The 259,214-nt window shown below is 43.1% G+C and overlaps 4 protein-coding genes and 1 long non-coding RNA gene across 9 annotated transcripts; 1 reads left to right on the top strand and 4 right to left on the bottom strand.

The window, feature by feature from the left end:
- Window positions 1–17,066: 17,066 nt before the first annotated feature.
- Window positions 17,067–52,822, bottom strand: LOC119699880 (opsin-5-like). Of its 3 annotated transcripts, XM_038133916.1 has the most exons (8): window positions 52,467–52,822; window positions 47,092–47,187; window positions 41,856–42,008; window positions 35,616–35,735; window positions 31,382–31,552; window positions 28,803–29,137; window positions 26,404–26,639; window positions 17,067–25,160 (listed from the first exon to the last, which is right to left on the bottom strand). In XM_038133916.1, the coding sequence occupies exons 3-8, from the start codon at window positions 41,992–41,994 to the stop codon at window positions 25,097–25,099; spliced, it is 1,065 nt and encodes a 354-aa protein (XP_037989844.1). In that variant the 5' UTR covers window positions 41,995–42,008; window positions 47,092–47,187; window positions 52,467–52,822; the 3' UTR covers window positions 17,067–25,096. The 3 variants fall into 3 exon arrangements, with proteins under 3 accessions (XP_037989844.1, XP_037989843.1, XP_037989845.1); XM_038133915.1 differs by lacking the exon at window positions 47,092–47,187; XM_038133917.1 differs by lacking the exons at window positions 41,856–42,008; window positions 47,092–47,187.
- Window positions 52,823–74,304: 21,482 nt separating this feature from the next.
- ADGRF4 (adhesion G protein-coupled receptor F4) lies at window positions 74,305–83,332 on the bottom strand. Its single transcript, XM_038131308.1, has 8 exons — window positions 82,496–83,332; window positions 82,074–82,110; window positions 81,786–81,946; window positions 80,530–80,796; window positions 78,461–79,825; window positions 77,579–77,620; window positions 77,440–77,499; window positions 74,305–75,200 (listed from the first exon to the last, which is right to left on the bottom strand). The coding sequence occupies exons 1-8, from the start codon at window positions 82,571–82,573 to the stop codon at window positions 75,195–75,197; spliced, it is 2,016 nt and encodes a 671-aa protein (XP_037987236.1). The 5' UTR covers window positions 82,574–83,332; the 3' UTR covers window positions 74,305–75,194.
- Window positions 83,333–89,198: 5,866 nt separating this feature from the next.
- LOC119698785 (CD2 associated protein) lies at window positions 89,199–164,581 on the bottom strand. Of its 2 annotated transcripts, XM_038131309.1 has the most exons (18): window positions 164,330–164,580; window positions 142,902–143,062; window positions 126,890–127,043; window positions 123,273–123,373; window positions 119,081–119,201; window positions 116,551–116,735; window positions 113,135–113,243; window positions 110,335–110,426; window positions 108,658–108,762; window positions 106,276–106,312; window positions 105,850–105,912; window positions 102,460–102,619; window positions 100,443–100,585; window positions 94,204–94,319; window positions 93,299–93,385; window positions 92,504–92,688; window positions 91,712–91,775; window positions 89,199–90,538 (listed from the first exon to the last, which is right to left on the bottom strand). In XM_038131309.1, exons 1-18 carry the CDS (start codon window positions 164,331–164,333, stop codon window positions 90,497–90,499), a joined length of 1,929 nt encoding a protein of 642 aa, XP_037987237.1. In that variant the 5' UTR covers window positions 164,334–164,580; the 3' UTR covers window positions 89,199–90,496. The 2 variants fall into 2 exon arrangements, with proteins under 2 accessions (XP_037987237.1, XP_037987238.1); XM_038131310.1 differs by lacking the exon at window positions 93,299–93,385 and having other exon boundaries at window positions 164,330–164,581.
- Window positions 164,582–170,737: 6,156 nt separating this feature from the next.
- LOC119699086 lies at window positions 170,738–219,253 on the bottom strand. Its single transcript, XR_005256351.1, has 3 exons — window positions 219,153–219,253; window positions 177,050–177,197; window positions 170,738–174,158 (listed from the first exon to the last, which is right to left on the bottom strand). It is a non-coding gene; the product is annotated as an uncharacterized LOC119699086 (long non-coding RNA).
- TNFRSF21 (TNF receptor superfamily member 21) lies at window positions 218,414–253,504 on the top strand. Of its 2 annotated transcripts, none has more exons than XM_038132102.1 (7): window positions 218,414–218,593; window positions 224,251–224,905; window positions 226,588–227,085; window positions 241,674–241,939; window positions 248,489–248,542; window positions 251,049–251,268; window positions 252,057–253,504. In XM_038132102.1, the coding sequence occupies exons 1-7, from the start codon at window positions 218,540–218,542 to the stop codon at window positions 252,284–252,286; spliced, it is 1,977 nt and encodes a 658-aa protein (XP_037988030.1). In that variant the 5' UTR covers window positions 218,414–218,539; the 3' UTR covers window positions 252,287–253,504. The 2 variants fall into 2 exon arrangements, with proteins under 2 accessions (XP_037988030.1, XP_037988032.1); XM_038132104.1 differs by lacking the exon at window positions 218,414–218,593 and adding an exon at window positions 219,389–219,582.
- Window positions 253,505–259,214: the final 5,710 nt, after the last annotated feature.

Genomic DNA, 259,214 nt, shown 5'->3' with positions numbered 1-259,214 from the left:
GTTTCCCCATCTGTGCAGAAGTTTTGCTTATTCCTCTGGATCCAAATTTAAGGGAGAAGGGACTCGAGGGATTTTGGTTCATAACAAAATGTTGTACAGAACAAGCAAGAAAAGTTTCCATGAAATTTTGCATCCCCATTCTTGTTTTCCACTGCAGGGATAAATAATGGATGAGCAACCTCATGTTTTATTGCCAAATGTAAATAAATGATTAATTTATATGTGTGTATACATGCATATTTTTTTAGTTGCTTGTAATCAAATGATAAATTTTACTAGCTCAGGACCCAGAGTTTAGTTCATGGTCTGTGAGGATGAAAATTCACAGTATGAATCAGCAAAAGGTTCTGCTTTCTCAGCACATGCATTGCAAAGGGTGATGTCTTGTGTACATTTCAAACAGAAAATTCCTCATTTTCTGTTCCTGTGCTCCAGCATTTCCCAATATTAGTTACCACTGAACTTTGAACTGTCCAGCATTTTAGTGAAATCATTTAGATTATGGTCTCCTGGGGGCAGTGTGTCTGGTGTTTGCTGAAGAGCTGTTTGAGACCCTCTGCATGCTGCGTGCCATGGCCTTCACCAGAGTGGATGAACACCAAACGTTTTGAGTCCTGCAAAAGCTTAAGAGAGGATTTGTTTCCTGGCAGCTTTTGAGACTTGAGTCTCAAAAAGGAGACAGAGGGTTTGGGGCCTCTTTTGGATAGAGGCTCCCCCTTGGGCCCATCCTGTATTTCACCTCCTTGCACAGAGGATTGTTCCACAGGCTCCTGGAACTGTTGGAAATGCTCCCTCTTACTTCTGTAGGGTTTTGCATCAGTTTTTAGGGGAACAAGAGAAGGCTGTTTCCAAAATTGTTGCTATAACTTGACTGGAACAAAAGAGAATGCAGCCTTTTATAGAGAGGTCGATGGACTGAGCAATAATACAAGAGCAGATGCTAAAATAACACCCAGGGTAACATCAATCTTATATTTTTAGTCCAAATCTTTCCCAGGATCCATTCAGTTATTAATGATATTTTCAGGACAAAAGAGATAATGCCATGCTTTTCAAGCTGTTTAATTTTGACCTTTCCTTGTTGGTTTTGAATTTCAGGACATAAATTAGTAAGGGAGACTGTGTTGCACTTGTTACACAAAGTTACCTTTTGAACTTAATTTCATGTTTGAAATTGAGCACCAGATCAATGAAGTCCAAACTTCAGTCTCATTAACATCAGAAGTTTGATTTTATTTTTTTTTTAGTATACAGTACTTGCAGTTATGAAAGCTACAGCATTTTGAAATATTTGGAAGAGCTTGAAATGCATCCATGTGTTCAGCCAAACCACCTGCACATCATAATGATGTTTCTTTTGATGATGATTAGTGACAGAAAATAAAGATAATTCAATTCCATTCTATTTTTTTGGTAGAAGCTCTGATCCAGCTGTGTTTTCTTAACTAAGACAAATTCAACCTCCAGCGAAACACATGGTTAGGAACCTCTGTGCAATTTCAAGGTGGCACTTTCCTGTAAAGTGTCAAAATCAGACTTTTCAGTATGCTTGAGATAAAGATAAACAACTTCATGGTTTCTGCAGTTAAACTTTGTCTGACCTTGATCAGTGCTGACAAGTAAATGATGACTGCTTTTAAAACTTCCAAGCCAAGCATACAAGCACGAGCCAAGACTGCAGCATGACAGCCTGGGATTTTTCTGGCCAAAATAGGGACATTTCTAGAGTCCATATTTGGCCAAAAGACAGAAGCAGGCATTTCCTGGGCACAGTCCATTGCGTCATGACAAAGGTGAAAAAAATACAGGAGAAATGAATTGTGCCCTGAAAATACCTACTTCTTTCTGCTGAAGAGGAAGGAAGCTTGGGAGCTCTAGTTCATGCACAGATGAATTATCAGATGTTCAAGTTATGCATAGATGTAGAGGGGAGGTGAAGTGAGTGCAATTCTGAAGGGATTTCTTTTGGAGTAAATCTCCTCTGATGACAAACAGTGGGAACAACAGATGCAGCCAAATATCAGCAAACTCATTCCAGGGAATAACAGGAAAACTACAAACACCAAGTAAGGCACATCCTGAGACTTGCCTGAAGCCTAGAAACAAGAGTATTTTTATGACCATTAGTGGGCTTTAGAGCAAGCCTGCTGAGAGAACAGTCTGAGAATGTGTTGACAAATGCATCTCAGAAGAGGTCTGGATACGTACAGGGGAATCAGCAATGAGGTCTACCAAGAAAAGCTGCATTATTGCTATGTTCATTGCTGATCCCAACTTTGGGATGACAACAAATAATTATTTTCAGTGGGGCTTCCATTACAACCCAGACTTAATACTGTATGTGTATTTGTAGCCTGGGGGGAGGGGGGCAAAATCATGGAAAATTATCTAGACAGTGTCTAAAAGTTGGTAATTTAACAGTGACTATTTCAGACAGTGCAATATACTTGCTCAGTGTAGTAATAAATTATGTGCAGTTTGCCAAGTAATTTACCCAGTCCTCTTTTCATCATTTCAGCTTCAAAATGCTTTAAATAAACTGTGACATTATGTAAATGACTGTGTATTTATTTAACTGTTTCTCTTAGACTCTAATAATGCAAGTGAGAAAATACCGGGTATTAAATGGACTATGCAAAATAGATACAAAATCCCAGACTTTGGACTCTGTTCTATTAATTAGATATGAATGATAAACTGTTCATCATTTTAATGAGGAATATAAGGTGATGTAGATATTGTATATTCATTTTTCATACGCGATTTCATCCCACCGCTCGGATTCCCCTTTCCAGGGAAGCAGCTGCTTTGTAAACATGCTGTAAAGAAACTTTGGGCCATTTCCAAGTGCCCTTGCATGTCGGTGCATGGGTGAGCTCAGCAGTGGTCACATCACTTGATGCAGTTCTATAAAAATGTCCAGGTCACAGTCCTGCACCTTTAGTCAAAGTCTCTTTGTGTGGGTCCCGTATGAATTCATCTGGAGCATCCTGATCCATAGGAACGCCCACAGCTCCTGGGCAGCCCAGCACACCAGCACCACGTTAGCAGCACCCTGGTGCCAGATCTGTAATATAAAACTGCAAGCTCCACTGTGTGATCAATTCAATGTTTTCATGCTAATCAGCGCTCGGAGTTTTCTTTTTAAAAAGGCAGTGTTGCAATCATCGAGTTCAGCGTGTGCTCCCCTTCAGGTTGTTGTTTTGCTGAGTTTAGAACATTAAAATTCCATGTATGGGTTAAGATCTAAGCCTGCTGTGTTTCCACTCCTGCCATTTAGTCACAGAAAATGATTAATAAGTCATCAAATATTAATATCATCCCTTCAACTCATAAAAGGCTGCAATATACATCTATGGTTTTTAAATAAAAATTGATGACTGTAAGTTTTTTTGTAATTGGGAACATAGTGGGGGGGGAGAGATAATCTGATGAATGCTGTTATTTATTTAAACTTTTATATTAGGTTCATGAAAAAAATATTCTCTCTGTAACCTATCAAGATTTATCAGCCTGTGAAATTTTATAATAAAGAAAAGACTGATTTTCCAATTAAAGATTTGTCAAATAAAGAAAATAAGTGTGTATTTTTGACTTTGGGGGAAAGTCATGTGAAATGAAATCGTTGAGTTGCATTTGCAAAGTGCTGTGACAATCCATTTCCTTGCTCTGTGCGCATCCATTCCCACTGCCCTGAACTGGAAATGGTGGTCAGTGCATGTGGATAAAAAACAGAAAAGGGCCATCTCTCCAAATGATTAACCTGGCAATAATTTCAAATGTAGCCTACCCATTTTTTGATGTACGTGCCTGATGCTCTGAAAGCAGCAGAGTTGTGCCAGGGGATTATGCCACTGTTACACTGGTGCATGGCAGATTATCCCATCCTTATCTCCCTCCACCAACTGCCCAGAGAAACCAGAGATGAGGTTTGTGCTTCAAATTTTGCTCTGTAAGAGACAGGATGAATCCAAGTTCAGGATTTCCATGAGTGAGGTGAAATTCCTTATCAAGTCCTACTGAAAACATAGACGTGCCACGTAAGATTTTTCCTGTGGGAGGAACTTGTAAATGCCATCAAGAAAGAGTGAATTCCCACAAGGTGCAAATTAAATGTCTGGAAGACAAGGTTAAAAACCCCTGACAAAGGCAAGGGGTGTTTTGCTCTTATTTATTAGAATTTCTCTTGCCATTCTTGTTATCCTTGCAATAACTCACTCCCTCTTTGAAGGTCACTATGGTCCATATAGTGCTGCTGAGAGCAGGAATTCCACAGACCATAAATCATCTGAAAAAAATATCCTATTCCAGGGTGTGAAATTTGCCACTGCTTGATTTCAATGACAATCTTGTTGTCCTTGTGCTGTAGAATTCTCTTCTGCTACCCTGAGATCAGTCACTGACAACCCATGTCAGAAACTCAGCCTTCCAATGGGATCATGTTAATCAAAAAAACCGCTCAAATTCATATTCTTTTCTTTCCTTTCACAAGGACAGAAAAATCACTCCTGTGGCTCCTGAGACAGAAATGTTATTTTCAGAAGGACCTGTTTATTTTGGGACTCTTGGACACATTGGCATCTTTGGCCTTTCAGAGAAAGGTTAGTCCCGTTTTTTATTTTTTGTTTCACTTTTCCCACGTCTCTCTGCTCTTGTTTACATCATCTTCGAAACACACAGAATCATCCTCATGTGAAAGGCATATCTTTGCAGACACATATGTCCATTTACCCCACTTTGGAACACCTACTATCCTTTTTCTCTGTAAAAGCAGCACAGCTCCATAAACACCCAGGCAGGTGTCTGGACGGAGATGATTTTCCCCACACAAAGCTTGGTGTGATGAATTCCCAAAGCTGGTCCCTAAGTCAAGGGAACTGGTTCCGATCTGTGTAATGATGGGGGAAAGTACCCAAATAGAGTCATATCTGAATCACTTGAAGTTTTTTAGGTCAGTCACTTTGTGTCATGGTAAGTGAGGAAGGATTTTGCAGTGGTTGCAACCCTGCATCTGTAATCTGCATTGGACATGAGGCCAAGGGGACAAGCAGAGGGACACAGCCACTGCCCAGACTCCCCTGCCAGCTGAGACACTGATGGAAATGTATGTTCTTCAAAAATGGGATTCTCTTCTCATACAGTGCTCTGTTGTCTGCATTTATTAGTGTCAACATTAGTAAATGTAGAGAAAATTGATGCAGAGCATTTGTTTTCAGCACACCAAATCACACTGCCTCCAGTAATAAGGGCTGCAAATGAAAAACTGGTTCAATGAGACTGCTCAGCACAGCTTTGGTGTGATGACTAAATTCTCTAGGATCTCCAAAGGACCCTAAAATCCACATTTTTCTGCTATGCATTATGTATAAATATGAATTTCTAATCAAGATATGCACTCTCCTCCTGGTATATATAGAACAGTCCTGAGTTAGTAAGAAATAGCTTTCTGCTCTCTTAAAAAATGAGATTCTTCTCTAGTGGGTCTTTAAATCTTTGTTCCTGGAATTGATCATCCTGTTTTGACGTCAATGGCCCATACTGAGGTTATTGAGTACAGCAATTTTATAGCCAGCTCCTCTGCTTTCCTTCATGTTTTACAATTAGCCAAAGTTTTAGCAGAAATATCAGCTGGGAAGAGAGCCTCTTGTCATTTCAGATTCATCAGCTGCAGAAGCCACCAAGAAAGGTCAAAACCAAAAGCAAACATGTGTCTTTATATTTACATTTAAAGCAGGCAGCCCACACAGCAGAGAGCTCTCAGCCTTTGTTAAGCACAAACAAAACCTTCTCAAGTAGTGACATGTGAAGGTGACTGGCAAATCAACCAAAAATATTTTATGTTAAGTGTTTACAAAAAGAATATTTTAGGATGGAAAACATCACTTCTCCCTGAGAGTATACTATCCATGACTCCACCTTGAAAATGGCTCTACTTTAAGAAGAAGAAGGAATTATCTCAACATCATAATTTCTTTGCTTCTATTGTTTATCTAGGTGACAATTTTTCCATTTATTCCATATTTTTACCTCTGAAGATGAACCTTCTTTCCATATAGTTTCCTTTTTTTTTCTCTAACACATTATTTTCCTTCAGAGCTACACAGTTGATAAACCAGAGCAATTTTTACCTATTTACCTATTGTTTTATTTTTGTAATTATTTACCTATTGCTTTTTTTGTTTATCTATTGCTTTTTTTAAAAAAATCACCCCCAAGCTAAATTTTACAGTTTTTCTGTTCACATGAAAAAATTGTGCATACCATCCATAACCTGAGATTAAACCTTCTGACATTCTGCAGTGGCCCAAACTCTGACTGAATTTTTTTTTCCATATTTTTCTCTTTGTAGTAGCAGAGCCCATTGCCTGAACCATTTTCACCACGAGAGTTCTATAGCTGCACACAGCAATGGGTATAAGGTGGGCTCAGGCTTGCAGCACAGTAAGAGATAAAAATGGGATGCATTTGGTCCAAATTTGATTGTGTAACACGGAATTATATATCTCCCCTTCCAGTGAAATAAGGTCATTGCCAAACTGGGGAGATTCCAGCTGAATGTCACTGAGATGTTCAGGGGACCGGGGATGCATTTGACATAGAGAGATAAACTGAGGGAGTGGGGTTTATCCAGATTATTACAATGAAAACAACATGGCAGGCGTCCCAGGAGGCTTCCATAGCCTAATTTGGGCTAAGGAATTTAGATAAAGCCTGGCTTTCCAGAGAAGTAAAAGGAGAGCACAAGTGACACTGGGCATAAAACACTACAAAGGAAATTTTGATGAGACACAAGGTAAAAATGGTTTCACCATAAGGGTAGTTAAATACAGAATCAGGTTGCTCAGGGAAGTCACGGAACTACCACCTCTGTAGACACTCAAGCTGAACTGGACATGGAACTGCCCTGGGAAACCCCACAGGCCTTGAAGACAACCCTATTTGAGGTTTGGATACCAGACTTCCACCTCACTGCTCTCCACAGCTCCCTGGAAGGAGGGTGGAACCAGCTGGGGGCTGGTCTCTTGTCCCAAGCAGCAAGTGACAGAATGAGAGGACACGGCCTCAAGGTGTGCCAGGGGAGTGTCAGGATGGACATCAGGAGGAATTTCTTCATATCAAGGGTTGTTTAACATTGAAATGGGCTGGCAAGAAAGTGGTAGAGTCACTGTCCCTGGAGGTGTTCAAGAAATGACTGGGTGGGGCACTAAAGTTGCCAAGATGGTGATCAGCCAAAGGTTGGGCATGATCTCAAAGGTCTTTTCTGACTTAAAAGATTCTGTGATTCTGTGGGACTCTGTGGTCTCCAAAGCTAACTCAGTTGAAAATAAAGAAATAGCTCCACACATATGGCTTGTGCATTAACCTGCCCTGACACATTATTGGATTTTTCTCTTCAGCTCTTGTGCCATGAAGGAGAGAACTTCTCTGGGAGGGGTTTGGAGCTCTCTTCCCTGACCATGTGGCCTACAAGTCAATGGATCCACTGCAAGAGATCTCAGAACACTCAAGTCCTGGAAAACACTTTGTGTACAACATGGAAACAGAGTATAGGAAAGCTCTGTTATAACTTGCAATTATTCTATGTTTATTATCATTGGGCTATTATTTGTTGGATAGTCCATAGTTTATTGATACCAATTAGCTGACCTTGATTCAATTAAAACTGGAATGACAGAACCGTGGTAGAGTTTTCATGACATTTTCTAAATGAAGAGTTGGCCACATAACATTGAATATTCAAGAACATGATAATGTGAGACCCTATTTTTTCTTTTTTTTTGATTTTTCCTAAAATAGAAAGTAGCGCTTATGAAAGCCTTTGTGGCTTTTTCTTTTGCCTTTTAATCATGACCAAAAGTTTTCAGCAGGAAATAAAAATATAAAGAGCTTTGACTAATAAAGTAAAAATCCCTTCCTGTTCCACACAAAGGCTTGTTAATGCAGATTTATCCTTTATATATGTATATAGTTCCATCTAATAGGCATTGTGAATAGCCACAGAAGACATGGAAGGAAAAAATAGTCTTCTACCACTCAGTGCCTAATTTTTTGAGCAGAAAGTCTCCATCGAGGATTAAATAGTGTTAGGGACCATTACTCCAGAAGTCAGCTGGCACAATCTGATCAGGTCTATGATATTAAAACAAAGTAGAGTCAACACTACCTGACCACTTGTGCTCCAGACCCTTCCCCAGCTCCACTGCCCCTCCCTGGACTCGCTCCAGCCTCTCAGTGTTTTTCTTGAGGTGAGAGGCCAAGGACTGGCCACAGTATTCGAGGTGCTGCCTCCCCAGTTCTGAGTACAGATGGCCATGGTAAAGTGCTTGTCCTGACTTCCTCTTTGTTTTCCTCTTTGCTCTTATTGAGATCAATGTTAAATTCTCATTGGCTTTGCCGGGGGGGAACTAGATCTACCACATCTGGATCTACCACAGCTGCATCATCTACCATGTGTAAAGCACCTTCAGTGCTTGAAGAATCTGTAAACTCTCTCATATGTATGTGAAAAGACACACATGCAAGTGACCATTCAAGGCTTTCCCTTCCTGATTAAGACCTGAATCACTGAGGTAGTTAATATACACAATAACCTCTGTGCTGTGCCTCTATGCCCAAGGAGCAATGACTGTGATCCATAAGGTCCATTATGTGCTACATTTGGCACATTGTCAACAGTGCACCCTTTTCAAGAGCCAGGATAAAGGGTAATGGAATGGGAAAATTTCCTTTTGTCCCATCACTGGGTCAGTCTGGGTGTATCCTATATATTAACCTGCAGCCAAGAGGCAGAGTGTGTGTCTTCAAATCACATGCCCGTTGGGAATTTCTGAAGGGAATACTCCTGACACAAAGGGAAAGGAAACAAAGTAATGTTCAGCAACTTGAAAGGATTCTTTTATTTTCTTTCCTTTTTCTTTTCAGTTGGCCTTTCCAAGTTCTTACTAAAAGCATAATTCAGTCAGAGGCTTTCTTCCTTTTTAATGCTAAACATGTGGGTTGAAAAGTACATATTGTGTGGAATTTGGGGTTTATCATGAAAGCCATTCACCTTCCTTGGACAATGCAATCAGCGCCTGGCAATAGAACTTGGGCTGATTTTAGAAAATATTGTAATAATTGTTTTTGAAAAATCCACCAAAACCAAACAGACTTTTTTATTCAGTCCTGAATTTTCACTCCATCCAAGCCGGTATTGCTATATTCCAGTTATTATCTATTTTTTTTTCTCAGACCTGGCAAACCTCTTTCCCAAATTGCCTGTGTACCTTGTCATGCAAGGCAGTACTACATCTGTGCCAGCTACAGCATCACACCTGCAGGCTTGGGCTCCGTGATCAGTTGTTGCTTTCCAGGATTCAGCTTAAGACAGAAATCTTAGAACATTTCAGAATATGAGGTATTAAAAATAAGCATTTTCAGCAATTTAACATTTTATACAAACTGCACATTTGCCACTGCTGCATCATCAAAGATGATGCAGCAACACTGGTTGTTCAATAGTCACACTAACAGGTTAATCCAGTGATGAACACTGATGATTTATTAAATTCTGTGGCAGAAAGCAACTGGAAAAAAAAAATACCCCAACATTTTGAAGGGTCTCCCACTGTCAATACTTCTGTTTAAGGAACCAGGTATTACACATCAGAGAAAATGGCATCCAAGATCTTCCCCTTGGTTTTCTTCCTTTTTGTTTTGTTGCATTTGCTACAGGCAGAAGCAACTTCACATTCGGTCCTTGAAAAATGCTGTTCCCTTGTCTTTTCTTAAGCTTTTGGTAAATTCTCTGCTTCTCCATCTTTCTAAAACAATGTGCTCGGCCTTAGGAATGTCTTTATCTCATTCCTGCTTCATGCTAGGCTATATTCCATTCAGTTGGACTGATCCATATGCATTTCTGTTTTCCAGATAATTACATTGTTCTACTTGTATCATTAGTTTTATTGTTGCTTTTTCTAACAGGCTTTTCCCATCTAACTGATTTCCAGGTTTTCTTTTTTTAATTTTTCTGAGATACTGAGTTAGAGGAGAAGGCAGCAAACCTCTTCAGTTAGTAATCACAATCCCCAGCCCCTCAAACCTTGAGGCTTTCTTATTACTACTGCTAACAAAAAGATTTAAAAGTCATTATTTCCCTTCTTGATGCTCTGTAACAAAAAAGTAGCTTTCACCATATAAAAATTCCAGATTTGAACTAAGGTCATCAAGGAATGGGGAACCCACCCCTTCCCACCATTATTTGTTTCAACTCAGTCAAGACTTGTGCCTAAAGCAGACTAACCAATTTTTTTATTATTTATTATAGTTTTTATTTATACTCTCTTTTTGCATACTGCAAACTAAGTCTCCTCTGAAACATCTGCCAGACTCCATAACTGGACACAGAGACTTTTTGTTCTGGGGTGGAGGAAAAATGCTCACACACAGCTGCTCCTGGAAAAAATGTTGTTGCCGCCCTGTCCTAAAGTTAGGAGCCAGCTGCCACTGCTTAACCTGCTGGTGTCTCCCCAGAGCAGAGCTCAGACTGGCTGAGGGTTGGTGTGCCCAGAACATGTGCCCATGACCTCCTCTATCAGTAGTGGATCCAACTGGAAGGAGCTGATACACAGCCCCAAAAGCATGGCAGACTTTTTTCTGGCTTTGTGGGTAGTGCAGCAAAACCTCCAAAAGCAGAAATGGCATTTTCATGGAGACTTGAGAACATCTTCTGGGGTCTGGTGTCACTTTCATCTGATATTAGTCCAAATTCCTAGCTAGCATCCTAAAGGGGCTACTGTTAGTAGTCACATGCACGTTAAATATGGGTATTCCCATCTTTGGGAATTATCAAAGTTCAGCTGATCAAAGTTCAGCTTTGATCCCATCTAGTTGGCAGCATTTTAATATCAATGCTTGAATGAACACAGTGTTCCCTGTGGTATTCCTCAAAGTTTATTGGTGCTTCCTTTTGCTGCTGGCATACACATGGTCCCTATTAATGGCAGAGGAGAAAGGAAATGTAGTTGTGACTAGCAAAGGAGTTTTTCTCTGACAATATCTTTGCATTCTTAAGCACTTCTATAGGCTTGGGAGTCTAGATTTTTCCCTTGCAGAAAGACTGCTTTGCCAACTATCTTTCTTTTAATAACACAAATTTACCAGAGGTGTCACTAACTAACTTGACTGAACCTGACCTTGTAGGAACACAAGGCTCATTTGGTGTTTGGAGACAGAACAACACCCTGTCCTTCCCTAGTTGCCCCACAACTTCCTTTTCATCCAGTTGCCATCCTTTAATAAGTAAAGGAACTTCACATGAAGGCAAACAAATATAATGAACTAATATCTTTGAAGATTAACTTTGCCTTCTTTTTATTTTTTCTTCCTGTAAGTCTTCAAGACTGAAATTCTAATAAACAGCTCCTCATAAGATATCTCCTGTCACTTTTTATTTGTCTGGAACATTTTCTCCCCATTGGTATGTCTTTCAGCATTTGCCCAAGCCAGAAAAATGCTACTTACTGACATTAACAGGCTTGCAATATTTAAGTAAAGCATATAAGCTATTTACAAAAACCAGGTTGACAGCAACATTTCAAAAATGAGACTATAATGTAATAAAAGCATTATCCTGGCTTGTGTCTGATCAGGGAATAAGAAAATGAATGAAATATTGCCACAAATGAGAACTGGTAGAATTTTCCAGAGAAGGGAAAAATAAAAGTGGAGCTAGAGAAAAACAAGGCAAAACCTTCTGAAAAGGCCATGTTTGACTACAAGAATTTATGGCTTCTCTTCTTATCTCAATGCACCCTCTGTGAAAGCACTCCCCATAACAAACCTGAATGATTTGTCAGATGCCCACTGAACCCTTTTTCTTCAAAGGGCTTAAGCACAGTTACATGTCCACTGTATTTCCACAGAAAGGTGCATCCATGTTTCAAACAGCAGAGCTCAATACATCCCTGAAAGCGTCCCTGCCACTGATGCTAGCAGCAATAAATGTGGCAGACTGAGGATACATTCCCAGCAGTGACAGTGCTTAATTTAGGTCCCTATATGCCCACCTGTGTGGAAACAAATCTGTTGCTTGATGATGTCTCTTTCTATTCAGCCATTCAGGTGCAAACCTTCCTCTTGCTGTCATTCCTTGGTGAGATTTTCTGTAAAATGCACCACAGGCTGATTTCTTCCTTCTGTTCCTTCAAGTCCTGAAGGAAAATCTCTGGAAGGAGCAGGCTCTGGCACCAAAAGTGGGTGAAGTTTCTGATACTCAACATGACTTTTATTATGCTATGCTCCACCTCGGTGCCATGAAGCCTTTTCTGGCATCAATCCCAGCAGCATCTCTGGAGAGTTGTTTATCTTAACCCAATCTCTTTATGTGGATGGAAGAGAAATGAGAGATAGGAATCTGCACAGTTGCCTAACAACATAGCAAATGGACTATTGCCCAATCTAGCTGTACAGACAAGTCAAACTGACACTGAAACTGAGAGGAACCTTTGGAATAAAGGCAGAGCCCTGAGGAGATGGAGAAATTGGCAGCCAATGAGAAAAATGGGGGTGTTGGAGTACAGCTGGAATATTGGTGTGCTGCAGATATTTTTGCTTGCCTGTCTTTGAGAGTCACTGTGACCTTGGAAGAGTTTGCAATGGCAGGAAGCTGTCTCACCCTTCTATGCACAGGGCAAGAATAAACAGATGTTTACTAAACAGCTTGGTGTGCTTCTATTTCTGCTCATCAGAGTTTAGCCAAAGCATACCCAGGTGTCTCTGTGCAGTGCCCCAGCAGTGGGGAATAGAGGAAAAGAGGGAGGTGGTGAGTGTGCAGCTCCTGCACATGCCCCACTGGCAGACCATGGAAGATAGACCAGTAGCTAAGTAATTTCATTTTGCTCTTTTAAGCCTCAAGTCTAGTTCAACACATTATTGAATTGGGCATCCTCATTTTCTCACTCTTTTTTTCCCATGAGACTGGGCTCACTGTCTGCTCAAAGATGACTGAGATTCATTAGAGCACTAATGCCTACAAATTTCTATGCAAAACTTCACATGACTAAAATCCAATGCATATTTCACACCTCTGGAAGATTATGAAGTAGATGAGAATGGAGCAGGAATCGAAAACTTCAAAGCTACAAAACTTCAAACTCTCATATTTAAGGCTGGCAGTTTTATCTCTGTCATTCATGATGCCTTTAGCCTGTATTCCACTTCCTTTCAATAATCATCAAGACTTTAATTTTTTTTCCTGTTATCCCCAAATCTACCTTGCTGTACACATGAACAGAGCAGCAAACTGCTTGTAAGTAGAGTATTATTTTCATCTCTTTTTTACCCCTCTTCATTTTTCTTTCTTTTTCCTGCTGATTTTCTTCTTTATATAGTAGGTAGTTCATGTGGGCTCCTGAGATAGGCACAAAACTATATCCTGTGGCTATTGATTTATACAAAACCCTAAACACCTTTCCAGGCACTCCACTAGGGGATTTCAAAACCCACACAGTTATTTCAGGAGAAATTCTAAGTATTGCAAGATTCATCTCTGTTTAAATGAATTAATCCCTTTCTAAAAGACTTTCCTTTCACCATGATAAGGAAGAACTCTTCTAGGAAATAATTCTAGCAAAGGCTGATCTCATAGTTCAAGATACTGAACATTAAAGTGAATTCGGCAAAAACAACATTCAGGGAAGTAGAAATTCAGCCTCACAACCATATGAAAAAAGTTTGCCTGTGGTTTTGGGGTAGTCATTTCAAGTCTAAGTCCTTGGACAAGAACCCTCCTTGCACAAGAATAGTCATTGGAAAGGCATGTATATGCATCTCAATTTCTCTTTCTCAGTCTCTTCAGGTGGGCAACTCACTTTGTCTAAACAGATAAATAGCAACTGGGCCAGAGAAAAATAGAGAAACTGATGGCACAGGCATGTGACCAAGAGCCTTTGAAATACAGCAAATACTGATTAAAATCCCTTTTCCCAACAGGAGGAAAAGGACACTTGGACCTGCATCATCCCCTTTCTCTGCGTGCACCCTACATTGCTCAGCACTCTGGATCCTGAGTGAAGCTTTCAAAAGTCATAATAGAAAATGGGGGAAACATCATTAATAAACTTGGTGTTTAGGTGAGGTATTTAGACTAAAGGCTGACATTTGAATCCCACTGGGTGTGTGCAGCCTTGAAGTCTATCACAGCTTTGTCTCTGGCTGTCATATTTTAAGAAGGAAAAAGTTCTGTAAAGTTATTTTTAACCAGTATTACTGGAATCAAAAGTTGTCCCTATCCATCAGCACAAAATCAAAATTAGAAAAGTCAAAATATAAAATACAATCATCCAGAGGAATAAGATCAGTGACTAACCAACTTCAAACTTTGTCCAACTGAGTCATTCCACTTTCTTATTTCATTTTTATTCTTTTTGACTGTTAAAACTAAAGAGAAATAATTGAGAGGAAAAAAATCTAACACAAAACGTAATTGTTGCTGATCACTGTGAAACATCCTAAAGGAGAATTACCTTCCACAAGGTAAATATCCATCCGCTTTAAATATTAGGTCCCTAAGAGAAAACTTGCATTACCACACCACCATCCTCTCTACATGCTGAACACCTGGAAAAATGGCAGTAAAACTAGCAGTGGGTTCCCACAAACCTGTTTTCTTGTTACACAGCAATTTTATGAACCTATTTCTGGCCCAGCCAGATTCCCACAAACCACAGCCCTGCACCATCAGGGAGTGCAGCTATAGCCAAGCTGGGATTTTAAAATCTCAGGGGTTGCCCAAACCACTGAGACTTAGGGTTGCTCCAGCTCCACGCCACAGAAGTACTCATGGTTCACAGTATTTTGTACCTGAAAATCCAAATCTGATAAAGAACAAGTCTTAGTTTAATACAACAGTGAAACCAGTAATTCATATTGAGATTCAAACCCCTGTTTCATTTCTAACTGCAAACCCTGGCTCTTTTAACCTCCACATGTAGGTGTTAGATGCACCAGAACCACTTCCTTTTTTAAAATCCTCATTTAATTCTTTTATTTTCAGCTTCAACTGCAGAAAAAGCTTACCATAAGCAGAAAGCTCCTCGTTAATCTCCAAATCTCCATGGAGAGTGCATCTGTTATGGTGCTCCCTCTGATCTTATAGTTTTTCTACTGATCTAAAAATAAATATTTGCTTATAATTTATTTTAAAAAACCAGTTTCTTTTTCAGGATATCAGAGTAATGTATATGAAAGAAAGGGAAAAAATCTGTTCTTTTATTCTGGCTTTGAAGAAAGCTAATAGAAATAACACCTGATTCACTCAGAGAGCTATTTTAAAGCCATTTATAAGCACGACCTTCAAAGAAAGACAAAATTCCTTCTTCAGTGCCTGTCATTGGATCTAAACTTGCCTCAATGAAATCAAAGTGCTCTGTTTTGCTGGACCCATAGGATGTGGGCAGGACCATCCCTCCCTGGGGTCATTAAAGCCAGTCTGTTTGAGCATCCTTAGCTGCTTTTTCAGGTAACACTCTTTATGTCACCTCTGTGGGACAAGACCCCGCCAGGAAGAACTCCTGTGGCTCCTTCAGAAAAGTCACTTTGTGCCTTTGCCTTTGTGTGATCACAAAGTGCCTCTGCACAGTCAGCCAGCAGCCCAAATTCCACTGCTGGGTGAATGCTCCCCCAATACTTAATGATGTGCTGCCAGAACAAAGCACCTCCTTCCCTTTGCCTCGTGCCTGATGTTTTACACTGGGATGTTTTATTTGGTGACTTCCAACTCCTGCTTCATGAATAAAATCTGTAAATATGATCCTTTCATCTTCTCCATGCTACTTGGGGGCCCTACTGTATCCCATCAGATTCCCCCTCTTTCAAGATCAGCCCATTTAACCTGCCATTGAACAGAAGCTGTTCCATGATTTTCACTTGGTTTTGCTGCCCTTAAGGAGTTCTTTGCCTCTTCTGCCATTTCCTGGGACAGTGTGCTGGAGCTGTGCATGACTGGTGCAGGTGTGGTGGGCCAGGACTCCTGGCACTCTTTCCCTGCTCAATCCCAGTTCCTCCTACCAAGTTTTTTACTTTAGCTGAGCTCGCTGTGTGGGCAGAGTAAAATGGGATTGAAACACTGCCAAGCCCAGTCAATACCACCCAGCACTCAGGTTTGCACTGCTGGAATCTGCAGTTTCTGACCCTTGGCTGGTCAGATTTACAGACAGGTTGCTGCTGAGGGGAGCGGGATGAGTCTGGGAGGAAAAGCCTCCACCTGCCTGTATCTCTGTACCTGCTGCCAGCACTGCCTGGCAAGGTTCTCCACTGTGCACCTGTTGTCAGATGAACAGAGAAAACAGGATGAATCCTTCTCCCCAGTTTCCAGCTCTCCTCAGGTGTACTCAGACAATAACAGGACACAGCTGCCAGTAAGAAGGAGAACATCTCGCTTTGATGTCCTCTCAGGCAAGAGTGTGGTAAAAGCCTGGCCAGGTAGCACTCCACTGGGTCAGGATGCCCAAACCATGGCAAATCCCAAACTTTGATTTGTAGGATCCTTTTGCCAGAGCTGCCAACTGTCTCTTTTGGGGTTGGGGAGAAAATAGGTGGAGACAGTATTTTTCCTTATTTTAGAGAATTATTTTAATAAAAGTGTCTGCAAATAACTTCTCAAGTGGATGTTTTGCTTCTGTCTAATTAGACTGAAATGATCCTCACACATATTTTGCAGTCACTCAAGACATAGAATCACATAATGGCTTGGGTTGGAAAGGATCTTAAAAATCCAGTTCTAAGTCCCATGCCCTAGGCAGGGACATCTTCCACTATCCCAGGTTGGCCTTGGACACTTCCAGGGGTGGGGCAGCCACAGCTTCTCTGGGCAGCCTGTGCCAGGGCCTCACCACCCTCCAGAAGGAAGAATTTCTTCGTTTTCTCTCATCTAAACCTACCCACAGCGAGAGCAAAGAATTTTACTGCAGACAAGTGCAGGTTAAGGATTGCAGTTAAATGGCACCAAAAGCAGCCTTGATGTAAAAACACACAATTTTGTGATCAAAACCCAAGACAAAACCACAGGTAACAGCATTGATCCAGTCTCTTGCTTTATTTGAAAGCACATTCAGATAACAAAGTGCAGAAAATAAAGTCTGCCCATGATGTCATCCATCTGGTTGTGTGTTTAGGGGAATAAAAAAGGCAGAGAAAATTTAAAATCACCACTGTTATACCAACACAGTGACAGTAAAGTGTCCCCTGATGTTAAGTGCAGCCAGTAAGTGAGGTTATTTACTGCTTCATAACACAGTGTTATATATTAATAACATATTAACTCAGCAACACCACTTGAGAACTTACACAGTTATTTACAGGCTCGCTCCATAAATTTTCTCTTACATTGGTGATTGCAGTTCCAGGACATTGCACTGACACACAATGTGTTGGAAACATTGATGGACATAAACAATTTAATTTTATACCATGAGTTACAAAATCATAGTAGCTAATGAACTCTCCCACTGCTCTGACCTCTGAGGTTCATTAATCACCATACTCACATCCTCCATTACACTTTGAGCTCCAACATGCTGAAAAAATTCAGTGATAAATATTCTAGGAAGTTTTATATTAGTTTCATACGGCTTTGAATGTTGCTTACAACACCAGCATGCTGTGACTGACACTTCAGCTGTGTTCTCCAGTGGGTCACTGGGAAGGTCAAGTGCCTCTCTTAATAACTATAATGAAGCAGAACATGAAGGAAGCCAAAATCACTCAAAGCCAGGTGCAAAGTGGCCTTCAGCCTTCCTCACCTTTGTGCTACCAGCCAAGTTAAATTTTCAGTGCAGACCTACTGGTGTCCTTAGCAAAAAGGACCATCTTAGCTCAAGGTCTAGTTGTTTACAGCAGAGTTGGAGAACCAGCTCCCAGAGAGTGGTCAGTACATCTAGCATTGCTTGGGCCCCATAAAACTGAAAAGATATTTTCTCCTTTAATTTCTACCACGGTTTCAGAGAAATACCCTGATTTTGGTGGGGTTGCACCTGGTTTATCTCATCTTCAACTGAGAAAAGAGCACACATTTTCCCCACTTTGCCTTTTCCCTATGTACCAGACTCCATGTTGTGGGTTTTGTTAACCAGGTGCAACTCCAAAAAGGCTGCTGAGGCTGCTGTGGTGGGAGATGAGCAAGGCAAAGGAAACACAAGATCCTTTTTTTACATTAGAAACTGGAAAGAGATGTAAACCATGGACTTCCAAGCAGGTGTGCATATATTTTCAGCAGGAAGGAGTCTGATCCTCTAAACAGAACAGAAATCTATCTAATACATATCTGTGATTTCTTGCTCTACAGTATTAAGCATAGACCAGTATCAGGACACTAAATGTGAATACAATCCTACTGCCCACAAACTGAAACAATAAATACAGCACATTTACACAAAAAATTACACTTCAAATTATTTCTTAATAGCACACACCTTCAATAGCAGAAATATATTTCTATACAATTAGTACACCTAAGCTTTGAGATAACAATCTTATTGTAGTTATTTTTGGGTCAGTATCACTAAAAGTCTCTTGGTATCTTTGTAAATTCAACTCTATTAGAAATATAATTCCTAAGAATGAAAATGTAGATCACAAACCACTAATATATGTTTTGCTGAAGGTAATTTTCTCATGTAATTTCCCTGTGGTTGTTTGGTGTATTTTAATTTAATGACTCTGGGATTCCAGATTTATTATCATGTGCTCAAAAGCTAAATAGCACAGCTGAAAATATTTTATTCCAACAAATTGTCCATGGCAATAATTACAGCACTTTATTTCAGCTTGAACTGCAAGTGTTGCAGAATGATACCTCTCTGAGAATCTCATCTAATAACTGTGAAAGCAAAGCTTCTTCTTTCATAATAAAGTTTAACTCTGCATCTGCACATGACACTGCATTGCACCAACTTTGGATTTTGAAATCACTTCATCAGAAGTGAAGTTTCACGTTGTGAGGGATCTTTTGAAGCCAGTTCCAGTGTAAACCATCCAGCTGTCTGTACAGCAAGGTCAGCACTCATTGCTTCAGCAGCACAGACAGCTCCTAAGGTGAACTCCTACTAGTGTTTAAATTAGGAAAATGCTCAGAAATTCAGATATCAGGACTAAAAATGACTGTTCAGAAATATTGCCAATTGTTAACAATTTTTGTTAGTAGATTACTTAATCTATTCTTGAGTATCTAGTTAATCATGCTCCAACTTCTCCCCTTCAGACCTCTTCCAAAGTCGGATGCTCCTGTAGTTCAGAAAGTCCCATTCCAGCTTTTCCTGCCTTAGCTTCCAGCTTTGATTTCTCATTCTGTCACCTTCTGAGACTGCAAATAACTCCCTTCTTTCATTTACATTATTATTTCCTCGAAGTTATTTAGAGACTGATATCATTTTCTCTGACTTTTTCCTCTTTTAAACTACTTTGCTTAACCCTGTCACTCCCTCACCTCAGTGTCTGTTGCTTATCCATTATCATTGTTCTCTCCCTGTTACACTTTCTCTAAAGCTTCCCTTAGCTTTGGGGACCTGAACTGCAGATAGACAGGCAGGTTCTCCACCCACTGATAAATCCCAGACAATGGCTTTTAATTCAGGAATGAGGATCTTCAGGTGCTCCAGCGAAGCACTTTTTGGTGTTGCAGACTGCCTCCATGAAATCAAAGCCCTAAGGTAAGATCCCTTCCTTGACATGTTTTGCAAGATTTGTGCAGAAAGAGCAAGACTTTCAAACCAGCCTCTGATTTTAAGATGCTGAGCCTCTGCATAGCCCCTTTTAGAAATAAAAAACGTCTTCCAATCTCTATTTTTGTACCTCTTTTCTAAATGTTTCATATTTTCACTAATGTAAGATTATGCTTGATGCTATGTAAACGTTCTTTATCATTTAAAATGTATTGTGTACCACACATGTATCCACCATCCATACCTGAGAGAGTTCAGGTTTTGGTCAGTGCGATGTTCACTTGTCATTTCATAAATTTATTAGTTATATTCCACAAAGATTAGGAGATCTACTCCCAAAATTCCCTTTGGGTGTTGTCTTCAAAATACAGACCAATGACCACCTTACTGACTCAGGGAAAGCTTTATCAAGGACTTTCATTCATTTGTTGCAGTCACCTGATTTGATACTGTGTCTCTCAGAATAGATCTCTAACAAACCTGGTGGGTTTTCTTTTTTACCCAGCTGAGACACAAAACTGCAGTCAGTGACTGAAAAGGCTCTTTATTCAAAACTAATGGAGCATCCATGTAAGTTCAGAAGTAAGGAGAGCATGAAAATCTGTAGCTCCACCTTGCATTTCAAAAGGTTTTGCTCTGGTTTGTATGTCCAAGACCCTCTCCCCCAGCTGCAAATTGAAACAGGCGTAACTGGGGAAGTGAAGATCATTCCAGTTACAAGAACAGCCCTCACCATGTGTGCCATGCTCCAAGTGAAGGAGAATAGGAGCCAAACTGAAAAGTAAGGCATGTAGATAAGAAAAATGTGACTATGGGATGCACAAGAGCTCCAGAACATGTGCAAACACGGTGATGATAATGGTGGTGCTCATCAGCAGCTCTCCAGAGAATCTAGTTTCAGATAAATGAATGTTCTAAATGTTCTTCCTTGGGCCCAGAGACCTGCAAAGGCCTGTGAAACTTGGGAAATACAAATGTGGAGGGAACCAACCAAACCTTCCTTGAGAGGAGGGAAGAAGAGAAATTGGTGTTATGGGGAACATCATTTGTCAAGAGTTTCTTACCCAGGGGGAGACTCATGTGGGGACATCCTGAGCTGGGAAATGTGACTGAAAAGATGCCAAAGCTGCTTTCCTGAGGGATACAGATTGATGTGTCTGAAAGTTCCCTGGTGGGAAGAAGAGGTAGAAACACAAACACAACATGAATAATGTAGAACTACAGGGGAAATAAGAGTCTGGTCATTTAGCAGCTATTCAGGATGATTCTCATGACTAACACCCAGCACAGTGGAGATGGGACAAGCTCTAAAAAACATTGTCAGCCAAGAGAAAAGTTCCACCAAGGAATCCAATTCAGTATCATTGTGCCTGTCATTCATTAATCACACTCTCTTTGCATGAGGACACATCAATTTTCTCTTTCACTTTCGATGCCACAAAGCCAAAAATCTTCTGCTATCAGCAGTCTTGTGCTGTGGGTAATAAATATTTTTAACAAATCACTTGTTGGGTTAGAGTCTTTTCATTTTTATTACAGGTATAGAAATAAAATTTGCTACAGCTGCACTCATCTGCATGGACAAATGCTCCCTACTCTCTTCCAAAATCCCACAACCATAACTTACATTTTTAGTACTTAATTTTTTTCAACTTCCATCATAAAACTTTGTCTGAATCTCCTACTTCAAGAGTCTCTTCAGGCATTTTAAATCTTGATATTTCTTCATTGTCAACAGATTTCCAAGTCTTCAGAAGAAGGTTTATAGTCATTCATCATCTATGACTGAAAATGACAAATAAAAAATTTCCATATCCACATGCTTTGCATAATTCCACTGTCACTTCAAAATACAGTATTGCTCTCATTACTCTCTTACTCTCAGTCTTGCTGTCCAGGTCACCTCATTATCTAAGTGGAGTCTTAGCCTGTGTCAATTACTTCCTTCCAAGTCATAGACAGTGAATTCAAATAGAATTTTGCCTCTTGGCATGTTGGCCTGAATGCACACAAAGGTTACATAATAAAAGATCCTCATTTATAGCTATTATCCTTGATGGCACGATTTTCATTGAAAAAACATTTAGCTTTATGTTTATACATAAAAAGAGGAAAATTCTTAATATAACAAGGAGGATGAAATATTGAAAATGCAATAAAGAAATCTTCCTTCAGAGTCTTATTCCTTACTCATTCATCACACCAAGCAGGTTTGATACTGTTGGTGCTTTGACAAAGCCCAGATCATAAAATGGCAAAAGTTTGAAATTTGTAAAACATTTAGAAGTTTTCTAGAACAGGAAAGTGAGAGATTGATTGTCTTTGATGACCTCAGACTGAGCTTACATATCTCAGTTTTATATAATAATCAATTATCAGCCTCAACACAGGAAGAGGAAGAAATTCTGTCCTGAGCACCTGTGGCAAAGTATTATCTTTAGAACTATCTGGCTGCAACCTTCAAATCAATTCAAAGCTGACCTTGAAAATTTGAATCCATAATAAAAGCCCTCATTCCTCTACCACTGTGATCCCAAACAGAGCAGAAATTTTGTGAGCTGCTTTATATACAGGAGAACAAAGACAGTGCTCCAGTTCTCTTTTGTCATTGAATCCAATGAGATCCATTTGCTCTTAGGTTCAGATTCTGCATTTAAATTAAGCACTGCATGCTGAAATGTGCATGTCCTGCTTGATTCAGGGGAACATCTTCCACTTGAACACATGCTCAGCATAAACTTTCTCTAACTCCTGCACAAGCTGGACTCCTGAAGTTTCTCCTGGAGCAAGATACTGTTCAGTCATGGAAAAACTGAGTTTTCAGAAAAAAATAGTTATGACATTGAATAAAGAAATAAATAAATTTAAATAATATGAAAATAAATAGCTTTAAGTCATATGAAATGTTTGTCATTATTCTGGAAGTTCATATTTAGAGTTTATTAAACTTCTGAATTCTTTAGGTAGCACATATATCTAGTCCATTCGCTATAGTGGAATCCAAAAATATCTTACACTCTTTAAAAATATAAGATTTAGCCCTACCACAAGTGTGTATCCACTTCTGGAATGATCCAGCAGCAATTCTGAGGGAAGTGCATAATTTTAATAAATAAAGAGAAAAGCCTCCCCAATTTGAATTAGAAGAAAGGTTCATGCACAAACTGTGAGTTGATCTACCCCTAAATCTGGCCAGAGTATTGAGCAATTCCTACAATTTTACCAACAGTGCTCCAGCTAATCTCACTTATAGGGCCACTGTATGTCTGATTTGCATCACGCCTCAGTTATGATAAACACCTATAGATACAAAAAAACGTTTGCCTGGATGGAAAAAATAATAAAAGCTGCAGGATAATGCAGGCAAGGTTGTTAATATCTTCATAACCAAGTCTGCAGATATTGTAAAAGATGCCTTCTGCTCTGGATCAATTTGTGGACTCAATTTGCAACTATAGTTAAGGAATGAGTTGGTCTTATGCTGAAAGGTCTGCAGAAATGAAAGAAGTCAACTTCTGGGGAAAAATTAACACAAAACCATGGATAGGTAACATGGCAACTCTTTGTACCTCTGCAAGTTCTCTTTGTTTTTATTCTAACTTCTTTTGCTGAAGCATTGCAGAAAAGGAATCAATACTTTAGGAAAATTCAACAGAACTCTACTTCTGCTATATGGTCTGAATATGATTTGGTAAAACAGCAACTGCAGAATGGGAGTGCTGGGACATGCCAACAAACATCAGATTAAACCTTTATGGCATTATTGTATAAAGCAATATTAACATCACCATGGATCAGCTACAAAAGGAGTTCAGTTCAGTGTGGCAGGAAATGCATGTTGAACACAATTCTGAAATAACAGTAGAATAAATTAATGTCAATCAGAAAATATTAAACAGGAAAGTAATTTAAACTCTTTCACTAATGCTTTCTTTCCTTAAAGGAAAAACTCAGAAGAAATCTTTGCCCTTGTAACTTTGTCTTTTTTTCACAGTCAGCATAAATCTGTGTGGGAGACTCTTTGATTTGCAATTAACTTTTTTATAATAGAATCATATGATTCTTCAAAAATTACACAAAAACATCAAAATCATTACTTTAAGCATTAAAAATCTGCTTTTTCTGAAATGCTAATTTTTGATCTATAGTGATACCTTCACCTTAAGATAAATCCAAAGGAGAGAAAAGGAGATAATAGGAATAATTATGCTTCCTATCCAACACAACTGTTTCAGCTGCCTTACTCTGCAAGCTGTTCCAAGACACATTGTTTTTCTGTTGAATGTGTTAGGAACTTACAGAACTTTGTTCTTTTAAGTAGTGACTAATCGTAATCCTTCCAGGACTTCGTGTTTAAAAATTAATCTGCAGCTGCACTTTGGAAAGACTCCTCTGTCACCAGTGTTGTGACCCTTCTCACAAACACACCAGTTTTGAATCTGGTTTCATGGTTTGGAATGAGGAACATTTTGCCATTTTATATCTCATTAATTGATCTGATAAAGAATTGGGATAAGTAAAATACACAGTGAAAAATCTTTCTGCTTATTGTCATCATATTTCATTGTAATTTTGGCCAGAGAATGATAAAAATGTGTAAAATATTGGTTTGCTCAGTTTCTCTTGGGCTGACTTCATTTCAGTTCCACTTTTTTATTACAAAGTTATTCATATCTCCTTAATGAATCTACAATTTGAGCAAGAGACCTTTCCCCTCTCGTTCACAATTGAGTAAGGATTTGTTATTCTGTATCTCGTAAAGTGATCCTGTGTATGAATGTGGCACCTCTGACTTTGCCATGACTAAAATCAAAATGTTTCTGAATATTGAAGGACTGAAGTCAAAGCGGGTTGACACAGCTTGTAGACTCATGATTTGGGAAGATGCTCACCAGGGAAATCCAGTCAGCTAATGTTTCCCCAATGTGTAATTCAGAGCCCTGAGAAATTAAGCTCTGACTCAGATTTTTCCTCTAAGGAATCGTTTCTCTCACGCTCCAGGTCTCCAGTGACTGCAGCAGGAATTTAGGGAGATTAGCTTTGGTAAACCAAAACTAGTCTTTATGAATACTTTCCTTCCCCTGAGGGAAAAGATTGCCCAAACTATCATTTCTTTAGTGCTAAGAAAAAAAAAAAAAAAAGGGCATTTTAAAGCATCTCAAGTGAAGAAAAAATTTTAATAAACACAAATTTTTTCTGTTTCTTCTTCCTTTCAGTACTTAGAATATTTGCCCAACTCTAACACACTATTTTGGTCAGGATGGAAAGAACTGTACATTGTAGGAATAGGGAGTAAAAGAAACCTATCACTATGTTTTAATTCATTTACAGAAAGAGGAACTTGAGCCCGTAGGGTTGTTTGTCACCAGGTTTTCATTTGCTGTAGGTGAGATGAGCCCTCATGCTTCCAGCTGGGTTTCATTCATGGCTGTGGAGTCCCTCTGTGCAGATATTGTGTATGTCCTGTGGGCAGAGAGGGTACAATGGTAATTTTGTCACACCAAGATGGAAATTAACTTCCTACTTCTGGGAAGTGATTCCTCCAGATCATTTTGTTCACTGCACAGGCCTAGAGAAGCCAGCTTGCATTCAGCTTGAGGGACTGAGTGTGACCTCCTTCAGATGGTAAACACAAATCCAGCTACCAAAAATCCTCAGAAGGCTCTATGAATATGTGTCTCATTTGACTATAACTGCAGAAGGGATTTTGGAAAACTATAAATTCAACACCTCAGACATTTAAAACACATATAAACTCTGAATGTTCTGCAGATGAAATAAATCTCAGGGCAAGATTATGAAGTGATCTGCTACAAGAAGCTGTGGAAGCTCAAGATTGACTCACTGAGCTACACACCAAAAATGCTGGAGTTGGTAGGGGAATAATATGAATGACAAAATGGTCCTTCATGCTTCTATCAGGGCACATCCTTGGAGCAAATTACTGGAATTCTATTGTTTCACAGTCTCTTATGTGTGCTATGGTGTTTGTGACAGTCTACACTGTCAGATTAACATCCATCATTATCTCGATGTTCAACCACAAAAGTAAGGTCCTTGTCTGGCATAATACAGAACTATACTTTTCCTCCAAGTGCATAATTAGTGTTTTCAGGAATTCCACAGGTGTGCAGCACAAAATTTGCCTGAGGGTTGTAAATAAAAAAAAAGGAGACTTTCTTATGAGATAATTACACTTTGATTTGTCTGGTTTGAGATGGGTTTTCTTGGTATGAATGGTACCTGCTGGGTGATTGAGGAACTACTTTCTCTCCCTGTTGATTCTGTGGCCAAAATGAGCAGTATTAACAGATTAATTATGGAAGTAATTAACATAATTCTCTTCCATTTGCTTCACTGGCAATAGTCATCAACACCTTCTGGAGAAAACTCATATGATGATGTGAAAGAAAAGGATTAGGAAGACAGGCTTGATCCAAAACCCATTAGAACCAATAGGACTTTTTTCCAAACTATATCAATGGAATTGCAGCTGGATCTAAAAGTAAGGACTGTCTTCTTTCTTCTCCTTATACACCTACAGTGACTTTACAAATTCTCAAGGCAAGAAAAATCCCAAATCAAAATGGTCATGGTCAAACCCAAGCAATAAGATTCAATGAGCTGATTCTTGGTAGATCTTACTTTGGTACTTTTTGGGACATGGTGTTCTTAAATGTATCCCACTCCCCAAAGAAGAAATTACCTTGATTTCTTCAGAGAGCTCTTGGCCTTCAGCCCTCCCGGCCGGCAGCAGGCAAACTTGCAATCAATGACCTGGTAAATGATGGGGTTGTACATGGCTGCTGACTTTGCAAGCAGTGTTGGTACCACTGAGAACGGGATGGGGACCGAGTCGGGCCGTCCAAAGGCTGACCAGACCGAGACCACGGCGTAAGGGATCCAGGCAATGAGGAACCCTGCGCAGATCAACATTGCCACCTTGTGAGAGCAGAAAAGAGACAGCGGCGTTTATCCAGAACAGTCAGACACTGGCAGAGCAGCACAGAGCTAGGCAGAGTGCAAGGGAGTTACATTCCACTGAATGGAAAAGAAAAGGGATAACTTGCTTTTTCATATAAATTTACAATATGAACAAAATCTGCCTCTTTATCTTGTGCCTGTGTTTCTTTTGCCTGACACAGAGTAGTTAATGAGTCTGCTATCAGACTTTTAAAAATACAGTAAAGTCTGGCTAAATATGAGGAAACTAAATGAGATTTCAGAAAATAATAATAGCTTGATATTGAATTCAAATTATTTAAAGAAGGGATTCCTTTCGAAGAGCAGAATCTCCTTTTTAGGACAATATACTGACAATAGCAGAGCGCAAAGGTTTTTGAAAAAAAGATCTTTTGAAAATTGGGAATTTAACTGAGAGTGAGAATGCTAGTAAAATGTCTAGATTTATTCCCTCCTCACCCAAATAATGGATTTTCCATGAATATGTAAATACTTTAAAAAGCAAATTTATGTTAAATATTTTAGTTCTGATAAATAAGTTCCTGGCAAATTATTAAGTGGCCTCCTTACAATATAACAAAATGTAACCATAAGACAGTTTACTATAGATACCAAAGAAAAATTGTTTGGGGCCAAATTCTGTGATTTGTATACTTTACCTGAACCAGCCTGTCTGCATTCGGTCACAGCCTGATATCACTTCAAATGATGCCATGCCATCATACATCCTGAAAAACGTCTGCTTTATACTGCTGCCACTGACAGATTAGTGCTGCACCCACACTGGTAGCAGCACATGTGCACTCATTTGGAATAAGGCGATTAGCAGGATTAGAATACAAAAAAGAAAAATCACCAGAAAGCCCCAGGGGTGTGGACATTGCATAACCTTTCCTATAGCCTGTTCTTTTTGTTGTCTGTCACTGAAGGAACAGTGCAGGTGAGCCAAGGATCTCAAACACAGCCTGTTTTTTATGAACTGTGCTGTGGAGTCAAATGGGTTATAAGGGAAACAAATTTTCCATATTTATATTTACCCCAACATTATGTTCTCCACTGTAGATCCGAGACAGGAGGGAAAATTACTGGTGTTGCAACTCAGATAACATTGCATTTTTACATGATCCTTCCAATATGCAAAAAAAAAAAAACCCAAACCTGCAGCCTCAACCCAAAAGTTTCCATTGCTCTTCAAAGGAAATTTGCCGAATAGTCACCAAAAAATGTAACAATTTGAAGCATCCTTTTGAAAGGCAAGTGAAGTTGTACCAGCTGTACTGGCAGCACTGGCTGGGCAGGTACGTAGCTGAGATTTTCAGATGTGTTTAGACATAATGTCCCTTATTGCTGCATGTTATATAACTCTCAGTTCAACTCAGAAAAATTGTTATAAAATTTGATCAGCCAAGCAAAACTTGCTGCTTGTCTCGCTCTTGGCATGTCTTACAGAAGCTGGTGAATCTTTTGCAGCTAAGGAATCTGATTTTGTTCAATATAAGCCTTTATTTTGAGAGATTTCCTGGCACAATAACCAGTATCAAGGATCATGGCTGTCACCACTGCCGAACAGAAAATAGACTCAATCAGAAAGGGAAAACAGGATATGGTCTGAGATGGAAAATTAATTTTAGCAATTCAGTGCATTTTTATCAGCAGTTCATGGCTGAGCCTAACTGATAAATTATTTGCATAAAAACTATTGCAGTGTCACAGGACCAATTTTGGTTTATATCTTCATTAACGGAGGAACGTAAACTGTCTGAAAGTTTTATTTCCCTGCTACAATTATCTGCTCTCTATCTGTTTTCTGTTATAATTCCTATGCACATCAGTCACCTTAAATTACCATTTACAGCTGTTTCTAAAAGCAAAAGGTGTTTTATGGTGGGGAGCAAGGCCACAGGGAGATTATATGACTTGTAAGGTCACAGGGGAAAGCTGTGGCAGAGCTTCAGAGTGGATCATGATCTCAGGGACCCAAGTGCCCTCATCACTGAATTATGTTTCCACTCCTGTTTTTTCCCCATCTTGACAGTAACAGAGGAGAAAGCTACAAAAACTACCTTCAGAGCATTGTGTTATTGTCTCCAAATCTGCTTCTACGACCCAACACAGGAAACTGAGGAAAATGTTCCTACCTACCTTGGTCAGCTTCATTTCCAGTATGTGGCTGTTCTGAATCCTGGTATCGTAGTGAGAAACTTCTTTGGTGGATGATTTGACTTTTAAAATTATTTTGACGTAGGAAAACACAATCACTGCAGTTGGGAACAGGAGGCAGAAGAAAAGGATGCTCAGAACAAAAACCTGTCCAGCCACTGAAGCCTGTGCCAGCCACCAGTCCAGAGTGCAGGAGGTCCCAAAGGGCTCGGGAGCGTAGTTCCCCACCCCAGCAAAAGGCACTGTAGCCCAGAACGTAGCATAGGCCCAGATTATTGCCAGGCAGATAAATGCATGATGTCTCTTAAGCCAGGTACCTGGAGGAAAATTCAAGAGTTACAAGTTCATGTCCAGATGTGTTTGGCACCATGGAATATGTCATGTCACGTGGAAGGGCTCGAGGCCAGGCTGGATGTGGCTGTGAGCAATCTGCTCTCCTGGAAGCTGTCCCTGTGGAGCTTTTGGAACTGGATGGTCTTTGAAGTCTCTTCCAACCCAAACCATTCTATGATTCTGTGAAATATGATGTTTTTTGACTGCTTGACAACAACTCTGCCATGTTCATCTTGGCTCTTTCCAGGTTCATAGTGACCCTGAGCTCACATTGTGCCTCATGAAGACAAAGGCACACTCACATGGAAGGCTCCACCTGTCCTTATTTCAGATCTTTGCTTTAATTTGTGGTGAATTACAACTGAGTCCAAACTAAAGAAATCCAAACAACCAGCTCAGCAACAGTCGTGGAAATCTTGTCCAGTGATTTCAATTCTTTAATGTAACTTAGGTTTTTTCCTATTCTTTCTGTCCTATGTTACCTGACTAAAGCTCAAACTCAGTGACTGAAAAGCAAGGCTTTACAGTGGAAATAAGATATCTAAGATTTAATTTACTTTTTCATTCTTTTCCAGTACAGAAAATCATCATGTGTATCCTGTTTCAGTTTGCATGGTTTTCATCACCATCTATATGTTCAACATGTAGGACTCAGATAGGACTAACAAATTTAAATCTTTCATTTTTGCAGAAACTTGCAATATGGTGTAATAACATCTCCTTCCATCTTGGAACCTCCAGTTCATTTGTAGTTTCTGACCCACAGGGGATTTTTCATACTAACATTAGGAAGATTTCTTCAGGGTTTCAGAGTGATTTAAGATAAAACCAAAGCAAAGAAACACCTGTCATTTGGATGTGTTCCTTTCCAGCTGATTTTACATGTCAAGATCACTGGAAGGAAAATGAACATTTCCTGGCAAATAATGTATTCATGTAGGATGGCTGAGAGACAGAAAGGTGCCTTGTTGTGTTCAGGGGTGGAAAAACAAAGCAACAATAGCATAACTATTAAAAGGGAAACATTTTTTAACCACCTAGACTGAGCATGATAAACATGTTTGTTTATTGCTCTCCATCATTTTGTATGGACCACCATGATCAGAGCCCTTGAGAATAAAGGTTTTGAAGAGTTTTCTCTCCCATGAACTAAGATGACCACAGCTGGTGGCATGAATGCAGCCAGCCATGAAATATTCACTTCAGCTCTCCAAGTCTGTGAAAAATTGTCTGTGATTTGGGTTGCCACTGAATTATTTTGATAAGACTTCAATAGAAAAAACTGAAATCCTGCTTAACATTATTGGTGTATCTAACACTCAGCTAAGGAGACCTCCCCTGTACTCCCATTTAGGGAAAAAGTATGGACACACCAGGGCCTGTGATAGCACATCTTAGCACAGTACCACAGCTTTTATCTGCTTGCACAGACTGCCTTATTTACACTTCCTAGCTGCAAACCTTCCTTACAGCTTAACATGATCGATATTTCATGTCATCATAAAGAAATCTGTTGTGTCCCTCAAGTCACATGGGCAAGGTGTTTATTACTTGCAAAGTCACCTTGAGTATTCCCTGTATTTGGATGGGAATTTAGTCCTTTACATTGCAAGAAGAACATCTTTTCTAAACTGTGACAATATCATTTATCTGGAAAGAATTAAGCATATAATACATCATATTCCAGAGGTACAAGATACTGATGGATATGGTGGTAACACCTTACACTGCTAAATTAGTTTCATCCTCTCAGGTTCCATTCCCATATTTGAGAGACTATTTCACATTATGACTTATGGCCCTTCCAAATCTCTTAGGTGCTTTAAATAGCTTGCCACACACCACAGAGGAATTTAGGAATTTAATAAGGAATATTTTTATGTTTTGGTCCATAAGACCCTGCAATATGTGCATTACTTGCATCTGTTAATGCAGAGAGGCCTTGATAGACATAAAGTGATTTATCTATGAGGGGTTACAAAAACTCATGGCTTAAACAGACAGCAGAGGGACAACAGAGAGGGTGTTATGTCCAGCAAAACGAATTTAACTGGGACTTCTTGGATCATGCAAGCATGTTTCTCTCCTCTCTGTATTCCCCTCTATATTTAAGAAAAGTATTCTGAAGAGCTTAATTACTTCAGTGTAGTAAACTATAGAACTTAATACAGCTTTTCTACAGTCATAGGTAATACAGTCATCTATATGTAGATAAATATTTGCCTTACCATAGGACAGGTGGCAGATTTTCAGGTACCTGTCCAGGCTGACAGCTGTCATGGTGATGAGGCTCCCACAGCCAAAGAAGAAGCCAGCCCACCCGTACCAGCGGCAGCCTATCCACCCAAACATCCAGCGGTGGCAAAAGAAGGAGATGATGCTGAAGGGTTTGCCTACAACTTCAAAAGGAGGAGAGAATGTCAGCCCACTGGTAAAACCCATCCTTGAGAAAATCTCCTTTCATCAGAAAGGCAAACCCTCTCCCTTGCAAAAACTAATACCCATAAAAGTGCTCTACAACATGGAGAAAGGGCTTCAGGCAGAGTAGGTGATGACTTTAGGCTGGAGGGTAAATTTAGATGGGATATTAGGAAGAAAATCTTTACTGCGAGGGTGGTGAGTCACTGTCACGGGTTGCCCAGAGAAGCTGTGTAGTTTCCATCCCTGGACATGTTCAAGGCCAGGTGGGATGAGGCTTGGAGCAACCTGGCACACTGGAAGGTGTCCCTGCCCATGGCAGGGGTTGGAACAAGATGGTCTTTAAGGTGCCTTAGAACCCAAAGCATTCTGTGATTCCATGGCTTGTGAGCACTCCATGCTCAGGACTGAGCCTCAGACAGCTGTAGCTGGATCCCATGGCACCCGTGATGAGGTAGGATGAGCCAAGCCTGCAGAAGGGCTGGAAAGAGGCCCTTTACTATAAACCACAGGAACCAGAGGTAAACCAACATCTGGAACCAATCATGGGCTGGCTCTTCTCATTACGAAACCTTCAGAGTATACGTTAAGTCCACAGGCCAATACCTAAACAGGATGGGTGATAGTGAGCCAGAGCTTGAAACAAGCACAGATCTACTTAGTCTACATCCCTGTAGCAAACTGGGTGTCTTTAAGTGCAAAGTAAAGAAATTTGCCTTCAAAAAGGACTTTTTCAAACCTGTCAAGGCCCAGCAGTAGGATACACAGTGAGGTAAAGTGTGAGGTGGGAAGGAAAGATATGGACTTGACTGCAGAAGTGGTTTCAGCTCCTCTCCACACCACAAATTGCTTTGGTGCCTCCTAGCAAGTCACTGCACACAGATATCAAAACAATGTAAGCTTCCCCTAAGAGAGGAGAAATGAGTAACTATTTTTGAAGGTTTCTCTTAGTGGCACTTGAGCTCATTCCTCCACAGGTAAAAGTGAATGCTGCATCATGGAAGTGAAGTTTGGTCAAATGATATTCCATTCTCACCTTAAAGCAGGTTTAAATGTTTCCTATCCTTTGTAATTATTGTCACAAAGAGGAAGTTTGAAAATTTTAATTATCTATTTGGAAATCTCCTTTTTTTTCTCCCAACTATTACCTTTTCCTTGGTCTTAATTAGGCGAAGAAAATAAATCAACTTTAATGAAACAGAAAAGTCAAAAATTTACAGTCTAGGGATATCTGTTTTCCAAACACTTCAGTTTTACTTACCAGCCTGATCTTAAATTCTCTCAGGCCTGAACATTCCAACTGCAACATTCAAACAACATTAAATATTGAGCTCCACATCCCTGTGACTGTATTCCTTCCTGCACAGGAGCAGCCAGAGCACCTCAAGGATTTGAAAACACCTCAGCTTCCCTGGGATGGCTTCCCTGGCTGAACCAGTGTCTGTAATGTCATAGAAGCTCAGGGAATTGGTTTATGGAGAGGGCAAAAATGATCTTGCAAGCTGTATTTCCCACAAGGTGACCCATTCATAGAAACCAAGACAAAAATCTGTATTTTGTTGAAGTGATATTTTTCCTGAAAACATTCCATTTCACATTGAACTGATGTAAAACCATGCATTCTCTTTTCATTCTTAACAGAAAATGAAAGCATTTCTTCCAAAACTGAATCTTGCAGAAAATTACCTTTGCTCCATCTTCTACGCCAAAAGCATCAGGATTGAAAACCCTTCAAAATCACATGCATTTTTAGAAAAGGTATTTTTGGATTACTTTCCTTCAGTCTAAGCCTGTAAGGGAAGTTCTGCCTGGACCTGCAGGATGTGCTCAGGTCAATGTATGATGTGCTTTTCTCCATTTTTAATTTGTCAAGCAAAAGCTGATCTCAGTGATTAAGGTTTCAAGAAGAACATTAAATATGGCAAGGTCTAGGTTATGGGCTAACAATCAAGTCAGCAACCTTAGGCATATAAGTGACTGACAGCTTTAAAGGCTGACACATTTCTTTGCACAAAATCAAATTTCTCCTCAGCAGCAGGACTGGGAGCAGCCCTGAGCACGGTGTCAGTGCAAAACCAGCCTGATGCAGCTTTGAACAAGGGGCTGGTGCCACCCTGTGGAAATCTGCAGGAAGCAGAACTCTTCAAAAAGTTGTTAAGACAACTTTGTTGTTAGACAACAAAGTTGTTAAGACAAGTGTGTGAAATATGAAGATTTTGTGAAAAAAATTCTATGTTCAGTTTGTCCACCAGACAGAACCCATCACATTTCTCAACTTAGCACCTTCCATTAATTAAAAAAAAAAATAAAAATTAGAGAACAGAGAAAACCAAGTAAGGCTCTGGGAATCACTATTTTTAATTCTAAAATGTAAACCCCAGATTGAGATCCCCATGGAAGAAAACAAGGTGACCAAGTGGTGCACTGGTAGCAGACCATAACAGACCATAACCATTTCCAGCCCTCACACTAAGAGGGGTCCCAAACAAGCAGTAGTTTGAGTGGCTGGGAGACAGTTTTTATGGTTAGGAGGTACTGGTTAAAATTCATCCAATCATAGAATCACAGAATATTTTGGGCTAGAAGAGATCTTAAAGTCCATCTCATTCTAGTCTCTCTGCCATGGGCAGGGACACCTTCCACTAGCCCACGTTGCTCCAAGCCCCATCCAACCTAGCCTTGGACACTTCCAGGGATGGGGCAGCCACAGCTTCTCTGGGCAAAATTCAGAATATAAAGCTGGGGAAATTCTCCTGAAGCACTCCTCCTCATTGCAGTGACTAATATGAGCCTTATAATACAGATTCTTAAAACACAAAGAAAATGGGAATATCACAGAGGAGGGAAAAGCCAGTGTGGGGTTTTTCCTTAACTTCTAAGGGTTGAGAGATGGAAGCAGTGTGTCCATGACAGGAATGCCAAAGAAATCATTGGGATTTCTCTGTGTGGTAGCTGTGATATTTATACTAATGTCTTTCTTCTACTGAATTAGTATTTCTTTCAGAAATCCATGTTTACTGACCAAAACCACTGGAATCTGCAGGGATGAGCAGATCTTTGGTCTTGTGCTGTGAGAGTTGAAAAAAGCATCAGTCTGGGGAGGCTGGGAGCCACCATTTTATATTGTTCAGTGATATTTTTTGAGTTTAGATGAGGGCAAAAGCATCTGGCAGAGACAAGGGTAGGAAAAGGGTGCACTGGAGCTGGGGGCAGAGGTCTCAGTGTATACAACACACAGGGGACAGATGACCTGCAAGCATGGGAATATAAATAATGGAATAAATTCCATTCATATGGTACTGGGGAGATCCCATGGTCGGCTGAGTCCTGATACGCATTGGATTATCTGCCATCCAAAATATCCTTTTCTAAAGGACATCCAGCTCTTTCCCTGTGAGCAGCTGGATCAGTCTCATGTCAAGAGCCAAAACAACAATCTCTGCAACTTTGGATAAACCTCTCCAAAGCTCCCTCCTCCAATGCCAGGACATCTAGACTGTGGAGTTGAAATAAAAATCCTCCCAGTTGGCTCATACTCCACAGATTGACACAAATGTTTGATCCAGAGACAAAGGAGGATGGCCACTGGAGAGAAAAGTATTAGCTTTGATGGGCTTATGGCCACTGGCATTTTCCAATTATTTGGCTAAACTTGTATTTTTGAGGCGTTTGGATCCATTCTATTTCACCTTATGGCAAGAAAACATAATTTTCTGCACCTGTAATGCTGAGCTATTTTGTGGTTATTGTGCCAGGGTGCACATGGAAGCTGCCTTTGGAGACCTGCCCAGTGCTGGGGTGAACAGAAGCTCTGCCTGTTTAATAAAATCAACCCTAATTTTTCCTCTGTACTGTTCATTTCTTCCCATCAAGTTGTTCATGCTTTTCCATCCTCCCCTATTATTTACATGCAAATAATAGAGCAGAAATATCTGCAGCAAAAGGCATTTGATGCTCCCATGACTTCCAGAGGAACGTCTCTTGCTGCTGCCAGGCAGAATGGTGAGATTGTAAAAACAAGGGAAAATAAAACCATGAAATTACCTGAAATGCCCAGATCACACACTGCTAAATTAACAGTCATTATCTCAGCAGGTCTCAGCTTCTTTTTTCGCTTTGAGGACATAAAAATAACATACCCATTTCCCAGAGTTGAAAGGATCCCTGTAATAATGGAAAACAGAATAACATTCAAATTTGATTCATCCTCAAAACCAGCAATACTCCATCTTCCTTGTGAAATTCCCTGAGATTTTCAGCCTGAACCTGTGGTTCCCTAAGGCTGGGCATTTTACCCTGAAACGTGATCCCCTCATTGTCACTGTGCAGCTCACAGAGACCTCGACTGCAGACACATCCCTCCCACAGCAAATGCTGTTTTCCCCTCTGCAGGAGGGCATTGCTTTCACCAGCTGAGCCTGAACAGACATTGACTGAATGCTCACAACAGAAACTCCAGAATCCTTCTGCTCAGACCAGGACAGCTCTCACTCAAAGGTTTAAACAGCCACAAGAGTGAAATTCAGCTCTCTGTAATCACAGGAACCAGAATCTGACCAATTTCAACTTTATTAAATGCTCTAATCAGATGTTAAGGGATAAATTTCCAGTTTAATTTAAATTAATATATTACTATCAAATCTTAAATCTTACATTAAAATTTATTTCTATAATAAGAAAGAAAAATCATAAAATAAATCTGATTAATCTGATTTTAACTTCCAGATGGAATTCAGTGTGTGGTATCCCTCTCATATTGGCAGACATATTTTTCTCCATATCATCACACAAGGACCTGCAGGTACCAGCACTGCAAGTGGAACATCTGCCATGGAATTAATCACACCAGTGCAGAAAATTATAGGGTTTCCAGTTCCCTTAAAGAAAATGTGTCTTCACTAATTCATGTTTTAAAGAGTTTAAGGTCAGAGTGAAAGATTTGCTGTGGAAACACAGGACAGCACAGAACATCCTTCTCATGGAGCAAGAAGGTGAAAATCCCGAAGGGACCATGGCCCACTGAGCCTCACACCAGATCAGGGGAGACATGTCAGAAGGAGCGAAGTGCAGAAGAAAAGAGTGAAGAGCAAAGAGTGCCTGTGCTGCCATTGCCTCACGAAAAGGACCTACAGCACTGAGGGAAATGCTGGAGAGAAGTTCAGCCCAGGAAAAAGTGAGGAAGGGCGTTTTCCAGAAGTATTTTAGGTTTAAAGGGTGAGGAAGGGTGTTTGCCATAAGTATTTCAGGTTTGACACCTTTGTACACCTTTGTTTCTCACTACCTAAATCGGTAAATAAACGTTAAACTTTGGGGGTTGGAACCACATGATGAGAGCTGGAACGAGATGATCTTTAAGGTCCATCCAACCCAAACCACTCTGTGACTCCATGATTCTGAATTTATTCCCCTCAAGGAGCCTGTTTGCCCACTGCTGTAAGTGGGAGTGGATCCTCCTGTCTTTATCCCCACCCTGTCTTCACCTCCACTGCTTTTTCTCTGCCTGTTTCCTCCCTGTCCCACTCTGAGTGCTGTCCTGAGTGCTTGGCTGCCTGCTGAGGCCAACTCCTCACACTACTCCAAAAAAAAAGTCATGAACAACCCAGCTTTCCTCTGTTTATGAGTCAACAGAGTCACCCTTTGTGCTGCCTTGTACACAGGGCTCTGCTGAGGCAATCTCTGTTCCCAGAGGGCCCAGCACCCTCCAGCCCCCAGCAATGTTGCTCTCTGCAAATGCTGTACCTTTGAATACCATATAATTCTTGTCTGAATTTTCTGGCAGGCCAGATCTTAGGAAATGTTGTTCAGTAATTAAATGGGTACTTGCTTATTTAGTGATTAATTTGGTCATTCAGTATTTAAATGGGTATTTTGTTATTTACTCTGGTCCATCAATAGCACAATCCCCTTGTAAGGGTGGGTGCCTTGTCCCCACAAAATCAAGAAACCCAACCTGGGAACATCCATGAGGCAGAGAGAGAAATGCTTCCCAGATGATAAAATCAAATTATTTATCCAGAAATATGAGTGAATGAGGAACTAAAAGTTTACTAAACTCAGGATAAAAATACTTTGATTTTGATTTTTTTTTTTTGGTATTAAATGTGCCACATTGGAAACTTTCTATTTTTATATTGACAGTATTGTTTTCTGTATTATCTTACAAAATAAACAGAAGAACAGAAGCTGGTCTATTATTGACCTTAGTTTTTCTCATCAAATTTTATTTACCCTGAGTGAATTAAATTCACTAAGAACAACCTACTCTTATGGCTCTGTAAATTTAATCTGAATTATAGGCAGATAGAGGTAGTCATATAAGTAATTTTCTGCCTCACAGCTGAGTGAATGAATCTCAATGCTGTGAGCATTTTTCATATATTTTAATCCTTTTCTCTCTTAATGCCATTTTTCTCTCCAGTGATATTTAGGATAACTAGAGTGCCAGCATCCAGTTTGAAATACCTTTTGAAAGCATTTGACATTTTCCTGAATCTTTTTCAACTGACTGGCAGTCTAGAGAGACATCTCCATCAGCCAAGCAGCTCTGATGTTGCTGAGCTGCTCTGAAACCACTGCTCATTCTTATTATCAATGTTTCAGAGAGCCCCAGCCCACTGACCTCCTAATCCCATGGCTGGAAGGGGTCCATTGATCATTTGTGTTGCCTTTTGTCTATGCCCTGCATCTGAAAATTGCTTATCTGAATCTTTTTTTAACTCCTTGATCAAAACACTGTAATCTCCTTAGGTGAGGCATCTAATGCTCCATTTCTCCTGTTATGAAATTACTTTCCCAGCAGTCAGCTGAAGCCTTTGCTGGAGCTCTGGTAGGTTGGAAACAGGGAAAAAAGACTCTTCAGATATAAAAAAAGGCTCTTTTCCAGGAGAACTGTCCATGGCACCGTGGCACAATTACATATATACAAACAAAGAGCCAAGGATGTGATATCTAAAAAAGTGACACCTGCAGAGACAGAGCCAGGCTGAGACACACAACCTGCAGCGAGAGGGGAAAGTGTTTACAAGCAGCCAGCTGGAGAAATAAACTTCCACTTCTCCAACTTGGCAGCAGCACTAAACCATCAGAGAGAATGAAATTTAAAAAAAAAAAAAAAAGATAGTTCAGGATTTTGTTTTCAATTAAGCTGTTTCATAACAGGCTGAGGAAGCGTGCCCAACAGTTTGTAAATCAATAGTGATTGCCAAGGGGTTTTAGAGGAGCTGGCAGCCAGCGGGTCCCTCCTCAGGTGTTTGTCACCCTGCCTGGCTGTACAGTGCATCAATCAAGGCAGTGATGAAAAAGCTGGTGGGGGAAGTGACAAAGACAAAAGAATTGGATTCTCATAACCATGTGCATAGTCTGATTTTTTTTCTACACAATTAGAAAGCTACACATGGAAATGAACTACTCAGGACAAAGGATCATGCACTTACATAGAATTTATCAAACTAGTCAAGACTCCTGATTTTCTTCAAAGACAAAAAAAAAGAATTATTTTACTATTTCAAACTGGAATACTTCAGCTGTACACCCAGCCTGACCCTAAAACCTCTGCAGGGTTTCCTGTTAAGATCCAGCCTTGTTCACTCACTGTTCAGCTTCTTCTCCTTTTTGAAAGAAATTTTAAACTCACTTGCACCTTACACAGCTCAAGTGCAAAAAGATGCACAAAAACTGTCCTGGCTTCCCACCTCCTGCTTTCCTGTCCCTGCTGTCAGGATGTCCCCACAGCCATCCTCAGGAGGGGCCACAATTTCTTGCAGAGTAGGGAATGCAGTTCAGTGGAAAAATGTGACAGGTTAAGTCTGAATCACAAGTCATAATAAAAAAAATCACAGGCAAGGAATCATGAAATCATTTAAGTTGGAAAAGACCTCCAAGATGATCAAGTCCAACTTTTTACTGAGCACCACCATACCCACCAAACCACACCACAAAGTGCCACCTCCTCTCATTTTCTGAACACTGCCAGGGCTAAAGATTTCGCCATTCCCTGGGCAGCCCATTCCTCTGCTCAACCATTCTTTCAGGGAAGAATTTTTCCTTATATCTTTATTCTATAGATCCAAGGAATCTGCAAATACAGCACTTCTGTGGATATGGGAAGACCATACTTAGCTCTAATAAAAGCCACTAGTGAACTTTGTTATGCACTCAAGGGCAAAGCAATTAACCAAGTAAAATGCATTTCAAAACATATACTTCAAAAATTAAGTGAATTTAGAGCTAAATGTGGGATATGATGGGTACAGAAACATACAGGAGCAGCAGAGCTACCCTGACCCAGGCCACTGGATACAATGAGTTCACAAGTCCCATATCAAAATGATTATGAGACCTTTTAAAATTATAATTTCACTTTCCTCACATTGCGCACAAAATTGCTCTGTGCCTTTGTGGTTGGCTTTTGGCTTTTCACCGGGACTTTTTGATTCTTGTTCCTTGCCTTAATTTGATTAGGCCTGTGCTTTTCAAGATGTTTCACACCTGACAGGGGTAATTTTTGGAACAGGATAAATCTACACTAAATACAGTGAATATAACAAGGCAACAAAGTGGGAAGATTCATCCATCAGACATAATTCCTGGGATCAAAGCTAAGTTTACTTAACCAAGTGAAAAAGACCCAAAGAGGGAGTTGTTTTGTACAGTTCAATGAAAACTTCTGTCTGCAGAGCAACAGAAAAAAATATATGTATGAAAAGTGAGGATACCTACAAAGCAGTGCATGAGCGCCAAGAACAGCACCAAGATACAGCCTCACCTCTCACCTCTGCTGCTCTGAATTCTTTTTTCAATAAAGACATAAGCAGAAGAGAAATGAGAAATAAACAGAAATATAAATAGAGGGGAAATAATAATAAAAACTCTTGCTCCCTCCACTATGGAAATGATTACATTACTTAGATCAGTCAGAGGAAAAGCAGTAAGACAGAGTAGGAGGGGGGGATGTAAAGCAGTGAATAACAAACACAAAGGTAGGAATGACTGACAGACCTTGGTATTTTGTGCACAACTCATTGAACAAGACAATGAATCAAAACTGAAATAAATGTCAAGGAATCACTGTACACCCTGTGCCCAGCCTTGTCTTCAGGCATCTGACACCTGGAGCCAAGGTGTTTTGTAGAACAGTTCTGTCCTCAGACCAGTTTTAGTGAGAAAATTGCTGTTGAGCTGTGGGAACCTGCATGAAGTAAGACCATAAAGCATAAAGGAACTAAAAATATATGACGAATAATGGAATGGAATGGAATGGAATGGAATAGAATAGAATAGAATAGAATAGAATAGAATAGAATAGAATAGAATATGGAATATCCTGAGATGAAAAGGACCCACATGTATCATCAAAGTCCAGCTCCTGACCCTGTAGAGGACAATTCCAAGAATCCCACCCTGTGCCTGTGAGCTTTGCCCAAACATTTCTTGAGTTCTGTCGGGCTTGGTGCTGTGACCACGGCCCTGGGGAGCTGTTCTAGCACCCAACCACCCTTTAGGGGAGGAACCTTTCCCTAATATCCAACCTAAACCTCCCTTACTCAGCTTCATGCCATTCCCTCAGGTGTTGAGGCAAATACGGATACAAAAAACATAATTCTGCCCTCCTCCACAAAGTAAAGAAGGCAAATTATCAAGAATAAGGTCCAGTTTATCCCTAGAAGAAATAGAAACCAGCATTTTCCTGCTGAATGATAACTCCTTGGCATGTGAATACTTTAAAATCAGTCCCAGCTATCATGAGTGTGCACTAACCAATAGATAATTGTATTTATTCTGCTTGCAGGGTCACTTTGAACCTTGTAAAGGACTCCAACACAAAAGGATGGGGAGGGTGCTAGGCAGAAAATATTGCTCAATATGATGTGTAACAGAGGACAGATGATGCCAGGAGCTGAGGGAGGGTCACATGAACACATCTCAGGGTGTTCAGGCTGTGAAAACAGGCCATAAAACCCACAATGCATAGTGAGGGAAACCCTATTCCGCCCAGGGACAAATTAAACTGCTGAATAGCAATCTATATCTTATTAAAAACAATGAGTATTTCTTCACTTTTTTCCAGAACATCTACTGCTAGTCACTTTTGGCTACCTGCAGCAGCATTATCTGCTGATATTAACTGTTGGCACCATATTTCTAACACCTTCCTCCCAGATTTTTTTTTCTAGCATGAAAAAATGTGTAATTACACATCTAATGAACAGCAGTTTCTGCCTCTTTTCTGAGAGCTGCAAGGATGCAGCAGCACAGTCATATTTCAAAGACCAGATACAAAATTACCAATTATTGTCAAATAAAAGCCAGCTATGATGTCAGCTTCTCTAGAGAGCTTTGATGCAAAGGGATCTTCCTTTTGAAGATAGTGTGGGATGTGTTCTTCCTGGGAAGAATTGTTGTGATCTGTTGCCATCCCACTCATGCCCAGTGAAGTGCCTGAAAAACAAAAGAACAGAGTTTGCAACAGATCACACCTGCTGTTAGAAAATGTGAAGATATTTTTGTTCACACACAGGATTCATCCTCCCATTTTCAATTCTGCCCTGACACTTCCCAGGGCATTTCAGGATGCCATTCAAACTTGCATAAAGCATCATGCCATGATTTGGGTCATAACTTACTTTATCCAAGAACATCATTATTTGCATGGGACCCCAACAGGAAAAAGGCATTGAGCTGTTGGAGAGTGTCCAGAGGAGGCCATGAGGATGGTGAAGGGTCTGGAGGAGAAGCCTTTGAGGAGCAGCTGAGGTGATGTGGTCTGTTCAGCCTGGAGAAGAGGAGACTGAGGGGAGACCTCACTGGGGTCTTTAACATCCTCGTGAAGGGAAGAGGAGGGGCAGGGGCTGATCTGCTCCTTCTCATGACCAGAGACAGGACTGGAGGAAAGCTGGAGCTGGGTCTGTGCTACTTGTCTTTGTCTGTACACATGCTTCTCACAATGCCAAGGGACTGGGAATTAACTGCAAGATAGTCCCAGCAGTTTCTTTGTGTCCTGAGGGGCACTAGGTCTGCAGATGGCAGCTCTGCAAATTTTACAGCTAAGTGAAAAATTACATCCATAAATTCTCCTTAGAGTTCCTTAGGTGTTGTGTTCCAATGCAAATAACTTGTCATGGCCACAGTTATAAACAACAACTGGCCATTGGAATTGTGAAGCAGCAGATTAAATTAAATAGCTAAATAGCAGAGTCATCTAGGAAGGCTTGTTGGGTTTTCTTTCCATTTTCTTTTGTGTGGAAATGGGTTATTGAGGTGAAACATGTTAATATAAATAAAGGGAACCCTGGTAGGGGAAAATGGGAATCTGGCAAACACCCATGAAAATCATCCCTCCAGGACAACTGAAGGGGTGTAAAGTAAGGAACTCCTGCATAAGACAATAACATTTCTGCCATGTTTGAAACCACCCAGCCAGGAGCTGTTTAGGACATTCAGACGCCCCAATTCCTGTTGCTGGTGCTTGCTGGAGCAGGAATGGCACTCATGAACTTAACACTTGACTCAGGGCTTCCATAACTTTTGCTGTGGAACCTGGGACAAGCTGTGAAGATCTAAATCTTTCCCCTCAAGAGTCCAGCTTGGAGGGAGACTAAATGAGAAACAAGGATTTCTTTATTTTACCCATTTGCTCTCTCTTCTGCATCTTGAAGACAGGCAGTCTTGTCAATAATAGACCTGTGTGGTCATGTACACCTGAAGCACTCACAACCCTCTCCCTATTGTCCTTCTAGCTTTGGAAAAGTGAAAAAAGAAAGATTTTACAGAAGGGGATTGAGCCATGAAGGCACACTGCTACTCTAGAGTAGAGAACAAAAATCATCCAGGCATGTGGTTCCATGCATCGTTAACTATTTAAAGTTCAGCAGCCTCATTTGTCTTTTGGGTTTTTCTTTTAATTTTAAAAAAATTAGGCTGATTAATTTTAAAAATATTTTTAAAACAAAAATATTCACTATTCCAGACAGCAGAGCAACCATTTAGATTTGGATCAGGTACCTTGGTACCACAGCCTGGACAGTCTGAAAAGACCTTGTCTTGTACAAAAGGATGGACTAAAGCATGAATCTGGGGAATAATCAGGATCATCCTGTCCATCCTATCAAAGCCACAGGTCTTGATCCAGGTTCCACCTGGCCTTTAAAAGGATCCCGATGCTTTTCTGTCCCCCAGCTTGCAGGGTCCCTCTGTGGCTGCAACATTTGAGCCATGTGGGTGGCTGAAGCAATGCAAATGGAAAAGCACATCTGGGACCTGTCAGCACAATTTGGGTTTTATGCAGATATCAGAGTGTTTAAGGGCATGTTCCTCCTTTGAGCCACAGCAGAATCTCCCACTCCGGTCAGTGTCAGGTGGCTCACAAGGACAATATTTTGCTACGTCTAAGCAGACAAACAAAGTAGCTTTAAATAGGAAATTTCAACTTCTGTGTATGCTAAACCCAGCCAGAAGTGCAGACACTGGGTTTTCTAATCTGCCTTAAAGCAAAGGTGCAGGTTTGCCAGACAAATCACAGCCTTGGGACAGGAGAAAGCCCTCTGTGGTCCACCTAGATATGGAAAATTTTGCTGCTTCACTTGATATAAGTTGTTTACCTGCTTGCAAATGTTAATGTTATGACAAACTAGCCTCTCCAGTTGCTGAAAAAGAAACACTTTCTCTCAGCTTTAAGCAGAGACAACACATTATTTCTTGAAAATTTTCAACAAAAATAAAGGGAAATTAATGTCTAACTTCCAAGTTTGTAGACAAACTTTTCTTATTATTTTAAATCCTGTCTGGTGAATTAAGAATAAGTTTCAGATTTAAGAAAATAAAAAACAACTCTACTTGATTTACACAAAAATTGTTAGTGCAGGGAGTTAATACTTGATTATGGCTTTTAAAGATGTTCATCATCCTGATTAGACAGGAATAAACAGTGCCGCCCAAAAGAAAGCTTTATTTCAGAATCAATCTCACTTTTAGAGTGCATAAGACAGAAAAGTGTGTAATTAACAGGGCTGATAATTAGTCCTCTTCTAATTCCAAGTCAAGAAAAGCCATAACCCTCATCAGCATCTAGAGTCTAAATACTGAGTAAAAAAATGCGGAGAGGAATAACTTTCATACTGGGAGGTAAAGCCTAGCAAACGTAGGGGATGTACATTTTCACAAATGCATTATTTCAGGAACCAAGATTTGGACTGCCAACTCTGTTGTTTTTCTTTATACTTGTGTTTTATAAGGTATCCCAGTATTAAATGCCTGATAAAGGTTGTAAATCATCTGATACACAGCTCCTGAAAGTCAATGATCAGCAACAGGGACTATAAAATGTTATTTTAATAGAAACACAAGTGTTCCATGCTTGTACCAATTCTCATTGCTTGCAAGTTCCTGGGAACCCCTAAAACATTTTGGGAAGCTACAAACGAGAGGTGTAGCAACCCAGCTTCAAATTCTTGTGCCCTGTTACATGGGGTTTAGACAAATATAGGTACATAGTAGCAAAATCTGTAGTCTCCCTAATCTACACTAGTAAGAATCTAAACGAGTAAGAAATCTTAATTAGTAATTGATCTAAATTAATGAAAAAAAAAAGTCACTGCACCTATGTTAGCCAGCCAAAAGTGGATGTACCCAATTTATGTATGACAGGCAAACTTGTGTGAAGTGGGGAAAGCTTTTCTGTAAATTTGCGGGCAAATGAAGGAAATATTAATGCCAACCATTAAAAACAATCTGAAAAAACTAAAAGCATGTTGTAGCTTGATGACAAAATGACAAAAGTTATTTAATATGGGAAACAGCAGCGTGTAGTGAGTGCCATAGGAATCCCAGAAACTGAATTATTCTCAGATGCTGTCAAAATCCTCTGTGGTAGTTACTGTGGCAGGGATGCTTTAATGTACTTGACAAGAGAGCACAAGAAGTCAAACATTATTTCCAAAGAGATGGCCCACAGACAAGTGTAGCAATTATTTGTAAAAGCAGATTAATGGCAGGGAATAAATGGCAAAGTGAAACCTAAGATGTCCATGGACCCAGAGTCACCCCAAAGAAATAGACAGTAGGGCTCAGTTGAAAGATCAATACAGCTAAAGTGATAACACTATCAATGTGTTAATTAAGAAAATAATTGTCTGCTCTCTTATGTTAAAAGCAATAAAAGTATTAATAATTTTATCTGAGTCAGTAAAAGACAAAAGCTAAAACGACAAATTAATGACAGCAAATATTATCTTTTTAAGAGGAAAAAAAGGTAATTATCTCCTAATTTGTCCAATTACATTCTCAGTATGTCCACAGCAAAGTTAGTTTGCTCTCAGTGCCTGCTGAATCCCAGCTCACACTGTCAAGTGTCCTGTTTATCCTAAACTTCCCCTGAGTATTTTAGGAGCTCCTTTCACAGACTGGGGCTGTGGAAGCACAGGCAGAGATCCCAGTGGTCATTGCCTGTCCTGTCACACCATCCTGTCTGGGGCACTGCTGACAGAGCCTGGTGACTCAAAACTCACATCTGTGACACACATCCTTAGCCAAGTACTTCCCAATAGTCCAACAGCCACTCTATTTAGGGACATAAATAACAAGGATCAGAAATCTTATCTCAAAGCAGCTACAGCACATCACCCTTTCTATTTTCTTTTTTCTTCTTCTTCTTCTTTTTTTTTTTTTTTTTTAATCTCCTAGTGTAGTAAAAGAGATACTTTTAAGAAAAATGGGCTTTGTTTCATCTCACTTAAGGACTAAATCCTGAAGATTCAAGCTATGGACTGGAAATCTGTCTTTTGTCCTCGGTAGGCTTGTTCAACCACCAGGCTGCTGGTTATTTTACAGTGGTTTCACTCCCACCTGTTGAAGAGGAATCATCACTTTGAATGCACTAAATTAAAAGATGAACCTTTTCTACATTTCAGGTGTGCACTGTGCTCCATCACATCACATCCTACTGCTGCATTTGTGTTAATAATGATATGAACCAGTAAATTTGGTATGTCTCATGTTTCTCACCCAACAGAAAAAGAGACAGCTTTTAATACAACAACTTTTGGTCTATTGATACCAGGAAAACACTTCATGCATACCTGTCACAGAAGATCTGCCCAAACAACCTAATGCAACGTCCCACAGGAGCACTGGAAGGGCAGGGGTGAGAGAAAAGCCACACTCAGACCACAGAATCACAGAATGGTTTGGGTTGGAAGGGACCTTCAAAGATTATTCCATTCCAACCCCCCTGCCATGAGCAGGAACACCTTCCTCTATCCTAGGTGACTCCAAGCTCTGTCCAACCTGGCCTTGAACACTTCCAAGGACAGAGCAGCCACAGCTTCTCCAGAAACCAGCTCCTCACCGCCCTCTGTTGTGTGGTCCCCATCTCAGGCTAAACACTCAGCTATTTTAAATAAAGCCCTGGTTAGGAGCTTCTATTTCTTTTCAGTTTCAAGACTATGCAGCAGGACCTATCACTGGGCTTTGAAAAACCTGCAATAATCTCTAAAAATAATAATTTATTGTCTGCAGCTAATTTCACCTTCCTAGGTAGCACAGACCCACAGCAGTGGATCTGCAGAGCAAAACAGCTGCTGTTGAGGACCTTCATTTTACCAAGGCTGTACACTTTTCAAGCCTAAAAAGAAAATAGAAAAAACAAACAAACAAAAAAAAAACCAAAAAAACAAAACAAAACAAAAAAAAACAAACAAAAAAAAAAAAACCAAAAAAAAAAAGAGAGAGAGAATGATAACCCTGTTTATAACTGATTCCTTGATTCTGGTTAATAACCATAGATGAAAACCCAGGCTCCCAAAAGGTATTTTGTGACATCAGTGCTTCATGCAGTGTGGTAGGCACACTTGGACAAGCCCTGGGAAAAAAAATCCAGTTATCAAGGACTGGTTTGGTTTTGGTTTTGCTGCCTCAGAAGACCAAAAGATTCCACATTGGTCTGTTTCTGCTGTCCAAAGCTGGGGGCAGAGAGCACAGCCCCACAGGCTGCCATCCAGCCATTCTGCTGACCCTCCTTCCAGCACATTCTGTGCTGGAAGGCCTCCAGTGCCTGTGAAAACAGATTTAAAACCACAACAAAAGAAACCAACTCACTCTGATTATTAGAAATGGGTTCAGGCTTATATCAGTGCTGCAGACACTCATCTTTAATTAATACACAAACAATTCCACTTTTAAATAATATATTCTTTAAAATGGAACAGTTCCACTACAGCAAACCTCAAGAGATACAAACTCCTGACTCAGACACTATAAAATTTCAATATCAAGCCTCAAAACTTCTGAGATTAAAGAAAAAAAAAAAAGATTTGAGGTTTCTTGTTTGGCCTAATCAATGCAGCTTGGCCAGCCCTACATCAGTTTTGTTCCCTGCTCTCTCCTCATCTCTCACTGGGGGTGTTTCAACCTGTCCTTCATGCCTTGGCCAAGCTGTTCTCACCCTGACAAAGGCCAGGACACCCCATCCCCACCTCCTTCAGGATAGAAGTCACCACATAACAATGGTTACCTTCCTGACCTCTTCCTCCTGTAGGGAGGGCACAGAAGGAGAGGGGGAAAAAATCTTGGTTGTTGCTACAAAACACCTGATGTTTTTTCTAAGGTTTCGGCAAATCTGGGGAATTTTCACACAGAGTTGCCAAAAGCATGATGTTTTGCAGGAGATGAGTGACAGCAACCAAAAGGACATGTCATTTATCACAGAATCACAGAATAGAGTGGTCTGGGTTGGAAGGGAGCTTAGAGAGCATCTTGTTCCAGCCCGGCCATGGGGCAGGGAGACCATCCATTAGCCCAGGTTGCTCAGAGATCCATCCAACCCAGACTGGGATGCTTCCAGGGATGGGGCAGCCACAGCTTCTCTGGACAACCTGTGCCAGGGCCTGACCACCCTCATAGTAAAGAATTCCTTCCTGAAAACCAATCTAACCCTGCCCCAGTTGGTTTCTTTCCAGTATTTATCTGGCACTGACATTTGGTTTCAGGGTTTTGCAGATCCCTCCGTGGCTGGATCACAGCAGGCCCAGCAATAGATTTTCCATGGCCCAGCCAGTGAGGCCTTTAGGTCCCCTATCCCTCTGCAACATCACCTGGAGAAGGTGGGAACTTCAGGTAACTGCTGCCTCAGCACCTCTAAACCACTGACACAGCCTGTCCTGGCTGGGGTTTTGTCCATTCATGTTTCATCAGACACCAAGACTTTGGCACACCCACATTTCCATCCTGCTGTGCCTGTTTTCCCATCTTCTGAAAGAAATTCTTACAATCCCCTAACCTTCTGAGGGAGCAGAAAAGTCTGGAGGACCAAGCACAGAGCAACCCCCTGGGCCCTGCCAAGTCTCTTCCCTTCTTCTGCTTGATGTGGAATTTGCAGCAAATTGCTAAATCTCTTCCCCCCAAAGAAGAGCAGAGGGAATTGGCATCTACAGGGGAGTGTGGACCAATGGACTGATGTGTTCTGGTGCAATGGCTCCCAAGTCTGTGATCCAAGCAAGAATAATGTGTTCTCCTGGTTTGGAAAATTATTTTGAACCACAAGGCATCCTAAGGGATGGGGAGGTACAATGAAGTACAAATGAAGTTCTTAGCTCTAACAGACTAAGATTTTGCAGATATACTCTGAGATCTGAAGTTGTGGGCTTTTCTTTTCCCCAGGGTAGCATCTTCAGAAGAAAACTGATTTATTTACTATAAAGAGATCAAAACTGAAATTTCAGATTAGTCTCAGCAGCCTGATATATTTTTAATGTTTGATGTGAAAAACCAAAAGCATTATTGTTTTCAAAATTTATACAGTTAGTTCTCAATATCCAGAGGACACCTAACAACATCCACAAGCATGAAGTCATCCAAATTACTCCATTTATTTGCAGGTTTGTTTTCCCGTAGCTCAATAAAACAACAAATATTGCTCTCTGGCCTGCTAATACCCCTGAAAATGGCCATATACACATATTTTTGTCCAGGAACAGAATCTGGAGATGCTGGGGCATGCAAATCATTGAATACTTCTTTCAAACTTTATCTGATTTCACAGCAGGTTAAATCCTGGTTTTGTTGTTACAGATGAGTGTCCAGTCTGTTCCTAACGATGGAAATTTCACATCCTCCCAAGGTAAATTTTTCCTGAGGTTAATCAAAATTTTCAAAGAAAGAAACTTGAGATCACACTCTTCAAAACAATTTACATCATTAGGTCAGAGAGACTCATTTTCCTCCCAAATCCTTAATACAGGTAGATCTTTTTGGGGAAGAATAATGTTAGGGATTCACTTCAGTATTTTAGGGGTATAATTAGTGCAGATCCAATAATCTGCTGAATTCAGCCTTGATAAAAGCCTTGTAAATGCAAAATGGATTATGAACAGGGCTGTGTGCAACAAAGGGAAATTCAAGTGCCTTGAACAGGTAACATGCATGGAGAAGGGTAGAAGAATATTGACTTGGCAAGAATGGGGCATCAAAAGTGCTTTTAATGACTTCAAAAAAAAATTAAATTCACCATGATAATATACCACAAAATATGCATGAATTGCAAGAGGTTTAAGTACAAGAAGGTGAGTGGAAGGCAGTAAGATAAACTCACAGGAACCTAAATTCAAACCCAAACATTATTTTTTTCTGGTGAATAGAAGCACTGAAAACAGCTCAATCTGGGATATTAAAATTAAGAACCATGTGAAGGTAAAAGTTTGATAAACAACCACAGAGATTTACTGCTGCTTTAGCCCATAAACCCAACCTAACTGCAAAGCATCTTAGGCAACAACCCTGCAACAAGATCTGATCCCTCTCTGCAAAGTTCCTCAGTGATGATAGCCTGTCCATGAGGAGATCTGTGTTCCCACTGTATTCCCAGGGATCCCTCTGACTCAGCAGAATTTCTTTACATCCATGTTTGAGCTCACCTTGATCATGAATCTCATGGCACCCACCTCTGCTCTTGTCTGGGGCAGAAAGGGCCATATTTTCTTGCAATATTTTTCCTGGGGGTCCTGGGAGTGACCAGATCAACGCTGTGAACCTGCTGCAGCAAAGTAACGCGACAAATATCTGGCCCTACCCCTCTCCTCATCTTGCAGAGGGAACCTGGCTGTCTCTGTAGACCTGAGCCAAAAGAAAGCTTAAGAAACCAGAGGCAGACATTTCACAGCATCTGGAGAGGCTGTAAAGGTTTTATTGAATCTTTCTATGGTAGTGACAGCACAGCATTTCACACTCCTGCTCCCCTCAGGCTGACGTGAAAAAAGCATGTGCCACTCAAATGTGGGAGCTACATAATCAGCAGAGGCTTTCTAGACAAAAATGGAAAGCAGTCACAGCCAAGCATCGTTTAGACAGGAGCAAAAAATGATCTCAGTAACCCAGCAAGTGGTCTTTTAACCAAGAGAAAACGGTACCCAATTGTAGCACCACTGGAGAGCAAGCAACAAGGAAAAGCCATGAAAACAAGACCAGATGAAGAACAGAAAGGCACTGCCAGATCACAAGATACAGCATCTGAAATTTTGGTTCAGGCTCCTGAAGCATTTTTCCATAGAATTTTCCTATTGCAGAGGAAATCCTGTCGCTCTGCTTTGCAACCACTGTCCATTTGTCCACTAAACAAACGTCCTGGAGGCACACAAACACCTGGCTCTGTCCCAGCGACAAACAAGTGGTTTCCTGGCAGACCAACTCATGAAATCTCATCTGATCCTTTCTCATGTCAAACATAAGGCTTGGAGTAACTAAATACACGACTATTTTCCAGCTCGTAAACTTAATTACAGCGGCTTAGTCATCTACGTGCAGTCATGTAACGAGTCAGGGCCTGGGAATGCAACTTTCTCTCTCTCTGCTGGATCTCTGTTCTTGTTACAGGCTGACCCTGACATTAAAACTGTTCTTTTGCTGGCTGTTTACTATTGAGGATGTTCAGCACTGCAAACTGGGGTGCAGGCAGGCACACAGAGAGGGTGCCTGCATCCAGCTCAGCAAAGAAACTTCCTCCAAATGCATGTAAATACAAGGATTTGCTGATGCCTGATTCTCAGGTGACTACTTCAATGGTATTTTATTATTAAATGAAGCTTAAGAGTTCTGCTAAATACAAAGAATTGCATTTTTTCTTTGGTGCAAAATGCCATCACAACCCTGTGCTGACCTGGAGTTGCACAGCTCCAGTCAGTTCCCTTCTGTCTGTGAGCAAAGTTTCTGCAAATACCTTCTTGTTGTAAGGAAATGTTTTGGGATGCAAATTTTAATTTCTTACTTTGAAATTAACCAATGATCAGCATAAAATCAATACCAATAATATAATCAGTATCGAATAAATCGATGTTTTAGGCCCCTGGTATTGCCTAAAGACACAAATGATCAGTTCTCTTCCAAATTCATTCTGTTATAAAGACAGTGCCAGATTTGGGCAGAATTTCAGAAAGACTAATGGAAACATCAGTCCAAAAAGGACAATATTTCTCAGAACTGCATTAAACTGGCCAGCCCTGTTACATCAAGAAATCATCCCTGGTTATATCACACATGCCTGGACACTCCAATGCCTTCAGAAGGGATGGAGGAGAGAAAAGAATAAAGGACACCATGCAATATCAAAACTTTCAGGATTTTTTTTTCTGAATTTCTTAGGTACATTTCAGAAGGCTGCACCCTGACAGATTCATTCCTATGATTAAACATTTTATTCCACAGAAAGGAGAAGAAAAATAGAGTAGCAATCAAAAGAATTCTCTGAGAAACTAAGAATGGGCAAAAATAATATGAAAACAGCCCTAAATTAGGAATACAGTGAAAATAGGTAAGGTAAGCACCCTGAAGTTTATCTTTTTGTCATTTTGCACTTGCATGCAAATACCCACACTTTCAGTGCCTTGCCAGAACACGAGGAGAAAAAGGACTTACCTTAATGAACTCTGTATAGAGCATCCCCCCTAGAGCTCCACAGCTCCTTTTATTTCAAAGTCTGGACCACAGTGATCTGTAAAAGCATAAATCCACAGTGCTCTTGGTGTTTCAAGTTTTAGAGTTCAAGAAGGAGAGGGGAAAATCATTCTGTTCCTCAGTACGAGCCAATCTCCCTCCTTCTCCCCCTTCCCATCCCGGACTCCCTGACTGTGGATTCTGCGCTGTTCCTCCCCCTCTGTCTCTCTCTCCCTGGTGGTGCTGCTGTCCATCATCCATCTCACCCCGTGCAATTCCCTCTCTGGAGCATCCTGCCCCTCTGCCTGTGCCAGGCAGCTTCCCAAAGGGAAGCTCTCATCAGAGGGAGTGCAGCAGGCAGAGGAAGGGGCTCAGCCAGAGCCAGGCAGAGTCTGTCACAGCACATGTCACACGCTGCTGGGTCCCTCCTGCCAGCACTGCTGCAATCCTGTGCATGCCCCCGCCACAGAACGGGGGATGCTTTTAGACTTGAAGGTGCTTTTTCTCATCAAGTTATCCTTACTTTTCTGGTAAGAGAGGAAAAAGATCTGCAGTACTAAAAGTTGCTTTCACAGATGTAATAAAAGCTTCTTTTAGTATTGCATTTCACTTTTCTTCACCAGCACCACCAGGCACTTATAAGACTGGGCTGGATGGGAAAAAGGTGTATGTGTAAATCGTCATCACTACCCCAAACTCAGACAATTTTTACATTTAGTGGAGCTCTTTCAATCTACACTGCAGCAAAATAAAATCTGAAGGCTGCAAAAGAAATTTGCAAAGATGAAATCCAGAGATTGATCCTCGATTTTCTTCACTGAGGCAGATTTCTGAGTCTATACAGCTGCACCTCAGAGTCGGTTCTCTTTCATCAGCTGTGGTCAAGAATCACTTTCCTGGGTAACACAGCAAACTGAATCCAGTCCCAAATATAAAAAGAATATTTCAGCAAACATTTTTAGATGTTTTGTAACTCAACGCTTACCCTATCACCTTTCTGGCAGGGGCTAGGAATTAAGAGGCTGCAGAAGTCACTGAAAGATTTTAATAAATTACTTCACTTGACATTTTAGTATTAAAGATAAATAGAGATGATGACATTCTTTTGGTTTCATTTAAAAAAATATTGTCATGATTTCATGGGTGTCTTTCTATGTTTGCCAAAGGTGGAAGGATTGTGTTCTAGCAGTAACAGACAAAAAAAAAGGATTCTCTCCTAAAATGGTAAAAGAAGATAAGAGGCAGCAAATGATTTCCAGAAATATTGAGATTCCTCTGAGCCAGGGCAGAGGCTCACAGTAAGGCTGGATACCACTCTCTCATGGTTACATAATAAAGAAAAGTAACTTGTTTTCTTATTTCCTTATGAAACAAGTGGGAGTAGCCCAGTTTTTGGGTACAGACTGGCTCCAGTCAGTTCTCCCTTTTTTGGCACACTCAGGTCCTTCCACCCAAAAGTGCTGCATGCAAAGGGAAGAATCATGAAACTCCAGAAAGGGACTTTCTAACTGACCCAAAATCCAGGGTGCATCACCAAAGACACTGTGTGGCAAGTGACTTGAGGCCAGTTCACTGCAGGATTAGCAGGAGCACAGAGCTTTGTGCTCAGCTGGTTGGAGGCTGCTCTGCAGAACATGCACATCGCTAATGCCATGTTTTACTCAGGGGGTGAAGAACCCTGGCAGAGAAAGGTGAAAAGTATATGATTTTCCAAAGAGAAAATTCACTCTAGGTAAGAAATTCAGTCTTGCAGACTGTCAGTGTGTGCCAAAACAGCTGCAGACACTAGGAAAGCTCTTGGGATGTGGAGCTCTGGGCTCCCAAAACCACCCCTGTGCTGCTGCCCGACAAGCCTGGGGAAGAGCCCAAGGTAGCTGCCTGCTTTGTAGGTGTTAAGTCCTGAGGGCAGGGGACACCTGGTGTCCTTTTCACCTCCAGTCATTCACATCAGCATGGAGCAGAGCAATAAACATCAGCATTTAGTGAGGGACAAAGACATCAGCATAACTCAGGATGGGCAGGACATGGAAAAGGCGCAGGTGGAAAAGAAGGAAAAGGTGAGTGTAATTCAGAGCACCATCCAGAGCCCTTGGCACTAGGAGAGAGCAGGAACATGGTTCTCCAAACAGTAGTTGCTTTAAAGAGGACTTTGATAGTTGCTACAGAGTCAAAAACCAGTAAATGTGAAATATAGATCAAAGTCCTTCTGGGGCATGTCACATATCTCTAGGAAAGAGTTTGCAGAAATCATGGCTAGCAACTCATGAAAGATGGCAATGGGAGGAAACTGAGTTTATTCCCCAGTTTATTGCAGGTGGTGACATTGCCATTGTTAGTAACAGATCAATGATGTTGTCCTCATCTTAGCTCCCATCTTAACTGGTCTTACTGACTGGTCCTGACCTGCTTTCCTTGCTCAAGTAGCAAAGTAGTCAGGGCACTAAAATCTTAGCAGCAAAATAAGAAAAGTAGTGAGAGTGTTATTTTTTTTAACCACAGTCCTTGTCCAGTAGCTTTAAACCTTGGACTTGCTCATATTTGGTAAGATTCAGTCTTACTACATATGGCAAAATCCCAGCAAAAAAAAACCACATGTGAGTGAAAATCTTGGCACAGTAAGGATTCATAGATGGCTGGAAAAGAAGTTCACTAACAAAAATAGTACAAAAATATCCCCAGGCAAACCACAAAACTGAGGAGTTTTAGAAGATTTTGGTTGTGCCAGGCCAGGCTAAGGATGTAGTTGAACATTGTGAACCGTCTCATGAGCGAGTTCAGGCTTAGTGAAGAGATGAGACTCAAAGATTCAAGTTGTTGAACAATTTTTTCAGGAATCTCAGAGGAAAAAAACCCACAGTTTGGAAAGTGTTTCACTGATTGAAGAAAACTAAGAAACTGCTGGTCTCCCCAAGCTTGCATGAACATAAGTGGCATGTACCATGAGAAACAGAGAAATAAAAACCAATATTGAACAAGCTTGCAAGGACAGAAAACTGAATACTTTATTGATTTTTTTTAGAAAAAAAATATATACAGGAAAAAAGAAAGGTACAGTGAAAAATATCCTTCAGCCTTCAATTCATTCATTCAATTATTCCTTCTATTTTTAAAGCAGCTTTTTTAAAAAAAATTGATTTAATGCAACAGGAAATAAAGAATAAATTAAAATGGCAGCATTTCCATTACTGATACATCACAGCACTGCAAGGTGTCTTTTCAACACCCCCATGAAGCACAGCCAAGTTCACTTCTCAGCACTGCTGGGGAATCCTGGTGCAGCACAAAGAACATCAGCACAGGGCAAACGTGGTTGTGTGCCAAGGGCAGGGTATCTGAAATGCTCAGTGCATTTACTCACATGGTTATTAAAAAAATAATAATTGTGGCTTGATGCTTAATGTCACGCTGGTCAGCTGAGATAAAAATTAACTCCCTGCTCTGCTTACACGATTTCATCCTCAGCTACAAGGTCTGGAATGAAGGAAGAGAATTTAGGTGCAAGGCTTCATCCATCTGGACATGTCCAACAAAACTGTTCCTCTTCCTGTTATTGTCTCATTGAGAAATAGATGCCAGGACTCATCAGAGGGCCAGGCTGTGCAAGCCCCCCAGTCATACACTGCAGCATGTGACACAGTCGATTAACACCAGGCCAGTGCAAAGCCTGAGGCACAGAAGAGCTGGGTGAGGTGGGTGCCATCCTCCCCTGGGGGCTCATCTTCTGTCTGCCAGAACGTGTTAACTGAGCCATGGACTCTGCTGGGTCTACTCACTCCATTTTGAATGATATTTTAAATATGCCTGCTGGGACAGGATTTGCCGAGCGGAGCAGTTGAGGTCAGGCCTAGGTCTTCCCTGTTGGCTTGACAATGGAAGAGCTCTACTGCCCTCACCCTTGAGACCTTCTCCACTGTGCTCCTGCCTCTGGAAGGGAGATAACTTGCTCAGCAAATGTATAGAGTAATAACCAAAATAAAATCTCAAAACACTTTTCCCCCACCCCTCCCTTTTTCCAGGGCTCAACTTCACCCTGGATTTTCTGGCCCTCCTGCCCTCAGCAGGGGCACAGGGCTGTGGTCAGTTCATCACATGGTGTTTCCGATGCTCCTTCCTCCTCAGAGGGAGGATTCCTCACATTCTTCCCCTGCTCCTGTGTGGGCTTCCTCTCCCAGGAGACAGATCCAGATCCCAGGATGGGCTGCTCCAGTGTGAGTCCTTTCCATGAGCTGGGGTTCTGCTCTGGTGTGGATCCCTCCCACGGGTCCCTCAGGAATGGGCTGCTCCAGTGGAGTCCACTGCAGCTTCACAAATCCTGCCAGGAATGCTGCTCCAGCAGCTCTCCATGGGGCTCCATGTTCTGCCAGGGCCCTGCTCCAGCACAGGCTCCCTGCAGGGCCACAGGCTCCTTTGGGCATGCCCCCGCTCTGTTGTGGGCTCCTCCCTGGCTGCAGGTGGATCTCTGCTCCCCACGGACCCCCATGGGCTGCAGGGGCACAGCTGCCTCTCCATGGTCCTCACCTGCAGGGGAACCTCAGATCCAGCCCCAGGAGCAGCTCCTGCCTCTCCTTCTGAGCTGACCTTGGTGTCTGCAGAGCTGCTACTCTCACACATTCTCACCCCAACAGGGAGGCTTTTTTCCTTCCTTCTTAAATATGTAATCACAGAGGCCATTTCATCTCACTAAGAACGAAGAGCTGAGAGTGAATAGCCCTCTAAAAATGCCAAGTTTTCTAGAACTGGAGAACTAGGTCTAAAATTAGTCCTAACTCTAACTTTTCCTCACACATCCCTCCAAAACACATTGTACCAACCTCCACTGCAAACGTAGGCAATCTCTCCTTTAGCACGCCTGCATGGAGCACTGCATTTTTCTTACTAAGGCATATAAAATCTGTGTGATCAATCAAGCCACTAATTCTGTCCTCTGGGTGTGCAGAACTTGCCAAAGACAACTCCAAACTAGGCCACCTGCTGACAGTTCTCTCAGGCCATCTGGGCACATCTCACTTCAAAAAAGGCCTTTCTCCAGCAGAGAGGACACCTTGGGATCATCTGCTTTCAGCCAGTGGTCCCCAGGCTCCTGAGAGGAGGGACAGGGATGGCACAGAGCAAAGAAACAGCCAGTGAAGTGCAGGTGAGCAAAATTCCAGAGGTTATCCTATAAAGATAATTTATGTGCAAGCTAAAATCCATCCCACCTAATGGGAGTTGGTGAAATGTGAAACATCAAAATTTAAATATCTGTCAGCTTTTTATCTTTAAGCATGAGGAAAAAAAAAAAAAAAAAAAACACAATAAAAACCCAAAAAACCCCAAAAAACCCCAAAAAAACAGAAACCACTTTTATCCTGGAATCATTCAAAAGAAAAAATTGATTCAAGATAAAAGGGGAAATGTAGTTTGATTAAAAATTTGAAATTAAAATTTCTGGTGCTAGATACTTCCTAGAACTAATTTTTAATTTCTTCATCCCTGAAAATACATAATAATTCTGAAATTGAATGAAAGCAGTTTACTTGCTTCTGAGTTTCTTAGGGGAATGAGGACTACACAATTACACTGCCCACCATTTCTCCAGTAACTTTTGAACTTGTTGATTCCCTCAATAACAGAAACTAGTGGAAATCTCTAAGTATATCTCTTAATGCTTTGAAAAAACAGCAAAAACATAGATAAAGGAGATGCAGAACCATAGGCAAGATGAGGGGAACAACCAAATTCACTTTTTGGAGACGCAAATCCCTTCTTTGATAGCAAATCCCTTCCCTTGTCCATCTTTATCTGGAGAGATGTGCTTGGGTTTGTACCTGCCATTCTTTCAGCTGCAAACCTCCCTGCTATTTGTGTAAGTTTTGTTAAACTGATCCAACTGATGCCAGTTGCTTTAACAAGTGGTTGTGACAAGATTCCATACAAACCGTTTCTCCTAATTGGCAGAAATAAGACTCTGCTTGTGGAGTCACCACTGCTCCAACACAATCCTTTAGAGATAATAGTGATTTTAACTTTGTGGTTCTCATTTCAGCTCCTGTTTATTCAGTTTCTGGACATACCGGCAGCCTGGTCTGACTACACCCTTTTGAGTCAGCCAGAGAGAATTGAGACTGTCCTGGTATCACATCCTACTAAAACACAAACCGGTTGCAGAACTTGGCTGAAGTTATGAAATTAATCAGGGTTTGGTTTTCTTTCTTTGTTTTTTGTTGTTTTTTTTTTTTTTAATTTAATGAATGTGATCTGAAAGATTTCTTCACCAGAAGGGTTGTCAAGCACCAGAACAGGCTTCCCAGGGAAGTGATGGAATCACCATCCCTGGACGTCTTTAAGAAAAGTGTAGATGTGGCATTAAGGGACCTGGTTTAGTGGTAGGTTGAAGTTCTGGGTTAATGGTTGGAACTGATGATATTCACCTTCCAGCCCAGTTTTTTCCAACCTAAATGATTCTGCGATTCCATGAAAAGTTGGAATTTTTTGATGGACTCCATATCCTTGAAGTAATGTTCTATCTTTTCTTATGGCTCCAGGCTTTTTTCAGCTCCTTTCTCCTGGGAGAAAAAGGGAAAATAAACAGATGGAATATTTTTTTCATTCACCTCTGTTGAGTCATGCTCTATTATACATGTTCATTTAAAAGCAAAATTTAGTAATACCTGATTCCCAGGATGCCACATGAGTCTCCCCTGGAGTCACTGGTTTATTCACCACATTGAGAAGGTTTGATTGTTGCCTGCATGACCTCCAACAAGGAGCAGAGATCAAGGAACTGCAGCAGCCACATCAGGCAGTTTAACACAAGGATGACTCAGCTGAGGCCACCAGCTGAGATGTCCAATGGCAACTACATGTGTAAATTGTATTTTCAAGTTATTCTTTACCCTGGGTACACTTTGGGCACAGCAAACAAGAAGAGAGAGGAGAGGAGATGAGATGAGGAGAGGAGAGGAGAGGAGAGGAGAGGAGAGGAGAGGAGAGGAGAGGAGAGGAGAGGAGAGGAGAGGAGAGGAGAGGAGAGGAGAGGAGAGGAGAGGAGAGGAGAGGAGAGGAGAGGAGAGGAGAGGAGAGGAAAAGGAAAATAAATTAAGAATATGCAGCAACAGCAGTAGAAGGTAGGTAGTGGGGAAAACATTCATTTTCAAACTGGTAAAAGCAGGAGAAAAAAGTCTTGAAGTAAAATGGATTGGAAGATGAAAGGGTCTCAAAGGAATAAAAGAAAAAATAAGAGTTTCTGAAAATACATCCTCATTCATTTAAACTGCATCTTCTATGATGCAATGAACCCCCTTTAGAGTTTCAGGGTAGGGACATCTCCTCTTTTCAGCTCCCTGTGCAATTCCACACCTCAGCCCTGTCTATCACTTCCCTTTTCCCCTCTCTCCCTGCTCCCTTCCCAGGCACTGTTGCTTCCCTGCGCATGTTACACATTTTAGTCCTTGGACCAGTATCCTCACCTTCCCAATCCCACAAGTTTCAGGCTGGAGTTTATTTACTGTGCTCTATTTACTTGGAAGGAAAACCAAGGAGCTGTGAGGTGTTTTGGAGACTGTTGTGCCTGTTCTGGGTTATGCCCACAGTTCATCGCCAGCACGGATTGTCCCAGCTGGGTAAGAGCAGGTATGGGAGCAAACAAGTTTCTGCAGGCAGTGGTAAGTAGGCTCAGTGTTAAGAATTCTCTACCATCAAATTAACAACTTTACCACCAAAAAACCCCAGCCTAAACAGAATTACCTTCAGTGACACAAAGAAAAATTTTAAGTTTCTCAAGTCACCTAGAAGGCATTGGAGATGTGCTTGGAGATGTAGATATCAGCTTGTGGGGTTTTCAGTGTTGATCCATTTCTAGTGGATTAATTAAAAAACTAAAGATGTAGTTAGTAAAAAAAAAAATATATATATATATATATATATATATATATATATATATAATCACAGCAGAAGATTATTTCTTTAAAAATAATTATTTTTTTCTGGAAAATAGAACAAAGGAAATGTTCCTATTTCTCCACTTGAATATATTTGTAATAGGTGTGAGAAGACACTACACCCAGGATGAAGGTTTATGTTTTATTTATTTGTATATATATCCCATACCTGAGCAATTCTTTTTCTCTGTGGCTTTGAAAGATATCTGTGATAAAACTTAGGAAACCATACAGCTTTTTGACATCAGTGGAACAAGGGCTGTGTGGAGACCATAATAGGAAGAGTCTTTCATGTCAAGATAAGCTGAGCCCAGGAAAAAACATAAGAGCAGTTCCTCACATTATTTCCTAAGTACCTCCCTTGCACATTATCTACCTCACCCCATTTCCACTTATTTCAGACTTCAGGGTGACTCAGATTTCATTGACCACATCACTGCTGGGAAATCCTTCTCTGGCACTCAATCTGTCACCTGCACTTAAGGTGAATTTTTCACCACACTGTTGGCCAAGACAAACCAGCACCCAACCAAGAAATCCCAACTCTGGGCCAGGAAATGTTGCCCAAAGAGGGCTTGGATGTAGCTACATCGTTTTGGAGACCAGAGTTTGTTCACAGAATGGAAATCCTGGCTGGTACCAGAGCCAAAGAGCTGCTGTGACCCTGATAATGTTCCTACTGCCAACTCACCCTGCCTGTGCTGGTTTAGTCTTCTCCTGATGGGCATCAGGGGCAGGTACAGACCTGGTGTAGACCTGGCAGTTTAAATCAGTCAAAAGCAGTATTTGCCTTTGGACTAAGGATGATTTTTTGTCTCTGTGACATTAGATGTGACTGTATGGAACTACAAATGTAGAATTACCCCTGTTTCTGAGAAAATATTGACATTTTAATTTCCCGGTCTATGGGGTTTATGAGCACTTTGTCCTTTTAAATATTAAAGTCAATAAGAGATTGAATTATTTTTAAAAGTTCTTTGTTAAGATAGCAATTAAAATAATGTTCTCCAATTATCCTGAGAGGCATTTTTGTGTCATCCCATAGCAATATTACACAGGTGCTAAAGGTAGTAAAAGCAAGTCCTGCAAATAAAATCTCCTTTTTTGACTAGTCATTGTGCTGGGTTGATGGTTGGCCTTGATTATCTTAAAGGTCTTTTCCAATTTTAATGATTTTATGATTCTCTCAATGCATTTCAATAGAAGAGCTACTTCTTCACTTTTTAGAAAGAGAAGCAGAACCAAGAACCTTTGCAGTATTAAAAAAAAAAAAAAAAGTACTCTAAGTGTTCTGAATAAGGACAAATTGCAAATTGGGGTTTAAGGGCTTTTTGATCATTAATATGAGAGGAAAGAAAAGTACATCTGCTTCTATACAAAATATGTCCTGATAGCAACAAAAAAACTGTTGCCTAATTCTTGAAACAAGCACTGTATTATTTGTACTTTTTCTCCACAAGCAAACAAATCATCTCTTACTGACTAATTCTTGTTCACACTACACCAAGTGTTGCAAAGCTAATGGTGTTATTGTCCTCAAATTGTGAGCTATCATTACATCCAAAAAGCTTTTGTATGAATCAAGCTATGGCTCAAGGTGGGGTTTTCATTATTTCAACATGCAAAGAAGCAGAGAATCTATTTTCTGATTATATATCTAAGATATTAAGTATATGTTAAATGTAAGTAAATTTAGCATGTGTTCAAATCGTTTACTATGATAGTGTATTTTTAACAAGATATTGATATTCTGAGACCAAAGTATATTAATTGGGAGATGATAAAATGAGCAGAGTAAGAATTAAAATGTGAGAAAAACCAAATGAAGCAATGAAATTACTTAAAATAGTCCTAACAGATGATATTCACTGAGAGACAGAGACTATAGGAGAGGTGGAGCACTGAGTGATCCCAGCACAGAGAGGTGAGGATGGAACTCATGGCCCTGGCAAGCAGATGAGTCTGGCTCAGTCTTGAACAAGCCAGTGAGAACAGACCCAATTTTTTTCCTAAACCCCTCTTTCATGATGTTTTTATTGCAGTATAAATCAGACCATCAGCACCATGGAGAAAATACTGTGTAAGAGCCCTCTACACTCAGTGGGTTAATTTTAGAGCCTTCACATTACAAGAACCTAATGTCCCACATGGCAACTGAGTAAGTCCCAGTCAAAAATGTGCAACCTGAAGTGTTATCCTCTAAAAACATTTTCTTCCTAAAGGAATAAAAGATTTAAAAACATGCAAACCCATGATGGTGGATAAGCCTTCACCTCAGCCATTCCAAATGTTCAGGAAGGATCTATTTGTTTATTTTAAATCCCTTGCTGTTTGCAGTCTCTCCCTCTAAAAAGTGACACACCAGTGTTAGGATCTCTGCTGGGATACTGGGAGCTCCCAGCCAGAGGCTGGACCTTATAACACAGCCTGGAACTTGAGAAAAGTCTATTCAAGAAGCAGAAAATGATATAATAAATAACTACATTAGAAGTGCAAACACAGCATTTGAAAATAATGTCCCCTGGAAGGCTCAGAAGGAAGGATAAAAGATAATTAGTGGAATGAAACCTGGAATTTTAGAACTTTGAGAGCAATCCCTTGAGGACTGGTAGATGATGCTCAAAAAAAGACTCAGGCATATCATGGCAGGGAATCACACACTAACCAGCCACTGCTGAACATGCTCAGATTATCCAAGGGCATCCACATAAATTATATATAAGCTGGACTCTTGTACACAAATGTGCTGGTAGGAGCTGGTGTATTGCATATTTCCAAGGTCCCTGAGCTTTTCTCAAGGAAAAAGAATTTAATTGATTTCTGCAGAGAAAAAGAAAGGAGCCATGATTAAATTCATTATTTCGACCTGACCAAAACCAGGAAGCACAGATCAAACTGAAACAGCACAGTGGCAATTTCTTTTAGTAATAAGAATGGGAATGTTTTCTATTTTATCCAGCTTTTTTTTTTTTTTTCTGAGTAGTAACAAAAGTGAAGTACAGAGCTACTTTGGAAACTAACTCTAGGGAAAAATGCAGGTGCAAGTGAAGCATTCAGTGCTTTTCCTTCATTCCCGAGAACTTTAAGGGAATTCAAACCATTATATAGGAGACAGGCATTCATAAAACAATGAATATTTATAGATACTTCACTAAATTCTGATCTTTGCTTTGATGAGGTCCCTTGTCCATCTGTGCCATGAGAAGGAAACAGATTTACCTTTGCTTTGTCACAGCCTAACACAGATCAGCCATAAACCATTTCTGCAAGGATAATGTGTTTAACTCTGCCTGGGAGCGTCACACAAGCCCTGAGAGCCACAGCCTCCAGAGCATCTGTCTTAGGTTGGAAATGCAAGATGTGGCTGGGGGTGTGTATTCTATTGCCATCTGTTAGAGGTGGGACAGTTTTCTTCTGTTAATTGGGCAGTTTTCTTTATCTCTTCCACAAACCAATCCTCCCTCAGAGGACATATCTTCTGTTAACGGGCTATTGAGTGTTACTGCCTGCCTGATAAAATTACATCATCCCATTGTGAGATACTCCACCCAGAGGGAGGAGCCAAGAATTCCTACGTGGGTATAATCTGACATTTGGAACACCACAGTCAGCCTTTCCCCACGGGATTCCCAAAGGAGCAGCTTTCTTCTCTACCTGATTCCCAGAGGAAGACCAGGCCCTTCTACACCACCCCTGGACCTTCAGAGGAAAACTCCACCCTTCTACAGGATCACTGCTGCAACAGAGCCACAGCTGGCACTGCAGGAGGGCTGCAGCCACCATTCAATCAGGCTGCTACCAACACCCTGATCCACAAGGTGTCAGGTCGTGTTCTGGCTCTGTCAGCATTGTTTTGTAATACTGAATTTTTATTTTTTTTCCCTAATAAAGAACGGTTACTCCTACTCCTAAATCTTTTCCTGAGAGCCCCTTCATTTCAAAATTATAATAATTTGGAGGGAGGGGGTTTACATTTTCCATTTCAAGGGAGGCTCCTGCCTTCCTTAGCAGACAACTGCCTTTATGTGCACAGTTGAGAGATGTCTTATAATTTTATTTTGATTCATTACTTCATTATGGTCCTCTAAACTCCCAGTAAAATCAGGGTCTGTTCAAGCTTGGAAAGGTTTTCTGGCTGAAATCTACAGTCTGCCAACTACATGAGGTTGAGATTGTGCACTTTTATTTTTCTCTGAACACTTTATGATATTATAATCCTTGTTTCTTACTTCAGATTGTAAACCTGTAATGACTACTCTTAAGCAGAAATCTCCAGGTAAGTTTGCTCCCACAGAATTTGATGAAATTTCACCGCAATGTTTTCTCCTTACACTCCAAATCAATTTTAAAACTAGTTAACTAGTGATTTTCTGTATCTATTATACCATCCATTCAATCTTGAGATTTTTGGAGTCCTGAAATAACTAAACTATTTCTAAGATTACTGTTCACAAGTCATCGTAGGGAACCTTAAAAGAAAGAGATATTTGTACCTTTGTGATTGGCTTTTAACAGCTTTGCAAGGCATAATTTAGGGGTTTTCTTAATTAACAATTTGCCAGCAAAATTAGTGCCTAATTCATGCTAAAGTTCAAGCTGATCAGCACATATGAGCGAGTTTTTTTCTGAGAAAAGTTCACAGCCAGAAATTGCCTCAAGAATGTTAATTTAATCAGGTCACACTGACATTTTCCCCTAAAGAGAAATCAGATAATAATAGGAAAAGTCACATCACCTCGTATTTCTAATGAAAACAAGTACCAACAGCAAAAATGTTCAGCTGCTGTAGCCATTGTACATGCAAAGGTGAAATTGTGCATTAATTTGCCAAGACAAAAAGATGTTTCCATTATTTTGCCTAGAGAATTCTTTCAACCTTTTTCTAGCTGTGATTCCATCTTAGAATGCAACAGGCAGCTCCAATGACAGAATATTTTTAAAAATCCCAAGTAGCACAGAAAAATCTAGAGAAGTGATTAGGAGGGTTTTCTGAGAGTGCATTTAGTCACAGAGGCAAATCAGCAGAACTGTATTTTAATATGAAGTAAAAGAGACAAATGTGTCAGGCGTGGAGGAAGGAGGAGGGTTGTGAATTAATTCTAATGTGTGTCTTGGGCATTTTTTTAGAATATACACACTTTGGCTAAATTCCAGTTAAACCTCCAGTCAAACAGGTACCAAACTGGTATTAGTTATTCCATGTGGAAAGAACCTGGAACAAATACAGCAGTTGGGGAAGAAAATGGAGTGAGAGAGGATGAGCTGGCCTTCTAAAACATCTGCTCATGCTTGCCCATAACACAGGAAGCAGAACTGTTATTTGTGTTGTATTTACAGTCTGTGGTACAATTGTGCACAAGCCAAGTTCTGGTAGCAAGTAAATCTGGAAATGAAAGATTTTACAGGGAGAATCCTGGCTCACTGTTCCCATAAAGTGCTTAACTAAATGTTCATTAATTGATTTTTTTTTTTTAATTTTTAAGCATCCATGCCATGTCCTTCATATGTTGCCCTCAAAGTTGCATCTTCCTCCTTGATTTTTTCCCCTGCCCTTGCAACATCTATCAGGTTAGTTTTGGCATGTTTTGTTCCTTTGCACTGCAGCTCATTTTCTCCCAGACCACTTTCTTGTGGTCACTAAATCTCCTGATTTTCTGGGTTTTTTTGGGTTTTTTTCAATTGCATTTCATTTGATCATATCTCCTTTCCAGAGTGTTTGTAAGTCCTTCTTTTGTCTTCCCAGGATTTTAATGGATCAATTTTGGGCAAGCTTCAGTCCATGCCCCTGCACGTGACGGCATGCCATGCCTTTTGATGGCTCTCACTTTGGCAAGGATTGATTTTTTTTTTTTTTTTTTTTTTAATTTTTAAGTATCCGTGCCATGTCCCACACGTGTTGCCCTCAATGTTATGTCTTCCTCCTTGATTTTTTCCCCCAGCCTTTGCAACATCTGTCAGGTTAGTTTTGGCATGTTTTGGTGCTTTGCACTGCATCTCATTTTTTCCCAGACCACTTTCTTGTAGTCGCTAAATCTCCCGATTTTCTTTTTTGTTTTCCTTCAATTGAATTTCATTTGATCATATCTCCTTTCCAGAGTGTTTGCAAGTCTTTCTTTTCTGTTTCGCAAGATTTTGTTTGTTACTTCCTTTTGGGAAGGGAAACAGAATCTTGTGATTTCAATGAGGATCAATTGGGCAAGCTTTGGTCCTTGTCCCTGCACTTGATGGCATGCCATGCCTTTTGATGGCTTTCACTTTGGAACCCCAACTTTTCCCATAAAATATGGGTGCAATGAAATTGAGAATAGAATTCCAGTTTTATCCACTTGTTGTTTTATCATTTTTAGAAGTTTTATTCAGGACACAGAAGGATACAGAAATGTACAGATAGGTACAGAAAGACTCATCCTGGACAACACTCCCACCAAAAGTTAACAAATCCACATGTACTGGCCATGTAGTTTATCGTGCAGATGATCCAGGAGTTCCTTTCTCTTCCTCCTCCCTGCCCATCTCTGACCCCACCCATGGCCCCAGCAGATCCTCACGGTGCCCACACTGGCAGTGATGCTCTGGAGCATTTCCTGTGTCACCCCTCCAGGAGGAAAAGACAGACATGGATTTTTTTCAAGGGCAATTTCACTTTTCTTATGGAATGCTGCACAGTCTGTCTCAGAGCTGAGGGAGGGAGAGAAGCTGAGGAAAGCGTTCAGCCGTAAATGCCTCTATTTGCAAATTGCTCAATTTCCTCAAAACTTCCCTGTGGGAAAAGGCAATAATCTGTTTGAGAGTCCCAGGGAGAGGATGACAAGGTGCAGGTTGAAGGCTGTATGAATTTTTTGCCTGAATGACTAGAGGTCTTCACCTCATCACCTTTGCTCCAAATAGAAAGGTCAATATTTACAGAAAATACAAAGCCAAATGCAGATATCTGAAATTTCTGAAAGTTCCCAGTAAAACATGGCTGAATTTACAACAGTTTTCCTACCAACAGCATCATGGAATCACAGCAAGGGCTGGTGCTTGCGGGCATTAGTCCTGATATATTTGGGTAGTGTAGGAGGTGCTTAGCAGTGAGCATGGATTATTTCACTGCACACAGAGACTGTGAAAAAATTAGTGAAAAACTGCAAATTAGTGAAAATGGACTGTATTTAACAATCTCATGCATGCTTTCTACTACACTACACCTGTGAGGAGTTGGGCTCAGGGAGATGGAGAATTGTTATACACACTCCCTGTATTTTTCTTACAGACTTCTGTAAGAATCTCTATAAGATCTGAGACTATGTAGATCTCTAATTAATCTTCAAAATTGTTAATATCTGGAAAAATTATTTAGGATTATGCCACAGTCTCAGGGGTGAAAAACCTGTTATTTGGTTTTGGATTAGGTCAATAAAGACAACAAGGTATTATTTGTGGGTATTATTCCTTCAAATATGTAATTTTGTGCTTTAAAAACCACTGCCTTTTGGATTTGCTTTGTGCAGCTGGCTCTGGTTGATAAATGAGGTTCTTCACAGGATGGAGAGCTCAGAGCTCACACTGCAAATTCCCCACAGGCCTGTGCTCACACTGATGAGAGGGTGAAAATCTATGACATTAAAATGACAGGTTCCATTAGATTTGCACCTTCAGAGCCTGTCTTGTCAGGAGAAAGAAAGTGTGAATGTGCTGAGCAAGATAACTTTGACTTTTAAAAAATGCTTTCATCCAGGTCACGCAAGGAGCCCAAAGTTTTACCTGGGTGCTGCTCCCTGACCAGGGGGATGCTCAGCCTGTCCTGGGCTCCTCCTTGGCTTCACATGGGAGTACTCAAGGCTGAAGAGCACTCGGAGTTTTCCATGTGACAGAGAGTCAGGCCACCTATTTCCAAAGGTGCTCAGCTCACACTGAGCAAAACAAAATGTGTTCCAGGGATGGTTTTCAGCTCTGCATTGAGCACATTGAGTAAACAAGCTGAGAACTGAGAAGAACCTAAAGCCACAGCACATGTGAAAGTCTACCACAGAGTTCCTGACAGAAAGCAGCAAACAAAAGGGTAAGAACAGCCAGTGCTGGGTCCACACTACAGCCAGGAAATATTGAACAAGGACTCAAAACCAGATTTTCATCTCAAATTCAACACTGTCAAAAGATACAAAAAAATTGTTTTCACTGACTCTTCATGTGATTGCTTCCAATTCTTTTGGTGGACCATTTTGAAGGAGACAAAGGATCCTTCTGCTCCTCCCAGAAAATTCCTTTTTTGCTGATAATAAAAGAGCAAATCTCTAAAGCATTCCGTTTTTTAACCAAAAGTTATGACTTCTTTGCAAGCAAAATGATTTTATTTTATTCTATTCCATATTGTTTTGATATTTCCATATTTTCCACATCATTTTCATCTCTAAAATCCGTCAGTCTGCCTTTAGGGAAAAACTTTTTGCCTATACTTCAGCCTCTCTGAGAAGCTACTGCCTGTATCTTTGAAGACACACAAAAAAAAAAAATTAATTCGTTTTTCCTCATCTTCCTTAGATGAGTGCAGGCAACAAACAATTGCATTGCTCTGGGACCCCAGCCATACAAGCTCTAACAGATACCACATCTTTGCTACTGGCCACAAATTGGGAAAGTTTAATCCTATCAAAGGCATTTTGCTTAATTGGTTCAGTGATTTATTTTAAATGGCTCGACATATCTAAAGCCATATAAAGATGTTAGCAAAAATAGATTATTCCAGGCACAGCCTCCATTGAAACTGCATGAAGAGATGTTATTTTTACTGCACAAAGGCTGTGCAGTGTATTTTGATATATGTGCATACCTACACTCACCTTTAAGTCTGGTGATAAAGCCAAAGAATAAATCTACTACTTTCTAGCTTTACAACTCCTTACTAAAAAAAAAAAAAATCCAACAAATTAATACACTAAGAGACATGTTGTTAAAGAAAATAAAATCGTAAACTTTATCCAAAAGCTCCTACAGAGATGTGCAACCTGAGTCAGACTGACCCTCCCCAGGATATTTCAGAGGCAAAAGCTTCCTCAAAACTCATAGAATTGGTGCCTTTGGGTCACCTTTCACCAGAAGCAACATAACCATAATGACACTAAATTATTAACTAACAATAATGGTGCAAGAAGAGAAGGTTGTGTGAAGACTTCTTTTTCAGGAACTGTAGTGGCAGGACAAGAAGTAATGGGTACAAACTGAAAGAGGGATATTTCAGATTGGGTATTAGGAAGAAATTATTTATTGTGAGGGCAAGTAGTTGTCCAGAGAAGCTGTGGCTGCCCCATCACTGGAAGTGTTCCAGGCCAGGTTGGATGGGGCTTGGAGCAACCTGGGATAGTGGAAGGTGTCCCTGCCTGTGGCAGGGGGTTGGAATTAAATGATCTTTAAGGTCCTTTCCAATCCAAACCATTCTATGATTCTAATTTAAGATTTTAACCAGCAATACAGGAAGCATTCCTTTAGAAAAAAGGAAGAACATATTCATGAGGAGCACCACATTTTGCACGTTTATTCCTCATAAACACTCCACAGTGAAGTATCCTCCATAGGAGCTGCCTTCTGCTGCTGCCAAACAACTGCAGCACTCCAGATCACCTGGGAGAGCTCCTTTTTCCTTGCAGGTTTTCACACACATTCATTACAGGAAGAAGAGCCAAATTCCTATTACTTTAACACAGCTTGTAACCTGATGGGTGCATTTGTGTACTAAATTAATTGTTCTGTCTGCTACCAAAAATGGAAATCAATACAAATTCAATACAACAACTCCTCTTCTGAAAGGGAAAAGACAAGTTAATCTATCAAAAGAAGCTTGAAAGGTGGTTTGATCACATAAGGGAAGCCTCTGGTTAATCTCAGTAGTTACTTCTAGTTCAGAATATAAAAGCTTAAAAAAAGTTATCAGCGAGTCTTTTCTCCAAAGCAGACATTTTCAAGACACTTAGAGCTTGGCAGTTCATTTTAAAGGAAATTTTAGTGCTAATCAGCACACTTCAAAGTCAGCCTTCAAGTCTTGTCTTCAATAGATCTTTTGACAGAGCCTGACACACATTACACTCCAGGAGCTTTACAACTTATTGATAAAGAAGGCAAAATCCCCTGTTCCAGTGCCCCATCCCTGCTCAGCGCTTGAGGCACAGCAGATAACCAGGGGATTTCTGCTGCACCTCTCCAGCTGCACAGATGAATCCCCCAGGCTCTCTGCAAGGAGCAGGGATTAAGATAACATTTTGTAATAATGCAGGAGAAATCCAGGCTGTCGCAGGGCTCCCAACCCAACCATCTCAGCAATGTGGGAGATTTTCAGCTGCAGCACAACAGAAACAAGGACTGCATGAGTAACTGTCATTACCCAGGAAAAAATGGATCACTTCCTGTGGAAACAGCAGAAAGGCACAGAGCAGGGTGAGGGATCTGACGGGATTTAAACAGGCCAGGGGTACCCCAGCCCAGTTCTGCTCCTTTATAACACAAAATGTCAGGATTAAATATTGACATCAGTGGGCATTTCTGGAAGATAAACACTTTGAGATCAAGGATGTAAGCCAAAGATAATACTAATGTGCAGCAGGGTGTATTGAAAGGGTCGGCATCAGTGCAGGTATACTGAAAGAAGTGCCCCAGCTTCCTTTTCCAGAAGCTCTGCCTGGCCATGGCCACTGTAACCCCAGAAATTCCCATTTGGCTGCTGATATCAATACTGCAGTGGGGAGGGCAGCCTGGGACAGGGATCAAGTGTTGAGGCCACCAGGGACCATTTCACAGGCTGGGGATCTGCCTTCACACCACTGCACAGAGCCCAGGAGCTGGTGTTTACTGAAAGCTTGTTTGGCAGCACCAGGGTAAGGAAAACTTACTGCTTCTCAAAACACTCACTCCTCTATTGACTTAGCCTTCTTAAATAAGGATATTTAAAGCCAAACTCAAGCTAAATATAGCTCAATCTTCCAACAGCCCAGTAATTGCAACAGTCTGCCTGTTCCCTGCCCAGAGATGCTGCAGCATGAATAGGAATTACATTATAAAACTCAGCTTGCACTGCCCAAGGCTTGGAATGATCTTGCTAATCAATCCATTGTTCAACACTTAATCCTCAAACAGCCCAAAGAGGTGATTTATTACTGGTCTCAACCTGAAACAAAAGTACCCAAAGGGTACTCATACATCTTTCATGTGGGTTGAAGGGCTATAATTAAAGTTTGATGCTTAAGTAAGCAAGAGAGCACAGGGCTTTTAAAGTTTAGCACTGCTGAGCAAATAAAAGTTCCATTCCACTGACTGGCCACAGTTAATAAAATAAATAGACCTCAGATTATGTTTTCCAGTTGTGAAAAAAACGGCCTTAGCACATGGCTGCAGTAATTAGTGACAGATGAACTATTTTTGTCAGATCAGAAGGGACATGCACCTTTTCCCAAAGCCTGAAGCAGCCCCAGGGTGTCACTGGAGCCAGGCTGGGTTTTGGATACAAGGGGAACCGAAGGGCCTGAAGGAACACCCAGTGTCCAGCTGCATCTGATCTGAAACCCAGATGGCATGTAAATATGTTCCCAAGCTTTAAACCATTGGAAAGGTTTCTCTGCTGTGTCCGGATGGAAGTTACTGAAGAAAAACATCTCCAACCACAGTGTTCAGAGAAAAACCTTGGAAAAATTGCATTACATCAAAATCTAACAGGGAAGTTAAAATTCTAAAGAACTCCAATGGTATTTTACAGAATCACTGAATGGGTCAAGTTGGATGGGACCACAGTGGGGTCATCTGGTCCAACATTCCTGTTCAAGCATCATCCCAGAGGACATTGCACAGGATTGTGTCCAGATGGTTCTGGAATATCTCCAGTAAGGGAGACTCCACACACTCTCTGAACAATCTGTTCATTGCTCACCCACTGCACAGCAAAGTTCTTCCTCAAGTTCAGCTGGAACTTCTATCAAGTTCAGCTGATACACATAGATAAGCTACAGGCTACAGATACAGATAAGATACAGGTTCAGCTGGAGCCACTATCAATTTGATATTGATTGTGCCCCCCTTGAGAGAATGAAAACAAAAATAATCTGCTTCATAATACAGAATATGTTAGAAACTGTAAACTACATAATCAGCATTGCTCTGCCTGCAGGATACAAATGGGACACCTGACCTATGGGGGAGGGAAAGGGAATAATGGTGAATTTAGAATTTTGACCCAATGGCATTCACAGATTTCTGTGCCAAAAATACATTCCCATTGTGCTGTTGGCCTAAACAAAAGCACTGAAATGAGCCAGAGAAGGAGGCAGTGCTACCAAGGAGCCCTTTCCTGGGAGCACATCCACCAGGGATTTCAGGAGCATCCTCCCTGTGGGGCAGGAGGTGAAGTAGTGCTGCATGTCCCAAACTGTGCTTCCCCCCTGAAATGAGACTGAACTTTGGGAGGATGTGGCCCTGCAGACCCTGTTTGTGTGGCCACATGCATGGCCAGTGCTGTAAGCTCTGGAAAGAAAGGGGATGCACAGTGAACACCCTGGCAGGGAGGGCACTGGGGGATTTCAGGGCTCACCACTTTGGCAGCCAGGGTGGAACAGCTCCAACCAAGCTCCTGCACGTCAAGGAGTCCAACTGTCCCACACAACACTGACTTTATTAAGCTGTTGCTACACAGGTAATTTGTGAAACCGGCAGAATTCCAGCTCTGGTGGTTCCCTCTCCTCAGCTGCAATTAAAGCTGGGCTGTCAGCCCATGGCATTCAGAAAAACAAGAGTTTACAGCCCATGAAGGACAGCTACAGCTTTCACCCCTCAAATATATGTATTCATTAAATGCTCCTGCACAGTTTAAGTTTGAGGTATTAAAAATAGAAGTTCAGTGCTCCTCCTCACCCTGGACCATGAACTGGTTCTCTGTAAAGCTCCCCCACCCCCGTTATTTTTAATTACCTACATGACCATAAAACACAGGGGAAAATACTGATATGTGCCAGGTGCTGAAAATAAGCACCATGCTTCAAACACCCTTTGATAAACAGCAGATGAAACAGATTCCTTTCATGGTGCTTTTGCTGGGGCAGATTCTTGCTGAATTTCCTGGATTCTGGAAGGGGTCTATGTAATAAAGGAAGCCTTACCCAAGACCATCTACAAATTCCACTGTTTAACAGACTGGTTTAACATGCACACATGTGAGAGGAGGGCAGGTGCTGGGCTATGGTAAGCTTGCTTAAATTTTCAGGTGCTAGGAAAAAATCCAATCATTTCATTGATAAAATGGCACCAAGAAGCAGACCTGGGGGTAATGGTCTTTTAAATTTGTTACAGCAGCAGACAGACCCAATATTACCTCTGAATAAAAGGAGAGGAGAGGAGAGGAGAGGAGAGGAGAGGAGAGGAGAGGAGAGGAGAGGAGAGGAGAGGAGAGGAGAGGAGAGGAGAGGAGAGGAGAGGAGAGGAGAGGAGAGGAGAGGAGAGGAGAGGAGAGGAGAGGAGAGGAGAGGAGAGGAGAGGAGAGGAGAGGAGAGGAGAGGAGAGGAGGCAGCAGAGTCCTGAGGACAAGAAATGCCCCATGGCCCAGGCACAGCTCTGCCCTCCAGACCCTCCTCAGCTTCTCCCACCAGAACATCTGGCTGTGGGTTTTCCATGCCAGGGCATTTTTCTCCCTCTTCAATAGAGGCTTGTTGATGACCTTAAACTGTGTTATGTTGCTTAAATCTTCTATATTTCAAATGTATGTGAAGTCATGTGGGTTTAAGTGATTTCTGACTTGAGGTAATACTACAGGGCATTTATCTAAATTTTTGGTAGAGAAGGATAAGAATCACTTGTTAGAAACAATGACAAAATTTCAACTTTATTTTCATTTGAAACCATCAATTTATGCTAACAGGAGTCAATAATGCTTCTATCAAGGCCTTCATTGGAAAGGGTTTCTCAGAACAAGGACAGATTTTCTAACTAAACCAGACACCCCATCTCACGTGGAGAAATAATCTCCTTTGTTAGGACATTGCACAGGAGATCTCCATCCATTTGATTCAGCTCTGCTTGCTTTCCTGCTTCTAAAGGGGGAAGCTGATTATTTGCAGAGTCCTCTTTCTTGTTCATCTCTGTCATTGTCTTGCAGAACAGAAAAAAGAATGAAAATTCTGTCCTGACAGATCAGAAAAGGGCTTTGTACAATTTCTCTGACACACAAGTACTGAGATGCAGACAACAAATATTGGGAGGGAGAGAACAATGTTTCTGCAGTGCAGAAACAGAGTTGTCCATTAGTCTGGGAGGACAAATGGAAATGAAGAATACAGTAGCAACAAATAGAATCAGTTTTGCTCAAAAGACAACCAAAATCAGCTAAATAATGCTCAACATTTGTACATCACATGAAAAATTAAATAACTTTAGAACAGTTCCACATACTGTACAGCTCCTTATTGCACTGCCAAACAAAAAACTGAAAAAAAAAAAAAAAAGAAAAGAAGAAAAGAAGAAAGAAATTGAAGCACTGAAATGGCAAACAAGGACAAACTCTCCTCACAGCATTTTTCATGAAGGTGAGAAACAAACTTTATGTTTCAGCATGTTTCCTCCAAGGGCTGCAGCAACACTGATGGTTTCCTTCTCCTGACAGCAGGTTCAGGGCCTTTTCTCTTCTGGTTTTTATGATGCTTCCTGTGGTTGTGCTCCCAGACAGGGCTGTCCATGCTCTGAGCTGGTCAGGCTCTTCAGCTCCCCTCAAAGCAGCATCTCTCTGCAAGAAGTGCTCCTTTTCTTCTCACTGACCAAATCCACTGAAGACAACAGCCCACTGCTAGGACTAGGAGGGAAAACAATCAGGTCAGATTACAAGTGTCATCTGCGGAGGTGGAGGGTCCATTTCAAACAGCAGGTGCCTCAGCATCCTGTGAGAAGCACCACAAGAGGGTCACCTTAAAATGTGACCCACAGGAAAGGCTCCTGCAGGTCTGGGGGAACTCAGAGACCTGAAGCCAGAGTCGGCATCACCCTTCCTGTGCTTTACACTGAGCACTGAACCCCCAGATGCACAGTCCCACTTTGGGCCCCGCAGTTCAGGAAGGACATTGAGGGGCTGGAGCGTGTCCAGGGAAGGGAACGGAGCTGGGGAAGGGGCTGGAGCACAGGTGTGATGAGGAGCAGCTGAGGGAGCTGGGAAAGGGGCTCAGCCTGGAGAAAAGGGGGCTCAGGGGGGACCTTCTGGCTCTGCACAGCTCCCTGACAGGAGGGGACAGCCCGGTGGGGTCAGGCTCTTTTCTCATGTAACAAGCAGCAGGACAAAAGGAAAGGGCCTCAGCTTGTGCCAGAGGGATTTAGATTGGATATTAGGAACAATTCCCTCACCAAAAGAGTTGTCAACCATTGGAACAGCCTGCCCAGGGTGGAGTCACCATAAAGTCCCTGGAGGTATTTAAAAGTCATGTAAATGACCCTTGGGGACATGGTTTAGTGGTGGGTTAGACAGCGCTGAGTTCACAGTTGAACTCAACCTCAGAGATTTTTTCCAACCTAAACAATCCCATGATTCTGAAACTCTCTGAAACAAGATTTTTTTTTTAAATTTTTTTTAGCAATCATCTCAGGTGTGACAAACTTCTCCAGCTCTAATGAGTCCAACTCCATGTTTACACCCAAGTTTACAAAAGTGGATGACTCACATCTTTCCCCTCTGTTATGCCACAGTAAACACCTACATGTGGTTTCTTCCACCCAGGTGAGTGACAACATCAACCCAAATTCCCAGGCACACACAGCCATAGTTTCCACATCAAGTTTTGCCCACTGAGATCACTCAATATTTTTATCAAATGTTGCTGAGTCATGGGATTAGTGACATTTCCATCTGTTGTTTCCAGATTATTATATTGATGGTGTCTTGAGAGAATTTTGACTTTCAAACTTTCAATCCTGACCTAACGCCTGACAAGATGTGAAATATCTTTATTGGATCTTCCTGGATCTATAAAAGAATTGTAATCTCAAAATTGCACAGTCTCTCCTGCCCCAAATGACCCATTTCAGAGGGGAGGAATAGTTGCCTTAACCCCTCTATTTTCCCCTCATAAGCCACATACATTTGAACACAGAGTCACTGGAAGACCCTCTGCAGCTTTCAGTACAAGGATCATAACTGAGTAATAGACTGGAAAAAAAGCAAAGAAATTATTTTCCCCACGTCCAAACTGGACTGACACAGTTTCTTTTGGCAGACAGCAAAAACACTGCAGGTGTTTTTGTTTTTGTTTTGTGATTCTTGAGACACCTTAAGGGTGTCATTCCCTTTTATAAATACTGCGTGAAACCACTAAGCCTTGGTACCAAAAGAAATCTAACTACAACAGACAAAAATTTTCCTGTAGAGGTAGGAAACACCAGCTCAGTGATGCCAACACTTCAGTTCTGCCAAAGTTTTATAGGAGGCTGCTAAAACAGTTTGTTTCCTTGAGGTTGAATTGCTTTAATGGACTGTTCTGATTATTTGAAAGAACCTCAAGCTCTCATGAGTGCACATCAAATAGCACCAAAGACACTGGCTGGGCTCTGAGTGGCTCCCATCCCTCAGATGAAAGCAGGACAATCCTCTGGCATCCTAAAGCAGCCCTGCTGGAATACAGATCCATATTTTTGTGAAGGCAGCAAACAGGTTATTATATTGGGATTTCTTATTCCTAATTCTGTTCCTTCCTTATTCAGTGGCCTTAAAGTAAATGTAATATGAGAAAAAAAATTTACTGGGACTGTCTACTGAAAGGGCTTTGACATCTGCAGGTGAAGAGATGGGTTAAAAATACCATTTTTAACTTTGTAATCACAGTAGGTTATGCAAGAGTCACAAAAATCTATCAATTGCCACTTCTGATATTTAGAAGCTTAATATCCTGAGCAGACTTTTGAGATACCTGTATGTCCTTCAGCAAGAATTTACATTTGAAAAATGTTACATGGTGTAAGATGTAGTGGATGGCTCCATTCTTCCAACATGCAAATCAGGTTTGTAAATTGGTAAATTAGCCATTAAAGGGAAAATAAATAACCTTTACCTTTTCTAGACCCCACTTCCGCCTTGATGAAAAGCAGTTCATCCTTAAGGCTTCTCTTGTCTGCAGATTTAAATAAATAATATTAAAGGGACCAGTTTCTCAAGGGGTACAAAATATTCATATAATCCAGAGTAAGTACCTTTCTGTCCAGAAGTGTCCCAAATAACAGGATGAAGAATCCCTAAGAAATTGCAAAACCAGTTAATAAAACCAGGATAACCATGTGATATTTCTTAAAACCATGTGATATTTCTTAAGTGTTTCTAGATGCCTTTTCATTAAGGAGAGATCTCATCACCTGTGATTCAGGTAACAGCAAAGCACAAAATGGGTTTATCCACCCAGGGCACACGGGCTCTCTGGGAACAGCAGGAATTTCTCAGCTCACTCAGAGCAGCCTGGTCCAAGAAGAGCCAAGGCAGACTGGGTGTGCAGCAGTGCATCAGGTAACACTGGGTGTTTATGCTGATGAGTTAATCAAAACCATGGAACCAGCTATGGAATGGAATGGTTTGGGTTGGAATTGACCTTAAAGGACATCCAATTCCAACCCCCTGACATGGGCAGGGACACCTTCCACCACACCAGGTTGCTCAGAGCCCCATCCAGCCTAGTCTTGGACATTCCCAGGGATGGAGCATCCACAGCTTCTCTGGGAAATCTGGGTCAGTGTCATCTTCACTGGAAGGGAGAATTTTCTGTGTAATCGTTAATTGATAAGGATCAGACATCTTTGTAGTTATGGACATTAACTGGTGTATTTTACATCTAACAGAAATTAATCAGGGGATTATTTCTTCATCCCACCTCAAACCAGACCAGTTTGTCCCATGACCCATCCGCACCTAAAACACCAACCCGGCATGCCTCGTGCCTGTGCCATGGGAAAGCACCGAGTGGAAGGGAGAGCTGAGATCCTACTTTTCACACACACCTGCTGCCAGCCCCTCTTTGATCTGATACCTTTATGCCAGGCTCAAGGTCTGAGCACACACACTGCTCCCAGTGTCCCAGAGCTTACCTGGAAGGCGTTCAGCAGCGCAAACACGACGTGGAAGGCCAGAGAGCGGCTGTCGATGATTGTGGCTAGCCCAAACCCCCAGGTGAGGCCCAGCAGAGGTGTCAGAAGGGCAACGTTTTTGCTGACTCGGATCATGCTGCTCAAGTCTTGTGACTTGCAGCCTTCTCCAACAGAGGATCTCCCAGTCTTCACCACAACCACGACCACCACAATGAGATTGATCACAATGATGCTCAGGGCAGGTACAACAAAAGCCAAAAGGGCTTTTGTCTCATACCAATTGAGCCAGCAAGCTCCACTCCTTAAATACCCATTTTTTGGTTCAGTAATAGCAACGGTGAGGATAGATATGACCAAGGGACATCCATATCCAATAGAGAATGCTGCAGCTAAGAATACAGATCTTGTTATCTTAAAAAAAATTAATAATAATCCATAGAGAATTAAGAGGCCCAGGGTAAACATCCAAAAAAACAGGGCAAGATAGGAAAAGTGAAGGAAGAAAGTGGCTGCCACACACAGCTGGTAGTTTAGGGCTGTATGGTGCACAATAGCTGCCAGGATAAACAGGACATCAGCGACGAGAAGCGAGGCAGCAATGTTCACCAAGCAGAAGTGGCGCATGTAGGTTATTTCAGTTTTCGTGACGTGCTGCCAGACCACAGCCTCGACGACGAGGCAGAGGACCAGGCTGAGAATGGACAGGCCCAGGCCCACCCGTGTGATGTAATCCAGCAGCGAGCTGCGCGGCGCGGCCGGGGCCATCAGGATGGAGAAGGATCGGTAGGTGCGGCGCCGGTGGGCGCAGACACAAACCACGGCGCTGACGTTGTGGGCGCGCACCTCGCACGCCCGGGGGTCCCAGCGCCGCTCGGCCGAGTGCCACCCCACGCACTGAGCCCCCGCCTGCTCCAGCTTGTTCAGCTTCTCAAAGGTGAGCAAAATGTTCTGGAGCTCCTCTGGCAGTGACACTGACAGCACCATCCCGTTCACAAAAGCGGGGTCCAGCCGGTTGGTCTCCAGGATGGCTCCGAGCGTTGGAAATGCAATGCTGATGGCTTTGGAAGCCCTGGGTAACCGCAGCAGCTCTTCCTCTGGAATCACCACGTGCCCAGTAACATTGCCTGTGCTGTTGAACTCCATGGAAAAGTCAAAGCTCTTTCCTGAAGTGTTTCTGTGTATGCTGTAGCCTTTGGTAGCGATGAAGGGCTCCTGGATGCTTTCTGACCCATTTCTTAGAAGAAGTTTCCCAGCAAATAAATTCACTGAGTCCAGTAATATTGAACCAGCATTTCTGTTCTTTACAAAAGCCCAGTTGGAAATGATGGAGCTGTTCAGAATATGGTTTGCTATCCTGCTGTAACTCTGAAACAAACAAGCAAAATAGAATTTATTTATGTTAGAAGAAACCTAATGTTATTCTCCTGGCAGTGCCTCCAAAAAGGCTCATTTAATTCATGAGTGATTTCTATAAAAGAAATAATCCTTTTGACAATTAATATATTCCCATGACCCATCCAAAACCAAACCAAAACCAAAGTCAAAACCAAACATCTCATTACTAGAATTGTCCTATCCTCTTCATATCCTCCATCAAAAGGTGATGAGAGAAGTAAATGTAAAGCAAAAAGGACACCCTAGTTTTAGTCCAGATGCTGACCCAGAGTGCAGGTCTGATTTTTACCACCCTCTCTGTATTTCTTCCCCTGCTCCCTGATTTCTGAGTTCATCAGGGAAAGATCTCAGCTGTTGTTGTACACGGCTGCCTTCCCTACAGTGTCATACTTTAGAAAGTAATTCTTCCTTGTACTGTTAGCCCATGCCTATAACAGCAGTTCCTGAAAACCTTTGCTTTTTAAGAAATTTAATTCCACAGTCTATTTTCATCGCACATGAGTAAGTCAAAAAGTTTCTCTGACAACAAAATATCCCACTCTGGAAACTCTTTCCAAGTGATCTCCATGTGACCTGCAGCCACCACTTCATTGGACAGTGGCCATAAAGACAAAATACTTGTGGATGTTCCGTAAAGCTCAGAAGCACCTCCCGAAGCCAATAAAAGTAAATACCTGCATTTTTCCTCTAGTGACATTCTCTGATAGCAGCAGGGAAATCTTCTTTAGCAGTTCCACTATATCAGCAATGTTTCCTGGGATGGCTGGTGAAGACAGGATATCTGGGATGATGCATGAAAAATCAGCTTGGCAGCTATGATTCCCAGCACCAAAATGTTTTGCTCCATCTCCAGGCTTCCCAGGCCCTAGCTTTCCTCCTCCTACAAAAGGAAGATGTTCTCCATGTCCTCCAGAGCATGGGAGTTCACTTTGGGTTATCCTCTGGAGGGAGGAAATAGATTTGAGAAAATTAATGAAAAGAATGAAAATGAAGCCGCAGCAACAACAAGGCAAGAGATGCAGTGCTGGGTGTGCAGAGAAAGTGCCAGATGGACTGAAACCCAGGATCAAAGTTCACCTGAGAAGAATATCATAGTTACACTACACACATGAAGGAAGGGGCAAGAACTGAATGCAGCGTCTTATTCTTGAAGTGACTTGATTAAGGATCTTGCAGCAGAGGAGAATTTGTCATAAATCATCTGATTATTACACACTGTGGTGTTGTTCTTTCCTCAGTTTCATCCTACTGTGTTCTTATCTTGGTTTAGATCCATGTGAGGAACACCAGCCAAGTGAACAAGGTAACTTCATTTCTGAATTATGTTTCCACACAAGAATCCCCCAAATTTATTTCCTATCACCCGATTTAAGATTATGAAAGAACTACAGGAAAGTCTGATGAGGAGTGGCTGAGGGATCTGGGAATGTTCAGCCTGGAAAAAAGGAGGCTCAAGGGGAGACCGTATCACTCTTTGCAACTACCTGAAATGTGGCAATAGTGAGGTGGGGGTCAAGTTCTTCTCACAGGTAACAAGTGATAGGACAAGAGGCCATGGTCTCCAGTCACATCAAGGGAGATTTAGGTATTACGAAAAATTTCTGAAAAGGTGGTCAGGCATTAGAACAGACTGCCCAGGAAAGGGGTAGAATCACAATTCCTGGACATGCTCAAAAAAAGGTGGGGAGGTGGCACTTGAGGATGTGGTTCAGCAATGAAATGGTGCTGCTGGGCTAATGGTTTCAAATGATCTTAAAAGCCTTTTCTAACCTAAACAATTCTTTGATTCTGTGAAGTCAGAGCCTGTTATCAAAGTATTCTGTGTTTTAGGATCCATCTCCCTTTGATCAAGACTGAAAGTGCATGGAAGGAGGGTCTGTCTTCCCAAGAAGCTATAAGTACAGGCCAAGGTGCACAACAGCATCCTCACCTGAAAAAGGGACTGAACATCCAGGTTTGCACAAGCATCTGACAGCATCTGCCACTTTCTGTCCTCACAGACAAAGCTTGTCTCCCCATGGAAGGAGGGAGAGCAAGGCTGAATACAAATTGCTCCATTATCTTGGCAGGGAATGAGATTTATACAGGCATCTGGAAAATAAACCAAGCAGACACTGTTACAAGGTGAAAGACAGCATACCATGGTCTGTGATGCATCAGGGGTGTGAAGTATTGATAACTGATAACATTTCACAAAGCATTAACCGGGGCACTGTACCTTGCTCATCACCAGTCTTTGATTTGTTACTGAGAACCTGAAAAATAAGAAGTGGAACGTAGAGTGAATGTTCACATAAATAAGTAAAAGATGACTCCTTGGCACAAACCAGAAAAGGTTTCAAGAGGAAAACAGTCCTTTTGAGGTCCAGAATTCAGAGCTTGTGGCCCTTTGCTCATTCAGACCAACGGGGAACTCTCTACTTAAAGTCTGCCTCTACATTTGAAGCCTTCAGTTGGACCCTGCTATGGAAGTGACACTCTGAGCTCATGCACAGATCTCTGATGAGGCAGTTGTTTATGATGAGGGTGGTGAGACACTGGAACAGACTGTCCTGACAGGCTGTGGCTGACCCATCCCTGGATGTGTTCAAGGTCACTTGATGGGGATTTGATTGAGCAGCTTGATCTAGTGAAACTTACCCTGGGAGTGGTGTGTGGCATGGCCAGGAAGAAGTGTGCAGCCCAAAGGAGCAGGCAGTACATCACCCTCACATCCATCACCACTCATTTGCTGATTTCCTCCTGGAAGAAAGATGTTAAGGAAGTTTAGACATCCCTGTTTCCACTTTTTGAACACAGTCTTATTACTTACTTGTAAAAAAGCAGCTGAACCTATGCCAGAGACTGTCCTTACTGGGCTTGCAAGGTCATTTTCAGGCATTCATAATTCATTGCCTTCACTGAGAATGACTTGTGAACCCTTTCTTAAAAAAAAAAAAAAAAAGAAAAAAAAGAAAGAAATCTGTTCAATGCTGTAAACTGCAAGCTGGGGAGCTTATTAAAGCAGCTCAGCCTGTGGGTCCCTTTTGAAGATATTTAAGACAGTCTCATCTCCACTGCGTTCAATGCTCTGCTCTCCTTGGGCAGTTCCTGCCATGTGAGTAGGAAATGTGGGCACTCAAGGCCCAGAAATCAAAATATGATAAACAAGGGCCAGAGTGAAGAGTTATTTCCTTTGCAGGAGGATTCTCAGACCTCTGTTCCCTCCATGAAGTTTCCCACAGTCCTTAATAAAAGCTAAACATCCTGGGATGCAACTTGTTACAGGCATATTTGTTAGAGAAAAATAATCCAGCAAAGGGAATAAAGGAAAAACAATGTGATACATCAAATCTCATTATTGGATGCTAGACATGTCCAAGGCAAAAACAACAGCTGCTGTGGGTTCAGAAGAATTGAGACACTGATATTCTATCACCACAAGTATAAGTAGATAATTTAATTTTTTAAAAATCAAAAATAAAATGCATAAAAGTCAGTGAGTTAAACCACTAAAGCAAGAAGCAAATTCTCAGTGACAAAACAGGATGACAGCTTGATCTCAAGAGATGGCAACATGAAAAACCTCATCAAATTACCATGCCTTGAGAGGAGCCCCTCAATTTTCCCCCTGACACACACTGATCAGCACAGAAGATGCTGATCAGAAGCAGAAGGGGTCCTGCACTGGGAGAGCAGAGATGTGTTTTCCCATCCAGACGCTCCAGGCTCTCCCATCTGACAGCATCAAAGGCCCAGGCACACAGCTGGCTGCCCCTTTCATCTGTGATGTTTGTCCACCATGCTATGTTTTCAGATCTGTAGGGTTTATTACTTAATCATGAAATTACCATAAAAGAGTTCAACTAATGCACTGAATTTCTAAGGTAGCTCTTAAGGAGAATCTCATGCCAGCCTCTGAATTCAGCTGTTAATATGAAAAGCATTTTCTGGGATAAAAGCTAGCAGCCACTAGCTCTTCTAAGGAAATAAAATGGATCAGAAGAAACAAAGCAGAATATTGGGATCAATATTGCCAAAGAAGGGGAGGTGGCTAGGAAACACCTAAAGGTTTGGGGTGAAAGGCTGCGCCAAATTCCTTTCTGATTTCTGCAGTCATTAAATGCTTATTGTCAGCTCGTAGCCTTAATTCCATTTCACAGCTTGGAATCCTTGAGCTCATTGTGTCTCACCACTAATTAATTCACATTCATTTTGTATTTAATCACAGGTGCAACCCCACCTAGGGCTGTTACCTCTGTGTGGGGCAGAAATCTGGGACATCTCCAAGTATGCCGGGCTCACCGAGACACCAGCCCCTGCCAGCAGTGGAACACTGAGCTCGCTCGGCTGCATTGTTTGACTCATCTTGGAAACCACCCAGTCTCAGCACTGCAACAGCCTGCCAAGGCAACCCCTGTGCAGCTGCAGAAACTCGGGGCAAAACAAGCAAGACAGCAGCAAGTCACTGTTACTTTAGGAAAAAACATGGGTAGAGTGACACTGGGCCACATGAAAGCATAAACAGAGAGAGAATGATTCATCTCTTACCATAAACTATCTACTGCCAATAATCCCTGCCTTTGTAAGAAGCTTTGTAAGAAGCATGATACTCCTCCATTCCAGAGGTTTCTGCTCCATCCATGTACCAGGACACAGGTACATGAGCAGTTGAGGTGTCAATACCCTCTCATCTGAAAAGGACTTTCTAGTAAGGGGACACTTCCACACCCAGGTCAGGAGATGGTCAGCAGCTGTTGATCCTTCTGCAGTTCATTTCAAAGCCCACAACAGAAGGGAAAGAGCAAGGAGAGAGTGGATGGGCAGTGGTCACAAGAGAGCAAAGATTCTCTTAAAACAGAAAAAAAAAAAAAATCATGAATTTAAAAAGTAATCCCTATGTTGGTTAATGCCCACAGCCTTATGTTCAAATCCCTTACTCTGACTCCTGTTGGTGTAAAATTGAAGTATGTTGTGAAACTCTACAGAACTATCTTCCTTTACTCTACCCCAAGCATATTAATGCAGATTTTAACTACTGGCAGGATGCACTGCACAGCAGTCTGGCCCCACGTGGACACGGCAAACACAGGGATCTGTCCAAACAATGACAACTGTGGGAGTTACACCCCCCACGATGCTGGACCCAAAGTCTCTGGCCAAAGGGTCCTTCATCACCTGGAGTCACCTCTCTCCCCTGCCCACTGTTCCAGAAAACAAACTCCAGCTATGTTTACAGGGAAAGGTGTCCTGCACAAAAAAATTGCAAGCGCACTTCTGACAAAATTAAGATTTATACTGACTTAGCAATAATTTGCTAGAGAAATATATTTTTACAAACACTACAAACTCGTAACTTCAATATTTATCAAAGTATTAAACCCATTATTACAGAACCTAATCTATTGGTTTTAGGGCTTGATTGGCCACATGGCATGCTTAAAACTCAATAAACCACCATAATATGATAACCTGACATTGCTACCAAGCAAGATAAGGCTGCAGCAGGAGGCTTTAGTGTTCACATGGTCATCCAAGGATAAAAAGCTCTTAATTCTTCAGAATGGTGTTATTTGTATCTTTAAAGGAATCATATTTGGAAAGTGTAGCTTTAAGTGAAGCAAGGTCTAAGAGAAGAGTAATCTTTATGTATAGCCATAAGAAAACTCCAAATTTTCTTAAAAGTGACAACACTGATTAGAGACCAATTACAAAACTACAAGGAAAAAAAAAACAAAATAAAGGTTAATTAAAATACCTAATTATTTTCACATATGTAAAGAGAACATAAAATTAAGGAAAGAAGTGCAAAGTAAAAACAGCCTTAGCAATTAAATTGTGAATGAAGCAATTTCACAGACCACTGATAATTCTCCAGCAGCTCTGCAATAATGATGTTCTGTGGAAATACTCACTGTTTTCAGAAGTCTGGGGAATACTGTGAGCAAAGTTAACCCAGCCAGGGATCCCCAAGGTCTCAGATGTGACTCTCTAACCACTCATCTGCTGCCATCCTGCCCCAGTCTCACTGTCAGTCTCAACCAGCCCTGCCTGGGTGCCTCGATTCATTTGGAGTTTTCCCATGAAGAAATAATGTTGGGCAGCAGCTGCTTCTTTTCTTGCCTGACTGGATTAAGGCTGAGGAACCTGCAGATGAAGGTATTGCACTGCAAAATGACAAAACACCTTACAAACACGCCCACAAATCTGCCAGCTTGCCACCTCTGCCAGGAGTCCACAGGGGTGAGTCACACCTGAGGGGCTGGTGCCCTTCCTCTGGGTGCAGGCAGCAGCTTCTGCTCTCCTGTATTTCATAGAATCATGGAATGGTTTGGGTTGGAAGAGACCTTTAAGACCATCCAGTTCCAACCCCCTGCCATGGGCAGGAACACCTTTCGCTGCCCCAGGCTGCTTTAAGCCCCTTCCAACCTGTTCTTGAACACTTCCAGGGATGTGGCATCCACAACTTCTCTGAACAACAATCTCTTAAAGACTTCAAAACATTAACGATCAAAATCTGGTCAAGTTAATGCATTATCCCTCATAAATGCAAGAGCACAATACTGACAGCACCTTGTGAAGCTAAAAGGCTCAATGGCCAAATAGTAACCTTTTGTTTAGGGCTACCCCATCATAAAGGGTGACAGTTATCTGCTGAACCTTGTGCCATGGTCACTGTTGGTTCTCTAAATATATCCTCACCTCCAAGAGCCAGATGTCCAACAGCCAGAAAGGTACAGCAAGTAGATTATCACTACAGAAGAGCAATTCCTAACACTCCTTCACACAGGACTGACTTGGAAGAGCTCTGGTCATTAATTTTTTTTCTCTACATTCCTGCAGTGCATTTGTCAGGAGCTTATGGGGTTTCCTGTCATTTTGTCTGCTGCCACAACTCCAGCCAGTCCTCAGTCACAGGCATGTCTCCAGTTTTAACCTAAAGACAGGTATTATCTACTGTTCTGCTTTGACACAGCCAGCCTCACATCAGGATCAAGTAGGAATTTAGCCAGGCACAATCAAGCACAGCCAACACAACCCACCTGGGAAGGTGAAATTACTTTTACTTGATACAGTACCAGATAGAGATCAATTTAAAAAAATACTTTAAAGCAAGAAAGGCTAAAAACAATATCATGTCAAGGTATGGACATGTTCCAGAAGGCTTCTTGCCCATGTCACCTGGAGCTGTGCTTCTACACACACCCTGAACTTTCACTGTGATGGCAAAACTGAATGGCCCTTGATCCTCAACACCTCCTCAACATCAAGAGTTCTCTGAAGGACACAAAGTCCAGCATCCTGCAGCCCTCAGACATCCACACGCTTCTCCTGGATGGAAGCTGGGTCAATCCGGGCTCCCAGGGCTTGGGAAAAAGATTGAAACCGTGACTCCCAACAAAGAGGTACTCCAAACCCTGACCCCAGCAGCACCAGTCTCATGCTTTACAAGCAGGTTGGGGTTGTTTGCATTCCTCAGGCACATACAGGGAGGGGTTTGTCTTCTCAGCTCTTGCAAAATCCAATTACCCAAGATCTGCAACCAGCTGTGCTCATCACCTGCTTTCTCAGAGATCAGAAACATCTCAGGGAACTTTCAGAGCAGCCAAAAGGCAGCTGTGTAAACCTGGGTTTACCATTTCCTTTGGAAAGGGGTAACAACAGACTTGTGCTATCTTAATGAATACAAGGTATTTATTTAAAAGTTCAACAGATACTTTGCTGTACAATGGAAACCTTGCAATAATCACAGGTTTCCATCAGAAATTCACTTCCATGAATATTAATGAAAAAAATCATCTTTGTGGAAAAAAAATCAAGTAAGTACACCTGTAATTTTGCTTTTTATTAACTATACTTTGTTTACTACCAAAAGATTTTTAGAGAATCTAAAGATTGCATGAAAACCTGGCAGTTTAAAAATGCCCTTCTGCTGTTCTGTTCTTTATGTGTCTATTTCCTCTTCCATATCCCTATTAAACATGCCATACCCTCAGTTTTCAGTTCTTCACTATATACTTAAGAAGGGATTCAAGCATGCATTTATCCATGTTACTGAGTGGCAATAGGGATCTTAAATAAAGCCTCTGAAGATGCACAGTAAGGTCAGTTCAATATGGGCCAAGAGGAAAAAAAAGGGGGGATGAACAGATCCTGAAAAATTAAAAAATTCCCAATTACATTTACAAAGGAAAACTGAGCTTTCCAACTGTTAGGATCCTAAGCCAGCCTGATAATCAGGAGCCAGAGAATCCCAGTGAGATAATGGAAATCTGAAAACTTTAAAGGGGTCTATTATAAATACTTTGCTTCCACCCCCCACACTCCTCCTTGGAAAGAATTTAAGGGCATACAAAACAATCCTGAACAGAACTGAGCAGATGCCTGAAGAGGTTTTTATACTCATTTTATTTGCTGAGTTTGGATAGCATGCATCATTATACAGCACCGGTAGACAAGTCAGTGAAGCACACTGCTCTTAGGAACTTGTACTGTGGAATGTCTCAAAACCATTACCCTCTCCCCCTCCACTCCAGTATGTAACACTAGCTGAAGACAAGACAGACACACATCAGGGCAACTTCCTTATGGCTACAAATACTCATAGCAGCGACTTTTAAAGGAGGGTTTATTAAATCAAGTCATTGCACTTGGGTCATTTATTGCTATAGCGAACAAAGGCCATTAAATAACAAACACCTCTCATTTGTGGCTTTAACTGATTGTCTTGTTCTGTTCATCCTCTGCAAGCTCACCCACAGGCACAATTTCTGCAGAGCAGCCCCTTCCAAGATTTGTTTCGTGCTCCAATCACAGTGAAGAGCTTGTATTACAAAATTGGGTCTTCCATGAGGCTCAATTCTTGTTTTTCATCACCTGCTTTAATGGCATGAATTCCAGGCAAGAGTTTAGTGTCTGATGACATTCACATGATTCCTCCATTCATTTGGGATGCACTTGGGCAATTCAAGGTTAAAAGCATTAAGAGTGAATCAGCTTACTACCAATTTGACTAGCAAATATTACTCCATACCTGCACAGTGTATTGATCAGATTTCAATGAGATTTCATGAACTATTTGAATCAGTAATGGACAAACATTCCCAAATTAACTTTTTGACATTTGTATTTTATGACACAAACTGTTGAAGAATCCCTGGTGTGGGATTACTCTCAAGAAGTAACACTTCCATGTCACTTGAACAAGTGACACACTGAATAATTACTATGACTATTCCCATGAAGAGAAGCTGAATTACTTTCTTTTAGTGGTGAAGTTGCCAAACTATGTGGCATGCTTTTGTCTTTAAGTTATAGCAGACCTAAAGGAGATGAGCTAAATAACAGAACTAATGTGTTTGACTGGCTTTCTAAAGCTGTATGTTTTTTAATTCTTTAATTCAGACAAACACAGCAATAAATACCATTGTCTCCCAACACTTTGCATATTATTTGTGTATTATTTTGGTGCAAGTTTTGAGCCCAGGGGTTAAAGATAATGGTAATCCACAAGATCTCAACTTCTTTTCCATAAAGTAAAGACACCATCTTGGACACCAGCACAATGATGTCAAAGCAATTGTTCCAATCACTTCTTAAAATACAAAGATGTTACTAAGTTTAGAGGTACGCAATATACTGAGAAAGTTTATGGCATAAATATATAAATATTGAGAGCTTTTAAGAGTATCAAAGTTCCAAAGGGATTTATTTGGAGATATTATAAACAAAACCTGACTATCATAAAAACAAATCAAGATGCATACTCGAACCACTAGAAAGACTGATGACTTCAGAAACACACAAGTACAGATGCTGTGACTTAAGGTTTACTCTTTCATGCTCTACACTGTAATATTTTAGGCACAACAGGTTGAGTTGAGACTGGACTCTCAATTTTTTCTGTATTCCTTGCATTTTGGTTTAACAGTTAATTTTGTCATGATTTCACAATTAAGTCTTAAATCCCTTTTTAATCCAATAGTGCAAGTGGCAAACCGTTCTGCTGAACTACTGGAATTAGATCATTCAATCTTTCTACAATGCATAAGAGTTTCACCTGCTTCATTGCACTAACAAATTCCTATCTCATTACTCACACTGTGCTGTTCATAAGTTGAGTATTCTCACTGCAGACAGGCACAACAGCATAACCCTGGGTAAGACTGCCAAAATTATACAAATATTATATATTCCCTTTTGCATGTAGGGGAAAAGTAGTGACTACAATTACAATACAGTCATTTCATCCTTTCCAACAGACTATTTTACAGATTAGTTGCAAAGACAGATCACCCCATTTATAGTATAGATCTCTTTAAAAATTAAGCTACAGGTATTCAATAAAAATCTATTAAGAATTCCCTCTCCTTTCTATACAGATTCAGTAGTATTTTCAAGCAAACCAAAAAAATAAGGTCTGCAATTCCAGCACAGTAAGAAATAAGGCCTCTTTTATATTGGCAAAAAAATTACACCATTATCCTTTTTTGTCTTCTTATCTCTCTGAATATAAGACTATATTCCTTTTTTTTTTTTACTATATTTTTTCTTTAAGACTGTAGAACACCAGAGCGTCCATTATAATGAAATAAGAGTCAGTTCTCCTTGTGTTCAGCTTTGAATTCCTGGTGAGTTAAAAACATTGAGTCCATAGCTGTCTCATGTAGACATCACTGCTTTCTTCAATTTTTCTATTTCAAGCTGAAAAAAACAAACATTTGGAAAAGAAAGTCATTAACATTTGGAAAAGAAAGTCATTATTAAAGTAGCTATAAAATCTTCAGAGCTTTCACCAAAGTTTACATTTCAAAGACAGTAAAGTGTTGCACCATAGAAGCATTTGACAACTCAGTATTTAAAGCTGATTTTGTACCACTATATTGGTAAATAAACAGGGATTTAAAATAATTAAAATTTTGACTACACTTCTGGTACAATCTTTTTAAAATAAAAAAAAATCTGATTGATAAATCAGTTTATCTGGATAAACTTCTCTGAAAAAAGAAGTCAAAGCTGGGTTATGCAATCACCTGACAGGTCCCCATGTAATGCTACACCATCACCTGACAGTAGCATCCTAAAACAGCCTTTCATGCAGAACACTGCCTGGATTAATTTGTATTTCTTGACATGAACTTAGAGGACACCTGGAGATATGTCCTCTTCATCTCCACTGCGTATTTAAGGCATCTTCATTGATTGCTTTAGAGTCACATTAAAGAGAGACTCCCCAGAGGTTTTCCTCACGTGTTTCAAGTAGCTTTGTAGCCAGCAAGATGTAATATTTCACAAATAAAATGCCCTTTTGTACCAGACTGAAAGAATTTCCTACAATGAGCTCATCCTATTAACTACCTAATGGCATCATATTGCACTGCAGGTAGTGTTCTTCATCAGTAAATTGAGGAGTGGCATTCATTCATAAGGAATTTTTTCAGATGCATTCTGTTCTTTTGGCAAATCATACACCCTTAATATTTAAACAATTCATCCAAAATTTAGAGAAATTTACTTTTGGGTTTTTCTTTTGATTACTTAAGTTAAATAGGTCTTTCAATCTTATAAATGCAAAGTATTACCTGTGTCTCCTGGAATTTGTCCAGTTGGACATATTTCTAGAACTGAGCAGACTCCAACAGCACTAAACTGAACTGGCACTCCAATCCCCACACTGATTGTCACAAATAATATTCCAGAAAAAGAAAGCTGAACTCGGATCTTATCTGTACATCCAAATGCCTCATGAGGCATTCATTCAATCATAAAATAAAACAGCAACACAAAAAGAGACTGAACAGGTTTGTAAGACATCAAATCCCAGAACAGCCTACACGCCCTTGAACTCCCCATGCCCATCCAAAGTGGTAACATTACCTCCAGATTGCCTCGCAACAGTTTCTCTTCTTCCAAATCCTTCTTTAGTTTTTCCAGTTCTCTCCTAAAAGTAGTTAAGATAAAAACAGAAGTCAGAAGGGGGGAAAAGAAACTTCACATTACTGAGGATGGGATGCACAGGCCTTGTTTAAAATTTACAAGTGGGATTCACAAAACAAGGCACATGCCCACCAGTGAATTGTTACTCACATCTGTTGGACCACATGTTTCCACCATCACTCAACACTTGTCACCTACTGCTATTCACCTTTCCCTAATTTTTAATCCAAATTTTAAGGAGGCTACTTAAATGTTTGTGCTGTTATTTAATATTTAAAGTTGAATTCAAGCTAAAAGTACCTAAAATAACATGGCTACTTCTACACAGAGAATAAATTACTTAGAATATTAGTCATGTCAATAGTGCAAGTACTTGTGCACAGTGTTACACAAGGCCTGCACCACGTATTTATGTCATTACCCCAGAAAATTAACTACCTTTTCCTTAAAATGAAAGCACAAACTGTTTAAGAAATACTTTCAAAAAGATGTAATGAATGCAGGAGTGCAAAGTAGGAGGGAAAAAATGTGTACAAATTCCAAAAATAGTCTGACATCAAATTCATAAGTATTTAGGACATTTAGTAGGACTAAATTCAATAGAAAATACCTGTATTTACGTACTAATATGTTATTAGCATAGAATACCCTTCTTATTTTAAAAGTCTGGCATTGAAGACATTTATAAGATGTCTATATAACCCCTTGCAGATTGACAAAAGAAATATTTACCCATGCTCTTTCTTCAGGGCGTCTACTAAACCCATTAAATCATTTATCTGAGTCCTGAGCTCTTCCACAGAAATTTTTTCATCACATGTTTCTCCTTTCAGTTGGAGGTCTCCAGGTAAAAAGTCGAGTATGACAGAGCTTGGTCTCTGAGATGAAGGTGGAATCAGTGGGCTGAATGCAGATGGCTAAAAAATAAATTGGCAGAAAGGTAAGAAGTAAAATCTTTATGAACTGAATGCTTACACCACACTGGTTGTACCAGGATGGGAGCTAAATGTGTATAAGTTCCCCCAATTTTCTACCTAAAAAGTAAAAAAAAAAAAAAAAAGTCCAGTTTGAATGAATTACTGGAGTATACAAGATAGTTACTTTATACAGATCTTAATTAAGGATATACCTGAGGTTCCTGTAGTCACTAAAGAAAGTACTTACACTTCAGTCTGCTTCCAGTGATTCCACTGGATCACTATAAACAAACTTTTGTGCACTCTGCTGATCTGCTCAGTTACTCTGTCTCTCAGGAGACTGAAGGCTGAGCAGATATGGAACTTATTTGGGAAATACCACCTGATACAGCAGCTCTCATCAGAACTCATGCACTTTGTAAGTATAAATGAACCTCAATACTAAATTTCTTACTATGAACTTCATACTAAATGACTGAGCTCACTTGTAGTTAACTACAAGCACTGGCATTCAGATGGTTGCATGAACCTGTACTGGAAATGCAAACAGGATGAACAGAACACCAAGCTGCCTGGTACTCCTCTGGCTCTTTGGTAGGTAGCATCATACCTTCTTTGCTTCTACTGGCTTTGGTTTGGCACTTTCTTCTTCTTTCTGCACCTTCAAAATTTTTTCTGGACCCACACTTTGACTTGCCTGGTAAACCATTCATAAGGAATGAAAAAGTTTTCAGAATTAAAAAGAAAAACAACAAAACTGAAAAGTAAATAAAAAAAAAAAAGCCTTTCATATGTTCCTAAAATTGCAATAGTAAAGGGGAAAACCAAGTAACAAAACTTAAACTGCTACACTAGCAGACTTTTCTGTCCCTGACAGTCAGAACTTTCCTTTCCCACATTGAGCTGAACTTAAATACAGGAATCTTGGGCAGGATTTTCAAGCATATTTGCAATACTTAAGTCTGTGACACTTTTGGGAGCCTGCTATGGAAGTAACTGCTTCCATAAAACACAAATGGGCAGTAACTGTAGATGGTAACTGGCATAACTATGCAACATCCAGTGACAAAAACTGATTTCAAGGACTCTGGATCCCCTGCTTCTTATTATCTGCCAAGCTCAGATCAGCACTAAGGTCACAATCCCTACGTTACAGAAGCATTAAATTAGAAATTTATAGTGGCCAATTGTCAAAGTCACTAAAGACATTTTCAGATCTGTGTGTATGTACAACACCTCTTGCACCATCAGTGAGGCCAGAGGAGCTGAGCACTTCCTGCAGCAACAATCCATGGAACAGAAACACTCCAGCTGCAACACAGTTCCAGTTGTTTCTCTTACATTCACTTCCCTGCTGGGAATGGATCTCCCTGCACACAAAACCTACAGGAACTGAACCCCTGCAGTATTTTGCTCTTCAGATAAATGCCTCAAAAGATTGTTCCCCAGTGTAGTCCTGTTTCCTGGGAAGCCAGTTTTTAGTTTCCTACTAGGAGAACACCCCAAAATACTCACGGGACTACTGCTATTGAAACGGGAGGGCAGCCTCCTACCAGGCATCTTGGGCCGGTTCGCAGTCGGGTGTGACAGATTATCTGAGGTAGCTATTACATCATCAAAGCTTAACAGATCTATAAAAAAGATGAAAACAGAGACCACCATCAAGACCAGAAAGTTTTGCTGAGTTCTTTCTATCGCTTTTTTTTAATTTGAGACACAAAAAAGAATTATCAGAATTCTTATTGTTCTGAGGATTTTTAGCATATACAACACATGAGGTATCTGAAACAACTGCACGACTTTGACATATCTGGGAAACTGTATTTTCCCCCTTGAAAAAAAATAAGAGTTAATTCAACTAGGACTTAAATTCAAGTTAATTTGTGTGAGCAGAAGAAATGCTCTAGCAACATGGCAGCATCTGCAGAAAGTATGTTTATTACTTTTTCTAAGAACTGCCATATTCAACTACTCGAGAGTGTATTTTTTTGTCACTGAACTTGCATGAAAAGCATGAAAATGCAAGTTTAGTGACTAAGACAATAATAAAAGCAAAATGGTAAAGTACATACTTGTGTACTCCACACACTGGCGAAAACTAACAAGACATTAACTGCACCTATGTCTGTGCAGGGTAGTTTTTTTCATGTTCAGTATTTAAAGATAATACACAACTTCATGAAGACTTTAACAAAACACTTCAAAACTACACTCTCATACTTTACTCAATCACACAGATCTCTTTCCTCATTAGTGCCTTTATGCTCACACCTCTAGGAAAACTCTCTCAGATCAGCAGAAATGCTTTACATCCTCTGGGAACAGGCAACTTCAGGAAAAAAGTTGATAATAGAAGAACTGACCCCAACTAGTCTTAGTAATGTAAGTAACAATAGGACTTGGCCTTTTCTCCCCAAAAATAAATATACTTACCGGGCAACAGATGTTTAGTGAGATTGAGTGGTGGTTTTTATTTAAGCATTGACATAAGATTACAGTTATTATATATCATTTACAACCCAAATTCATCACTTATTCTATAGACTGTAACTAAAATGCCACACTACAGGCACCATAGAAAACATTCAAGATTCTGGGTTTGATTTTTTTTCATGACCTCTGATTCTTTCTTGACGTTACGATTTAGCAAACAGAACCTATGATATCTCTTTTCCTTCATTCCCATTAAAGGTCAGATAAGATAAAAGCCTTGGGTACACTGAGCCAGACCATTCATACCCCTTCAGTGTTTGGATGTCTTACAATCATCTGATTAACCCAAGTTTTACTCACATATTGTTAAAGCTATTTTATACCTGTAGGTACTAAGTTTTCCACTGAATGTTTTAATTGATTTTAATCTGTTCTCTGCATTAATATCCTTGAAGGCCTTAGAACATTCAGCTCCTTTGGACAGCCCTGACCAAACCTACTTCATCACTTTACAGCACTGTTACCAATCAGTTTTGCTGCTTTTTACTTCTATTCAAGAGAATGTCAAGACAGTCTTTTGTAAACATGCAATCACACCTGCAATTAAACAAGCAGGGGAGGAAAAAAAAAAAGAAAGAAGAAACAGAAGAGTGATGAATGGCAAGCAGCTGACGGAAAAGAGGATGAGGGAGAAATAAATGAAAAGGGATTTCTGTTCCAGTCTGTGCCAATAAAATATTTCCTTTAATACAAGGCAAGCAACAGTGACCAAGGGGTCATGTGCATGGTCTTTACTCAATTCTCAGTAATCCCAGAGTACAAAGCTGTCAGAGTCACAGAGGGGTCTGGGCTGGAAGGGACCTTAAGATCACCCCATTTGAGCCCCTGCCATGGGCAGGGACACCTTCCACTAGACTGGGCTGCCAAAGGGCAAATTAGGATTTATGTTAGTTAGGGGTCATTAAAAAGGTAACAAGAAAAACTTTTACGCCTTTTTCCCCTCATCTCACTAATTTCTGACTTCTTTTGTCATTCCACAGAAATGACAAATCATTTTGCAAGAAATTTAAGTAAGAATTATATATTTAGTTGCTATTGTGATTGTAATGCCAGTCCTGTCTCCACAAACAGTAAACATCAGGCATACTAAAAATATTAAAAATACATTAAGAAAATGTAAAATTTGAAAAAAAATCACAATATTTGACAAGGCTTGAAGACTGCTAGAGTCCTGAACTGTGTATTATTTAAATATAGATGGTGGGATGATATAAAAGCCAAGGACTTTTTCCATATTTCTAAGATCTTCTAAAGGAATTTGTTACACCTGAGAGAACTGTTCAACATTAAGATTCTGCCAGCAGATTCCAGTCAGAGCGGATTCTGATTATACTTGAATTTCTGTTTTTACTTTTCCAATTTATTGTTTTGGTATAGGGAAGAAATTAAAACACAGGCTGGTGGAGATTGGGGTTTGGGTTTTTTGGTGGTGGTGGTGGTAGGTTGATTGGTTTTACTGCAGGCTTAGGGGGTTTAAGTGATTGTTTTTCTTTTTAAACAGCATTTTTAGTTATTTTAGAGAAAATTTAACCAATAAACCAGTAAACCAATAGAGATACTGATGAAATCTATTGGAAGCTCACAGTCTACACCCATTTCAACCAATAAAATGATTTAACAAATAGGATTCTTACAGACAGCCTGTCAGCAATTGTTAAAGGAAATCCCATCATAGTGCCAAAAGAGCAGTATCACACATCTGGAGATAATCTGGGTCAAAAAAAGGACTTCATGACTGAGCAAGAGCACCTTTCTATGAAGATGAGCTAAGCCTAAAGTTAAATAGCATGGACTGTTAGAAATGCCTCTTCTACAAGCTTACCATGGATCTACCACAGAGCTGTTAGGAGCTTTGGCAGGCACAATTAATGAGAGGCTTTGTTAAGATTTGTGAATGTTTCAAGTGTATTCATGGCAGCTTGTCTTAAAAAGCCTTCACAAAAAGAAGCAAAGCTGAAGGGTGGCTGAAGAAATCATGGTTCCACCATCTCATGTGCTGGGGTTTAAATACCCATGATACAAGTGAAATGTATCCAATATTTTAGAAGACAAGAACTCACATTAATCTGTGGAGTAAAAAGATGCCGCCCTCTCTCATATTACTCATCTTGCTGAGATTTCCCCCCAAAAATTCAGGGGACAGCTATAAGCTATAAAATATTTAAGTGCCCAAAAGCTTCATGACTGTGTTTTTTGTGTGTACAGAATGATAAAGCCATTCAACCTACATACACCAGATGTGCTAAAGGTACCAAACACATTTCACTACAAACAAACACGAAGTTTGGCTTATCAATAGCTCAACTACAAATTTTTTTTTTTTTACTTTTAATCCCCACCAGTTCCTAAAGGAAAAGTCTACTTAAAGTAACTTCTTTAACAGCTAAGGAAAACAGGCATTCAAACAAACAAACAAAAAGTGCATTTTTAATAGAAACCCCAAAATTTTAGTACCAATAATTGCAACTGAAAACCATGCTCACGATGTTAAGAAGAGGATGTGTATGGAATAAAGCATTTGGATTTCCTTAGAGATTGTTATCTTACCAAAATGGAGAAGGGTAGGGTAATTTCCTGACACGTAAGAAGGGAAACATGGCAAACAGGATAGGAAACAAAATCTGGAAAGAAAAGTCAAGGAGAGGAATGTCTAGAAAAAGATTCTGAACAAAAAAATTATTTTACAAAGCAGGAAAAAGAAACATTTGTAGAAGAAACAGAATTGTTTTATATGTTCAGCATGCCAGCATTACAGCTTTAGTCTTTTACAGTACTTGATTCTAATCAAACAGAGAAACATTTATGCAATTTTTCAATTAAAACTTCAAGAGAAGTTATTTCAATGTGATCAACGTTTCTAAAGGGTTCTGATTATTTGTCCTTATCTGATGACTGGTAACATAATTTTGGCATGGGGTGGGTTGGTTTTTTTTAACAGAATATTTACTGCTTCTTATGCTAAATTGAAAGTGGCTCAATCTAAACCTCACTTCATGGTCAAATTAAGTTGCAAAAAAACAGGACCCATATTTCAAAAAAAAACAAACAAACAAACAAACAAAAAAACCCAAAAAAAGATTTCCTAAAAATTAATCTATCCCGGATCATAATCTGAAGAGGGAGGGAGAAATAAAAAATATAGACACTGGTAAAGCAGCCCCAGCCATCCATTCTCCCTCATCTTTTATTAATACCTATTCTAGTTATTGTAAGGTTAAACAGTCTTTAAAGTTATATAAGGACCCAACATCTCTTTTTTTTTTTTTTTTTAATATAGCCTTGGCTGCACAGGGTGTTATGTCTTTAGCAGCACAGTATGTAGAGAATTAGAGCATGATATTCATTACATTTTACTGGCAGGAGTTTGGATCAGTCCCTTCTCACAGGAGCAGTAGGACTGACTTATGCAGATTGTTTTAAGGAATATCAGTTTGACAAAACAGAGGATTTCTGAAACGTTCCTTCAACTGCAGCTCCTTGACCCTTCTCAGTGCTGCAGCCCCACATGAACTGCCTGAGCCTCCTCTGCTCGCTGTGCACCAAACACAACTGAACAGACCTCACTTGTGAGCCCATTGTCACCCCTGTACCCTGCCCCATCTAGGTATTAAAATATTTAATTTTTCCAGAAGCTTGTAAAAACTTATGTTAGCAAAAAAAAAAAAAAAAAGTTTTTTTTCTCAATCTGTGTAAAATGACTCTTTTTCTGTCACAGAATATTCTGAGTTGCAGTGTATACATGAACACCTGACAGCACAGGTACTATGTTGCCACCCTGGTTATTAAAGATGTCAAGGTAACTGAATGTAAAGAAAAAAAAAAGGTATTCCAGCTGTTTTCATGGGGAGTTTTTCCTGAGCTTAAATGATACTATGGTATACAGTAACACATCAAAAACAACCCTAGAGATTATCATAGAATTTATTATACTAGCTAGAAAGCTGACAATCATAGAATGGCTTGGGTTGGAAGAGAACTTAAAGATTTTAACCTTCCACTATTCCAGGCTGCTCCAAGCGCCATCCAACCTGGCCTTGGACTCTCCCAGGGATGGGGCAGCCACAGCTTCTCTGGGCAACCTGTGCCAGGGCCTCACCACCCTCACACTGAAGAATATTTTTCTACTATCTAATCTGAGTAGTATAACTTTTGTCTTGGAGACATACATGAATTAACCTTTCCTCATATAAAGCATGTATCCTTTAAAAGCATGTTTTAACATGCTCAATGAAAAAAAAAGTCAGGAATATTCTTTTCCATTCCTTAACTGCTTCAGTTCTTTCAATGCATTATTTTTATCTTCCAGATGAATTTATTAAACTTTGGACCAACTATTCTACAACTAGAATATCATAATTTGCCTTAAAAATAAATATATTTATACTATTTTAAAATTTATTATTACTAAAATCTTTTCTGAGACAAAAAGTTGCATTTGAGATATGCAAGATGAACACTGCAGGTATAATTCACTACAGCTTTTTCTGAAGTGGTTAATCATAAAATACAAATAATTTTGAGCTTAGAAAAATATGCCCACAGCAGCTGATCTCTGCCCAAGTGACACACAGAGGTCTGGTATCAGTTGCACGGTCAGTCAAGGGCTAATGGGATCAATACAGTAGTTCAGAGGTTCTGATCATTAAATGTGGGTGCTTTAACCACTATGAACTGGGCTTTACTGGATATAATTAGAATTAAGGAGATGCCAGGTTTGGCTCAAGGTGCTTTAAGCAAAGCCATAAGCATTTACTCAAAGGTACAATGCTCTGTGCTTTTTTAAGGCCCCAATTTAAGGTATGATAAAGTCAAAATCTAGAATAGCTCTGAACTAAATCTCAGGAGGCCAAAGGTAATGGCATTACCAAGAATTCTGAAGTTAGCTAGAAAAGCAAAGTTATCTGAATTGCAAGAGCAGAACAAACTGAACCAGCCATTAAGAAAACAGCTTCATAAAAACTCAAGATGAAAGTGGCAGCAAAAAAAGCAAGCTTTCAAATTAGAAGGGCAAACCATTATCTCTGTCTCCCTTCCTACCCCCTGTTCCAACCCACAGCTCAGCAGCTACCTGCAAATACTCTGCTGACATCTGCTATCTCCTCCTGACTCTTACCTTCAGCTGCCTCCAGCACTCCTAAAAAAATACACAGGCATAAATGCACTCAGTGGCATTTTGAGTAAATCACTGAAAAAGCTTATTCCAACCCTGTAAAACACAGCAATCCAAACAGAAAGGCCCAGAAGAATATTTCTTTTCTTACCTGATTCTTTAGAGCTCTTTACCACAAGTGAATCTACCTCTACTGATTTTGGTCTGAGTGGCAATGGTTCAGAGTCTAACTTTGGTTTTGCTACTGGCTCAACTTCAGATTTCGGTCGAAGAGTAACAACTTCTCCATTAGTTCTGTGGTAAGAAGAAAAAACACAAAACCTGCCTAGTCAAGAGATGAAACAGTTTAAAAGGGAAAAATAGCAAGAATTAAAAGCGAACTGAAAAATTACAGTAGATTTTATCACTTTCTAAAGCCTTGTTTTAAAATCAAGGCTTCTGGAGATCAATTCTACTCCTATGAAAACAAGTTCTTCTGTTCCATCTCTTGCAGAGTTGTCAGATGTGCACAAACCCATGTGAAAATAATCCAGAACTTTTACTATAGGACACACTTTGGCATTTCAGTCCAAAATATTACACTTCAAACAACAAGTGAGCTGAATAACATTTTCACTAAGACCTCTTGAAATAATTCAGAAACAGACTCCATGACATTAAAGAAATCTTCCTGGACAGGAAAAAGGGCTGACAAGAACAAGTTATTTCTTGCTGGATATGGAAACAGCACCTTGTAGCATTTGTTCTGCCATGCATTCCTTCCATACCTGCTCACATCATTCACAGACAACAAAAACCCCAAGAACAACAATGAAAAAAATCCAAAGTAGTGCTATCCCCACCAAAATACATAAAAAATAATAGGAAGCATTTTCCTTTACAACTCTTCATCACAAACCCATGTTGAACAGGCCTGATTATCTGGTTAGCCTGCACATGCCATATATAAACTGTGCTCCTTTCATTAATTCCCCTCCCAAAGCCTCTAAGTTTTATTGCAGTAGAAAAAGAGACAGCAGCCTGATCTTCCTAAAACAATGCTAAAAACTTTCAGACATATAAATATCTCTAAGATTTAAGGGTTTCAATTATAAAAGGCCCACAGCTTAAATACAGACCTCTATTTAACTGCACATGTGCATCCCTTTAGAACAATAATTAACAATAATTAATAATATTAATAACAATATTCTTTTCTAAGCTGGAAAAGAATATGACTTGTGGTTTTAAAAAAATAATCTTTGCTTGTGAAAGCTTCCAAAATACCAAGTGAATATAACACAATTCTACACTGAAAAGTTATTTAAGGTGCAAGCTCTTTGATATAACAGCTGTCTGCTTTATTTGCACAAGGCCAAGAGTATCACAACCTCACTTTCTCATGGTTCTTTCAAGCCAAATGAACATCCCAAAGGGACAGTCACCAGTCAGCTGTTGGTTTACACTTCTGGGTAAGGGCCTAGCAACTGCTGCAATGGAAAGGAAAGAAAAATTCTAAGAAAGGAAAATTCTATGTGTGGGAGATTGTATGGATGCAAAATTACTTTTAGCGAAAGTTTCAAACTCATGAGGAAAAAAAAATTAAGTGGATCTAGAATAATAGTAATTTGTACCTATTTATCCAGTAACTCAAGTGAGAAGGCTCTAGAGTAGAGAATCTGAATGTGGTTCTGCAATAAGTGCTTCCTTCCCCAGGAGCAGACATGAGCCACAGTGAGTACCTTTAGCACAGGTACTTGCACCCAGTTCTTCCTTTCCATCTGTCTTACCCTATACAAAGAGCTCCATCCTTGAACACTGAGGCAGCTCAAATTTTCAGGGTTTTTTTCAACACAATAATAATTCTCAAGGGCCATGTCCACATTCTTTACTCCACCCTGTTACTGTAGCTAGAGCAGCCAACAGATGAGCAATTTCATCTGCCCCATGGTCAGTTATGCTCTAATGCTGACTCTGAGATGGATTCAATATCTCAAAGGATTTGAAAGGCCTAAGTTCACATTGATATAGACTTGGAGAACTAGGACAATGGTAGGTATAAGGCAAAACTTATCCTTGCATCCTTTTCACCCTTAAAGCACACATTTCTTCCCAGCTCAGTCATGAGGGAAGATAAACAACAAATCAAATTGAATATACGTGGTGCCTGCAGTTTCAGTCATACTGACTTGGATGCAGACGATGGCAAACCAGGTTTGTCTGGACGTTTTGGGTGCAGGAGCCCTGCTCTCAGTAGGCTGTTGGTCTTGCTTGGAGGAATAGGCTTCTTGGGTGGTACTTGAGGAGCTTGTGGCTTCAAAGGCTTCTGATCCAAAGCTCCTTTTTCATCTGACAAAGGAAGTCACATTTTAAAAACCCACATTGTCTAGAATTCTTACACTGCTAATCAATTAGAAGGCACCTACTGTCAGAAATAACACCTTATCAAAACACACAAACTACTTACCTGAGCTCAAAAAGATTTTTCTTAGAGTAAGACAAATCTTCCTACTGACATGAAACAGTAGTAATAAATTATGGATTCACATTATTGCACTGCAAATGACAGCTAGGAACCAAAAAATCTATGTACTGCTTTGTCTTTTCTATAAATTCATTTGATTTTCTTTTAAAGAGGTAGGGGTTTTTATTTTGTTGTAACTAGACTCCTTACACATACAAGCAGCATAATTTATCTATGGAAGAAGGGGAGGAGAGAAATGATTTTTTATCTGAATAGCTGAATTTCTTTTATCTAGTCTGCCTTCCTACAAAGAGATGGAAATTAGGTATAGATAATAGCAAAAAAAAAAAGTTTTATTTATTTGTTTAATGACTACATGATCTAATGAATCCTGTCCAGAGGAGCTGTCATACAACATACGGACACTGAAAAATTCAAGCTGCTTTACAAGCAATAGTTGAATAGGTTTGAACCCATGTGTCCTAACTCTACCCAGCTGGATAGCCAGAGCAAACCTTCTCCTTTTCCCTGTGAAACCATGTCATAGTTCATTATACACAAAGTACTGAATATTCTAAAAAATAATTGTTAATTTACAGCAAAGGGTTACAGTTCTTTACAGTTACTGCCCTTATAGGACAGTAAATCAGTAAACTGGGATGGAGAGAGTGACCTTCAGCTTTGATTCTCCCCATCCTCCCCTTCTGCAATTTGCTTTTAACCAAGTATTGATCTGGTGTGAAATGTTTATATATGCTATGGACCTGGGAGCAGGGCTGGGTATTTACTTCAGCTCCATGCCAGCAAAGTGCCTGAACTGCCAGGTCAAGTCCTGCAGCCATTGAGCACCCCTCCAACCCCAAAACAGGAAGAAGCCAATGTTCTTTCACAGGAGCACTGGGAAGCAAACAGATCCTAGAGACACTTCTGCCAAAAGCATTGCTCAGGGGCAGAATTGCCTTCCTGCTTTGGGACACTTGAACATCAGGAGGAGAAATGAGCAAACACAAACCGGCTGCCAGCTCCCTGCAGTCTCAGCATGGAGCTAAGAACACAGGATGCTGAAGCAGTGGAAGGATTTGCCACACGGTGGGGCTGCCTGCCCTGAGAAAAGCAGCACATCAGCGACACCAGCCACTCCTGACTCCCCACCCAATGCACAACACCGCCAGCTTAAACACCCAGCACCAGCCAGCACCAACTGCAGATCTACCGGCTTCACTGAAGCTGTGCTGAGCACAAGTTGGGAATTACCCCTTCTGCTTTTAAAAACAAGTGAGTTCATGAACAGGGCAGAAAAAATGCTGTCATCAAACCCTATTCCTGAACTCCCATCTGTCAGCTCTCCCTTCTAATACTCCCATTCAGAATTCTGAATATAAAAAATGTCTATAGCTAAGTGGAATAAGTTAATAACAAAGGCCAAGGTTCACCATGAGCACAGAAACTGGGCATTTCTGCTGGACAAAATGACATGTCTTTTTTGGATTTTGCTCCTCAATGAAAAAGAGTGTTGGATAAAAATGAACAGTTTAGTAATGGAAATAAAAGATACAAATCTGAAGACATTTACACTGGAAAAAAGATTTCTACATGACACCACTAAGTGTCCTCCACTATAAATACAGAAACACTCATAGAAACTCTACTTTTAATTTTTGATCAATTTTTGATTGCAATTAAAGGCAGATTAGTCTCCCAACAGGCATAAAAAATGACATGGTTTGATAGGCTCTGATTAGAGCTGCTCAATTAATATTTTTTTCTGAGAACTTGTTACAGAACAATTTCATATTTAATGGGTTCAATTACTAGTATTAACAGGGCTATTTTTCCACAAGTACAGCTGCACTGATAAATGGGCATATCATCCAGTAAAACCCTAGTGCTATCTAAAAAAGTTATTTTTGTGACCTGATCTGCAACTGAATACATAACAAATTTTTTCTCCTTCATTTCCTGTAGCTGAGTAAAGAAGGGTTCTCTACCTTATGTAATTTTGTAAGATTTCACATTCGTATGTTTTTTGGATGGTGTCACTCAGTATTTTTTCCTATATTCCTCCATGAACAGTTGAGTTCAACTATGCAAAGAGTAACACTATAGTCTAAACAGAACTAATTTAAAATTACACTGGCTTCTGTTTAGAAGAATTTAAAAGGAACCAGGTGATCAACAATTCTGGAATCATACAGTTGATCTCAATTCACACCTGAAGACATTGCTCCAACAGATAAAAATTACTGTTTTCTCACATACAGAACAAACAGAACTGACTTTAACAAGTATTTTTCATATTCAATCCCTGAGAAGATGCCTTGTTAAAATGGGGGTAATAAAAACTGCCCAAGGAAGCCAAGAAACCCATTGGGAGCCTCACTGGTAGAAATGCTGGTCAGCCACAGTTCTCCATTCACAGGACAGAGTGGTTCTGCAATTTGGTTAAGCTGCAGGAACACCAGGATTTCTTCTGCAAGGCCCAACCAACACATTTGTTTAAGCTTCTTTTAAACACAAACATTTTAATTTGGCAAGTTTTTCAAATATGGAAAGGAGCCTTTTAGAAGCTGTTTGGGTGACAACAGTAGCTTTGCCTCTGGAAAAAGGTGTCCTTTAAATTTTAAGAATAAAGTAGTAAATGTCTGCAAATTCAGTGGAACCTGAAAACATGGAATATAGCAAGAATTATCAGGATAAGAAATCTCTATTTCTGAGACTGTAGCATCTATCTAAGGAGCCTTGTATCTGTTCTGTGTAGCTCTTTCAAAATACTTTTGACCAGACTGATTTTTGCAGCAATTCACCTTTGCCTTTTTAATAACTTATTACTGCTGCTCAAAACTGCAGCCACTGTTACAGAACTACGCCTTCAGAAATTTAATAGTAACTGTGTTACCGTGCAATACAATAACCAATCCTCAGAATGTCATGCAATAACAAGAAATAAACATTTCAACAGAGTTTAGGAGTTCCTCTAACCACTCCAAATACATTTTTGTCACATCATAGACATAATAACTTCAGTAGATGGTATCAAAGGAGTTTGTATGATGACTCCTGAGCAGAGACCCTATTGCCAGAGCACCCAAGTCACCATGAAGAAAACTGTCCTTACCTTTTTCTTCTGGCCTCAAAGAAAGGAATTTCTTTTCTCCAGCTGGCAATTCAGGTCTTGAAGCTGAATGCAAATGCAAACCACAGACATTTTTCAAAGAGCTTTAATTATCTCGGTCACTAACTAAAAATAAGACTAATGCCAAGTTGTGTCTTCTCTTTTGCGAGGAATGTAATATCATTTATAAACACTCACTTGAGCTCAGAAAATGGTGAGCCATTGTTAAAATGTTTCCAAAGTAGGCTCCATCATAATTTTAAAAATATACAGCAACAGCAAAATATATAAAGTATGAAAAGTAAGCTCAAAGTGTGACTATGGCTGCATTACTAAGAAATAAAAAGCTACTTCTAAATTTTCTTTTGAAGTCATGCACTGCTTCTGCAATTTAGTATTTTCTCAGACCAACAGACATGTACTACATACCTGGACTTTTAACTGGAGGGGGAGGTTTCTTTGGCTTCTGCAAAATAAAGGAGGGAAAAAACCAAAGTCAAACAAGCAAGCAAGCAAGTAGATATTCCCTGTATCCAAGACAGCCTCATTTGTGTTTTGTTTTGCATACTGTAACTTGGAGCTTGTTTACCAGCTGATTTCAAAGTATTTCACAAAGGAGGCAATCAATTCAGACAGGAAACACAAAGACCTGGAACAATTCCTCTGATATCTCCCAGACAACCAGTTATAAAAATTCAGGAACAAAATTCAGGTCTGTTGAAATTAAATCAGTGATTCAGCAATGTGCATAAACAGAGGGGAAAAAAAACCCCTAGATCCAGTCATTTCACCTTTTGTAGTCCAAAGAATTGGTCTGATCACACTCATTTTGATTTCAATATGTAAACCTCAATCTTAGTACAATGCCAGTTTAGAAGAGTAACCAGGTAATTTTTTGAACCAAAAATGTTCACTTTCACTAAAAACAGATTTCTGAATTAAGTATCAGAGGAATGGCTTCAATTAACTGACTTTTAAATTACAAGTGTAAAAAAAAACAAATAGATGATGGCAGTGTTTGTCTCAAAGACTGCAGTTACATGAAAAACATTGATTTGAGCTCCCTTACCATTATATTTAAGTGGGAAAGATGGACACACTATGCCAGCCATTAAAAATGTACAGAAACATCACAATGCAACAGTTTGTACATTGAAAGTACGATTCTGAAACAGTCATTCATCACATTCTGATACACGTGGAAGCTGAATCTCTGTCCTGCTGAACCTCAGGAGAGATCTCAACCACTCATCCTCACAATGTGACTCATTAAATTGCTTTAGAAGAGGGGCCTTTCTGGTTGTACTAAGGACAAGATTCCCCGATAAAATGATACAAAAGCCTACAAAACCACTTGCTCTTCACACAGGTACTGTTGAAACCATACAGGCTCTGTAACAGGCCATGTCTAACACAACCCCTCCAAAAACACCCTGCAGTGGGAATTTTTCAAACAGTTGCTAAGGATGGATTTCACTTCTGTGCCCCTACAGCTATTGAATCAGCTCTTTTTAATGCAACAAGATTTTATTCTAACATGTGAAATGTAATTAAGCAAGCAGGAGAACCCATATTCAATTTCTTTCTCTGGTTTCAGAGGACACAAAAGCGAGTGAACCTAAGTAACAAGGTTCTACTTTCTTTCTTCTGAAAGAAGTAACTACATTATCCAGCTGTGCAGCATTGCTGCCTATACCAAAAACAATTAAACAGAGTTCAGCATCAACTTGCCATTATACAGTTCTGCTCTGTGTTTTCATGAAGTCAGTATCAAATAGCTGATTATGATCACCAGCCATCCAATGCCCTGAACCTGAAAGCTGCTCAGTGCAAGGTGAATCCCTGTGCTGAGATACTGCACACAAAGCAGAATAAAGGATCAAAGCAGGGAAAGGCTGTTTAGGGTAAAAGAATGGTTCCCCCCCTCCCCTTCCCCGTAGGAAACAACTCTGTATTGTGAAATAGCAACCCTACCTACCCTCTCTTCTTGTATTTTATGGCATTTATGCCGCCCTTGCACAGCTGAGAATACATCTGTAAAGAAAATTCTGACTGGGGGTAGGCAGCTGTGTATGTGAGGCAACTCAGGATAAATTATAAATTAATAACTCCTCATCTGGAGCTGAATCCATTCCACCTGGGGCTGATGTACATTTGGGAATTAACACAACCATCTTTGCTACACCAATGCGACAGAACCAAAACATCACACTAATCTCAACAAAAAAAATAAAAAATAAATTGTAAAACAAGGACCAAAATGATAAAATCATTGAGTACCACATGAAAACATGAATTTCTACAAGTTAGTACACAAGATGGTGAAAAAATATTTCTAAATCCCACCCAAAAAATATCCTTCATATACTGCAGCATATTGCAAGTTTTGACATGGAAAAATCCCAGTCAGACCTAGAAGGGTCACTCAGCATTTTGTAATTACAGTTACTTAAGGACTTGAGATGGAAAAAACCAACAGCTTATCTCCTTCCTAAACAGTAAGGGTTTAATTCAGTAATCAGTAACATGTAACACCATGCTATCAGAACTACACCCTTTTCTAAATGACCTGATCATCCTCAATAATTAGAGTTTATCTCAAAAAACATGCCTCACTTTAGTATTTATGGACAAGTTAAACACAAAGATTAACCGTTCCAACTTTCTTCTTTTATTCAACTAGGTCAAGATAAAGCTAAAACTGCCACAACTGTAATATTTTAAGCAGCATAATGTGCTGTGACCTCCTCTATTCTCTGCATTTTCATTAATAGTTTTTGGTGATATTAAGCAATAGGTGTAAGAACTTACAGGGAAGTCTTTATCAGACTCCTGTATTTGAACAGCAAAGTTATCTGGGAAGACTCCTTCTTTACCATTGAGCTCTCCTCTCCACCAGCCTGGCTCTCCAGTGTCCTAAAACAAACAACAGGTCATTTCAACCAGTATTTACCTCTTCCCCAGAACAGATACAGTTACACAACAGCTTTTTCCCTTTTACTCACAACATAAAGTAATTGCTTGTCTGAAATTGGCCAACTTAACAAGGGGAAACAGCTACAGATCAGATCAGGTTTGGTCAGTTTTTGTTTGTTTTCTAAAATGCAAGATGAAATTATATTACATCATATAAGATAAAGGTGTAAGGATAAGATCTGCAAAGGGAAGGAAAGTACATAAACCCAGTTAAGACCTAACACACTGCATTTGATCTTCTCAGCTTCCCTGACCAGCAAGTTATTCAGTAAGTACTCCAAATGTTATTGGCATGACGCACAATTCTACTAAATAAAAGTGATTCTGATGTGATGGATCAGCTCCACTGGTCTGAAAAGGGTGAAGAAGCAGAAGATTACACCTCCCTGAGAGAAAAAATAACCATACTATGAGAAAAGAAATTACAGTGTTGGATAATTAATTCAGTGGCAGAGAACTCCATTACATGACGTTACTGGATGAAGGCCTTTGTCCGTAACAGAAAGTATAATGTTACACTTGACCAGCATAAATAACAGCTTTCCTCTATGCCTCAGATCCAAAAAAATCACTGAAACCTACAATGGTTTGGGTTGGAAGGGACCTGAAAGGTCACCCAGTTCAAGCCTCCTGCCACTGGCAGGGATGCCACTCAGTCTGGACAACTCTTCTTATCTCCACTTTGGACCACAGTGTGTGCTTGGGATAAATTGGTTTAAAAAGACAGAGAGGCAAAAGATTGAGTGGAGATGGGGCAAGGGTTGCTGTGTTTACAAAAGGGCCTTCCATAACTATTCTTTTCCACTGTAGTTATGATCAATGATGCTTGTAATATCAATTACCTAATTCCATAAAATTAAAATCTTAATAAAGAAAAATGTGTTAAGTGTTCTTCTGCAACTGAGTGAAAGTTGAAGATGAAACTTTCCACTTTTTTAGGAAAGTCATTATTTCTTAATATAGGCAAGCATTTAAAATGACAAAAGACTGCAGAATAGTGCAGGGAAATTTATTATGGGTAGGTTTATTTTTGGTTTAGAACCATCTCTGCATCAAAATGATCTATCAAAAAGGATAGATCATTCTATTCTTTCAGAATTCAACACAAACAAGAACATTCAACTAAACAATCACGTTTCTCTTACAGACAGAAAGTATCACTAACTTCTGTCTGGTTATTCTGAATCCCCAGGGAACAAGAACTGTTTCTGAAGGTAAAGGGACTGTTTGAAAAGCTTTTCCCATTTCCTCACTGAAAAGGAATTTGGTACTGAGTGTACACTGTTCCTACTGGCCTTTGAGGACCCCAAGATAACCACTCTGGAACAATCTTTGAAGTCATCTGTATCTCCATCAAGTGCAGAAGCAAAGAGTTGACTCTCACATGAGAGAAATCAGTCTACAGGAATATCTGCTCCAACAGACCGTCCTGCTTCTCAATTCATCCGCAACCTTCCTGTACAAAATTCACCAGAGCCATACACATGGTCAGAGCAGACCAAACTTTCTTACCTTACTGATTATTTGAATGATCTCGCCTTCTTTAAAACTAAGTTCATCGTTTGAGCCATCATAGGAAAATATTGTCCTGCAATATTCCTTGGCTGGAACAGAGGAACACAATTAATCTGGATACCATGGGTAGTAGCATTCATTATAACAGCTCACTTAGGCTGTATGAGAGCTGAGAAATTCACACTATAATCACACTTTCCTTCTAGACCAGCCAGCTGAGACTGATTTATGAATATTCAAATGAAAGGAAAAATAAGATTATATACTTATTGAGAAAAGGAAATAGATCTTTGAGAAGTAAGAAGTATAAGCCCCAAAGCATTCTTTTTCAAAACAGCAACTTAATTCAAGCCCTCTGATTTCAGAGGGAGAAAAAAGGCATTAAAAGTGCAACAGTTAAAAGTGCAACAGTAAAAACTGTAACAGCACATTTACCTCCCAACAGCATTTATATATTCAATTTTGAGCTACTTTACACAAAAATGATTTCAAGCTTATTAGAGCTTTTATGTATTTTCTCAAAATTGACCTAAATTTCAAATTTGCAATCCCAATTAAATACAGGCAGCTGCTTTCAAGTGACATCCTTTATTAACATGTACAGCTACAGAAATTTCAGGCAGCCGACTTCAAAAATTATGCAGTGAAACCAAGTAACTAAAGCAAAGGCATTCCTTGGCTAAACACCTGAAACCAGAGCTCATCTGAGCCATCAACTCTCTGCTTTTGCAGAAGAGGTTGTGGCCGAAAGAATAATTCTTTTCTTTCCATTTGGAACAGTTCAAAACTAATCCATTTAAAATTGTGGCAACAATTGAAAAGGCAAGAGGATTTGTTTTCCTTTCCCACACCGGCACAAAAACAACCACGAGAAAGGTCAAAATACATAAACATAGACTTTTTAACCCCAGCACATTTAAAACAATTTAACAGCTAAAAAGGTTGTATTTCTGTATCTGGCACACTAAGAAAGAGGAAGCAAACAAAAAGGACTCTTTAGGTGCTGCCATGACCAATCAGGTGTTTGGCACTGACACCACAATGAGCAGCTGCTTCACCCTCCAGTTAGAGCAGCACACCATCAAGTCACAGAATCACAGAATCATCTGCGATTCTTAATGACAGCTTTTGCTGGGTGGCAAGAGAATAAAGCAGTTGCAGTCAAACCTTTTTGCTGTTGTTGTGTTTTGTTTAATCAAGATACACATCTTTAGTTTAAAAACACACAAATTGTATTCACAAATAAAAACAAGTAATAACCACTATGTTAAAATGTTAATATGCCAAGCTTAAAGAGATAATATATATAGATATTGTATCCTAACATAACTGGGGAAAAGAGGGGTCAAAATGTGATTATTTTACTTTTTAAAGAAAATATTTTTATATACTTGCACCGGAGGCCAAAACAAACTTCCAAAACCAGAAGAACCTCACTACAAAATCAGCCAACCTAGCCTAAACATTTCAGAGATCTGTGTTTATCTGCAAAGAGATGAACACAGTTTATTTAAAAACCTGGTGTCTCAAAACTGAGGATGAGACACATCAACTACACTACGGTCTATATTTAAATAAAACACTAAGGAAAAAAAACAAGCTGTCTTCCTAAGGTTTAAGATGTTCTTATCTGGTGTCTATAGCTATTACCTACTGATGTTCTCCTACAGCTTCTATTACTGCCATATTTAAGCTCCTCTTTGATATATTTGCTTCTCTGGCAAAGAGACTCAGCATGGCTACAGGATTAGACCAACTTCCACGCTTCTAGCATGAGATGCACCTGAAACTATTAAAGGAGCTAAATACTGAATGGTTTGGGTGTCCAGCATTGAATGTTGGGATGTTTTTCTAGGCAGAGTTGAGTTAATTTTTATGCATATTTTTAGACAAGTCAAATTTCACAATGCTCAGGGCTGCACATTGTCGTGCTGGTTCTTGGAGCAATAGCACTGGAATGGTTTAAAAGCAAGATGTCACAGTTTTCTTATTTCTGCAAATTATGCATTCCATAGAAAACAACACACCAAAATAAGGTACTTCCACATAAAACAAAAATATACTTAAAATTACAATACAGAAGTTGACAAAATGTCTGCTCTGGAAGCAGGGAAATGAGCAGTCTACACATCACATAATCAAAGTTAATTTTTCATACAGGGTTGGCACTCCCACAAGATGTTTTGAGTTAGCTTAAAAATATCTCTCTTGATAAAACTGTGCAATTTGGCAGCTAAATGAAGTCATAAATTCTTAAGAGATAAAAAAGACAATTAAAAAACCAGCAAAAACAGAACCAGAATGGAACTGGATTATGAAGGGAACAGACCTCAAAACAACGCTAACACCAACTTTCTGGTGCATGCTGCCACCTCCACAGAAAATCCTCAGTCTACAAAGGAACTTGTGTAACTTGGGGACAGAAACTGTGCTGGGAGACTGTTGCATGGAAATAGGTCTCCAGCATCCCATCAGAATCAAACCAGGCAGAAAGTAAACAACATGTCAACAGAAAATTAATGCAAAATGACTGTTGCAATAAAAAGCTCCTATCCCAGCCTTATTTTGTTCTGGGAGACGATCCTACAAATGTTTTTGATTATTTTTCTAAAGAAATGTAAGCAAAAATTTGTTTAGACTTTTTTGCACTTGCATAACTGCTCAAAGGTAAAGAACACAACACAAAACTTCAGTACAAGCAGACGTTTTAGATTTTAACACAAAAAAAAAATTGATAACCAAATGGTTCACAAGAAAGGACTACTACATAACAGACATAAATATTCATCAACCTTACCTTTTGGTTTACTTTCAGCTTCTGGTTTTATTACTTCAGGTGTGTTTTCAGTTTTTGTTGTACTGGGAAAATGAATTAACTTTGTTCCAGGGGGATGGTTAGGTAATGGCTGTATTAAGGGAAAAGAACTTTGTTAACAGAAATTCTTTAGAGTTTTGTTTTTTATTAGGCTATAGAACACACTGAATTTTTTATTAGATAAGATGATGAAAATTGCCATCTCCGAGAGATTTAATGAGCTTTCCCACTAAGTACTTAGCTTACTGTATTTACTTCATTACAGACACTGCAATTAGAGTTTGTCTACTGGTCAAGGACAGAGCACAGCTTTCAAACTGGAAGCTGATTTCAGGATATGGCCAAATACACTTTAGCAATTGTATTTCAACAGTTTCAGGTGTTACTCTCCCATTAGCCTGAATATTGCCTCCTCCAGCACATAACAAACAGTTATTTACCAGCTCTGCTCAGTAACTCACTGGCCATGCTCACTCTGCACAGGAATAAGGCAGGGATACTCAGCAGCCATACTGCACCTCAGACAAGCAGCTTTTAACTACTCAGACAAATGAAAGAGAACATGAAAACCCGTCCCAGCTTCCCTTCACTCTCAGCAATTTGCACAGAACAGTTCAAGTGTCACTAGAGATTTCTCCTAAATGAAAAAGCAAAGAAGCATTGCCACAAGTTTCAGAGTTAACATCTAACCAAAATAAATTACAGAATATTTCATTTTTCCCCTCAGAAACTTACTGAGCTGCCAGGCAGATCCTGACAGCTTCAGCTACATCCACTTCTTCACACCCAGAGCTACAAACACAGAATATGACCTTACAGTCAGTACTTACCTGAGCAGCCCTAACAGCATTACTGATATGAAAAATCCCGCTGGCTTTAGTTACTCTGCTCATTTTCATCTACAGTTCAACTTTGCAGATCTTCTACTGACAGAGAAACTGGATTTACTCTCCTTAGAGCCAGACAATGCCTGTAGGCTGGTGCTTGGTGCCCCTGACACACCACAGAGGAAGCCAAGGTCACTTGGGATGTTCCGGCAGTACCTATGCAATTTAACTCTCTCCAGAATGGTATATGAAGGAAGCACTAAAATAACTCTCCTCTCAGATTAAACACCTCCAGTATGGAAACAGTTCTCTGCATTTCCCCCTTCCAACATAAGATGCAATTAGGAATAAGAGAGGAAGTTTAGGCAGACAGGGTATAAATAGCCTGAGCCCAGGCAGGATGCTGGGAGAGCTGGAAGGATCTCCTGCAGCAGTACATACACTCTTGGGCCCTTCAGATAAATCAGTGCTGAGCTGTCCTGTGCTGAACTGTCTGAATTTTCCAAGGGAGAAGAGACCTCTCCTCTACACAGCTTTTTTTTTTTTTTCTTACTGTCTTAAAAGACTGACAGTGTTCTCCGAGCATTTCATCAGCTAACCCCAAAGCAAGTTAAGCACAAATCCAAGGAAGCCATCTATTTTTACAAGAGCTTCATGAGAATTATCTCCCTTGGGCTCTCCATGCTGTTCTGTAAGTCTGTCCACCTTTAGGATGGACTTTGGCAACAAGTATAAGTGGAATATTAAGTGCTAAACTAAATTGTTTATTTCTCTGACATTAAGCTATGCAAAACTGTTTTCTCACTTCATTTCCTCTCTTGATGAGAAATGATCTACCAGACCTTTCTAGACAGGGCAACCAAAACTGCACAGCACCAGCACATTTCATTGCATATACACAGTCAAATAGAGCAATTCAAAAGGTTGGAGCAGACTTCATATTAATTGCACAAGTTTGGAAAGGCTCTTTATATTCCTGAATGACAAGGTAGACAGTAGGGAAGCACCCTTTTGAATGATCAATCTCATGACAAGAAAGCAAACTGGAAGCTAGGTCCTGAAAACCTACTCTAACAGCATTCACATGAACATGTAGTGATCACAGACTGCCACATCAAGGGACAGAGGGGAGAAATGAGGAGAATCCATGGAAAAGTTTGAGCTGGAAGGGACCTTCAATGACCATCCAAGTCCATCTCCCTGCCATGAGCATGGACACCTCTCACGGAGCCAGGCTGCTCAAAGCCCCATCCAGTCTGGCCTTGAACAATTCCAAAGATGTGGTAACCATAACTTGTGTGGACAACCTGTTCCAGCACCCCACCTCCCTCACCATGAAGAACATCTTCCTCATCTCCCCTCTTTTCTTCCTAAGTCTCCCCTCTTTTAGTTTAAGCCATTGTCCCTTGTCCTCTCATTACAGACTGCAGTAGAAAATCTCTCTCCATCTATATATCCATCTATATATTAAAAGGTTGCAATAAGGTCTGCCACAGACCTTCTTTTCTAAACAACACCTTCTTTAGGAAGCAACATTCCCCGAGCTTTAAACAGAAGGCAACACACTTGCAACTTTTCCAAATCATCTGAGGCTCTGACCAGACCAGAAACAAACTACTACACACACCATGCCATTGCTCTGAGCATTGCTATTGAGGGAAAACACATTCAAGGAAGCCTCTGATCTGCCCTCCTCTCCCAGGGACTCACCTCACTTTTTGCCCCTACACCATTAGAATTATTACCATGGCACAGGAAAACAAATCACTCACCAGAACAGCATTAATGATCATAACCCACAAAAAAAAATTGAAATCCATATATAAACTCTAAAATCCACATATAAAAATCCATATATAAACTCTCGGAGTAGAAAGCTCAAGTTAAAGGACTCAGCATTGTTGCTGTGCTTCCACGGGGTAAGAATGCTCTCAAGTTCAGATCAAAATAAAATTCAAACAAAGAATAAAAGGGCTCAATTTCCCACTCAATCATAAAAAAACAGGGAAAAGAAAATGCAAAATCCTAGAACTGTGTTTCTCAGGCTTACAGGCTTACACAACCAGTAATTTATGAAGCTTGGCAGCACTCACTGAAGGTAATGGCAGTTGACACCCTGAACAGCAATCTCAACATCCGCCAAAACTTGAGAAAAAAGCCCAAATAAGCCAAAACACAAAGAAATGCCAAAATATTTCTTGTTTTAAAAGACAAGTTTAACTGATATTGGTAGACTTGATCTTCTCCCAGACTATACATAAAGTCTGTTACAAGGTGAACCAGAGAGACCTCACACTGCAGATGTTTGAGATGTTATGGTGTCTTTTCACCACATGGCTCTGAAATGACAATTTATGTATCAGCTTGGTTTTCAGTCTCTAATGATTTTAATACTGAGACATTTGAATAGACCTTTCGGAATCAATGTTAAATACAATTTACTGTGAAACAAATTCAAGATTTGTTTTGTTTTATAAGCAAGAGCCCTATGAGAGGGTAATGGTCAGATTCCACATCTCCTAAATTATTTTTACAGGAAATCTCAAAAGAACAGTATGTACCACTACAAACCTTATCTTGCTTTTTATCTTCTGATTCATTACTGGATAATCTCGTTTTAAGTTTCACTGAGCCTTCCTTAAAGATATCTCCAAACCCAACACCTCGGATTTTCTTTGGCTGTGCTGGTCCCAAAGCAGGTTCATTCCCATTTCCTGGAGAGGTCACAGGTGAGGTAGGACTGTTGAAAACAGGCTCTGAAAATAAAATAAGAAAGGGAAAGCTATTTTAAAAGCTGAAATTATTTATTTGCTCTTCTGGGAAAAAGTGGAAGCAGCACAGCTTTGTGCACAGCTCCTGATAAAGAGCTTTTCAAGGAATACCACTGTAGTTGTAACACCTCACACTTGTTCTCATTTTATATTTAATGTAAGACCAACTTAAATCAGACCAGTTTTGTCCCGATTGCTCTGGCAACTAAGTCAACATCTCACTAATATTTTTGCTCACTAATATTTTCAATTATCACCCAGGCTCCACAGCCTGTTAACATCAGCTTTTTCCATTAGTTTTATGAAACCTGCTTATGCACTCTCTGAAAATGGCATTTTAGTCCAACATTTAAAAGCTTCTCATTTGAACAGCTACAACCACAGAAAGCAATAATCAATAAAGGTCCATAATGAATCCAAACATGTTTCAACTGTCACAGGCAAACAGAGTGTATTTCAGTGGCAGAGTGATGCCTCTCAAGGAACCAGAGAGACATGTTTTTATTGCTCAAAATGCTCCAAGCATTCAAACCAGATACAGTTGTTGGAAATTATTCAGTGCTGGATAAGTCAACTATTTACAATTCTTTTAATCTTTCCGTTTTAAGGGACAGCATTTATCCATACCCCAGAAATGTTTTTCAGAGAATAACTTAATTTTGTTGCTAAGAGCTTTGCAACTTTTTTTTTTTTTTTTTAAGTTTTTAAATTATGGTTAGATCTGTTAAAGCCCACAAATTAGTATACATAGGCAAGCAATTTTTGCATGCAGAATTCCAGGAGACAGAGATGTGAAAACAGACAGCTTTTATAAACCAAAGTCAAAATGGCTTCCACATCTTTTAGCCTTTGGGTCAAGTTCTTTTCAGCACATGCAAGCCTGTGAACTCCAAAAAAGATTAAAGCCTCTTCCTTCTATCATAAATTTAAGATATTTTGATGGTACCATGAAGCTAAGTTGCTCTTGACTTCAGTTGCTCACTTTTTGTCTACCCAGATGCTCTTTATTTAGTTGTATCCCCCTCATATCTCATAGGACAGCTAAACATCCCTTTGGTGGGCAAAGTCCAGGCTGCACCTTTGCACGACCACAAGTGAGTGAAAGAGAAGTTACTGTTTCCCAAGAGTGAGGAGGGAACCAACAGGTACTCCAGACCCTGACTGTGAAAGTACTGACCATTAAATATAACCCCTGGGGGATGGGGGGGCTGAACACACTGACTTGTTAGGTACTGACAAAAAATACAGTTACTTCAAATTACTGTGCAGTGTCACGGATCTCAGAATTCAGGAATTAAGATCAACACATACCCATTTGTAAATTCACTGCACCAGACCCCACTAAACTCAGGGAACTTCACCTCCAAGGAAACAGCCACTGAGATATTTGGCACTGCTCAAGTCAAACTCTTATTTTATGCTACTGTGATTTTCACAATTTCCAAAAAAAATTCCAAGCCAGGCTCTTCCCTGTGTCTGAGCAAAACCTTGTTTGAAGCAATCAGTACTGGACACCATGTAAATGAGGGTGCACATTACCACAAGAAAAAAAAAAAAACAACCTGTTTTTCTCAAATGTTAGACCACTATCTTTTAAAAATCAATTAACTCCTGCTATGATGTTCCCAAAAAACATTCCTGTTTCAGCAATACCATATCACAAGTCCCCTTCAAACTCATCTTCACAGATTGAAATGTTCCTAAAGTGCATTTTCAAGGGAACAGAGCAATTGCCTGTAAAGCACAGACCTGCCTGGCACCACTCAGCTACTGCTCAGCCACAGAGCATCTGCTTCTGCCCCAGCTATACATTGTGGCCAGAAAAGGACAGCCAAATGTAAATCCTGCCTTAAAAACATCTTATTGTTATAATAAAACAAAATCCAAGGTGTAAGAACCGGGATCTCCTTCCCTGGATTCATTTTAAACTGAGGGTCTCCACACTGTTTTGATTCCCAAATGACTTGAATTTTCTGTTATAGAGAGCTCATGTCTGTGAGAATAAGACTGAAAAAGCTCCTAAACAAAATAATAATTTTATATCCAAGTCTAAAAAATATCAACTTTGAATATGATAAAACTTCTAGTGATAAAGTGTATAACACGCATTTGCAAAATTAAGACTTTAACTGCAATTTTATTATGAGTGAAGGTGGGAGCAGACAGGAATCATCATACTCAGCATTAACACTTTCTGGAAAGAAATTGAAACACCATTGTTAGGAAGATTGAATTCTTTACAACTCTGTTGTACTTTAACCATAATACTCCAAAATATACCAGAAATCAAAAATTACTTTGCTAAGGGTTTGCAACAAACAGAACACTACCTGTGTCATCCAGAGCATCCTGTGTTTCTCCATCATCCGTTGATTCCAATTCTTTCACAAAGTTTGAAGGAAACATCCCTGCCTTTCCATTCAGTATTCCACTCCACCAGCCTTCTTCTACCTGTATAGAAATATTTTGTACATTACCAATGGAGTAAAAGGAAATTCCTTTTAATTCCATACAAAATCTACGACCAACTCTGGGGAAAGTTCAAATTATCACTATTTCTTTATAAAGAAACCTACCAGACATGTAGAAGCATTAGACAAAAAGAAGAGGAAGAAAACAATTTAATGTTACTTGTATCACTACAGCAATGATCCTAACAGGAGATTAGCCCCATTCCAGTTAATCCCAGAAAGCAGCAAAATGTTCATCAACTTTCTCAGGACAGAATAAGAGGCACTGCACATTTAACACAACAAACAAGTATTAATCTGTTCATCTGTTCATACAGATGAAACTTTGAGTCTATGTGTCCCTGGAAATTTTTATGTGTTCTTGCTGTCCATCTGTCTTTTCCTCTGTCTTGTCCAGTTTCCACCAGTCCTGCTCCGACTGGCCTCATCCATGGAGCAGCTTCACACAATTTTGATCAAAAGACGAGTTTCAAAGATAAAATTTCTACAACATGATGTTGGGTAGAACAGAGAAAAGTCCTTAAGGACATCAGAGAAATGGAAAACTAAGCTGTCCACTCCCTCTAGCAGGAGCTGAACAGCACAGCTGGCCCTACCTGCACCACAGGGGCAGGGACCTGCCCATCAGAGCTGACTAACCTCACCAAGTCCACGAGAATTTTGTGGTGGTACACAGCAGTCCTAAGGCCTGCAACATTTTGGAAAGTTTATCAGGAATACTCCACATGGTCTAAAGCAGAACAAGCAAAACCAGGGCAGGAAGAGCTGATGGGGTAAAATGATGCCAAAGGACTAAGATTTGTGCCCTGTGAATTTACGAATAGTTTTCAAAATGTCTTAAATAAATTCAGTTTATTTACCTAATGAGCATTAACTAAAAACTAAAATGAAGACAAATTTTCAGAATATTTTGTTTAGGTTGCCCTGTTTTGATGCTGGAAAGCTGTTTTTAAGAAGGAAAGCAAGAGGAAAAGGAAAAAGCAAACCAAGCAGCAGCTGTTTGCATTATCTTTTTTTAGCCTGGCTTTTTAGGTCACTATGCCTGACACACAGGCACAATTTTTAAACGCCAGTCCACCTCCAGGCAAGCAGAGCCCAAGGAGAACCTGGCAGCTGCAGACACAGGCAATGAAAAGAGCACTGTTGTTTTTAAAGGCATCCTGGTGTGAAAATAGAGCTTTGTTGTGGATGGTTCAAACTCAAGAGACTGGTCCTCTGAAACAAATTTTAAGCACAGATTACTGGCAAGTGCCTCCCAGGCTCTGGCACCTCAGGTTTTATGGAACACATATCAGAAAACTAAAATAAAAATGCCTTGACTCACCCACACCACTCACTCAGGAGCCACGAGAAAGGGACTTTTAATGGTTACAATACAGAAAGTGACTTGAGCGCCCATTTATTCTTCTGCCAAGAGATGTGGACAGCAAAGCACTTCACAGCAAAGCAAAGTGATGCCAACTCAGAGGCACTCAGGAACAAACCCAAAATTTCTTGGGCACACTCACTTCAGCCTCCTCACCAGACTGCCTTTATATAAACCTCTGACTACACACAAACTGTTGCCAGAAAAGATTTCTTTCATCAACATTATGACACAGGCTAAAGAAGCTCTCCATGGTTTAGTGGAGAACATCTGCACATCTGTTAGCAGCAGCAAGACAGATGACAATTTCATAACTCTTCTTTTCCATTCCAAAATATTATCATATGATTCAATTTCCACAAGAGGGAGGTACAGCTCTGGTACGCACACCAGAACTTTTTTTTTCAGTGTGAATCCCATTGACTTATTTGTATGAAAAACTCAGACTTCCAAAGAAAAAATGGGGAAGAAGGCTGAAATAAGCAGCTTTACCAATCTGTTGTGGTTTTCTTTTTTTTTTTTTGTTTTACTAAAAACTTCCCTAATGATGTTCTATGACATTTTATTTCACTTGAACAAACAGCATGCAAATACTAAAACTGTAATACTACAAAAATAAATCTGCTATTTAGTGCTGATCCTGACAGGAGAGAGGGGAAGATACAAAGAAGAAACAAAGGTTTTAGAGCAATGATACAGTCACCACTTGCACTCTGTGCATGTTCTTCAAGTGTAAAACCCATGTGACATTCTATAAACAAAAAACCCTGCGAATTCAGCCAGCACATAGCACAATTTTCTTCCCAAAAAGTTACTTCTGCTCTCTTCAATATCAAGCATTTCATTTCTGAACCCATTTGCTTCCACCTTTGATTTCATGATCAGGGGTGTCATTTATATCTATTCAATTTACAAAAAGCACTCAAGGGCTAAATATTGAATTATTCTGGAGTAACTGATAGAGCTGATCCCTTCACAAAGTGATTTTACCTTATTTTCCCCACAGAAAGAGGTGACCAAACAATTTTTCCCTGAAGTAACAGTTACAAGTCATCTGCATGAACAGAAACACCTTTTACATATAAACATAAAGAAGCAAACTGTCTCACAGCAGTGAGGACAAATTACCTAAGACAAGTTATCCCAGCATATTGCACAACCAGTGGACAGTATTTTCTACCATTCTTTACATTTCTGGTCCCATCAGTACAGTTTCATGAAGCAGACAGACACAGTCTACACCTGTCAGCTCTCTTCTACATCACCATGAAAACAGTGTGCAAACAGCTCTGTGATCATAGTAAGCTGCATGATTTTTCTATCAGGTAGCACTTCCCTAAAAATGTGTCAAAGAAGTAGCAAAGACTGGGTACTACAAAAACATATTTTCAAATATGTTTTTGTTTCAAAGCATGGCAACTAACAGAGAAAAATATAAATAATAAAATATAATCCACACTCTCTTAAGTAACCAGATGAGGAAATGCTCTGATCTTTTTATTCTGTTGGGCTACTTGGCCATCTCTGGTACATGACACCACACACCCCTCTGAAAATAATTCCAGATGCCAACACGTGCAAGCAAAGACCAATTTCCACAATAGTTCACTGCACGTGCTCTCTGATGAATGCTTACACTGGACCATCCAGTCACAACTGCCTGTGCAGGCACCATCCACAATTAAACTGCTGAGGTTACCCAGGAACACTCCTCCAAAAACACCCACACACAAAGGCATTTATGAAACGGCAAGTTTAGTGAGCAGGTTTTGCAAGTCACTTGCTCTGTTTACTCTCAGATATTAAATTCTGGAAGAATTAGTGCAAATGCATCTAAGGGCACAGTTTTTTTCCATGCTAGGAAAACGGAAGTCTCCTTCCTGGCAACTGTCAGGTTAGCATTCTCTTCCAAAGAGGGTCATGCACATGAAAAAAAGTCTCATAAAGATACTTAAAAAGCACCACCAACAACACATGGCTAGAAAGAAAGCTTCACTCTCCCTCCTCAGAGCCTCAGGGAGGAAGAGATGGCACCAGGGAAGGTCAGAGCCTGCTGTGCAGAAGTTGTCCACTGAGTTCTTAAAAGGTTCCTTCCACAATCACTCTGATCTTTTCCACAGCTTCCCTGACAGATTTCACATTTGGAAGAGACACTCCTCTGACACATACAAGCTTCCCACCACTGCTACTGAATGGAACAGACACCAAGGAAGCACATGGGTAAGAAAATATAAGAAACCATCACTCCAACTCAATGAGTTTACAAGAGAGCTTGAAAGTGACAAATCAAGTCAAATAACAGTTTTCTCCTGTACCAATTTGGAGTATGTCAGCCTAAAGAAAGTGGTCCAACAGTTTTACCACAAGCATCCTAAAGCCAAGGATCACACAGACAGGGCCAAAGAACAGCAAAACCCTTTCAAAAAATGAATGTAACATTTTTTTAAATTAATCTGTGTAACAGATCACAATTTATTACTGTGATGATAAAATATTTCTTCTAAACATCTAGCATTCAAAGTTTTAGTATTAGATCCTGAGAGAAAAAACTCCAGAATTATTAACTTTAGCTGCAAAAACACTGCTTCCCATGCTATTTTCCTGACATGCTTGTAATACAAATAAGCAGCCAAAAAATGGTTTGACTCTCAGCACATGAATGGCCAGCTCTGCAGAACAGCTTACCTCATCAATGATGTCAATCACATCCCCCAGCTTGAGTTCCAGCTCATCCTCATTCTGCGGGATGTAGTCGAAGAGCACTTTGCACTGCCGCTTCTTGGACCCTGACCAAAGGGAAACACCAAAAGTAAGAACACTCATAAAGGAGAACTCATCCTTCCTACACTCTGCTCCTGAAGACCCAGAAACCATTCCAAAAAGCATGCACCTTTTGATCCTGATTTTGTGGTTTGCTTGGGTCACCTTAGGCTAGGGAGCCATAGTTCTGATAAACGAACACTATACCAATTACCAACCTGCTATAAAAAGCATGTTGACACAAGTCAGGTAAATCCACACTACAGTGATTTCTCAAGCCATTTCCCAACCAAAATTTGCAAGAATGGCAATCACTGCCAGTTAGTACCACTTGGAAGAAAATGTACAAGTTTGAGCCTCCAGTCCTTAAGTAATCCTGAAAGCAGGAACTTTTGTTATGCACCACACTGGAGAGCTTACAGATCTTCTGGCCTCTAAGAAGGACCTGGCTAACCACAGCTCTGAGGTAATGCCAACATTTGCTGGGCTCATATTTCAAAATCTGAACTCATTTTTATTTGTGATTAAAAAAAAAAAAAACCCTACCTTTTCTCAGTGCCAGTATGGCAACTAGTTAATTCAAACTGCCAATTAGCAGTCTTTGACAAAGGCAAGATTAAAATCAAGTGCAGTTTTTAGCTGTTTGCCCCATACCATTAAAGTGCTGCAGACATTAAAAAGGCAAAAAGACATCCTAAGAGGGGAGAGCATTGAAGTGGCTTCTGAGAACTCGAGCCCTGCAGCCACAGTGGTGTGAACCCACACTGCCTAATTACTCTGCACATATCCTGGAGCGCTGCTGCTGAACCCAGGCAGTTTATGCACTTCTCCTTCAAACAAGAGGCCATGCCTTCAGACCTTTTCCACAACAGAGCAGCCAGCATGCTTTTGAAGACAATTATCATCTTGAGTTATGATCCATGCATGCTCTCTATCCTCCTCAAAAACAATCTGCCACAGTGTAAATGAAAATATCAATCAAAAGCTTGAAGTGGTAAAGCCTAAGCTTACAGGAGCTGAGTGATTTCCATGCTCTCTCTCTTATACTTTGTACTCCTTCCACACTCAAGCTTCAGCAATTAAGATTAGCTGTGTAAAAACATTTCAAAACACAGATACTGCCTCCAAGACTGATCCTTGTCTTTTTACAGCACTGTTCAAAGTCCAGAGCAAGGCATTTAGAAAACCACACCCAGCACCCTCAGTACAAAACAGGCCAGGCAGCAGGGTAATAATCAGCATCTAAAATTTCTGAGAGAGGGCTCACCAAATCAAGAATTTTCTACATGCTGGTATATGATCTATGCAAGAAACAAATAAACCAGAAATATGAAGCTTTATGGGTTATTTCTAGTAACACATAATTGCCCACATAATATTCCCTACTTTTACCTCCACTGGAACTCATGCACGAGCCCAGAGGGATTGTTCAGTTCAGAGTAATTGCAATAAATGGTTCAATAGCCTTTACTGCCTCCTGCAGCGCTTTCAAGGCTTCTGTTTGGTAGGAGATTAACAGATACCGAAAAAAGGCAAATTTAAAAGTCACTGCCATTTGGCATAAATCTGATCTCAGTGTTCATGGTGTAATTATATCTAAATGGGAGTAGGGGGGAACCAATGGATGCATTTCACATCCAGAAACCTCCCTCTCCTCTGAGGTCTCTTTCCAGCGACACAATTTAGGAAGTACTGCCTCCCACTTTTGAAAATCCCTAGAATAACCTAGGAAGGGAACCTGTCCTCTCAGAGAACAGAACTCCAGCTTCACGTGCTGCTGCAGGACAGCTGGGCTGGCAGCCTGCAGGCAATTCTGTTCCTTTCCAAAACAACTTGTCTGGCTTCAGGTTTTGTTTGTTTTGTATAGGGCAAACCAAACTTAGCTCTTTGTTGCTGTTACTTAGCACACCTTCTATTTTCTTTCTGCTAAACACAGGCAGACATCTAACTGATAGGAATTCTGCCTGCAGCTTACCACCCACCTGACACAAAAATACCTGAATTCAGGCAGAGCTGCATGAAAGAAACTTAACTCTGTTTTTAACATTGTAAACCTCATTTCAGCAAGTGCAAAACCAGAAACACAAAGACAACTTAGCTCTAGAAAGCAAGTGATTGCCCAGGCACATAGCAAACAGCATCTGCAGGAGCTGTTCAGTCTTCCAGGAAAAAGGGAACAGCAAGTGAAATGGAAATGCAGAGACTGTCACTGCACCAGGTAAACAGCTGTGTGCCTAAAGGGAAGTGCTTGAACACCATTTTCCCAGAAGGATTAGAGTAGCCAGAGCCCTGCAAAGTTTGAGACCAAGCTCGACCTTTTACCCTGGCCACAGCCACCAGCAGGAGGATGTGACATGGAAAATACGGGAACATTCCAGGGTTAGGGTGACCACAATAGCTGACAGCTGAACTGGAATGAGATCATGTTCACAGAATCCTACAGTATCTCCAGGTGGAAGGATCCATAAGATCACATTGTTTCCCTTTCAGAGCCTGGCTGTATTTATCTAGGACCAGCATTAATCTTTCAGGTTGGATTTTTCCAAAGTCTGCTGTTTAAACACCCAACCTACATGCTTTTGCCAACATGCACACACAGATCAGAGTCACTAAAAAGTGATTTTAAATCCTTAGTTTCCTGGAACAAAAGTGTCAAAAAATTTGTAAAGGTGGTGGTGGTCCTGTTTCAGGGTTTTAAACAACAACTAGTGGAATATAAGCAGAATCTCAAAGTATAAACATGCCAGAACCAGTAAGTCCTGAACTCTTTTTTAAAAAGCAAGCTTAAATCATAAATGTCTTCAAAACCTTTTAAGACAGAGCAAGCCATGTAATTTAAAGCAATATCTTGCAAGAGATTGGTATGACCAAATACAAATCACAAGCCCATTTGCTGGATGCAGGGAATGGTAAGCTTTCTGCTCTAGGCTTTAGTCAGCTTTATATGAAAACTGGCATTATAACAAAGAAACCACAGATACAGAAGCACCAGTGCTACACTCCAGCCATCCTGTTTGTTAGAACAAAAGGAAAACTACTATTTTTTGTTAACACCACAAATTGCACTTTATTTAGCACCAGAAGCAAGCCTATCAGGAAGAATCTGAACTACACAGTGTTTCCCTGTCAAAGCCTTAAATTTGTAGTAAAACTTGATGTTTTCATGTTTCAACTTTTCTTTTAAAATGACCGCAGGAAAATTCTTTATTATCACAAACAGACCTGCAGCTCTTCATTCAGGTGCCTGATAATACAAACAGAACTCACATGAAGTTACAGAGCTCTCTGATACCTGGAAGGAGTCTAAATCCTGTTCACAGGAAAATTCATCCCTATTACGGGTGTTAAAAGCTACATTTAAGCTTTCTGCCCATACATACAGGAGCAAAATTTGTCCTTGAATCAGTTTTTCCTCCTATGTTTCTTGTTTTCCATGTAACCTTAAAACTAAGTCATGCATTAAATAACTTATGTTTATTCTAAAAATGCACGTCAGCAGCATGCACAATTGCATAATTGAAGGAATTGGAAAGACCACGTACTCTTCTTGAAGCCTTTGGATGGGGGATGAGGCTGAAATCCTCCTGCTGGAAGCCCATAGCTGCTCATACGCTGCACAAGGCTGGCTACATTGCCAGATTTCTCCCTCCTGAGTGGCACAGCATCATCCTTGGGCTCTACATCCTTCTTAACTTCCTGAAACAAGAGATTTAAAAGACTCAGAGGCCACTTAAATCACCCAAGAGGTCAGTGGTTTTAAACAGATGTACCATAGCCTGACACATTTCAGGTACTTACCCTTTGGGGTAAAATGACATATTATACTCAAAAATCATGGCCTTCATGCTACAACTAAACATACCCAAGACTGTAATACATTTGACCTTTCCATACAATTGTGTTAGTAAACAGGTAACATGCTGAGAAAAAAATCAGAAACAGGAGCAGCTTTTTAGCCATCTACTCTAAATCTCAGAAAAGGAGCTTTGAATCCAGAAGTCTCATATTACAACTTTGATGTAACAGCTCGTATTTGAAAACATTTTTAAGAATATAAATATTACTTGAATGACAGACCACAGGGTAGGGTACTAAAATATTTTCATACATAAAACTGTTCTAGGTGATCATCTCTGCCTCAGAAAGCTCCAGAGTGTTTACAGAGGAGAGATGCAATTGCACTGCTGAAAGATGTGAGCAGAAAAGAAAGTGAGCTCCAAGAAACAGAGTGGGAACAAGTGAGAGGGAAGATCTAAGAGGAAACTAACAGAGATACTATTTTTCTGGTTAATGTCTCCCACTCTCCCAATCTTTCTAAATTAGAATGTTAGCATTGAAATTTATTGTGTCAAACAAGACTGAGAAGCCTATAAACATGAAAGCACCAGTTCTTGCCAAAAAGGCCAAACAGCAACAGTCACTCTACTGCATCAGCTCATTTAATGGGATTGCACTGGAGAACAGATAGTCTGAAAGAAGGAAGTCATCACTTTGCACAAGAACAAACCCATTAAGTTGGATCAATGGCCCATCTATTGCAGAACACAGCTTCCAGCAGCCAAAATCCCAGATGCTTTTTAGAGCTTCCTGCAGCTCAGATCCTCCCACATTCCCAGAGCACCCATAAGGGCTCCATCAGAGAGATGGATCACCTCCCCTCCCTCCTGTGCCTGCAGCTGGAGCTGTTGAATCCCTTTCTGCACCCATGGTCCTGTCTGCTCCACAGCATCCCTGGGGATGCAAACACCCATAAGTACTTGCAGCTTTCTGTGATCCACTTCACAACAATTCTTATATCCACCATCAGTAGCCACTGGTTAACAACTCCATGAGTTATTGCAGCTGTAGCTGCAATAAAATATTTAATACTTGAAAACAGAATTGGCAAGGCATATATATACACTTACTCATGTCATGTGAACTCTTGAACAGGAGCTTTGAGACAACAAAGCCCATACACTGATGAAATGCCAAAAATACGGGAAACATTTTCCCCAGGACCTGTCTGTCTGGTGCTTTTTGGACTACTACAGCCCAGCTTTCTTGCTTGTAGCTGTCCAGCTGGAAAACTCAGCAGGTCTGAACACCCACTGATGCTTTCAAATGTACTATGAACCTCAAGTTCAACAGACCAAAGCAGCTTCCAATTTCTCAAAAGAACAGAGCAAGACTACAGACAGCAGGATTTTTCCTCCCACTCATCTACATTACATAAAAAAGGCTTTTTAGAAAACAGTCAAGTAGTTCCTGCTGTTACTCTCCTTCCTCCACAGTGACTTCTGCCATGGAGATCTTAGCTCTGCTGAGATCCATCCCATCTTCCAAGTTCAAAAAAACCCCAAAACAAACTAAAAACTAACCCCTCTTGAACAGCACAGTATCCTACCTTTCATTTGAGCAGACATTTCACATTTCAAAGATTTTGTCATTCTCAGGCCTACAGCTGTTTTTTGGCCCATTATTTAGAAGTCTGATAAAACCATAAGCAATGAAATTTGGCTACAGCTAAAAAGTTTGTCCCCTCCAAGATGCCCTTCTAGCTGCCTTGCTGACAAGGCCATTCTGCTCATCTTAAAAACCTACTGGTACTTGAAAATCTGCCTAGAGTGCTTCTGTCTGCCCCGGATTTTTAAATTTTGTTTTCCTTTTTGCTATGCAATTTATACAGGCTCTAAAATCCCCAAGCTGCACCAGGAACTAGAACTTCCCCAGGTTTCTCAATTGTAACACTTCCCAGTGAGGAGTCAGCTCCAGGCTCCTTCCTGAGGTCAGCACTTTGCAAAAGACTTCAGAAGCAGCTGCTTCAATTGCTTTGTAAAAAGCATAGAGATGCAAAAAGGAAGTGGGCAAGCTCCACACAGGCAGTTTGGTCAAAAACATGACTTTTTAAAATTTTATTTATTAGATGAAAAAAGAACAAAAACCAACACACACACCACTTCCAAATGCTAGAAAATATTGTGAGGTAAGCACCACTTAAACTAGCAATTTGAATTAAACAGAAAATATTTGTTTAAGTCCAGCATCAAAGGCAGCAAAATAATGGATAGGTTATAAATAAAAGGAAATTATTTCAGACAAAAGCAGTGCCCAGTACAAAAGACCAAAGACCCAAAACCAAAAAGAGAAATGCTTGAGCAACTTTCTTGCCAGGCTTGAGTCTCCACCTGAAGTAGTGACAGGCAGAAAATAGAAAATACTATGAGTCTAACACAAGACAATGGCAAATTTTAGCAGAAAGTACAGTGTAATTACATAAAAAATAGGATCTAAAATAATTCTGTGTATAGTCATTACATGCAGAAAATCTTGTTGCCTAATTCAAAGGCTGAAGATTAACTGATGAAGAATTTCCTCAGCAGACATCAAAAAGAACAATCAGACAGTGGGAGAGCCCGGAAGCATCAGGAAGGTACTCTCTGTACCTTCCTACCACAGCCGGGATGGGAAAGCTGTGAACACTTCAAAACACAATTAAGAGAAATCAGCCTACACACAAAAGACACACAAAAGCAAAGAGGATGCAAGGAGAAGTTCAAGGTGACTGTGATAAAAACAGGAGCAGAGACTGCAGATCTGTCAGATTTACAAGGAGCAGACATGGGTACTGGACTGGTACCAGCCAGGTTTGAATCACAGTCGACAGTGACTTTTTACTTTGTGTATCAGAAAACAGCACTGGAGCATCACATGGAGCTGCTTTGCAGCAAGGAGAGAAAAAAACAACCACACGAGAGAGTTCTGCCACAGCAGCCAGGCATAAATCTAGTTTTGACAAAGAACTACAGAAGGTGTCAGTAAACAATGCCTGAATGGACCAGGAACTGTTTTTTTCATATTTAACCCTCTACCCTTTGTAACCCTCTTGTAAAGCAAGAACCATTTTTTTTTGTTCTCATTGGTAAAGAAGAACTGCAACATTAATTATCCTTCCTTGGGGCATTATAAACCATATTAAAATTAAACCAAACTGAAACAAATTCAGGAATGCCTGGTCTCCACACCTGCATGCAGTCCACTATACCCCAACCCAGTAGTTCACATCAGTCTTCTAACAGCAGGGAAATGCTCCAAGATTCATTTTCAAAAGCACACATCAGGATCTTCTGACATACACACCCATCACCCCTGCCAGCATCTTCATCCTGGGTATCATCCTTATGACTCCTTTCACAAAGGAAGTAATTTCTACACAAGGACAGACAGATCTCTCAAAACTGACAGTTATTGATGCAAGCATTAATTCATGCCCTATTAATAACATTAATAAGAGTTTGCAATTCTTACATCTCTTCCAAACAGCTTGCTTGAACTTCAGTGTTGGAAAATGACACTGCCCACAGGCCTCATCTCTGAGGTACCAGTATACCCAACCTGAACATGCCCAACACTCCTGTCCATGATTTTCACAAGGCAGTTTTCTTTCTTTGTTGTTAGTGGGTTTTAAGTCAGCCTTGTATACCCAAGTTATCAGAGAGAGTCTGTGTTGTGACAATACCAACAAAAAGCTCCAGGACACTTCATCTTGTTCTGAGGTGAGGCCACTGCCAGCCAGCAAAACCAAAATGGAAATATGACATCAACTGCAGCTGGAAATTTTAATATTTTTATTCTGCCAGTCCATTGCAGTTCAAGGCTTGTCAGTGTTTCCATGAGCAGCGCAGATTTCATGCATTTATGACTTGGCAGTACAAGGTCAATACAGACCGTCTCTTGGCGTAAAACGCACTCCACTGGGAAGCAACCACCCACTTGCTCTGTTGTGAGCTACAGCAGTAGTCATAAAGGTTTGAAGTTTTCATAATCCCCACTAAATGTGTATTTCACAACACTTACAAACTCACTGCAGCCTGATAGACAAAAAACAAGTATATAAATTTAACTAGCCAAAAAAAAAGTGGTTTTTACTTTAATTGCACCTGTCACGGTTTAATAATCCCCCAAGGAAATGTGTATGTTTACAAATAAAAATCTCAAAATCATTTAAGTGCAGCAATGTGTGATGCAAGTACTATTCGTTATATGCAGACAAAAATGCAACGCATGTAAATGCATGCACAGCCTCACGATGCTGCTAAAACAAGCGGGCGCTCCTGACCTACTTCCGAGGCGAGCAGGAGCAGCCTCCCCTCCAGCACCGCCTGCCCACCCAGGGCTCCAGCGGGGACAGCTGGATCCTCCCCACTTCCCTCACCAGAAGCCAAGAGCTCTCAAATCAGGCAGGCAGTGGAGATGCAGAAAGCAGGTCAGAATGTCTGAAAGGCCAAGAGTTAAAAATACAAAGTCTATTCCTGAATTACAGGGCACAGAGAAGTTCATTATCCAGCAAATCTAAATCCTTAGCTAGATTCTTCAAGCATAAATATTAAGGCGTCAGCTGCCATCTCCTCCTATATATGCCATTACACAAGGAACAATCATCTTTAGACTTCTTATATTAATTCCACTGTAACATTACTTTGTGCAAAAATGATGTGCATTAGTCTTAGTGGCTGAGTACATTTTAAAGCAAGATCTCAAGCAGCAGATAATGGTTTCAATCTCTAAAGAGTCTGAGATAAAGAATCCACAAAGATAAATGTCTGAGCCTACACATACAATTATCTCATCTCTTTTCTTCTCCATCAGAACAGCAATGAAGAAATCGTGGACTGACAAATTAAGTCAATGATTCTCATTTTAATAAGTAGAAAATAAGTAACTCAGAATTGAACCTGTCATTTTAGGGGAGAGGGAGGAATTGGAAGCAGGCAATAGTTCTGTTTGTGCAAGTTCACAGCCTGCAAAACCCCATTCCTGAAAAAAACCACATAGAAATGTGACTGTACATAAATATATATATATATAAATATGTACAGCTGCCTACAGAGGAGAGACTGTCATCTGTAACCTGTTCAAGAGCAATGAAACCTCAGTTGCTGGAGCATAAAAATATTCACATAACTAATTATTTAGGCACCACATTTCTAGTTTTAGTAACAGCAACAGACAGGCAGGCACATGGCAGCCTCAACAGATCCAGTCATTTAAATCTTAGATACCCCATATCCATTCATTTTGCCTGTGTCTCTTCCTTGAGTAGAATACACGATTTCTCATCCTCAATGTTGGTGCCAGAGGCAAAATATTTAATAAAGGCAACAAAAGAGATGAGTAATGTGCAACTATTCATACCTGTCTCATTACTTTACCTGAGCTAAAGGGAAACATCAAGAAGATCCACAGACCATAATAGCTGAGAAGCTGCTGAGCTCCTTCCCTGGAGCATTCAGGAGATCAGAGCAGGTTCCACCTCCCAAGAGAAGAACTTGGCTGGAAGAGGTCAGAGGCTGCCCCTGACCTTCCAGAGAATGAAACATTATTCTTGAAAATAGAAACAAATCACCTAAAGATGAAAGCAGCTACCATCTGAAGAACAGACAAGATGGATAATATTTGTTTTGCAAGACAACTTACCTCCTGAAGAGTGTAACAGGTGTCATGGGTTGATTTTTGGGGGCTTAATTTATGGATGAAGTAGGGAATGTTCAACAGTGAATTACTGAGTTTAAGTGCTGACCCACCATCAGGCTGAACCAAGAGGCAGCATCCCTCCCTGCCTTTGTCTCTTCACAATCTGACTTGTTGCTTTCTATTAAACCACATCCACATCACATAACACAAGTTTAACAAGTTACCAACATTTTACATGTGTTATAATCTAGTCTTAATATAGATATTTCAAGCATACTGTCTCCTTGTGTGGGAGGAAAACAATCATCAATCAGGCAAGGTATCACTAGTTTCTCACAATATGCAACATGTGGAGTGAGTGGGATCCTCCAGGGAGCATAAAAAATTAACTGAATTGCTGCAGATTTACAGACCAAAATCTGAGTCATCGAATAATTGTGATACTTGAAGGTCAAGAACAGACAAAGAGCTGAACTTTGGAACACTCTATAGAGGTAATGTAGAAGTAGGCTTGAAGTTTCAGATATTGATACAGATTATAAAAATACATGCATATAGTTTTTATATATACAAACTATTCAATTTTGTCATGGAGAATTGGATATATGTAAACTTTGCACCAAGCAAGGGTCAAAAACAGAATCTGACATGAAGTCTTGTTAATATTGGAAAAATACAAGAGACCTCAAACAAAACCTGAAAACCGAGATGCAGAAAAACTCAGCAGTCAGCTCACCAGGTCTACCAACAGCAGAGCAAGGAATCCTAAATTAACAAGAGTAACTAGAGGAAGCACAGATCTTTACATCAATGTTTCCCAACCATTTAATTAAGAAAAGAGTTCATCTTAAAATACTTCTGAAAAGAATACCTTAAGAATATTTTATGGTGTTGTCATGTTCATAGCCAGATAAAACCATTTTAAAATGCTGATTGCATTTATTCTCCATTATATTTAATACATATATATGAAAATTTAATTATATTTCTTGTAATTGTTTTATAGGATAACAGTTAATGTTCTGTTCAACCACCAACCACAAAATAGTGCTTCAGATCAATGAAAGCAAGAATCACACATGGCAGAAGGCAAGACAGAGTTCCAGCTCCCACAGCACATGTGTTTTATCAGCTTCCCCCACATAGGAAGGCAGGAAGACATTTCTTTCCCTTCTCCCAGTTAATTGCCTCTCCTGCTGGTCCAGAGAAATGTGGAATCCAGTAACCACTACAGGTTCACTTTGATGCTCAACTCAGAACATCCCTTGTTCCATCTCACCATCATCCTGTCTTTCTGCCTCCACTCTGTTGCACCCAGCTTTCTTCTTCCCTGCACCCTTTTTCCAAGGCACCATCTCTTTGCATTCCCTCTAAAACCTTCAGCATTTCACTCATGGCCAGAAGTGAAAACACTGACACATCCACATCCCTTCACAAGTCTTGCCTAGGACACGAAATTAAATGCTTAAGAGATTGTGAAATAAGGGCTAAAAATATAAATCTGGAGTCTCAGTGGATACTAGAAAAGGTTTAAAGATTAGGCGTTACCAGAGATTCATACATTAACTAACTGAAAATGCATCTTGCTTTCTGCTCCTGTTTTGAAAGCATCCATGTAACATGCTTATCACCATCAGTTTCTAAGAATTCAAAAGCTTATTCCAAGTCCAAAGCTAATGAATTCACATACATACACCAAAATATATTTTTACAAAGCGAAGAGCATCAAAAAAGCTCCTTAAACCTAGAAATACTTACCACAATAAACTTTCTGATCAGCTCATAATATTGAATAAAGCCAGTGTTCAAGGAACACATACATTTGAAACTCAATACTGAAAGCACTACAATAGAGAAGACCTAACTTCCCCCTCCAAAATGATGAGCCACCAAACAAAAAAATCACAATTGGTGCAAATATTAAGAGATGACAGGACAGAGATGAGCTACTCTTGTGCAGGTTTAGGCTTCAAGTTCACATTTAGATTACTTCATTCCACCTCATAAAAAGCAGAAGAACCGATTTAATATTAACTGTGTTGGGCATACACACACATTGATTTATGAGACATAAATGGCAAAGGACTACAATTACATGGCTGGAATGTGCAGCCAGAGCCTCCTGGGATGTAACAAACATTACAGCAAACAGCACCTGGATCACTGACCTCTTTGGTCCTATTACATATGCTAATTCCAGAGTGCATATTTATAGCTGTATTTTAGACTTCTGTACACAGGGAAAGTCTAAACTTAAAAGTCATGCTCCTGCACAAGCCCACTCCGTCCCTGCTGCCCCAGCAATGCTTTGTGCAGCTTGCTCAGTGATGGTTGCAAACACTTCCTGATGAAGCACACCCTGTTTGCAGCCTCCAGGCAGGGAATGGTTGCCTTGCTCCTGTGCTTGGAGAGAAAGCTATAAAATTACACATGAATCAAGTGTAACAACTAAATAAGGACAGACCAGGGAGCAGGCTGCTTCACATGATTACAAGAATAAGGACATGTGTAAACCTGCTGCTGCTTCCACACAAACCATCAAGCTCAATCAGAGCACCAGGAGTGTGCCGTTACCACAGAGCAACATCACAAGCTGATATGGCATTCAGAAAAGCAAGAGGCACAGGTACAATCAACAAAATTGGATAACTCAAATCAGAGGGAATGATTAGCATATTAAGCAGTATGCACACAGGTCATTAATCACGCTTTATCCTGCTGTCCTTCAGAACAGCACCTTAAGTTCCCTAAAGTTCCACATCAGTGCTGCCACTGAGCCAAAATTTAAAAGCTTTTTCCATTTCTCTCATGTTCTTAACAACACAGTATCAACATATATATTCCATATTTGAAAAGATACTAAATATTACAAGAACCACCAGTGTTTTCCCCATTCTGTGCTCACAGGCAGCCACTGAAGACTTCACAACGCCACAGATTTTTATTCTTACAATAAAACAGTAATTTGTGAATGTGAAGTGAAATGTTTTTCTCAGGTGATTTTTTCAACATCTTAAAGCACAGGGCATCTCAGACAGGGAAAGGACACATCATTCCAACAAATTTCCTGCAGTTAAATAGTTCACTTTTGAAGAAAGCATCTTTGACATTTCAGATCTAACAGTCCATCAAGATAAATATTTCAAATAGTCAACTCACTTGCATGCCCTTTCTTACCAAACAAGACACTTCTACTGCCTCGGCATATGAAATAATTCACACATCCCCAACGAAGACCAACAAAGGAAATTCCTGTGTGGATGTGGTGACAGCTGAAAAGACAACCTGACACACATGTGCCCACAAATGGCTGCGTGGGCAGAGCTGGGTCAGCAACAGCAGCTCTACAGCACTAAATCAAACACACCTCCAGACTTCCCCTCTTCATGCCAGATACAGTCACATCACAGAGGGACTTCACACAGCTGGGACCCAAACAGTCTGAATCCAGTGACTCAACTGGTAAAGTCACAGGAGTAAGAATAAATCATGGTGAGCTCTAAAAGACAGTGAAAATGCCGACATATCAGTGCTATTGGTTATCTGTCAATGTTTTCAGCTGATGTAATTTTCTTTACTGTTGTTTTTAGAAACAATCATTTCCACATCCTTAGTAAGGCTCACCCAAGCCAATTACCCACATTCCAGTTGAGAAAAAACTGTTTCCTTGTTTATTCCAGCCAAAACAGCTGGATAGCAGAGACTTGTCTCTCACCCCACAAGCACAGGAGTCATTGTCACCATCCTCACAAATCCCAGGCATATGCCAATGGATGGGATTAGCAGGTGCAGCTCAGGCAAACCCACAAGGAACCCCCTGAAATTACACTCTCCTCCAGTGGCCCTATTTCCCCTAAATGCCTGAAGAAAAATCAGCAGGAACAATGGGTTAACATCATAGTATTGGCAACAGGTGTTAAAGCACCAGCCTGAGTGCTCAGCTTCACTCCTTGCCTGAAGACAAGAGCCCAGCGTTTCTCTCATATACTCCGCACTGAAACTGAAATTACTTAATATGGCTTTCAATCTTGCATGTAATCTTTGTTTCTGAGAAACAAGAACTGCCAGCTCCGAAGCAAACATCACCTTCTTACCAGCAGGGCTGCCTACTCTGCCTGGGAAGCAGTGCTGCTCTAAGCACTCAGTGTCACCTCCCTGCACAGCCCACTGCGAGTGGTGACAGTTTCTTCACAACAGTAATAAAGCAAAGGAAAAGGCTGTATGAACTGAAATGCAATTTCACCAACCGGATTGATAAATTGCTGTATATCTTGCTTTCTCCAAGCCTTACTTGGATGCAAAGATTTTGGACAGAACACTTTCAGAAGACACCAACATTTTGGAAATAGGTATTCTAGTCCTTAAATACATCCTATTTATTTCAAACTAAATGTGTATGGCTTAACCTATACCCATTGCTTAAAAAGTTTATTTATTCATTTGCCTTTTTAACTAATGTTACTACACTTGTCAATCATGCCCAGATTAGAACTAACCTAGAAGACTCTGTCTTGTCTGCAATCCATCCCAACTCCATGATTCCTGTTTAAAGTTCTGGGTGAGGTCAATTTTTGAAAACAAATTAAGGAAGATGCTATGCTTGAAGGAGCTTTCAGCCAAAACTTCTCTCACTGGCTCACACCACGCTTGTGTTTAACAGCATCCCTCCAGTAAGAACACAGGACAGAGGCAGCAAAGACTGGCTTAAGAAGGTAGGACAGCTGTGCTACTCTACAGGGTTCATCTAGGGGTGATGAAAAGGGAAGAAAAGAGGCTTGGGCTGTGTTTTGTTTCCACAAACACACAAACCAGGAAGTTGAACATAAAGAATCAACTAAAAACAGATCATCCTTTTAGAAAGGAACTCTTTCTACAAGCAAAGTAGTTGTATGCAATCTCTAAGCATCTCCCTATACTACAGATGGGGACATGAGCTAAACCAACCCCAAGTAATTTTATTACACAAACAATTCTCAGACCAAGAATTTACACCATATACTAAATAAACTCTCAAAATCATACTGCAAGCATAATTTTTAAATTCATGCTGTCTCCATTCACTACCCCGAAACGCAAAGTCTGTTTACAACATTTGATGTTAAGAACATATGGAAAATAAAAAAAAGCTTACCCCTTCCAAGGACATATTTGCTCGAACACACCCAGGGTTGCAGATTTTTTTTTATTTAGGGGGAGGAAGAAAAATGTCACAGCGAGCAAAGTTCACGTGTTAACCTGGAGAGGATCCAGGCTCAGCACTAAAGCAGCAGCAGCTGCTCACACCTGTGCAGGCAGGAGGCTGTCCCAGCACCAGCCCCAAGGCTGGGGGGCTGCATGGCCCAAACTCACTCAGAGCAGTGCCCAGCTCGCTCACCAGAACGTCCCCAGAGCCTGCTGGCAAACTTCTCTGCCTTAACTGATGAAAGCTACTGATTAATCTATCCACTGCTCCTCCCTCCTCCGAGTGACTGCCGTGAGCTTATGATCAAACTGGTTTTACTACCATGTAAAGCCTATTACTCACAATACAACTATTTACAAAACTAAGATAGCAATAAATGAAATAAAACAAGGAACTTCAGTTCTTAAAAAAAAACCTTCTCAGCTATGTAGAGACAAAAGCCTTAAGAAAATAAGCAGAAGGATGAACACCAAATCATCACTTTCAGTTATCAACACAACAGGTGTCTGGAGAGTGAATAGAATTACTCAAAACAAATAAATCAACAAAAAAGAATCTTAGTCCACCTTGTCAAAGTAAATGCAAAGAAGGAGTTAAGATCCATTGGGCCAGAGAAAAGAGGGAGGCCTGGGGGATTTCCTGAACGAGGGGAGGCCTGGACTCTTAATCTTTACTTCCAGAGAACTGTTCCTTCACATTATATAAAGTCTAGAAGCAAACAGAGCTAAAACCCAACCCAAAATCAAAAAGTCTTCCACATTCCACACACATTAATATCTCAAAAAACCTCACACATTCCACCTAACAGCATTACTACATTTCTCTAAATCCCATTGGAAACAAACTAATGTGTGCACATTTTTCACTGTGATGGATTTTAGAAAGGAAAAGCTGCTCTCAAAGAAAACAATAAAAGTCTGCTAGGTTCCACTGCTAAATCCTTTCAGGAATTTATGAAGTTGTTTATTTTAAATTGCCCATACAGGAAGAAGCAGAAAAATGGCAGTAACAATGTCAGAAACAAGAACTCTAATTCAACTCCACTCAAAGAGGATATGCACACAGTTTAAACAGGAATTTCAGACGAGGTTTTGTTAATAACACTGGAAACGTGTGCACTCCAAAATCCAGCTCTGCAATACAGGCAGAACACCTTTAAGAAGCTGCAGCACTGAAAACTGAATTCAAGGAAATGAGCTCCACAAGTAGGCAGTGCAATTGCTTGCACTTTTTTTTTAACCTGCTTGTACTCAACTGTACATTTACCACCATCTCCTGGTTTTAGGACTGCTTTGGACATCCCACATACAGAGTAGAGTTCACAGCCAACTTTTACAACACCTCCCACTCCCCACCCCACGCAGTGGCACTGCACAGTAGTATCTGAGGATGCTTCAGAAGCTTTATGGGGTTCCCCTTAGCTGAGTCTACCAGTTCTCTTTCTTTTAAAGCAAAATGATGCAAGTCAGCACCAAGAACTGCACCTTTTGGGACAGACCATCTCAGACTGCTCCTTATTAACCCAGCAAGTGATGGGCTCACAGAAAACATCCTGGTCCCAGATGGCACCAGGAACCAGACATCACCAAGCTCTGGTCATTTTCCAGGATCTCCCCATCAATATGCAAAAGACTTGGGTAGAAGCCATTAAAACAAAACCAAAAAGTTACAAGATTATGTTATAAGGTACCAAGCATCCACATTACATCAGTATCCACAAGAAGCTTCCATCAATTCCCTTCTCCATAGGAGTGTTTCAAAGTCACATAGGGCTTAGCACACCCACACTGTACAACAAATCAACCCAATTAAAAACACAGTCTCAGCTTCCTCTGCTGCACCTCTGACAGCAAAGATCCAACTGCTACCACTGCATGAAACAAGCTTACCACCACAATTTAAAATTATTTTGCATATTTAGAAGACTTGAGAAAAAAAAGGAAGACGTAATCAAAAATATATTTCCTGCTTTAACAACCCAAAATGAAGCTGACAGCACTTATTCATACTTCAGACAGAAAAGATGCATTTGCCAAAGCATGAGAAGTGGCATAAAATGGCAGTAAATCCAATGGAGGGGCAGAGCTCAGAAGGAGGGAACAGAAGGGGACTGATCTGCTTTAGCAGTGAGGATACAGTCTGAATCTGGGGCATCCAACATATTCAGGCAGCATGCAGCAATAATCCTCCTGTCCACATTTTGCTCGTCCTTCCAACAGGCAAGAAGCAGCCTTGTGCTGCCCAAGAGCCAAGGACAGTTTGCAGCTGGCACCAAGGCAACAAGCTCTTTTCCTGCCCTCACACAGGATGAAGAAGAGACAAACTAATAAAATTAGCAAAAACAAACTAGCTTGAATTAGAACCTTCCTCCCAATTCTCTTCCAGTTGATGAAAATCAAAGGCTTTTATTTCTTTTTAAAAAATAATTTATCTTCTCTAATAACATCTAACATTTGAAAAAGAAAACATGTTTATCTTTACCCAGCTTAATCTGTCATATTTATTATGTTTTTAATTTCACACATGAAGGCAAATCTAGTGGATAACACATGCACTTTCAGCTTCAAATTTTAATCTTTTCCAGATCAGCACAAATTAAAATTTGCCATTCATGGAGAGGCTATATCCCAGCCACGGCTCAATGCTTAACAAACCAGTGTGTATATATATGTCACCAATTAGCCACAAATTTAACCACATAATGCATTCAGGCCAGATCCTCATTTAATGCATGAAATTACACTCATAACAGGAGAGTAAGATGATCCTTTCAGGAAGTGATAAATATTTAAGTAGAGCCCCAGAATTTTGCAACCAAATATGTAAAACTTGGTGCAGCCTTTAGTACTGCCCACAACAATTTGTGCTCTCCGGTCACATTTCTGTGCTCTTTCAGACTTTTGTGCTCCTTCCCTTTCGTGTGGGTCATGAGAAGTCAGCAATACTCATCTCTTGTCAGCATCCTCACTGTTCTTACCACTCCCAATGGTGGTGGCTGCTCTCAGCAGCAAACAAATAAATCCATCTCTGCAGGGACTTTCCTCATTCACAGAGCCAAAGTCCAGTCCTGCTTGAGCTCATTTCCACCCCCTCCAGCAGGCCACCCACACCTTGCAGGTGTTCACAGCACACCAGGCCAAGAAGGGGCATTTGAGTTTAGCTGCTGAGGCACTTGCAGCAGTCTGGTCATAGTAATATCCCATAGATCCTGCAGCATGATCCAACAACCTACCACAGCAGCAAATGAGAAAGGTTTGAGAGGAAGCACAACAAATAAACAACAGCAACACACCACCAAAACACTTTTCTGCAACAGCTTTCCCAGAAATATTCTCTCAAACTATCACTACCTGTAAATTAACTTTTACAAAGAAACTATAATTAAATTGACCATGGAGAAAACTACACAACTTTCACCTCCCTAACAATTAGTGCTTTCCCATGATCTCACCACTGCACAACAGCCTTCCAGTCTAAACATACCATCTTGGAGAAAAGTTCCCAAGATCAGCCTCATAACTGCAGTCAGCTCCAGCACCAAGAAGGCAAGTTACCCCTGTTGTCATGAAACAAAGTGATCATTTTCTTCTACACAACTTCCCTTCTGCTTCTCCAAACTCCTAGACCTTCTAGAAAACTGACTGTCCCCTGTAATTCAGGACATCCAACCATGCCAAGCACATACGAACAGCTGGAAAGATAAAAATACCTGCAGCTGAGATGGAAATAATCAGGATGGAAATAATTTTAAACAGTTTATAAAAGCCACAGCTGCAGAAGGGCAAGAAAACACTCAACAAGCATGGTAATTAACACAGAAACATGTCACATGCGACCCATATTTGCAGCAGGACAAGTTGCTGACACACAAACCAGTAAAGAGACTGATGCTTTCTCCCGACACAGCACTTGAGAGCTAATTAAGAACATCAGCACAGTGATCATCAAACACCACTTGAGGTCAAATTACTATTTATACAGGACTCAAAATCCCAAAATGACTTTGAACTAAACTACCAACAACTTGAAAATGTTAGACAAGTGAAAAGCATTTGTACAAATTTTCCCTTGGTAGGAGACCCTCTCTGAGAACAACTGGATTGTTCCCATCAGTTTTAAAAGGAAAATCTTAAAACCTCTCACAGTAATCAGAAAATAATAATTTCACTTTTTCAGTTTTTCAGAAAAATTGTCAAATTTAAAGTAAGTGTAAAGAAGTGTTTATAGCAATGGACCAATATCCCCTTGGGTTTTACAATATGAAAGTATCACAGTAAGACACATTGGATAGGTCTGGTTTGCAAAGAATTAATTTCACTTCAAAAGAGGCAGGAATACCTACATTCACTTTGGACTATATGAAAGTGTTACACCAAGGAGTTTGCAGAGTCACAAAAAAGGCAGTGCCAGCAGCAGAGTCCAGGGTAAAGCAGAATTGCCCCTTCAAATAAAGCAGCTTGATCTAGGCTGAAGAATCCACATCAGCACAGCCTGAGGATGCAGTTTTTCATTATAGATGAGCTGAGCTGTGACCCCACTTTGCCAACTCTCTCATGGCTGGATGTCTTCTGTAGGGGTAGGTTTAGAGGTTTTCTATATTTTTTGTTTTTTAATCCATTCATCCCACTAAAGCAGGTAACCATGGTTACAGACAGCTTGGTTGAAGTCAGAGTGACACAGAACACATAATGTAAGGACACAGGCCAAAATAAACGCTAAAGTAAGAACAGACAGCAGAGCTTAAATTTAAAAAATCTTCAAAAGCATTTTTAAAAAAATGTCAGCACCATGAATGTCTTCCCATTAAAAAAACCAAACCCATCCAGTTACAAATACAACTTTTGTGTATTCCGACTATTTCAGTAACGATGACCCAGCCACACCATCACAGTAAAATCAAGCCAAAGCAGAAAACTCACCTTCACAAAATTGTCAGGGAACATGCCCCTTCTGCCATTTAACTCCCCTTCCAACCATCCTTCTTCTTCCAGTTTTTTCACATTCCTGATGATTTCCCCAACTCGGATTGTTAACTCATCATCATGCACTGCATCATAGTCATATTCCACAATATAGTCCACTAAAAAGGAAAAAAAAAAAACACGCACAATGAATACAACTCAGACTGGGAAATGCAACTTGAAAGCCGTGCATGTTCAAAAGGCAAACCTAAAAATGAATGCTAACAACACGCATCTCCCTCACAGCAATGCTCAGTTGTGAACTGTGACATTCCCACATATTTTTGAGAGGGAGAAACAATTGGATAGTCACCTATTAGAATAAAGTAAATTCAGGAATAGGACACCAGGTCATATTTTGGTGGTGGTGGGTAGGCTTTTGCTCATGTCTGGTGGAAGGAATTGCTGGCAATGTTTTTTTCCCCCACCAAGTTCCAGCGGAAGATTTACTAATTATGAATCACTGCCCACAGGGCAAGTGCTTCTGACTCAGTGCCCATTTGGGGTCAAGGATCAGACACTGTGTGTATGGTACATACTTGCAATGCTTTGTTAATCCTCATGCTTGAGCCTGCTACTATGTTTGCAAAAAAACTAATTGCTGCACACACACAATTTTTGCAGGTTTGATCCAAGAAATTCAATACAGCCAGAAGGTGTGTGATTGACAACATCATACAACTTAAATTGCAAACATGTAAAAAAGCACCCTCCTTCAGAGTCATTTAGTTTGTGTGAAGTAGAATAAGCAAGTGAGCTTTACTTTTGGTACAATTAAGTTTACTCAGAGGAGCACAGCAGTGTATTCACACACTTGTCCATCTGTTGCATGAGATCCATGAAAGTTGCTCACTGGCAGCTTAAGGTTTGTTTGGCAATAAAGACCCATTTGTTCATCAAGAAATTCTGTTCATGCCTGAGATTTCTACAGACCTGCAGCAATCAAATAATCTTCCTTCTCACTCAAATTCAGTCAAATATCCAGGCACTGGCAAATGTTAAAACACTGTCCTCACTGAAACCTCCCTCTCCTCTGCAGATCACAATGCACAAGAGCACAAGGTCAAAAGACAGAAATCCTGAAAGGTTGTACAAGTTTTTTCCCCAGGTTAATCTATTCTATCAGTGCATAATAATACCCGACAATTAATTTAAAAATGAAGGAATCAAACAGGAAAAAGCTTGTTATTGAACTTCAGGCTGCATTAAACCAATGTGTAATTCTGATCTGTGGGCAGTTTTAATCACAAGTGCAGCTGCAATGATTGCAATGAAGACTTTATCCTTCTGCTGCCCATGGACAGCCAGAAAACCCTTAGTAAAAAAAGGAACATGAAGATGTCATGAATGCAAGAGATGCTTGAATGATATGTCTGGCAAACTATTTTCTGAATGCACCCTTTAACAAAGGAACCAGTAGACATAAACGTGAAGGCTTAGTTTTGCCAGACTTAATTTGAAGACTTAGTTTAAAAATTTTCTTCCTTTAACAAAAAATAACCATTTTCTTCCTTATGAACAGAAGTCATCACCAGAGTTACCTGCCTATGATATGCACTTGGAACTTCTAGCACATGCTTTTTGTGCTGTAGACACTTATCTTTGCCAAATGTACTCTTTAAGCTTGTTTCAAAGCATCATATTCCCCCATTACCGCCTGCAGCAAGCAGAGTAGTTCTGTCTTGCTTCTGCACACAATTGTCTCTTGAGTGGCTGACAAAATATTGCCAAACATACAGGAAATTCTGGCAGTCACAAATCATAAAGACAACAGCCATTCATCACCTAAGAGTCTGCAAATGAAAACATCACCTTCCAACCCACTCAGCCCAGCCATTCTGGAAATCTATAAATGTAGAAGAATGTAAGAAATATCCACGTCACATATTTCTCTCATGATACACTGTTTTGAAGCACATTAGCAGATAGCATATATACATGCTGTTCAATATATACACTATAGAACAGCTTTACAAAGCTAAACATGGAAAATGGATCACAACAGAGTGTCAGTCATGGCAAATGCTCACAGCAGGGACTTGAACTGCCAAACACCTGGTCCCTTTTCCACAGCAGCAGCAGATAATCACACCCACACTGTGTCAACATGAACCAATTCTATTGAAAGCTTATTTATTCCCTTGGGAGAACGTTTCTGTATTTGTGTTTGAAATGCACAGAACATTCATTTGGTCACCTTTCCAGACCACAAAACACCTACTTGGTCATGCCAACAACAAATAGAGAACCTGAAAAACCTCCCAGTCATCATCCACATGTCTTTCTTTATGTTCCAAAGACAAATAGCAGTAAACAGACATCAGCTTCTTACACTTGAAATTGAGGTGCTGAATTTCCTCCTGTATTTGTGAGTGATACCCAAAGCCACCCTTGCTCTCATGGATACATAGACAAAAGAGCTATGAATTCTGTTGCCTCATGTGTGGAAGTGGAAGGGACCATGGGGAATGTCAAGATGTTTCATCCCATAGATTTTTTTCATATGATGGCAGAGGATCAGCAAGGAGCTACACATCCCACGTCTTGCTACCACGTGGTCCTCAAGAACAATTACAAGTTTTGCTTTTCAATATTAGCAAGTAGTTGAATCATCCAGGTGATGGGGAAGAAACCTCTGTACTGCCAAAACAGTCCAGATTAAATAAATCTCTGAAAAATACTAAAGTATAATATTTACCCAAGTAAAAACAGAGTCCAGCAATGACAGAAAATGTTTTTAAGGAATCACAACTCCTTATAATAACACTAACTAGAAATTACATTAGTTTACTGATTATACTTCTTAATGCTTGCACTAGTTCTGAATGCTTCAGGTTCTCATTTAAAAGCTTTACTCAAGAACAGGTACACTGCAATCAGTCAGCAGTAAGGTTGGACTCCAGTAATATAAGCTGGTCAAAACTGTTTTTAAAAATTCTCAACTGGTAGAAGGTGCAGCAGAGCTCCTCAGCAACATAAGCTATCAAACCCCCATATCTTACCTCACCTCTGCTTTTTACACTGCTTTCTCCTTTTCAAACCTCACTCAAATCAATTATCTGGAGCTTAAAGTCCGTAACGATCAAGTCTCAAATGAAAAATAGTCTTAGGCTTAAGCAGGAACACTGTGAGGTTTACCGTGCTTTTCTAGCACATCCAGAAACACTAAAGTTCACCCGAGAGGGGCAGACAACTTTCTCCTGAGTTTTCACAGTATCTGCATACAAGGAAAGGCTGAAAGAGCTGGTAAAAGGCTCAGGGATATCTCATTGATCAGGGTGTGGAAAAGACCAAGCAGTGCCCACTGAAAACACAAGAGGCAGTGGGACAAAATGAAAACAAACAAATGTCACAAATATATATATACAGACTGTCATCTGATGACAGCTTTCCAACATACCCAGGAAACCTTCCAGATGGTGTTTTTTGAAGGTTCTGACCCATTTTCAGGGGCAACTGACTGATTAAAATCAACAGAGCTACAAAAAAAAATTATTAACTGCACATATTTGCAAGAAGAGGGCTCTGTGGGAGGGGTCTGCTCAGCTCTTGCTTTTTAGTAAGATGACAACTCACTAACAAAACGAGTGAAACAATTAGGTTGGACATTAGGAAGAAATTCTTCACAAAAGGGTGAAAAGAGTGATCACGTATTGGAATGGCCAGCCCAGGGAGGTGTGTAAGGGAAGACTGGATGTGGCACTGAGTGGTCTGGATGGTGTTTGGTCATAGGTTGTATTCCATGATCTCGGAGGTCTTTTCCAACCTGGCTGATTCTGTGGTAAAACATACCAAACACATCAAAGCCAGTCAGCCCAGTCAGCACCTACAGACTATGTTATTCCCCACAGCACGAAGTGTCCTACCCAACACCTCTTTGACAAAACAGCTCCCACTGTCAGCCAAGACAGCAACGCTGCCTGCACCAGGCATTCAGTCACTGCTGGCACAGCTGGACTCCCCACTTGTCCAAACCTTACACAACCAGCTCTTCTGCCAACCACATCCCAGTGCCAAGGCAGAGGCCACGTCTCCCAAAAAGCATGGCCTCATTATACCCATCTTTTCTGATTTTAAACAAAGGATGACTTCAGCTACTCAGATACTTTCTGAAGATGCCTATAAGAGGTGACTAAGGCCCTCTGGTAGCCCTAAAACAGAAATCAAAACATAAATCAAGGAGGAGTGGAAAATATATCAAAATTCTAGCATGCCTGTGTCTTCAACAGAAATAGGCACTCATCCAGCCAAGAGCACAATTTCACATTCTTGGTACTTTGCTTAGGGTATTACAATGCTGTCACAACCCAGTGACTTTTCTGTAGTAGACAAAAAAAAGACAAACCAGATTTAAAATAAATTCCATTAAAAGCACACTTTAATAGCTTATACATTTTTTAAAAAGAGGGGAGAGGGATTCATCAGATAACTGAAATCTGTGTAGATACTGGGAAGCCTTGCTGAAACTTGCTGAAGGCCTGGAAGGACAGAGTCCAATGTGAAGCAGCAAGAATTGCTGCAGTGCTCCATAAAGGTCTCTTCAGGCAGGTTTCAGGCCAATTCAAAGTCATTTATTGGAACAACAACCCTGGAAATTCCTGTGACCTCCAGAAGTACCTTGCCAGCAGAACTGCAGTTGTATTAGAAACTGAGCTTTTGCTTTCCCAATTTATCACAACAGACAGTTGCTAGATGCCTAAAACAAACTTCATTAGTACTGCTATTTCCACCTGAACATTCATCATGTAAAACCTGCCAAGTTTAGTCTCTATAAAACAAAGCCTAACAATTTTGTTATTATGTATGAATAGAGTTACTAAGATATTTTATAGCAGACCAAGTTTAGACTACAGACAAAAGACCACAGAAGACACAATCTTACCTTTTTCACTACCATACTCTTCTTCACAACTGTTTCAAAATCAGGTGCTGAACTTAAAAAGAGTGATCTTTCCAACTGCTTTCCTACAAAAATGCTTCCACCATTTATGAGCTATAGGAATTCCAGCTGGTTTAATACTAATATAATAGTACATATTCAGCCACTTAAGATAGACCTTAACACTGAAAAAGTAGCTCAGGTGTTTAAACGCTGAACAATGAAAACACTTCCGTAAGTGTTAAACATAAGAGGTGGTTATAAGAATGTTTTCTTTCCACTTCAATACCATGTAATTTCCTGTCACCCTGACCTGAGCCACTGATGACAACCTAAATGCTTAAATAGAAAGGCCTGACAGACTTCCCACTGCCCTTAAAATTCTAGCTCCTGATCCCAAAACTGTGAGCTTTGTCTACAAAGCTCTCCTGTAAAGACACATGCACAAGGTGAGCACCAGGGTCTGGGAAGTAAAGACAAATCCCTCCTGGCCAATAGCTCCCACTGCTCTGCAGCCAGGCTCCCTCCAGGCTTTGCATCTGCTTCACACTCCTGATTACAAATGAGCAGAAAGACCGGTTCCCCAAAGATCCAAGTATTCCTTTGGGGTACAGATGTAGGTTTGCTGTCCCTCAATCTGAGTAGAGGAGTGCCTCACATTTCCCACTATCAGGGAAACCACTCTGAACACTGGTCTTGTGCAAAAGTCCTTCCCTTCCTTTCACACCCCAATAACAATCCAACTGAGGACAGCTGAGGGACTGAACTTTGAACAGATGGAAACATCCAGTACTTCCTACTTCCTTTCACATGGTGCTCAAAGAAGTTACATCACCAACAGAGTGGGAAAGCCACAAAGCTGTATTTGCAACATATCTTAAGCCAAGGATATTGTGATCCCCTGCTTTCTTCTTTGTGCATTCAGCGGTCCTTTCCTCTGGTTTCTGCTTAAATTAGTAGTTGTTTATAATACTGGTGAATCAGATAAAGAAAACAGCTCAAGAGAAAGCTTGTAGTGACAAATTTCTGCAAGTTTATCTCCTTAAGATGTCTCACTGCAGGGTCAGACACAGGACTGCTTCACAGCCACTTCAGATCACCTTCTACATCCCTGTTATATCCTAGATCAGGAGCACCCTGGAGCTCAGTGAAGCTCCAAACCACCCTCGTTTGTGGTGGTTCAGTTCAATGTGGAACAGTCTCACAAAGTAATCTGGAATTTTCACTGAAACTAAACCCAGTAATGCACTTAATGCACATTAATCTTTAACAGGCATTGTGTCCATGGGACAAGACTAAAACTACAATGATATAAAAATGTCCAAAACTTGAAACCTGAATTTGGTCCCTCACACGAGCAATTTCCCCCTACAGATCCACTCATCTTGCCCCTCACCACTTGCTGCTTTGCTCAAAGCCAATATCTGCCATAAAACCACATCCTAACATAACACATAATTGATACAAGGATTCCTGTCAACTCTGATGGTAAGGATGCAGTTCCATGCTATTAAGAAACTGAACAAGTGTAATTAGCTAATGGCAGCCACACAGCCCACACATATTTAACTGTACAGTCACCAGTTTTGAGCCACACCACACAGAAGAGCAGACATTTCTCTGAGCTGAGCCATGCAGAGCCATCACAGTCATGTTCCACGTGGAGGACTTACAAACAGTTGCATCACAAGGGCTACAGCAAGCATTAAGCATCACCAATGAGATGTTTTACCTTCACAGGAGCTCAGAAGGAGGTCAGGCGTCTCCTGTAAGGCCCCTGGAGTAGCAGTGACACATGGCAGAGCCATTTCCACCTGTGCCTCCTCCCAAGGGAGCCACCAGTTGTGCCAGCTCCAGTCCAGACAAACAGCTTTGTACCAAAGCAGTCACACCTCCTCCTGGCTCCTGAAGCTTTGATCCCATGTGCCAGCCAAGCAAACTCTGCTGCCACGAGGACAGGAAGTGGCAGAGGAGGTTCTCTGCAGTTTAAGATAATGCTGACCTAATTTATTCAAATATTGAACTTACGGTCTTATTTAAAGCAAAATGCTCAGAGCCATGAGAATTTTTTCATTAGTTTATAATAATACAACACAATGCCAATAAAATAGAAATATTTTCATGCCGTTCTATGTACATTTTCTTTTAAGCATACACAGTTAATTCCCAAATAGCTGTAAGCTAATAATCCAGTCATGGATTATCTCAAAGACAGAGAACCTAAATCTGTACAATTTATTAGTTCAGGTTGCTGGGCAAACAAACAATCCTTTCAAGCACTAAAGATGCCTCCAATACATACAAACATACAGTGTTGGACCCAAGCTGATTCTACATAAAACCAGCTCAGCTATGTCCACCCAGTCTCTGGAAGCACCATAAACACCCTGCTGTCACCCAGTGGGGACTCAGTTTGGATACAACAGGATTTGCCCTGTTTAAAGTAATTTCACGTTGAAGTGAGTATGAGCCTTCACTCTCCCTTCAACACACCCCATCTCAGAAGGCTCGGCAGGTTCAAAACAGCATTAGATCAGTGAGGGCAGTCAGACACTGCTGCACTCAGGCTAAATTCCCAACAAGCCCCTTTCCACTTCCTCAGCACATGGGCTGACCAGCCAGAGCTGTTGGATATGTGAGGGTTTACAAGACCTGTTAAAAACGTAGTAAGTACTCTCCAGTACTTACACTGAGTATATTTTAAACTGCTATGAAGATAGCTTTTAGGAAAAAAAGAATGAAGTCAGAATAAACACACACCCCAGAGAAAACCAGCAACAACAAGCAAACCAAACAATGGCAACAAAGCAACCTTGAAACTCCCACAATATCCCACATCTCATGTAAGCCTTTGCTTCCCCACTCTTGAGCTCCAACAGCCCAGCAACTGTCAGCTTCCTATGTTGATGAAGTGCTATGAACCTAAAGGGAAAAAAACTACCACTGCAAGAGAGGAAGGAACAAGCTGGCACAAATGCACTTCTGCTATTTTCCTCTTTGGTCTCACCACATTTTCCACTTTCTAATGATAACAGGCACCTTATTACATCCTTTCAGTATATACTTTTTTCCCAAGGTCTGTAGTGACAGGACTAGAGGCACTGGTTTTAAACTGATGAAGGGGAAAATTTAGATTAGACCTCAGGAAGGAACTCCTGCTGCTGAGGGTGGTGAGACAGCACCTGGAGCTCCTGGGGACTGTACTGTCTTGAGTTTGTGATTTGGATGTCAGTGGCACTGCAGTGAGAAAGTATTTCTGAGAGAAGTGTTTAGTGTCTGAAACTAATTTCAGTTTGGCCAACTTCTGCAGAATTTCCTATCAGCTGTAAAAGTAAAATCAAAACTGTAAGCAAGAAACCTCAGTGAGGGATATGAAAGATTTCATAGATTAAAAGAAATCTGTGAAAGTTACAGGACGTCTCTGAAAAAGAACATGCTAAATTTGGTAATTTATTTGTATATTTTACAACAAAAAACATTACAAAAGATTTGTGCCTGAATCTCAAGATAGTTTGGATGACCTTTAAAGAACATCCATGGGCAGGGACACCGGCCACTACACCTGGTTGCTCCAAGCCCCCATCCAGCCTGGTCTTAAACACTTCCAGGGATGAAACATCTGCAGCTTCTCTGAGCAGCCTGGGCAAGTGTCTCAAGTCTGTGACAAGGCAACTTGAATCAAGTTTCTTTTTCCTTTTCTTTGTCCACCCTGCAGTATCTGCTATTTGTCCTTACTTCTTTTGTAACTTGCTCTGTGCTCCATCACCTAGTTCTAGCACAAATATTTTCTGCTTAAAACAACAATTCCTCTACATCCATAGCTTGCCGAAAAAAAAAAAAAGGAAAACAAAAACAAAAATAGCAGTCTACCCTTGAGACAGTCCAAAGCCAGGAGACTCGGTTCTGTCAGCACAGAGCTCGTCCATCTGGAAGCCGCCCTGGATCCGCCTGGCATTTTTAGATTGGGTAAGGCAATGGTGCATTCTCCAAGATATGACTCACCATGCATTTTTAATACAAAGTTTGTGTTGAATTTTACAGCTCAGTAAGAATGCCTGATATAATTAGGAAAATGAACAGTTTAAAACAGTTTAAAATGTAGGCTTTTCCTCCCAAATTATTTCAACTAAGGAGAAACTCATTGCATTCTAACAGCAACCACCTCAAACATCAGTTTCTTGTGCTGGCTTGGGTGCAATCAGCAAGAGACTTTGGGAAGGAAACCAAACAGTATAGCAGAAACCCTGCCCAGCAGCCTGCTCTGAAAGACACAAACCACATTTGCCTCATTTTCCCACTCCAGGCTCCTGTAATTTCCTGGAGTGCATTATAGTGCTTAACACTGTATAAGATAAAGCACAACTGAAAATTGAATGTTTGTCAATTTTCACTCACCTAAAGCAAATTGTCTTCATACATACCCTCATAATTTTCCAACTGTGCTGTAGATGATAAGTCACCACTGACAACCAGATGGGAAGAAACATGTTTTAGGGATACCTCACTCCAGATTTATCAACTCTGGAAGAAGTACCCCATCATGTCTCCTCCAATAGTATCAGAAATACTTGTCTTAAACTCAGTCATAAATTTAATAAATGTTACAGTTGTGGATTTAATTTAACCCCCTACTTTTACGAGCAGAATTGCTGGGCTCTTCCCTTTACAGCCCAGGACATGAAATGCGAAGTATTAGAATAAAACCTCAACTGCCTTCAGGTATTTAATACTTTATAAGGATAGAGGAGAACAAAACATTTTGCCTGGGAAGTGACATGGAGCAGAAAGTGATGGTTTGTGCTGCATATTATTTCCTTCAGTCAGAGCAAGAAACCCCCCCAGAAATGAGAGGTGACACCTGCAGGAAAGGCAGCAAATGTCTCCACAAGCGGAAGTGAAAAAATGCTACTAATTCACATTGCAGAGAAAACCAGGGATCTTTGAGGGCACACGGGAACGTATTTAAAAAAACCACACATTTTCTGAAGCCATGACTCAGACACTGTTCTATATATAGATTTATGCCTCTTCCTCTGTTCCTTCCCTAAAGTTAATTTTATAACATCTATTTGGCAAAACATTCAAGGTGAGTCACAAAACACCAAATAACAAGTTCTGCTAAAACAAAGCCATGCCAAAAAGCACTGAAGAACAAAATAATCATACTTCATCTATATTTTGTTCAAATCCAAAGCACCAAATAAGCAGTGAAAGCACCTTGAGGTCAACACTGTATTTATACGTGTTCCCTTAAAGCCTTCACTAGGTAATTAGCTCACAAAAATAAGTTTGAGGCTGTTGCTTATCTAAGAACTCTTCTTACAAAGCCATTCCCCTGAAAAAAAAAATTGTCTTTGAAGATTTCTTTCTTCTGTCAGGACTCTACAGTACTATAAAAGCTTCAGCTTCTCCTACAGATTTTTTTTTCCAGGATTCTCCTAGCCAAAAAGGACATCATGATCATAGCCCCAGGTTATGAATTCAAGAGTTATGAAAACAAAAAAAATCTCTGAAAGCCTTTTGGGTTTAAATGAAAACTCCCTTTACGCTCCAAAGAAATGCAGAAATGCTTTGACAGACAGCCTACAATTTGGCACATCTCTAATTCTGAATGACAATTAGTACTTGTGCAAACATGGCAAGAATCTGGCTTTGAAATAAATTTACAAGAACTTAAAAGCATTATTCGGAGCATGCACAAAGTGTTCCCTTCATCTGCAAAAACAGACATGATGCAAGAGTCTGAATGGTCCCAGATTGGAATTTTGCAAAAACCACAAAATATGCTTAGCATTATAACAGGAACAAGTGTTTGTATCTGACTCCATGCTGTCAGGGCATACTAATTGTGACATAAAGTTCATTTACTTTTTAGTGTGGACATTTTAGTCAAGACAATAAACTGAACATCTGATAGAAAAGCACAGAAAGAAATCCTTATGAAATGGACTTTACAAAAGCCAGTCAAAACAGCAGATGCTCAAGGGCACCCTACAATCTCAATCAGACAGTTTTAAAGGAGGCAAAATTGTTTCATTAGGTCAGTTATGTTTTAAAAGTTCAGAGAGCAAGTCCTTCAAATATCTATTTCCATATGCATTTAGAAGGATTTAAGTAATTCTTATTAAGATCATTATTTCAATCTACATGGCTTGCAATGCTTCAAATCACAGGAAAATTGGGTTTGAAAAGACCTCTGGAGGTTACATATTCCAAACTGGTCAGAGCAAGGTTAATCCCAAAGTCAAATCAGGTTGCTCAAGGCTTTGTCCAGCTAAATTTTAGAAGCCTTGAAAGGATGGAGATAAAACAGCCACCCCAAGCGCCTTTTCTGATACTGATACTTTTCTCATCATAATTTTTCCACATTATTTTCAGTGGGAATTACCTCTGTCCTAACTTGCAGGCATTGGTTCATAAATTTTCACTGTGCCTCCAAGGAGAGTAGGTTGCTCTCTCCAGGCTACACCTAATTCTTGCACACCACATGCACCAGCCTCCCAACCACCCCCAACTCTCCAGCTCAGTGGCATTCCTGCTGCATTTGAGGGGAGGGAGGAGCAAAACTGGACACATTAATTTAGAGCCTGCCTGGGAGTGCCAGGGAGTAGGGAACAACCACTTCCCATCACCTGCTGGCTACTATGCTGCTCGTGCCCCCAGCAGACAGTAAGGTAGTTCATTACTACTGAAGCTCATCAATCATCCCCCACCCCAATCACTGTGGAGTTTTTTTAGGTACCTGGTCATAATCTTGAGCATTTGAAGAAATCAGTGTTATGTGAGCATCCCTACCTGCCCATCCTTCTGCTTCACTCCCAGTAATTCTTCCCCGGTACACCCACTTGGCTGAAACATGCCAGAAGAGCAGCATCTCTAAAGTAAGAGCTGTACATTTTTTATTTTTAGGGTTTTTTGCAGAGTCAGCACTGAAGCACTTAAATCCCAGTCCTTCCAAGGAAAAGACTTCAGGACTGCCCCAACACTTGCCCTTCTAACCTGATGGCTGTCTGATCACCAAATATGCAGCTTGGAAGCAGCTACAGCATGTGCTGTGTCTCACAGGGCTAATTGATAGTAACACCATGATTGGTATTTGAAGAATTTGAGAAGGGATCAGAGGCCTTACAGGAGTTCATGAAAAGCAGTCTGGGATAAAAGCAGAAAAGCAAGGGATAGCAGTTGCTGCCATCAGGAGACAAAGCACCTGAGGTAAGTTCACAGAAAGCCAACCCTCACCTCTGCTGCTCTCAACAGAGTCACTTGAAGGAGTAGTTTGGATTTCAGAAATGCAAATGAAATATTCTTGGTTGTTCCCACATACTCACAAGTACAGGCATAATCCTGGGGACCCAGCTACACACACACAAAAAAAGTGAAATCAAGAGAGAAGAGTCAGTAATACAACCTCAGCTTTTTCAAACACCAAGGTCAGGATTTACCACTTCAATCACTGCTCAGAACTGAAAAACCAGGATACAGCAGTGAACAGCAGGATCCAGCAGCTCTGTGTTGATGGGAAATCAGTAGAGTCTTCTTGCTTCATGGAGATGGCAGGCTGTGCCTTATTGCACTGACAGCACATCTCCTGTTTCATAAACAGCTTTATTTCATCTGCTGTTCATTCAGCCTGAGGCTTTCTGTTACTGGTTATCTATCAAGGCAGGTTTTCTCCTACAACCTACACATTAGAAGCTATTTACATTACAATCCATACATGTGCCTTATAGTTCTCTGTCAGTAAGGATGAAGTGCTAAAACTGAAACAGCAAACTCTTCCCACAAAATAAGCTTCTAGTAAGGTGATGAGCACATGAAAACAAGAGGAAGCAATTTCATAAACTCTTAATTGTGCCTTTACTTGACAACCCCACACTGGTAATTATATGTATATATATACATACACACATATGTATATATATATATATATACACATACACACATATGTATATATGTGTGTATAGCAGACAATGATTTAAAAAATGCCTTCAAGATCTCCTCAAGCTGCAAAGGGTGTCAACTGGGATAGTTTCCAATTCCCTTACTTCCTGACCCCACATCTTTATTCAGATACTGGTAGGCTGTAAAAGCAGACCCTGTTATATTTGGGGTTCTGATAATGTGATTATGTCAATGTAATGGTTTTTAGTATAATCTTCCACTTCACAGACTCTCCTTCCCTGTGCTGAAGGATGAGATGTATTTTCAGTAACTGCAGGTCAGGCAAAGGAAGTCCTGTATTTGATTTTCAAGAGCAAAACAGCACAGTTCATGATAATTTATCCTTAATTAAAAGGCTACATTCTGCTGTTTGCACTTCTCAAGAAAATCTGCTGCCTCTTTATCTACCATACCCAGGAGAGCATGGGATTAACATATTTGCTTTTATCTTCATGGCTTCAAAAGCCTTGCTCACCTCAGCACTTCCACTGCCCCACTTGCAGCACGGCATCTCATTCCACCTGGCTTCTGAACAGCACCAACTCAGCTGAACACAGCAAGAAGTGTTGTGTGGGACACTGAGGTTTCAAACAAACAGCCCATGGCCCACCCTGCAGACACTCATGCAGCTTCTAAGTCCTGCTAGTTTTGTCAAGCCTTGTACCAAAATCTCTTAACAAAAGGATATTCTTCACTTAACCTCTTTGGAAAGGGAAAGAGACAGGCTCTGCTTTTCAGGAACGACTGCTTTAGCCGCTTACAGAACCCAGAGTTTTACAGTGACTCCAACAATCTGAGGCGAAAGCAGTGACCCTGCATGGTCTTTCCCTACTCATTCTCATTTCACCACCTCCTCCCCTATGCTGGTCTCACAGTTGTGCTGCTCCAGGGTGTGTCAGTCTAGTTTGCTGCCAAATCAGCCAGCTGGTTCTCTTCCAGCTGGATTCAGCCTTAGCCAGTGTCTTGGACTAGATCATTGTATGGACACATGATCACTCAACCTGCCAAAAGGGGAGATTAAAGAACACATTTGCATTATCCAGGGATTGACCATACCAAGAAATGATGGATCTAGCGTTGTCCTGGCAGTTTGTTCTAGCAATTAATAACTTCCCTGACAGAAACATTTAGATATTAAAATGAGTGCAAATAACAATGTGATTTACCTGAAGTTATAGGCAGGCTTATTCTACTTAATCTTGCATTTACTGGTTTATGATAATGCTAAAAAAGCCAAACTACATAAAAGCATTTAAGTGATGGGAATGTTGCCAGTCCAGCCCAACTGCAGAAAATCAGGATACAGAAGAACAGATGCATACTTTTACATATTGTGCTCAGTCCTCTTCTCTACACATACACATTATTGAGAACAACCAAAAACAACACCTACAGAAATACAAAAGGCATTTCAGTAACAGGTTCTAGCTGTTTAGAAACTGTTTTATCTTTAAAAGTACTATTAAATCAATTTAAAAATTGCAAATTAGAGGTACAGTTTAAAAGGAACACTTGGCTGGCTTAAAATGGATTGGGAAGGATAAAAAAAACCCTTTAAAGATACAGAAAAAGAATGCTGTGAAATAACCAGTTTGGTGGATCATGAACACTTAGGAAGAACAATTAATACAGACACATTGAAAAAACTTATGAAATTATAGCATGGATCTAGTGCAAAGTAACTGCAGGTTAAAACGGAAAAGGAAAAACATTCTGCATTCCCTGACTCCTGAAATTCTGTCCCATCCACTCTCTTGCCCAGGAGGTAAGGACTGCAGCCAGTGAGGCCATCCAGCTTGCTGACACGGTGGCAGAGCTGGCACAGGAGTTTGTCCCCACCAGGCAGCTGGTCAGCTCCCAGCAGGGCTCACAGCCACAGGCACTGCACAGCTCAGGCCCCAGCCAGCAGCAGCCTGGGGTTATCTCTGAAGCACAGCTGGAACTGCACCCACCGTGTGACAAGGGAGATTAAATGCAAAGCAGCCTTCAAACAAATCTGTTCATAGCTCAAGGTACAAGTTCAGAGTTAAGTGATGAGATTCTTCCCCACTTCATGAAACTAGTGGTTTTATTTCTTCAAGCAGCAAATATGGAGACCCTTCCCCCTGAGTGCCAAAGATGCATTGAGAAGAAATAACTCAAAACATTCTGACAAGTTTGCTTTTATATTTTCCCCAAAAAATGAAGAAACAGTGCAACTTTGGGAAATAAAAACATACTAAGAGGAATGAAGGTACACTGGTATGTTACCAATAAAGCCACAATTGAACTGAAGAGCCAAAACCTGAAGACAAAAAATTTCTATCGAGGCCAAACTGGCAACTGCTGTAAGTGTGCTGCGCCTGGTATCAGTGTCAGTAGCATCCTCATCGTCTTCCTGCAGCCACGAGCTCGGTCTCAGTTTTTGGACAGCCAGCCTGGCTGAAAGCTGATTCAGGAAGACAGGGAAGTTCCAGATTATTTGGTTCATACAAGCAAGGGAAGAGAACGATGCTCATTAGTCAGAGGTAAGCAAAGGCTCAGACTTAACTTCAGTGCCAGCTTAAAAAGATCGAACTATATCCACAGTCAGAAACATGTGACAAAGGCCAACCACTTAGTAATTTTATCAAAGAGGCAGAAACTGATGACTTAAAAGTCTTCTTTATATAGTAAGTCAGGCAAGTTTCCAGGAACTCTAGCAAAACTGCCTTATTTAAAATTAAAGTAAAAATCATTAGTAACTGCCATCCACAAAAATCTATTCACAGCTGCTGCAGAAGCAAAAATAATGAGATTGCCTAGCACTGCTTAATTCCAAAACCATTTGCCTCTAAAGACAAAAAGCACCATGTTTACAGGGATTTATTTACTGTTAAGAAACAGTGCAATCTTAAGCCATTTAAATAATTTAAAGCAACACTTTATCTAGTTAAAACTAGAAAGCAATAACATTCATTTTGAGTTTCTTCAACAACGTCAAATTTAAACTCAATTTGCAATCACAAAGTTCTTCAGCACTAAGTGGAGAGCAGCTGCAGCCCTAATCTCTAACACCACGGGTCAGCACTGCACAAACTGCTGAAATTACAGGAAAATGCTTCATTTTTTTAATTATTCAAAATATTATATTCTAATTTATTCTGCTGAAAGCAGTCCTGGCCTAATACAGATTTCACAGAGTGTTCTGAGATGGAAGAGACCCACAAGGATCATTGAGTCCAACTCCTAAATAAATGGCCCATACAGGGACTAAACTCATAACCTTGCTGTTTTTAGCACCAGGCTCTGATGAGCTGAGCCAATCTCAGGGTCATGAGCATATTATAGGCAATAAATATTCCTTTAAGAAAAGTGAACTTAATATTCTAAATTACCTCATATTATACTCTCTACAGTGTACATCACCCCAAAGTGGAAAGATTTAACTCATCTGGCAGACAGACACATACTGTGATTTTTCCTTCAGTCTGATTTAGGACTCTGGCAGTGGCAAGACTTAAATTTTTGTTCAAAAATATCTACAATGCATCATTTTCTTTGTTCAAGATCTCTGAAAAACAAGTATTTCATACTGATTGTATATGAAGAAAGTCACTGCTTCTGCGTGGAAGTAGTGAAGTAAAACACAATCCCACCAAAAACTCTTGCTGGCATCAGTCAGAGAAAGTAAATGGCCATGCTGGTGAAACGAAGTCTGAAGTTTATGCTGGGAAACAGGGAATAATTTATGGTGAAAGGACACTTATTAACATAGCATAGTTCACACTAGAAAAGGGGCAACTGGAAAGGCAGTTTTAGTGCTTCAGCCCTGCTGTCGCCAGTGCACCAGGACAGCCATGGGTGATGCTCACACAGAGTTGGGCTCCCACACCACAGCACTGGGGAAATCTGTTTCTCACCACCCCACATCCAAAGCAAGGGACAGCAAAGGCTCAGGCACCACCTCCACTGAGTGCTGGGAACATTTTCGATCATTAGCACATTCACAACTCGGAGCAGAAACAAAAAACAACATTATGGAAAGAAAAAGCAGAATGGAATTTAGCTACCTTACAAAATACAAGATGCCAGTTTAAAAAAAAGACAAACAAATACTCACTTTAAAAGGACCAGAAGAAAAAAGTTAAACCCCTGCCAAGGCCCAGGACACATTTTAAGTGCCCAGGTAGCAATCATAGCTGATAGAAATCACTACGCCTCAGACCCACTAGCAACAAATTTCACCTGATTGAGGCACCACTTTTGTCAAGATTATTTCAGTCACTTTAAGCATTTTCATTGCTGCTCTTTCCTAACAAATCATTTTTATCAAGCTAGGTTAAGGAACTACCAGACCAGCAGTCCTATGTGACAGCATCTCAAGGAAGCAGAATGAATGGGAAGAGCAGAGCTGTGACAGCCAGAGCAGGACAGAGCAGGCAGCCACCTCAGCCCCAGACAGCGCAGTGTGCCCGACCACACATTTCCTGTGTTTATGCAACAAAACCCACTAAGGGAAAAAAAAAAACCAAGCACAGGCAGACAATGGAGAAAGCCCGTGAAGATGAGGGTAATTCGAGGGCAAGGTACTACCTAACTGAAACTAAAGCTCTTAAGAACTCTCAGAAAAACAAAAGAAATCAAGACAGTAAATACAATTCCACCCCTGCATGAAGTTGAATCTTGAACAACATGAAAAACTCTTTTCAACAAGATGAAAACATGATCAATACTAAAATAACTATCCAGTAACTGTGACCAGCACCTGGAATGTCTGGCATATGACAAAAGTACATGAAGAGAGACTTCTCAGTATGAAGCCACCAAACAATCACCCATCATTTCTCAAAAACACAAAGAAGTCTGGCAGAACAAGGAGCAGTTTCAGGGCAAAAAAACCTCACACTGAAAGGACACATTTCCCCCACTCATTTCCATATATGTAAAGCAGGGATTCCCACTGTCACAGACGGTGGCTGGCAAAAACCACAGGGCTTTTTTGAGCCCTTAGGGATGGACAACCACGGACTTGAACTATGTATAAAAAAAGATCTGGTGAAACCACAATCACCTCTGAGAAAGTTCATAAATCACTTACTGCCAGACTAGGGGTTTTTATTTTAAAAAAAAGGAAAAAAAACTTTCCACTACAAACCGGCTTTCCATATCCTTTTCCTCCCTACCTGTCTCCACAGTCAGGACTCTCAGCATAGCAGTTCTTACATTCTTGGGGGAAAAACCCCAAAAACCAAAAGAAGCAAGAGCTGAGCTGACAGAACCTCTAGCACCTTTTGATGCGATTTCTGCTCGGTCTTCACCCAAAGTCAGGATCCATCAACTCTTCCCAGTTACTGTAATTTGGTTTCCCAGTAGCTTAGGCATGTATCTTCCAGAGTCAATTTTACATCACCCTCCCTTATGGTTTTGTCTACAATAAAGAAAATGGTAGTACAAGCCATTTTACTCTACAATAAAGTCTGACTGAAGCTCAATTGCACATCCCACCTTACACATTTACTGGTAAAAACAGCAGCAGCAGGACGCTTCATCTATCCTATCCCATTTGCTTGGGGGTGTATGGAGTAGATTTTTGGTTGGGGATTGTTCTGTGAGGGGTTTTTGTTTTGTTTTGAATTGAAAAACAAATCCTGAAGTAATGTTCTAACAGGTTCTTGGAATACTACTGAGGAATACTGAAACTGCCACTGTCCCCACAGCAATATGTTAAAGTCTGCTTACAAAAACCTTTTAGATTGTTTTTTGTTGCCAACATGAAGCTAGCAAAAGGCTTCACACAAGTTTAATGTTCAATGAACTTACACTGCCAACAGAATAAGTATAAATATATTTGGTCTACAGAGTATCTGGCTTCTTAAAGTACTCCAAAATTATAATTTTCCTGAAGATAACATGTAGCAAATTCAGATACACTAACCATGGGAACCACAAATCAAAGTCTGCACAAATTTTTGGAAATAAAATAGTTGGGGAAACACATATAGCTAAGAAGATACTGACAGATGTTCAGTGGATTGCAGTTTTCCACTGTGGCAATTTATCAGCTGTTGCTGGAATGTTTCCTTCTTAGCTATAAAGCCATATGACAGTTAGCTGGAAGCTAATCTCTCCAAGTTAATATCAACCCAAGACAGCAAAAGACAATTCAATAAGTAAAGTCTTTTCTACCTAGAACATCTGAATACATTTTTCCCTTTAATCTGTTTACCAAGATGTTTCTAGAGTCATACACACATGATTAATCTAGTGCAGAAGGTAGAGAATTATAATGACAGGGCTCAAGGGTGTCACTGGACATTACCAATAACTTTATATGGTCTTGTGTGTGTCACCTCTGATCACATCTCCCTCCCCATCCTTCAGACGCCTCAATGACACGTGCTCCTGAAACATTAATTTCCAGCTACCAGAAGAACATGAAAGAACTTGTTTCCAAGGCATTCTGTACTTCTGCCCTTCTCCTTTTGGTTCTTCCAGAGTCATACTGACTGTTCTTACATCTCCACAAATCTCAAAAATCCTTGAGTTCATCAAAGATACCTCAACACTCCTCTCTAAGCTGCCTCTTACATATCAAATCCCTTCCGGAAGCTGACAAAACAGACAATCTCTTATCAAGAGCCAGCTCTACCATGATACCAGTAATAAAATAATCAACTAATGTCTTCTCAAAGTAAATTGGGAGGCAACTACTAATTACAGTGAGTGCAGAGCAAGCTACAGTTACTTCTTCTTCCACTCTTATTTTTAGTGATGTTTTATTGCACATTCCTCACCCCTTTTGACTACAATAAAGAAATACTTGGAAATCTGAATAAAGGACAACATCTTCAGAGAAAATCTGTTTAAAAGGCTCTGGGATTATTATACAATCCTTTCTAGAGCTTGGTCACCATCCTGGCAGGAACTGCTGTGTAACTGCACATACACACAAACTGTTATGGCAATAAATAACCACACAACAGCAATACTCAACACAGTGTGTGCACCCACTCAGTTCAGTCATACACAGAACAGTAACAACATGCTCATTATGGTCATCAGAAGAGGATTTCCTTTAGAAAAGGAAACTTAAGGACAAAAATACATAAAACCATGTCATAGAATAATCACATACAATCATGAACTGGACTCAGTCCCTATACAGTATTCCTCACTGTACTAATTGACTATACTAAGGATTTTAATAACCCAAACCTACCACAGGTCAATCCTGAGGTGTTTCTCATTTCAGCATTACAGCCTGAGTTCAACATGTTTAATTAGCACACTAAGCCTTTATACTTTAGGAACTACAATCACAGGCCACTACAATGACCTTTCTCACAGACATTTCCCACTTGCAAATTAAACAATGCAGCCCGAAAAGAAACTAAGAGCAAGTATTACCTATTCTGAATAATCACAAAAAGCATCTAAAAGTGAGACGTTTGGCTTCTACCAGAATTTAAAACACTAATTTCAGTTTCTATTTTCAGATTTCATTTTAAGGGTGCTTTGACCTCATAAGACAACTTCCACCGAGATCAACACACTGAAAGCAGATCTTGATAATCAGCAGAACACCAGCCAGGAGGAGCGTTTCTCGCTTCAGTAACTGGACGTTTGATCTGCGCACCGTGCACTTCTACATTCTCATGCACAACGGGGAGGCAGAAAAGCTATCCAAAACCCAGGTATCCTTCCACTTTAAAAGCTTTACTCCCGTTCTGATGGAGCAAGTTTGCACACAGCAGCATAAGCACACAGGACACTGAAGCCACGGCCACCCGCGCCGCTGCACACACCCTCCACGAGTACACCGGCGCTGCACAGCACAGCAGAGCAGGGCGGAGGAATGAGAGACAGACAAAATGACAAAATGATCCGCGCACCGTTTGGGACCCCAGTGAGGTCCGCAGTCCCTATAAAGAGGAAGTCGCTATAAGCAAAGAGAGCTCTCCCGAGCGGTGTTTAAGTTCACCCGTTGATACTTCCCTATGCCGACACTTACACTAAAAACCAGACCCATCACAAATGACTGTCTCCAGTGTGAACCTGAACTGGCACATCCTGCACACAGGAACATTCCCAGCGGTTCTACACTCACTCTCTTTAAAATACATACAGTGAGTGCTTCCGCCTTGGTGGAGAAATAGGCGAAGGCGCAGCTCAAATTGACGCTGAGTGGAAAAGGAAAAAAAAAAAAAAGGCGAAAGGGCTGGATTTAGCCATAAAAACTTTTATGCTTCACCAAGCCACTCCCTCCAAGCAGCACCAGGCATTGCTGTACACCTCGCTCTCCCCGCCGAAACGCACGGAACCCCCCGCGCCTCCTCCCAGCCCGGGCGCCTCCGCAGCCCCCGGGACCGACCCGCGGGACGGAGCGGCCCCGGCCTCTCCCGGGAGGGAGCGCTCACCGAGCACCTGCCGCACCCGCCGGCCCGGCAGCTTCCCCGGGTACCGACACCGCTCCCGCCCCAGGCATCTCGAGGGCTGCCCCGGGCCCCAAGGGTCCGCGCCCTCCCCTCGGACAAAGGGCGGCGAAGGCGCCCCCGAGGAAGCGGGCAGAGGGGGCCGGTCCCGCCGCCCGCCCCGCCGCGCTCACCCATGCTGCGACCGCCCGCCCAGGCTCGGCGGAGCGGCTCCGGGTCCCGCCGACACACTCAAGCCGGGCACTGCGGCTCCATCCGTGGCGCTACGGGCGTGGAAGGGGCGGCTCCGAGCCGCGGGCGGCCCGGGGCAGAGGCGCCGCTCGCCCGTCCCGTCCCGTCGCTCCCGCCGCCGCCTCCGCCGAGCTCGGCACCGGCGGCTCCGCCCCGCCCACGGCGGGGGGCGCCAAGTCCCGCGAGAGCCGCGCGCCGCCACCGCCCCCACGCCGTTGCCAGGCGGGGATGACGTCACCGCCGCGGCTCCGCCCCGCGCGGGGAACTCGCTCCACCCCCGGACCCGCCCCTCAGGGCAGGGACCGCCCCGGCACCGCCCCAGCACCGCCCCCGGCACCGCCCCCGGCCCTCATCCTCCCCCTCGTTAGACCCCGGTCAGCCGCCTCTCCGGCCCCTCAGCGCTCCTCTCTTCACCGCCCTCATCAAACCCCCCTTCATAACCCCCTCACAGCCCCCTCATCACTCCGCAGTCAGCCTCCTCGCAGCTCTCTCATACCTCACTCACCACCCCTCATAGCTCCTTCATCACTCCCCTCACATCCCCCTACAATCCCATCATCACCCCCCTCACAGCCCCTTCATCAGCCTCCTCATCACTCCCCTCATCACCCCCTTCACACAATCACAGAATACGTCAAGTCGGAAGGGACCATAGTGGTTCTACCTCCCTGCTTAAGCAGAATTACCCAAAGCACGTGGCATGGGATTGTGTCCAGACAGGTCTGGAATATCTCCAGTGAGGGAGACTCCACACTCTCTCTGGGTGATCTGTTCGGTGCTTGGTCACTGCACAGTAAAGTTCTTCTTCATGTTCTGGTGGAACTTGCTGGGATCAGCTCCTGCCCGTTCCTCTGGTGCCATTGCTGGGCCCTGGAGCAGAGCCTGGGCCCTGCTCTGACCTTCCATGCACACAGGGACACCCAGGGATGAGGGCCCCTCTCAAGGCTGAACAGCCTCAGCTCCCTCAGCCTTTCCTTGTAAGAAGGATGTTCCACTCCCTTCACCATCTCCATAGTCTGCACTGGACTCACTTTCAGGAGCTCCGTGTCTCTCACAGAGCCCAGACCAGGACACAACACTCCAGATATGCCTCAGCCGGGCTGAGCAGAGGTGCAGGATCACCTCTCTGATGTGCTGCCAATGTTCTTCCTAATGCACACAGGATTCCTTTCGCCTTTTTTGGCTTCAAGGACTCATGAACAGCACTGTCCCCCTCACCACTCCCTTCACTGCTGGGGCCACCCCACATCCCTGCACAAAGTCCTCCTCTATCTCTGGGTCTGTAGCACAAATCTTATGAGGAAAGGCTGAGGGGGCTCAGGTTGGAGCCTTTCACAGAAAGGTTGATTGCCCACTGGAATGGGCAGCTCAGAGACAGTGGAGTCTCATCCCTGGAGGGATGTTCAGCAAACACTGGATGTGGCACTTAGTGCCAGGGTCCAGCTGACCTGGTGCTGTCTGGTCACAGGTTGGACTGGATAATCTGAGAGGACTTTCCCAACCTAACCATCCCCTTGGCCCATGTCAATAACATCATGCATGTGTTTGTGGGCTTGTGCACTGCTTTTGAAGAGTTTATAGGGTAGGGGTCTTTTTTGTTGGGTGGTTTTTTGGGGTTTTTTTTGTTTGTTTGTTTGTTTTTTTACTTCAGATGCATGTAGGAAAGTGCTCCAAGCTATATCAGGCTGCCACTGTTTAGGTTTTTGTGGGAAACTCAGGAATGAGTGAAACAACTACTTAGAACTGAAGAAATTTAAAGAAAAAACTCTGACCCCGGGGCCAAAAGGACAAGTAAACATGGTCTGGTTTTGATGAAAATCAGGGAATATAACACAGCAGGGCTCTCTGAAGTGAAAATAGTCCCTCTTTTTTGCTGCAGACATCCTTTTATGAGTGGTTCCAAATGAGCTGTTTCAGCCAAGCTCAGGACAAAATTAGCCTGAAAAGAATGTCAAGTATTTCCAGGAGTCCGCTTTTGCTTAGCATCTTTCTCATGGCACAGAAAGGGAAAATGAGTCAGATCATGAGCACTAAAGACAAAACATGAAGTCTGAGTGTATAAACAACTATATATCACATTTTATTATGGTATTTTTTCTGCTTCACCATACTTTGAGGCAGGTGCTTCCATTTTTTTCAGCTGCAGAACTGAGAATGTACAAGTCATAGTCAGAATTCCTTGAAACAGGTGCCGTGTTTTGCTGATAAATAGCCCCATGATGCTACCTTTAAAAGGAGAATTTATTTTTTATAAAATTTCAACCCTCCTGCACCCCCAGGTTTAAAATACTTAATAAGAAGAGGAGGTTCGGGACAAAAAGGAAACATCAGCCTTAGAGTTTGAAGTCTCTTCCAATAAAAATTCAGAAAATAACTTCCATGAGAATGAATTATCCTCATCTGTCTAATGTATCGCTTTTTTCCACTTCCTTAGTAGAGCTACATGCTGAAAAGAAGGATAAAGGATAAGAGGAATTATAAATTTTCTCTGATGTAGCAGTTTTTACTTTTTTAAACTCTGCCACAAAGCTAAGTGTGCATGAACAAGAGATGAGAAATAAAATGTCAGTAGTCTACATGTTTAGAGAGCATTGAGGGAGCTCCATGTAGCCTTCTTTCTGGAAGCTGACCAAATGGCATTCCAGTTCTTATTCACTTATGCTGACATAAAGCTGCCTTTGCCCCTCCCTTCAGCCTAGAACAGGTTGGAGAGCAAAGCCCTGGTTCTTGGTTCTTACACTGTGGACAGGTGAGATAGTGGCTTTGTGAAATTCTGTTTTATTTATTGATAACTCTGGCCATGTCTGGTTCAAAGCTTCTTAGCAGCCTGAGTACAAAACCTGAGATTTATTCCGAGTCCATCTGCTCTGATGATAAAGCACCAGCATCTGCTGGTCCTGTGCTTCAGCCTCCATCCTCTTTCCATTACCAGTGAGGCAGAAATGGTATGGCTCCTGAGGGAGCCCCTGTGGGAGGCTGCTGAGCCCAAGTCTCTTTCTCCGTGGGTGAGTGCCTGCGATGCTGCTGAATCCACCCCCTGCAGCCTGAGCAGTTTTCTGTCTAGAGCTGGGCTGTGCCCTGTGAGGTGTGTGGCACTGGCAGCTGTGTCTGCTGCACGCTTTGCTGAGTCTGACAAGACTTCACAGCACTGAGGTTTGCAAAAGTGCAAGAGTCTGCTCACGTGTGACTCAGAGCAGCATGGGGACCTGTATTTAGCAATCTCATATGGGTTGGCAGTTGTAATACACGTAAAGAAAATACATCTGTGCCAGGCTACTGACTATTTTCACTCAACTGTTAAATCACGTGGCTACTTTGTTTCTTTTCTCTATGCTCTATGTCTGGTGGCATGTGCTAAATGCATTTTTACCAAAAATTGCCTTCTAAATCACCTACAATGAGTTCCTTCCTCATTTTCCACTTCAGTAAAAGCTGAAAATTGTAATGAGCCATTCTCCCTTGAATATTAGTCAATAATTGGTATTTATGCAGTCCTTTGAAAACAGTTTTACTCATATTCAGATAGATATACAGGGAACACTGTAGCTCTTGCTTTTTATTCCAACCTTCCTTTCAGTTCCAGGTATAGAGAATTGATACTCTGACTCTATGGAATTATAAAAGTGCATATTTGGTTCAGAGTACTTTTAAATCCAATTAGGTTCCCAAAACTAATGCAATCGTCTCACAAATTTGTTCAAGAAAACTTTTAAAAATTAAATATTAGCATTTTAAGTGTTTTATGATTGAGCTTAATGGAATATCTGAATTTCTACCAGCTTTTGAGAGAGGAAGGGTTGGGACATACTTGCAGATGAAGATAATATCCACAGTTAACATCAGTAACTGCTATAATTTTATTTTACAAGAGAGATCATTGTATAGTTCCTGCTATGCAAGTTTATAACACAAGATAAGAATGATAAAATTTGTCACCACTAGAGCTGATTTCTCTCACAAAAAAACCACCAAAACAACAACCTAGTAATAATGAGACTGTTTCCCTAGTACTGCTACAGTGAACATTTCACTTGACCTTTTTTGCCACTGTGGTCATCTTAAAATTACTCCAGTATTACCAAATAAAGAAACCAAAACCAGGAACTTTCAAGGCTTCTCTCTAGAGTGCAAAAAGTAAAGGAACTGACTTTTTTTTTCCCCCCAAAAAAAGTGTGTCAGCTGTTACCACACAGTGGTTTCATGCACTTTTGAGTGGCACGTGCACTGCAATAATTGTACATTCCCCTTTAACCAAATAGTTTGCTCTCAAACATTCCAGCTGAGTTGATTTTTCATGCTTTTAGTTCTCTAATGCATTTTTCATTGCAGCAACTTCTTGCACAATGACACCCATAGAAATTGACTGGGAGCAAGCAGCCTCTAGGACTAAGGAGTTAAACAGTCTGGATGGTAAAATTTCACCTCTTCTTTTCAGCAGCAGTTCTTGCCAGGTAATAACAGTACTGAAAAAATAGGATTGTGTTGAGAAGTTGAAAAATTATTTGCATGAGCAAACTCCCTCTGCTGGTTTGAAGCTGCTGCAGATATATTCATTAAAAACATACAAACTGGGAAAATATTCATTCAACACACACAGTACTTTTCCCTTCAATGCATAATCAGTGAAAAGTGAATCTGTTTATTCCACAGAAGGAGGCAGGGCTCTTATTAAAAAAAATAAGGGAGAAAATATAAAGCCACAAGGCAGTTATTTGGTTTTTTTTGTAAATAAAAATTGTATCAAAATACAGATTTTCAAGCAAGGGGAAAAAGAAGGTTGCATATTAATATTGAACTTTTTTTTTTTCACCTGTTGTGGAGGTGATTGCATGGAGCGTGTCCAGAGAAGGGAACGGAGCTGGGGAAGGGGCTGGAGCACAGGTGTGATGAGGAGCAGCTGAGGGAGCTGGGAAAGGGGCTCAGCCTGGGGAAAAGGAGGCTCAGGGGGGATATTCTGCTGCAGAATAGGGACACCTTAGCAGCTACACAGGGTCACAGGGTGGACCCTTTGGGTACAGCACAGCTCCCTCCAGCCTGGCCAAGAGCAACTGGTCAGAGTCTGCTTTGCAGATGATTGCTAAAGGATGGTGAAAAACTGTCACCAGCTGGACACAGCAAGGATCATCAGAATACAGCCAGTGATACTAAGGAATTTGTGGGGCCATTTTTCTGGCTGTTGAAAGAATCAAGCCCTAGTGCCATATCTTTCAAACCATGGAATGTTGGTCAGTGCTGATCTATAAGAATTCTATAGGAAGTGGTCTGCAAATAACTGCAAATGACTTTGTAAACCTACCATATTTTGCATTCTCACTCATTTGACAAGCAACTAATCAAAATGAGGGACACTGGAAGTTTATCCTGATTTGATTCGTCTTTAACTGGAAACTGTTGTGACAACACCACAAACATGGTTTGTTTTTTATTGGTTAAAATCTTAGTTGGAAAAGTGGAGAAGCATCAGCCAGCAGAAACAAATTCCTCTGTCCTTTGTTTCAACCACTCATGGTCTATTTCCTCCATTATTATCAACCTCCTCAGTCAGTCATGTTTTCTTTGCTATAACCAGTTCAGCCTTGACTAGTGACTACTGTTCCTTTTCCTTGTGTCATTTCTTTGCCACATGCCAAAAGCTCCATTTCGCTGGGCTGAGAACAAGACAGGGAGCCAGGACAAGTTTCAATTCTGTGGTCTCATTGTGACATATAAAAATACATTCTTCAAACAGGACCCCATGTTGATTTAAACATTGTTGCAGATGACAGCTCGTCCCATACTAAATATTTTTAAAGTTCTGAATGAAGTATTAGAAATGTCACTCCTGCACAGGTATGAAATAAAGTACTTGTAACTGTAGAATCTTGAAAGAAAAGAGCTTGGGGAGAGGGAGACATTTGTGAAATTCAGGCTAAGTACAGGCAATGATTAATCATGTTTCTGCCATGAGGCCATTATAGCAGCAATCTGAAAGAGGAGCTGCCTACCCTGATGACAGCAATTATGTTTTTTCTTTGACCTCTCTTCTGAGGATGCAATTCATTTATACTGGGCTATTACAACTAATTAAAACAAAGCTGCAAACAGCAGGGAGTGTGTGGAGCAGCTCCATCTGCATTATGCTGATAAAAACCGGTTCATATGGACGTGCAGTCGTTAACATACAACCAGACGTATAGCTGTGTGTTTCAAAGATATTCTGTTTGATTTGAACACAGGTGAGTTTTCATCTCACAGTTTGTAAATCACACCGTACTTAAGAAGAAGAAAAAAAGCAAACTGTGTTTTTCACTGGATTTATTTTTTTCTTCTCTAGTAAACAACCGTCTACCTTCTTCCTTTCTAGGTACATTTGGCATTTTGCATTTGTATTATGTTCCTTTGGCAGCCCCTGTTTGGGATTTCCTTATATTAACATTTAGCACAAAGGAATCTCATCTTCAGGGTCCAATGGGCTAATGGTTTCCTTCGGCATCTGAATAAATCAACAGCTGTGGCCCTCAGCCATTTTGTCTTTCCAAAATAAAAGTAACGGGAAGCTGCTTGTTGTTGTTGTAACAGTTCTCACACATGCTCTGCGAGCAGGATACAAAGCCTTTTTTCTGCAGAGATGACTTCACACAAAACATACAGCATTAGAAATGTAATTTTCCCCTCACACCATCAGTAACAGCAATGTAGCCAAACTTGAAGTGATCAGGAGATAAAAAGTTTGCTCAGAAGTCAGTGAATTTTATTAAAACATTTGATTCATAAATACTCATATCACAGTAAATGCACATGTTGTATATGTGCCTGCATTTCTGTGACACAGGCAGGATGATGGTATCAACTGAAAGTGCTTTTTTATTCAGAGACAGTCACTGATACCTGTACAGGGCCTTTGTGCTGGAAGTTGTGCTGTGGTTGCCAACAGCAGCTGAGGCACTGACACAGCAACTGGAATGTGTCACTCTTTGACACTGAACTTCTCTTTCTGCCTCTCTCACTCCTGTGCTGGTTCTGGTGCTCATCTGGTGGTTGTGTGCAGTAAGTTCAGTTTTGACATCCGTCAGGAAAGTTTAAAGCAGGGAATTGTTAGTCTCTAGAGCAGTGTGGACTTGTCGTTGAACTGTGTCTGATTGGATTTTTTAAAATTCCAAATAAAGCCAGTCTATCATCAAAAGGCTGGATTCAGTGAAGAAACTCTGCACAAACTACTTGCACTCAGGGAACTATTTTGGGTGTGATTGTCTTGTGGGGTGGGTTCTGTGGTTTTGTTGTGGATTGTTTTTTAATGGAAGTACAGCAAAGACACACCCTTAAGGCTCCAGGACACAAAGATACCGTTTTCTCTTGGGAGCCTTTAGGAGAAAGGGATGTGAGGTTACCTGTAAGTTTACATTTTCCTGTATTGATTTGCCTAAGCTGACAGTGCCATGAGCAGGGTGCTCCCATCAATACCCCAGGCTTCCACAGAGAGGCCAAGACAAAGCAGTGCAAACACACTTCATGCCTTAAGCTCAGCACAAAGCCTCTTCTCTCTTCATCCTCCAACAATGTCAGATTGTCATTAATTTTCTTGAAACTGGCAGCCTTTTTGCAAGTGCTGTTCAGGCACTTTTGAGTTTATAAATAGCACTCCCAAAGGGCAGTCATTCTGTACGTCTGTGGAATTGCCACAGTTGACCAAATATCCACTGTTAGAAAATTCTATAATAAAATACTATTTTCCCTGACAATTACACACCCTCAGTTATACCAGCTGAACTCTGTGTGCTTCTAGAATAGATGCTTCAGTAGACGCTTCTGTGAAGTGTAAAATTATTCCCAGCAAGCTACTAAATTTTACAAAATAATGTTTCCTGCATTTTTGGTTCTGAAAGTTATTATAAATATTACAAATAACAACTGACAAAACCATTAGGCATTACTACAAGGAAAACATTGCCCAGTGCTAGAAAGAACACACATTTCTCCCTGCTTGGCCCCAGAAAAATAAAACCCTATAAATTATTTTTTCTGTTGTCAAAAAAAAGTCAGAATTATGATTGGATCTACTAAATATGAAATATTTTCAATGAGAAGTATAAGCTCTCCTCTTAGTATGGTACTTGTGACTATGAAGAAGGGCCCCTTGGCAGCACTTTGAAGGCTTTCACTGATTATTTTTTGTTGTTGTTATGCAGAGTAAGAACTCAGATGTTTATCTACATTCCTGCAGGCTTGTATATCCTCTCCCTCGGGGCATTGATGCCTGCTGCCAAGAATACACATCAGGTTTCTAGAGAGGCAGCAAACTGAGCCAAACAACAGACTGAGCACTTCAGGAGCACCTGATTGCCTTATATTTTCCCTCCTAAGATGTCAAAGTATTGGGGGTTATTCAATTTACCATAGTGTATTCCCTCCCACAAAAGCAGCAGAATATGCGTTTTCTGTTTCACCTATTGGCTACAAGTGTAAATTTTGACTCTGTATTCCCACTTTAACTGTTACTAAAATCTCAGCCTGAAGGAGGAAAAGCAGCTCCTGTTCTGCTTTCAGAGCCAATGAAGTTACAGATGCAAACAGAAGATTTGATTTATGGCCTGACAAGTAAAATGTTTCTGAATTCCCATTCTAAGTGGGATGGTGAATTGAGATTATTGCTGCTTCTCCTCATAAGTGTGCAAAGAACTGCAAGTTTTTTGTTTGCAGAGGAAGACACCACAAAGAAATTAATACAGGATACTTTCTTGCATTTTTGGACTTGCATTTGCCCGTGGGGAAGTGCAGAGGGGAACGTGTGACAGAGAAGGCGAACGTGCTCCAGCCTGTCCCTGAGTTGCCAAAAGCGTATCATCAAAGGTATTTGCAAACTTGAGTGTTTTTTCTAAGGAAGCAACATTTAACTAAGTCATCAGCTGATTTGTGAGTTGATTACCCACAAATTTGGGCATGGGTAACACATATCCTACCAAAAGTTGAATCCTTTAGCTGACACTCTCCCAAAAACATCCACTGAGAGAACAGTTTGCAGACACGATGTTTCCTATTCTTTTTCACTTCTCCATCTATGTTATTTCCAGCCCAGACTGGAAAATCAGCATATCTTCTTCTATCTGATTTGTCCTTATGCTTCGCCCCTTCACATCAAACTCCTTCTTTTTCAGAAATTCTTGTTAATAGTTATTCCAGAGCTCCTGCTGTACTCAGGAACTCCCAGTCTCCATTCATTACCTTTTGTTACAAACAAGAGGGAGAACAATGGTTTTGTTTAAACACAGTGGTCTGCAGAAACATCATATTTTTTCAGAGTGAGCTCCTAGAAGATAGAATTGGTCTGATATAAGGGCAGAGATCAACGCATTATTGAAGGAAGGAAATTTCCTGTTTGAGCAATTTTTTCACCATAGAATCAGAGCTCTGTCATGAGAAATCAGAATTCCAAAACTTATTCTTGTTCCAATTTGTAATGAAAGCAATTTGTGCGATGAATATTCTAAAAGCCACTTGCTTCTGGGGAAAGAAAAATGGTTTAAACATTCCTTGTTTTTTTCTTTCAGTGTTTATGTTTGTCTCATGACTTGTCGATAAAGACCAGATTTAGGGAGTTTAGTCCTTTTAAAACAGTTCTCTGACATCCCAGGTGATTTCTCTGTGATCCCTTTTCTTCTCAATGAGCGAAAAATCCAAGTGTCATAGACTGGAATATTCTTTTGGATTTTAAGATAAACATTGAGGAGAGGCTCATTTCATCTGCTTTTAGGTGCATGCTTTAGCTACTCTGCTGATGCAGATTCACTTGACAATCTGTGGAAAGGAAGAAGCGGGCACTGATGGGAAACAGTTCTTCAGATCCTCAAATAAGTGTCTGAGTTATAAAAACCCTGGAGAGGTACCAGCATCTTTCTGATGGTTGTGTAGGGAAAACACCCAACCACCTTAGACTTGACTAAAGTTGGATAAAGCAAACGCCATCATACAAATTCCTTTTGCAGCATCTCTGTGTTAGTTTTGCCTTTAGGTTCTGCTGAACTTCTGTTTTGCTTGCAAACAAAATCAACAGTGCAGTACAGACAATCCAGAGTTGGATTTAGCTCATTAAAGCTATATTAAAGCTTATAAGCAGCACTGCTCAGAATCAATAGACACAAAATGGTGGTGGATGTGCTTAGACTGGAAATTAGAAAAGAGATATTATGGCAGAGCACTGGCATGATATTCTGGAATAATATTTATACAGGAGTTTGGAGAGAAGTGGCATTAATGGTTCTCAGGATGAAGCTTGCTCCTTCTATGTAATGGATTATTATTCAGTGATTTGCTTAGTAGCAGGAAAAAGGACTTGGTTACATTGTTCCCTAAGTCCATGTATTAACATACACACATATAGAATGTATGTTTGTATGTGTGTGTGTGCTCTTTATTAATCTTCTAGAAGTCCTGGGCACAAGGGTCAAGTTCTTACCAGTCCATGGAAAACAAAGGGCCCAGGCATCTGTGTGCCTTCACAGCTGATACAAGTACAGCGTGGCTTTCACTATTCCCATTTTGCCTTTGATGTCCAAACATCCAGGAGTAACTCTAACACAGCACACAGGTGCCAGAGCAAGCTTAGCAGTGCCAAATCAGAGTCCTGGTGACAGCAATCATGGTAAAGATCTCAATGAGCTGGCCAGTCTGCAGTCTGAAGTCATAGCATGGAAGGATGGAATTGTTTAGTTTGGAAAAGACCTCTGAGATCATCAAGTCCAGCCCTTTACCCAGCATTGCCAAGTTCACACAACCAATAAACCATGTCTGCAATGGCAGCATTTACTCATCTTTTAAAAATCCCCAGGGATGGTGACACAACCCCTCCCCTGGGCAGCCTGTTTCAATGCTTGACAACCTTTTTGGGAAGAACTTTTTTCATAATATCCAATCGAATCTCTCCAGTGCAACCTGAGGCCATTTCCTTTAGTCCTGTCACTTTCTGCTTGAGAGGACAAAGCACCCCCACTTGGTACAACCTCCTGTCAGGAGATGTAGAGAGTGAGAAGATGCCCCTGAGCCTCCCTCTTTCCAGCTGAACACCCCAAGCTCCCTCAGCTGCTCCTCATCAGACTGGGTTTATTAATGAGTTATCACAGTTCCACTTTCCTTCTGTTTCTTTTTCCCTGGAAGAACAGTCTTCAGATTGCCAGAAGGGCATCCTTAAAGGGGCAGGTAGAGGCACAGACCTGCAGTAATGACTACAACTCTCTCCTGCTCTAAAAGGTAAAAAAAAAAAAAAAAAGGGAAAAAAAGGCTGAAATCAAGAACTGAAATCTTCTCTCAGCTTTGGCTGTCGTCCTACAATACTGAGTTACCACCCCAGGCCAGGAGTGCTGGAACAGTGCTGTTTGACAGCTGCTGATTTACCCCTGTGCTCGAGCAGCAGTGATAGGTGCCATACACAAGCCAGACACTTAAACTGTCTCCACTTGTGCAAGCTGTGACCTGGAGTATCTGTTTCTGTGAGGTGCCAATCCAGCACCTGCCACAAAGTGTCTGTCTCAGAGCAAGGGAACAAAGGGAAGTCCCAGTGACTCATCTTCCAGCTGTAATCCCAAGGAAGTGTCACAGAAGGACAATAGAATGCTTCTTCTGCAGTGAATGAGTGGCTGTTATTACGAGACACATAAAGTATGCACACGGTTCAATTTCACCCCTACCAAAGACAAGAAAGAGACACAAAATATGCCTAATTTTACTACACTCTGGAGTTTTGCTCTACGAGGTCCTTGAAGAAAGTCATAGTGGGATGAGTGTCATTGCAGTATCTGGTAACAGCACTGTAACTTCCATGAGAAAATGTGATGCATGTGATGTAGTAATCACATTCTCCTAGACTGCATTTTCAGAGAGGGAGGGAGAAAAAAAACCAAGAGCTATTATGTAATTTTTACATGGCGACTTCTTTTCTTAGAAAATGAGATCTTTATTCCTTCTACTTACTTATTTTTGTCAGTGCAACATTGCCCTACACAGTCCTCAGTCTCCTATTGCTCTGCTGTGTCACCTTTCACATGTATTTGGGTTTTTTCAACAGCTTAATCTCCCTTTGCCCATTCCATTTTTCTCCTTGTCCTTCTCACCTCCACTAACACTATTAATTTTTGTTTAAATTGTGTATCCATTTTTATTTCTTTCTGTAAAACTATTTACAAAAGAGTTGGTATCTAATCCAGAGGTCTGTTCTGTGTATCTTGCCATTTGTAGGAAATGCAGATAATTTTTGTAATAAGCCTCAGGATGATACTTGTCTTTGAAGCACCAGCTATTCACCTGCTGCCTTAAAAACCCTCTCAAGTCATTCCTCAAAGAAGTTGTAACAGTCACAAATGTGTTACAACTGCTTGTAATTTTGAGTGTCTAATTTTATATGTCACCTGGTTTTCATAAAGTAACATCTAGTCCCAATTTCAGACAGTCAGCACATGGGAGCACAGCTTGATCCCAGCAACAGTGGGGCAATACCAGAGCAAGGAAATAGAAAGTCCATGATCTGGGAAGGCAAAGGAGCTCCAGGCACAGATGCAAACCAGAGAAGCTGAAAAGACTGGAGGTCAGAGGGAGAAAAAGGCTGATAAGGAGCTGTAGCCCACACAGCAAACACAGACCAGGGAAACAAAGGCCTTCTCCAGGAAATGAGCACAAGTGTTGGAGAGGAAACTTACCTCACATAAGAGCTTTGTATCAGATAGATCTGAGCTGAGCTTTGGAGACCAAAGCCTTTCACCTAGGGAAATTGATTATTTTTGTGTTTGAGGAAGCCATCTGGAAGATGTTGGATATTCATTTAAGTTCTTCATATTTGGAGAATTTCTGTTAAAAAAAAATAAAGAAAGTAAAAAGACATGAGAAAGGGGAGGAAATGACACAATTACTATAACACAAGAAAAACCTGAGCCAATTCAGCAAGCCAAAACAGGCCTGGAGTGACTGGTCTGATCTTTCACAGCTTGCAGCTTTAGGGCATGAAAGTACATACTAAACAAGAGAGAGAAGGAATCACAGTAAGGAGGGTCTTAGGGGGAAATTGGATCTTAGGGTAGAAATTATTGAAGAAGAGAAATAATCATCAAAAAGGGGCTGCTTTTGAGGAACCAGAAGAGAGAAGGAGCTGGGGTTAGCTGAAGGGTTGTTCAGAATTGAGTCATCAGCTTTTTTTATCCTGGGAAGAGAGACAGGGCTCAGAGTCTGCCCCGTGGGGTGTTAGAACTGGAGACACAAATCCTGAAATTACAGAAGGAAACTTCAAATCGTTTTACTCTGTTTATTGCTTAACTTTGGGAGAAGTGTTCCTGGTCATTACATGCTATTTTTTATCTTCTCCACCTTTAACAAGTTGCTGTCATATTTAACACAGTGATTCATTAGTGTGATGGGAAAGGAAATTTTTTCAGGTGTCTGGGCTGGGGCTCAAACCAATCTTCCCAACAGTCCTTCACAGATAATCAAAACCAGCCCTTATGGCTGCCATCCATGGCCCTCCAGAAATATTATAGAAAAGCTGAAAGCACTTTAATGGTTTACTTGGGTGTTGGAAAAAGGCTGCAGCTGCATTAAGCACTGTGAAACACCTGTCCCCAAAAAACCTGGTCCCAAAAGTCCAAAATGTGGGAAATTACACAGGCCACAGTTCTGCCTGGGATCAAACTTTATTCCAAGAAGTACAAGAAAACTGTACTAGTCCAGCCCAGGAAGAGAATCAAAAGGACTTAATGGAAGAAGAGGAATTCAGCAATAGGAAGATTTTAGAAAAACAAAGTTCAGCCCAGTAGGAGTGGAAGGCTGCAGTCTACTTCTTCAAAATATAAACCAAAGCTTCTGAGTTTAGATTTTGCAAAGTGTAGTCAGCCTATGACAGTTTATTGTTTTTCTGAGAAAGCTTCCTTTGTCCTTGTGTTTTTTTCTACAACAGATATTTATAGAAATTGTAGTCATAAAGTTGCTAAAAGCACTTCCTCTAAATTACATAAAGGTCTGTCTCCCAGTATCACAAGGACCTTGTGATATCACAAGCTTCCCAATACTTTTGAGACCTTTTTTTACAGAATAGAAGAGCTCTCTGACTGTTACCATACACTGTCCATGTGCTCAAGGAAAACACTTGCCCATAGGAGACAGTCACTGGCACAAAGTAGCTGGAGTAGTAACTGCAAATGGTTCACATTGTCAGTGGTGGTCTTGTTGTTGGGGTTTTCAGATCTTTAAAATATGTCCTTGAGCTGCTTTTTCTTTGGAAGTTATTTATTCAGATTCACCAGCATACTCCATGTTGTTCATTTCCCCTAGACAGAAGTGCCTGTGCTTGTGGCCTGTCTTTAATATCCATCAAAATGTTGTGTGCTTCCACCTCATCCAGTATTTTCACAGTAAAGTAGCTGTGTACCTTCTGTTTAAATCTGGGCTATGTTCACCTTTATGGATGAGAAGACCCTGGCATATTCCCATTAAAATTAGACAGATTAGAATACTGAACATTCTGAAATAAAGCTAAAGTGCCTGGGTTAATTTTATATCCAACCGAGCACAGAATGGTTGATTGCAGTGTTCAAGGGGAAAACATGAGATTAAAGAATTGATCTAATCTGCATTGTAGTTTGTTAGAAAACATTATGTATTTTAGTGGGCCTGAACATGCACGTTGCCTGGAGTTCAAAGGAAAAAAACAACCATTTTTAAATCCAGCAAAAGGTTTAAAAATGTGGAGAGCACAGTTGCATAGTAAACAATCCCATGAACTCATGCTGTGCCCTTTCTTTGCCTGCCTTTGATGTTGGAGCTCCCATTTTAATTGTACAGACTTGGTCCTGCTGCTTGTGAATTTGGTGGGAAGACCTCTCATCAACTTTCATTGTGCAAAAAAATTACTTGAGATTCTTACATGGCTTTTTAGGACAATGAGGCAGTTTTGTACTTTTACCATGTGATGGAATCCTAAAACCTCCCCCGTGTAGGAAGGAAACAGAACCAGAAACGGAACCAGGGCTGTGTTGCACTGTCTTTCTGCTCCCAGGGAAAGGAGGAGCTGCACCCCTATTTTCCATCTGTTGTCCTTTTTCCTTTCTTCACCAAAATGCCAAAAGGAGACAAACAACAGAGCAAAAAGGATCAATGGAGGTACAAGGAGAAGGAGCAAAGAAGGATGGGGATAGAGGGCTGTACTGAGTTGAAATAGCACCATAAAATCTTAGAGGGGTTTAGGTTTTGAGGGAATTTTGAAGTCCATGGCCCCTGCAATGAGCAGGGGCATCCTGAACTACATCAGGTTGCTGAAAGCCCCATTCCACCTGACCTTGAATGTGCCACGGTGGTGGCAGAGAGGAGGTGGCTCTGATGCCTCCCACACTGTGCTGATGTTGTAGCACAGTATTTTTGAGGGGAAATGGGATACCACTCCCCAAAATCCAGTGTCACCCAGTGTGGATATGATGCTGCCTCCTTCTTCTCAAAGGTGTGTCATTGGTTCTTATGTAGAGAGCCATGAACACAAGATGTGTGATACTCTGCCTACATTTCCTAATTGCTAGAGAAGGATTTTGACACCAAGCTTCCCCCCAGGAAAGGAAGGAAAAGTAACACGGAAAAAATTGGAAATAACTTCACTTGTCCAGCTTGCATCTTCCTAAGCTCCCTCATATTCAGAAAAGAACAATTTCCCTTGAATTTGACTCTGTCTGTGACTCAGATGCCTGCCAGAGGTCACTTCCAAAGGTGGTCTCCACTAAATCAGTAATCCCTGAAATAAGAGCGGGTGACAATTATTAATTGAGGAGAAAAACCATCTGAGGCTACTCCCAAGAGCAGACTAATGGAGGTTGGCCCTAATCTGTACAGATTGATTGAAATTAAGGTTTACAGTGCTATAGAAAAGATTTAGAAAGTGCCAGTGGAGGCAAACATGTCCCAGCCTTGCCTCTGGCTGCTGCCACTGTTTTCTCACGGGAGACAGAAAGCAATGGACACAAGCAAAGAGCCCAGGAAATGTAAAATGTCTTGAGCAGGAGCTGCAGGCACCTGCAGGGAATGGAGAAGTATTCAGAGGGAGGGGAGCAGAGGGGCTTTGAGCATTACACAGCTCATTATGGCTTCCACACCATCTGGCAGCATCACACACATCTAATTTAATTTGGAATTGAGGTGATTTCCCAACACATTGTTTTGCTCTTGAAATATCTCCCTCAATTCCCCTTTGCTTATTTATTAACAAATTAGGGTGTTTGTTGCAGCAGATGAAGCAACTTGCATTCACAACACTGGTTTAAAAATAGTAACAAGAAATCTAATAGCTCAAATACAGGGTGTCTACTTGGAGAGTAAACATGTCTTCAGTGTTAGCTCAGCTTTTAAAACAAACTCAGTAATTGCTTCCAGAGGTAAAATATTTGCAAGCTGTTATTACAGCACACATTCATTAAAGGGAAGGAAACACAGTTGTCTCTTCGGAGCAGGCAGACAGGAACAGAGAAAGCTGGGCTTCATAATTAATCTTCAAGAGCTGTCAGGTACCTGTACCTCTGACAACTCAACATTAAAACCTTATCCACGGAGCATTCATCCATGCTGCTGTTTCCCAAGCCAGCAAAAGAGGTTGTGAATTTGTTAATTAATTTCTGGGAAACACCATGGGTCTGTCTCCGAAAGCAAATAGCCCAGGGAGTTAAATGTCTTGAGCAGAGGATGTAAACCTGCAAGTGATTTCAGGGTTTGAATATTGTGTATTCTTCAAAAGCAATGGAAGGGGAGGGACTGTGCCAGCTAGCTCATGTCCTGACACAGATGTGTTTTTTCTTGAAAGTGGCTATTTCATGTCAGAGAATGTGATCCTGCAACTGCTAAAATTGACAGCCAGCTTCTTCACACCAGGATGGGCTGGAATGGGGACCGTCTGGAGATAACAGAGGCAGCACTTCACTTTCTACAGATTTCTTTGGAGTTGTGCAATAGAACATATCTCTGGCTTTTGTTGTTCACAGAAACATCCCTCACAGACAGCAGCACTTTCGATCACGGTCTTAGTTCAACTTCTCCTGTCCTTGACATAATTTGGAACAATTTTGCACTAAAAATAACCAGGCAGGAAAAAAAAACAACCAAAATAAAGAACTCAAACAAAACATAAATCTACATTGTTTCCTTCTCAAGGGATAATAATAAGGTGATATGGCAGCAGGCCACAGCAATAAAATGCCCCATATCTACACTGCACATATGCTGCATCAGAATGGCACAGTTCTGTTCACAGGAGCACAACCTAAATTTAACTGTCAGGGGCTCCATACCACAGCAAGCTCAGTTAAAATTCTGATGCTTAAAAAATCAAGAGCCTCACTAGCACTGAGGACATTTGGAGCACACAGCCTGCTTTGGAGCTTCTAGCATTTTCAGTGGGAACACAGGACATGTGAATCCCAGGGTTACGCACATGTACACACTGCTCTGGATTGAACCTCTCTAGACTTAATTTTTAGCCAAGGGCTACTTAGAATTTAGAAATTGGGCAACCCTCAGCTGGCCTGGTTCACTCCAGTTGTGTAACACGCATGCCAATGTTGTGATTCCTCATACACAGCCAGGAGCAATGCTCATCTTTTTGTAGGAGCCCCACTGCCCAGATCTCTTGCCCAAGAGGAAGACTTCATATTACAGCAGCAGTTTTTCCTGAAATGCTTTGAATCCCCACTGTACTGTACTCTAATTGACAGGATTGTGGCAGCAAAGACTACACCTCTGTTAAGGGAAGGCCCTTGTGGGCCAAACATCCATGGCATGCAGCTCTTTTTCTGACTTGGGAGGTGTTTATTTGGGGCTGGAACCCCGTAGGGAGTTCCCTGCTGGATTTTTTAATGTGGATCTGTAAAGCCAAAATTTGGCAAAAAAGCAAAGTGAGACCTTCAGGAAGCTCCTACCCTTGGGAGCATCCTGCTGGTGGTCACCATCCATTGGTCTGGAAACTTCCCCATTCAGCCCACAGAGAATTTGGGCTGTGTGAATTCTCCTGAACTGTCTGTTGTACCATCTGCCTTGCAGGTCTGCCTCAGGAACCTGCTGTTGAAAGGAAGCAAAGATCTTCAGATTTCCAGACTACTGCCCCTGTTTCTGCCATCTTCCACCCTCTTGTGCATAGGTTCAAAGAAAAAAGATTATGGGAAGATATTCTTTGACCAGGAGCAGCACCATATGGTTATCCTGGTTCCCTTGCACTCTTTATTATTCAGAAGGAGCCTCTGTACAGAGTAAGGAAATTTTATAATGATTGTCTGCAAGGATTTCCAACAATCAGAACTCATGATCCGCAGGGATTATTTGGTTGATTGTGAAAAGTGTTTCATTTGTCCTGCTACAGAGGAAGCTCAGTGACTCACTGTTTGAGATATAACAATGATTTTTGCCAGACCAACTTCCCACAAAGGAGAGCATTTAGTGTAAACAAATCACTTACTGTGGAGCAGGACTGGTTTGCAGTGCAAGAGAGGACAGAATTCACTGCAGCAAATGCAAGCTGGAACAGTTCAGTCACTTGGGACTTCAAAACATCAGTGCAAGTGTAATTTCTGTAATTTGATTATTCTATCTCCCTTCACAGTGTACAAGAAGAACAATTCTTTTCCTCTTTTCAGGAGTCTTTTTGTGTTTAAGGGTTGTTAAAATCTTTTCCAGCTGCTCTCTTTTCTAGAAATGTCTAGAAGTTTCTAGTAGGCTATATCTTTCCTGAAGTGTTTTTCCCAAACCAAGGACAGGTATTCCATCTGCAGCCTTGTCAATGCTATCTAGACTGGCAAGGATATTTCAGCATCTTACTGGTGGAACCAACTGATTGTCTACAAACCTGCCTTGATTTTTCTTAGTTAGATGTTTCCTGCATCTTACAAACACTGTTCTGTTCTTTTTTTTTTTTTCAGGAAATGCAATCAGGTTGATTAGTGACAATTCTGATACACCTCCCTTCCTTCTTGTCTGAAAACAGCCACCCTGATTGTTCTTCTCCAGTGCCCTGGAACCTCATCTGTCCTCACCACACTGTTCTCAGGGAGGATCACTAAGATCTCATCCTGCTTGCAACAGCTACTTAACCATTTTAAATAAACTTCCTTTTTTTAAGTGACTACTGAAGGAAAAAAAGCCTTAAACCTGTCACCCATTTTTATTTCTCCTTTCCCATCACATGTTGGACTAACTTATCTTTCACATCTTTGGAGAATGTCCTCATGTTATTTTTCATTCCATTTCCTTGTTGTATCTATTTCTCCTTTTCATATTTGTCCCTATGGTTATAGTAATCATAGGAATTCATCATGCCCAAACCCATTTGATTCAGGACTTCTGTCACAAAGGGCAGCAGCTTAGCTTTTCTCTGACAGATAACAGTAAGCAAATACATTTTAACTAAAATACCACAGATTTTTTTTGCAAAGGTATTTTTTCATTTTTATAAATAGACATACAAGAGAGGAACAATTTGACCACTGAAAGCACATTTTATTCTGTTTGAATACCTGAAATCTAACCGTATGATTAAACAGCTGCTCTAGCAAAGGTTGGATAAACCCAAACTCAAATATTTTCTGAGTATTTTCTGAATGTTTCCCACACTAGCCAGGAAACAGTATTTTAACAGTTCTGAATTACTTCCATAATACTATTTGTCTCTGATACTTCTTATGTCTACTGTTTAATATGTTTTATTTAAACATAATTGAGAGTTTTGACAGTAGTTTTTTGCAACATTTCTCTAAGCATGATTCAAAGCACAAACTGAGCCTGTTCCAAAATGAATGAAAGTGTGAAAGTCCAGATGCTTGATTGCTTTTGTGAGCTGAGGGCAAAGCTTGAGCCACCTGGTATGTACCAGTTTTGTTGCTGCACACTTCCCATCTTTAAAATCCTCTTCAATCATTAACTGATCTCTCACAGCTCAGCAATGCAGGTAAAGTTCTTTCTCCCTGCCTGGCAGGAAAAGACAAAATGGCACAGTGAGTTGAAGAGGCACAGAGGGAGTTCCTGTCAGTGCCCCCATTCAGAACATGATTTAATTAATCTTTACATGATGGTAAAAATGGCTGCATCTTCCCTTTTAGTCAGTGAGTCATCCATCTCTTTCACATCTATATTGCACATCTTTGTCCTCTTGTTTTTACAAAGAAATTCTACTTCTTTTTTTCCCCATCTGCTTGGTCTCTTCTTTCCCTGTGAAAGCTGTGGTGCAGGGAAAAGGATCCTGTGTCTTGCTCTGGGATAATATGTGCATTTGTTGGCAGACAATCAGGTAAATAGCAAAGCAGAGAGATTTGGCACCAGACAAAGTCTGAGTGTTTGGTTCTTTGGAATTTTTTTATTGTTTCTAGGGGATTTTTTTCCACATCTCTTTTTGGGAATGTTTCACTTAGGCTGCCCTTCAGTCCAGGGAGAGAATAGGAGCCCATTATATGAAAGCCTGAGGTTTGATGTTACAGCTATTCACAGGAAAGTGGGGCTTTCCTTTTATTGTTCACAACAAACATTTTCCTTCATGAGAAGCATAATAGAAAAGCAGTTCTGAAGTTAGGGGAAAAAAGTGTTTTGCTTTAATCAGATATGAATTGCTTGTGAAGTTTTACAAGAAATATATTGTTTGAGCTAAAGAACACCAGCTGATACTTCCTTTCCTTTTTGAATGCATCATTACTAAATAAATGTAGGAAAAGATAAAGTGAAAGTATTCTAGCGTTTCACAAAAAATCCAGCCAAACAAAAAAAACCTAAAACCAACAACAACAACAACAACAAAACAAAACCAACCAAACAAACAAACAAAAAACCTGTTAAAAATAGCTAATAACTTGTGGTCCTGGGTCTCTGCCTATGATCTGTCTCTGCTTGGAGGTGAACCGCTCTGTTCCTGGATCTGTAGCACCTCTGCGTGGGCTGAGCCAAGAAAAGTGATTCCTCATCTCTGCTTGCAGGATTCACTGCTAACCCAGGGTCGTTTCCTACCTGCTTGGCAGCTCTGTCATGAAACATCTTAGAGGTGTCCATGCCAACCCTTTACCTGCCAGTTTTTCATCACTTGCAGAAATAAATCCCTGTGCTTTTCAGAATCAAAAATGACCCAGAACAACAACAAAAAAAAATTAGCATTTTCCAAGCCTGGAGTTCTGTTAATCACAGGCAAATCTTGATCCATTCCCATAACGCAGCCCTTCCTTTTATGGAATTTTGAAATCTTCTTTTAACATATATGTTCTGGTATAACAGAGTCAAGTAAAACTGGAATCAAATGAACCTCAAAAGAGCATTAAAAATATTATTCTTTTTAAATTTTAAAATACTTTTCCTATTCATAATGATTTAATGAAGTCATGCCAAAGATTAAATTGCACTAATTACATAATTTTTGAAATTAAACCTTTTTAAACTATAATCTAATAAAGTATAATTAATGCTGGCATGCACAACCCTTAATTAACCATGGAGTTTTTACAGAACCTGATGTTTTTAATGAGAAATTTCATGTAGGAAATTTCTTGGGTAATTTTTTTCTTGTAAAGTCACCCCAAGACAGAATATTAAAGTTGTTGTAATGTAGGAAAGATCCTGTGTTAAGTAAATGCATAAATACTTTGCCTTCCAGCATTGCTCTCTAGAGGGATATGTTTCTCTCTGTGCCTCCTTTCCTAGGTGTAAATATTAGAAAAGCTCTCCAAGCAAACCTAGAGGCACAGAGTTAGCCTTATGCCAAAAATTCTTCCCATGTGATCACAACCCCACTTAAGAGGGCACATGGCCATTTTTGCACATCCGGCAGGATGGGTTGGTCCACAAAGTTCAGTCTGCTCATTGTCTTAGACGGTGTCACATTACTTCAAAAAACACATCCAAAACCACGTCAAACTTAGGATCTCACAAGAAGTCCTCTGAGGAAGGGAGCATTTGGCAAAAAACCTCCATATTTTTCCGTGGTGTCTTGGTCATGGCACTCATTCAAAAAGGATTTTAGATGGAGAAGGTGCCTGAAGAAAAATTATTTGAAAGATCAAAGGAGTGGTATTTATTACACCAAGGTTCCCTGTAGCTCCTGAGCATGGAGGAGAGGTAGCCACAAGCTGTCACCTTTTTCATCCTCCCTCAACACCATGAACCCAGCAGGAGAGCATCCCCAGAGCTGGTTTCTGCTTGAGCTCTGCACACTGCCGGTCCCACAGGCAGGTGCCGAGCCCTTTTGGCTGGGGGAGCGTTGTGGCCTGCCCACAAACACTCTGGCCATGCAAGACACCCCCAGAGATGAGGAGAGACCATCTTCACCACCCCGTGGTGCTCCTGCTGGAGCCACAGGCAGCACGTTCATCCCTCAACCCCTGGATTAAAGGCTGGGCTTAATGGTCTTAAAGATCTTTTCCAAACTAACCAATGTGATGATTTTACACTTACGATGTACCTGTGTGCTATCAAAACCCACCCGCCTCAAGCTGGCTCTGCAAACCTGAGTTATCCCACCATGCAGAGGTGTCCAGTTTGGCTAAGGCCCTCATGCACAGCTCTGTGGAGGCCATCACCAGCTGATTTGTGTGGGGCAGTGGGTCAGGCCAAAAGGAATCTGATATTGTTGATTGTTGTCTTGAAATGCTGCAGCCTAATCAAGGCAAACTGAGTGAAATTCACCAGGAAAACCGAGAGCTCCCTGTCCAGATGGATCTAAGAGGAAAGCTGAGCAGGGCTGGCTGCAAACAAATGTGTGGGAGGTTGTTTGAAGTGATGTCCTTTACTTCCCACACTGACCAATGCCACCTTCATGTGATCTTGGTGCTCTCCACTGCATTCTGTCAGGGACAAAGCAGAGACAGGAGGCTGCAAATGCCACTGCAGCCTGTGGTGACTCAGCCTTCAATGCTCCCTGGGAATATTTCTGAGATGTTTTCCTGGGAGTGCAGGGAGGTCTCAGCAGGGCTTGAGGGAAGCAGGTGGCCCCTGCCAAGTGTTTGTCACCTGATGTCTTTGATATGCAGCAGTTCTGGGAAAGATGTCAAGTGAAAATGGAAAACAAGTCTGTATTGACAATTCATACCAAGGTGGTGCAAAGTAGACGAAGATGGCTGGCCCAGCTCAGAGCATTCCTGGAGGTATTTAGAGGATGTGTAGAACATGGCACTCAGGGACATGATTCAGTAGTGGGCTTGGTGTGTTATGTTAATGGCTGGATTAGATCTCAAGGGTCCTTTTCAACCTAAATGACTCCATGATCTGTTGTCTGATTTGCTCCAGTACTTTTCTGATCCTAATTTGTTACCAGCTCCATCTTCTCCAAAGCCACACAGACCTTCCCAGGAGGAATGAAGGACTGTTCTCATCATCCAGCAAAGAGGGGCACCTGCCCACCTGCAGCACTGTGTCCCTTTGGGTGTCTTGCACTGCCAGCAGGCTGAGAGCAGCACTGCCACACTGTTGATGGATGGCACTGAAGAATGTCTCTGACTTGCAAATATTCTTTAATGTAACACCAAATAAGACAATAAAACCTTACAGGTGCAAAAGACAGATGTGTCACAGCAGTGAGGCAAATAAAGCACTTCAGTGACAGCTGCCTTAATGAAAATACTCCAGAAATACCATGTTTCAGCCCAGGCTTGCTATGGGGTCATAAAAAAAATTTCTTAAAATCAAACAAATAAAATGTTATAAGTAAGTAACAAATACATAAAGAGCATTTTTAACACTTTGGTCTTGAAATGCACTGATGACACATACAATGAAGGTGCATTTCAATATAATGGGCAAAGTTAAGGCTCTGGTTTGGAGTATGTAACATGCTATTTCACACATGGTTGGGTTTTTTTGAGAGAATAAACATGTTTATTATTTATGCAATACATAGAACCTGCCCATTCCTATCAGTATTCTGTGCAGACACAGGATGGAAATATTTGTTCAGTGCATATCAGCCCCTGTCCACAGAAGTGTAGATATGCCAGCATGAAAGCCAGGCTTAGGGAAAAGAGGCCAGACATGTGCTCTGTGCCATGGGGAGAGTCTTTGTGTCAGGAGTAGCATGATCCACTTTCACCTTTTCTGCATATTCTAATTAGCCAGCAGCAGTCTTCCACCCTATACCACTCTGGGCAAGCCAATAATAGCACAAAGACTCAGCTCTCTCACCTTCCTTTTAAAAGCTTTCTTCTACCCCCCTGTTTTTCCTAGGAGAGTGGCTATTATGACTTTTTGAGCCTGGTGACTATTTTTTTTTCATCTTTATTTCTGATTTCATTTCACCTCTGCCAAAGTATCACAAACTGAATCAGCAGAGGTCCTCCAAACTCCAAAAGCAAGCCCAGATCCTGCTGGGAAAGAGGCTCTTAGATGGAGATAGATGCAGTGGATTGGTATCACAAACAGCTGGAACCAACAGTGTGAGCCAGGGTGGGAGCAGAGGGGAGAGCAGCCACCCATAGGTGCTCACATGGGACAAGATGAGCACCAGCTACAGCAGTCATGAGAGCAACAATCACCCTGAGGTCAGTTTGGATGGGACTTTGAGCAACCTGATCTAAGGAAAAATTTCATGGCAGAGAGGTTGGAGTCAAGTGATTTTTACAGATTCCTTCCAACCCAAACCATTCTATGATCCTCTCAAACTCCATCCTAATGTCCACATTTTGCTACAAGAGCAGCTCTTTCCAGCCTGCTGAAAGCTCTGCTTTCTGTGAAGCAGCCACCCTGCAACCCCAAGAATGGCAGCATCTGTTTATAGCTTTAAAGGAAAGGTGAGTTTCTACCCCAAAGGCACAGAGCACTTTGCAAAGGAGAATCATGCTCCTTCTGAAGCCTGCTGTTTGCACACAAATAAAGAAGTGGGTATTGTGGTGGAATAAACACACAATCTGTTTTGCAGACCCAGGTCAGGCAGAAGAGGTTTGTTTGTGCTGCTGTTGGAGAGAAGGCAGCGATCCGTGTGATCTGATGCAAAATGAAAGTGCCGGGGCCTGTGTACATTTACAGCAGATAAAAAACTGCTCTGAGAAAAGGCATGGAAAGAAACTCTGTTAGAGCAGATGTGCCCCTGCCTCATTGGTAATTCAGGGACTGCAGCCCTGTGGCCTCAGCACAGCTCTGCTCAGCCTGCCCCTCTTGCTCCAAATGCTGCTGTGTCCTCGAGCAACTTCCAGGCCAGTGTCCACATTATCTATCATTTCACACAATGCTGTGATTCCAAGCAGAGCTCCTACTTGAGGAGGGAAGGATCTGTCTCCTGGCTTCCAAGGATGCTTCAAAAATGTTTCATTTCTTCCTTTGTCTTGCACGACAGAGCCATAGCCAAAGATGTGGCAGTTTGGAACATTTCTTGCAGAGAAGAGCAGGTATCAGGCTGGCAGAGTAGAACAATTCCCGTGCTGAGCTGCGTGCAGGAGCCAGACCACACCGTCTGTACTGCCCATGGGCTGTATTGCAAAAAACCCTTCACCTGCATGGACAAAGTAGAAAAAAACCTACAGGAGAGGGGAAAAAAAAAATCCCTCCTTGTGCTGCATCCCTCCGTCAGTAGATGGCTCTGCAAGCCGTGGCGCTGCGGGGATAACCACGGAGCTGTGCTTATCCCGGCAGGATGGGCGAGAGGCAGCCCGGCTGCGGGCGCTGCTGCAGCTCCTGCTTCCTGCCTGGGGAAATTGTGAGTTGCCCCAAAACCTGCAAAAACCCACTGGTTCTGTCTAGCCCCTGTTCTCTCTGGCATCTTTCCTAACCTGACTTTATTCTTTTTTTAACTGATGCCCATCCCACCCTGCTGGCTCCGGAGGTTGAGCAGAGTCATCCATCACCGCCCATCCCATCCCAGCTTTAGCTGAGCTCTGATGGCACCCGCTGGGTGGGTACCTCAGCACAGCAGCTCCGGCAGCCCTGCCCTGCTGCCCGCAGCATCCCGGGCACCTCCGCTGCATTTCCACAGCGGCATCGCATCCCCGGGAGCCCTGGAGGCACCGCAGCTGGCCAGAGTGCCCCCTCAGGCACCGAGCAGGTTAATCCAGCAGCTGCCATCCATCACACTGCAGAAAGTACAGCTCAGAACAGAGCCTTGTGGCATCTCTTCCCATGCCTAATGCTGGAAGCCTCTAGAGGTCCAATCTGCTTGACTTTTTTTCCTATCTGGCAACTCAATTTACTGGCGTTTGTCTCCCGTGACCGTGCAGAGTCAAAAATTGTGTTTCATAGAGAACACATTTAGGTTGGGGATGCAAGCCAAAAGCACTCTTATGGAACAGCACAGGCTTGGAACAGTTAGGGGAAAGTGCAACCTTTCCAGCTAGAGCAGATTGCTATGGAGGTATCAGGAAAATATGTCAAGGGTGGCAAACACCTGAGTAGCCTAAATCATATAAACAGATTTTTACCTACACAGTAGCATCCGGGCTGGCAAAAGGGGCTGCAGCTTTACCTTTACAGAAAGTGAGCTTGTTCTCTAAAACTAGAATCATAGAATCATTTAGGTTGTAAAAAACCCTTAAGGTCATCAAGTCCAAACTTTAATCCAGCACTGCCAAGCCCAGCACTAAACCATATCCCCAAGTGCCTCATCTACCGCTAGGGATAGTGACCCCATCCAGCCCCATAGGCTCCTGTTTGTCCAAATGGTGTAGCAGGTCACTGACCATTTCCCCTTGGATTTGGGAAGCTTAATTTCCTCCTCATCTCTGTTTTCCAGCTCAGGGGCCTTGCTGTTTGGAGAACTACTGGTCTTAAAAGACTTAAATATTGAGGTAAAGAAGGCTTTAAGTACCTCAGCCTTTGTCACTAAGTGTCCTCTGCATCCAATAAAGGACAGAGATTCTCCTTAGCCCTCTTTTTGTTGTGAATATATTTATAGAAACATTTTGTATTGTCCATTACAGCAGTAGCCAGATTAATTTCTAGTTGGGCTTTGGCCCTTGTAATTTTCTCCCTGCATAACCACATCCCACAACATCCTTGTAGTCCTCCTGAGTTGCCGGCCCCTTCTTCCAAAGCTGGTAAACTCATTTATTTATTCTGAGTTCCAGCCAAAGCTATCTTTTCAGCCAGGCCAAGTGTTCTCCTCCACCAGCTCATCTTCTGTCACATGGGGACAGCATGCTCCTGCACTTCTAGGATTTCCTCCCTGAAGAATGACCAGCCTGCCTGGACCCCTTTGCCCTTTAGGAATCCAGTACTCCACTGAACCTGTGGTTTTTGTTCTCTCCTTCACCACACGGTATGATTTAAAAAGGTCTCTGAAGTTGCTTAGGCAGAGGATGGCACCATTTCTACACTGAAGAGGCACAGAAAAATGTTTCTCGGGGGATTGAAGCTGGCTTGAAGGAAGTTGCCTGTGAATGGGGTGCTTGGTCACGTCATTGGATCTGGGCTGAAAAGACCCCCCTTTATCCACACTGACCCCCTTCAAAGCCCTTCCATCCCCAAGGGACACACATTGCTCTGCCTGTGCAGAGCACATTCCTCAGCTGGAACCTCACCTTAAACTGGTACTACAACCCTGTTATCAATGTTTTGTTGTTTCTTTTTAAACCCTGCTGCCTTTCCTCCCACTACCTCCACTTTTCTATTTATTTCCTCCATGTCTGAGTGTTTTAATTTAGGAAGATAAAAGCCATGGGGAAGTGAAAATGAGAAACTTTCCCACTTGAATTTCTACAAAGGCAAATCCTTGACCCTGAGCTGCCAGAGAAGATCCTTGCATGGTGGCAGCGTGCCTGGTCCCAAAGAGGGACACAAAGGCCCCATCTGTGTGAATGCAATGTCCAGGCACTGGTGCCCAGCTGTCTGCACGCTCGTCTTGGTGGGACAGCCCTAGACACAAACTTGGCCACAGTTCTCCCCAGGCAATTCCTGGGGTGTATTCAGGACTTAACCCAACACAGGAGCCATCCCCAGCAGCAAACTGGATGCACACATTCCTTTAAAAGGTGAAAGTGTAACAGGATGGGTGCAGCCTTATCATACCATGCAACCTCAAGGTCAGGGAAAAGGCAAAGAAGACTTTTGTAAGACAAAACTGAAAGTGATGATGTTTCAAAATGGAAATAAAAATGTTCTCTCTCAGCAACGCTGAGTTTTGGCTCCCTTGAAAAATTCCAGACAAATCAAGGCAAGAGCATGCTCATTTGGACAGACAGTGGCTGAAAGCCATTCCTTCAGGGAAGCTGGCACAGCATGCCCAGCGCACAGAACAAACCATGCTCTGCCTATTTCCACCTGCCAACCAGAGCCCTGTGTTCAGCAGGGTCAGCTTCTCTGGGGGATGTCCCATGGGCACTGCAGGGCACCATTTGGAAGGGAAATGTAAAGAGCTCCATGTCACATGCACTGTAAAAATAGCTACATCCATCTACAGAGCCACTGCCCTGCTTTTCAACTCGGTCTCACGTCCTCCCTGGAGCTACAGCTCCCAGGCAGATCTGACTGTGCAGAACCTGTGTCCACATCGTGGCTGGGCAGGACTGTGGTTCAGGCATCTTAGTGCAGACCACTTCATGGGCCAGTTTGGTGGAAATGTGGAGTTGTGAAAGGCACCAGGTGCCTTCCCTCCTGTCCCACCTGCTCTGCTTTGGCAGAAGGTCCCAACAGGGTGGCACAGGAACAGTGCCAGGCACCATGGCTGGATTGGGCAGCTGGTGTGTCACAAGAGCCCAGACTCCAGGATGCATCCCAGGAATTCCATCCCCTGAATGCAGCTGTCATTTTGGTAAGCCACCCATGGCAGCCATCACCAGGGGACTTCAGTGACTGCTCACATTTCTGCTCTTGCCATGAAGTTTGCAAAAGGCCCCAAGATCTCTGGAGCAGCCCCATAGTTCCAAAAGGGCTGCCCAAGCCATGAGCAATTTGCTGCTGGGGTTGCTGGGCTGTTGCTCCCTGAGCTCCTCAGCCTTCCCAAGCCTCACTTCTTCACCACTGAGCACAGGGAAGGAGACATCCTCCTGCCATTTGGTCAGGCTGTGTAGGAGGAATAAGCAACCCCATAACTCAAACCAGGACAGCCCTGCATAGTGTGAGGGCAGTGCTTCAGGGGCCAGTAGCTTTAGGAATGAGCAGCAGTGCCTCTCTCCCCTTCCATCTCCATGTGCCCTCCAGCCACTCCTTTCCCCTTTTTCTGGTGCCCATCTCCTTCCCACTGAGCTGAGCTTCAAACCACTGCTCTGCCTTTGCCTTGGCAGGCTCCACACTGACACCGTGGTCAGAACCTGTGCTGGGGCCCTTCTCCCCAGGCTCAGTCTTGTTGAGAATCCAAGTAGACAGGGGCTGGCCTCCGTGCTGGGTTTTATCATTACTCATCCAACTTGGGCAGGATAGGACAGGGTAAAGGTTGCACAAGGAAGATGCTTGATGCCTTGTAAAGGGCCAGCCTGAGGAGCACTGAAATCCTTGGAGGATCTATTGCTTAAGGATGCCTTCATGACTCACAGCAATGAAAAGGAGCCTCGCTCTCTGTACTGGGCCCTGGGCTGCCATACAAAGGCATCTCAAAAGCATCCTGGGCTGGGCTGATTGGTAAATGGCAAAGTTCTCGGGTTTTTATGAGTGAAAGGTGTGTTTGATGACTAGGCTTTAACGTGTTAATGCCTGCTGTGCCCTGATGTGCAACGTGTTCACTATTTTATAATTAGCCCCCAAGATTTGTTTCAAATCAGCCCTGAAGGATAATAGCCTGTGTCTAAAAACCTCCTGTGTCAAATTGTTTCAGGACCCTCACTGTCTTATCACTCAGGGACTGAGATCTGTAATCAAAAGCTCTGCTGAGCCTCCACTTTCCTTAAAACATTTCCCTCCTTGAGTACAATCTTCACATCAGCAGCAGGGAATGCATCAGCTCCTTCATTGCTGAGCAGCACCAGCACAGCTGTGCGTGGCTGTGATTTTAAGTTCTGATATGGAGGAGCTGATATGGAGCTGCTTTCTCAGCAGTAGAATTCCTGTCCCTGCTGAACCAGTCGCATGAACTCCTGGCAGTAGCCCCCAGCCCCAAATTAGCATTGGGACACCCTGGCCTTGTGCACAGTGAGGGGCCACGGGGTGGAGGAGCCGAAGGAGGGATAGCAGATTTTGGGTTTGTGCTCACAGCAGCTCCTGCTGTGTTGGATGAGTGGAACCTGACATGTCTCAGAGACCCTCAGCAGCAAGGGGAGAGATGTGGGAGTATTTCTGTGGTGCAGGCTGGCTGCTCAGGGGTGCAGGAATGAAAGGGGAAAACCACATTGGAAAGAATTGTTCATCCATACCAGTCTCACTCCCAGAGCACCTATGTGCTCTGCTGGCATCATGAGAACTCCAGGTGGGCCTGGCTAAATGCATTGAAGACTATGAAATTGGTTATTCCCTATCCTGCTAGTCCTCCTTCCCCTCCCAAAACCTCCACCGCTGGCCTTCTTCAAAATCTCATGTCAGATTCTGAGGATCTCTATAATAAAATAACAAACCCAGCAATCAGTAAAAGTCTCCATGTACCTGTTGTTCTGAACAGAGGCATCTGCCATGGTCTCTCCTGGCAGCTGCCCATGCCCTGAGGAGCCCTGAGACCCCTGGGCATTCTGTTATTTTGATCCAAAAGCTGCCAGGGATCTTGGAAGCCAGATTTCCTTTCAAAAAAATTCTGTGTTTCCAAAACAAAACTGCAGGACTTTGCTTTCTTTAATGTTGTTTGAGGTTCCCTCCTAATCCAACATGAAAATAACTGCAAATCCCAGCATAATTTCAAGGAAGTGTGGCTTCCCAGTCAGCTCTGGCATTGTCAGCCCTCTTTTACCTCCTTTCTGTTGTGCCTCCACTTGCTGAGACTCAGAGGCACCACTGTGCTGGTTTTAGGGAACACTGTGCCAGTTTTCCAGAAGAGCAAGAAGCAAGAGGACAAGATCTTAAACTGAGCCAAAGTCCAGGAATTTCCATATCCTTCAATGTCATCTCTTCCAGCAGCTTCCTTCCCTTCCTCTGTTAAAGATGGGCTCTCCTTGAGATCTTCCTGTGGAGGGGCTGCTGTGGGGCAGTAGCCCATGTGGCAGAGCCTCACAGGGTGTAGGATGATCCAGACCTACTGAAGCAATAACCCCCACTTCGCCTGAAATGGTGCAGATAGCTCCAGGCAAAATAAAATTCTCTGTTTCCTTAACTGGAAACTGGAGGGAGAGCTGCTAATTCCAGTACTGATCAACTCTGCCACTAGCCTGAGGGAAAAAATTAATATAATTGCTGTTAAGAGCTGGGGATTGCAGAAAGTCTGGTGAGGTAATCAGTAATCAGTGACAGAGCAGTTGTACCATGGCCTGTCTCTCTTCCAACAGCGTAGGATGAATATTGCTCCATGCCGTGGGATGTAGAGGAGAACAAGAAACACGGGCAGTGCCTATAGAATGGGGACTTACTGTCTAGAAGAGGATTTGAGGGATTTAGGGGGATCATCTGTACCAGCTCTCAGTGTGATGTTGCAGCAAAAAGGACTGAGACTGCAGAACAGATGGGAAATCTGTGCCTTAGTCAAACACAAGCTGTTGGACACAACAGGAGGAGCTGGTTACATCTTATAATTCTGTGTCAAACAAGCAAATGAGATATTCCAATGGAGTGTAAGTTTTTGATCTGCCAAGGGTCACACATGATATTTATCATAAAAAAAGAAATGTGAAGACGTCTGTGAAGCCCTGTGGCCAACATCCATCTTCTGAATCTTTCGCTCTCTTGAATGAGAAATATCAAACAGTTTTCATTGCTTTTCCTTCCTTTCCCCCCTTAGATTGGAGTGGGCTGGCTGAGAAAGCTGTGGTTGTGAAAGGCTGCACCCAGCACTGGAATTGGGAAAGTTGCTTTTGAGCAGAAATTCTGATTACAGCACAACCTTGTCCTGCTGCACTTTGCACTCAATCCTGCCTGGATCCTATAGCACGAACCTTCTGCAGATCCCACTGCTGTGGGCACACACTGCAGTGGGAAACATCATTCTCACTCCAAAGGCTCTCTTGGTCCCTGCTAGAACTGTCCTGGCTCCCATATAATTTGCTCTGCCTCCCTGCCCTGCAGCAACAGTGGGTCACCAGTGAAATGGGCTCAGAGCTTGGATTTGGTTTGGAAAAACATCCAGAAGGGGGAATGCTCCCGGCGTGCTGGCAGCACTTGTTAACTCAATGTCAGAGCTGCTACGCCAGGGACGTGGGAAGTGACATGCAGTTCATCTGGGAAGCTTGGCAGCACTTTCCCTGCAAGCAGTTCAGCTGTGCTCCTCAGGGAGGGAGGAGGAAGTGTCCTCATTTCCCCGCGAGCACGAGGCACAGCGTACTCCAGCATGTGTGCATGAGGGCTGTACCTTCACCTGGGGATGGGACCAAGGGACATTTCCTTCCCTCTTACAGAACTACATCACAAGGGAGATATTGTAGAAATACACAAGAGATCAAAGATGTTTTTTCTGCTAGAGGGCTGGGAAGAGAAGGGTTATAAGGTATTTTCCCATCCAATACTTTGGGAACTCTGCTGGAGTTGCAGAGAGCCTCTGTGTTCTTGCTGGCCAAGATCTGAGCTGCCTGGGAGGGACAGGAGCTGCTCCAGGGAGCAAAGCTATGGACAGGGATGCTAGCAGAGTCCTTGCAGTGTGAGATGGACCCTGGAGAGCAGCAGGGAAACCACATGGGTCAGCAAATTCACCTTCTCAGTCATTGCTGTGCTCATGCTCTCAGCTCCGCCTTTCCACACCTTCTCGCCCCCAGCTCTTCAGCACAAAGCCTGAGCCAATGTCACCACAAAAGCAAGGAAAGCCCAGAGAGCTGTGGCTCATCTCTCTGTGCTGAGGTCTCCATAGTGACCTGCTCCTGTAATCAAGGAAATTGCAGCGTCCTGATTTGGACCAAGGATGACATTCAGTCCTAGGAGAAGAGGGAGGAGTGAGTCTGGTTGCCCAGGGCTGCTCCCTGTAAGAGACCTGCTGAATGCTCAGTAGTTTTGTTACAGGCCCTGTGTAAACAGAACTGCTCAATTAACAGGATAGGCAGAGCTTGTATTCCCATTTCAAGGTGTCCAGTGCTGTTGTGTGACTGTCATTCCTCAGTGTGGCCTTGGAAGTGTCAAACTGTGCAGTGGTGGGGAGGGAAGCATGAGAAGTTTGTTGGACCACCCATTTCTCAGGGGAAGGGAAGTGTCTTCAGCCCAACAAGTCTGAGGACTGGCATGAAGGGATGGTGGAAGGACATGGTACCAGCACATCTCCTGCTTGCTACTCCCTAGGAGAGTGCTGAGTATTCCATTGCTCCATGCGCCAGGACAAGGTGGGGCAAGCCAGTTGGGCCACTGGTCCCTGAAGGACACTGTGCCACAGCCAGGGCTGCAGCCATGCCCTTTGCCTGGGCACTAGGAATTCTGTGGCTCTGTCTGGGCCAGCTCCCAGCTCCCTGAGCATTCTGTCCTCCAATATTGTCTTTCTCTCCTTCTATCACACACATTTTTGGCATTACTGATGCTCATTCATTTTTAACGCTGAATACCCTTTTCCTGCCCAAAGGCTTCCCTAAACATCAGCTAATGAAGCCTCTGTGCTCCTCTCAGAGACTGGCATTGGGCATGATGATTGCTGTACCAGGGATTTGCCCAAGAGCATGAAATAGGTCAGCTCCAGGGCTGGTCCTGAGCCTGGAACTGGAGAGCTCCAGGGCTGTGCTCAGGCCAGACCGGTACACATGGAGCATCCCATCCCTTCCCCTGGGAAGGACACACACAAGTGGTGGGTAAGGCTTTCACCCAGGGTTAAGGGACAAAGGACTGATGGTCTGGATGGGCTAAGCTGCACACCCAAACTGCCACAGCAGGTGTAAAACCATATTGGGGTACAAATTGAAAGAGGGGAAACTTAGGTTAGATATAAGTAAGAAATTTTTTACTGTGAGGTTGGTGAGACACTGGAACAGGCTCCCCAGGGAGGCTGCAGATGCCCCAGCCCTGGAAGGGCTTAAGACAAGGCTGGATGGGACTTGGAGAAACCTGGTCTAGTGGGAGGTCTCCCTGCCCGTGGCAGGGGGCTGGGATTAGGTGATCTGTAAGGTCCTTTCCAGCCCCAAACACTCTGTGACTCTGTGATATACAATACAGAGGATAAGAAGTGGGGTCCTGCCTGTCTGTACCAAGCCTGTCAGCTCCAGCTGCAGAGGTGTTTTGTTCCCAGCAGAGACCATCCATCAGCCAAATTAAGGCTCTGAGCAGCAGTTCCTTGGTAAAGGATGGGTGTTATCAGCTCCAAAGCTCCTGTGTCTAAAAGGCAAAATAATTCACCAGCTTGCTCCTGTTGCCTTGGTGTGCCTGGCCCAGGGAGCATCCCAGAACCAGGAGCTATCTACATCCCAGCACTAACTGCCTTCATCATCATCATCATTATTACTAATATTATTACTGCTGTGATGGTCTCCCCTGTGCCTGCCTGCAGTTTCCTAGAAAGGGCAGGACACTAAAGCATTGGAGGAACAGCACACAGTGCAAGCACAGCTGGAGGAGCTGGGAGAGCACTTCTGTGCAAAAATGATTCCTATTTTCCAGACGGAAGCTTTGCTTCCAAGTGGCAGCTGGATCACATAAAACAAAACCAGGGAGCAGGAGCTGCTTTGATCTGCTGCATGGAGCTCAAGCATCTCATCACTGGAACGCAGAGGTTCCAGGGATGGCTCAGCACAGAGGGATGCCTGTGCCTGCAGGCTGCTCTGCACATTTCCAGCCAAGCCCATTGAAGGATACCTCACTCTTTATGTCAAGTTGTTCCTTAATGTGTTTTCTTTCCTAGGTGGCATTTCGGGAAATACATAAATGTCACCGGTGTGTTAAATGAAAGACAGATGAAATACAGTGAAAGGCCCATAAAAATGAAATGTGTGTATGCCTCAGCCTCCCTCTTTTCCACTCACATTTTTCTTTCTTTTCATCTAGAGTGGAGCAGCTACAGTAGGAGCAAACCCAGCAGGAAGAGCAGGAAGGAACTGGGCAGAAAGCAGGTGAGGAACGGGGCATGTTAAGTCATTTCCCTAAGCCCAGAAGGTCCATGGGTTAAGATGGTAAAATGTGTCAGTGCCAGTACGACCCTGGTGTGAGGTGTGTTTAATCAGAGCAGCAGAGTCCTCTCCCCTCCAGGGCAGGGTGTGCAGGGGCTGGTCATTCCTGCAGTCCGAGCCCCACACATCTCCTGCTCACCCCGGTGATCCCAAGGGACTGCAATCCCCCAGCTCCATGTGTAACAAGCAGTTGCAGGGGTGCTGGATGCATTTGTCATGGTTTTCCAGGAGCAGGAATGCTGTAGCCAGCACTCCCAGTGCTGTTCCACTGCTTTTCAGGTCAGTAGGAGCAAATCCACAAACGATTCTGTGTCAGGGCTTGGGCTGCTTAAAATCCTTCTGAAAGGGATGCTGTAGAGGAATATCAGCTTTTAATGGTGCTTTTAATTATCCCACAACTCCTTCCAGTGCCTTGAGTCACACCATTTATTTGGAGTGTCAGTGAGGGGAAATATTCACAGGCACAGATTGCCCAAACTAGTTGTGGATGCCCCACCCCTGGAACTGTTCAAGGCCAGGCTGGATGGGCCATGGAGCAACCTGGGCTAGTGGAAAGTGTCCCTTTGGTTGGAACTGGATGTTCTTTAAGGTCCCTTCCAACCCAAACCATCCTACAATTACATCAATAACACACATTGGGCTTTCCTGGGTGAGGCATACATGGGCACTGCAGTACCAGGAGATGCTACAATGGGGTCATGCAGATCCATGTATTGGGTTGGCATGGCCAGGTTTTGGGTGGGGGAGAGCTACGGGAGTGGCTTCTGAGAGAAGCTGCCAGAAGCTTCCCCCATGTCCTCCAGCAGAGCCAATCCCTGGCAGCTCCAGGACGGACCCACTGCTGGCCAAGGCCAGGCCAATTAGAAATAGTGGCAATGCCTCTGTGATAATATATTTAAGAAGAAGAAAAGTTATTGGATAGGTGTAATTGCAGCCAGAGAAGAGCAGAGTGAGAATATGTGAGAGGAAGAGCTCTGCAGACACTGCAGACACACTGACAGCTCTGCAGGTCAGTGGAGAAGAAGGAGCAGGAGCTGCTCCAGGCACCAGAGCTGGGATTCCCCTACAGCCCATGGAGATCCATGGGAGAGCAGAGATCCACCTGGAGCCCATGGAGGAGCCCCCACTGCTGCAGGTGGATGCCTGGGAGGAGGCTGTGAGCCCGTGGGAAGCCTGTGCTGGAGCAGGGTCCTGTCAGGGAGCTGTGGAGAGAGAAGTCGATGCTGGAGCAGGTTTCCTGGTAGGACTTGTGACCCTGTGGGGCCCCACACTGGAGCAGCCTGTTCCTGAAGGACTGACCCCGTGGAAGAGGGACTCACAGTGCAGCAGTTTGGGGAGAACTCTTGCCCATGGGATGGACTCACGCTGGAAAAGTTTCTGGAGCACTGTCTCCCATGGGAGGGACCCCAGGGTGCAGCGGGAGAGCAACTCCTGTCCCTGAGCAGTGGGAGAAGCCACGGATGATGAACTGACCATAACCTGCACTCCCTGTCTCCCTGAGATGCTGGGGGAGGAGGTAGAGCTGGGAATGAGGGAAAGGTGGAGGGAAGGTATTTTTAAGGTCTGAATTCTTAAGGTTTTTTAAGCAGCTTCTCATTACCCTGCTCTGGTTTTGTTATTAATAAATGAAATTAATATCTCTAATTCAAGTCTGTTTTGCCCGTGATGGTATGTGGTGCGTGATCCTCTCTCTGTCCTTATCTCCACCCATGAACCCTTTGTTACATTTTCTCTCCCCTGTCCCTCTGCAGAGGGGAAGGATAGAGAGGCTTTGATGAGTGCCTGGCATCCAGCCAGCATCAACCCACTAGACCCACAACTTTAGCTGACTGTTTTTTGAAAATTAAGCCCACAAACAAAATGTGGAGCAGCTATTTAGTGTTCAGGTGATGTGTAAGGATACAGAGCTGTGTGTGTGCCTGGGGAAGTTAGAGGGGGGTCTGTAGCCTTGATTTCCTGGACCATATCTTACCCCAGATTTGCCAGGGAGGAGCAGCAGTGTGCAGAGATGGACACACTTAGAGGACAGTGTTTATTCCCTGAGACCTCATCTCACCCTGCAGTATTATGTTGGATAATCCCAGAGTGATAATGGGAGTGATTTTTGCTTCATCACCTTCTTTGCTTCAGCCTTGCTGGCAGGGGAGTGGTTATGTCACATCCTGACCTCAGCAAAGCAGGAACACTTCTGTTCCCAGTCACAGCCATGGAAACAGTTTTCTAGGGTTTTCTTATTTATTTTATTTTCATCTCTTCAGCCTGGGGATGCTCTTACTGCAACGAATCACTGGGTGCATATATAAGAGACAATACTTGGCTAAATGCACAGGGGAACACAAAGAAACAGTAAAATGTACCAGAAATCAATATATTTACACTAGATTTCACTTCTGGTGGTTTCAAGCTGTTCATCAAGCCAAAGCTGTTTTTTCCACTTTATACATGAGCATTTATAAAATCAACATGTACAGCCTACAAGCAAGAGCATGTGAGCATATTCTTGTGTCCCGACAATTTACTGCCTTCCTGGAATTACCCCTCTGTGAGTCCAGAACAGATGTCAACTTCATACTTATAATAAATCCACCAACCGTCCAGCCTTGCATGCAGACATGGTGGGTTTTTGGTTTTGTTTTTTTTTTTTAATTGGACAGAATACAAACAGAGGAAAGAATTTGTTATCAACAACCAAAAAAGGAGAGTGTTTTTTTTTTCACACACGAGCGTGTGAAAAGCCAGAAGGCAAAGCAGAGATGGGAATCTGGTGCCTTGGAAAGTGTGCAAGCAGTTTTATGTGTCAGTCATATTTTACTGTCTTGTCCACTGTGTCATGAATCTCTGCCTGTATCTGCATGTAAAAATGCCACAGCCTAATTATTAGCTATTAATTATATGCTGGATTCAAGCGAGAATTACCATAATGTGCCACAGCATCCATAAATACGAGATCCAAGAGGGGCAGAATGGCCTTTTGTTTCCCTCTGCAGAATTATATGCATGACCCAGTTTTTTTCTAATACTGCAGTGGCAGGAGAGACATAGCATTGTTTGTTCCACACAAAATGGGGAGGGGGGAAGGGCTCTATTTTGAAATGTACAGTAAATAAACTCTTGCATTGCAGAATAAGACCAGAGAAAGGATGCTCGAGCCTCTTGCTCCAGCCAGCCATATTTGCAGAGACATCTCACAGTTAATTATAATACTTGCTTGAACAGTCTGAGACCACTCTCAGAATCCAATTTCATGTTAAATACCCCTTCACTGCATGCTGGGTCTCCTGTTAGCAATGCAGGTTGGCTTAACCTGCTGGTTTGGGTGGGTACCCGTGAGCCCCAGCCCCTGGTGCCTGCAGGGTTTGGAGGGGCTTGGGGTTCCCTGGGTGGCAATGGAAAAGAAGAGGGGTCAGTGCTTAGGCTTGGATGCCTGTGGGACACCAAAGCTGGGAGGTGCATGATCTTTACCCCCAAACACCTCATTCTTCAAACTGTGTGGTCACTGGTATGAGCAGTGAGAGAAAAGGCAGCCAATTCTGGCTGGGAATGAAGATTTTGGTGGCTGAATTTTCACAGCTGAGAACCCCCCACCTTGGGCAGAGGTCCATAATTACAGGAGAAGGGGAGGATCCAGTTTTCTTGGAGAAATTGCAGTGTTGGTCTAAGGGTGACCCAACGAAAGGAAAAGGACAATACAGTGATTATTGACTTCCCCCAGGAGTCCAGGAGATAAATAAATACACCGTGAATTCTTAGACACAGTCACAGTGATGACATAATGCCCAGAGAATGCACAGCACAGAAACCTATTTCTGTCCTTATGGAGAAAATCTGGGAAGAGCAGAGGAAAGGAAGGCAGTGCCAGAAGGGCACACAGTAGGGCCTGGGATGTGGCCACGGCAGGAGAGCTGAGGAGGAGAAGGTAGGAGAGGATTTTCCAGTTATCAACAGCAATGAAAGTGAGGGATGTTGTTTGAATTACCCACAACTGGAAATGAGACAGAATCCCAGTCCAGTGAATCCCTAGGATGCTGGGGACAACATTTCAGCTCAGATGGGCTCTGACCATGAGGAGCCAGCTGGGAACTGAAGGGACAGTGATTTTGAGGAGAGCAATCACAAAGTGGCAGAATTAATCTCTCTCACAAAAAAGAAGATGCAAGAACAGGGGCAGAGGGAGGCTGGATCCAAACCAGGTGATTTTGGCACACATTGGAGAAAGCTGTGGATTCCTCCTGAGGGAGAAGGGGAGCCAGCACAGCAGGGAAAAGCCCTAAAGACACTGGGTGGTTTATCCTGCCAGGAGGAAGGCAGAAAACATGGGCACTGAGCCCAACACCAGTGGCCCTGCTGCAAACCCAGGGCAGAGGAGGTGGGAACTCTGGGAGCTCGTTGTGTATTTACATCAAAACCTGCCCCATTGTGAAACCACACAGCAAGGCTGAATGAGTTTCAGCTAGCACGGGTGGGAAACCAACAGGAGGATATGTAAACGCATCAGGAGAAGAAAGAGGAAGGAGAGGAACCAAGGGGTGACTTGGGAAAGGCCAGTGCTGTGTTCACTAAAAAGGTTCCTTGTCATCAGCTGACTGACTGTAGGTACCAGTTAATCAAACCAAGGGGTGGAGCAGAAAGAAACCATCCAGAGATGGTTTAGGTGGGACAGAGGAGATAGAGTCAGCACAAGCAGAGGATGATCCTGTGGGAAGTGAGCAGTGGAAGGAGCTGGGATGTTCTTCCCAGACACCCTGGGCTAGGAAATATCCTATGGAGCAGAAACCGGCAGGCAAAACATCTCCCTTTAAAAAGCAGGATTTATTCATCAGGAGCCTAACTCTGAGTCTTGGAAAAGACCCAGAACAAATTATTAAACAAACAGCTGATACAAAGTCAGAGGAGAACATAGGAGAAAGAAGAGAAGATGAATTTGTCAAAAATGAATTGTCCAAACCAAAGCAATGTTCAACTCGGGTTCCCTCTTGGGCAGCTGAAATGTGCCATGATTTAAGCCAAGCTTTTGAGATAGTCCCATCTGACATTTTACCAATTCTCTTAAATTAAGGAAATATGAGAAAGTGAATTTAGGGACAATTTAATAAAATACAGCTGGAGTAACGTAACTGCAGATAGTTTTCAGTCACACAAGGAGGAGATTTTAAGCAGGGTCTTCCTGGATCAGGCATAAAGGTGATCCTATTCAGCATTTTCATTTACTGACTCAAGCCATGGCCCAGGGGATGCTTTTCTAAAATATGCATGTTGTGCTGGATGTCAAGCACCTGGGAGGACTGGATGAGAATTCAAAATTACCTAGAAAAATTGGAGAAAAAGCCTGACTTGAATAAGATGAATCCAGTAAATTACAACACAAACTATGGCTCTGACAGGAGCATATCAAATGCACAGTAGTCACCAGGGAGCTCCTACCCAGCGATAGTACAGCAGAAATGGAAGGGGAATGGTAATTCACAAAGGATGGGGGTGAGGAATGTGCAGTTGGGAAAACAAGCAGAAGCAAATCTCCTTTCTGGATGCAATAATGGACTGCTGTGTGGAAGCCAGAGGAGGTAATTGCTCAGCTTGCCTCCATGCTGATAAGGTCTCAGCTGGACCAAGTCTCCTACTTAGAGCACGCTTTGGCAAAGATGTTAATTAATTAAAAAAGATTAAGATATGAAAAAGTAGAAAGGTTGGAGGATTTAACTTTGTTTTGCCAGGAAGGGGAAGCATACAGCCAATTCTTACAAGGAGCAGATATTCCAAGTGTTGCAAGAGGAAATCACATTAAATTGCATCAGGGCAGGAGCTCCATCCCTGTTAACCTTTTATCTGCCTTTTTCTGTCCCTTGTCCCCCAGCACACCCTCTTTAGGTGCAGGGACCTGAGCAACACACGGGGCTCACTGGCTGCACTGGGGCTGGACACAGCAGCAGGAGGTGCCTGGTGCCCCATTCTCCATCTCTCTCTCTCCTGTGTCCCCTCCTGCCCAGGTTTCTTGGGCTCTGGCAGGGACATCTTGGCTGGACTGCCTCACCCAGCCACACAGATCTGAGCATTGCTGAGCACAGGAGCAGGGAAAAGGCAGCCATGGCTCTGCAGCAAATGCAGCAGGACAGGGTCTGGAGCTGAATGGTCCAGTTTAGGCACCAGAAAATGTGTGTGTGTGTGTGACCACCCTTGGAGTGGGTCTTCCAGCCCCTGCCTCAGCCCCTTGGACTCTAATGTGGGCTCAAGCTGTTGGATACGCATCAGTTGAAAATAAACCCAGCAATAATTAAAACACTGTGCAACGCTTTTCCCTTTGGGGAGTCGGGGGGAGGGAGGGGGGGAAATCTGTTTGTATTTTTGGCCTGGTTTTCCTCATTTTCTGCCACAGAAAACAATTCTTCTTAATGATGACTGTTCCACATTCCCGCTCGTGTTCCTCGCCTTTGTTAATGTGAAGATTTAAATGCACCATTTAATGCCAACATGGGCCAATGAACTCATGGCTACCCTCGCTCTCCCAGGCTGCCAGGAGGATGCACGGTTCTATGACAGGCAATTAAAAATCCCATTATGGGACTACGGAATAAGAAGTAGATGATGTATTAAAACAAGGAACATGTTTAATTTATAAATCCAAGTTATTGCATGCTGTGAAGTGCTAGGGAGAGAAATGAATAAAGAAAGGACTTTGTAGAGCTGCTCGCTATTAAGTATTATAAACAGCAATATATGTCTGGCTGTCAGAGCCTCCTGGCAGCTCTGCATGCCAGGCAGCCCTCTGCCTCCCCTTCCCCCAGGGCAACTAATTTCTTCTATTTCCAAATCCAATAAGAATTTTTGCTGCATTAGCCAAAAAAACTCATAGCCGCAACTTCAGGGAGTGTGACGCGAGCAACCTGGCCTAGGGGATGGGATGTAAAGTGGAATTGCACAATTGCTCTATTAAAATTCAGCCACGGTAATTAAAATTTGATAATAAAGACCTGCTCAGCACCTTGAAGCTGTAGGGATGAATTTCTCAGGCGTGTGCCTGTCCCTCCTGTGCCCAGTGTGGTGGTCCCAGCATTGCTCTCCTGGTAGCTGGATGCCTGGCGAGGAGAGTGGGCTGCCAGGGGCTCCCACATTTAATTTCTGGAGGGAAAGGGAGGGTATGTCACATGGATTATACAAATAATTGCATAGATGGGAATTGCATGGATGGCCTCATGCTTCCAAGAAGAATTGATGCAGCAGGGTGCAGTCCTGGTGTAACCCCCCCCCACCAATGATGGCTGTTGGGTCAGACTGAGGTTGTGAAGTACCTGAGCCCAATTCTCCCTCCAGATGGGAAGGCTGAGGCTTCTCCACGCTCCCTTCACATATGCTGCAGTTATCCTCTCAAGAGAAATGCTTCTGGCCACAGCAGCTCTGGGGACAGAGGGATCCTACAAGGGACACTAGCCTGGGATGACCCAGCAGCCTGATCAGAGGAAACCCCAGAGAGAAGTCAGGGAGATAGATAAGGGGAGGGCAAGACATCCAGCAAGACATCTCGGATCCACAGGGAGGGCTGGGAGAGGAAACGGCCCATTAGCAGCGTCTGGGGGAATCAAAGAGCCATTGTGCACCGGGCTCTGCATGCAGCTTTCTCAGCGTGTTTCCACCTCCTTGGGGACTCTGCTCCAGCCTCTCACCTCCTTACGTCAATGCATTTCCCAGCAGATTTCCCCATCTGTTTATCATCTCTGGTGGTGAAGGGTCTCATGGGGAGCTCTGCCTGCTCTGCATCTGTTCTTGTGACAGGCTCCATTCTGTCTGCAAGAGATGAATGAGCAGCCCTGGGGCGGGGAAGTCCTGGGAATAAATACTCTGGTCTGGGGAAGGGACCTTTCTATGGTGAGGGTGAGACCCTGCACTGCTGCTGTGGTAAGCTGGAGAAGAATGGGAGCCAAGGGGGTCTTTGTCTTCATCCCCAGAAAAGCAGTGACGTGTTCCTACATGTCTCACTTCACATGAATGATGGAATGGTTTGGGTTGGAAGAACCTCTAAAGATCATCTCGTTCCAACCTCTCTGCCATGGGCAGGGATGCCACCCACTGCACCAGGTTGCTCCAAGCCTCAGACAACCTGGCCCTGAACACTTCAAGGGATCTACAGCTTCTCTGGACAATCTGTGCTAGGACCTCACCAGCCTCTGAGTAAAGAATTTCTTCCTAACATCTAGACTAAAACTCTTGTCTCTTAGTTTACAAACATTCCCCTCTGTCCTGTCAGTATCCACTTGTGTAAGAAGTCCTTCTCCCTCTTTTTTATAAGCTCTCTTCAGTTACTGGAAAGCTCTCTAAGGTCTTCCCAGAGTCTTCTCTTCTCCAGGCTGATCCAGCCCAACTCTCCCAGTCTGTCTGCAAAAGAGAGTGGCTCCAGCCCTTTGAGCTTCTTTGTGGTCCCCTCTGGACCTGCTCCAACAACTCCATGTCTTTCTTGTTCTGAGGACCCCAGATCTGGACACTGCACTCCAGATGGGGTCTTGTGAGGGCCTGTAAGGATCCTGCTCTCCCTGGGTATTCATCAGGGAAGAACTTTATTCTGCCTTGTCTCCACCAAAGGCAATGCCCATCTCCTGACACACTCATTGGCCAAAGGACACACACAGCAAAGGAAGGTGATTAACAAATCCCAGACCAAACATGCCCCACACCAAACTGTCTGAGAGTTGGCTCCAGGGGCACCTGGGCACAAGAGGAAACAACTGGCAAGAAGAAGTCCAAATGACACAAAGCTCAGCTCCTGCAATGCATAAATGCCCAACTCAGAGCAGCGGTGTAAACAGAATGTGTGCGGAGGGACATCTCACCCAGGCAGCCAAACGGACTCCCAAAGCCAGAAAGGACACATTTCCCCTTCCCTCCTGTGTGCACCATGCCACTGGAGGACACAGAAGCCCCTAACTCCCGAGGGTTTTGCAATGACATACTGGTGTGAAAAGCCCTCAGTCCCCTGGTGTTCCCCAAGTCCCCACCTCGGCATTGGGTGGTTCTGATTCCTGGTTATATCACTGACCCATATTCCTGCCTGAGCTTCCAGCCATCACAACATCCCAAATAAGCAGATTTTCCCCGCTAAGGTGTGGGTGTGGTCTGCTAGAAGAGACTTTCCAAACCATTACAAAGTGAAAGTCCCTGTGACTCGGGAAAGTCCACAAGACACTTGCTGCCTCCTCACTCTCTTTGACTTGATTCTGCAAGGATATTCATGGACTTCATCCAGGGCAAATGCCAAGTCCAGTGTTTGGGAAGAAATAACCCCCAGGCTACAACACAGGCTGGGGGTGACCGGTGGAGGAGCAGCTGTGCAGAAAGGGCATGGAGTCAGCAACGCATCATCACAGCAAAGAAGGCAAACAGGCCCTTGGGCTGCATTAGGCAGAGCATTGCCAGCAGGTAGAGGAAGGCAACTCCTCCCCTCTGCTCAGCCCTGCTGACACCACGACTGGATATTGCAACAGCCTCCAGTACGAGAGATGGAGACACATGGAAAAGAGTCCAGGGAAAGAGCCATCAAGACAATCAGAGCTCACACAGCCCTTGAGGATCACACAGCCTGGGAGGGGAGGCTGAGCGTGCAGGGCTGGAGAAGAAAAGCTCTGGTGTACCTGCAAGGAGGATATGGAGATGATGAAGTCAAGCTGTACACAGAGGTGCACAAGGGGAACTCAACAGACACTGGACATAAGCTGAAGCCAGGGAGATTCAGAATGGATATGAGAAAAAATGTTCCCACTATGAGGAGCGCAGTTCAGCATAGGTGCAGGGTGCCCAGAAAGGCTGTGCTGCCTCCAGCCCTGGAGGTTTCTAAGACCCAACCCACTAAAACCCCAAACAACCTGGTCTGACCCCAGAGCTGGCAGGATGAAGAGGTTGGGCTGGAGACCTCCTGCAGTCCCTTCCCACATGAGCTATCCTGTCATCCTGCAGTGCCCAAGGCCGTCCCATGCCCAAGACACACAGCGCATCTGTGGCTCAGCAGTGCCAAATGCTGGCTTTCCTCTCTAGGAACAACACTGACGAGTGCATCTCCTCCCCTGCTGGGGGACCTCCACCAAACCCACAGCTACCAGATGGCCAAAAGCCGCCTCCCCAGCACTAGCAGGGAGAGGGGGAGCAGGGAGCCTCCCGGCGCTCTCCCAGGCATCCCTAACCACAGCACATTGTTCTGGGCATCACACAATAACCCCAGACAGAGCAGGGCGTCGTGGGGGTGTGGGATCCACAGTCACGTCCGGGCTGCTGCGCGTCACCCCCAGGAACAAAGCCTTGCGGGAGGGCAGGGGGCTGAGTGCCTGGCGTGGGGTGCAGGAGGGAAGAGGAGGGCAGCTCTCCTTCCTCTGTCCCAGTCAGAATTTGATTATCCAAACCCAGCGATCGTAAACCCCCCACTCATCTGGTAACAATAACGAGCCAGGGAACAGCTTGTCCTCGCCTGGCACCGCACCAGTGACCAGGCCATGCAGCCAGAGCACACCTCCCCACGCCCCTGAACCTCACCCCTGCTCTCTGCAGTTACCTGCAAAGGCTGCAGCAAGGTAGGGTCAGCCTCTTCTCGCAGGGAACTAACACGAGGATTAGCCTCAAGCTGCACCAGGGGAGGTTCCTCAGGAGGAAATTGGACATCAGGAGGAATTCTTCATGGAAAGGGTTGTTAAACATTGGAATGGATTGCCCAGGGAGCTGGTGGAGTCAATGTCCCTGGAGATGTTTAATGAAAGACGGGACATGGCACTGAGTGACAAGGTGGTGTTTGGTCATGGGTTGGACTCGACCATCTCAGAGCTCTTTTCCAACCCCACTGATTCTGTGAGTCTGAGTCACTCCTCTTCCACTCCTGCTTGAGCACAAGGCGAGTCTGGTGATGGAAACCAAAGGTCTACAAGTTCCTGGGTCAAACTCCTCTCACTCTGTGACCTTCAGACCTGGGCTCAGCACCACCAGCATCAGAAATTGTGCATTAAAAAAAAAGGCTGCCCTTGGGTTTTGACTCTATTGAGAGAGTCTTATTCTGAGAGAGGACAATATGGGGCTCCTGCTAAGGGCATCACTGATGGCTAGTGGCTAGTGGGGATGAATGGATGGATGGATGGATGGATGGATGGATGGATGGATGGATGGACGGATTGATGAATAGCTGATGCCTGGGAGAAATGCACAGTCTGCACCTTGAGACCAGTGAACTGGCACAGTGGGAGGCTGCAGGATAGAGGCAGTAGCCAGTCTTCCTAGGGGCCATGGAAAAGCAAAGAGAAAGGGAAAGATGAACACGCCTCTGTGTACTTTGGATGGGGTTGCTGTTTGTTGTTACATTATCTGCTTTCCTGTTTCCCTTGCCTCCCTTCCCTCCAGTGGAGCACTGTTTTGTTAAGTTTCTTTGTTCACAAGTGGGGAAGGAGAGCTGGGGAGGGAAGCAGGGGAAGGATGGCTGAGGCATGGCGTGAGGGCAGAGGCAGACATGGAAGGCTTGTAGGGCAGAAGAGTTCCTTGAGTATCCAGGCTAGTTTGACTAAATTTTCCAATGTGTCTGGCTAGAAATTAGTGGCGTCTTTTTGAAGACCCTTAAAAATTAAGGGTTCCTTAATTGCTCTCTTGTGCTGCCAGAAAGGTTACATTCATTACAGAATTACCTCGGTTGCAGCATCCAGAACTTGAGGGCTGTGTCCTGGCTCATTTTCAAGGACAATTTGCTCCACAGACACTTCAGTTCTTGAAGAGGTTTCCAAAGGTGAAATGGAAAAAACTGTGCTAAGAGCAGGAACGTGGTAGCTACATGTCCAGCCCTCTGCTACCTCTAACCAGGCTTATCCCACAGCTGTGGCACTGGGTCCCATCATCCCAGTGCCACCCAGCCAGCAAGTGCCCCACAGTGATGGGGCTGGGCTCAGGGTGAAATGAGCTGCAAGCAGGGCCTGGTGCAGCCACACTGCTCTCAAGGCACTTCCCAGCCATCACCATGTCACAGTAGTCATTTCCAAACTGCTGTAGGGGTTGTCCCAGGATCCTCTCAGCAGCCTTGCCCAGCTCCCTCAGTCTCAGGCCTTTAACCCCAGTTGTCATTGTAACCCCAAATGGCATCTCTGCTTCTCCTCTGACCCCAGGTGACCTTGTAACCAGCTCTGCTGCAGCATTTGTATCCACACTGATTATCTTTCACCCACAGGCTGCCTGGAACCATCCCTCACCCCCACCCTATCACCCTTGCATCAGCTCTGGTGTTGCGCAGCCTCCACACACCCAGACTACTAATCTGGCACAAAAATAACTGAGTGGAAAAAGGGAACAGGTTTCTGCTAAGTCAGGGCCAAGTTACCCAGCACAAGAACTAAGATAAAGGGGAGGATGGGCTGGTAGCCTGGAGCTGCAGGAGAAAGGACAGGAGTGAGACCTCTGTGTTGGCAGGCTCCTAGGCTGGATGAAGCTGATGTGTTTAAACCACGGATCAAAGTGATTTGAGCTCAGGGCGTGGGACTTATCCCTCCTTCTCCCTCACATCCAGCTGGAGTTTAACTGGTGGCAAACAGAGCAGAAACAATCACAGAGAGGATCTGAAAAGATGCAAAGGGAATGGAAACACTGCCCAGTTTATAGGAAGGACCTGGAGGCTGGTGAGACGGGAGGGATGTGTCCTTCCCAGGAGTGGCCTGTGAACTCCTCACTGCTTTACACATCCAGCCGTGTCATTCTGTCCAGCAAGAGTCCCCACTAAGGATCCTCTCTTCCAAAGTCATTTAGCACCGGGGCTAATCCGCAGTTTCCTGGAGGAGGATTTGCAGGCAGTTAAAATGTGTGAAGGCAGGAGAGTGCCAGACTGCAGGGAGCTTCCTACAGACTTCTCTTGCCTCCTAAACTGATGTGTGATGCAAGGCTGGAGCTCTCCTGCTGGAAGCCTTGCTCCCGGGGTCTTCATCTCCACTGAAAGCTTATCATGGCATAACCAGCGCCCTGTACAACCCACCGGGTTACTCTAACCAGTGTACAGTCTATAAATTAGTCCTTAAGCTCGGTCTGCTTCTGTGATGATTAAATGGCCTGAAGTGATTTAAACCTGTCAAGCTTGGGCGAGGCTTTTAAAGAGTTGTGCTGGATGCAGGAGCCCAGGGGAGATGAGAACACCTCGCTACCTCCAGGTCACCTTGCCCTGTTCCCCGCGGGGCTGAGGCCACCCAGCAGCTGCCGGAGTCACACCAGGCTGCTCCAGGCACAATTCCCAGCGCTGGCCGCTCCTGCCCGGCCACACTCAGCCGGCGTGGCGGGAGCACCCAGCGCTGCCAGGACTGAGGTTGCACAAACGCGGTGATTCAGAGAGCCGGCATGCTCCCAGGCTCCGTCAGCGACCCACGCTGAGGCTGCCCCGTTACTGATTCCCCCGATGGTTCTCTCTGTGCCATCTGGGACTTCAGCCTCATATTTCTCCCTGCTGCTTGCTTCCTGAGCTATCCCTATCCAGGGTCTCCTCCATCCCCCGGATGCAGGGGAGGCTTTGCCTTCCTCGCTGTGCTGTCACCTGATACCCGTGGGAGCCGCTGAAAGGCTCTGGGTCTCGGTTTTGGGAGGCACTAACCCCCACGGAGGCAGCCCTTGCCCCTTTTCAAGGACACTTGAGTTTAATGTGTGCTTTTGTCGCCTGGTCAGGCACTATTTTAAGCTCTTCGCATCTCTTTGCCGTCACCCTTAACTGCCCTGAATAACTCTGGATCCAATATACATCAAATACGTGTGCAGGGACAGCAGAGCCCCATGTGAGCTACTTCTCACCCTGACCATCCTTCTCCCATGAACACCACTACCTGATTAAACTGTGACTAAGATTATCTGTGACCACTCAGCAATGAGATCTGCCCTGCTGGAGGCAGCTGGGCTGCTGGGCATGGTCACTTGGGAAGTGACATTCTCCCGGGGCTCCAAATGAACCCCCAAGGCTGCAGAGCCAGCCTTGAGCAGAGGAAGCAGTGTGGTGTGCTGCGTGCAATGAAGCCTGTGGGGTTAGAGGTGGTGAGAGTTATTTGCTGGTTCCCCTTTGTACCAGGAGGATGTAGGCTGGATTAGGCAGTGGCTGCCCGTGCCACCCCAATGGTCCTGCAGGTGACACAAGGCACAAAGCTGGCAGGATCACGTGTGCTGGGTAATCTGACACAGGGGATCTCTCATCCACAGCTGACATGAATAACAGATTTGCAGGGGGGGTTATTTGGTGTCTGTATTTGATGTTGAACCTGCAAGAGTGCACAGTCCTTCCTGGAAAGCAACTGGCTTTGGGACACTCATACTGAGCTCTGCAGGGCTCTGAAAGCTCTGCAAACCATCCCGTCTCCTTGTCCCTGTCCCACTTGGGTCATGCTGCCCACAGAGGAGCAAGACAACACACGATCCTCTGCTTAGCATGAGGCTCTGAGCTCTGCTGCCAGGGCTCTGCTCATGGCTACACCACTTAATCCGCTGCTTCACTTCCTCCAATGAAAACCCAGGGACATTGCAAGGCTTTCAGGTTCATCCATAAAACTGCTCTTCATCATTTTTCATTTCCAGCTTCATCATTTTTCATTTCAGCTTCATGACCATCAAGATACCCCAGCTGAGAGCAAGGCTTGGCTTTGTTAGGCACTGTTCAAGCCTCAGCCCCAGAGCACTTGCACCAAGGAGAAGGAAAGGGATGAGGAAGGGAGAAGGAAGGTGAATGAGGGCACTGGAGGAGGTGCCCAGAGTCCCAGTGCTTCTGCTGAGGTTAATAAGAGCGTTCAGGCTTCTTTATCCAGACCTCACTCTGCAGCTGAGCCAAAGAACCTCCTGCAAAACAAGACTCCAAAGGGATAAAACCCCAAAACAAGAAGCTTCAAATTCATCCACCTTGGAGAGGTGCAGATGTGGCTGCTGGGCTTGTTCCCCATGCACCACACCAGGCGAGCAGGCAGCCGTGACGATCAGTCAGATAAAAGTTGTCCTGCTTGACAGCACTTGCATGATTTTGGGGTCAGGAAGGAAACTTCTTCACAGCAAGTCACTGATCTGGGAAGATGTGAGATGCCAGCCTCATGAGCCTCACCCCCTGATCTCACCAGGGGAGAAGATGTAGGGCCACCTGCGCTTCACCTGCAGCCTCACCTCCCCATCCCAGCTGCTGGTTATCTGGTTACAGCCCTGGGCACAGGGCTAAGGTGGTGATCATGCATTTAGCCCAGACATCAGATGCTCCTTCTCCTTTCTTAAAGTCCTCTGGGAAAACAGGCTCTCCAGCTGTGCACCCACCATTTCCAGAAGAGAGATCAGCTCAGGTGTGATGGCAACCAAACCTCCACCCACCAGTGCCACGCTTCACTCCCCATCTGCCACCCCTGGCTCCCTGGTGCTTGGCCCTGAAATCCCATGGGGTTCTTGAGGTGGGAAATCCATCAGTGATAACACACCTGGCTTGAAATGACTGTGCTTTTGTATATATGTGTGTGTGTATATCTATATATTCCTGCTGGGAACATCTGCTCTTGGTAGACATTTCCCTTCCCAGTTTCCTGGAGATCATAGGGAGGGTCAAAGGGGTGAGAACGCCCACCCAAACTCTCCTTTCCCTCACCCAGGGAAGTCTATGGGCTTTGTTGATCTAACTTCCCGATTCATGTTAATGCAAGTTGTAATTGTGGTTTCTATATGAACTGGAGTCACAAATTTTCCCATGCAGCAGCTCCTTTCCCATAACAACAGCACCAACACAGAAATGTTCTGTTTCTATGGGAGATGTGGAAGCAATGGTCCATGTACAGAGAATGAGACACTCTGAAAGGAAATTATGTCTGCTCCATTAGCCTGGCATCTTCTAGTGCAAGTCAGGGATGAGAAATCACTTCCTGGAATGTTTCTGGTTTCTACAGGGTGAAACAAGTGATGGTGCCCCATCCTCAGAAGGGTTCCAGGCCTGGCTGGATAGGATAGGGTCCTGAGCAATCTGGTCTAGTGGAAGCTGTTCCTGCCCAAGGCAGGGGGCTGAAAGGAGATGGTTTTTAAGGTCCTTTCCAACCCAAACCATTCTCTGATTCCATAGTTCTGTGGCGCATTCTTCAAAATTTCCCAAATAGCTTCTCTTGGCAAGACAATTCCTTCCATTTCATGAATAGGCTTGAATAAGCCTCAGGTGACTAAGCAGGAGCACTGGCTTTCCTCACAGGATAAGAGACCCTGTTGTTGGAGAGATGATAATTTCTGGTGGCAAACGAGGTCAGTGGATGCCTACTTGGACTCCTACCACCAGCTTAGTGAAGACCCAGCAGTCCTTGGTCAACATAAGCAGTGAGTTTCACCTACTCGGATTAAAAAAACCCTCCTTGTTTATCAAAGTTACCAGTTCAGTGGCCTGGGTGTATTTGCATGACTCACAGGGTGGCACAAGGGGGAAAAAGGAACCGAATGCAGGGAGGCGAGGAGGAACTTCTTGAGCTGCTGCTGCTTCCAACAAAAACACTTAACACGAAACTCCGGCCTCAGTCACCCGTTCCCTATTTTCCTCTTGAAGAGTGACAAAAGTGGAGAAGCGGCAAGCTGGTCACTAATAAGTAATTTACATCTCAGCCAGTATGAACCAGTCCAGGCTGCGTGACTGGGGTTTGTCATTGCAAGGGCTGTGAGGGGGGGAGGGACGGGGGATTTGCAGATCAGCCTGAGCATTTTTGGATAATCTCTGGACTGCCTTTAGGTTCTGTATAAATAATAATAATTAAAAGCGGATGTAACTAATTGGAATCCTTTCCAAAGCAGTAACATGATCCATCTTATTGCCAATCCCCTGAGTCACCCTGTCCTCCAGATGATTATTTTTCTGCTTTTCCCTAATACAATCTGAACGCTGCCCTTCACAGTGCTGATGGACCCAGCGTGGGTTGGTGCTGTTGGGGCATTTCAAACCCTCTTCCAGCCCGGACACAACCAGGCCACTTAGTCCCGCACCAAGAGACTAGACATTCTTAAAATTAAAGAATTTAATTTCATCAGAGAGCTAGACATTCTTAAAATTAAAATTCACTCCACCATCAGAGAGCTAGACATTCTTAAAATTAAAATTCATCAGAGAGCTAGACATTCTTAAAATTAAAATTCACTCCACCATCCACAAGCCTGGTGTTAACCCAGTTATGTTATTGCCTATCATGTGCCCAATTTATTTTGAATTAAGAGCAGCGATGGGCATCCCATTGCTTTTGAAGAACCTTACATTGCTTTTGAAGAACCTTACATTGCTTTTGAAGAACCTTACTGTGTCTTGGTTTGCATTTTGATCTCTCTTTGGGATGAGGCTTCCCTTCGCTGACCTCCTGGGAAGAGCACGTTGTTCCTGGGTTTGGGGGCCCCGAGGGAAGGCAAAGCCCAAAACAGGGCTCTGCAGCACTTGCACAGCAGCACAGCCAGCTGTGGAGGAATATCTTCTCCCTGCACATGTGACACACTCACCCTTATTCCCCCCTGGGAACAGCAGTCCTGCCACTGCCACCCCAGCTCTGGGAGGGAAGCTCTCCTGACTCATTCCCAGGCTCCCAAGGGTCATTATTCCTCTCCAGCTCCCTTCCAGCATTAGAGAAAGTGTGGGGAGAAAAACTCCACTTTGTCTGGGAGAGAAGCCTTCTAGCTGGACTCAAAACTCCCTGGAATCAGAATGAGGCTTCTTGTGAGATTCAGAAAGGCTTGGATGGAATCCACGCTTCTTAAGAGCAAGAGCACCACATCCCCCCCACCTTCCCCTTTTTTAGGTGGGATTTTATAAGTTCTGTGCTGTTTCCTTTGGCATGGCACTGAAACCCGCCCTCAGTTCATCTGCCTTCAGGACATCTCCAAAAGGCGACTGCTGGTCACCAGGATTTCTGCAGGCTCTGGAAATCAGGTGTTTGAGTGCTTTTCTCAATAGACAACCAGCAATGTGGACATTCATAAATAGCCTTGATTTGCAGAACTCGTAAACCTTGAAGGCCCTGATCAGCCACACCTGGGGGTGCCTGGTCTCCTGGTCAGACTTTGAAACAGCACGGATGTCTCACCTCAATTCCCATTCCCTGTAAGGACCTTGGATGCAGGTTGCATCCTTTCCAGTCCTGACTCTGGCCCCATCTCCTGTTTCCCCTGACACCCTGGACAAACCTGCATCTCTTTCCATCACTTGCCACAGCTGTCGCTGGACACTGCGACTGTCACCCTGCTCTGCCCACCCTGCTCAGATGCTGCAGGATGGGCAGTGAGGGAACTGCCCATGGTGTGGCCACCCTCAGCATCCAGCTGATCCTCCTCCCTGGAGGGATGCGTCTGTTCCCTGATATGAACAGGAACATTCCATGACAGGGAATGTGCCACGTGTTCATAGAGTCATGGAATGGTTTAGGTTGGAATGGACACTTAAAGGCTGTCAGTTCCAACCCCCATTCCACCGGCAGGGATGCCACCCACCAGACCAGGCTGCTCAGAGACCTGTCCAAGCTGGCCTTGGGATGAGAGATGAGGCGGGAATGGGGCTCCACAGCGTCTCTGGACAACCTGTGCCACTGCTCACCCCCACTTTCGTGAAAAAAAATTCTTCCCTGTATGTCTGACATGGGAGAACACGAAAAACAAAACAAACCAAAGTCTCCTTTTCGGAGATTTCACGGCGCCGAACACCCACACTCCGCAGCGATTCCTCCGCGCCCGCTACCCTAGCACGCCGGAGCCCCACCCGGCCCAAAGCACGCGGGGGAGCGCAGCGGCAGCTGTCTCCCGGCCGGGGCGGGCGATGGGGGCCCGGGAGGCGGCGCGGGGTCCCGCTCCCGGTCCCGCGGGGTCCCGCTCCCGCTCCCGGTCCCGCTCCCGGTCCCGCTCTCGGTCCCGGTCCCGGTCGCGGGAGGGCGCCCTGGCGCGCGGGCGGGTGACGCCACCGCCGGGCCCCGCCCCGGCCCCGCGCGCCGCCCCCACGCGCGCGCCGCCCCCGCGGCAGAGCGCGCGCGGCGGCCCCGCAGCAGGGCAGGGCAGGGCAGGTGGGAGCGCGGCTGGGCCCCCGCCCCGCCCGGCCCGGCCCCGGCCCCGGCCCCGGGCCCGGCCCGGCCCCCGCCATGGGCGCCCGGCCGCCGCCGGCCCCGCGCCCCGCCGCCTGAGGCAGCGCGGCCGCACGGGCAGCGCCTCGCCCGCAGCCCCGGCCCCGCCACCATGGGGGCCGCCGCGGCGAGCCGGAGCTCCGCCGGGTTCGCCGGCATCCTCGCGGTGAGTGTGCGGAGCGCGGGGATGCGGCCGTGCCCGCGCAGCATCCGCGTGTCCGCGGCGTGGGTGGGGATGTGCTGCAGTGCGGGGCTGCCCGCCCGCGCCTCCTGCCCCGCCCGGGGCAGCTTGGCAGGAGGGGAGGCTGTTCGGTGTCCTGCTGACCCCGCTCCGCGTGTCGGGGGCCGTGCGAGGCTCCGCTGCGCCCTCCGCGGGGCTGTTCCCCGCCCCGGGTCCCGGCAGGGGACGCCGGCTGGGTGCGATATTCCCTGCGATATCCATCCTTCCCATCCCTGTGTTAGCGCAGGCGGCGGCATCCCCCAGCCAGGGCTGTGCCGCACAGCCAGAGCTGAGCGGATCCTTGCTCCGCTCTCTGCGCTGCTCCGGGAGCTCAGCACTGGAGCGGGATCCATCCGTCCATCCATCCCTCCATCCGTCCCTCCCCTCCGCAGCCGCTTTTCTTACCACCCTTTGGACAGGCAGTAAAACTCCCCGCCGCGAATGGCAGGCGGCTGCCCTGACTTATCGCGCAAATGTTTTCCGGCAGCTTTATCTCCCCTTTTACCTTCCCAGGTAGGGCACTTCCCAGTCAGCGCTTTAGGGCTGCATCCCGTCTCTTTGGGGAGAGACGGTAATTCGGTGTGTCAGGCAGACGCCGCAGCTGCTGCGGCTGGGTTGTGTAACCGAGGAGAGCACTTGCTCTTGAACTCAAGGTGGATCTGAGCAAACTGGCGCTGGCTCGACAGGAATCCGAGTAAACAACAAATAATCTGAAGCTGGAAGGGCATTAGCCGGGAAACAGCCTCTGGAGGCGAGGGGGAACTTGGCGCGGTGGCGGAGCCGACGGGGTCCGTGCTCGGTGCTGGCTGGGCGCTCCCCAGTGCTGGATTCCCGCTGGGAGAAGCGAGCCGGGAGAAGCCTGTGCTGCTGCACGTCTGGAAGATGAGATGCTGATGGGGACTTTGAGATATGCAGCTCCAGCTGGGATCCTGGAGGTCAGTTGGGAATGGTGGGTGTAGAGGGAAGAGATGGAAAAAAAAAAGAGTGATATAAAGGTGTGGGGAAATTACAACAGCAATTTTGGGGCATGAAGCAAGGCTCTGATCAAATACACAGGTATGTTACTTGTGTGTGTGAGTGTGTTCTCACTCCTGTGTGTGGGATTATACAAGCAAGCAAGGCAAAATTCCCATTTGCTTGTGAGCTGTCAGGATCCTCCTTGCGTTTTCATCCAATACCTTCAACATTTTGGGCATCTCCCTTGGTCACACAAGGAGTTCGAGTCTTTCCAGCCCAAAGGAAGTATGTTCAAGGGAAGTATGTTCAAATCGATAGCTGGTGGGTCTTTTACCAGTGCAGCAATGCCAAATCTGCCTGGCTGCTGGGTTTTGGAGCAGTAGCAGCTTCGCAGCAGTTGTGCGGGGCTGGAGTTGGCTGTGATTTCATTTGCTTGGTGGATTTTTTGGGACCCCACTGACTGCTGCAAGGTAGTTTCAACCATCTCCCCCACTGCCCTTGCCTGGAACCAGAACGACATCGCCTTACTTCAGCTTGGGGCTTTTGGAAACCTGGGGGATTTCATGTGTTTGGAGTAAAACTGTGGCTGGCAGGGATGCTTCCAAGCTCTGGTCCGTGCTGGCTGCGGGGCTGGCTGCTGGGTTTTCCTTCATGGGGACCAGATGTTGTGGTGCTGCTGTTCTGGCTCGCTCCACTCCCTGTGTTTCGCTCTTGAGATGGGTAAAGGAACTGCTGAGCAGTGAGTCCCAGACTCTCATTTCACAAACCCCAAACCAGCTGAAATAGCTGGTCATGTTGCAAGAAGCAGAAATTTGCCTTACTCTTCAGTACTCTCCTCACAGGCAACTTTTTTCGGACTGAGTAATTTGATCCTTTTTGCAGTGATCAGGACAGGACGTTTACTGTCTGCCAAGTTACCGTAAAACTTTCAGACCAGTTTATTTGTCTTTCTGGTGTTTTTATGTGTTTATTTCTTTTACTTTAATGTTGCAAGCACTTTCCCAGTAGTGTCGGGGAAGGGTGCAGCTGACCTCTGGGACGGGTGGCAGGCAGTGCAGCTCATCCCCAGCCTGTGCCAAGGCAATGCCACAGAGCCAGCTGCCGTTTCTACCAAAGTCTGCTGGTTTTGCTTGGAAGTCATTCCCAGAGTATCAGTTTAGCGCTCTCGGTCCCTGCTCACTTGCAGGTCCCTGCCCCTGCTCTTCTCTACCAGGATAAAGTGCCCTGTGTTTAGCTGCAGTTTGTGTTTTGAGTTTTTTTAATTTTAATTTTTAAAAATTTTTACTTTAGTTTTAGGTTTATTTCTGTGTCCCCACAAGTCTGGCAGCAGGGCAGCACTGTACACAACCTGAGATTATGACAGTCTCAGTGTCGCAGCATTTTAAGACACAAATTCCAGGACAGCAAGTTGACTCACCAACTTTCTGCTGGTGTTTTGACTCACTGTGCAGGTTTGGGTCCCTGAAGGAGATGCTGTATTCATGGAATCATAGAATGGCTTTGGGTTGGAAGGGACCTTAAAGATTGTGTAGTTCCAACACCCCTGCCATGGGCAGGTATGCCAACCACTGGACCAGGTTTCTGAGGTGTTTTCAGCTGCATCTACTGTGCACACACCACGGCAGCTTGTGGCCCCTAAGAGCAGTTTCCTGTGCATCCTGTGCATTGCCCGTCAGGTCTCCCTGCAGCACAGTTATTGAAAAAGGGTGATGGGAGCACAGCACAGAGGCACCCTCTGAGGTGGAGTCACCAGGCTGGGTGTGCTGAGGTGTGGGGTGCTGCTGCCTCGAGGGTTTGTTTGCAGCTGAAAATGGAGGTCCCTTTGTCTGAGTGTTTCCTGATGTGAGGACGTCAGAATGATGATGTCCCGCAGCCTGATCTGATTTTCTCACACCATAAAACCTTGATGTGCTGAAGTAGGTGGAGGTGGCTGGGAGGTGCCTTTGCCTGTGTGGTGCAGGATGTTGGTGCTGAGTTGGGGATGCTCTTTGCGCTTGTGGCCATCCTGTCCTGCTTGACCCTTTTGGAAAGGGACCCCATCCCATTAAAAACCCTTCTTTGTTCCTGCGTTGGGCGCAGAGAGCATCGCTAAAGACGCTGCTGAAACCAAGTCTGCTCTTCATTGTTGTCTTATACTCATTCCGATTTTTTCCTGTGTTTTTTTGTTACCCTGCACAATTCCCTTTGGTACCAGAGTAATGAAATGGAGTGCAATGGCTCAGCAGAGCTCACTCACTTCATTACTTAGTTGCTTTTTCCACTGGAACTGGGAGTGTCAGCCAGAAAGGTCCAGGTCTGCGTGCTGCCCTGAGGGTGAGAGACCAAACCAGCAGACACTCCTTTTTGCTGAAGATGTCCTCCTCTCCTGGCCTTCACTTTCAGAGATATAGATGCTGCAAAACCTGAGCAGTTGGATTATTTTAGGGAGCAGAAATGCCAGTCTGAATAAATAACAGATGCTCAATACTGCTTAGCCATCCCCCACTGGAACTTGCTGTTCTCCCTTGGAAGTGCATGTGCAGCTGAAGATCTTGAGATGTTCAAAAATACCAGCACTGCTTTTCTTGAGATAGGGTTTAAAAAAAAACCTCAAAAAAACCAACTCAAACCTAGTGCTATTATAGGCTTTGGTTACCCGGGTGAGGGGATGGGAAGATGCTGGAATGGAAGGAGGGAACCCATGGCACATGCTTGTAGCAGGGCTGTCCATGGGTTTCCCAAAATCTAGCTTGATGCAGAGCGAGAAATCAGGATCTGAGACAGCAGCACACAGCTCACTCCTGGCGAGGCAGGAGAGCCACTGCCTGTCCTGCCTCTCCTGTCACCCTGTCCTGCTCGGCGCTGGCACGGGAGCAGGGTGAGTAACACAGGTGACCCCTCCTGCCGCCTTAAGAGGCCAGTTTGCTAATTCAGGGATGCGTCATGGAGATTACAGGGGAGGGTGGCAGGTTTCCTTAAAGCCAGCTAAGCGCTTTGTTAAATCATGTCTTAGGGGAGGGGAAAAGTAAAATGCATCCTGTAAGCCTTTGCTGCCTGCCAGGGCAGCCCCGCTTTTTAATTTGACGTGCTGTAATTAGTCTAGCCGCTGCAGGATCCTCGTCAGCTCCTGCGGGCTTGCCTGCTTCTGCCTGCTCTGTAATTGCTGCTTCAGGGGCAGAAAACTAAATTAAAAAAATAAAAATATGAAGAGTTTTGTACAAATCCCAAGCTGTAAATTATTTAGCAGGTGAAACAGAAATGTGCTGTGTGTTTCCAGGAAGTAAGAGACTGCACCAAAAATGATGCGGCGCAGCTTGCGGCTCTGCCGCTATGTGCCTTCTGCAGAGTCATGTTGTTGGGAACCTTTTTTCTTTTTTCTTTTTTTTTTCTTTCTGAATATATTCTTGTTGGCTGATAGCCCAGAATAGGTAGCAGAGCAAGAGGCGATGGATTGTATAACACAGCCAAGTGATTTATGTGCTTGGCTCTGCAGCTGAGCAGCATTAGGATCTCTGGTCTTTTTACCTTCAGTGTAGAAAATGTCTGAAAATTCAAGGTAACAGTGACTTGTTCCCTCTATCCCTCAAAACTTAGTCTCAGGCTGTTTGGAAACGTGTTTCCTATTGCTTTGCATGCTGTGTGAGGTTGTGTCTGCCTTCCTTTTGGTATGCCTTTCTGTTCTTGCTGACTTATCTCTGCTGCTATAACTGACATTAAGTCCATGGGCCAGAGGTCTTCTGGAGGAAGCAGAGATACTTCTTGGTAGATGGAACTTCTCTTGGGGATGGAGAAGCAAGGAATTAAGGGAATAAAGCTTTAGGATTGGAAGTCAGTAGAGAGAGATGGATTTATAGCAAAGCCCAGTTGCTCCCAGTTCAGTGTCTAAAAGCTGGTGTCCTTTTACCTGTGTCTGATGCAATGAGAAGCTGAGTTACAGCAGAGTTTCTTGAAGAGTGTAAAAATAGCACCAGGTTTTTTCTCCTGTTGCTAATGCAGCTGGTTTAGAGTGGGTTCAGATGTGGTTGGAGGCTCAAAGCAGAACATCCCTTGCGGTCTCGCCAAACCCAACTTTATGACTTGCACTGGGTCATAAAAAATCATGGAGAGGCAGAGGAGCTGAGAAATAGCCCAGAAACAGCCACTAGCCTGGATTTCATCCTGGTTTGTGTTACTCAGAAAGGTAACTGTTTGAACAAGTGCAGATTAACAAATAGGGAAGGAAAGTTTTACAGGTCAGAGCTGCCATCTGCATGTGTTTTTTGTCTTGACAGTGAACGCCTGCCTCGTGCTGGAGCCTCTCAGCCTTGAAATGCAAAGCTGGTCTGAATTCTCCTGGGGTGGCCAGGTAGCACGTACTGCTGAAACACAATTAGCAGTATTTACCACCCTGGCAGGGTTGCAGTGTAAATGATGCTTAGTTTCACCAAGAAGTGTGGTGTCAAGTTTTAGCAATTATAATCGTAGTTGGGGATGTGTAAGGAGAGCGTGCTGCCACCTGCACCGATTCCATTCCACTCCAGCCTCGCTGAGGTCCCTCCTGTGGCTGTAGTAACTTGTCCACGGTCCCACAGCTCTGGGACATCCCATGTGATCCTACAGAGGGTCGTTGACAGAGAGGGCTCTGTTTGCACGCAGTTGTTGGCTGATGTCTCCTGTTTGTTTTCCAGCTGCTCATGCTCCTTGGCACCGCTGATGGTCAGTCGAAGCCGACCTCTGAGCAGAATGCCATCAGCCTCTCCCCTGGCAAGTACCGCCACCTTGACCGTGCCACCAACGAAGAGCTGACCTGTGACAAATGTCCTGCAGGAACCTACGTGTCTAAGCACTGTACGAAGAGTACCTTAAGAGAGTGCAGTCCCTGTCCAGACGGGACCTTTACCAAGCATGAGAACGGCATAGAGCGATGCCACCCCTGTAGGAAACCCTGTGAACTGCCAATGATTGAGAAAACTCATTGTACTGCCTTGACTGACCGCGAGTGCACTTGCCTGTCTGGTACGTTTCAGACAAACGATACCTGCGTCCCTTACACGGTGTGCCCGGTCGGCTGGGGCGTCCGCAAGAAAGGAACCGAGACCGAAGACGTCAGGTGCAAGCCGTGCCCTCGTGGTACCTTTTCTGATGTGCCTTCTAGTGTGATGAAGTGCAAACCCTACACTGACTGCTTTGGGAAAAACATGGTGGTCATCAAGCCGGGGACGAAGGAGAGTGACAACGTCTGTGGTTCTCCGGCATCCCTTCCGAACACAGCTTTGACTTCATCGAGCACCGAAGCGGGTGAGCAGCCCTATGAAGTTCCACCAACCGCTGATCTTCCCAAAGGTAACGTCCACCCCTGAAACACAGCTGTGATTCTGACTGAGGGATTGTGTTCCTGCCTTGGTCAGGGTTGGTGTTAGGCTGTTAACAAGCAACCTGGTTTAAAGCCTGGGTGGTGCTTCTGCTCCATGGCTTGAGGTTGCCCTCACTTGTATTAGACCACGTTTAATAACATTTTCACTGAGACTGCAGTCCTGATTGGACTTCTGGCTGTCCTGCTGTTTGGGCTGAAAGGACAGCCTCTTTTCCTGTCTCTGTGATGTGCTAGCACAAGTCTGTACAGTTGTGGTGACCTGGGTTGGGATGCAGCAGGAAAATCCCTGCAGTCTCCCTGCAGCAGGGAAATTGCTCCTCTGATGGATTCACTGCTTTTGTGCCTGTGCTTTCCTTGCTGCATTTCACTCTGTACTGGGTCACAGTATTGGCTGAATGGGAACCATTGCTGAAACAGCCCTGCAGGAGCCTGGGCTGTCCTGTAACTTTTTTTCCTACAATCTGGTAAGATTACTATGTGAAATTCCTCTTTCTCTCACTTAATTGGAAGTGGCTCATACAGCCTTTATGGTGAGGCCTTAGATGTGGCTGGTTTCAGGGGTGCTGTAGGACTCCACTTAAGGTGGTATTCTGCACTCCCTGGAAAGCAGGTTCCCTATAGTGTCTCAAATCAGGCATTTTAATTAAAAAATGCAACTTCCGATGACCTCAACAGCTGAATTAGTAAATATAATAGCAGGGAAGTGTTGACAGTGGTGGCTTCCAGTGCTTCACCTTTGTTAGGTCTCAAAGCTTGCCCTGACGTTGGTGTATCATTGGGAGTGTACAGGTGGGTGTTTCCTGAACTTTGAAATCAACTGTCGACAATTACGTAAAAGTTGAAGCGTTTTCCCTGTTTGTGTCCTGATTAGGGTGTTTTGGGTAACCAAACTGGGGGCAAAACCAGGTACAGATGAATACACCCACTGTCTGTGTCAGCTGGGATGAGATACAATCTGCAAAAGATGATTTTCCAAAATAATCTGTAGGTTTTGCCACAACAGCCTTTCTTCCTCTTCTCGCCAGGCTTTGGCTCACATTTCGCATCTCAGGCTGGGACCTGAGAGGTGTTGGTTGATAAGGAGACTCAATAGAGATGGAACGTAGCTCTTCAGGGGAAGTTTGGTTGCTTCAGAGACCTATTTTTTAGTTGATTCATCTGCAGCTGCTTGCAGGGCTGATAAAAAAGAGATTTTGCTTCCTTAACAAACCCATTGGAGAGACACTAAGCCTACAAATTGTCATGGTTTTTTTGTGCTTTTAGTCCAAATAGAAAATTCCACAAATGAGCTAAAATTAATGTCCATAAACCAAAAAAGAAAAACCAACTCACTCAAAGTTGTTGGTTTTCTGAGAAATGCTGAATGTGGGACAAACACAGGCTGACAACATACCTTTAGTAACTCATTTTTTTGTAATAAGCTACCTCTAGCCTTAACCAGCAAGGGTCAGTTTTACCTTGAAGCTCCCTCTGTAACCGTACCCATCTGTTCCCAGAGGCAAACCTCGACTTCACCTCTACTCTTTCTCGCTGCCTGGCGTTGGGTTTCTGTCTGCTGGCCAAGCCGATGCTCAGGCAGGTCTTAGCCCGTGATGTGATGCCATATCGCATCTCCAGGGCCGTGACACTCAACTCTCCTCTCCTCCCGCAGGTCTGAACTCTTCAGTTCCCGATTTTGTCCCCTCTCCAGCGCCGCGCGCGTCCAGCAGCATGGTGGAGCGGGCACGGTACTACAATGAAACCTCAGCCAACGAGACGGACGGCATCAGCGGGACCCTCATGGGCTCCGGCACCACCAGCCAGGCCCAGAGCTACCGGCACAAGCAGACCAGCCAAGCGCTGGAGAAGCAGCCATCCCTGGAGATGATGGGGGGCGAGAAGCCCAGCGTCCCGTACAGGCCCCCCCGGCGAGGCTCGCAGAGCGTCCACCAGCACTTCGACATCAACGAGCACTTGCCGTGGATGATCGTCCTGTTCCTGCTGCTGGTCCTGGTGGTGATCGTGGTCTGCAGCGTCAGAAAGAGCTCACGGACTCTGAAGAAGGGACCCCGGCAAGATCCCAGTGCCATTGTGGAAAAGGCTATTATGAAAAAGTCCACCACCCCCACACAGAACAGGGAGAAGTGGATCTATTACTGCAACGGGCACGGTGAGCAGTAGTGACCGTGTGGGGTCCTCCCCCCTCCAACCCAGGGCTGTGGAGGAGCCAACCCCACAGCCAGTGACCTGTGGCTTTCCTCATTTGGTGGGTCTTATAGTGAGAACAAAGCCCTCAGAAAGTGTGGTTCCTCAGATGTTTCTTCATCCTTGGCTTCTCCTCCTAGTTCCCATGGTGTGTCCCTGCTCCTGAAGGAAGGGTTGATGGAGGGAGAGTCACCTGCTCGCTCCAGCTTTTCTTCTTCTTCTCACCTAGCTTCTCCAGCCTCTACCCTTCTTCCATTGGTTGAATGATTTTGAATGAAGGCACCTTTTTTCCCCCCCATTTTCTTCCCTTCCTGCTTTTCTTCTGTTTCATATGGTCCTTATTTTCTCCGTGACTCAGGCATGGATCTGGTTGTCTTTTGTGTCGTCCTTTATCCCCTCATCCCTGTCTGTTTCTGGAAGGCTGAGTCATCCTCCACCTCTTGGCATTGCCTCAACTTCAGTTCTTAGCCCTAAATCCCAAGTCCTGGCTTGTGTCCCGAGCCCTCTGCCCACACTGGAGCCAGAAAGGTTATCCTTAAAGGCTGAGTCGTGGATGTGTACAGCTCCACGAGTGTTGTTAGGTCTGCCTGGACTCTCTTCTTGGTAGTGTTTTCTGTTCATTTAGTGGATGATTTGCTGTCAGCTTTTGATGAGACTTTAAGGATGACATGTTGTGATCTTCAAGTTGAAATTTGTAAAAATCAGTGATAAACTAATGATGGCATTACCGTGAGCACCAAGCAGCCATGATCTCCCTAGCGGGATGTGCAGTTCTTCCTCTGCAGAGCTCTCCTGGCAATTTTGACCTTCCCTTATCTTGTGCAGACTGACGAGTCCTTACTTTGGGTTGACGTTGCTCAACCTTAAACATCCGTTCACAGTTAACCTTTAGAAAAGCACATTTAACAGTGGGGGGGGTCGGCAGCAAACAAAGAATTGATTGAACAAAGATTGGAATGTTTAAGAGAGATCAGTCCTTGATGAAAGTCATCCTTGAGTGCCCAAGTACAAAGCAAAGAAAGTTTTGAATAGGGCGTCTTCTGTCGTGTACTTTCTTCACCTTCCTGCTGATTAACAGACCTACACTTTGTTTGCCTTCATTAATTCATTTATACAACCAGTAAGGTCTTGTTGAATTGGTTTTCTGCCTTCTCTTGTGTTTGTGTTGCTTATCAGTTTCCTTTTAACTCTTTTGTATTCTTGGGCAGCAGTTTCTTAAACTTTTTTCTGTCTCTGATAACTTTTTCCTATTACCCCTGCACTCCATTGTCCCTAAAATTTGTGACATACAAAGCATGGTCCGTGAGACTGCGATAAATGATCTGCAGTGGAGTTACAGAACCTTATTAGACATCCTTGTTTGTGGGCACTACCAGGAATACATGGGTTTGGCCATGATTTGTAGGTCAAAAACTAGTGGTTGTTGCTCACTTGCAGTAACCCCTTTCCCCAAAACTTTAATTACCAGTTGGTTGAATTTTTGATGCTTTCCTTTTTCTTGAAGCACCTCAGAGCAGGGCAGTTTGTACTGGACAAGGAATGCTCAAGTGCAGGGACCAGACCATGCTGCTTTGAGTAGGTGCAGCTCTGGGTTCTATCCTGGTGTTCCAGACCATGCCTAAGGGCCTGTGCTGCCGCTGATCCTTCTGGAAGCCACCTTGGAGCTGCCTTTTTGGGCACTGCTGTGTGTTGAGTCACTAATCATGATTCAAGTTAAAGAAACCATGCAGGTAAGAGAAGGTTCATGTGGAGAGTGATGGCCTGTTTTAACCCATTTAGATAAAACCTCACCTCCCAGATCTCGTCATCCTTTGGGGGACAGCGTCATTCACAGGTCATCCTGTGCTTCCCAGGATGAGTTGTTCCAACCTTCTCTGTCACATTAACAGCTGCATAAATTTCGCAAGATCCTTGTTAAGTTTTCCCTTTGTCTTGGGAAATAAGCTGGGTGTAACAGCAAAACCACACTTAGGTGATAAACCAGCTTGGTGTGATTGAACCTCTCCGGTCTGGATTACTCCCAGTCATTCCTGCAACAGTCACACAGGTTCCCTCTTGGCATGGCTGGCTTCGTGACTTCCTCCTGCCACCAAATGTCCTCAGATGAACTGTGTGCAATAAAGGCAGGCAAACAGGCACAAACCAATTAATGCTTTGTCTTGCTTTTAGTGCAAACCAAATTGTGTTGCACTAGCTGGAAGTTAGTTAGCTCTTACTTGGTGGTGCGTCTCTGTCATGTCAGAAATGGAAATTCTTCTCCTCTGCGGTGGAGCATAAATCCCTCTCTGCCTTTCCTGTTGAAATGTCTGGCTCTTTAGACTGTTTACTTGAAAGGAGAGGTGTAGTGCCGTAAAGGAATTGACCTTTTATTTAATAACTGGCTGTACAGCTGAGATGTTCTGCAGAGCTGCTGCGTCATGGCTTAGCTTTCTGCTGCTCCAGCAGTGTTTGTTCCCAAATCATGCTTCATCCTGAAGCAGCATTTCAGACAGGGGTGAGTTTAGCCAGGGAGAAACTTCAGTGTGTTGCAGAGGGGAAATCTTTCCTCTCCTGTGCTGCTGTGTGAATCCCTCCATAGGCTACCAGAGCAAAGCCTCCTGAGATGGGAGTACCACAGCTGCTCCCTAGGTTCAGGTGGCAGCCTGGTTTGTGGTTGCACAAGGTGTGTAGAGGGCAATCAGAGTGTAAACTATCTTTGTGGCTGGGGGGGGTGAAGCCCCTGGGCTGGGTGCTGGCAGTGCACCCACATCTGTATGACCTCCATCCAGAGGTTGGCTGGCACACCAGCAAGGGTCTGGGGTGTGTTTATTGCCTGTTTATGTAGCTCTCGCAAACAGTCTGCCCCCATTAGTTCCTAGTTTACCATCTCCTTCCTCCTAATCCTTTCAGTAAACAGCTTTAACCTTTGAAAGGAAAGTCCAGGTCTGACGCAGGCACTGGAGCCTCTCCTCAGAGGAGCTGTCCTTGGGCTCCTGTCCTCACTGGCAGCCCCCTGAGCCTCCCATGGTACCAGGTGGGCATCCAAGGCTTTGCCTGTTTGGGGGATTTTATTATTGATTTCTCCAAGGCTGTGGGTGCTGGTGAAGTGTGGTCAGGGTGGCAGTAGCACTGCTCAGTGCTGGAGCAAAGACATGGCACTGTGGTTGGGCTCCTTACCAAAAGAGGAGGGGTTTAGGGTGGAAGCAGGGACTAAAACTCTTCCCCAGTTCCTGAAGGGACTGAATTCCTGAATTGTTTAAATAATTGAGATAGGTGTGTGATCCTGGTCAGCAGTTGTTGTCATGAGGAGGTTCACTTGTCCTCATCTCCCCGTGAGCTGGTATCTGTGCCCTGTCCTCCCTCTGGTCGTAATACATGCCTTAAATAACAGCTCAAACATAAAAATAGAAGTAGCTTGGGTGGCTGGTGTTAGAACTACACCCGTGTCCTGATCATGGATATGTTCCAGCCAAGGCAGCAAATGCCAGTGCTTCTCACTGGATTAAATGATTCAGATATCTAGGAAGAGCTTGCAATGACTAATGGCCTGAGTTAGTAGCCAGCCTACCTCCACGTGTGTCCTTGTGTCCATCCTCACAATAGGGGCTGTCCACAGTGAGATTGGGAAGGAAGAACAGTGTAGCTGTGGTTGGAGAAGCTGGACCTCTTGCTGGCTCAGCTGACTCTTACTTTGCAGCCCTGCAGATAGGAATCCAACAGTTGACAGTTTGTCAAAGTTTTCCTGAGAAATTATCCACGTGGTGCCTGAGTGACGTGGGTACAGGGCTGATAGGGCTCTGTGGTTTAACCTTGTATGTATGACTTCTTTCTTTCAGAAGATCAGGAACAGCCTACACACTAGGTTCATGCCTTTATTTTACCAACTACCCATTTCCTTTCTTCAGACATTTCCAGAGGTGAGAAAATGGGCTTGCAGGAGCCTTTCAATAAACACTGAGAATCGGAGCTTGTCTCTCAAATGCCTTGGAAATGCCAGATTTGCCATCATGCCAAACATGCCATTTGCCAAACATGAAGATGGGCTTGTATTCTTTTTGCAGAAATTGCTTATACTGTTGCCTTTGGCTTTCATCCATTTAGTAGCAGAGGATGAAAGAAAAAAGACTGCAAAATGTTAGGGTAAAACCTGTGTGTAGAAGCAGCTGTCTGAAATGATATGCCAGGAGGCAAGAAAAGAGTTTGGTGATTTTTTGTTTTTTGGAGTTGAAAGACTGAAGAATAGATCTTGGCAGTGCTGGCCTGGCATGAGATGCCACTTCCCTTTTATTTTTCTTCAAGTCTTGTAATTGCCCATTATTGCAGTGGGTGGTGAGAGCAAAGCCAGGAAGCCTCTGGTTAAATAATCAGAGAAATTAACTGTTCTGCAAAAGCTGTTTGCAGCTGGGGTGGAGCTGAGGCTTGACTGCATGTAGAAGAGCATGTGCTTAAAATGGCTGAAAATCAAAGTGGGGAGTTGTTATGCTGGAGAGATGGGGAGTGTTGGGATTTGGGGGTCTTGGTTTGTCTGTTGTCAGCACATTGAGGGCCACGATCTTCTTGTTTGGTGATGTGTAAGGAGTAGTCCTTGGCTTGTGTGCTGGTTGCTGAGGGACCAGGGCTGGGCTTGAGCTTGGGCAGATCCCAAGGAAGCCCCTGAGGGTGTTGAAGGGGGGCCATATCTTGTACCTTGGAGAGCCTGATGCTGTGCTGCAGCTCCAAAGCGTTTCCATGTGAATATAACCAGTGGGAGTGTGGGGAGAGCAAGGTCATCACAGGCTGGTTCTCTAGTGGAATCAGGTGCTCAGTTATGGTTAGTTGCAAGATGCTTATCGAAGTTGCAAGATGAAATTACATGATTTTTTGCAAGAGACAGCACATTAAGGTTATGTGTGGGCTTTTTAAGTCAGTATTTTCTAGAGATCCATCACATAATGAAGGGAAGCAAGTGCATGGAAACAGTCCAGCTGAGGATGTTACTCCTCAGGCCTATTTAACTGCTACTCTGAATAAGGAAACTGCTGCAGACTTGGCGCTCGCAGGTCCATGGGGTGACACTGAATGCTACTTTAGGACCCCTCCTTTGTGCTTGTGTGGGTAAATGAGATGAAAGCCACTTAGTGTAGAGGTTTTGTTTGGCAGAGGTAGTTTTCCCTGTGATCAGCTCCTGAACAGGTCCCAGCAGGTGACAAGAGGATCACACTGGGAGGCTGGGTAAGGATGGAGGAGCTGCTGTGGAAACAGCTGGGCAAACAAATAATCCTTTCAAGCCCTAATGCTTCACTAGCCTCAAACTGTGGGGGCCTCGAGGCTTTGTGCCCAGGCCACAGGTAGGGCAGAGATGCCCAGAGCATCTCAGGAGGGCAGGTGTGCCCATTGTTGCTGACATAATTCGATAACTGCGGCTACGCCTGGAGAGGAGCAGCCCTGGGCTTGTGTGCAAAGTCTAATACAGCTCTGGCAGGCAGAGCGTGAGATGAGGGATTGATGTCTGTCCACCTGCCAAAACTGAGAGGCAGAAGGTGTTGTGTTTGTTTTTGTTTTCCAAAGCAGCCTCTCCTCTGGCATCTGCAGCTTGATGATGTGAAGATGATTGCTGGTCCTCTGATGACAGCCTCCACCTCCACACAGAGAGACCCAGGCAGAAGGGGAACTGTTAAATTGGAAGAGGCAGGAATGTGCTGGGCACCCCAAGGAGTATGGATGCTTCCTCACTGGAGCTTGTTCTGCTGCATTTCGTGCTGCATTTGCTCCTGCACGGGCACAGTGCTCTGCTTTGGGTGGGATGGAGCAACTCTTCATCTGCAGCACAGACCTCTGCTATGGGAGTGTTGGGGTGGCATCTGACAAGTTCAGAGCACCATCTTCCTAAAACCACCCAATGTAAAACATCGCTCAGGTTTGCCCAAAAATCATTTTGTCCTTTTGGGAAGCTGTGTGATTTCCAAAGGGCGTAGGCAAGAGCTGACCAGGGCTTCATGGTGAAAGGGAGCCTTGGAAAGTGCAAACGTGGGAGGCTGCTGTTCTGCTTAGAGAGGAAGAAACCTAATCATGTGCAGGTTTTATCATCTCCTGTTCCTCAGCCTTATTGCATTAGCACCAAAGACTGGTCCTTGATCACTTTTAATGTGTGTTGCTACGTGAGCCGTCTATCTGCAGCATGTACAGGGCTGTGAGGAACTCCTCTTGGAAGCTGGAACATTGCTCCCAAATCTGCTTCAGAAAAGAAAACCCAAATTATCCAATGCTCAAAATTCCTGGGTGGCCCTTGTATGAATTTAATGAGGGATTGGGATTTGTGCCTGCCCACTAAGGTGTAGGGCCGAGTGTGGGAGGCAGGGCAGCTCTGCAGGAGAGGATTGTCCTTGTAGAAAACCACTCTGAGCCTGGGGTGTTTTTGCCAAAAACCCAACACCGGTTTCAGTGCCGGGGGGGCTGTGATTTCTCTCATCAGTGAGGCTCTCACACATCACTCCTCGAATAACAAGGTTGGGTTTTTGGGTTTTTTTTGTTTTTTGTTTTTTCCTCGCTCTCCAAGACTGGGAGGAAAAAAAAAATGCAGGAGGTGAATTTAATCCTCAGGTTGGCATCTGTGGGTGTCTGGATATTTATATGGCTCTGGCTGTGGCAGTGTGTGTGCTCAGGGTTGCCAGCTGTCCCATAGGGTTATAATGAAGATTAACTCTGCAAAAGCCGTTTAAAATTTAATAAATACGTGAAATACTTACGCTGGCCATTCTCATGCAAACTAAAGCAAGAGCAAGTTCACTCAGCAGGTCCCTGGTGTAGCATTCTGTGCTGGTGGGCAGGAGTTCAGATGGGTACCATGGGGGTTGGACCAGGGGGATGTTACAGATGTGACTTCCACATAATGTATTGGGAAAAGAGATCTTGTGTCATGATGATTTTCAAGTTCCCAGGTCATAAACATGTTCATAACTTCATGTGGCTCATCACAGACCTCTTTCCACTGTTTGGTTTGGTTATTTTCCCGAAAACTTGTAGGAAGTGATTGTTAGAAGTCCCTTTCTGCCTTGAAAAATTTTCAGTTTTGTCTTAAAAAAAAAACCCCAACAAACTCCAAACATACCATTTTGTGCTTTGTTGCCCAAACAATCACCGGGTCCTGGGAGGGTCTGATACCAGCACTGTCCTCCATGGTTGGGAAAACTGTTCTGTCACTAACAAATCTTCATGAGTGTGTCCTTTCCAATTGTCTGACAGAAAAACTAGAGATGATCTAGTTTCTACCCCCCTACTGTGGGTAGGGATGCTACCCACTAGAGCAGATTGCTCAGAGCCTGTCCAACGTGGCCTTGAACACTTCCAGGGGGTGGGGCAGCCACAGCCTCTCTGAGCTGCCTGTTCCAGGGCTTCACCACCCTCACAGGGAAGAATTTCTTCCTTATCTCCAATCTAATCCTGCCTTCTTTCAGTTTAAGGCCATTCCTTCTTTCCCCCTTGTCCTGTCACTTCATGCCCACGTTCAAGGTCCCTCTCCAGATCTCTTGTGGCCCCTTTAGGCACTGGCAGGCTGCAGTAAGGTCACCCTGGAGCCGTTTCTTCTCTAGATTGAACAAACTGTCTTCTTACGAGAGGTGTTTCAGCCACTTGACCATTTTTGTGGCCTTCTCTGGACCTGATTTAACAGGTCCACATCCTTTTTATGTTGGGGACCCCAGAGCTGGACACAGCACACCAGCACCTCCAAATCCTTGGCAGAGGTGCTCTCAGCCCCTTCATCCTCCAGCCTGTGCCAATATGGTGATTGTACTGACCCAGGTGGAGGACCTGGCACATCTTCAAACTTCCTCATTTAGGACCTGAAGTATATTTTGAGTGGCAGGGGGAGGAACTGAGTTTCCAATAACTTCCCCTTTTTGGCAGTGGTTAGTGGAGTTTTTGCATTTTGGAAAGGCATTTGGGATTTCCAAGTCCTGGTTTGGTTGAGCTGTGATATCTTGTCAGTGTGGATGTGCTGCATCCTGGCTCTCTTGTACAGGCTCTCAGTGTGTGCTCAGACATAAAAATAGGCTGCTGCGGCTGTGTTTCACATGAGTCAGGAGGATATTTGGAGGAGGGAGGTGGGCTGAGCTCAGGAGAAGAGCTGGCTTTGCAGTGATCTGGAGCTTTTATCTGGGTGTAGGGGAGGGTTGGGCTGCATCACTGTGGTTTTTCTGTCTGACTTGTGTGTGCCCTTGGGCTGTGCTCTCTGTCTGTGATGCTTCATCCAGCCTGCGTGTCACAGTCAGGATTTGTCACAGCATGTGGTGCACAGATTAATATTGCTCTGGAATACCTCTGTATGTAGGTGGTAGAAGCTCCAGGTGCTCCAGCTCAGATTAGCACTGGGATGGTGGAGGTCAGTTTCCCCAAGTGTCATGGGTCAACAGGTGGGACCTTGTCCCTGGTGGTGCTGGAGCATGGAGTTTCCTGAAATCCAGCCTTGCATGAAGCTGTCTCTGGAACCCTGGGCTGCTGAGCTGCTCACTCCATGGGACTGTGTATGCCAGAGGTCCTGGGAGATCTCCTGAACTCTCCTTCCCAGCTGTATAAGGCACTTACAAAACTTGAACTGATGTTGTGTTAATCATTTTCCATGCACTGTGTCCCTTCATTACTAGTGGGTTGAAGGACACTTGGATTGGAGGGGCTCTGAGCATGAGGTTTCCCCTTAAAGGTGGCATTTTCTTGAGGAGCACTCTTGTGAAAAGTGTTGTTTGACTTGAACTCTGAGAATGAAAACAATGACATTGTGAGAGGGTGGGGAGAGGAAGGAGCCTTAGCACCTCTGTGGCTGCGGTTTGACTTCCTTGCATGTGCTGCTGGGTGTGAGGCAGCTCTTCCTCTGCTCTTAAGTTTGCTTGAAGTTGTGAAAAAATAATGGCAGAGAAGAGAAATGGTGCCTTGCAGGTGCTGTAGGTGAGCGTGCCAGCACTGCTGGTCACAGCCCTGTACCACACTGGCTCCTTGCCCTGCTTGAGGCCAAATGATGTTGAGGAACTGGGTCTGGGTCCAACCTGCAAATAGTACGGCTTGGGAGACCAGTGAGGCTTGTCCAGAACAGGGCACTAAGGCTCAGCCAAGTGCCAAGTGCGTGTTTGATGACCACCTTGGTGACGTGGAAGCACTGATGGCTCTGTCAACATCAAACTGTTCCGCAGTGAGGCGGCGCACATCTGAGGGAGCAGGAAGTGGATGGGGAAAATCTTGAACCAGATTCAAAACAAGCAAGTGGAAGTCACTGAATAAACTGAAATTGTGTTTATGGGAAAGATGAGACTGAGGTGAGCAGTGTCCAGAGGAGGGCAGTGGAGCAGGTGTGAAGGGGATGGAGCACAAGTCTGAGGAGGAGCAGCTGAGGGCCATGGGAGTGTTTAGCCTGGAGAAAAGGAGGCTCAGGGGGGACCTTATCATTCTATAACTACCTGACAGGAAGCCATAGAGAAGTGGAGGCCCTGCTTCAGGCCCCTTCAGCTCAGCATCTTTGCAGATGAGCTGAAGGGAGGACCTTTCTGGAGAGGCAGGACTTGTGTTTGCTTGTGCCACTCTGGAGGCATTTGTCCGTTTCCAGATTTGTCTCCGTTTATCCCAGTTTGCCCTGGCTGTAGATGTGCCTGGTTGTGCCTGTGTTCCCATGTGTGTACTTACTCCCTTGGGCTTCTCACTGGCCTGTGCACAGCATCTTTGCTTTGTCCTGGCTTAAGGTGTGGTTATCACCACCTTAAAATATTAGGAGGATACATGATGTAGTCCAGCACAGCATTTAGAGACTTTCAGTGTTAAGATAATGACAATTGAAATGCTACCTGCTCAGGTACCTAAGACATGTGTGGATGTCCTGGATCCTTCGGATCTGTCCTTACCTGTTCTGGGCTGACCATGGAAAATGCAACTCAAAAACAGCTCAGCCAGATGCAGCCGTGGGTGTTCCTCTTTAATTCCATTGCCTGAGGCATGAGCAAAGCTGGGTGATCAGTGGTGATGGTTCCTGACATGGTGATGGAGAGGGGTGGAGCTGTCTCCCACTTCAGCAGCAGGATGGTGACAGCTCTCTTAGGCCGTTCCTGTGGCCTGTGGTAAAAAAAGGAGGACAACTCAGGCTGTGGAAAGCTTGGAGCAGCTTTAGCATAGCACCAACGTGGCTGTGACCAGCCTCACATGGGAAGCATGAAATGTGTGGGTTAAAGCACCATCTCTGCTGAGCTTGGCCATTTTACTTGGAATTGCTGTGGTCTAGAGGTCTTTGAGCAACATCTCCAGCCCAGATGTGCAGATGGGCATGGTGGGAGCAGGTCCACATGGTTCAGGGAGAAGGAGAAGATCCAGCACCTGTGGTGGAGCTGGGATTTTTGCTCCAGTTTGTAGGACTTCTGGAAATATGGAAGTAATAGGATGATAAGCTTATCATAAGCAATTTATTTTAGTGTGAGCAGTAATACTTGGCAGAGTGCATCCGCAGCTTGTCATGTAATGGTTTTAATCTTATTTTTTAAGAGCAGGGGGAGCAATGTTTTTCTTACTGACTGGAGCCAAATCTGCACTTTTGTCCGCGTCTCTTCATATCTCTCTGGGTTTTGTTTGCACAATATTGTAGTGGATGTAGCGAACATATGGGCCTTAAATTCATTTAATAGTTGCAAGAAAATGAGTTTAAGGTTCTTATAGTATTAAGGTAGACATTTCCAAATTCATTTTTAATGGAACATTTGTTCTCCAAAGATTATTACGCGCCATTAAGTCCTCAGCTGCCTGGTGTGTTCTTGTGCCCAGGGATGTTATAGCCAAGGGACATAAACATGTTTATGGGCCCAATTTATTGAACGGTGAGATTAAATATACTAAACTTGAAAATGTCAGTAGAAGCATGAGTGCTTTGTCATAAATCCTGAGCGAGAACATTTGGACATAAATGTCGTGCTGCCGCATAAAACCGGTGCAAATCAAGTTGTGAGCAGCGGAAAACTTCTCTCACCAGTACAGCAGTTGTAAGCACTGGGATTTGTCAGCATGAAATACGTACATGGGAGCAGGTAGTATATGGGTTTTTCCTTTTCTGGGCTGACTAGATGTTCCACATGGGGATCATAAACCAGCAAATTATGTTTTAATGCTTCTGTGTGTTTGACGTGCATGGGAGTGGGTGTGTGCAAAGCTCCCACCCAGCCATTGCTCACTGTCTCACTGCAGGGCAGCACTGGTGGGGAGACCTGATGCTGCTCACTTGATGTGTGTGTGTGTACATAAAAAAATGGGCAGCATTATCTCTCTCATTCTCTCCCTCTCTCTCTCTCTCTCTTTTTCTCTTTCTCTCTCTCTGTGTATATATATTTATATATATATCTATCAAAGCAAAAAATAATTGCTGAATATGAGAGTAAAGAAGCTCTGCAAGATTTAAACAGTGAGATAACAACTTAAGTGCTCTCTCTATATATACTTATATATATCTATATCTCAGTGCATAAGTTTTTATCTATATATATCTATATATGGATATATAATAGGCAGTCCCACACATGATTATCCCTTATTACCTTGGTGCACAAGCCTTGCAGAGCTTTTTCTACCCTTGTATTCATGGATTTTTACTTTTTTATCCCCTGGATTGAGATAAAATCAAGCAGTGCTGCATGAATCAGGCATTTTGCTGCTTTTATGCCAAAAGCAGTTGGGTTTTCTGCTTTAAAGGACCTGACTGCAAACCTGAGTTGTCTTTTGGGCCTTTTACCAACCTGGGTGTGTGATATCAGAAGGCACAAGGGCTTGGCTGTCAGTGTGGTCTGGGCTGCCTGTGCTTCTGCACAGCCAGCCTGGATGCAAAGTCATGGAGGGAGAGGAATTTGGGATTTGCCTGGAAGCACACAGCTCAGTCCCTTGAACTGAGGGCCACTGGGTCTTCATCTGAGTGATGGGAAGCATTAACAAAACCAGGCTTAATTCCTGCTGCTTTGTTGTGATGCAATGTGCACCAGTATCTAATGAGCTGAGTCACATCAGTCACCCCAGAATAAACCCCAGTAGCAGGCTCACAGCCTTTTCTCCATAGTTAGAACCAAGCCCTGTGGTTGGCTTGGGGTTTTTGGGTGGGCTGCATCCCCCATGCTGGGCTGGTGGGCCAAGCTTTTCTGGTAGGAGAAGCCCCAGCTCTCAGAGCTCTATATGAGATGGTATGAGCACGTGTCTGGTAACAGCTGGGAGGGAGCTGTGGTGGTTGTGGTGGGAGGAGGGCAGGGAAGTACCAAATGTGGTTTGCACTTCAGTGTTCCTGATTTAGAGCAGGTTTAGCACCGTCTGTGGATGCTCCAAGAACTGTGGGCTCATGGCTGTGTTATCTAGTTTGGAAGTGAAAACTGAGGTCTATATATAGCAGGTTTGATAAGCTTTCCTTAAGTGAGAAGAGGTTTGGTCAAAAATATCTTTGTGAAGCTTTATAGGTTTTTTTACATACTTCTTTTTATATAAGAATATGTACATACATATGTAAAATACCTATGTTATATATAGAGATATACAGAAGTATGTATAATATATACACAGATATACACAAATACATATAAAAGTACATCAGGCTGAATAGATACTTTAGAAATATGTGTGTATATTGTATTGGGTTTGTATGGTCATGTTTTGGTAGCAGGGGGCTACAGGGGTGGGTCCTGTGAGGAGCTGCCAGAAGCTTCACCCATGTCCAGGGGAGCCAATGCCAGCCAGCTCTGGAATGGACCCACACTGTCCAAGGCTGAGCCCATCAGGGATAGTGGGAGTGCCTCTGGGACAACAGATTTATAAAGAGGGGCAAAAAAAAAAAAGCTGGTAACTTCAGCCAGTAGAGAGAGGAGTGAGAACCCACGACAGCAACAGCTCTGCAGACACCAGAGTCAGTGGAAAAGGAGGGGGAAAGAGGAGGCCATCCTGGAGCAGGTTTGTTGGCAGGACCTGTGGAAGGGACCCATGCTGGGGCAAGGGAGGAGTGTAAGGATTGGTCCCCCTGAGGAGAAAGGAGCAGCAGAGACAACGTGTGATGGACTGACCAGAGATGCCATTCTCTGCTTACTGCTGAGGGGAGGAGGAAGAGAATTCAGGAGTGAAGTTAAACCTGGAAAAAAGGGAGAGATGGGTGGGAAGTGATTTAGTTTTAATTTCCCGTTACCCTATTCTGCTTTGATTAGCAAAAGGTCCAGCTAATTTCCCCAAGCTGAATCTGGTTTGCCAGTCACTGGTGAGGGATTTTTCCCTGCCTCTATCTCAACCCATGAGCCTTTTGTTATATCTTGTTATATTTTCTCAGCTGAGGAAGGCAGGTATAGAAGAGCTTTGGTGGGCATCTGGTGTCCAAGCCATATACATATATGTACACACATCTTTATGAAATATCTATGTAATAGATACATAAATGTGTGCCATATATCTGTGTGGGTATATACACCTGCACATGTATAAAAAAGGATGCCTATATCAGTCTTATAGTTTCTATTGATTTTTTTTTATGCATATATTTGGCTATATCAGAGCTGTGAACTGAAGGTGCAGTTGGGAGGTTTGATCTAAACTCCATTAGAAAGTGTTAAATTTTAGGCCAGATCAAAAAACCTATGATATTCTTCTGTAAGCAGCTATTTTTGGTGTTGTGCCTGCAGAGGGAAAGAGAAGTGCTTCCTGTAGCCATGGGGGCACACTGGCTCAGGAGGAAACCCAAGGTGTGGTTATCTCTCTGGAAAAAGTGAGTTTCTTTTTGCAGCTCACAGGTGCTGACCCTTCACGTTGCTGTTTGAAACAAGGTGTTGCTCAGCTTAATAAAACAGGGTTAATTAGTTATTTTGGAGGAGATAAGGCTTTATTTGAATCTTTGACTCCTGACCTGTAGTAGACTCAAGGATAAATGTGCTGTTTGCATTGCTCCCTGACCTACACAGAGAAAACCCTCACAGTCTTGAGCTAGGATGTCTCAAGTGCTTTTCTGGAGGAAACTCTGCCTTTTTGCTCTCTAGTTTCCTACCAGATCTTCCATTCACCCAATGCTCACCTAGCACAGAGTCTCCCACCTCATGACTGAGTCACCCTGCCCGTCTGCACTGGAAATGGCTCTGAATGCAATCCTAGCTGCTGTATGCGCTTGTTATGGAAATATTAATCTTTATAGAGGTGCTTTGGTGACTCACTTCTTAATCCAGCTCTCTCTCTCTCAAGGCAGTGGCTGCAGTGCAGGTGTGTGGGTGAGCATGTGCTCTTCTGCCCTGTTCCTGCAGCTGTGTGGTGGTTGAGTACCCAGGGTCTTCCTGTGCTGAAGAGTGCAGCAGATTTTACAAGTAAATTATTGATTTTAGAGTGTGTTGGATTAACTGATGGATTTATGACCCTTTACATGCATAGCAGCTGTTGAACATGTTATTGGTGCTGCTTCTCTGCAGCCTGAACTCATAAAAGGTGTTAAAACAATAGTAATAATAATTGTAATAAAATTTCAAAGACCTAGCCAAGAAAAGCAAAGCGTGGTGATTTGGGGATGAGAGAAGCTTTGCTAGACCCGTTGTCTGCAGACCCCACTGCCTCACCTGTGGCTTCTCTGCCCCGCAGGCATCGACATCCTCAAGCTGGTGGCGGCCCAGGTGGGGAGCCAGTGGAAGGACATCTACCAGTTCCTGTGCAACGCCAGCGAGCGGGAGGTGGCGGCTTTCTCCAACGGCTACGCGGCCGACCACGAGCGCGCCTACGCCGCGCTGCAGCACTGGACCATCCGCGGGCCCGAGGCCAGCCTGGCCCAGCTCATCAGCGCGCTCCGCCAGCACCGCCGCAACGACGTGGTGGAGAAGATCCGCGGCCTCATGGAGGACACCACGCCGGTAACGCCGGGCTGGGCTTTGGTGCAGGTCTCACCTTGTGAGATGTAGTGCTGTGGGACACGGCTGTGGCCTTGAGCTTAGCTCGTGGCCAGGTAGCTCCCTCTCTTCATGGAGCTCCTTGGGGGCTTGCGTTGAAGCTGCGCGTTGCTTTTGAGCAAGGCTTTGGCAACATTTGCTCAAATCCCAGTGAAAGTTTTGATGGGCTCTAGAGTTCCATGTGCTTTGCATATATCTTGTAGATCACCAGGAGGATGTAGTCCTGACCCCTTGTGCCAGGGACATGGAGGAAAAAGCATCCCCCTTTAAACTTGCTCAAATGCCGTGGATTTGTGAGAAGGGCCACGTACCATTGAGCATTAAATGTTGATTCTTTCAAGATGGTGACTGGTGGCATGGGGGAGGCCATGCATGCAGTCCTCCAGAGTTGTTGCTCTTCTTTGCCAGCACTGGCCTTAAAGTGTCCCATATTTTGGGAGAATAAATAAATCACTGCAGAAGATCCTGCAGTAGGTTCTCAGTTGGGTGTAAGTCATCAGGAGGTGCTTCAGTGACCTTTGCAGATTTGTTTTGGCTACTGCTGCCTTACTTGTTTCAGTTTTTTGGCTCTGATAACTCAGTGGTCTGCCAGAAGTGTTTGTCAAGGTGATGAGTGGGGCTTTTTTTGAACATAGAAGCCAATGGGACAACATGTAGATGAAGATGGCAGGGGTTGAGGCATGGCTCTTCCCTCTGAACTGGTTGGTGAAACATTTGCTGTTGCTTTAGCACTGACCCAGACCCAAAGGGGAGCATGTGGGTGCTTGTAGACCTCTCTGGGCTCTTGGTGGGGATTTGACAGGGTGGAACTTTGCTTATAATAGAGCTTCTGAAACAGTGTTTGTCAGGGCAGAGGATTCCCAAATTCTGCTTTGACCATCACAAACTTCTTATATGAGGGACTGTGATCCCTTCTCTGTTTGCATATCTTAAATTATTTTGTTTGATCCCTTCACCGTGTCATATCAATTATTTTGTTTAGTGTATGAAACACTTAATTCCCTTGTGACCATTGTATGAAATCAGAAGTTGGGATGTGTTGGCAGGAGCCCTGGGCTTGTGTTTCAGAGAGACCCTGAGTCAGATGTGTGCTGAACATCCTGCCCAGATCTTGGATGGGTGGGCTTTGCCAGCTGCCTGATTTCTCCTGCTCACTTGCTGGTTTTTTCCTTTCATCTCCTGGTAACTAAGCAGCATGTGGCCTTCTCATTGGTGGAAAAAATAAAATTAAAAACCCAAGCTAAGCTATATTTAGGAAGAGACACGAGGCAGAGAAAATTGCCATTTTGCACATATGAGTTAAAGTTTCCAGCGTGCGCACTGTCCCAGAAGGACATGTTGTCCTCTTGCTCTCCTGGAGTAGGTAGTAACCTGTGTCCTTGTATTTACTGCTTTGACTTTGAATACTGTGACAAAGCTCTGGGCAAGGACATTGGATAAAGCACGGGACTTGTTCCTCAGCACGACACGTAATTAACAGACTTGGCTGTGCAGTGCTGAATGCCCCTGGTTCTTTTGGCCGAGACCATCAGGTTGTGCTTTTCAAGCAGTACAGAATGCAGGTGGTGGCTCCAGGAGCAGGGTTTATGGGGTGACCTGTCAGAGTGGAGGACTCCCAATGATGGAGTAACCACAAGCTGTGCCCATAACTCTGAAAATACAGCAAGCAGATGTTCCAAAGAATGAGCAAACCCAGATCTCAAGGATAACTGTATGCAAGTCTCCTGCACCTCCCAAACTGCTTTCCTGTGTCTCTTTGTTTTTTAAAACAGTATGTTGTCTTTTCCAGTGTCCAGCACACCTGGACCCTGGGGTGGTTCCCCATCAGTTTCACTTGTTTTTCTAGAAATCAGTTAAATTGGGTTGTTGATCTTTCAGGCAGGTGGCTCAACTCCACATGAGAAATTTGGCTAATTTCAGCAAAAGAGTTGTTTTTTAACAAGTTCACCCAAGCTGTCACATCCTCTTTCCCTATTCATCTGATTGGGCTTTTTCAGATGAGCATCCCTCATGATCAACCTCAGGAGTTGGCCATTGCCCTGCCCTGGAGATCCTGGAGCTGTGTGTGGGATGTCACAGCCTGGCAGCACCCCAGGGTGCAGATCCAGCAGGGCAGCACATTGTGTTTCTGTGAGGTGCTGCCTGCTGGAACCTGTCTGCCTCCTCTCCCTGAGCTGGCTCCTGTGCTGTCAGTGTGGGTGGTGATACAACAGCCCTGCAGGGAGTGCAGGAAGCAGTTTGTGCACGGGAGACCAAATCCCTGGAGAATTGTGCTGGTGGCTCATCATCCTTACAGCATTCCAGGAAGCCAAGAGCTTGGTGCCAGGAGCAGGCATGGAGGTTGATCTTTGGGGTATTTTTAGTCTGCTGGTTGGAAAGCCTTTAATTAGAGCTAATTGAAGTTTGACCCCGGGTGATTTGTCTATCCAAACACAGATAAATTGAGGCAATTTCTCTCTGAACCAGAGTGGTTTGATCCGGAGGAATGGGTCACCCTGTTGGTGGCAAGAGTGGATGCTGTGGTCTCCAGCCCTGCAGAAGGAGTCTTGCAAAAAAAAAAAACAAACCCCAAAACAGCAAAAAAGAGTGAAAAGAGTTTTTGGTGCTGTGGGGGGAGTGAGGACTCTCATAAGCAATGCAAATGCATGCATCCTCCCTGTGGCTAAATGCCTAGAGAGGTTGTAGATGTCCCATCCCTCTAAGTGTTCAAGGTCAGGGCTTGGAGCAGCCTGGTCTAGAGGAAGGTGTTTCTGCCCCTGGCAGGGTGTTGGAACAAGATGAGCTTTAAGATCCCTTCCAAACCAAACTATTTTGTGAGTCCAGCATGATGCCCTTAGGGTGGCCTGAGCCAGCAGTGAGTCTCCAAAGTGTGCTGGTGTATTCCACATGTGTCCAGGAGGGATGGATGCATGGATGGCTGTGCTGTCTGGGATGCCTTTGGCTCTGCCCAGCATCCCTGGCTGCAAATTGGAGTTTCCCCATCTCTCTGCATGATCCCTTTGTCGTAAGAAAGCACTGATAACCCCAAGTCATGGGTAAAAATTGTTATTGAATGCTGTAGTTCTCAGATGGCAAAACAGTACCCTAAACATATTTCATCCCACCCACTACTGCACCCTTCTCTTTAATCCTTTATCTGGTGTTTGCCTTCAACTTGCAAAATTTATGGAAGCAAAGCTGCTCTCTCTTGTAGGGCCCTGTTCCCTCAGCAGCCTTATGAGCTCTGAAATCCCAATATTTACAACCCCTGATAGGAATAGGGGAATTATGGGAGTCTCTGGAGTGTTACAGCATGAGGCAGGAATATTTTCCTTCAGGTGAGGAACAAGCTCCACTGCAGACTTGCCTGCTTTTTTAGCTGTGGGAGATTATGCTGGTTTTGCATGGCACTGGATGAATTTAGGTTAAACCGAGATTAGCCCTCTGAATCATTTTGCTCGGGGTTTTTTGCAGCTGAGCCAGAAAATACAGTGAGCACAGAAGCTGTGGGAAGGTTTTTAGGGGTGCATTTAACTCACAGGGTTCCTTTTAAAGCCTGGCCCTGGCCACAAATGTTTGTTGGACTCAAGGTTTGCAAAATCTGTCCCCTCGCAGGCAGGTTTGCAAAATCTGTCCCCTCGCAGGCAGGTTTGCCAGACAGAGGCAAGCCTGGGCACTGCTTATCAGGCACAGGCACATCCCAAATTAGTGGTGCTGACAACAAAAACAGGGAAAAGAGTGGCGGGGGGGAAAAAGGGAAAGGTTTCTCCTTGCCATCCCAGCAAACTGCAATTCTTCATTTTTGGGGTTAAAATCAGAAAAAACTGATTTTTACCAGTATCCACTGGGTAATGAGGGTTTTTTTGTTTTGTTTTTTTGTGGCGCATAACAGCATTTTGCAGCTACCATGGGGCTCTGTGCTCACCTGGGCTGGCCTGGGGTGGAGCTGGCATAGCTGGGCTGCATTGGCTCCCCTGAGTGTCCTGCTGTGAGCAGTGCTTTAAGCTCTTATCGTTTTATTTATGGCTCTGCTGGCCTTGGCTGAAATATTTCAGGAGCTGGATGGAAGGGAAGCAAACAGCCTGGCTCAGGGCATTCAGCAGCACAGCCTCAGCAAAGCTGAAAAACAAACCCAAATCATGAATAAGGGAGATGTTGAAAGTGGAGAGGGGAAGGCTACAGCCCCAAGCCAAGCAAGGTTTAGTTTTGTGGCTAATTTCATGCTACACATAATCCCATGAGTCAGCAGATGTGTCAAAGCTGGGGCTGGTGTGAGGTTAAGTTGTGGGGTTTTGGGGTATTTCAGAGGAGAAGAGGATGTGAAAGCAAGCCCATGTCCAGGCACGGGGCTGTGGCAGGGCCTTGTGGCTCCATCTCTTGCTCTTTCACTGGTCAAAAGCCTGAGGGGGTAGTCAAGAGCCTGGAGCAGCGTTCCTCAAACTTAGCCCCTGTCAGCTCCCACCCATCCCCTTCACTTCCTCTTCTGGCAATGCAGGACTGGGCTGGGCCCAGTAATTAGGAATTAAGTTTGTGCTGTTCATGTTCCAGCACTGGAGTGAGAGTAAAGCTGTTGGATGGATTTCCCAGCCAGAGGGGCCTGTGGTCTGAGGGCTGGGAAGTGCCCAGGCAGCCAGGAAAAGAATAAAATTGCCTTCTGGAGTTGCATCAGGTTTTATTTGAGGCACAAAGCTGTAAGGTGAAGTGGCCAGAGCTCTGGGGAAGGTGTATGGCTGGCTGGGTTTTGCTGGAATGGGCATCGCTCCAGGTTTGCTCTAAGCCATGACTTGATTTTCAGCAAACTGACATTGGGTTTAAACTATGCTGGAGAATGTGCAATAAACAAAATGTAATAATTCATAAAGTAATGCAAAGAGAAACAGCATAAATACAAAAATATAAACTTTATATATGCAGTGATATTGAGGTTTCCCTGCTGTGGTGGTCACATCTCTTGGGGTCTCTGTGTTTGCAGTGTAATGGGTTTAGGAGCATAAGAGGAAACTAGAACATGGTTTCTTCTGCTAGCCAAACTCAGTATCGACTAACTCAGTCTGTAATTGGGTTTGGAACCTCTTCATCAGGGTTTCATCACCTCTTCATTATGGTTTGAGTTGAAAAAGTGAGTGGGCAAATCCACAGAAAGGAAAAGCCACCAGAGGCTCTCCTGGAGAAATTATCTGCTTGAGAAGCACTCGGCCCACATAGACAGGGCTGATGGGGAAGAGCTGTTTCCTCCATGGGTGGCTGCAGTTTTGATTATGGTATCTGAACCCTGCCCAGACCCAGCATTGCCCATCCTGAGTCATGTGAGGCTTGACTTGAGCCCTCCCCCTCAGGGCTGCCATGTGTTAAGGGAAGAGGCTCCAACCACAGAGAGGGGTTGAGCATTCTCCTGAAACCACACGGGGAGGTGAAGGGCACAGAGAGGAAATTTGGGCTTTCCCAACCCAGCACCCTCATGGTCTTCCCCTCCTGCCAGGGGACATGCCTTCTGCTCTGCAGCACCACACACCATCACTGCCCCTCTCCGACCCCTCGGTGAGACCTCATGGCCCTGCCAAGGTGTTCAACCTGCCAGGATCTGTGTGCCCCCAGCGTGGACCCCCAAACACCCTGTGCACCGTGAAGCTGCTGATCCACAGGGATCCTCCCTACCCCTGTGGGGTCCACAGCAAGAGCCTTCCACACCAGCATCACCTGGGCTGCTGCCCAGCCCACCCTGCTCCTTGTGCCGGGGTTTTTCCTGCCGCATTCCCTACGGAGGCATAACAGACCTGGGAATAAGGGCTGGTGTCAGTCGGGTGTCATCTTCTGGCAGGGAATCTGGGAAGTGACTGCCTCGGTGCTAAATTTATCCCCCCCACATCCCAGAGGCTGCACAGCCACCCTCAGCAGCAGCCAGCCTGCCACCCGCTTTTGTTCCCGTCTGCTTGTGGCAGGAGGAATTGCTGGGAAGCATCGCCTCAGGGAAGGGTGTTTTTTAGTGCCTGCTGCTGCTCCTTCCTAATATTAGCACAGCAGCTGCAGTTTCTGTTTGTCTGAGCTAAGCTTTTATTGCGGTACTGTAAAACGGAGGCAGCAAGTAGGACCAACCCGTTCAAACAGAGCTGGTGACAGCAGCTGTGAAAGAAAACAAAGCCAAGCCTGTGTCTTCTCCTGCCCCATCCCCTTCTGTCCTCTTCTCTTCCTCCTGCCCCTATCCCCTTCTGTCCCCTTTTCTTCCTTTTAGGAACAGCCTTCAGACACCCTGAGCTGCTTAGACACCCTCCCAGATGCACTGGGATCCAAGAGGATGCTGGTGCAGTCTAAAGGGCTACAAGTGCACACGAGCTTTTAGGATTTTTTTTTATTAATATTTTTTGGCATTGAAAATCTCTTGGTGCAGTGCTCAAAAAAAGAAAAAAACTAAAAAAAACCTGGCAGAGCACCTCTGATGAGTCGTAGGAGGCTGCTGTTGTGAAAAACCACTGCAGTGCCTTTGGTTTCCATGCTGGACTGTGCATCTAACAATGTCCCACGTGTCTCTCTTTGCAGGTGCAGATGCAGCCCCAGTGGCAAGCACAGGAGCCCAGCAATGAGGATGTAAAGGTGAGAAATCGCATAGCTCTGAAAAGGCAAAAGGGTTGCAAGAGGGTTTTTTGGGGGTTTTTTCCCCAGCCAAAGCTTGGTTTCACCCAGTCACCACTCATAAAAATAGGAATGGCCAAGGTGGTTTCAAGGCAGTGAGTCACAGGCTGTGAATAGTGTGTTTTTACACCTATTCCACAGGCTTCACCTCACAGCAACCTTTTGCATTCCCTGGTCTTTCCAAGCCCTCATTCTCAGTTGCTTTTTTCCTGTGGTTTAAACATTAACACACATCTAAGCATCCTGTGTGCTTTGCCTCAAGCTTGCAACTGTTCAGCTATTTGGAAAGCTTTGGGCTCCCGGGACAGCTACAGTCAAATAACCTCGGGTGATTTTGTCTTTCCTAGCGTGTTTTAGCAGCTGTTTAATTAAACTCCAAATGAGTTGGTTCTGGGAAGACAGAGCTGGGGCAGCTGTCTGCTCCCTGCCCTCCCTTGGCCAATTGTTGCTCGGTCATCAGGCTCCTTTTTGGGAATTGGTAGGTGGGTTTGTGGTTGAATATTAGGTAGATGAGCTGCACAAGGAAAAACTAACCCCTAAAGCCTATGTTATTTTTCAAGGGGATATCAGAGCATATTACAATTTGGAAAGTGGCCAGTTGCTGTCCTTGATATTCCCCCTTAATGGCCATAGCTGATTCTCCATGATGAACTCTACTGGAAAGGGAATTTCAGAGGAGAAAGCAGATTCTTTTAATTAAAAATTAAAGCTGACTTTTATTTTTAACATGCCTATTGCGTAATGCACTGTGCTAGAACAAATCCTCCCCTGTTTATTTTCAATGAGGGGAGAAAAAAACCCCTTTTATTCTACCAGGAACAGGCTTCAATGTTAATTTAATGTGAACTAATGGGCGTCCCAGCAGACATGTGATTTGTGGGTGGCGAATTCCTCGACACGGATGAGGAATGTTCAGGCACATCCATGCCGGCGCGGAGGTGGCTCAGCAGCTCCCTTTCCCACAGCCTTTAATCCCAATTCTGCATTTCATCCCTGGGTTGTAGGCAAAAGCCTGTTAGCAGGAACAGCCTGGTATTCCCTCTGTAGGAGAAAACAGGTTGTGAAATGCTGTTGGGAGAGGGAATTGCATGGGGACAGGGCTTGCAATTCTTTTCCCTGGCAGGTCAAGCAGGGACACGAGGTTGGGGAAGAAGGTTAAATATTGGATGGACCTTAAAATAATCTATTTAGAGGGACTTGATGACCTGCAGAAGTGCCCAATCTGCCATCTAGGGATGTGAGCATGCTGGCCCAGGCAACTCATTCCTGCGGAGAGTGGGAACTAGAAATGCTCTGCTTGAGATTTGCACCCTGAGGGGATGTTGAGAGGTGGAGAAGGGTAGATAATGTTCGCTACTGTCTTGGAGGTGGGAAGAAGTTTCAAGAAGAAACATGCAGAGTACAGTGAAATTAGGAAGCAGGTTCACACCAGCATCCAAATTAATAGAATCAGAATTGTGAAGGTTGGAAATAACATTTAAGATCAAGTTCAATCCTTAACCCAACACTGCCAAGTCCACCACTAAACCATGTCCCCAGCTGCCACATCCACATGTTTTTTTAATGCCTCCAGGGATGGTGATTTCACTACTTCCCTGGACAGCCTACTACAATTCCTGACCACTCTTTTGGTGAATAAATTTTTCCTAATACCCAATCTAAACCTCCCCTGGCACAACTTGAGGCCATTTCATCTTCTCCTGCCTCTTGTCAGCTGTCACTTGTCAAATGGTGCTGCTTTCCAGTGCAGTGCTGCTCCTGATGTCTTCAGAAATGTGGAGCTGAACATTTGCCCTTGGCTCACATCCAGGACAGGAAAAAAGCAAAGGCACTTGGGTGACACTGTGGTCAGTGCCAGCTCCTGCCTGTCCTTCCTTGCTCTGAACTTGGAGTCTGGTGGGATGGAACTTTTCCATCAGGCTTTAATGGGATGCTGACAGGAGCAAGGGTGAGATGGGGCAAACAAATCATTAATTTGATGTTGAGCTGGTCAGTGGAGCTGGTCAGGACCATGTGCTGCACTGGAGATCCCTGAAGGGTCTCACAGCCCTCACCTTGCTGCCTTGGCACTGGCTGGAGCTGTGGAACCAGCTTTTAGCAAACAACAGGTGTGGAGCAGGTTTTGGGCATCATCACCTCTTGCCCCCAAGAGCTGTGCTTTAGGTTTTAATAAACTGAGTCTGAGAAGGAGAGCCCAGCTAAAATGCTCTGCTGAGGTTTCACGTGCCATCCTGGTGCTCCTTCCAAGGGTGTGGGTTGTGTTACTGCTCCTGCCTGATGTGCCAAATGCCGGTGCTGATGTCCACCCCAGGCCATCTCCTGTGCCTGTTGTGGGCCAGCAGAACACGTCACCCCTTGCTGAGGGTGGGCAAGAGTATTTTGAAAGCCGGAGTGCAGGTGGGTTTGGGTGTGACCCATTGCCTAGCGTCCCCCAAGTTAATTTTCCCCCTCTTTCCTCCCCCCAAAGCTGGAAGGTGACAAGTTGGCGCTGCCGGTGAGCCCCAGCCCAGTGAGCCCCGCGCCCACGCCCAGCCCCAAGCCCCCCGAGGCAGCCGTGCTCACTGTGGAGCCCTCTCCTTCCGAGAAGAAATGCTTCTTTGTCGACGAAGCCGAGCCTCTCCTGCGCTGCGACTCCACCTCCAGCGGCTCCTCCGCGCTCAGCCGGACAGGCTCTTTTATTACCAAAGGTACCAAAACCAACCTGGGGCAGAGTGGGAAGACGGAAGGGACACCATGGTGTGTCCCATGTGGTCAGCACACGTGGTAGAGCTGCCCAACACATGATATCATTCAAGTAAATAACTGGGAAAACTGGCTCTCCACGATACACTTATCACATCCTCATTCCCGACCAGAATATCCTGTTAGCAAAGATGATAAAGATTTGAGACAGAAAAACATCTTTAAAGGCTTTTAACTCTTTTTAACGCCAGTGCATTTCTGCGTGAGATTTAACCAGAGAATGTAATTTCTAGACTGATTCTTGTTTTGGGTTTTTAAAAATTTTTTTCACTCTTGGTCCTCTTTGCTACAGACATAAAGTACCATTAGTCATCCCCCTTTGTTTTAGGGACTTCAATTTGCTGCATTTAATTTCTGATGAAGGTGAAACACTGAGCTCAGTCAATCTACCATATTTATACTTGAGTGTAAAAATAAAGCTGACCCAATGAAAACAACTTGAAAGAGCAGAATTCAGCTTTTTGGCTCCTCTCCTGCCCTCACTTTTGCGAGTTGGCCATTCAGCATTTACAAATGCTGTGTTTGCTCTTGCAGGATCCTGGCTGAGGTACCTTGGCAGCACTGCCTTCTCCACCTCCCTCATCCCTATTACTTGTCACCCTCCACCCTTTCCCTCAGTTCTCCTTGTGACGTGTCCCTCTCTAGAGGCGGCATGAGGGTATGGGCTGTGGACAAGCCCTGGTTAGCAGAGGTTTCTTGGGGTGTTCCTTGACCAATCCCTTTCCTCCTACAGAAAAGAAGGACACCGTCCTGCGCCAGGTGCGCTTGGACCCGTGCGACCTGCAGCCCATCTTTGATGACATGCTGCACATCCTCAACCCCGAGGAGCTCCACGTGATCGAGGAGATCCCGCAGGCCGAAGACAAGCTGGACAGGCTATTTGAGATCGCTGGAGTCAAGAGCCAGGAAGCCAGCCAGACCCTCCTGGACTCTGTCTATAGCCACCTTCCCGATTTACTGTAGGCACTGGGTCACCGCACGCTCTCCGAATATCTGCTAGAGCTAGCTTGGCACTCGTTAAGATGACCAACAATACGCAGGCGGGATTTTTTGTAGAATATACGGCCAGTATTTTCATTGAGGTGTCCTTGGTTTTTGGAGGGGGTGCAGTTTGCCAGCATTGCACCCCTCCACCATAACTCTATCGCTCAGTCCAAGTCTTTGCACCCTCTGCCCCCTCCCCGAGCCTCTCTTCTCATTGTTCTCATTCCAATCGGATCAGCCCATGCACTTTAAAAAAAAAGAAAACAAACAAAAAAATCCAAAACTGCAGTTAATGAACTGAAAGACCACCAATCTGGTGTAATCTAACACATCAAATTGGGGATTGCTCTGTAATCCCCTTCCTCTGTCAAAGCTGTCGCTCGGAGTGACCATCTCCCACCACTTCCCTTCGCCTCAGGGCAGTTAATGGCAAAATCACGCAAAAATCCCACCCCAATTGTTGCTGGTTACTGTCTCTTAACGCAGCTAAGCTTCCCACCCGAGCTGACTTTTTTTATTTGATGTACTCTTGTTTGGCTCATATCCATTGCTGAGATTTTACTAGCACGGTTATTTATTGTATGGTTTTCACCCGGACAACGCGTCGTGCTCCTAATACGCTACAGCAGAAGCGCTTAAACCACAAGGAAAAGGGTCAAGCCCCACCAACCTTCAAGGCAGTGGAAAGATCCTTTGCCTCCAGTCGAATGTAAGGAGTTACCCTGCCTTGCCACGTGTGGGAATGGTGGGGCCCCCAAGGGAGCCGGTGCTGGACGTGGGGAGGCGAAGGCCGCCAGTGGTCCCGCTCTCCTCGTGCTGTAAGACTTAAACCAAGCTATGCTTTTACACTCGTGTCTCTTGTTTTTTATACAGATGTGGCCGATAAGTTCTCCAAAGACCTTATGTGGTCTCAATAGTCTCTTCAAATCACACTTCACTTTTTATTAAAAGAGGTCGGGGGTGGGGGGTATGGGGGACAAAAAGCTGCATCGTAAGAAGTCTGTCTGATTATATTTGCAATTATTATGCTCCCGTAACGAACAGTCTGTACTACGCTCAATTTGAAGAAATAATGGTATGAGGGTGGCATCAGCTGCCCCGTGGGAAGGGGTGGGAGTGGGGGAAGAGGGGAATGAATTGAAAAATTGCCTTCCGGTGTACTAATTTATTAATAAATACTAGGTGTTTGTTACTTGACACGATTCTGTTTTAACCTCCTTAACAGCTGCCTCTGCTCGGGGATACCTGGGTTGGGGCAGGGGCTTGCTCGGGGTGCCCATGGTGATGAGGGGGATTTTGGAGTTTGGGGGTCATGAGGAGGTAGCTTTGAGGTCAAAACATGATTGCTTTCTGTTGGTAGCACTGCCTTGAGTCCCCACAGTTGCTGCTGGAGCTCCAGCAGGTCCCCACCCTGTGCTGGGGTGGGGGACCTGTGCTAATCCCTATAGCAGTGACAGATCAGATGGCTGATGGGGCTTCCAGGGTTGGTTTTTGCAAATTCTCAAAGGCTTTGCGGGCATTTTGGGGAGCCTGAAGTATTAATTTTCCAGGAAGCATCTGCTGTGCTGAGTCACTCCCGAGTGAAGGTCTTGCAGTCACAGCATTTCTGTTGCTGTTACATTGCCCACGTCGTTAATGTCTACACTGCCAAATAACTCATCCCTTGTTATTCTGTCTACAAATTGAATCCTTAATGGGACAAATGCTTTCTGCTTTATAGGACTGTCATTTTGTTTACTTGGCTCCAGAGTGATTTCTGTTACCGAGGGTGCTGTGTTTGCCTTCTGGCTGGCACTGGAAACTGCTGGTGCACGACTATACATAGGTACACGATTAAAACTTTTCAACACATGCACAGATGAAATATAGTGTCAAATAGCAAGAGCCTTTATTGGGAGCTCTGGGGTGGAGTTTTCTCTTGGTGGCAATGAAACATTTAGCTCTCAGTGCCTGCAGTTCTGTGGTGGAACCCAGTATTGGCCTGTTGGCAAGAGGTGTTGGGACCAGTGGTGGTTGATCCACCTGGGCAGAAATTGGTAAGGGGAGGGAAGGTATGCAATTCTGGGCTCAATCAATAGTTGGCTTTAAATTATCTTTAGCAGGTTCTTGGAGCAAGTCCAGCTGGGAAGTTAAAAATTGTCCTTTTCTGGTGGTCCAGGTTCTCCCAGGTAAATGCATGGGGTGCAAGCACAACAGCCATGCCACCCTCCCAGGGAACCACCAGCCCCACCCTGCAGCTGCACTTTCTGTGCAGGCAGCCACTCACATTTTCTGATGGGCTTTGAAGGTAAAGCAAAAAGAAAAACAGTCCTGGGAAAAGGATTTAGCCAGCTGAAGAGTCACCATGAAGCAGGCACATTGTGGAGGTGCCTTGGCCTGGAGCTGCTGAGGAGGCGCAAGGAATGCTTGGTTCCCTGGGTTGTTGGGACGCATTTATTCATCTTGATGGCAGGTCGTGGAACTGGCCAGGACTTGGGCAATCCTTGGCTCTGTCTGTGCTGTGCACACTTCCAGCATGGTTCCTTTCTTTGATTGCACCTGGATATTGGCCTTTTCCCTGGCTCTGTCATAGCAGATTTCCAACTTTTTGTTGCATGCATATGTGTGTACAGTATATTTATTATATACTTATCAATACATTATATATTTAGATAAACTACATCAATACGTTAATATATTGTGCTATTTCTATATTTACATATTTTCCTATATTATTCCTACATATTTTTATAGGTGTATAGTATATAAATATTTTCTGTCTCTGGGGGCATGTAGAGAAAAAATATCTGAGAGCAGCTGAGCCCCACATACAGACAGGGTATTTCCTGGCAGCGTGGGTGGTGTGAAGAGCACAAGCCCTGTGCCCCCACCCTTCCTCTGAGCTAGCTCTCTTAAGCCTTAAGAAAATAAACCTGGCAGGTGGGATCAATGGGTTCATGACCTGGAGGCATAACTACATGGCAGCAGAGATTGTCCTTGTTCTCATCTTTGGCTTATTCAAGGCATCGTGGGCAATGCACAAACTGTGATGTGCAGCTCAAATGGGTGAAGTCTTTGGCTAAAAAGGTAAAGGTGTGAATATAAAGATCTTTATAAATATATGTGATATGCATAAAAGTGCATTTTTTACAAAATCTGCATTGAAAATGTACTTGAGAGTGCATTGTAGGTGAGAGGTGGGGTTTGCCCCTTGCCTAGCCTTGCTCAGTTCAAGGGGTAGAATTTGGGTGCTGGGGTGGCAGTCCTGGGTGGCAGTGCCTGTGAAATCAGAGGGCACAAGGAAGCATGATGAGGGCACAGCCTCCTCTGCCTGCTGTGGGCATCTTGCTTCAGAGACTGAAATTTCTGGTGTGGGTTGCACAAAACATTTGCTGCCCCAGCTCTGCTTGCTGGGGCTGGGCTATGAGTTGTGGACATTGCATTTCCCTTAGGGTGACAGTGTTTGCTGGGACAAAGCCCTCCAAAGATGCCTCCAGCACAGCCTGGCATCCTCAGGATGGGCTGGCTCTGCTGATCAGGGCCTTCTAATTCCTCCAGTGCAAATGAGCATTGGGATTGTATTTCTAAATTCTTTTTTCTTTCTTTTTGTTACCCCATGAATTGCAGGTGCTCTCTGCAGAAGAACAAGACTTTTTGTGTACTTTCCTCCTACCTTAGCCAAATTGGAGTTTATCCTAATGGGGAATTAATTGCAACTCTCTGGGTGTGGCTGCTTACATCCCAGTTGGAAAAGCACCCCGGGATTTTCTGGGAGATCATTCACCCCTCTGGCTCCTTGGATATCAGCCAAATCTCTGTGGATTGCAGCAGTGTCTGTACAGGAGGGATGGTCTGGGCAGCCTTTGTGTGAACAACTGGTGGGGACATCAGAGGCGATGCTGAGGGTGTCCTGCGGGCCCGGTGTGGCATCTGGGGGTATTTTGGGATCTGGGGGATATTTGGGGGTCTCTGCTCATCACTGGTGCCACAGGGCCGAGCTGTGCAGTGCATGGGAGGGAGGCAAGTTGGTACAGGCACAGCTCACCCCAAAATCCTCTCCTGACATTGCTTGGCCACAGACTTTACACCATGAAAGGTTTGCAGCTGGTTTTTTCTCCTCTTGGACTTTGCTCCTGTGAGTGCCTCGAGAAGGAAGTTTCCAGGGCAACTGGTAGGAAATGGGAAGATGGAGGAGAAATAAGAACTGTCATTTGTGTACTCATTAAGTACTTGCCTGATGGCACTCCCTGAGGTGTTAATCACACCATTTAGGATGCTGCTGCTGCTTCTCTGTGTGAGCATCCATGAGCTTTATAGTTTCGTTTGAGATACTCTAATTTAATTTTCCTTACTTTCTGGGGTGGTGTGAACTGGATGGATAATGCAGGATCTGCCTGTTGTGGAAGCTGTGGGTGTTTCTGGCAGCTCACAGTTGCTGCACCGTGCCCCAAGCCCTTGTAGCCAAGGCACACTTGTGTCTCTGCTCCTGCTCCCCAGTTTATGCTCCAATCCCCTCAGAGGAACCCCTTGGCTGCTGCACCAGCTTCACCAGTCTGCTCTCTGCCCTCTGTGGATGACATTAACTTTGCCTGGATTTAATTTGAAGGGAATAATCTATAAGCATGGTCTCAAAATACATTTCTGGGCACAGGAGCTTTTGCCAGGACCTGTCAGGCTCAGCAGGAAACTGCGACTGGGGCTGGACGTTAATCTGCCTGACTTTGTTCCTGGCAGCTCTGATTTTTCCAGGCTAATACTTGGCAAGAATGATGCTAACTAAACCATTGATCTTCCAGGGTCCTTCAATAGCTGATGAATGCTTTTTGTGGCTTCTTCTCTTACTGGTAATTTATTTTAAGAATAACAAGCTGTCTTGCCACTCTCCCCGGTGAGCAGAGCTCCAGGTGCCTTTCTACTGAGGCTGGCAGTGTTATTGTCATTTTGCAAGTGAGGAAACTTGAAGGACAGAGATCAAACTCCCCATAAGAAAACTGATCAGAAAAAAATTCAGGGTGAAATTCAGAGAAAAGTCCTGCTCCAACAGCTCCCATCCCCCCAGGAAAAGGAGAAGGATAGAGGCAATGTTCCCAAATGTTCCAGTATTCCCCAACAATGCTTTCCATTAATTAATTTGCCCTTTAAGTGAGATTTTGGAGCTGGGAATAAATCTATGGCCATGCTGGCTCCCTGGTTAGATTTTTTGTCTTCCTCTTGCCCCATCTCAGCAAGTGCAGCTGGGAGGAAGGTCCAGCTCCAGAGCTGAGACAACAGCCTGTCCTCTTATCTTCAGTCCCTGTCCCTCCCAGAGAAAACCAGTCACTCCTGCCTTTTCCCCCAGCCTGTCCTGTCTCCCCAGAGCACGGGTGCTCCTTCTCTTGGCCCCCTGCAAGGGACATGGCAGTGATGCTCATAACACTGATGGAAGAAAGACACAAAATTGGGGCATGGAGCAATTTGACTCTGCAAAGAAAAACAACTCCACAGGGCCAGGCAACTCACACCTGAAAATCACAGCTGTCCACAAGTGGTGAAACCCAAATTTTTTCCTCCATTTGTATTTTTTCTCCTATTCTTTCCTTCCCAAGCACCTTTCCCTGCACATGGACATCATTTCTGTGGCAGAAGGATGCTGGAGCAAGGACTGGTAGTGATGGGAAGAGGATGCACTGATGCTCTGCCAACTTCTAGGCCAATTTGGTATCACCACCAAATTGACCTGTGGGGAGGGAGCACCCACCTGCCCTGTGCTCCCTGGATGGGCTCTGCAAGCAGGCTGGCAGCCTGTGAGTTGTCCTGAGATGAATTTAGGCATGGGAACCACCCAAAAAATTCAACAATCTGGAGCCTAAAGGTGAATTAACCCACCTACATTAGTCACACCCCCTAAGGAGCTTCAAGAATGTGACATGAACCCTTTCTCCTACCCCTGCTGTTGCCATCTGAAAAAATTTCCTTTTAAAAAATTACATTTAAACTTGAAAATGGGTTTCCTTTTTCTTTTTTTTTTTCTCCTTTTTTTTTCCCTATCACCTCTGCTTTCTTCTGCTCAAATACATGGGAAATTTCTTCTAATTAAATATGTCTGTGGACAGATAATCCTGTTTTGCTCAAGTGTCAATATGGTCCTTTAGCTAAACTAAATATTTTCCCTGCTTGATATTTATCCTCCCCTGGCTGCCCCTTGGCTCCTTCCTGGAGGTATTTGAAGACTGTGATCCCATTCTCTAGCTTTTGTTTTTTCAATTTTTCTGGGCTCAGGTCAGGTTTTCTCAGGGTTTTGTGTCATGCATGGCCATTTAAGAGGTTCCCATTTTGCTGCTGCTGCTGCTGTGGACCTCAGTTCTCCTTGGTACACCCAAGGCATGGAGGCAGGCACATGCCATCAGCACACTGATAAAAGCTGAAATAACATTCACCTCTGCACTAACCTTGGATCCTGCAGAATGAGAAAAACACGGAATGGTTTGGGTTGGAAGGGACCTTAAAGCTCATCTCATCCCAGCCCCTGCCATGGGCAGGGACACCTTCCACTAGCCCAGGTTGCTCCAAGCCCCATCCAACCCAGCCTTGGACACTTCCAGGGATGGGGCAGCCACAGCTTCTCTGGGTACCCTGTGCCAGGGCCTCACCACCCTCACAGTGAAGAACTCCTTAATAAATAATCTAAATTTCTCCTCTTTTATTTTAAAACCATCCCTCTTTGCCCTATCATAATCTGCACTCATAAAAAGTCTCTCTCCCTCTTTTGTATAAACTCCCTTTAAGCACAAAAGGTCACAGTGAGATTTCCCTGGAGCCTTCTCTTCTCCAGGTTGAGAAGGCCATGATTGTCCTCACACTGGTGGCATTTGCAGCCAGGCTCTGGTGATACTGAGTCTGTGAGCTTTGCCCTTTTGAAACCAAAAGCCTTCAGCTTTCCTCAGTAAGC

The sequence above is a fragment of the Motacilla alba genome, chromosome 3 (genome assembly GCF_015832195.1).
Source record: "Motacilla alba alba isolate MOTALB_02 chromosome 3, Motacilla_alba_V1.0_pri, whole genome shotgun sequence".
Classification (NCBI taxonomy): domain Eukaryota; kingdom Metazoa; phylum Chordata; class Aves; order Passeriformes; family Motacillidae; genus Motacilla; species Motacilla alba.
This window is presented reverse-complemented; position numbering and strand designations above follow the sequence as displayed.

Excerpts from the sequence above, each read along its gene's own strand:
- TNFRSF21 (XM_038132102.1), top strand. The coding sequence starts at position 218,540 with ATGGGGGCCGCCGCGGCGAGCCGGAGCTCCGCCGGGTTCGCCGGCATC. Across the intron at positions 224,906-226,587 it reads AACCGCTGATCTTCCCAAAG|GTCTGAACTCTTCAGTTCCC; the intron begins GTAACGTCCACC and ends CTCCTCCCGCAG. Across the intron at positions 248,543-251,048 it reads CCAGCAATGAGGATGTAAAG|CTGGAAGGTGACAAGTTGGC; the intron begins GTGAGAAATCGC and ends CTCCCCCCAAAG.
- LOC119698785 (XM_038131309.1), bottom strand. Across the intron at positions 127,044-142,901 it reads TCCCTGACAATTTTGTGAAG|GAAGTTAAGAAGGATGTAGA; the intron begins GTGAGTTTTCTG and ends CTCTTGTTTCAG. Across the intron at positions 105,913-106,275 it reads CCCTCCAGTTAAAAGTCCAG|CTTCAAGACCTGAATTGCCA; the intron begins GTATGTAGTACA and ends ATTTGCATTCAG.
- ADGRF4 (XM_038131308.1), bottom strand. The coding sequence starts at position 82,573 with ATGGATGTGAGGGTGATGTACTGCCTGCTCCTTTGGGCTGCACACTTC. Across the intron at positions 80,797-81,785 it reads ATGTTCAGTCCCTTTTTCAG|AGGATAACCCAAAGTGAACT; the intron begins GTGAGGATGCTG and ends TCCTCCCTCCAG. Across the intron at positions 77,621-78,460 it reads CGCTGCTGAACGCCTTCCAG|GGATTCTTCATCCTGTTATT; the intron begins GTAAGCTCTGGG and ends GCAATTTCTTAG.
- LOC119699880 (XM_038133916.1), bottom strand. The coding sequence starts at position 41,994 with ATGAGTGGGATGGCAACAGATCACAACAATTCTTCCCAGGAAGAACAC. Across the intron at positions 35,736-41,855 it reads CTTTTATTTGACAATAATTG|GGATCCTTTCAACTCTGGGA; the intron begins GTAATTTTGTAT and ends CCATTATTACAG. Across the intron at positions 26,640-28,802 it reads TGGAAATGAAGCTGACCAAG|GTGGCAATGTTGATCTGCGC; the intron begins GTAGGTAGGAAC and ends TGCTCTCACAAG.